General features: G+C 43.4%; 2 protein-coding genes across 2 annotated transcripts; one reads left to right on the forward strand and one right to left on the reverse strand.

Moving 5' to 3' along the window:
- Positions 1–8,067: 8,067 nt before the first annotated feature.
- Positions 8,068–125,446, forward strand: MRPS27 (mitochondrial ribosomal protein S27). The gene is made up of 11 exons (XM_040421471.1): positions 8,068–8,165; positions 24,268–24,345; positions 36,547–36,617; positions 37,360–37,418; positions 72,421–72,535; positions 73,351–73,429; positions 75,484–75,599; positions 79,515–79,617; positions 88,219–88,361; positions 103,583–103,735; positions 124,811–125,446. Exons 1-11 carry the CDS (start codon positions 8,090–8,092, stop codon positions 125,054–125,056), a joined length of 1,239 nt encoding a protein of 412 aa, XP_040277405.1. The 5' UTR covers positions 8,068–8,089; the 3' UTR covers positions 125,057–125,446.
- A 9,529-nt stretch (positions 125,447–134,975) lies between these two features.
- On the reverse strand, positions 134,976–218,413 carry MAP1B (microtubule associated protein 1B). Its single transcript, XM_040421472.1, has 7 exons — positions 218,157–218,413; positions 177,247–177,348; positions 152,800–152,882; positions 149,480–149,620; positions 142,569–148,434; positions 141,476–141,714; positions 134,976–140,360 (listed from the first exon to the last, which is right to left on the reverse strand). The coding sequence occupies exons 1-7, from the start codon at positions 218,335–218,337 to the stop codon at positions 140,205–140,207; spliced, it is 6,768 nt and encodes a 2,255-aa protein (XP_040277406.1). The 5' UTR covers positions 218,338–218,413; the 3' UTR covers positions 134,976–140,204.
- Positions 218,414–288,358: the final 69,945 nt, after the last annotated feature.

Below are 288,358 nucleotides of genomic sequence, written 5' to 3' on the forward strand. Positions count from 1 at the left end.
CTTCTATAGGGTGTCTCATCTGTGGATTAGATGTTGTATGTGGAAGAGGGACTGGCGGGAATGTTGTTTTCTCTTCATCATCTTTATAATTAGATATTAGGTTTTTGGGATTTTTTCTTTCCAGTTCAGAAGCATAATTATAATTAGTTTTTGGAGTTTGTTTTGAGTCTGTTTCTTTCTGTATTCGTGTAGTGGGTAAGGAGGATATATTTATTATGGTTGGAGCCCCAAAAGGGGTGCTGATCTTTGATCTTTCATTTTGCCTTTGTGTATTGAGTGTAGGATTCTTCCTACATATATCAGTACGACTTGCCTGGGTAATCTTATTGACAGTGAGATTAATGGATTGACTCACATGGTTCTGGATGTTTCTGTTGTAAAATGTCCTACCTAGGTGGTGTTTGTTAGTTGTTGGGTGGCATCTAGTGGCTACTCCAGTGGAACCATAAGAGACATGTTCGTCCGATGGATATATATGACATGAATGATTATGGGTTGGTGGGGGATGACCTATTGGTCTATTTTTTTGTTTTCTGTCCCATACTCGTACGGTTTTGTTTTTATAATCTGTTAGGTCTCTTGAGAGTTTGGAACATTTTAAACGCACTTCGTTGTATTAAAAAATCCTAAGGGTTTTACATTGAAAATGAGGAGGAATGGCACTTTTTTCTGTTAGACGTTTTTTAAAAAAAAGGGAAAGGGTCTGGCAGATAGATTTGCGTTTTTGTATAAGTAGTCTAATGAATTCCTTGGAACATTGGTCACTAGTCTCTAACCATTGGGTTATAAACAATTCATCATTATAAAAAGATGGTTTGAGAGATAGTCTCAAGCCACGGGGAAGGATGTCCAAATTTCTATAAATAGAAAGAAAATATACCCCGTTATAACACATGACCGACACCCCAGGGTGTACAAGAGAGATAGGGCAATCATATTCACATCCTACCTAGAATAAAGGGCCTGGTGGAGTCTCCTGAATGAAGGTGGGTAGCAGAGTTTTAACCTGTTAGCCCCTCCTCCAGTGTGCATCACGCATGTCTCTGAGATCACTCAGGAATGGGGTATTATCAGCACAATGGGCGATGGGTACTATCTCTAACCCACTTCAATACAAGGGAATCATAAACTATTACACAAAGTATTAGGCCTCTTTCACACGACCGTTTTTTTTCCCGTCTACGGACCGTTTTTTGCGTTCCGTATACGGTCCATATACGGAACCATTCATTTCAATGGTTCTGCAAAAAAAAAAACGGAATGTACTCCGTATGCATTCCGTTTCCGTATTTCCGTTTTTTCGTTCCGTTGAAAGATAGAACATGTCCAATTATTGCCCGCAAATCACGTTCCGTGGCTCCATTCAAGTCAATAGGTCCGCAAAAAAAACGGAACACATACGGAAATGCATCTGTATGTCTTCCGTATCCGTTCCGTTTTTGCAGAACCTATTGAAAATTTTATGCCCAGCCCAATTTTTTTCATGTAATTACTGTATACTGTATATGCCATACGGAAAAACGGAACGGAAAAACGGAACATAAACGGAAACAAAAAACGGAACAACGGATCCGTGAAAAACGAACTGCAAAACACTGAAAAAGCCATACGGTCGTGTGTTAGACAGAGGCCTTAATCAGAATTAGGGCTCATGCACACGACTGTATGGCTTTTTTAGTGTTTTGCAGTCCGTTTTTTACGGATCCATTGTTAAGTTTTTTGCTTCCGTTGTGTTTCCATTTTCTTTTCGTTTTTCCGTTCCATTTTTCCATATGGCACATACAGTATACAGTAATTAAATAGAAAAAATTGGGCTGGGCATAACATTTTCAATAGATGGTTCCACAAAAACGGAACAGATAAGGAAGACATACGAATGCATTTCCGTATGTTTTCCGTTTTTTTGCAGACCCATTGACTTGAATGGAGCCAAGCACCGTGATTTGCGGACAAGAATAGGACATGTTCTATCTTTTCACGGCACAGAAATACGGAAACGGAATGCATACGGAGTACATTCCGTTTTTTTTTGCGGAACCATTGAATGGTATATGGACCGTATAGAAGCCAGCCAGAGTCTTTCTATCTGCATCCAGACAGAGTACAGGTGCAGGGAAGCCCAGGTAGTGACAGAACGTAGTTGGGCTACCCAATAATATTTGGACAGGTCCGGTACCCCTAATCCACCTTGGTGCTTACTTGATAGAGGGACTGACCTTGGGATTCTATGACGCCTCCCCGCCCATATGAATCTAAGGAGGTGAGATTGGATGGATCTCAGATCCTTGAGGGGAACTACAATCGGTAAGGTCTCAAAAAGATACAGAAGCTTGGGCAAGATCATCATTTTAGTCGCAGCAATATGTCCCATGAGAGACAGTGGGGGAGCGTGCCACTTATCCAGAAGACCCCTGATTTCCGCATATATGCGTGGGAAGTTAGCTTTATAAAGGTCCCCATATCGGGGTGTAAGGTCAACACCCAAATATCGCAGGGAATCCCTCTTCCAGTGGAAAGGGAAGTTTACCCTAAGAAAGCCCAGAGCCACCTGAGAAACATTAAGAGGGAGGGCCTCAGTTTTTTGGGTGTTGACCCTATACCCCGAGAGCCAACCAAATTCCTGCAGAATGAATTGGAGGTTTGGTAGGGAAACGTGAAGTTTTGTAAGGGTAAGAAGGATGTCGTCTGCATATATAGCGATAGCTTAAACTCCCTGTCCCTGACCATAACACCTCTGATGTCTGGACATGCCCTGACTTTGGCCGCCAAGGGTTCGATACACAAATATTACAGGAGATAGGGGGGCACCCTTGTCTCGTCCCGTTAGCAATGCGTATGGGTCGAGATTGGGCATGAGGTAGTTTGATTGTCTCTGTGGGGGAGGAGTATAGGCTAGGAATGGCTCGAACGAAGGGACCAGAAAGGCCATACGCCTGCAAGGTAGCAAAAAGGAAAGGCCAACCTAAACGGTCGAACGCCTTTTCGGCGTCTCAACTAAGAAGTAGCGCCTCCTCTCCCGAGCGAGATATGACATCTATCAAGTCAATGTTTCTTCGTGTGTTGTCGGCCCCCTGACGGCCTGGGACACATCCCACCCGGTCTTTGTGGATCAGGGAGAGGAGAAAAACGTTTAGTCGGGAGGCCAGGACCTTGGTGTAAATCTTAAGGTCTGAGTTAAGCAGGGCAATGGGCCTGTAGTTTTGGCACTCGTGGGGGTCTTTCCCTGGTTTTGGAATCATTGTGAGGTAAGAGTGAGACATTGGGGAAGGTACTGAGTTGCCAGCTTGGAAATTATTAAAAAGGGTTACTAAGTGAGGGATTAGTTCAGTCTTGAAAGTCTTATAGTATTTATACGAGAAGCCATCGGGTCCTGGGGATTTACCCTCAGGTAGTTGGTCCACCACTTCCCCTAACCCTTCCGATGTTATCGGACTATTAAGGGCGGCAAGATCGGAAGTCGGTAGGGTAGGGAGGTGACAGGAGGTCAAATAAGATTGGAGTGTACTATCTCTAAGTCTCTCATCCGAGGGGAGGTCGGAGGGTAGATTGTATAGAGAGGAGTAGTAGGTCGAGAACCTCTCTGCTATCACTCTGGGGTCATAGTGGATCGTTCCGTCAGTCCCCTTAATAGCACTCGGACCCGTTTGGGGATTGCGGTTCCTGAGTTGTTTGGCCAGCAAAGTGTGGGGTTTGTTCCACCATGCATAGTAACGCTGTTGTGTGTAAAGTAGTAACTTGTTGACACGACCTAAAGCTAAACTCTTCAATTGGGCCCTAGTGTCAACGATTCGTCTTAGTGTGCAGCGTGAGGGGTAAGCAGCCATCTTGTCCTCTAGGTTTCGCAAGCGGGACGTAAGGGTCTTGACCAAAGCAATCGAGTCCTTCTTTCATTTTGAGCTTATTGCAATACAATGTCCCCTCATGACCGCCTTATGTGCTTCCCACAAAGGACGAACATCCCCTACCGATCCCTCATTCAGTTCAAAGTACGATTTCAGGTGTTCGCGAAGTTCCTCCCTAGTGATGGGCTGCCTCAGGAGGGAGTCGTTAAGTCTCCAGTGGCATTGACGAACATGGCCCGACCCGCTACTAATGTCGACCAGCACTGGGGCATGATCAGACCAGGTGATTTGGAGTGTGTTGTCCCTTTAAGTGGCTTCACTACCCTGTCTGGCCTTGGAAGGGTTAATTCCCTTTCCAGTGTGTGTTTGTGTGGGTGTGGCCACTTGGGCTATTTAGCCTCTGCTGAGACCTGTAGCTGAGGGGTACTCCAGCCTTGCAGTAAGCTGGAGTCATCCTCCTGGTCTCTTATACCATCTGCCAGTGAGGGCCACCCTTGTGGTTATAAATATTATGTGATGTTACTTTATGTGTGTGTGGTGTCTATTCTTACTGCAGCTGTCTCCCTCTATGTTTGGTGTGGACGTCAGCATTTGAGCACGGGATCCAGTCAGTGTGTCTGTGGCAGGTAGGGGTGGAAGTGGTTTTACTCACCTGCCATATCCATAGGCTGTTTATGTTTCCCCTTCCTTGCAGTTTGGCCAGTTTAGACTCCTGTTCGTTTGTGTCAAGGAGGAACAGGTTGTCTTACCCAGCTCCTAGTTCAGGGATCCCTTGAGGGCTAGTAGGGACCCGAGGTTCCTGAGTATGACTCCTCCTACCTTCAGGGTTGGCTCATACAGCTAGGAGTCAGGGTCAGATTTAGGGATGCGTTAGGAGGTGACCTGCTCCCTAATTCTGTTGTCCTGGTCAAGCAGCCTCTCTATTCCTTAACATCACACGGATGAGGGTTTCCCCCACTCTCATCTGTGACAATATCAAGATGGCAACCCCCGCCCTCCGACGGCTATGAGTAGCCGAATAAGCAATAGAGTACAAGTGAGAGGCAAAACAGAATGAGGAGCTGCCATCAAAGTGTGTTTTCTGTATGAACACAATGTCCGCTTTAAGGGATTTCAGTTCCAAAAGCAAGAGTTTCCTCTTGGCGTTGGAGTTGAGCCCTTTGAAACGAAGGTTATGCACCGCACCATGAGGGTATGTGATGGTATACAATATATGCAGGATATAGCTCACCAAGGGATTCTGTTTGCGTCGGTGGCTTCACACTAGTGGAAGACTGAAGTACACGATCCCCACAGGTAAGGAAGTTCAGACACCTACAACAGGAGAAAAAACACAATAGGGGGGGGGAGAGACAGGACGAGACAACACAAAGTCAGACAAACAAGCAACAGTAAACAACTGTTCCCAGGGATAAAATCCCTGCCACGGGCAAATAAGAAGCCCCTCAAGGGGTGTAAGTGTCGGAGACCAACGAGTTGAGGTTGGCCAAAGAGCAAACCACAGGTAACTGGTAAATCAATTAACAACAGGGTGGCCCCTTCAGATAGCCTGCACCGTAAGGTAGCAACAAGGTATCAACAACTGGCTAAACAGTAATAATAAACGACCAATATGGGGATCCATCAGAGTCCAACGACCCTGTGAGTATGAAGGATTAAGGGCGAGGTTCCGGACGACCAAGTCCTCCAGGCCAGTGGCGGTCAGGCAGGTGGACGTTGCCCCGATGACGGAGGCGACCGCGGAGAAGAGGATGCACTTGGGCTGGGTCTTCTTTTCCTGGTTACCGGAGACCAGATGCCGTGGTGGCAGAAGCGCTGGGGACTCAAACTCCCAATCAGACATGTCGGGTATAGGAATTCCGAGCGATTCGCAAAAGGGGTGGAGATCCGAGAAGGAACGGAGAGTCTCTGTTCTTCCTTGATGACGGACCACTAGGGCAAAGATGAATCCCCAGCGATAGGTAATTTGGCGGTCCCTGAGTAACGTGAGGAGAGGTTGAAGATGTCTCCTTTTCTGGAGTGTGAACCAGGATAGGTCAGGAAACAATTGCACCGGAGCTCCGTCAAAATCAAAGTTGCATAGAGATCTCGCCTTAGCCATGATAGCTTCTTTAAGGGCGAAGTCATGGACACAACAAATTATGTCCCTGGGACGTGCAGCAGAGCCCTTGGGCTTGAGTGCTCTATGAGCTCTGTCCAGCTTGATCTTATGCGAGGGTGGCTGTCCCAAGATCATATTAAATATGGCTTCCAGTGTGGCAAAGAGGTCCTTATCTCCGGTAGCTTCCGGAAGGCCCCGAACCCGGAGATTATTCCGCCTGCCTCGGTTATCCAAGTCCTCTAGATGCTGTCCCATGCCCCTAAGCACAGCGGTTTGAGCAGTAATGGATTCATGAAGAGTGGATATGTACTGCCTGGTGTCATCATGGGCATTTTCCAGGGAGTCCACCGGATCCACCACGTGTTTGATATCAGTGCGAACTGCTGCAATCTTAGCTCTGCAGGCTTCTGTAACTTCAAAGATAAGAGCCCGAAAGTCCTCCTTTGTAGGAAAAAGGCTAAAATAACTCGCCCAAGGTTGTGGGGGTTCAGACATGGCTGGAGGGTCGATAACAGCAAGTGATGGTGGGCTTGGTGATCTGGCCCATATGTCAGAAGGGAGAGGAGAGCTGCTATCCCCTTGATCCAGTAAAGGGGGGGCTGGAGACGGCTTACTATGCCAGGGTTCATGCAAAGGGGCCCTAGGAAGGCTAGGTGCAGGGGCCAAAGGGGTAGCGACTCGTCCCCTAAAAGGAGCCACAGTACCTTTGTGCGTCACCTCCCCGGCACTGAGATCCGGCGTGCGGTCCCGGCACTGAGATCCGGCGTGTCAATAAAGGCGGAAGGGGAGAGCAGGATTGGAGACGCCTAGGCCGCTGCCCCCTTGACTTCAAACCTGACTTGAAGCACGGGGCAGCGGCTGAATAAAACATCGATTTCTCAAGGAGGCTAGATGCGGCTAAATGAAGAAAAAGTGCATTAGGAAACTACTATGCAGCACTATAAGGTACTACATACTAGTACATACTTTGCACAAGTTTATTATTTACAACTTAAAGGGAACCTGTCACCAAAAAAAATCGCTTATTAAGCTGTTAATAGTATTTTTTGGTGACAGGTTCCCTTTAAGTTGTAAATAATAAACTTGTGCAAAGTATGTACTAGTATGTATACTACTATCTAATAATCCTTATCTATCACTTGACACTTCACTAACTTACTGGGGACAGTCAGGACTCCTCTCCACGCCAGACTTTTTCTTTTTACTGTGGCAGACTGCTGGCAGTGCACAAAAGATCAGAATCCATTCACTTCTGTATTGATGACACATCCTGAAGATCAATTAGGCACACTGGGCGAGGGGGGGGCGGGCAGGCAGGCTCCCGCTCTTCACATTCAAAATATGCAGCCGGCGGCAGCGTAACGTGACGTCACTTCACTCCGTCACGCCGCACGTGCATGGCTGGCAGTGCAGGAGGCGGAGCACAGGGGTGTGATTAGGCTGTGCCCAGGCACACCTCGTGAGCACGCCTATGGGTACGCCCCTGTTCCGGCCCCCTCCACCACCTACCTCATCTTCTGCCCCGGGCCCGCCTGCTCCAGTCCTGAGTCCTGACTTGACGCGGCTTCCCCCCAGCCAGGCCTGAGCCGCGGACCGCCCACGCCCCACCCACTACACTGGGCGGGCGGTCGGGCCTGGCTGCCAGTGCCTGTGTGTGTGTTAATAAAAAAAAATATATATTTATGCGATCCGGACGGGCCCCCAGTGGCGTAGGGCCCCATAGCCACTGCTATGGTTGCTATGGCGATCCCTACGCCACTGACTCCTAGGATGCATGTTTGCATGCTGGGAGTTGTAGTTTCACAGCAGCTGGCGACCCGAAGGTTGTACTGATTCCTGCTCTATGAGGCGCAGAATGAAACAGCCCCTTGTGCCGCTAGATGGCGCACTTCGTTGGAGGATGTAAGAGCGTCCTCCGCAGCTAGATGGCGCTATTCACCGCTCGGCGGGACACTGTACAGATAATACGTTTTCTTAGCCTTCAGCAGCAGCTCGGTACACACGGCAGAACATAAACCGCAGGAGAGCCGTGACTGTACGTGTCTACACCCTCCATTAGTTACTCGTCCTCCTTGCAGGACTCGGGGTCACATGGCGCCGCCCACTGCTGTCATCACCCAGAGACACGGAGCGGTGACGTTCCAAGATGGCGGCCTCCATGCTGAGCCGGTGCATGCTGCTCTCCAGGGCCCGGGCGGTCTCTTTAGGCGCCGCAGTGACAGGTACGGGGAGCAGGGGGTGCAGCCAACCCGGTGTATCGGTGCAGGACGCCGGTCTGCTGTGACATTGGGACGTCCTGTGTCCCCTCCTGTCTGCGGACAGGGAAACATGGCTGTCTGATAGTCTTCTTCACCAACATCAAAATCTGTGCTTGCTGTCAGGGAATGGAAATCTTCAGAAGCTGCAATCCTAATATTGAGCTTGTATCAGATCTGTGCCAGTGCTCTGCCTCTGGATGTAGGGACTGAAGTGTCACGTCAGCCCCCGGACTGGACGCGGACAATCGGTCACTTCACAAAAGCGCCAGAAAATCGCAGCACGCAGATGCACTCGCTGAAGGGAATGGGCCGCATGTGGACGCCACCCATGTGTGCTCCCTTTAAAAACTGACCCCCTGCACACAGTGAGTGAACGCACATAAGATCTGCATACACGTCTGTGCGTTTCTGCAGCATATCCGCAACGGAATCTACAATATCCGACAGCGGTTTTTGTTGAGGATTTGATGCGGTTTTGTCGCAGACGTCACCCTTCATTGGAATAGGGTGAAACTAAAACTGCAAACGTAACTGAGCTGCTGCGGATTCAGAAATCCACACGATGGGTCAATCCCCGTACAGAAAACATATTCTCATACGCTTAACATGCTGCGGTTTTTCTGCAACGTGTGCAGGTGGCCTGAAGGGACGGTATACGGTATAAGGGCGCACACACAGGTTTGGTCTGTTTTTTTTTGTTTTTTTTTTACTCACTGAAAAAATGTCATAGTAACAACCCAGTTTTTTTTTTTCCATACGGCATGTGGGTTTTATGGCAGTTTTTTTTAGGGCTGTATGGGTTTTCTAGTGTTTTTCTCCCTTCAGAGCAGGAAATGGGGAAAATGCCAGAAAACTGGCAAATCTTTAACATACTGCGTTTTGAAAAACTGCCAGTTACAAAATAATGCCACTAGACAAGAAACTCGTGCTTGTCCTGCGTTTTGTATCTCCGTAGACTAACGTCTGGAGTTTTCACCACACCGAAAAATACAAAAGTGTTGGAAAACTCCACTTTATATGTGTTTCTAGCCCAAGGGCCCGTTCACACGGCGTCTTCTGACATCAGGATTGACACGTGCCAAAAAAGCAGCAGCGTGCAATCACCTCCCATTGTTTTCAGGCGATTTAAAGAGGACCTTTCACCTGTATAAACTATGGTAACTGAGTATGCTGACATGTAGAGCGGCGCCCGGGGATCTCACTGCACTTACTATTATCCCCGGGCGCCGCTCCGTTCTCCCGTTATAGGCTCCGGTACCTTTGCTTCTTAAGTTATAGTAGGCGGTGTCTTCCCTTGTCCTGTGGGCGTCTCCTTCTCCTAGGCTGCAGCTCTGGCCAATCGCAGCGCACAGCTCACAGCCTGGGAGGTTTTTTTCTCCCAGGCTGTGAGCTGTGCGCTGCGATTGGCCAGCGCTGCAGCCTAGGAGAAGGAGACGCCCACAGGACAAGGGCAGACCCGCCTACTATAACTTAAGAAGCAAAGGTACCGGAGCCTATAACTGGAGAACGGAGCGGCGCCCGGGGATAATAGTAAGTGCAGTGAGATTCCTGGGCGCCGCTCTATATGGCAGCATACTCGGTTCACATAGTTTATACAGGTGAAAGGTCCTCTTTAAAGAACTTCTGTCAGCATGATCAACCCTATTAAACCAGGGATACAGCCTAGTAGGGTTGATCATGCGGATTGAAATGACTCATTGGTTGGAACCGAGATTCCAGGTAATGAATGCTCCGTACTACAGAGGATCCAGTGTCTGCACGTCTAAGTCAATACTAAGAATGAAAATGTTCCAATCATCCAAACATAAAACACAATAAAACATTGAAAACATAAAACCCCACTAAATAGAATGGTCCTGGTCTGGTAAACGGAAAAAAATGTGCAGGAATCGGCAACCTCTGGCACTCCAGCTCTTCTGAAACTACAACTCCCAGAATCCTCCTTTCACTTCTCTGGGAGTTACAAGTACAGCCAAATAAGTGTGCATGCTGGGAGTGGTAGTTCCACAGCAGCTGGAGTGCCGAAGGTTGCTGATCCCTGGTATAGTGTATGACATCCATTTAATGTATGCACTTTAGCATTCACACATCTGTATGTGTTTTGCGGATCCGCAAAACACGGACACCGGCATTTTGCAGAACGCACATCGCCTACACTATAATAGAAAATGCCTAATCTTGTCCGCAATTGAATGTTATATTTTTTTCGTATTCCGGACAGCACATCGTGTGGCCCCATAGAAATGAATGGGTCCGCAATTCCGTTCCGCAAAATGCGGAACAGAATTGTGGACGTGTGAATGGAGCCTAAATGCAAGACAAAATCCTGACATGTGCCCAGCCTAACAGTATTACTCACCAGTGACTTTATGTTGGACACAAGAGCATCAGGTGTGAATTGAGGTTTAGTGTGGACACGAGGACCCCGTGGCGCATCATATTTGTATTAACTGATCGTTTTCCAGACCAGGACCATACTGTTTAGAAGTGGGATTTTGTTATTTCTTTGTTTTATTGTGTTTTATTTTTTTATTTGGATGATCGTTTCAGACGATGATTTGGTCTTTTTAACGAATTTGTATTATAGATTTACGTTGTGGGTTACTTGAGTGACAGTACATTTGTCTTCTCTGTTTAAAACAATACCTTTATTATGTCTATAGGCATAACTGTTGCGGAGAATGAGGTGGTTCGAGCACCAAGGGGCTGGCCAGAGCCCTTGGAGCACGGCTTTTGTAGCACCCCTCTGATCTGGGCACCCCCTCTTCCTCCTTGATTGACAGTGCTAGACAGTTAGGCAAGGAGAGGGATAGTGTCCAGCTCCAAGAGGTGTTACAAAAGCAGTGCTCCAAGGGTTCTGACCAGCCCCTTGGTGCTCGAACCACCTCATTTTCATATTACTAAAAATGCAGATTTCTCGCAAACAGTTCTTCCTTCCTACAAACCTAACAAAGGTATTTCCTGGGTTGATCATGCTGACAGATGCTCTCTAAAGCCATTACCATGCCAAGATAGGACACATCTTTCTTGGCGCTGTATCTGGATGGATGCCCCTGGAAGCCATGGAGGTTCTTTCGTGGTTTAGCTCCATTAAGTTGGGCTGAACTGGGAGCAGGTCCACAGCATTAAAATTGGAAAACATGAAAACCATGTCAGAATCCACCGTGAGTATATCCTTAAAGGAAACCTGCCATGTTGAATTTGATGTCTGAGCTGCAGGCAGCTGTTATAGAGCAGGAGGAGCTGAGCAGACTGATATATAGTTTTATGGGAAAAGATTCAGTTAAACTGTTGTTGTTTTTTGAATTTTTAGCTGTTTTTCATTTTGACAGTACTATACCATTGAAAATTAAATATTGTCCTTCTGTAGCAGTTAAGAACTCCTACATAGACAGATTTAAGCCATTGTCAGTTTGCTGCTGTGAGGGGAGAATGTTATCTGAAGGATAATCCTCATGACAATGGTAGATGTACCATAGGGATTATTTTTTATATATTTTTTAACCCCTCCAGCCCTATTGTACTATGCATTCTGTATTGAGAATGCTATTATTTTCCCTTCTAACCATGTTATAAGGGAAAATAATAATGATCGGGTCCCCATCCTGATTGTCTCCTAGCAACCGTGCGTGAAAATCGCACCGCATCCGCACTTGCTTGCGGATGCTTGCGATTTGCACGCAGCCCCATTCACTTCTATGGGGCCTGCGTTACATGGAAAACGCACGAAGAGGAGCATGCTGCGATTTTCACGCAACGCACAAGCGATGCGTGAAAATCGCCGCTCATCTGCACAGCCCCATAGAAAAGAATGGGTCCAGATTCAGTGCGGGTGCAATGCGTTCACATCGCACCAGCGCGGAAATATCGCCCGTCTGAAAGAGGCCTTAGACTTTTCCCTGCCATTCATCATTGCAGTGAGCGTTGTGAACGGCACAGGCAGCTGTCGGGGATATAAAGCAAATGCTTTACACACTCACCTAAAGAATTATTAGGAACACCGGTTCTATTTCTCATTAATGCAATTATCTAGTCAACCAATCATATGGCAGTGGCTTCAATGCATTTAGGGGGGTGGTCCTGGTCAAGACAATCTCCTGAACTCCAAACTGAATGTCAGAATGGGAAAGAAAGGTGATTTAAGCAATTTTGAGCGTGGCATGGTTGTTGGTGCCAGACGGGCCGGTCTGAGTATTTCACAATCTGCTCAGTTACTGGGATTTTCACGCACAACCATTTCTAGGGTTTACAAAGAATGGTGTGAAAAACATCCAGTATGCGGCAGTCCTGTGGGCAAAAATGCCTTGTGGATGCTAGAGGTCAGAGGAGAATGGGCCGACTGATTCAAGCTGATAGAAGAGCAACGTTGACTGAAATAACCACTCGTTACAACCGAGGTATGCAGCAAAGCATTTGTGAAGCCACAACATGCACAACCTTGAGGCGGATGGGCTACAACAGCAGAAGACCCCACGGGTGCCACTCATCTCCACTACAAATAGGAAAAAGAGGCTACAATTTGCACGAGCTCACCAAAATTGGACTGTTGAAGACTGGAAAATGTTGCCTGGTCTGATGAGTCTCGATTTCTGTTGAGACATTCAAATGGTAGAGTCCGAATTTGGCGTAAACAGAATGAGAACATGTATCCATCCTCTGATGGCTACTTCCAGCAGGATAATGCACCATGTCACAAAGCTCGAATCATTTAAAATTGGTTTCTTGAACATGACAATGAGTTCACTGTACTAAAATGGCCCCCACAGTCACCAGATCTCAACCCAATAGAGCATCTTTGGGATGTGGTGAAACGGGAGCTTCGTGCCCTGGATGTGCATCCCTCAAATCAACTGCAAGATGCTATCCTATCAATATGGGCCAACATTTCTAAAGAATGCTATCAGCACCTTGTTGAATCAATCCCACGTAGAATTAAGGCAGTTCTGAAGGCAAAAGGGGGTCCAACACCGTATTAGTATGGTGTTCCTAATAATTCTTTAGGTGAGTGTATAAAAGAAAGGATCAATTTCAAAGGGAATTGATCCTGGAGGAGGACATATAAAACACCTCAAAAAGAGATCGTCGTTAATTTTATTATATTGCGCAATCAGTAAAACATGGTGCAAGCGTCTATACAAAAATATAAATGATTTATTATACAATAACTCAAGATACAATCAAAGCTTAATGAATAAAAAAAAACTGAATAATATGCAATAATATACAGTTATATGCAGTGCCATAAATTCGCTACTAGATATCTCTAACACAAATACCAGCGTTCCATATCACCTCTCAAACATAAAAATGTAATGCAACCGTCTTGACCACAATTATAAGATATAAAACTCAATAGTGATAAGGACAGATACGAACCCTTGCTCTGCTCAAACTATGACCAATCTTGGATATCGGGTAGTATCGCTACACAAATTATAAATTATCAGGCCTGATATTACTATGGAATGTGATGATTCCAATCGGAGAGTTTCTCCGGTATCAATATTGGATCTTTTATTCAGTAATATGCATCTTTACTAACGTGGGGAGTTACTAAATATCAAGCCAAATAATTCAATCAATACTACACATAATAAAGTTACACGTTACCCGAGAATGCAGATGATATGCAGAGTCTTAGGGAAGTCAGCTCCTAAAGTACGTTCTGGTCATTGGGATTTTTCTCCTGGGCTCTCTCTCCTTTGTTTCTTTCTTTTCTGTGTCTGTTTTTTTTCTTCCCTTCATGTGTGTATGAGGTTTATGATCACAAACTTATCAGTTAGACACACCTTCCTAACTTGGAATTTTTCAATCATTGTCAGTTAGGCGTGTACATATGATAATGACTGTGATGTCACTATATCACCCAGAATGCATTTCTGTTGGTGTAATGTTACTTATTTGTACCTAGGTGGCACTATTGCATAAGCTATTAGCATCATACTAGTAAGGGTTAAATGTTCAGGTCTAATTTCGTCTTACATTCCATACATATAACATAAGGAATCATAAATCAGAGCTAAGGGATTAACTTTGACACATGGACCAATTAAAACACAGGTGTTTGGGTACCATTTGAGACATTTCCCAAGCTACTAAATTTATGGTACCGATAAGAATATAATGGACCTTGTACTTTCACAGACGTGTGTCTCCTCTGTTACTCCAACGGTTCATTGTTTGTTAGTTAAAATAACACCATCTCACTAACAAAGTTTACACTTAAAATTCTTTTCATCATATTTTAGGAATGTATGCCTTCCTAGTGAGAAATATACACTGCTCAAAAAAATAAAGGGAACACAAAAATAACACATCCTAGATCTGAATTAATTAAATATTCTTCTGAAATACTTTGTTCTTTACATAGTTGAATGTGCTGACAACAAAATCACACAAAAATAAAAAAATGGAAATCAAATTTTTCAACCCATGGAGGTCTGGATTTGGAGTCGCACTCAAAATTAAAGTGGAAAAACACACTACAGGCTGATCCAACTTTGATGTAATGTCCTTAAAACAAGTAAAAATGAGGATCAGTAGTGTGTGTGTGGCCTCCACGTGCCTGTATGACGTGCCTGTATGACCTCCCTACAACGCCTGTGCATGCTCCTGATGAGGTGGCAGATGGTCTCCTGAGGGATCTCCTCCCAGACCTGGACTAAAGCATCAGCCAACTCCTGGACAGTCTGTGGTGCAACGTGACGTTGGTGGATAGAGCGAGACATGATATCCCAGATGTGCTCAATTGGATTCAGGTCTGGGGAACGTGCGGGCCAGTCCATAGCATCAATGCCTTCGTCTTGCAGGAACTGCTGACACACTCCAGCCACATGAGGTCTAGCATTGTCTTGCATTAGGAGGAACCCAGGGCCAACCGCACCAGCATATATTCTCACAAGGGGTCTGAGGATCTCATCTCGGTACCTAATGGCAGTCAGGCTACCTCTGGCGAGCACATGGAGGGCTGTGCGGCCCTCCAAAGAAATGCCACCCCACACCATTACTGACCCAATGCCAAACCGGTCATGCTGGAGGATGTTGCAGGCAGCAGAACGTTCTACACGGCGTCTCCAGACTCTATCACGTCTGTCACATGTGCTCAGTGTGAACCTGCTTTCATCTGTGAAGAGCACAGGGCGCCAGTGGCGAATTTGCCAATTTTGGTGTTCTCTGGCAAATGCCAAACGTCCTGCACGGTGTTGGGCTGTAAGCACAACCCCCACCTGTGGACGTCGGGCCCTCATATCACCCTCATGGAGTCTGTTTCTGACCGTTTGAGCAGACACTTGCACATTTGTGGCCTGCTGGAGGTCATTTTGCAGGTCTCTGGCAGTGCTACTCCTGTTCCTCCTTGCACAAAGGCGGAGGTAGCGGTCCTGCTCCTGCTGCTGGGTTGTTGCCCTCCTACGGCCTCCTCCATGTCTTTTGATGTACTGTCCTGTCTCCTGGTAGCGCCTGCATGCTCTGGACACTACGCTGGCAGACACAGCAAACCTTCTTGCCACAGCTCGCATTGATGTGCCATCCTGGATAAGCTGCACTACCTGAGCCACTTGTTTGGGTTGTAGACTCCGTCTCACGCTACCACTAGAGTGAAAGCACCGCCAGCATTTAAAAGTGACCAAAACATCAGCCAGGAAGCATAGGAACTGAGATGTGTCTGTGGTCACCACCTGCAGAACCACTCCTTTATTGGGGGTGTCTTGCTAATTGCCTATAATTTCCACCTGTTGTCTATCCCATTTGCACAACAGCATGTGAAATTGATTGTCACTCAGTGTTGCTTCCTAAGTGGACAGTTAGATTTCACAGAAGTGTGATTGACTTGGAGTTAATTTTGTGTTGTTTAAGTGTTCCCTTTATTTTTTTGAGCAGTGTATAAGATAATAGATGCATTGATGTCCTTCATAATATCCAATAATATAGTACAATACATGTGTCCTATTGATTATCTTATACTAAAACTTAAAGGGGTTCTGCACTTTGTTTTAACTGGATAGATCATCCGCTTCTGATCGGCGGGGGTCCGACACCTGGGACCCCCGCCGATCAGCTGTTTGAGAAGGCAGCGGCGCTCCAGTAGCGCCGCGGCCTTCTGACTGTTTACCGCCGGCCCACTGACGTCACGACTAGTATCAACTAGCGTGGGCGGGGCTAAGCTCTGTTCACTTGAATGGAGCTTAGCCGCGCCCACGCTAGTTGATACTAGTCGTGATGTCAGTGGGCCGGCGGTAAACAGTGAGAAGGCCGCGGCGTTACTGGAGCGCCGCTGCCTTCTCAAACAGCTGATTGGTGGGGGTCCCGGGTGTCGGACCCCCACCGATCAGAAGCTGCTGATCTATCCAGAGGATAGATCATCAGTTAAAATAAAGTGCAGAACCCCTTTAATGTTCACTATACGTGTATACTTATATCACAGTTTTTCTGCTTCATCAATGGACATTAAACCTTAGGGGTAATTAATACCAGATGTGTCTACAGAATATCCTTATCTCAGTCATAAATCTATAAGGAGACAAGAATGACCCTTCTCAGACTGGTACATCTACAGAGAAGAAATTATATGAACTGTGTCCTCTCCATGAACCTCTTTTGGCCTACTTTAACCGCCTCACGTCCGCCCATAGGATATAAACGTCCTATGGGTGGACGTCTATTTCTGACAGCACGTTTTAAAACGTCCTGTCAGAAATAGCAGCTGCACGCTAATCGTGCAGCTGCTGATCGGGTTGCCCGCTGTCAGTGACAGCAGGGCAACCCAGAGATAAGGCAGGGACAGTTCCCAGGTGTCCCTGCCTTCACGATCGCTGCAGACACAGCGCTCACCGAGCGCTGTGTCTGCAAAGCAGGAAGCGCTATGCGCTTCCTGTTCCGGCCCGGCGGTCATGTGACCGCCGTGACCGGAGCGTGCAGGAGCTGTGTGAGGTCTCTCAGAGACCTCGATCAGCCCTGCTGTGAGGCTGTACAGCGCAGGATTGCTGCTGTACAGCCTCTCTAGGGGTGCATTTCCACTGTAACTGGGGCTACTATGTCAGCCCCAGTTACAGGAGAAATCAACAGTGAAAAAAAAAAAAAAAGTGAAGTAAATGTCCCCCAGAGGTCTTGTATGACCTTATGGGGGACGAAAAGTGTAAAATAAAATAAAAAAAAAAATAAAGTGTTGAAAAAATAAAATAAAAAAAAGGTTCACATGTAAAAAAAAAAAAAATCCCAAGTAAGGAATAAAAAAAAAAAAAAAAAAAAAATAGAAAAAATAAAATAAAATAGACATATTAGGTATTGCCGCGTCCGTAAAAACCAGCTCTATAAAAATATCACATGACCTAACCCCTCGGGTGAACACCGTAAAAAAAAAAAAAAAAACTGTGTCAAAACAAGCAATTTTTGTCACCTTGCATCACAAAAGGTGCAACACCAAGTGATCAAAAACGCGTATGTCCCACAAAATAGTACCAATAAAACCGTCACCTCATCCCGCAAAAAATGAGCCCCTACATAAGAAAATCTCTCAAAAAATAAAAAAACTATAGCTCTCAGAACATGGACACATTAAAACATAATTTTTTGGTTTCAAAAATGCTATTATTGTGTAAAACTTTAATAAATGAGAAAAAGTATACATATTAGGTATCGCCACGTCCGTAACAATCTACTCTATAAAAATGTCACTTGACTGAACCCCTCAGGTGAACGCTGTAAAAATAAATAAATAGAAACTGTGCTAAAACAACCAATTTTTTGGTCACCTTGCCCCATAAAGTGTTATAATGAATGATCAAAAAATCATATGTACCCAAAAATAGTACTAATAAAACTGGCACCTTATCCCCTAGTTTCCAAAATGGGGTCACTTCTTGGGAGTTTCTACTGTAAGGGTGCATCAGGGGGCTTCAAATGGGACATGGCATCTAAAAACCATGTGGAGTTCCTTTCCTTCTGCGCCCTGCCGTGTGCCCATACAGCAGTTTACGACCACATGTGGGGTGTTTCTGTAAACCGCAGAATCTGGGTAATAAATATTGAGTTTTGTTTGGCTGTTAACCATCGATGTGTTAAAGAAAAAAATTGATTAAAATGGAAAATCTGCCAAAAAAGTGAAATTTAAAAATTTGATCTCCATTTTCCTTTAATTCTTGTGGAACGCCTAAAGGGTTAACAAAGTTTGTAAAATCGGTTTTGAATACCTTGAGGGGTGTAGTTTCTACAATGGGGTCATTTATGGGGGTATCCACTATGTAGGCCCCACAAAGTGACTTCAGACCTGAACTGGTCCTTATAAAGTGGGTTTTGGCAATTTTCTTACAAATTTGAAGAATTGCTTCTAAACTTCTAAGCCTTCTAACGTCCTAAAAAAATAAAATGACATTTCCAAAATGATGCCAACATAAAGTAGACATATGGGAAATGTTAAATAATAAATATTTTATGAGGTATCACTTTCTGTTTTGAAAGCAGAGAAATTGAAATTTAGAAAATTGCGAATTTTTCAAATTTTTGGGTAAATTTGGGATTTTTTCATAAATAAAGGTGAAATATTTTGACTCAAATTTATGACTATCATGAAGTACAATGTGTCACGAGAAAACAATCTCTGAATGACTTGGATAAATAAAGGCGTTCCAAAGTTATTACCACATAAAGTGAGATATGTCAGTTTTGCAAAATTTGGCCTGGTCAGGAAGGGGGCAAAGGGCCCAGATGGGAAGTGGTTAAAATACATACGAAATGGTGAATATAACACAATATGGCCTGCCCTGTCATATATCAAATCCACTATAATTATGATATTTAGATATAAATGTTGTACACCTATGAAAAAGCACAACACAGCGATGCTGCCTGTCCCTGAAATAAGCAATGACAAAGCTCCTTACAGTGAGGAGCTTAGTGATTGGTCAGTTTAAGCGGGCTGCCGGAGGTTATGGCACACCACTCTGAAGTGAGGAAGGAGGTGCACGATTGTCACTGGCAGGGTAAGTTGCCTTGCTGTGAAATTTTGTGGGGGTCCTGGATCTCAGTTCCTTGTTTTTCTCTATAATGAGTATGCTCGAGCGCTGTCTCTCCTCCCTGCTGAGTGCGGTACTGAAGACGGCTTCAATAGAAGGTCTAGGGGACCGTTTTCACTACGGCGCTCAGCAGTGAGAAAAAGTGCTGAGCGCTAAAGCCTCATGCTTATAGAAGTCAGCGAGGGTATCCGCGCTGGACATGCCAACAGGAGACCAGCAGCAAGCAACACCAACCTCAGACTTGGGTCTGACCGCCAGCTGCAAGACAGCGATGACACGGGAGGGAGACCCTCAGGGCAGGTCATTCTATTGTCCCGTAGCCAGAAAAATAAAGGACGAGCAGTTTATAGATGCAGCAGGCTGTGATGTGCCTGTGTACCCGGTGCGGGGCCCAGCATAAGCCTCCTGGCTGATACACAGTTGTCACAGCATGACTGACTTACAGATACCCCTACTCTCATTGCCAAAGCAATTCCTGGATATAGCAGGGGGAGAAGAGCTGATGCGAGCACCATGAAACAGGAGGCTGCATGAGGGGTAGGGTCTGGTTCACACACAGACAGTAGTGGCCAATGAAAAGCATCACTGTCCCACTATATACCGTACACTATTAAACAATGTGCACTATAGTCCAGGACACTATCACACTATATACCGTATACTGTATCACTATAACAGTATATACAGTCAGGTCCATAAATATTGGAACATCGACCCAATTGTAACATTTTTGGCTCTATACACCACCACAATGGATTTGAAATGAATCGAACAAGATCTGCTTTAACTGCAGACTGTCAGCTTTAATTTGAGGGTATTTACATCCAAATCAGGTGAACGGTGTAGGAATTACAACAGTTTGCATATGTGCCTCCCACTTGTTAAGGAACCAAAAGTAATAGAACAGAATAATAATCACTTTTTAATACTTGGTTGCAAATCCTTTGCAGTCAATTACAGCCTGGAGTCTGGAACGAATAGACATCACCAGACGCTGGGTTTCATCCCTGGTGATGCTCTGCCAGGCCTCTACTGCAACTGTCTTCAGTTCCTGCTTGTTCTTGGGGCATTTTCCCTTCAGTTTTGTCTTCAGCAAGTGAAATGCATGCTCAATCAGATTCAGGTCAGGTGATTGACTTGGCCATTGCATAAGATTCCACTTCTTTCCCTTAAAAAAACTCTTTGGTTGCTTTTGCAGTATGCTTTGGGTCATTGTCCATCTGCACTGTGAAGCGCCGTCCAATGAGTTCTGAAGCATTTGGCTGAATATGAGCAGATAATATTGCCCAAAACACTTCAGAATTCATCCTGCTGCTTTTGTCAGCAGTCGCATCATGAATAAATACAAGAGAACCAGTTCCATTGGCAGCCATACATGCCCACGCCATGACACTACCACCACCATGCTTCACTGATGAGGTGGTATGCTTAGGATCATGAGCAGTTCCTTTCCTTCTCCATACTCTTCTCTTCCCATCACTCTAGTACAAGTTGATCTTGGTCTCATCTGTCCATAGGATGTTGTTCCAGAACTGTGAAGGCTTTTTTAAATGTCGTTTGGCAAACTCTAATATGGCCTTCCTGTTTTTGAGTCTCACCAATGGTTTACATCTTGTGGTGAACCCTCTGTATTCACTCTGGTGAAGTCTTCTCTTGATTGTTGACTTTGACACACATACAGCTACCTCCTGGTGAGTGTTCTTGATCTGGCCAACTGTTGTGAAGGGTGTTTTCTTCACCAGGGAAAGAATTCTTCGGTCATCCACCACAGTTGTTTTCCGTGGTCTTCCGGGTCTTTTGGTGTTGCTGAACTCACCGGTGCGTTCCTTCTTTTTAAGAATGTTCCAAACAGTTGTTTTGGCCACTCCTAATGTTTTTGCTATCTCTCTGATGGGTTTGTTTTGTTTTTTCAGCTTAATGATGGCTTGCTTCACTGATAGTGACAGCTCTTTGGATCTCATCTTGAAGGTTGACAGCAACAGATTCCAAATGCAAATAGCACACTTGAAATGAATTTTGGACCTTTTATCTGCTCATTGTAATTGGGATTATGAGGGAATAACACACACCTGGCCATGGAACAGCTGAGAAGCCAATTGTCCCATTACTTTTGGTCCCTTAACAAGTGGGAGGCACATATGCAAACTGTTTTTAATTCCTACACTGTTCACCTGATTTGGATGTAAATACCCTCAAATTAAAGCGGACAGTCTGCAGTTAAAGCAGATCTTGTTAATTTCATTTCAAATCCATTGTGGTGGCGTATAGAGCCAAAACAAATTAGAATTGTGTCGATGTTCCAATATTTATGGACCTGACTGTACATTACATTATCACACTATAACAGTACACAATCACACTACATCCTACTATGTGCACTACATACAGTACATTATCACACTGTGCTACCCTAAGCCTACCACCCGGACCCTGCAGAGCTCTCTGTGCCACCCTAAGCCTACATAGCCTCATACTGTGCCAACCTGACCCTGCAGAGCTCTATGTGCCACCCTAAGACTACATAGCATTAGCATCCAAACTGAGACCGCTGCAGAAGGGGAAGCTCTCATGTGCGCGGTGCTTTGTACCAAGTTTCCCCTAAACTCCATTTCTGCTGAGTGTAAGTGTCCCCAGCTTTAGGCGTTGGAGGAATGACTAATAAGGAGTCTACTGTTTGCTTCTATAAAGGCAAAAACTGGTGGTACTGTTTAGGTGGCAGTGGTCTTATGTTTAGTATATGATGTCAGCTAAATTTAAAATTGTCTAAATTTGCTATTTATGCATGGAAGACAGTTCTAGGTTTCCCTGCATAAACAGCAACCCCTTAATGTTATGTAGGCCTTCGTATTAATTATTTGAATTACTGTAACTTTCGTACTCCTCCTCGGCTAAAAAATACTCCTCAAAAATGGTAAGAGGAGTATTTTTCCTCTTCCAGAAAAAATGTAGAGCAACCTCTGGGTATGACAGCTTTATTGTTCTCCTGATAGGACTAGATAAAGATGTCCACAGAAGAGCAGTGCACTAAGTCCCCTTCCCTCTCTGGCCGCAGTGATGGTCTGATTGAGCAAGTCAGGTGAGACAGCCTGCCGTGCTGGTCCAAACAGAGAGGAAGATAAAGAGGCAGGGTATGATGCAGAATACATAGTGACTTCATTAATTATATTCAGAAAACCATCCACCTGTTTTTGTAAAAAAAACAAGCAAAAAAACTCGCAAAATATATATATACACACATACACATATTATATAAAATAAAGTGATTGCCCTTTAAGTCCTGTGAGTTGCAAGGTGCAGTCTCCATGAAACAGACTTCTTTTTTTCCAGCACGTCACCATCCTTTATCATGTTCCTCAAACTACGGTATTCCTGAACAATTTTTGCAGTGTGGTAGGACACATTATCCTACTGAAAGAGGTCATTGCCATTACAGAATACTGCTGCCATCAGGGGTCGGCTTAGTAGTCAGTGCGATGTTTAGGTTTCCCAGCAGAACATTGCTCGGAGGATCAGACCAGTCCACCTTCCTACTTTGCTCCATGGTTGAGTTAAGGTGCTCATCTGCCCGTTGTTGGATCTTTCAGCAGGGGGCAATGGTCAGCATGAGCACTCTGACCGATCTGCAGCTACACAGCCCCATACACAGTCTGCTGAGATGCATAGTGTGTTCTGATACCTTTCTATCATACCTGGTATTCACTTTTTCAGCTATTTGTGCTACAGTAGTTCTGCTTCTAAAACATCAACTTTAAAGAGGCTCTCTCACCAGGATCAACCCTATCAAACTAGACATATTGGCTAGTAGGGCTCATTATGCTGTTTAAAATAATACCTTTCTTTTGTCTGTATGCTAAACAGCTGCAGAGAAATCCTGTGTTTTTATTTATATGCAAAAGAGAAATTGGAGCACCAGGAGGCAGGTCTGAATCCTTTGAGCACTGCCTTGTAACACCCCTTTTGCTCTGCACACTCCCCCTCCCCTTGATTGACAGGGCTAGAAATCAGGATGCTGAGGGCAGAGCTGTGTCCTTGCATATACATATCATATACTCTATGTACTATAGCTTTGCCACCCTGAGTTCTGCTCAGGCGGCTAATATACATATTACTGCTTTATTCACAAGCACAGTATATAATTATAACACCAGTGATATCTGTTATCTTATAAGCACTTGGAACCGAACCCGAGTTCGGGAAATGGTTTTTTACAGTGCAAATTAATTTATTAAGTTATTGCTCGAAGTCTCGCGAGACTTCGCAAAGCAAAACTTCGGCTCATCGGAGCCATTACATTCTAATAATGTATAGAGCTCCTGCTCCATACAGTATTAGAACGAAGTTTTATGCGAATCGACTTCGGATGTTCCATCCGAAGTCGATTCGCTCATCCCTAATATAGACTTTTTTTTAGGGGTTGAATGTGGAAGAAAAATATATAATTTTAAAAACCTGGAAGTCTCTCCCAGGATTGAAACCTGGGATCTGTACATGCAAAACCTTGGGCTTACCCCCAAACTATAGCATTACCACATAGAGATGCATGTCAATGCTTATAAGCTAAAACACATTACTGGTGTCTGTATGATCATATATTCTGCCTGTGAATAAAGCAGTAATATGTATATTAGATTTCTGAGCAGATCTCAGTGTGGTGAAGCTATAGTACATAGTGTATATGATATGTAGATGATAGGAAACAGCTCTGCTGTCTAGCCCTGTCAATCAAGAGGAGGGAGTGTGTGCAGAGCACAGGGGGTGTTACAATGCAGTGCTCAAAGGATTCAGCCCTGTCTCCTGGTGCTCGAACTTCTCATTTGTGTATGAATAAAACTCATATTTCTCTGCAGCTATTTATCCTACAGAGGGTTGATCCTGGTGACAGAGCCGCCTTAAGATGTGACTGGTCAGGTACTATCTAATATACCCCAGCCCTAGATAGGCACCATTGTCCAGAGATCATCAATCACTTCACCAGTCAGTGGTTTTAATGTTATGGCTGTTTGATGTATATGCTCTGGAATATGTGTGATTTACTGAATGACTTCTTTATTTTGCAGGAAAAAGGTTCCTACTTTCTGCAGCATATACCAATGCCAAAGCATATGAGAAATGGGAGAAAGAGAGCCACAATTTAGGTGAGTGCTGATAAGTTGTATTCTTGTGTACAAGCAGTCGATAATTTTACGTGTTGTGTGATTAACACGTCAGGGATTCATGGATATGTGCTATACACGGACAGCACACGCGGTTTAGCACGATTCGTGGTTTGAGCACGGAAGCATGCTCTATTTTGTCCACATTAACGGATCTATCACTCTCAATGTAGTCTAAGGGTCCCTGAAAAACACGAACGCAACACGGATGCCATTGGTGTTTCACGGACCATTAGGAGGAAATTCAGTTCAGTGTCAATGAAACATTGATGACACATGGACCAAAAAACGGACACACGTTTCTGCCATGTGACCACAGAGCGTGAGTGAACCGCTTGCTAGTCTCCTGCCGGCCGAAACTGCGCTGCACTGTATCCTGACATACACACATCGTCAGGATGTAGTGCACGGAGCGCGCACTATGACCTGACGCTGTGTGTATGTCAGGATACAGTGCAGAGCGTGAAGAAGATGATGCAACTGCGGAGTGTCAGCAGTGCCCCTACAGGAAAAGTAAGTATTTTATTTCAATGGTGGGAGCAGCTGATGGCACTGGGGGGGAGCAGCTGATGGCACTGGGTGGGGGGGAGCCTGATGGTGCTGTGAGAATTGATGGCATGGGGGAAGGGACTGATGGCGCTGAGGACTGTTTGCTCAGGGGTCTGATGATGGCACGGGGGGTGAGTTTTTATAAAGAAAAACATTCTTTTAATTAGTTTTTTTCTTATTAGAGTACTCAATTTATCATTGGAGTAAGGCCTCATGCACACGACCGTGGTGTGTTTTGCGGTCCGCAAAACACGGATTGAGTCCGTGCGCGTTCCGCAATTTGCGGAACGGCATGGACAGCCTTTAATATAAATGACTATTCTTGTCCGCAAAGCGCGGACAAGAATAGGACATGTTATATTTTTTTTAGCGGGGCCACGGAGTGCTGTCCGCATCTTTTGCAGCCAAAACGGCGGCTCGGATGTGGACCAAAACAACGGCCGTGTGCATGAGGCCTAATCGGTAGAATGCTTGATTACAAAAATAATCGATAACTGCAGCCCTAGACGGAACCAGTTAGGGTGAATTCACATGCTGCAGATTTGTTCGCAGAACTTTCTGCTGCTAAAAGTAAGTTCCATTCATCTAAATGGGATTGTTTTGGTGGCAAACATATAAGTTTCTGTAAGTCCCATTCCGGTGAATGGAACAGTCACATCAATTTATGCATGAGGGTAGGGCTGCAGTAAACGATTATTTTAGTAATCGAGTATTCTATCGATTATTTTTTACGATTAATCGAGTAATCTAATAAGAAAAAATGAATTAATAGACTTTCCTTTATAAAAACTCATTAGACCCCCTGCCATCAGTCCCCAACACCCTTCGTTCCCCCCTGTGCGATCAGCCCAAGTGCATTAGTTCCCCCAGTGCCATCAGCTCCCCCCTCACCCCAGTGCCATCAGCTCCGTTCCCCCAGTGCCTTCAGCTGTCCCCCACCCCAGTGCCTTCAACTGCACTGCCCTAGTGCCATCAGCCCCTCCATGCAATCCTTTGCCATGTTCCCCACTCCCCCAGTGCCATCAGATCAGCCCCTACATGTCAACCAGTGCCATCAGATCAGCCCCTACATGTCAACCAGTGCCATCAGATCAGCCCCTACATGTCAACCAGTGCCATCAGATCAGCCCCTACATGTCAACCAGTGCCATCAGATCAGCCCCTACATGTCAACCAGTGCCATCAGATCAGCCCCTACATGTCAACCAGTGCCATCAGATCAGCCCCTACATGTCAACCAGTGCCATCAGATCAGCCCCTACATGTCAACCAGTGCCATCAGATCAGCCCCTACATGTCAACCAGTGCCATCAGATCAGCCCCTACATGTCAACCAGTGCCATCAGATCAGCCCCTACATGTCAACCAGTGCCATCAGATCAGCCCCTACATGTCAACCAGTGCCATCAGATCAGCCCCTACATGTCAACCAGTGCCATCAGATCAGCCCCTACATGTCAACCAGTGCCATCAGATCAGCCCCTACATGTCAACCAGTGCCATCAGATCAGCCCCTACATGTCAACCAGTGCCATCAGATCAGCCCCTACATGTCAACCAGTGCCATCAGATCAGCCCCTACATGTCAACCAGTGCCATCAGATCAGCCCCTACATGTCAACCAGTGCCATCAGATCAGCCCCCTACATGTCAACCAGTGCCATCAGATCAGCCCCTACATGTCAACCAGTGCCATCAGATCAGCCCCCTACATGTCAACCAGTGCCATCAGATCAGCCCCTACATGTCAACCAGTGCCATCAGATCAGCCCCTACATGTCAACCAGTGCCATCAGATCAGCCCCTACATGTCAACCAGTGCCATCAGATCAGCCCCTACATGTCAACCAGTGCCATCAGATCAGCCCCTACATGTCAACCAGTGCCATCAGATCAGCCCCTACATGTCAACCAGTGCCATCAGATCAGCCCCTACATGTCAACCAGTGCCATCAGATCAGCCCCTACATGTCAACCAGTGCCATCAGATCAGCCCCTACATGTCAACCAGTGCCATCAGATCAGCCCCTACATGTCAACCAGTGCCATCAGATCAGCCCCTACATGTCAACCAGTGCCATCAGATCAGCCCCTACATGTCAACCAGTGCCATCAGATCAGCCCCTACATGTCAACCAGTGCCATCAGATCAGCCCCTACATGTCAACCAGTGCCATCAGATCAGCCCCTACATGTCAACCAGTGCCATCAGATCAGCCCCTACATGTCAACCAGTGCCATCAGATCAGCCCCTACATGTCAACCAGTGCCATCAGATCAGCCCCTACATGTCAACCAGTGCCATCAGATCAGCCCCTACATGTCAACCAGTGCCATCAGATCAGCCCCTACATGTCAACCAGTGCCATCAGATCAGCCCCTACATGTCAACCAGTGCCATCAGATCAGCCCCTACATGTCAACCAGTGCCATCAGATCAGCCCCTACATGTCAACCAGTGCCATCAGATCAGCCCCTACATGTCAACCAGTGCCATCAGATCAGCCCCTACATGTCAACCAGTGCCATCAGATCAGCCCCTACATGTCAACCAGTGCCATCAGATCAGCCCCTACATGTCAACCAGTGCCATCAGATCAGCCCCTACATGTCAACCAGTGCCATCAGATCAGCCCCTACATGTCAACCAGTGCCATCAGATCAGCCCCTCCATGGCCCCTACTCCCCCAGTGCCATCAGATCAGCCCCTCCATGGCCCCTACTCCCCCAGTGCCATCAGATCAGCCCCTCCATGGCCCCTACTCCCCCAGTGCCATCAGATCAGCCCCTCCATGGCCCCCACTCCTCCAGTGCCATCAGATCAGCCCCTCCATGTCCCCCACTCCTCCAGTGCCATCAGATCTGCCCCTCCATGCCATCCATTGCCGGCCCCTTCAGTTACATGTCCCCAGCGCCAGTGAAATAAAATACTTACCTTTCCTGTAGGGGCACCGCTCCAGAGCTCCTTCCTCTTCTCCGCGCACTGCACTGGATCCTGACGTCACACAGCGTCGGGTCATAGTGCGTGTTTACGTGCACTGTGACCAGACGATGTGTCAGAATCCAGTGCAGTGCGGGCCGGCGGGTGACCACAGAGCGGTAAGTAATAGCAAGCGCTTCACTCCTGCTCCGTGGTCACATGACACAAACGAATCCTCAATGCCAAAAATTTGCATCGATGATTTTTTTTTGTGTGTCGAATTACTCCATTCAATCAAGTAATTGTTTCAGCCCTACATGAGGGTATACCCATTCCTGTACACGATGCTGCCCTGCAATGGGATCTGCATGTGGATTACCGCTAATTGCCCAACGGCGCCTGTAATTCTTAGGCTGGGTTCACACATAACTGATTAGCTTGGGATTCTCTGCAGCATTTCTGCTTCTAATCTGCGGCAGAAAAAAAACCGCGTCAAAAGTTGCAGATTAGACGCAGTGTCACTCTTTGCATTGCAAAATATGAAATCCGCAGTATTAATTGACACGCTGCAGATTTCAAATCCGCACCACAGGTCAGTTTCTGCTGCAGATTTTTTCTGCTACGTGTAACTGAGAATTGCTGAAAGCTCATCCGCTTTGCTGGTACTGTACAACGCTGCAGATTTGCCACACGAAGATCCGCAACAGCAAATCTGCAGCTAATCAGTCACATGTGAACCTAGCCTTATTGTCTCCAATGGCAAAAGTACATGTGTAGCCCGGCGTGGGGTGTTTACTATAGTGTGTGCTTTTAAAGGGCCCTGATTTATCAAGACTGACGTGTTCTGCTCCTTTCTTGATATCCTTTGCACCACCTGAAGATACATCTCATTTATGACGCCTCCAGCAGTCCATGTACCTGACTGAAATCTCTGTGGTGTTTAAAAAGTTGCAGTCCCAAGGTTTTTGATGTTTTTATGCCAGAAAACTGGCATAAGGGGAAGATAAATGGCCCCCTATAGGTTTTTTTTTTTTCTACAAAATTCTGTATAAAACATGTTGTCCTGCTCCATCTAAGGGCTCATGCACACGAACGTATTTTCTTTCCACGTCCGTTCCTTTTTTTTTTTTTGCGGACCGTATGCAGAACTATTAATTTCAACGGGTCCCCCAAAAAAACTAAGTTACTCCGTGTGCATTCCATTTCCGTATGTCCATTCCGTAAAAAGATAGAACATGTCCTATTATTGTCCGTATTACGGACAAGGATACTACTGTTCTGTTAGGGGCCAGCTGTTCCGTTCTGCAAAATACAGAATGCACGCGGACGTCATCCGTAAGACTGTATCTAGGGAACCGTGCTCACAGCGCAGCTGTGTGCCGCTTTGCAGACCTCTCCTTACAGCTCTGCAGAGTACATGAGGCCTAGATCCTATTTGTTCCCACGTAGAGTATGAGCCAAGGAGAGGTGTGCTTGGGCTTTCCTGGTGTGCGGGCCTGGGCACTCAATGGAAGCGTTTCTGGGCACCTTACTGGCTCATTTGCATAAGGAATAAAGTGCATTTTTTCAAAATAGAAACCAAGCAGCAAGGAAAGAAAAGCGCATCTGGAAAGGAGGTAGTAAGTGCTGCAAGGCCATAGTTTTAGTTTAATGGTGATGATTCTGGTGACAGATTTCCTTTAAGTTTTTTTATGACATTGAGCTACTGTGCTTTAGCTTTTGTCATGCCAATGCATTTTTCCTTATTAGACACCAGGGGGCGACATTGCCTTAGTTCTGTTTATTTCAGAAAGCTTCCTCTAGTTCTAGTCCAGACAGGGGTGTTCTGTATTTGCATAGGATCAGTTTACTTTAATATCTGTATTAAAGCTTTTGTTACCTAAGTATATGTCCATATGACCTGCTCGCTTCTGTTATGTGAACACGTGGAGTCCGTGTGAACTGTCTGAAGCGCTGACATAGTGAAAAAAGACTTTTTCTCCAGACTTTCTGATGTATGCCTAAAATTTCGGGGTACCGTGTTAGCCAGTCACTCCCTAGGGAAAATGTTAAAGTAGAACAAATAACTTTATGCAAATATTGGTTAAAAATGGGGAAAGTGCTTAAAACCCCAGTACCTGAGAACCCACTGACCAGGGGTATTTGAGTACAATACAGTGGCGTTGTCACGAATATTGTGCTCTGAACATCGCACCTCAGCAACACTGCTACACCTGCACAAATATAGGTATCAGGTGTGGGTTATACCAAGACGTATTTGCCGCTCGGCTATATTCGGAGCTTCCAAAGGAATGAATGGAGGGCGGCCGGGCATTCGTTTTGCGCGCTCTGTTCCTAATGATATGCCCCCAATATCTGAGGTAACCCCTTTAATCTGTAAAGTTTTAAAGAAGCCACTACCACTTTTGTTGAAAATAGTATGGAGGGCTAATTTCCTAATTTACAACCTGCAATTCTCCAGCTGTTGCAGAAACGGCAACTTCCATCGTACCCTGACAACCTATGGCTGTCATGTTATGCTGAGAGTTGTATTTTTGCAACAGCTACAGATTTGGAGACTTCTGCTTTAGACAGTAATAGGGGTTACCCTTTTTCTAAATTTCTGTATCCCTGCATTAACCCCTTAAAGACATTTACTGTCTCTTGTCGTCGATTCATCTTAAAGGCAAAAAACACGGAAGAGTGCGCATCCCAGGCAGGAACGCCTCCCCTTGGCTGAGATGGAAATGGCTCAAACGGATGCCAAATGTGCATAATTGATGCACAGGATCTGTTTTTTCCCTTTATTTGTCTGTTCTTCTGAATGATCAGAAGAATGGAAAAATAACGGTGATGTGAACTCTCCCTAAGCAATATGGACAATCACAATACATTAGTAAGTGGCTTGTATTAACTTTCTCTACATGATAAATGTCATTTTCTGAAGTGACACAACCTCTTTAATACAAATTGCAAAAAAAAATAAAAAATTCAAATCACGCCCAATTTTCCCAAAATTAAAATATTAAAACAAATAAGCAATCAAAAAGCTTAACATCATAGACATTGCCATGTCCGGAATCACCTGTACTATTAAATGTTGTGAATGACGTATCAAAATTATTTTTTTATCACTTCTTTTCCCTAAAAAAAAAATGAATAAAAAGTTATCAAAAAGTCATAAATGGTATCAAATAAAAACTACAGATTGTCCTTCAGAAATCGAACCCTCACACAGCTCTATAGCTGTAACTAAAAGTTATGGGGCTCAGAATATGGCGATGAAAATATATATATATATATATATATATATATATATCTTGACAAAGGCTCCATTGAGAGAGCTGAAATGCTGCATTGCCTTTGGGTGTAATAAACATCATCTGATTTTCACTACAAGACCGGAGTGCTGCCCTTTCTTCATCATTTTTACTTTGCTGTTCCTGGTCCGGGAACTGTTGTGGAATTTGCACCTTGCAAACCTATAGAGTGCTGCTGACTTCTTTGCATATATATATATATATATATATATATATATATATATTTGTATTAAAACACAAGAAAAACTGTATCAATGTGGCAGTGTTGTACTGATCCAGAGAATGAAAGGAACTGGTCAGTTTTACTACATGGTGAACACGGTAAAAACAAAACTGTGATGGAATATTTTTTTTCCAATTCCACCACATTTGGATTTTTTTTTTCCACCTTCCCAATACATCATATGCAATCTTAAATGATGCCATGAGAAATTGCATCTTGTCCCACAAAAAAACAAACCCTCATGCAGCTATGTAAATGGAAAAATAAAAAAGTTATGGCTCTGGGAAGGCGGGGAGTAAAACACGAAAATGTGAAAATGGAAAAAAAACTGAACCCCCCCTCAAAAAAATAGCTGGTCATTAGGGTCACAGAAAAGTTGCGTGCAGTTTTTGTTATGATGGGCAATAGTGTCGCAAAGCGACATGCTGCGAATGTGACAGTCACCAAAAAATCCAACTTGGATGTGTTATCATTACAAAAAAAAAAGTCATGTGACTTGTCTGCGACAAAAAGTCGCACGACACATGTCGCCATGTAGCTGTAGCCTTTTTTGTCAAGTGACTTCCGGTCGCCGTGTAGCCGGACCCTCAATACGGCTAAGCTGTGCATAGGCCATGCAACTGATGTACAGTAACTTTCGATCCAACTGCTCCTGAGGGCAACAGCCTCAAAAGTGTCACTGGGCATGCGCAGAGCCCAGTGACCTCTTATCGCTGTTGCCCTCAGGAGCGGTCGGATCGCACAGGCAGTACTGCACCTGCGCGAGATTTCAGCCGGACTAACTGAAGATTCCAGGTGCCTGGTTTGAATGAATTAACTGACATAGCAGAGGGGGCGGCGCCGTTAAACTAGACTGTGGGACGATACTATGTGGTGAGGAGCTATAAACTAAGGCGGACTAGGCACTGCAGGGGGGCGTTACTGGGCTCAAAGGGTGAAGAATAACGCCCCTCTGGGCACCTCCACGGTTCATTTGCATAATACAAAGATCGCTTTTTTAGCAAAATGAAAGCATGACTATAAGAAAGAAAACCACTGCAGGAGATTAGGTATTTTATTAAACATGGCAATGGTGAGAGCTTATTATGGTCAAACCAGGTGACAGATTCCCTTTAGAGGCTATGTAGACTTTTGTGGACTCTTTTTTTTTTTTTTGAATATTTGCATTTTACACATTGTCAGGAATATAGATTATCGTTCAATGGCAGCCATGATTTTCATTTAATTCACCTTGGTCAGTGTAAATGCAAAATAAGTTCTCACTTCAACCCTTGGCTTGTCAGATAGCAGAGTTAGTGAACTCCACAGGGGTCCTGGCCTAAAGCAAGCCACTTGTTTACAAATTCACGCGTCCTCCAGTCAGCCAGGAAACCAGCTAATGCAACAGGAAAAGCTTCCTTGCAGGGGGTCTAAGCCATTCCCCAATTCAATCAATTCTAGCAGACAGCATGGAACCGGCGATTTACTAGGAATTATGAATTGCCCGGCCATCACAGGTTCAAACCGGGTACATATTTGTGTCCCGGTGGCCACGATGGACATGCCCATGGTCATAGGTTGTAGGTCGGGTGCCAGGGAAGGGAGATATACATATCTCCTTACAGAAACCCAATAACACTACCATGCTTGGTCTCTAATTGTAGCCGGAACCCAGGCAGGTCTGTTGGTCCCAGAACCATCTCCCTGTGACCTCCTGGTCTGGAGCTATGGGCCCTAATGGGTTTTGTGGGTCCTTGGCTGCCAGCCCAGAAGAGAAGGGGACCCTTCCCAGAGGCGAGGAGGGGAGCGGTTGGCTACAGGTCAAAAGCCCATGCAAGCCAGCGGGCGGCGTCTTTCTCTGAAAGGGGGTTACATCGTGCCATGTGTTTGGAAAAAAACTGGAAACTGCTGACATAACTGCCCCCACGTGACCGCAGCCAAGGACTATTCCACAATCATAACTCAAAGGAACATTCATCTACCCGGTAACTGACTTGTATTCTGCTTAACCCTGTTTGTATCATACCACCTGTGTTTGTAACCTCAGACCACTGTTTCGGCCTAGTTATAAGCTACCGCGGGTTGGTTTCTCACCCTATATAATCTCGTTAGTGGACCGGGCTTATATCAAACAAGAAGCTGGTGGCAGATTTCCCGGGCTAAGGAAGCGCTGTTTCACTGGGGCAGTGACCAGGCTCCTCCAGCTTGTTGCCTCTCTGTGCCCGTGTGGACAGGAGGTGTCTGTGTAAAGGGTACCAAGCTGACCTTACATGCTCCTCTGGGAGGGCGTAACGTCAAGTCTTGGTAACCAGTGACCATACCGCGTCTCGTGAGCTCAACGTAGTTGCCGTCAAGCGGGCACAAGGGGTGGTATCCTTCACACTCATCTTGGGCTAAAAGTCCATTTTTTGTTGGTCTTTATAAATAATTTTCAGCAGTTTTTGAGATAAAGACTTACCCGTATTTTTCGCCCTATAAGACGCACCTGCCCACAAGACATACCTAAGTTTTAGAGGAAGGAAATAAGTAAACAAATATTTTTTAGCAGACCTCAGCTCAGACCCCCAATCATCTGAGGCCTATGTAAAGTCCTTATCTTTCATCTCCTGACCTCCATAAACACTTATCTAAGCCATATTCTTATCAGTTTGCTAAGAGTTTAGCTATAATGAGGTCAGGAGATCAGAGATAAGAGCTTAACATGAGCCATCAGATGACTGATTCAGAGTAAACTGAAAGTGACAGTGTACAAATAGACTGAAATGTAACCTCTATATCTCTAAAACAGCTGAAATTCTTTTAATAAAGACCAACTGAAATTTATTTAGTTTTTTTTTTGCCCAAAATGAGTAAAATGCAATCATAAAAAATTGTCCTGAAGGTGTCCTTGTCCTTTAATCCACTTTAACAGATGCTAAAATGTCTGTCTTTTTGCTTTGTTGTGCCAATCCTTTATCATTTCAGCTAGAAGTTATGAATGAATTGCTAGCAGTCTGCAGTAAGGGTACAGAGGGGTGGTAACCAGTTGGGGGGGTGTACCTGCCCCCCAACTGGTTACCACCCCTCTGTACCTTTACTGCAGACTGCTAGCAATTCACTCATAACTTCTAGCAGGAATAATAGAGGAATGGCACAACATAGAGCTATAAGAATAGATGTTCCCGAATTGTTATTACATGGGGAATGCATGAAGCTGTTAAAACAGGCATGTCAGGAGTGGTGACAGGTCATCTTTAACAGAGATGTGAACGAGGCCTTACCGGGTTTCTGAAAATCGAGTTATTTTTTGCATGAGGGAAGGTGGACTGACTATGTACGAGCCCTTAGATTCTGTCCAGGCCCCATAACCATGGAGTGTCTGGAGAAGTAAGAAAAGGACAGGTTTCCATTGACTAGGATAAAGGACGTTTCAGAGCTGGTTACTGATTAGTGTAATCATGGCCGTGAGTGGTCTGAGCCTAATGGAGTCGTCCTTCCTAAGCAAATTATGGCTTCATTACCATTTTAAGGAAAGACCAGATGGATTTTATTGGTGTGTGAGTTATAGATGGGGTTTCTTCTTCCTGCTCCTTCTCCATCTGTTACGTTCCTGTATGTTGTCTGCAGCCAGGCTGAGAGCCGGATCTATTTCATCATTGATTTCGTCTCCCTCTGACTTTGTCCCATCCCTGTTTTTGGTGTGTGTGTGTGTGTGTGTGTGTGTGTGTATGTGTGTATATATATATATATATATAATTATATTATATTATATTAGTTCACACACCGCAGTAAAGAACCCACCTGAATACGGCCTAAAGCATGAAGAGTAGATGGACAGGTGTCAGCTCGTGTGTTCATGAACCAGTTAGGGGGCCTTGTGGGAACCTGTAAGACTCTGTTCACACTAGCACCATGTTACTACTGGAGTAATGGCGAGTATGTTGTTAACTGGATTCTAACACATCGGATTTTGTAAATTCACCTTCAAAATTCAGCACTGAATTTTTTTTATCTTTTTTTTTATGCGGTTTTTTTGAACACTTCTGGGGTTGATTTATCAAACTGGTTTAAAGTAGAACTGGCTTAGTTACCCATAGCAACCAATCAGATTCCACCTTTCATTTTGGACAGCTCCTTTAGAAAATAAAAGGTGGAATCTGATTGGTTGCTATGGGCAACTAAGCCAGTTGTACTTTACACCAGTTTGATAAATGACCCAATTAGTTTTTTTAGCCAATGGGAGATTCTGCCCCAACATAGGACACACTGCTGCTTTTTTCCATGTGGATATTTTGAGGCGGACACGTGCCTAAAAACTGTGTGAACGGACCCTTATGATAGGGGGAAGAGTCTAAGATTCAAACTGGGCCAATTGTCATTTTTTAAAACTGTATTTTAGCCAAAAATGGTAACAAATCCCAAAAAGTTCATATACACGACTGTATTCCTGGTTCTGAATACTATAGTGACGCATTCCTGTCATGTCCTTTAGGTGGCGTCCATATCACAAAATGAAATCCCCTTCTGCTGGATGCCATGTTTTAGGCCATAGTTCCCTTTGAAGCACTGACTTTGTGTGATCTATTGTGTATGGTGAGACCCATACTGCACACGTCTCCATTCTTGGACCTGATTGCACAGAATGCATTTGCTGTCCTACGAGCATCAGATCACTTCTGGCCGAGAGTCGTTTTAATAAATACATTAAGGTTGTCAGGGGTGCACCACCAATGAGGCCGGGTGAGGCGATTGCCTCAGGTAGGGGCAGTGGAAGGGCCATGGGCTGAAGGGAAGGGGTTAGGTTAAGAAATTGGCATTGGAGAGGGAGGGGCGCCATTTCAGTTTTCGCCTCAGGCAGCAGAAAGGCTAGGTCAGTGGTGGCGAACCTATGGCACGGGTGCCAGAGGCGGCACTCGGAGCCCTATCTGTGGGCATCTGTGCCCTGGTGTACCAATATGCCTTAGACTTTTCCTGCCATTTATCAGCGTAGGGCGCACTATGAACCGCACAGGCAGCCCACTGAATAGGCAGGCTATTATAGCTAAATGCTAAAGTATGTGGAAGATATACTATACTGGACTGTAGTATTCAGGTTAAACTGCCGTGTTGGCACTTTGTGATAAATAAGTGGGTTTGGACACTCGGTCTATAAAAGGTTCGCCATCACTGGGCTAGGTGAACCCCTGAAGGTTGTGATATGATTTACTATTCAGTGCTTTTCTTGTCTTTTGCAGCTGACCTGGCGGCCATTATGGATAAGTGCTATGATAGAAAGATACCAGTCAGCTCACTGGTCATTGCACGGGTAAGGACATTTTCTGGGTCTCCGTATATTTGTAGCACTGTGTTACAGACATTCAGACCAACACAGAACATAGCAGAAAGTCAGAATGCTGATCAGCAGCCCACATCATCAGGCTTCGCTTATCATACCTAGAAAATGTTCATGTTGGTAATTTAAATAGCAGTAGTGTCTGTGCAGAGCGCTTCTTCTGTAATAGTGGAGCGTACTGAATGCTTGACAATTAGGGAGGGTCATTGGAATCGGCTTTTTGACATATTTAAAGGGAACCTGTCACATTGTCTGAGCCGCAGGCGCCATGTTATAGAGTAGGAAGAGCTGAGCAGATTGATATATAGTTTTATAGAAACTGATAAGTTTTCTAAACTTGTATTTCATTAATTTATATTCCTCCTCATTTTGGGCTTTGAAGTCCAGGAGACGGTCCTATCGGTGATTAACAGCCTTCCCTCTATGAGAGTGCTGTCAATAACTGATAAGACCACCTCCCTGACTTCAAAGCCCAGAACGAGCAGAAATGTACATGAATAAAATACAGTTTTTACTCAATCTTTTCCCACAAAACTATAAATCAATCTGCTCAGCTCCTCCTGCTCTATAACATGCTGCCTGTAGTTTACATTGCATTTTCATGGTGATGGGTTCCCTTTAAGGGACCCAGCATAGTAATAACCATTTTACTTTGTATACTGCTCTGAGTTATTACTATTTCTCTGCTCATTATCTTATGTCATTTTCTTTTCAGTTTATTGACAACATTAAATCCAGAGAAGAAATTGACCTGGGTGAATACTACCTGTATAAGTAAGTAGTATTGTTATCAGATATTTATCTCAAAAGCTTATACCGACGTTATTGTGAACTGCACCGCTATTCCAAATGTATTCATGGGTGCCCTTAAAGAGGGCCTGTCACCGCTCCTGACATGTCTCTTTTAGTAACTATTTGCATTCCCCATGGAATAAAAATTCTGGAGCAACAATTCTTATAACTCTCTGATGTGCCGTTCCTTTATTATTCCTGATAGAAGTTATGGATAAATTGCTAGCAGTTTGCAATGAAGGTGCAGATGGGTGTTACCAGTTGGAGGTGTGTCCCTGCACAGTCTACTTCCCATGCCAGGTTCCTTTAGCTCAGCTCCATTACGATAGGTCATCTAGAACCTAAATGACCCATTTAGCTGCAGGTAAGATGGCCGTAATTTTCCATAGAAAATAGAAATAAAAAAACTAGGATAAAAATAAATAAACAATTAGAGAAATATTATATTATTAAATAATAATAATATGAAATATTATTCCTGCTAAAAGAATCAATTGCCAGCAGTCTGCAATAAAGGTTCAGCTGGGTGTTACCAGTTGGGTGTGTGTCCCTGCACTGTCCGACACTGGCAGCGCTGTTTGAATACTGCCAGACTGTGCAGGGATACGCCTCCAACTGATAACACCCATCTGAACCTTTACAGCAAACTGCTAGCATTTCATTCATTTCTTCTAGCATGAATACTACGGAATGGCACATAAGAAACTCATTGATGCTCCAGAATTATTATTACATGGGAAATGCAAGTAGTTGCTAAAACAGACATGTCAGGAGAGGAGACAGGTCCCTTTTAGAGGCTATGTACACCTTCAGGGGTAATTTTCATTATGATCGCATTTTACTGATTTTGGGCTAAAAATTATTTTTTCAATTGGTCTTTATTAAAAATATTGAGCTGTTCTGTCACAAAGGGTTTACTGTTTGTCTAGCTGTGTGAATCGTCATTTAATAAACCATCTTGATAGAGCTAAAAATTCTTATCAGTAAGATAAGAATTGAGCTATAATGAGGGTTTATAAGGTCAGAGATAAGGAGCCGTCAGCTGAGCTGCCTGACGGAACAGAGTGAAAACTCAGGTCCTGCTTCTAGAGAAACTCAAAGCTGCACAGAGACAGGGGTTCAACATTTTTAATAAAGACCAATTGAAAAAATTATTTTAGCTCAAAATGAGTACAATACAATAATAAAATTATCTCCCAAAGGTGTGCATAGCCTTTAAGGTATACTACAATAACCAGTATACTAGGAGATTTCTAGCACCAAGGGGCACTGACTGGGAATAAAAAAAATAAAAATTCTTTGATGGGCACTGTTCAAAATAGTTCCACAGCTTTTCCTTCAGAACCATGACACCCATAATAAATCCTTTGTAAGCTGCCCCATTCTTTTGAGAATCCTGAAGCAGGACAAGAAAATGTGAACAGAGCCTAAAAGATGTCTTTATTTTTATTATCCGGTAATGCGTTACAATAGGTCTGTGAGGAGGACTCTTGATGGAGATGTCTCGCAAGCAGGATTGTCACCTTCCGATTGCAATGTCTCTTGAGCACTTAAGTGATCCCAATTATGTTTTCTTTCAAGGTATAATCCTTTAGCATTTCAGTCTTTGTGCAAATGGAATGCAATTGGATATGCATACAGTATTCATGAGACTTAAATAGCGCACAATAATTTCTAGCCCTGCATTTATTCATCATCCAGATTAATGAGCGCTGCGGCTCAGGACTAGGATCGCTGGCATTTCCCATCAGCCTTGACATTCCTGCCAAATAAAAGTGCAGTGTATGGGGCTGATCTGTAAAATGCTTGTGAGCGAGAGGTTCAAAATGATTTCTGAGTATTTGCTGTGTTCATTACTTTGGCTCTAGTTTTTATTAATGTACCTTAGTGCTTGAATCTGCAGCTCCTTGCGTACACTTGCTTTGATGTTCTGTCAGGGGCTCCATTGGGTTTTCCTTTTCTTTTGACAGCAATACTGTATACTACTATTGCCATCAAAATAGATGGACACCTCGATGCAACCTGAATGGACCCCTTTAGGGTTTGACTTTAAAGAGGTGTTCCAGTTGTTACAAGGTATGCCCTATCCACAGGATAGGGGACCTCCACTGATCACAAGAACAGGGACCCTGTACCCCGCAGAGCACCCCTAAATGAACGGAGAGGCAGGTCGGGCATATGAACTGCTGCTCCGTTCATCTATAAGGGAGTTCAGTAAATAGCCGAGCTCTGTACTCTGTCTCCGGAACTCCTGTTGAGACAAATTGATCGTCAGTGCACATGCTCAACCTGCCGCTTCATTCAATTCGGGGGGGGCTACAAGGGGTACAGGATCCCTGTTCTCATGATCAGTGGAGGTCCCAGCAGAATGAACCTCACAGATCTAATAAGTCTATCCCCCATTCTGTGCATAGGGAATAACTTGATGTATCCCATTGGTTTAAAAGACCTCTGTGAGCGACAGCAGCTCTAATAAACGAAGACCAAGTTTACATAGGTCTTATTCACCTGAGTGCAAAGTATTTGTTTCAAAAGTTTAATTTCTCCTTTTTGTAGATTTTTGAGTATTTTAAAATCTGCAAATGAGCTGTCCCATGTACTGAGGGCATTGTTGCTGCCCTTGGTGCACAAAGTTCCCCTCCTTCAGCTTCCCAGCCGCTCCCTTTTGCAGTTTGTTGGACAGGTCCAGGCATTATCATGAGCACATGCACAGCAGAATGGTCCTCGTCCTGGCCGAGACTCTGGGCTCTACAGTGGATGTGTCGATGTCTGATTGCACGACACTCTCTTGTGTGTCCGTTAAACTACAAAGAGAATGGCTGGGAAGCTGAAGGAAGGGAGCATAGGGCACCGAGGGCAGTGGCAACACCCTGGGTTCAGGAAACAGCTTGTTTGCAAAAAGGAGAAATCAACTTCGGAAACAAATACTTCTTTGCACTCAGGTATATGTGAACTTGGGCTCAATATAGTAGGGATGCACATATGCAAAAGACCAATTGGAGCACCAAGAGGTGGAGCTGAAGAGCTTGAGCACTGCTTTGTAACACCCCCTGTGCTTTGCACTTTCCCCCTCCCCTTGATTGACAGGGCAGACCTGTGTCCTTGCATCTATATATAATTTACGCTATGTACTATAGCTTCACCACACTAAGATCTAACAAGGGGCAAAAGGGGCAGCTGCCCCTGGCCCAGTTGCTCCTGGGGGCCCAAGGCAGCTGGCTCTTGAGCCCTGCTAGCCACTGCCCCGGGTGTCAGGCTGTCAGCTACTCAGGGGGTGCTGCCATGCCATGCCTGCCGACACTCCAGGCAGCGTACTTTGAGAGCTGTGATTCTCTAGGACCTTAGATGACATCATCACCACGTGACCAGTAACCTAGCAATATTACTGGTTACATGGCTATGAGGTCATCAAGGTCCTTTCTACTAGGAGTGTTGCTGTAGAAGTTTGCCTTAACTGGTGAGCTTTTTTTGTGAAGATTACATCAGAAAAAGGTGACAGGGGCCGTTATGCTAATATACTGTAAACTACTGTATAGTGGGGTGCGGTTTAGTGTAGGGGCCTGTATACTGTGGGGGGCTGTATACTGTGGGTGCTGTATATTGTGGAGTGCTATACTGCTGTACTGTATAGTGTGGAGGACTGTATACTGTGGGTGCTGTATATTGTGGAGTGCTATACTTCTGGGCTGTATACTGTGGGGGGCTGTATACTGTATACTGTGGGTGCTGTATATTGTGGAGTGCTATACTGCTGGGCTGTATACTGTATACTATGGGTGCTGTATATTGTGGAGTGCTATACTGCTGGGCTGTATACTGTGGGGGGCTGTATACTGTGGGTGCTGTATATTGTGGAGTGCTATACTGCTGTACTGTATACTGTGGGGGGCTGTATACTGTGGGTGCTGTATATTGTAGAGTGCTATTCTGCTGTGCTGTATAGTGTGGGGTGCTCTATCGTGTATAGTTTGGGGTGCTGTATACGGTGAGGTGCTATACTGCTCTACTATATACTGTGGGGTACTGTATAGTGTGGGGTGCTATACTGCATACTGTGTGGTGCTGTATACTGTAGGGTGCTATACTGCATACTGTGGGTTGCTGTATACTATAGGGTGCTATACTGCATACTGTGGGGTGCTGGGGTGCACTGTAACACTAGGGTGAGCCGAGCCCTGGTCTCCTTCCTATATATATAAACTTTTCCAGCAGTGTGGTGAAGCTATAGTACATAGAGTATATGATATGTAGATGCTAGGACACATCTCTGCCCTCAGCATGCTATCTAGCCCTGTCAATGAAGTGGAGTGAAGAGTGTGGATTGGCCATAGACTTTCTCATCTCCCAAGTTCTCATCTCTGCTGCTGAAAAGGCACATAATGAGCTCTCACCAGTAATTAACACTGCGAGAATCGGGTACTCCAGCTAGTGACTGCACATGCCATCCTGAATTCAACTGCTGTGGCCCACGCCTCACTTCCTAAGCCTCCTGCTCCATATCTTAATCAAAGATAACTGGAGGAGGAGAACAGAAAATGGTAAATGTTGATGACCACAGAAGGCCAGCTTTTGGGGCAGTATATTGTGCCACACGGTGTTATTTGGTTCTGCTGGTGTGGTATTCTGCACCATTGTTAACCCTCCCAATGGAGCCACTTTTATTTTTTTTTTAGTTTTTTTTCCAGGGCCACTTTAAGTTCCCAGTCTGCTCCTGGTGCAGAGCACAGGGGGTGTTACATAGCAGTGCTCAAAGGATTCAGCCTCGCCTCCTGGTGCTCCGGTTGTTTATTTGCATATGAATAAATACACAGATTTCTCTGCAGCTGTTTATCATACAGACAAAAGAAAGGTATCGTTTTAATCAGCACGAGGAGCCCTACCAGCCAGTATGTCTGGTTTAATAGGGTTGATCCTGGTGACACAGTCGGTTTAAATGGTAATCAGATTTTTCAGTGCACAGATCAAAAAGAAAGGACACAAATGTGGCGGGATTTGCCCCACCCATGTGCTTTTATGCGGCATGCGTAACTGTTGCAGCATCCTGGCGTAATGATCGCCTGAGTAGTGCCATGTATTCTGATTTTCCTGTGTGCTTATGCTTGCACTACACACTTGGGAAATCTTACTGTTCCTGTTATCCCAGTTCTCTAATATATTGACCTCTAGATTAGATTGGCGATTGGGCTGTTGCCATGCAGCTTTTTGTACTGTGTGCTATTAGGCAGGCCATTACTTATCCCATATTTGTGTCTGAATATTTGCCATAAATCTTGTCGACAAATAAATCCTAAAATATTATTTTTGTAAAGGAGTCGTTACTGGCCCCGCAGGGGAAGCTTGCTGCTCTTTTTAAATCCGTGGTATTGATTACTTTGCACATTTGACTTTGGTGCATGATTTATTTATTCATTGTATAGCTGACTTTAATATCAAATAGCATATTATGCATGCAGCAGCTGTACAGAGATACATGGTGTACTCAGCATGGACGGAGAGCTCTTATGGCTAAAAAGACCCGCTGGACAGATGGCTATTAGCCATTGGAAAAGAACTGGATGTTAGTGTACGGCCAGGTAGCTCGTCGCTGCGGATTTTCCTATACTCCACAGTATCAAAATCTCACAAAATGGTGCAGGTTTTGTTGCAGAAATTCTGCATTGCAAAGGGTGAACTGCAACGTAAATTGACATGCTGAGGACCCAAAATGTGCACTGCATGTCAAGTTATGTGGGGATTTTGTTGCGGAAAATGTCTGCAGCACGTGGGTGAGGTTTGTTATAATCTCATCTACTTTTTGCCATGCTTGGCTGTATCCTAAGGCTCCTTTCAGACGAACGAGTGTCATGCTCCGGACTCGCAGCACAGCTCCCGTCCTGACCTCCCAGCGCTGACAGGTTGCATAACATTATATTGATTTATGATGCTATGTAACCCTTAGAGCTCTGGAATGTACTAGATAACACTGACATAATGTTGTCAGTGTTATACCATACATCCCAGACCACTAAGGGTTACATAGGATCATAAATCAATATAATGCTATGCGACCCTGGCAGTGCTGGGAGGTTAGGACGGGAGCTGCGCTGCGAGTCCGGATGGTGACACCCGTTTCTCTGAAAGGGGCCTAAGGGATAAACTGAATTGAAAACTGCATGTAAGCTCTAGTAGTGAAAATGCACTGGATTGTGTGTAATGCAAACTGACCCGAATTTACTGTTGTGATTGCACTTAAAGGGAACCTGTCACACTGAACTTGGTGTATGAGCTGCAGGCAGCTGTTCTAGAGCAGGAGAAGCTGAGCAGACGGATATATAGTTTTATGGGAAAAGATTCAATATAATGAGCATTTCATTCATTTATATTCCTGTTCATTCTGGGCTTTGTAGTCCAGGAAGCGGTCCTATCAGTGATTGGCAGCCTTCCTTCAATGACTGTGTATACACAGATAGCTGTCAATCACTGATAGGTGATGGGTGAAGTCTCAGTCCTGGGGATAAATAGATGATGGGAGAGATCTCTGTACTGATCCCTGATATACTTATACATAGTTATTAGATCTCCCCTCAGTTGTCTTTTTTCTAAAGTGAATAATTCTAATTTTGATAATCTTTCTGGGTACCACCCATTCAAGTTATTACTTTAGTTGCCCTCCTCTGAACCCTCTCCAGCTCTGCTATATCTGCCTTGTTCACAGGAGCCCAGAACTGTACACAGTACTCCATGTGTGGTCTGACTAGTGATGTGTAAAGTGGTAGGACTATGTTCTCATCACGGGCATCTATGCCCCTTTGATCTTATTGGCCTTGGCAGCAGCTGCCTGACACTGGTTTTTGCAGCTTAGTTTGCTGTTCACTAAAATTCCTAAGTCCTTTTCCATGTCAGTGTTACCGAGTGTTTTACCATTTAGTAAGTACGGGTGTAGGGCTGAAACAATTACTCGATTGAATCGAGTAATTCGACACAAAAAAAATCCTCGATGCAAAATTTGTTTGTGTCATGTGACCACGGAGCGGGAGTAAAGCGCTTGCTATTATTCACCACTCCGTGGTCACCCGCCGGGCAGTACCATGCTGCACCCACCGGCTGTCAGACAGCAGCTTCATCGCCAACCTCCCCAATGACTACATGACCGACCTGCAGTTTAGTTTCATCTGCAAAAAAGTATATTTACTGTGCAAGCCTTCTACAAGATCATTAATAAATATATTGAAGATGACTTGATAAAATACAGGACCCAGTCTTATTTCATGGTCTTGGTAGGAGAGAAGATGTTGCATCAAGGGTAATATTTTTCACTGAAACAAGGAATGTGCTGCAACAGGGAGAGGGCTACTGGAGGTGAGGAGGGAATGGCTTCACTACCACCAGCTTTTATGGCAAATGCTCAATGGGCTGAGCTGACAGTTACTGGTCCTTGGTGCAGCCGCAGTTGCTGTGAACGTGCAGGGGTGACTTGTGATGTTGGTATTACGTGTTCAGAGCAATGTGTCATTTCCTATATCCCATTAATTACTTCTCCTCCTCCTCCTCCTCCTCCTCCTCCTCCACCATCCTTGCAATTCCCTTGTCGATGTCTTTCTCCAATCACCTCCATCACTTTTCAGGGCTGTGCCTAGTTCTGCTTGACAACCCGTTTCTTATCCTGGAAACAGCAGCTGTGAGGTTAGACAGGCATGTATATATAGTATACACACTGCATTATAGTATATGAATACAAGCACCTATTCTTCCCAGCTATTGTCATAGACATAACATAAGAACACAAAAACAGCTACAATAGATGGTAACAGCCGACCGTGGTCATAAGAATCTCATGGTTTTCAACCACCTAACAGTTTGTAAATTAAGATGACTGTTTTGCCCCAGTCCAGCTCGGGCAGTGGGAAAAGTAGCTAACTGGAGGGGGGAGGGCGGCTTTAGATGCTGCTATCCCCTGAATGGGAGCAGCTAGAAACATGCAACTGGTCTTGTTTGAAAGCTGATATTCCAGGCTTTCATAGACCAAAATGACAGCTAAAGTCCAACAGAGGAGAAATCGCAGTTAGAAAAAGAGTCGGGAATAACGGCGGGTAAAACCTGTTTTTACTTTCACTTTCAGCTGCATTCACAGCATCCCGATTTCCATCTTTAGACCACTTGCATGTTTCTAGCTGCTACCATTCAGGAGATGGCACCATCTAAAGCAGCCCTCCCCCCTCTAGTTAGCTAATTTTACCCAGAAGGCATCTGTGTTGGTCCAATGTCCATATACGCCCACATTGCTGAGATAAACAAAGTTTTAATCTATGCAAATGAGCCTCTAGGAGCAACAGGGGCGTTGCCATTGCACCTAGAGGCTCTTCTCTCTCTGCAACTGTTGCACCCTCTACACTTTGATTGACAGGACCAGGCAGTGAAAATGTGATCACACCTGGCCCTGCCAAACAAAGTGGAGAGGACGCTGCAGTTGCAGAGAGAGCAGAGCCTCTTGGTGTAACGGCAACTCCCCCGTGGCTCCTAGAGGCTCATTTGCATATATTACATCATTTTTCTCAGCAATCATTATCAGGGTCATTATCTTGTTGTATCACCAACATCTCTTCAGCATTAGATCATGGGTGGCTGCCCTTACCTTTTCCTGTAAAATGTTTTCAGTGTTCCTTCAAGGATCACAAGGTGTCTTTGCCCTGAGACCCCAAACCTTGAAGTTACCTCCACCATGCTTCACAGGTGAGGTGAGGTTTTGGTGTTGGCGTGCATTGTTCCTTTTTCCTCTAAACACAGCTCAAATTGCGGAAGGCACACGGGGGCGGCATCCACATTTTGCGGATCCGCAATTTGCGGACCGCAAAACGCGGCACATTCGTGTGCATAAGCCCTAATACAGTATCAGCAAAGTGCTTTTTTTCATGTTGGAAAATGGAAATTGACCTACTGTGTGGATTTAGAAATCCACAGCATGTCAATTGTTTGTGCGATTCTTGGTGTGGATTTCACCCTTTTCATTGGAAGGGTGAGATCAGGAGAAAATCCGCATAAAAACAACGTGCATACTTTCTGCACATCAACCTGAACCCATATGCAGGTACCCTTAAGCCTCATGCACACGACGTTATGTATTTTGCCGTCCACAAAATACAGATACCGTTTGAGTGCATCATGCACTTTCCGTGGGCCTCATTGTACAAAATTCCTATTCCTGTCCGCAACATGGACAAAAATGGGACATGTATCTTTTTCGTGGGACTGACATCTGGATGCTGACAGCACATGGATGACATCCCTGAGCTGTCAGCATTATTATTTTTTTTGTCCCAATAGAATTTAATGGGTCCACGTGCGATCCGCAAAAAATGCGGATCGGACTTAGATTAAAAAAATACGGTTGTGTAAATGAGGCCTACGAGCATTGGCCGTTAGTGCACCGCATCACGTATGCGGACCCATTCGCTTGAATGGCAGACCGCAAAACAAGCCCTAACTTGTTTTATAACACCACATTTCGTTAGTAATCAGTGCAGAAATCAAGATAATTCCAAAGGGTGCACTTACGTTTTCTTTCAACTGTAGATAGAAATTGGAATTGTAGTTCTATATTAGGACACATGGAGGTCATATAAAGGAGAACCCTGCTAGGAACCACCTCTGTCAGCCAGAATGGAGAACTACCCACATGGAGTGGATCTGGTGAACTTTAGCCGTTTAGTGGATCTTATATAAAAGGAAGTTTCTATGTGTATACAACCCTTTAATTTATTTTATGTTAAGGCCTTATTCACATGTCAGTGTTTGGTCAGTGATTTCCATCAGCGATTTGAGCCAAAACCAGGTACGGCTCTAAACACAGAACAGGAGCAGATCTTTCCCTTATACCTTATGTCTGTGGAGGCTCCAATCCTGGTTTTGGCTCACAATCACTGACGGAAATCACTGACTGTGAGAAAGCAGGTTTAGTGACTGGAATGGCTTTAGCCTAGCCAGAAAATACTTTGAGTTCTTTTTGTGTTAATCCAGGGAGGTTTATGGATTTTTTTCTTTCTTTTGGTTTGCTTCCTATCGTTAAAGCGGTTGTCCAGGATTACAAATAAATGGCTGCTTTCTTCCAAAAACAGCATTACCCATTCACAGCTCTGTCCCATAGACTCCAATGGAGCCTAGTGTAGCTGGCCAGCTAGGATCTGTCCTAGGTTGCTAGTGTGGCTTATATGTGTATACAGCTAGACCTGCCAATAGCCTTAATACCGTTCTTATGTTTATGTGTTAAAGACAAAAGCAGTTATTTACTGTGACATCATGTTTTGGATGTCATATAACTGTTCTATTTTGTGTTCACAGAAGCAGAAAAAGATAATATGCCTTTAAGATTCATTTTGTAATGTAAGGTAAGCTCAGTGACACAGCAGAAACAGAAAGCATAGTGTTAATCTGTTGTTGCTGGGCAGAAGTCTAGACCAATCACAGCCAGCTTCTCACACAGCAATAGTTTTCACCAATCACAGCCAGCCTCACACACAGGCTGTGTGGGGAATTCCCCTGGCTGGAATCATTACTCACCAGAGAGAGAAGCTGAACAGACACACAGTTCCAGTCAGAGTACAGTTTTATGGGAACAAAAGGCCAAAATAGTGGGTTTTTTTTAACCACCTCAGCCCCTAGGGCTTAAACACCCTGAAAGACCAGGCCACTTTTTACACTTCTGACCTACACTACTTTCACCATTATTGCTCGGTCATGCAACTTACCACCCAAATGAATTTTACCTCCTTTTCTTCTCAGTAATAGAGCTTTCATTTGGTGGTATTTCATTGCTGCTGACATTTTTACTTTTTTTGTTATTAATCGAAATTTAATGATTTTTTTGCAAAAAATGACATTTTTCACTTTCAGTTGTAAAATTTTGCAAAAAAAACGAGATCCATATATAAATTTTGCTCTAAATTTATTGTTCTACATGTCTTTGATAAAAAAAAAATGTTTGGGTAAAAAAAAAAATGGTTTGGGTAAAAGTTATAGCGTTTACAAACTATGGTACAAAAATGTGAATTTCCGCTTTTTGAAGCAGCTCTGACTTTCTGAGCACCTGTCATGTTTCCTGAGGTTCTAACACCCCACAAATGACCCCATTTCGGAAAGTACACACCCTAAGGTATTCGCTGATGGGCATAGTGAGTTCATAGAACTTTTTATTTTTTGTCACAAGTTAGCGGAAAATGATGATTTTTTTTTTTTTTTTTTTTTACAAAGTCTCATATTCCACTAACTTGTGACAAAAAATAAAAAGTTCTATGAACTCACTATGCCCATCACGAAATACCTTGGCGTCTCTTCTTTCCAAAATGGGGTCACTTGTGGGGTAGTTATACTGCCCTGGCATTCTAGGGGCCCAAATGTGTGGTAAGGAGTTTGAAATCAAATTCTGTAAAAAATGACCAGTGAAATCCGAAAGGTGCTCTTTGGAATATGGGCCCCTTTGCCCACCTAGGCTGCAAAAAAGTGTCACACATCTGGTATCTCTGTATTCAGGAGAAGTTGAGGAATGTGTTTTGGGGTGTCTTTTTACATATACCCATGCTGGGTGAGATAAATATCTTGGTCAAATGCCAACTTTGTATAAAAAAATGGGAAAAGTTGTCTTTTGCCAAGATATTTCTCTCACCCAGCATGGGTATATGTTAAATGACACCCCAAAACACATTCCCCAACTTCTCCTGAGTACGGAGATACCAGATGTGTGACACTTTTTTGCAGCCTAGGTGGGCAAAGGGGCCCATATTCCAAAGAGCACCTTTCGGATTTCACTGGTCATTTTTTACAGAATTTGATTTCAAACTCCTTACCACACATTTCGGCCCCTAGAATGCCAGGGCAGTATAACTACCCCACAAGTGACCCCATTTTGGAAAGAAGAGACCCCAAGGTATTCGCTGATGGGCATAGTGAGTTCATGGAAGTTTTTATTTTTTGTCACAAGTTAGTGGAATATGAGACTTTGTATGAAAAAAAAATCAAAAAAAAAAAAATCATCATTTTCCACTAACTTGTGACAAAAAATAAAAAATTCTAGGAACTCGCCATGCCCCTCACGGAATACCTTGGGTTGTCTTCTTTCCAAAATGGGGTCACTTGTGGGGTAGTTATACTGCCCTGGCATTTTCCAGGGGCCCTAATGTGTGGTAAGTAGGTAAATGACCTGTGAAATCCTAAAGGTGCTCTTTGGAATATGGGCCCCTTTGCCCACCTAGGCTGCAAAAAAGTGTCACACATCTGGTATTGCCGTATTCAGGAGAAGTTGGGGAATGTGTTTTGGGGTGTCATTTTACATATACCCATGCTGGGTGAGAGAAATATCTTGGCAAAAGACAACTTTTCCCATTTTTTTATACAAAGTTGGCATTTGACCAAGATATTTCTCTCACCCAGCATGGGTATATGTAAAATGACACCCCAAAACACATTCCCCAACTTCTCCTGAGTACGGCGATACCAGATGTGTGACACTTTTTTGCAGCCTAGATGCGCAATGGTGCCCAAATTCCTTTTAGGAGGGCATTTTTAGACCTTTGGATACCAGACTTCTTCTCACGCTTTGGGCCCCTAGAATGCCAGGGCAGTATAAATACCCCACATGTGACCCCATTTTGGAAAGAAGACACCCCAAGGTATTCAATGAGGGGCATGGCGAGTTCATAGAATTTTTTTTTTTTTGGCACAAGTTAGCGGAAATTGATATTTTTTATTTTTTTCTCACAAAGTCTCCCTTTCCGCTAACTTGGGACAAAAATTTCAATCTTTCATGGACTCAATATGCCCCTCACGGAATACCTGGGGATGCCTTCTTTCCGAAATGGGGTCACATGTGGGGTATTTATACTGCCCTGGCATTCTAGGGGCCCTAAAGCGTGAGAAGTAGTCTGGAATATAAATGTCTAAAAAAATTTACGCATTTGGATTCCGTGAGGGGTATGGTGAGTTCATGTGAGATTTAATTTTTTGACACAAGTTAGTGGAATATGAGACTTTGTAAGAAAAAAAAATAATAATTCCGCTAACTTGGGCCAAAAAAATTTCTGAATGGAGCCTTACAGAGGGGTGATCAATGACAGGGGGGGTGATCAATGACAGGGGGGGTGATCAATGACAGGGGGGGTGATCAGAGAGTCTATATGGGGTGATCACCCCCTGTCATTGATCACCCCTCTGTAAGGCTCGATTCAGATGTCCGTATGTGTTTTGCGGATCCGATCCATGTATCCGTGGATCCGTAAAATCATACGGACATCTGAATGCAGCCTGACAGGGGGGTGATCAATGACAGGGGGGTGATCAGGAGTCTATATGGGTGATCACCCCCCCCTGGAAGGCTCCAGGGAGACGCCCTGTATGTGTTTTGCGGATCCGATCCATCTATCAGTGGATCCGTGTAAAAAATCATGTGGACATCTGAATGGAGCTTTACAGGGGGGGTGATCAATGACAGGGGGGTGAACAGGGAGTCTATATGGGGTGACACCACAGTCATTGATCACGCCCCTGTAAGGCTCCATTTCAGACGTCGTGTGCGTTTTGCGGATCGATCATCTATCAGTGGATCCGTAAAATCATGCGGACATTGAATGGAGCTTTACAGGGGGTTGATCAATGACAGGGGGTAATCAATGACAGGGGGGGTGATCAGGGAGTCCTTATGGGGTGATCACCACCAGTCATTGATCACGCCCCTGTAAGGCTCCACTCAGACGTCCGTGTGCGTTTTGCGGATCCGATCTCCATCTATCAGTGGATCCGTAAAAAATCATGCGGACATCTGAATGGAGCTTTCAGGGTGTGATCAATGACAGGGGGGTAATCAATGACAGGGGGGTGATCAGGGAGTCTATATGGGGTGATCAGGGGTGATCAAGGGTGAATAAGGGGTTAATAAGTGACAGGGGGGTGTAGTGTAGTGTAGTGGTGCTTGGTGCTACATATTGCTGAGCTACCTGTGTCCTCTGGTGGTCGATCCAAACAAAGGGGACCACCAGAGGACCAGGTAGCAGGTATATTAGACGCTGTTATCAAAACAGCGTCTAATATACCTGTTAGGGGTTAAAAAAAAACACATCTCCAGCCTGCCAGCGAACGATCGCCGCTGGCAGGCTGGAGATCAACTCTCTTACCGTCCGTTCCTGTGAGCGCGCGCGCCTGTGTGCGCGCGTTCACAGGAAATCCCGGCCATCGCGAGATGACGCGTATATGCGTGATTGTGCGCAGCGCTGCCACCTCCGGAACGCGAATCTGCGTTAGGCGGTCCGGAGGTGGTTAAACTCATTATATTGAAATATAACAAGCGAAGATTGGCATGTTACATACATTATACTGATATATTACATACTCAGTCACATTATTACATACAGATCCAATCGTAACTCACATATAGATCTCTTCAGATTACACTATCAATTCACAGTAATGTCTATTAACAATAAAGGAAGTACAACAGCAGAGTACAATGCGTCGTTGCTTTGTGTTGACTACAGGGTACATACGTTCAGAAATGGTTCTGCTCTGTAGAATGCATATGTATCGAAGATACTGTCAATGGCAAGGAACACCATGATCCCCAAACCTTCTCAAATTTCTGAGGACATTTTCTATGGGAGAACATAATTTTTTCCCAGGGAATTATTTGATTTACCAAGGCTTTCCATTGAGTGACCGTAGACGGCCTCTCTGCCATCCATCTGAGAGCAACTGCCATCCTAGCCATGAAGAGAGTCTCCCTCAGAAAAATACAGTTATAGTGTGTTAGCGCCTCGTCATCAATTACTCCCAAGAGACATTTTTTTTAGGGCACAGCTCAAGGGCACCCGGAATCATAGAGGCTAGTACTGTCACCACATCCCTCCAATAGTTCTGAACATAGGTACATTCCCATATCAGGTGCAAAAGCCTGCACCTGGTTGTGCACACCTGTGACACCCGCTATGTGTCAATCTGCTCATCTTATATAGTCTGACCGGAGTGAGGTAGCTCCTATGAAGTATAAATAACTGAATAAGTCTATTGTTAAGGGAGGTGATACCCCTGACGGGGCTTCTAATGCCTCATTCCATTCTTCTGTAGTGAGGTTTGGGATGCACGCCCTCCATCTAGTCTCCACCAACAGAGAGTTTGAGCTCATTTTGATATTCAAGAGGTGTGTATATAAGGCCAGTATCATGCCCCTGGGGCCCTGGCTTTTAAGAATGCCGATGAGAGGGTATTTTGAAATGGATTTATTCAGGGATCTCAGTTGTGCCTGAAGTGTGTGGCGCAACTGCAAGTATCTAAAAAAATGAGGGCGCACCACACCCACCTTCGTTTGAAGCTGAGTAAAGGAGAACAGGATCCTATTCTCATATAGGTCTTTCAGCGTAAGTACTCTCCATACTCTTGCCAAATACCCTTCCCCTCACACTGCATCAGCATTGGTAGTGATGGATTATCCCATAGTGCCATCTCATCCGGAAGGTCAGCATACTGTTGGAGCTTTGCAGCCTTCCAGCCCTGATGTGCTAGTTTATGGATAGGCAGGGGATGCCCAGAAATTGCTGTTAGGTCTTCCAATACAGGCCACAGACTAGAGAGCTGCAAACAATATTGTAGGTAGTACTCGGAGTTAGGGAGGCCAAAATAGGTATTTAAAACAGTTACATAATGTTCCTACTGTTAGTATAATGATTAGAACTGTATACTGAATCAGTTATATGTGTGTTTACTTACAGTTCCACCAAATTGCAAGCATACAATTGCAAATTGCAAACTACAAATACCAATTGCAACCATTCAAATTCCATACTGCAACCCAAATTGCATACAACCATACCAGATCATACTCAACCAATCTACAAATAGTTACTGCTAACTAGATCAAGGTTTGGTGGCTCACTCACTGATGATACAATGGAATAGGTGCACTGCCACACAGCACTCCCTGTTGCTGTTAGAAGTACAAATTGGAAAAAGAGGATTTGGCGTCACTCAGTATCCGGCATCAATATAGGCAAAGCAAAAGACAATGTTCAAGAAATGTTATTTATTAAAGGACTCACAACATGTTGTGTAAGATAACGGATAAAATACTTGAAATAAAAACTGTAAAAATTGCACATATAGCTTTGTTAGGACCACTATATTGAGTTCTATATTCAGTCTCTAATGTCCATATTGTTGCAAAATTCGTAATAAATCATATGGTAATTACCAAGTAGAGATAATAACAGTTCGTGTTGGTTTAAAGCACTTTAAATTAATTGTAGGTGTACTTTACCACTCCTGTTAATCGTGCGGATGTTTGGCCGTAAGCTGCAAGGATCACTCCTGTTGGCCGTGCGGCCGCTTGGCTGTGAGCTGCTTGGCTGTGAACTACAAGGATCACTCCTGTTGGCCGTGCGGCTGCTTGGCTGTGAGCTGCAAGGACCTTTTGGAGGCGAACTCGCCTATCGACACTTCCCCGTATTGCTGGATGTTGCAAACTGCTCTGACCTTCCAGGACCTGGCCGTGGCGTCCCACGTGGTTTAGCCGGGTAGGTCAGGTGACTTCCTATTCCAGGCGGGGTTTTCAAATAAGTACAGCGTTCACCATGTGATTATAGGTGTCTTCCTTATATCGTCCCACACTGTCTGCCGACCATACGCGTTTCGGGATGAAGTCCCTTCCTCAGTGAGCGTACAGATACTGAAGAGAGAACTATATCCACTATTTTATGTTGAATGAGAAGATTGAACAGTTGAACCACCATCTTATGCATACCGCCATTTTGTGAGATCTTTTCAACACGTGTTATGTACAATGGACTATCTTCTGCGGAGGCGGCAGTGTTATAAGAAGAAAAGTTGAAGTTAATAAAGAAGTTATTTGAAGCATTTGGTGTGCTCTTTAAACCTACTGTTTCCATAGAACGGCGCTAGAGGAATTAGAGTAATTAGACTAAAAGTCAGAGATATCAAAATTCTTCTAATGCCACAGCGCAAAAGGCACTTCATAGTGCTGCGCCTGCCACACCTAGCTTCAATACCAGACACAGCCCAAGAACAAGTAAAGTGCTGTTTTTCTGTTCTAATCCTGAACAACCCCTTTAAAGTTGTGTAGTTGGGTGTTCCATTATACAGGAGCATGCTATCTCAGTAGCTACAATTCCAATCTGATTAGTCACTTTTAGTTTTTTACTTCAATGCAGTGCGTCGACTCTGAAGGTAAACCAAGCGTTTCATGCGGCACATGTGCCCCACTTACCTTATGCTCTGCTACTCTGAGTGACACACGAAGGCTGCATAATAGGTAGGTTGTATGGAAGCTACACAGAGACAAAGCAGTGTTCTATGGGCACTGAGCAGTCGAGAACGTTACCCGCCTTCAGCTTACAGGGAAGTACAATAACCTAGAAACAAAAGATCGGCGTTCCACCTTAGTAAACGCTGAAGTCTTTTTACCACAGTCAACAAATATTTCTTTTTGACCGAGCTCCTCAGAATATATCTTATTTTCACTTCACAGCCTTTCCAGGATAATAAAAAGACACGTTCTAATTCCCTACAAGCATCACATTGCCCTTTTCACATCTATAGAACTGGCATATGTCGAAAATGTGTCCTTTTGGTGCACGTTTGAAAAAGTGTGGTCGATTAGGCTTTCCAATACATGGGCATCTCACAAAAATATATATTGCACGTGACGTGATTTTCATACCATGGTAGTCAGTGGATCTGGTGTACAGCCCAATGATCGGTGGTATAAGTTTGGAGTGTACGTCAGGAGATGTTCCTAGTGTATGCGCCAAGCTCTCATGAAACAATTGACAGCAACAGCGCCTTTGAAGACAGTGACTTGCATAGAAGAAAGAAAGGCCAATTGGAAATTCCTTAAATTGGTTCTCAGGATTTTAATTTATTTTTTATTTATTTTTTAACTCTGGACCCTAACCTGGAATATCTGCAGAGAACTCCGTACTCACCTGCTCCCTGCTGCTCCATTACGGCTACCTGGTTCCCTTCGGTAGTCTTTTGGTTTCCATCTGTTCGAGGGGTAAACCTGTAAACCCCCAATTCCTGAGACCCTCATACAGAGAATACTTAGCTGGTCACCGATGCCTGTGTCCTTCCGGATCTCTCCACGGCGTGACGTTAGGGGAGCAGGCTTCAGCCGCCCACTCCCCTTGTCCCCTGAAGTTATGATCTGTACGACGGGGAGATGCAGCGACGTCCATGGAGGGATTCGGAAGGACACAGGCGTTGGGTACCAGGTAATTATTCTCTGTATGAGGGGCCCGGGCATTGTGGGGGGTTTACAGGTTTGGATAAGCCCTTTAAATTATGGGGTCACTTATGCCACTGCAACAAATGACTGGCATCAGCGGTGACGTTTATCCAAGCAGCAAGTCACTGCTGGGTCACTTGCCACTTGGGGACACGTCACCGCAGAGGCAAGTCGGTTGCCACGCCAAATGTGACCCTATCCATGCGGAAGTAGAAAAGTGGGGACTGGAAGACCAGTGATGAGAGGCAAGGAGTCGGCACAGAGCTGCAGGTAGTAGGTGAGTATAGGGTTCTCCACAGGTAATCTAGGCTGGGGTGCAAATTAAAATAAAATCCTGTCCAATCCCTTTAAAGGTGGGGATGAAAGGGGGGTCCCAGCAGTGGGACCACCTAGATCAGGCATCCTCAAACTGCGGCCCTCCAGCTGTTGCAAAACTACAACTCCCAGCATGCCTGAACAGCCTACAGGTATCAGCCTACAGCAGGGCATTGTGGGAGTTGTAGTTTTACAACAGCTGGAGGACCGCAGTTTGAGGATGCCTGGCCTAGATCATACAATTGTCGCCCATTTCTATAGGGAATAAGTGTTGTTCATGGATCAACCCCTTTTAATATGTTCGTTTTTGCAACGCAGGACAGAAGGGCCTCAGTGCTTATGCCACTGGTCTTTCCATGACCCTTGGGGCTATTTCCAACCTCTCCGGCTTGGACAGGTTCTTGCCACCTCATGGTGAAAGAGGTGGGCTACCTCTCTCCAAAGCCCCCATAGCAGCCCCATTGTTTATGGTATGCTATGTATGCCTTTGTTTAAAGGGTGCCCTTGTTTAAGAGGCATGTGTGATGATGTTATCACTGCCTGGTCCTGTCAATCAAAGTGCAGAGGATGTGCAGTTGCAGAGAGAGCAGAGCCTCTAGGTGTAATGGCAACGCCACCTAGAGGGTCATTTGCATATATTAAAACTTCCTTTTTCTCAGCAATGCGGGCACATATGAACATGGAATTAACACAGATGCCTTCAGCTGCCAAGCGCACATGTAACAGGTCAGCCAGCTTCATCGGTACAAATCTGCTGACAGATGCCCTTTAAAGGAAACCTGTCACATTGTACATGTAGGCCTTTCTTCAGACAGCATTTGTTCTAGCGCAGAAGGAGCTCAGCCGATTAATAATAGTTTGATAAAAGCCGATTGATAATAAAATTTATTGATTAAAATCCCTGCCCTTTCTATGCTTAGGAGTCCAGTGGGCGGTGCTGTCAGTGAGTGACCGCTATCTCTGCATGTACACTTATACAGGGAAAGCTGCTGATCGCTGTTGGGAACGCCCACTGGACTCCTAAACATAATGGGCATTAATATAAATGAATGATACGTTTTTATAAATCTTTTCCCATAAAACTACGGTATACACAATCTGCTCAGCTCCTCCTGATCTATAATACGATGCCTGCCGATTGCACTGCACTTCGTGGTGACAGGTTTACAACCACTTTCAACCATGTATCTTATTCTGTCTGTGGGTTTCACGACTTTGTGCTTCATTAAACTGCAGCTATTTCAAAGGCTGTCACTTGGCAGAATGTCACCCTTGTGTTTCCAGACCTGCAGAGGCCGAATTGCCGTTCACTTTCCCCTGGAATTGGGGGCAGGGGTTCTATGTGACCGTATAGGACACCAGTAAAATATTCTTTTTAATGAATACTAGTAAGAGTGCGCTCTCTTTCATCCATTATTTCATTTATAATTTATACATGTCAAGCCGGGATCAAACAGCGAACACTCAGGACCCGGGGCTTCCTTAATTTAATGGATTACAAGCCTCAGCATTGCAGCTGACTTTTAACCCTTCATTGCTAACATTTGGCATTTACAGAAAATAATAAGAATTGCCCCACAAGGTCAAGAACGCTGGGTAGGTAAATCCCATGCACATAACTAGTTTTTCTTTCTCCTAGGGGCAGAGGGCGACTGGCGAGGCACAGGGAGTCTTGAGTGGGTTACATAATTACTGCATGTGCAGGTTGTAAATGAGAATTTTTTCGGCCGGCTCCAGGACTCTTGAAATAAGGAGAAAAATCTCTCTCCGGGGTTACTATAGCAACCGCTCACCCCACCAGTCTCTTCATTGTGCGCAGCCTATCACCGTTCCGGCCGTCTGGTTGTCATTGGTACAGTATTTTCGTTCACACACTGCTCCTGTGATGCACCTTGGGAAAAATGAGATCAGATGGCTTTTATTAAAAAAAAAAAAAGTTTACTCCTGCCAACGCCTTGGAATGGGTTAATGCCGGCAAGTTTTTTTTTTTTTTTTCCTGACATTGAGACAGATCTGTGATGTTATTAGATTCCTCGATAGCGTCTTCCCCCGTGTTTTTTTTTCCGGCTGTAATTGCTTTCTTCAGAACACAAGTCTGCACCAAGCGACTACATCTGTCTCTCTCTCTCTCTCTTATTGGGTTATTTTCTGCACAAGTCTTTTTCGGCTTTGTGAAGCCAGTGCACTTATGGAAATAAAATCTAATTACGTCCTCGTTCTTTGTCTGTCATATAATAATTATTCACAGAGGAAAAAAATGTGATGTTTATTCACTTAAAATTGGGAGTCATATAGTATGTCAATTAGGTAACATTTACTGTTGGACCTGGACAAAGTTGTTTTTTCTTCTATTTTTATGGTGGATTTTAGAATTTACTTGACAAGTGGAGAAATCTGTAACATTTACTTACCGTAAATCTGCAGCGGACAAATCCACTATGTGTGAATGGTGTTTAATACCCAGTTTTAGGACCCTTTCAGACGAGCGAGTTCGACGCATTGGACTCGCAGCGTGAGTATGCAGCAGCTCCCGTCCTGACCTCCCAGCACTGACCAGGTCGCATAGCATTATATTGATTTATAATGCTATGTAACCCTTAAAGGGGTTCTGCAGTTCTGTTAAACTGATAATCTATCCTTTAATGCTGTCAGTGTTATCCAATACATTCTAGAACTCTAAGGGTTACATAGCATCATAAATCAATATAATGTTATATGATCCCGGCAGTGCTGGGAGGTCAAGATGGAGGCTGCTGCATACTCACACTGCGAGTCCAGATGTGCAACTCGCTCGTCTGAAAGGGGCCTTATATGTATTGTACTGTACTTTGTTGCAAATCCGTAATGAATCATAGTCAGAGTGTCAGGGATGAGAATTTACAATGTATTTGATAACTCTCTACTAGGTATGAGCAAACTTGTGTTCTCAAGTTCGGTTTACAAGTTTCGGGTTACCTAAGAATTCCGTTATGGATTCTGCTATCACAGACCATAAGTTATGCTCTTGCTGATGGTCTCTAAACCTGGAAACATCTTAAAATGACCCTCCAGTTCTAGAAAAAAAAAATCACATTAACTGGGGAACTAACAGAACACTTCCCTGGTGACCTCCTTTTCATTTATTATATATTTTTTTCTAATTGTATTTTTATTAAAGTATACACAGTTCTTGTATCAAACAGCGGTGTTTATTCACACATCGGTGTATAGCAAAATGCAGATAAGTTGTATCACAAAACGCAGGTGGCTTGGTGTTTGTTCGCACACAAGGAAAGTCCATAAACAATAAAAGTAACCTTTTCTTCTGGGTGTTAATTCACACCCTGTTAGCAGTTCAGCATCATCAAGTCCATAGGCAGCCTGTTCGCCTTTAGAGGGGCCTGAGTCCTCCAGCCCAGCTCAAATCCCAGCACAGCCCTCAGTTCACAGCAAACAGACTCCTGAGCTCCACTGTCAGAGGGAGGGACGTCCACCACACCTGGCAGTGCTGTCTGGTTTTTATGCCTGGCAAAACCCGGCCTGGAACATGGGGAGTAGTCACCCACCCAGCACTTTGACTACTCCCAGTAAGAGCCGTCCCGGATCAGCTGTGACAGCTATGCTAAATCTCAATGTGTCAATTAGCAATAGCTGCTGCTGACACATAAAATACCTGCTCTTACTTCACCGAGGCCAGCAACCTCAGTGACACATACCTTCCATCCACGATGATTCCAGGTACCTTCTTACAGGATGTATTTTAAGGCTTTACCTAGCTAATAAATGTAGATAAACCATTTGAAGTCATCATACCGCTAACAGGAAGCTAGTAAATGGTTATTATAAGATATATAAAAAGAAAGAAAAAGAGTGAAGAGTAAGCATGTAGGTGAAAAGAAGGTGGACTACAACAGGACATGACACAAAGAGGAAGAACAAACAGGGAGGGGGAACAGGGTGACCTCTAGAGGCGTGTACAGTAATAATGATCCCACAATTGACGTTTGGGTTGAGATGCCTCAACAGTTGTGGAGTGTGGTACCAAAACATCAATATCTTATACGAGTTCTCTCTATGGGAGACACAAGTAGAAGTCAAAGCAGCTCTCCTCCAAATCAGTTTCCATTCTTCGGGGGAGATTGCACGTTCCAAAATGGTATCCTATTTGGTCATATAGGAGTGACGTACTGCAGTGGAGGAGTGGAGAGAAATAACGTAGATCTCAGAAATGAGTCCCTCGGTCGAATCCGAAAGTGGGGATTTAAATATACTGTTGAGGAAGTGTAGTATTTGCAGGTACTGATATCTAGTGGAGTCTGGGAGCTGGAAGGTAGATCTAAGAGCATCAAATGGTAATAGCCGCACAGTTCTGTGGTCTGTTATGTCTGTAAAGCGGAATAACTTGCTAGAGAACCATGGTCTAAAAAAAGGAAGGGAGCATACCCTCCGGAAATATGGAGTTGAATAGGAAAGAAGTCATAGTGGACTTATCTGAGACCAAGGAAAATAGTCATCTGCAGATTTGCTAGATGTTACACGTAAAGGACTTCGGGCCCAATAGTTGGGACTGAGTTGCAGGCGGAGTGGGAATTTGGATGTTTGAGCGCTAGCCATAGTTTTTCTATTTCCATCCATCTAGAGTAGGCATAAAGAGAGGACCAGGCTGGGAGTAGTCTCAGGTGCGTGGCCCAATAGTACCTAGTGATATCTGGGACTGACAGTCCTTCCTGCATTTTAAGAGCCGTGAGAACCCTGCAGGCTATTCTATGTCTTTTTCCATTCCATATGAACTGCAAGATAGCACATTGGAGAGCTCGCAACTCCTTCCCAGGTACAGGAACAGGGAGGGTCTCAAATAGGTATAACAGTTTGGGAAGAATGGACATTTTAACTGTTGCTATTCGTCCAAAGAAGGATATCGGCAAAGTCATCCATTTGGTCATAAGGAATTTAAGGTCCTGGAGGAGAGGTGGGGAATTAGGGGCATATAGGGAAGAGTACTTGGGAGTTAATTGTATCCCTAGATAGCGCAAGGATCTGGTAGTACTTAAAGTAAAAGTTAGTTTATAGTAATGCTAACCCAATAAACGAAAAAGATTTGGAAGAGGGACATGCAAGTCAGACAAGGTGAGAAGAATGTCATCTGCAAACAGATAAACTTTAAATTCTACATTATTAACTAAAACTCCATGGATGTCAGGGTGAGACCTGATAGCCGCTGCGAGTGGCTCAATGCAAAGCACAAAAAGGAGAGGCAAAAGAGTGCATCCCTGGCGTGTGCCGTTACTTATAGGGAATGTACCAGAATGGGCATTGGGTATATTGATAGTGGCTGTGGGTCGGGTGTAAAGCGCGCGCAGTGCGGTTAGAAAAGAGCCAGTGATACCAATACCCCGCAGGGTGGAAAACATGAAAGACCAACTTAGGCGGTAGAATGTTTTTTCTGCATCCAAGCTTAATAATAGAGCTTGTCGCTTACGTTTATTGAGAACACCGATCAAGCTTATAGTTCTCCTCGTGTGGTCACCACTCTGCCGGCATAGAACAAAGCCCACTTAGTCCTTCTGTATCAATTGAGGGAGCCAATATGAGAGCCGTTTAGCCAGGTTTTTAGTGAATATTTTTAGGTCACAGTTCAGGAGGGCTATGGGTTGATAATTTTAACAGTCTAATGGGTCTTTGCCTGGTTTTGGAATGAGGGTTATATAGGAGTGGAGAGTCCACTCTGGTATCGGAGCACCCTGTAAGAAGGCATTGAATAAGGTTAACATATATGGTAGGAGGAGAGGTAAAAAGGATTTGTATTAGAGGTAAGGTAGACCATTGGGGCCAGGGGAGTTATTGTTAGGGAGCTGTTTAACTACCCCCTCAAGCTCTTCCGCCATTATCTGGGTATTAAGCGATGCTAGTGCCATGTTCAGCATATTTGTCAGATTACATTTATTCTGAAAAGCAGAGAAAATGTTTTGGCGGTCTGTCTGGTTGGAAGGAAGTTGTTGGAAAAGGTGGAAATAGTATTATGGTCATATATCGTAGTGCCATCAGCCTGCCGCAGCGATGTTGGGGTTCCTGTCACATTGGACTCACGCATCTGACGTGCTAACATAGTGTGAGGCTTATTACCCCATGTGTAGAAGTGTTGCCTTGAGTATAGTAGCAACTTTTCTGTTTTTGCAATGGCCAGTTCCCGCAATCTAGTGCGCAAGAGCACTATACGGTAAAGCAGATGGCACGATCGACGTGTTCCTAGCTGAGATTCTAAATCTTTCAATTGAGCAGTAACTGTGGTCTTTTGCAAAGCAGTGTCTCGTTTCAGTTTTGAGCCCAGGGCAATACAATTTCCCCTGAAGACCGCCTTATGTGCTTCCCATAGTGTAGAAATGGATGACACAGAAGATTTGTTAAAGGAGAAGTATTTAGAGAGGGTGGTGTGCAGTTCCTGTTTAAAGGGATTCTGTCACCAGGTTTCACCCCTTCCAGATAAAAATATGGTTATGTTCAGGGCGTCTTCACGATTCCTAATGTGGTCTTATAAATGTAATCTGTAGGCTCATTTTGCTAAAAAAAAAAAACGCTATTACTAACCTGTCATTTAACAAAATAAGGTGCCCAAGGGGATGTAAATGGACCGAAGCTGCCGCCCGCACCCGCCGCCGTTCGTGCCCAGCTCCGCCTTTCCCGACCTCAGCGCCGTCTCATAATCCTGTGTGACGCCTCCGGCTCTCCTTCCCTCCCCCCTCCTTCTGCTCTAACATCTCGCGCCTGCGCACAGGGCTCTGCCTGATGCGCCTGTGCGGACTTCTCCGTTCGGCTTCATAGAGCGAAGTGCGCATGCGCCGGCACTTTGCTCAACCTCTCGATGACCTGCACACTGGCAGAGCCCTGTGCGCACGCGCGAGATGTTAGAGCAGAAGGGGGGAGGGAGGGAGAGCCGGAGGCGTCACACAGGATTATGAGGCGGCGCTGAGGTCGGGAAAGGCGGAGCTGGGCACGAACGGCGGCGGGTTCGGGCGGCAGCTTCGGTCCATGTACATCCCCTTGGGCACCTTATTTTGTTGAATGACAGGTTAGTAATAGCGTTTTTTTTTTAGCAAAATGACCCTACAGATTACATTTATAAGACCACATTAGGAATCGTGAAAGCTCCCTGAACATAACCATATTTTTATCTGGAGGGGGTAAAACCTGGTGACAGATGGAACAGTTTCAACATGTGTGAGAAACGCTGCTCGAAATGCAAGCTCAGACTCTGAGAGCGAGCTTTTGCTGGGGTGCAGTATTAGATCTGTAGTGTTAGATAGTTCAAGTAGGTGCAGCCCAGGTCCCAGACCCGGACAGTCCATCTTGGGGAGGAGAACGATGCCTTTTCTGTCGCAAAGTTTGCCATATTGAGGCAGGGGCAGGTGGCGGCTCCGGAACTTCACAATCCTCGACAGTAGGAGTAGATATACCCAGAGGGGAACAGAACTCCGGGAGATCAGCGTGGGTTCTCAGGGTAGATGTCTTGCCATTGCTGGAAACAATCAGTGCAAAAGGGAACCCCCAACAGTACGCAACTTTTTTTTTGTCCCAAAGACAGGTCAACAGAGGTTGCAGTGATCGTCTCTTTTGGACAGTCCTCCATGAGAGATCCCGATATAATTGTACAGAGGATCCAGGAAAGTCGATGGGCCGAACAGTGCGAGCTTTGGCCATGATGGCTTCTTTAAGCTGAAAGTAATGCACGCAACAAATCACATCGTGGGGTTTCATAGAGAAATTTTTAGAGCGAAGTGCCCTATGCGCTCGATCTAATTTAATAGCTTGGGGGGGTTTGAGAGCCCAATACTGAATTGAAGAGTTCTTTAAGGAGATCATGTAGGTTTTCATCTTTCTCAGATTAAGGCAAGCCTCTAACTCTGATGTTGTTCCTGTGCCCCTGTTGTCTAAATCCTCTAGATGGCGCGAGTTATCCCTGATAGTACGGGCATGCTGTACAATGGTAGATTTGAGGGTATCATCGTGATCTGTTTCAATAGAATCAATACGAGAGGCCATCAGTTTAAAGCCCTGGCGTAAAGAGGAAATTTCAGATTTACATACATTCCTCACCTCTGTTATTAAAGCCTTGAAGTGCTCTTTAGTGGGCATGTGTTGTAACGTCTGTTGAAGTATCGCTGAGGCCTGCAAGGGAAGCTGCACGACATCTTCCCTGTCTTCTGCAGAGTCAGAGAGCTGGTCCCACTTGGCAGTGTCCCTCTCAGTCCTCCCCAGGCTCTGCGCTAGTTCAAGGGGATCTTCTGGGGGCTCACACCAATCACGGAGCCTCTGGGACGACGTTGCGGCTTGTTTGGCCTGTTTGGTTGCTTATTTAGGCGGCATGGCGATCACCGGTGGGCCCTGCGTGCGGGTTCTCAGCGGTGGGCCTGATGTTCTGCTCAAGGTTAGACCCTGGGGCTCGGGAGTAAATTCACTTTCTTCCGGCGACGGAGGAGAAGGAGCAGATTCTAGGGAGCAGCGCTGTTGTGGGCCACTTGGCAGGAAGGGCGCAGGAGCTGATGCGTCACAAGGCAGTCCAGAAGCAGAAGACGGGGGTAGGCCGCAATCTGGAAGCGGGGGAGCGGGACCACGATACAGGTATGCATCTAGAGTTGTGCTCACCGGAGTAGTTGCTGGGGTGTTCCTGGGCTTCTTGGCAGTTAGTTTCCTCCCCACCACTGGTGCATATGAGTCCCCTTATGAAAGCGGAGCTCAGAGTTTACGCCGCCATCTTCTCAGGTGTACAGGCCACGCCACCTCCTTTTCATCTTTTAAGCCTTATATCTGCCAGTTTCCGGGCTCCTCTTCTGCCATGCAAGATGGCCGTACTGCCTCTCAGACTACTTGGTACACACTGCATCTGTAGTCAGAGACACTTCCTTCTTGTTGAGCCCTTTCTGGCCAATCTGAGGGAAGCAGGAAGTGTCTTTGACTACCCTATGCACAGTATGCATCAGGTAGCCTAAGAAGTAGTGTGGTCATCTTGGATCGCAGGAGAGGAGCCCAAGAAATGTGAGATCTGCAGTTGAAAAGATGGAAAGGAGGTCATCTGGTAAGTGTTCTTTCTTTCCCCAGTGAATGTAAAATATATTTTTCTTAAACCAGAGGTTCGCTTTAATAGTTATCTGATCGTGTATGACCGTGTCTTACCATTGTACAATGAAGCAGTGTGTTATGGATCAGTGGCTGGAAGCTGCTGGACTTTATACCACAGTTTTTTTTTCTTTGAGGATTAGTCATTGCATTAGATTCAACATATAAGGCAAGATTCAGACTGCCGTATTGTGGCCCCTGCATGACAGTTGTGTCCAGTGGTCTTCAGGTCTGTGAGACAAGAGCCAGAATTGTGCATGCCATGAGTTTTTCCTCACGGACCCTTGGTAATGAGTTGCACTATTGAAGTGTTTGGGTCCGTGTGTAGACCATTGCATACATGGATAGACCTGGTCCATACACAGTCTTTTCCATCCATGTGCTATCTCGACTGCACCTGTGGACCGTGGGTCAGCACAGAGAAGTTCACAGTATGCATTATTTTCTACCTTCTATCCGTGACTCATTCATACAATGAAGAAAATAAATCTGGAAAAAACTAGAAATCACAATGGCTGACTAAATCCTCCACTAGTCTAGGTTGATCAAAAGAGATATTTCTATCAGATTGGCTGAAATTTAACAGTGAACGATTGGTTTGGCTAACTAGTGATCGTCTGGAATGAAGTCACCCATGTTTAAAATGTTCATCCAATAGTTGCTTGTCCACACATGATCTCTCCCTGAAAGGACACAAACAAAGACAGTGCGTCCTTTTTCCCTGGCGTCATCGAAAATGTAATAGCCAATATAGACTAAAGTGTATGCCTGTGTTGGCATAAAGCTCACCGCCAGACCAGGGCCATGGAGTTGGTAAGCCAAAGTTCTGACTACAACTCCTTCATAAATGGCCAATAATTTAGTTATAAAAAATTACCTGTAGTAAAATGGGAACATCGGGCCTTTTCTTACGATCGGGTAGTAATATAAACTGGGAAAGCGAAGATGCAGCACACTCTCTTGTTCGGGTGCAAGTCAGGCCGGTGTGGACCAGCACCTGGGTCCAATTCAGTAAGACGAAAAAAAGCCAGCAGCACACCATGGATTTCAAAAAGAACTCGTGCGGTTTATTCACCTAATGTCAGGTAGCAGCGACGCTTCAACCGCTTGTTGCGGTCTTTCTCAAGCTTGAGAAAGACCGCAACAAGCGGTTAAAACGTCGTTGCTACCTGACATTGGGTGAATAAACCGCACGAGTTCTTTTTGAAATCCATCGGGTAGTAATATAGATAGATACATAGATAGAACTTAAAGGGGTTGTCCTCTTATTTTTTTATAATGGTGACCTAACCTCTGGAGATATCAGACTGGCGGGTACTGAGTGCTGGCACCCCTATGATCAGCTGTTTGAAGATAAGGCAACGCTCGTACGAGCTTGATAGGGCTTGAGCTGCCGGGAGGAGCCATGTACACGCCGTTCTGCAGAAAAAAACGGAACACTGATGAATCCCATGACAGTCAATGGGGTCCGGTTTGCTTTTGTTTTGACTCCCAAAAATGGATCAGCCATGCTGACAACGGAGCACTGCTGGGCATGAAAATCTTTTCTATATATTGCAGTGGTGCCTATGGAATATATTTACCACGAGTGTATTGGAGGATTGTACTGGAAGGCTACATTCACAAAACAGTATAAATCGACTGTCTGACTGCTGTTTTTTTTTTATTTATTTTTTTATGGCAGTCACACGACCATATTAAGAACAATGGTACTCTGTGAGGTTATTCACATGGCTGTGTTTTTTGACAGCCCGTGAATAAAGGCCATCAAAAAATAGGACATGTCCCATTTTGTTCGTTTTCATACAGTTGAAGGGGGCCATTTCTCTGAAAGGCGTCAGCTAAAAAAACAAATGGACCATTTTGACGTTTTTAACATTTTCACTAACATGTGAATGTAGCCTAGGGCTGTGTTCACATCACACTCTGCGTATGTGTTGGAAAAGCTCCTGGCGCATACACTGAATATATCCATAGGCTTTTCTTCACCCGACTGAGAAGCGAGACATTAGTCATCCACCGCTAGTAAAAGTATTTTGTGCTGTTTGACGGTTTTTAACATATGTGCCAATAGGCGAAGTATGTCCCTGTATGGTCTTCCACCGGGGGTACACATCGGGGACAGAAGGCGCAGGCAAGATCATAAGCCGTAAATATACTTTTGAAGGCATTTTCTGGGAGTTTGTAAATCTCCTGAGCTTTGACGCTTGTCCCTGTTTTGCCCTCTAGGTGCCGATCTTGACATTTTTTTTTAATGTAGGGACATTTGGCAGATGTATCCGTGTTTCCATATAACTCACATACACGGGATCAAAGGCTGTATTCTAGCATTTACCCTTTAATCCTAGTCATACTGTTGTCCCTCTATTAGGTGTTCATACACCATATTAAGGAATTTTGGGTGCCTAATTTCCCCTGTGGTGGCACTACAGGGAAATGAATGGAGTGCTGCAAATCTAAGAAGTTATCCTCTATCCAGACTGCAGGGTTTCAGAAGAAAACAAGGGAGCCTGTCTGGATTTCATGCCGCCTGCGGTTTGGGTAGCATGAATCTCCCAACAGGATCCTGTTAGTAAGTGATCTACTGTGACAAAAGGGTTAATTGGCTGGTTTAAAGGGTTAATTTCCATTATTGCTTGATTTGCCTCTTTCTATTTTTCTAAGGGCTCATTCAGACGGCCGTATGCTGTCTGCAAAAATGTGGTTCGTTTTTTTGCAGATTAGATGCGGACCCATTTACCTCTATAGGGCCCTTTTATTCCATTCCCCGGCTCCGTAAAACAAATGAGACATGTCCTATACTTGACAGTGAAAATCAGGACGTGGCCCCATTGAGGTCTATGGGTCCACAAAAATAAGGAATGCAATCCGTTTATATTTTTTTTTTTTGCGGACATGCTGAACTGTCCACAAGAAAACGGATCCGCATTTTTGCGGACACCATACGGCCGTCTGAATGAGCCCTAAGGGTATTACATGAATGTAGTTTTCATTGTGCGAGATGCAAGGCAGTTGGGTGACTTTAGTTTCTCAATTCACATATCAGGAAATACTCCAGTTGGATGTGGATTTGAATTTATCTACTGTAAATTCTACCTTTTTCTTTAATCGTATGCATTTTTTGAGCCCTTTGTTTTGGGGCCCCCAGTCAGTCAGTGACGTAAATGCTATTTTAGGGTGAGAGGCGGAGGGTTCGTCTGGATTGTTGCATGCCAGCCTGTGATTATGGCAGCAGAATGGCTGGTCTTGGATTGTGTTTGCATAACCCTGGCTTGCACCTGTTACTTGTGAATGAAATGAGGCCATTTAGATGCATTCATGCATGTCATGGCTCCCTACGGGACCCTTCAGTAATCTTTTTGCTCACTCCGGTCATAGAGGCTGGGCATCCGTTTTAGGATTAACAATAGAGAAGGAAGGAGCTGACAAATTAATGTTTGTTCACTTGAGAAGAACCATTATAGATGACTCCGTAAAAAGGCTATATCCCAAATGCAGGACTGGGCGGGAGGTGTTGACTTGTATGGTAACGCTTGTACCGGAATGACTCTAATGAAAGGGTGGAGAGGCTTCATGGTTGATGTCAGTACAATGAGGTCAAATTCCTGCTACAAACCATTTTAATACTGGAATCGCTGGAGTCCGTACAAAAGAGCCTTTTCTTTAGAACACTCCTCTTTCGTGCAGATTTAAGAAGGGTGAGATCTACGGAAAAGCGTCAAATCTGCAAGTAACACGTGCGGATTTGGTGCCGAAACGCACAGAATTCTGTACAAAAATTTGTGCGGAATTTCTGCACCCCTGTGCAGGTACGTAGCCTGAAGGGGTTGTCCAGCCAATTTTGTTTTTAAGGGGTTCCATTATGTAAAATAATAAATCGGTTATCCCCTTACCGATACCCCGTCACTCCTGCTCCAGCTCTTTATGGTCTCCCACCGCTCTCTGCTTTTCGGTCCCTCTCGACAAACTAGAAATGCCTGTTCAGCCAATCACTTTGCAGCAGCAGGTCACCTGACTGCACTCGCGATGCAGAAACGGCCGAGTGATGTGCTGTCTCTCTCAATCCAATAGACTGGAAATGGAGTGGCAGTGCACGTTCTCCACTGCCGCTTCCTCATTGCAGCCGTGCAGTGGGAGTAACGGGGAGCTTAGGACCCTTGTTCTACAGTAGTGATTGGTGGAGGTCCCAGCAATAAGACTTGTATAGTGCCCTGAAAAAGTATCCATACCCCTTGAACTTTTTCACGTTTTATGCGGAACAGATCTGGACCAGTTCTGTACCCATTCATTTTCAATGGGTCCTGGAAAAAATCGGACAGCACAATGTGTGCTGTCCGTTTCCGTTGTTCCGTTCCGCATGTCCGAAAAAATATAAAACTTGTCCTATTTTTTTCCGCAAAAATTGGATCCTGGTACAATACAAAGTCAATGGATCCGCAAAAAACGGAAGACATTCGTATGTCATCCGTTTTATGCGGATTACGTTCATGGAAATTAAATTTTTATTTTATAAACTTTTATTCACTTTTTTTTTTCAATTTTTTTTCAAAGAAATCCAAACAACTTTATTTGCTTATTGAAATTTATACATGTTTCCGTTTTTTGCGGATCCGCAAAAAACGGATGACATACGGAAACATTTTCAGGAACAACGGATCCGCAAAAAATCAGGATATAGAAAAATACTGACGTGTGAATGTAGCCTTAAATGTATTTTTATTGGGGTTTTATGTAATAGGCCAACTCAAAGTAGCAAGTATGTGTGAAGTTAAAAGAAATGATCTTTTTTTAAGGCTCTGTATTTTGTATCATGTGGACAGGTGATAAATGTCCATTGTAGGAGAGCACCTTTAGACACTTATCCCTTAGGCCTCATGCACATGAACGTTATTTGGGTCCATATCCGAGTCGCATTTTTTGCAGCTTTTGTAGTCCGGATGCGGACCCATTCACTTCAATGGGGCCACAAAAGATGTGGACAGCATGTGTGCTGTACGCATCTGTACCTCCGTTCTGCGGCCCAAAAAAAAAAAAACATGTCCTATTATTGTCCGTATAACTCGCAAGGATGGGACTGGTGTATTGAGGGACAGACCTTCTGCGGAACGCACATTGCTGGTATCCGTGTTTTGCAGATCTGCGATTTGTGGACCACAAAACACGTACGCTGTGTGCATGAGGGTTTATCCTGTGGTAGGAGATAAGTTGTGGTCATTCCCTTGTTGTGATTAGAAAATGGCTTGTTGCTTATATCACATTTTTATGTTAAACATATTTTTTTTGAATTTCTGGTGAGTCATTATCTGTAGTTAATTTTTTTTTTTTTTATATAATCCTGTAATTTTCACACTGGCCACTAGGCCTAAAATATGTTAAGACTTCCTGTTTTTTTGAGAGAAGCTACATAGGCCATAGACACATCGGACAAGAGGGGACCCCATTGAATTCTATAGGAGATTATTTTATGCATGCTGTGTGACCTGTGCAGAGGTCGGGAGGGAGTAGTATCACTTATCGTTAATGTTGGATCCTGTGTTATCTGTCCAGAAGTGTTACTTGTCATTGTATTTCTGCCTGCAATAATAACAAGATAGCGACAGAAAAGTTACCGGTACAGAATAGGAAATCACAACCTATTATTATGCCTAGTGAACAGTGTGAACATTATATCTATATATAGATAATGAAATGGTAAATAAATAAAATAATAAAAATAAAAAATGATACTATTCCCTCTCCACATCTGTGATAGCATTACACTAGGCTGGCGTGAGGGATCTTCTTTCTCATCACAATTTCCAGTGGCCACGGGCAGTGTTTTCCAGCACCGGAGACACGGGGTAAATTGGAGGAGGATGGGTAGCTGTAATAATCCGGTAAATGTTCTGGAAAGCGAGTTCAATCAGATGGAAGAAATATCACTGACAAGAAGCGCCGGGAGGACACGGCTGGAGGCTGCCAGCATCTGGATGTCTCTGTAGCAGCCTTATCGGTTCCTTGCTCTGCTAGGACGCAGCAATTCACTCTTTCAGTTTAAATCTCTGTTACTGTAACACCTCCGGTTTGGCACTGATCTGCCAGGGACTTGGCGTTAGAACAGGCCAGCCGCAAGAACACACCCTTAAGGGACGGGCAGTGTAATTATGCTTCCTAGGTCCTCGCAAGCGCTAGGTAAAATTAGGTTGTGGATACGCAGATTTTTGTAAAATTGGCTTCTGCTCCGCTTTGCATGCAAGAGAGAGCCAAGTGCCCCTGCTGCACATAATGAGAAGCTAAATTGGGATTCCCTTGAACATTGATGCTTACAATAAAGAAGGCAGAGCAGTGACATCTCCTTACAACAGGGATTTCCCCGAAAACTTGACAGCAGCAGAAGAAAATGAGACCGATTTACGTGAAACACAAGAGGTGCCTGCGGGTAGCAATACGTACTGTCAGGCTGATATAAAGCAAGCTAGAGACTGGCCGCTAATGCTGGTGGTAGTAGTCCATTATGGCTGGAATTATTTCACATGCGTATATCCAGTCTATCCAGGCAAAAAAAAAACCGTGGCTGTAAGGCCTCAGGCACACGATTGTATGCATTTTGTGATCCGAAAAATACGGACATTTTGCGGACCCATTAAAGGGATTCTGTCATCAGAAATGAGCCCTATAAGCTAAACATATTGCGATGTCCCTTGTAAAACACTGAATCCTAAAGTGAGTTTATCAAATGCCCCTGTGGCTCTATATTCATAAAAAAGCGGTTTATATCACCTGTCAATCACTTCAAAATATGTCAAAGGGGACGTCTCATGGTGAAAGGTGTCCGGCTGCAGCCATCTCGTTTAGGTGCCCAGCGCCGCCTTCTGAGCTGAAATCGCCGCCCTCCCTTTCATTCGATCCGCCTACCTCAGGTGACTAACCTTCCTTGTGCCCAGCCACGCCCGCCTGTGATAGCCGTAGTCTCGCGATGCGCGAGCTCGCGCATGTGCAGTTCTTTCCCTGAGGCTAATGCCAGCACAGGGAAGGAACACTATACCGCGCACTGCGCATCGCGAGATTACGGGCACACGGACAGCACCTGTATTTTGCAGATCCGCGATTTGCAGACTGCAAAATGGATATGATCGTGTGCATGACGCCTAATTGCTGGATACGGCTGTTTTTTGATATGGTGGATATTTTTTTCGTATTGAGGGATATTTCCAATTGCTTTCCAGTTTATGGAAAACGGTCATTTTAGTATTAGTAGTAGTAGTAGTGGTCATGGTGGGAGTGGTAGTACTCAATGCCCCTCTCAGTGATTTTGCAAGTATTACAATGTCTTGGCCTTTGTTGTAGGTTTCGTCACAGTCCGAACTGTTGGTATTTGAGGAATTGGACAATACACGGGTGGATTCGTAAATGTCTCCAGTACGGGGCATCAGACAAGGCTTTATATACTCTGAAGAATAAGGTAAGACTTTTATTTTTTCTCTAGGGTCCTACTTCTTGCCCAGAAATGACTGGAATTTGCTTCAAGGGGTTGGTCCTCTTTGTGGACCTTTTCTACAGACTCCACAGGATTGCCACTCTCCAGTCATTCCCTGCAGTAACCAGGTGACTTGGCATCAGAAAGGATGTTGACATGGAGAGCCAGTGGCGTGCATCGTGTAAGTATGATCACCATCATGGGTCCAGCCTCACTGTAGGGTCTGTAGAAAATGTCCACAGACAGAGGAGGAGCCTGGGAATCTTCAGATCTACAGCCAAAAAGATGAAAATAAGCGTTCCCTTTAAGTGTAAGTGTTCTCCCAGTTAATGTGAATTGCTTGAATCAGAAGGTCCCTTTTGAGTTGACATTGCCATCTCCATAGCTGTGGGCAATTGGCCATGTATTGAAAGATAGAAGATCTGGTGACTTGTCAATAATGAGTTACCATTGCCTACTCGGTATGGCGAAAGACTATTGTTTTGGGCAAGAGCGTTGACATCCTGTAGTAGTCGCCATCTTGCAGGTTCGCCTGTTACTAGGCAGTGGCTGAACTCCTTCGAGGGCTGCTGAGCATTCTTACTCGGCCATTTTGGGAACTCCATTAGAAATGAATGGAGAGGTCTGCACAGGTATGGCCGCCTCTCCCTTCATGCAGGATAAGTGCGGTTCCCAGAGGTGGGGCTTTCACCTATCATACATTTATGACATATCCTGTGGTTATGCAATAAGTATTGTGATGGGAATAATTTACTTGTAAAAATATCAGAATGCAATAATTTTCGGTGTCACTTTTATAGGTCCAGTACGGAATGTTTCCAGATGACTTCACATTTAACTTATTACTCGATACATTCATAAAGAATGGAGATTTTGAAGGTACCGTATACGCCTTTTTCACAACTTTCGTTTTTGTAAGTACACGTGTAAAATCCTGCATCTTTGTAACATGTATTGTGACTATTTTGGAGGTTTTCACTTATTTTACAGTTTACTTTAAATTAGGCACGGCTCCATCCATTCTCCATGGAACTGCTGGAGGCATGCGATTAAAGCATTTGGCTACCTGTGGCAATCCCATAGTGATAAATGGAGGTGCAGTGTGAATTCTCAGCTGCCAATAGATTCATACAGGAGGACCCAGGACCCCCATGCTCATGATCAGTGGTCGTCCCAGTAATTGGACCTCCACTAATCGCCACTTAACCCCCACCCTATGTGTACAGGATAAGCTTTAAATCTTGGGATATCCCCTTAAAGAAGGCCTGTCACCTCTCCTGACATGACTGTTGTAGTAACTACTTGCATTCCTCAAGTAATGACAATTCTGGAGCACCTTTTCTTTTAACTATATTTTGTACTATTCCTCTATTATTCCTACTTAGAAATTTATCAATAAATCGCCAATATTCTGCAATAAAAGTTGATCTGGGGTAGGGCTGCAGCTATCGATTATTTTAGTAATCAAGTATTCTATTGATTAATCCAACGATTAATAGAGTTCTCTAATAAGAAAAAAACATATTAAAAGAACGTTTTCCTTTATAAAAACTCATCAGACCCCCCCAGTGCCATCGGGCTCCTCCCCCCCGCCCAAGTGCCATCAGGCTCTTTCTCTTCCCCCCCCCCCCCCCTAGTGCCATCAGCTCCCCCCCCTCCAGTGCCATCAGCTCCCCCCCCCCTCCAGTGCCATCAGCTCCCCCCCCTCCAGTGCCATCAGCTCCCCCCCCCCTCCAGTGCCATCAGTCCCCCCCCCCCCTCCAGTGCCATCAGCTCCCCCCCCTCCAGTGCCATCAACTCCCCCCCCCCCCCCCCCAGTACCATCAGCGGCTACACCCACAGTGCCATCAGCTGCCCCCCCAGGGCCAGTGAAATAAAATACTTGCCTCTCCTGTAGGGCCTCAGCTCCTTAGCCTTACCTGCACTATGTCCTGATGATGTGTCAGGATCAAGCACAGCGCAGTGCGGGCCGGCGGGTGACCACGGATCGGTGAGTAATAGCAAGGGCTTCACTCACGCTCCATGGTCACATGACACAAACGAATCCTCAATGCAAAAAATGTGCATCGAGGATTTTTTTGTGTCAAGTTACTCGATTTAATCAAGTAATCGTTTCAGCCCTAATCTGGGGTTTACCAGTGGGGTGTGTCCCTGCACAGTCGGACACTGGCAACACTTATTGAATAGTGTCAGACTGTGCAGGGACACATCCCCAACTGGTAAAACACCCATTTGGACCTTTATTGCAGACTGCTGGAAATGTATTCATAAACTGGTAGAAATACTTCTTTATGTCTGAAATACTTACATATATTTGAAAATTATAAGAAAAGATGCTCCAGAGTTGTCATTACATGGGGAATGCCAGTAGTTACTAAGGCTTATTTCACATTTGCAGTAAGCAGATCTGGCAGGCTGTTCCGGATCCATGAATACCAGGTGCTACCATGAGCTGCCGAGGTTCTGTCCGGATCTATTCACTATAATGGGGACCGGTGGAGATCCGTCAGCAACCTGGCAAATATGCTGAGGAGCAGCCGGACAAAAAACGCTGCACGCCGGGTAGCTGCGGAATCTTCACTGGTCCCCATTATAGTGAATGGAGCCGGGTGGTAACTCGGCAGCGCACGGTATTCACAGATCCGGCAGGCTGCCAGATCTGTTTTAATGTAGATGGGAAACAGGCTTAAAACAGACATGTCAGGAGAAGTCACAGGTCCTCTTTAAAGGCAATGATGTATATGATGTTAACCATGACAAAGAAGATGTAAAAGCCTATTACATCCTCTGGGCCACTAAGATAATGTACTTTCCAGTTATGGGGACTCAAATCAGTTTATTTAGTATAATATGATTTAAAGGATTATATATATATTTTTTAATCACCTGTGGTTTGTTTTATGGTTTGAAGAAGTTGCATCTTGATCTTGCAGATGCCATTTCTGTGGTGACGGAGATAATGCTACAAGAGAGTTTTGAGAACGTCTCCACCCAGCTTCTCTGTCTCTACGCTTTGCACAAATATCTATCTGGAAATCCACAGATGACGGTAATTTTATATTATTTTTTTTGGGTTGAGTTTTTTGTATTTGATGGAAAAATTGTATTTATAGGTGTTATCTCCTAAAGAGAGAACAGTCTGTTTTACCCCAATGTTACTGGATTTAGTGAAGAGCAGCCAGGGAGCGATACGAGGGAGGCTACAGCAGAAATAGATTTATGCGTGACCTTAAAGTGTGGCCCACTTGATGGACATAATCTAAGGCGCCAGATAGTCTGTGTCTACAGACGACAACCGCTGTCCATATGTTCTTTAAAGGGTTATCTAACAAAGCTAGAACCAGCCCTGTACCTCACATGGATCCAGAGATCTCTCCGTTCATTGCTCCAATTGTTCTGCTAGATTTATTTCAAGCTGGCAGCTCAGGGGGCGTGTCTTTTTTCAAGGGGGGGGGGGGTATTTTCTTGGGGGGGGGGGCGTGTCTTTTCTCGGGGGGCGCGTCTTTCTTCTGTAGCTCTAGTCCTTTCACAGCTCAGGAGGCAGTTGAAGGATAAAACTGAGCATGTGCGGCCTTCTCCGGGAGCAGGACAAAGAAGAGAAGAACAAACAGCAGGTGGCGCTATACAGATTGATTTTATTGAATAACTCAGTAGCTATACTAAGTGTTTAATTACATGCAATTACAAAAGTATTCAGATCCAGGTGCTGGTTTAAAAACTGTACAATATTTTTCCTGGGACAACCCCTTTAACCACCTCCCGTCCGCATGTTGACTATAAACGTCCGGGAGGTGGTTCTCTATTTCTGAATGGACGTTCTGGAACGTCCATTCAGAAACTGCAGCTACACGCTAATCGTGCAGCTGCTGATCGGGTTGCCCGCTGTCAGTGACAGCAGGGCAACCCAGAGAGAAGGCAGGGACAGTGTCCAGGTGTCTCTGCCTTCTGGATCGCTGCATACACAGCGCTCATGTATGCAGAGCTATGCGCTTCCTGTTCCGGCCTGGCGGTCATGTGACCGCCGGGACCGGATAGTGCAGGAGCTGTGTAAGGTCTTCCACAGACCTCGATCAGCCCTGCTCTGAGGCTGTACAGCGCTGTATTGCGCTGTACAGCCTCTCTGGGGGGGGGGGGGGGGGTGTATTTCTCCTGTAACTGGGGCTACTATGTCAGCCCCAGTTACAGGAGAAATCAACAGTGAAAAAATAAAAAATAAAGTGAAGTAAATGTCCCCCAGAGGTCTTGTATGATCTTATGGGGGACGAAAAGTGTAAAATAAAAAATAAATAAATAAATAAAATAAAAAGGTTTCACATGTAAAAAAAATATTCCCCAAGTAAGGAATAAAAAAAAAAGTTAAAAATAGGAACAATAAAATAAAATAGACATATTTGGTATTGCCGCGTCCGTGACAGTCGGCTCTATAAATATATCACACAATCGACCCAGTCCGATTAAACACCATAAAAAAAAAATATATATATATATATATATATAACTGCCATTTTTGTCACCTTACATTACAAAAAGTGCAACACCAAGTGATCAAAAAGGCGTATGTCCCACAAAATGGTATCCAATGGTATCCCAATAAAACAGTCATCTCTCAAAAAATAAAAAAACTATAGCTCTCAAAACATGGACACATTAAAACATAATTTTTTTGTTTCAAAAATGCTATTATTGTGTAAAACTTAAATAAATAAAAAAAAGTATACATATTAGGTATCGCCACGTCCGTAACGATCTGCTCTATAAAAATGTTACTTGACCGAACCCCTCAGATGAACGCTGTAAAAATAAATAAATAAATAAAACTGTGCTAAAACAACCAATTTTTTTTGTCACCTTGCCCCATAAAGTGTTATAATGAATGATCAAAAAATCATATGTACCCAAAAATAGTGCCAATAAAACTTGCACCTTATTCCCTAGTTTCCAAAATGGGATCACTTCTTGGGAGTTTCTACTGTAAGGGTGCATCAGGGGGGCTTCAAATGGGACATGGCATCTAAAAACCATGTGGAGTTGCTTTTTTTCTGCGCCCTGCCATACAGCAGTTCATGACCACATGTGGGGTGTTTCTGTAAACAGCAGAATCTGGGTAATAAATATTGAGTTTTGTTTGGCTGTTAACCATCGATGTGTTAAAGAAAAAATTGGATTAAAATGGAAAATCTGCCAAAAAAGTGAAATTTAAAATTTTTATCTCCATTTTCCTTTAATTGTTGTGGAACGCCTAAAGGGTTTACAAAGTTTGTAAAATCGGTTTTAAGTAATGTGAGGGGTGTAGTTTCTACAATGGGGTAATTTATGCGGGTATCCACTATGTAGGCCCCACAAAGTGACTTCAGACCTGAACTGGTCCTTAACCCCTTAAGGACTTAGGACGTACCGATACGCCCTATTTCCCGAGTCCTTAAGGACTCAGGATGTATCGGTACGTCCTAACTTTAAATTGCGGCGCGGCGGGGGTTAATCGCAACAGGATGTCCGATGAAATCATTCAGCAGGCATCCTGTCACAATGCCGGGGGAGGGGGCTCCCGTGCCCCCTTCCCCATGTCAGCGATCGCCGCAAACCGCAGGTCAACTCAGACCTGCGGTTTGCGGCTTTTACCTTATCCGGCGGGCGGCGGTGCCATTGGGTCCCCATGCGGCTGTAGGGGGGACCCGATGGCATGGAAGGCAGCGCGATGTCTAAGGAAGGCATCGCGCTGCCTTCCGGTGACGAGCCTGAGAGATCCAGCCCCCTGGATCTCACAGGCCGGAAGCTGTATGAGTAATACACACAGTATTACTCATACAGGCAATGCATTCCAATACAGAAGTATTGGAATGCATTGTAAAAGGGATTAGACCCCCAAAAGTTGAAGTCCCAAAGTGGGACAAAAAATTAAGTAAAAATAAAGTTTTCCCCCCCACAAATTAAAAGTTTCAAGTAAAAATAAACAAAAACGTCATTTTCCCCAAATAAAGTTAAAAAAAATTGGGAAGAAATAGGGGGGGAAAAAAAGTATACAAAAATGATATTATTGTGTAAAACTTAAATAAATAAATAAAAAGTATACATATTAGGTATTGCCGCGTCCGTATCGACCGGCTCTATAAAAATATCACATGACCTAACCCCTCGGATAAACACCATAAAAAATAAAAACTGTGCTAAATAAACAATTTTTTGTCACCTTACATCACAAAAAGTGTAATGGCAAGCGATCAAAAAGTCACACGCACCCCAAAATAGTGCCAATAAAACCGTCATCTCATCCTGCAAAAATCATGAAAAAATTATGGCTCTCAGACTATGGAAACACTAAAACATGATTTTTTTTGTCTCAAAAAAGAAATCATTAAATAAAAAAAAAGGTATACATATTAGGTATCGCCACATCCGTGACAACCTGGTCTATAAAAATATCACATGATCTAACCTGTCAGATGAATGTTGTAAATAACAAAAAATAAAAACGGTGCCAAAACAGCTATTTCTTGTTACCTTGCCTCACAAAAAGTGTAATATAGAGCAACAAAAAATCATATGTACCCTAAACTAGTACCAACAAAACTGCCACCCTATCCCGTAGTTTCTAAAATGGGGTCACTTTTATGGCGTTTCTACTCTAGGGGTGCATCAGGGGGGCTTCAAATGGGACATGGTGTCAAAAAAAACAATTGTGCTGCCATCTCCACCTGAAATACACCTAATTTAGGCGTATTTCAGATTAGTAAATGACACCCTAAGGTCCTATATTGTCGCCATATCACTGAATTTGCTGCCAAGTGGGCAGCTCCCTGTTGAAGCTACTCATACTGGTTGGAGAGGTCTGACCTATGCCCCATTTATTTTATCCAAAGAAAGCCTTCTTTTTAGTAAAGCAAATTCAACTTTGTGCCTACAGCTAGGAAAGAATGACATACTGTGTGAAATGTGCTTCAAACGAAATGTGTTTTTATCAATTTAGTGGGAAGAAGAAAGAAATCTTGGTGCTTCGCTCCTCCTGGCAGGCTTACGTCAGGAGAACACAGTGGGGCTCAGTTCTCAACTGTATGGATACACACTGTTGGGTAAGGATTACCTTCCAAAACACATACTTGTATATAGCGGTTCATCCTGTGTTATTAAAGAGGTTGTCCGAGTGTTTTATACTGATGACCTACCCACAGGATACTGTACGTCATCAGTATCTGATCGGTGAGGGCCTGACTTCTAGCACCCCTGCTGATCAGCCGGTTGAAGATGCCACGAGCGCTGCAGCCTCTTCCTAGGCCAGTGACGTCACGGTCATCAGTCACATGGCCTAGACTGCAATACTGAGCACAGCCGCTGTTCAAAAAACCCCTTTTAATAGCCAACTTTCAGAGTTCAAGGGATTGTCTGGTGCTGAAAGTATATATTAAAGGGGTTATCCCATGACTAATGTAAAAAATAAAAATCAGACATCATATAGTACATGACAATCTCTACCTAACAAAGCTAGAACCAGCCCTGTACCTCACATGGATCCAGAGATCTCCACATTCATTGCTCTGCTAGATTTATATCAAGCTGACGGCTGAAGGGGAGTGTCCTTTCTGCTGCAGCTAAGGGGGCGTGTCCACCTATCACAGCTCAGGAGGCAGTTGGAAGGAAGAAACTGAGCATGTGCGGCCTTCTCAGTGAGCAGTACAATGAAATAAGGAAAAAAAAAAAAAACAGCAGGTGGCGCTATACAGATACATTTTATTGAATAACTCAGTGGCGCTGCTAATCTTTTAATTACTTGCAATTACAAAAGAATTCAGGTCCAGCTGCTGGTTTAAAAACTGTAGAATATTTTTCTTTGGACAACCCCTTTAAGTACTTTACTACAGAAGTTTCCCTGTTCGAGCTTCTCATCTGTTAGACAGAGAGGAAAGTAAAGCATGCCTTCTTTCTGGAACAACAAACACATCTGTGCATTACATAGACAGGATATTAACCACCTCCGGACCGCTGTACGCAGATTCGCGTTCCGGAGGTGGCAGCCCTGCGCTCAGCGACGCATATACGCGTCATCTCGCGTGAGCCGGGATTTCCTGTGAACGCGCGCACACAGGCGCGCGCGCTCACAGGAACGGAAGGTAAGAGAGTTGATCTCCAGCCTGCCAGCGGCGATCGTTCGCTGGCAGGCTGGAGATGTGTTTTTTTTAACCCCTAACAGGTATATTAGACGCTGTTTTGATAACAGCGTCTAATATACCTGCTACCTGGTCCTCTGGTGGTCCCCTTTGTTTGGATCGACCACCAGAGGACACAGGTAGCTCAGTAAAGTCCCACCAAGCACCACTACACTACACTACACCCCCCCCCCCCCCGTCACTTATTAACCCCTTATTAGCCCCTGATCACCCCATATAGACTCCCTGATCACCCCCCTGTCATTGATTACACCCCTGTCATTGATCACCCCCCTGTAAAGCTCCATTCAGATGTCCGCATGATTTTTACGGATGCACTGATAGATGGATCGGATCCGCAAAACGCATCCGGACGTCTGAATGAAGCCTTACAGGGGCATGATCAATGACTGTGGTTATCACCCCATATAGACTCCCTGATCACCCCCCTGTCATTGATTACCCCCCTGTCATTGATCAACCCCCTGTAAAGCTCCATTCAGATGTCCGCATGATTTTTACGGATCCACTGATAGATGGATCGGATCCGCAAAACGCATCCGGACGTCTGAATGAAGCCTTACAGGGGCATGATCAATGACTGTGGTTATCACCCCATATAGACTCCCTGATCACACCCCTGTCATTGATCAACCCCCTGTAAAGCTCCATTCAGATGTCCGCATGATTTTTACGGATGCACTGATAGATGGATCGGATCCGTAAAACGCATCCGGACGTCTGAATGAAGCCTTACAGGGGCATGATCAATGACTGTGGTTATCACCCCATATAGACTCCCTGATCACCCCCCTGTCATTGATCACCCCCCCTGTCATTGATTACCCCCCTGTAAAGCTCCATTCAGATGTCCGCATGATTTTTACGGATGCACTGATAGATGGATCGGATCCGCAAAACGCATACGGACGTCTGAATGAAGCCTTACACGGGCATGATCAATGACTGTGGTTATCACCCCATATAGACTCCCTGATCACCCCCCTGTCATTGATCACCCCCCCTGTCATTGATTACCCCCCTGTAAAGCTCCATTCAGATGTCCGCATGATTTTTACGGATGCACTGATAGATGGATCGGATCCGCAAAACGCATCCGGACGTCTGAATGAAGCCTTACAGGGGCATGATCAATGACTGTGGTTATCACCCCATATAGACTCCCTGATCACCCCCCTGTCATTGATTACCCCCCTGTAAAGCTCCATTCAGATGTCCGCATGATTTTTACGGATGCACTGATAGATGGATCGGATCCGCAAAACGCATACGGACGTCTGAATGAAGCCTTACACGGGCATGATCAATGACTGTGGTGATCACCCCATATAAACTCCCTGATCACCCCCCTGTCATTGATCACCCCCCCCTGTCATTGATCACACCCCCCTCTCATTGATCACCCCTCTGTAAGGCTCCATTCAGACATTTTTTTGGCCCAAGTTAGCGGAATTCTTTTTTTTTTTTTTCTTACAAAGTCTCATATTCCACTAACTTGTGTCAAAAAATAAAATCTCACATGAACTCACCATACCCCTCACGGAATCCAAATGCGTAAAATTTTTTAGACATTTATATTCCAGACTTCTTCTCGCGCTTTAGGGCCCCTAGAATGCCAGGGCAGTATAAATACCCATGTACACATGTGACCCCATTTCGGAAAGAAGACACCCCCAGGTATTCCGTGAGGGGCATATTGAGTCCATGAAAGATTGAAATTTTTGTCCCAAGTTAGCGGAACGGGAGACTTTGTGAGAAAAAAAATAAAAAATATCAATTTCCGCTAACTTGTGCCCAAAAAAAAAAATTTCTATGAACTCACCATGCCCCTCATTGAATACCTTGGGGTGTCTTCTTTCCAAAATGGGGTCACATGTGGGGTATTTATACTGCCCTGGCATTCTAGGGGCCCCAAAGCGTGAGAAGAAGTCTGGTATCCAAATGTCTAAAAATGCCCTCCTAAAATGAATTTGGGCCCCTTTGCGCATCTAGGCTGCAAAAAAGTGTCACACATGTTGTATCGCCGTACTCAGGAGAAGTTGGGGAATGTGTTTTGGGGTGTCATTTTACATATACCCATGCTGGGTGAGATAAATATCTTGGTCAAATGCCAACTTTGTATAAAAAAATGGGAAAAGTTGTCTTTTGCCAACATATTTCTCTCACCCAGCATGGGTATATGTAAAATGACACCCCAAAACACATTCCCCAACGTCTCCTGAATACGGCGATACCACATGTGTGACACTTTTTTGCAGCCTAGGTGGGCAAAGGGGCCCACATTCCAAAGAGCACCTTTAGGATTTCACAGGTCATTTACCTACTTACCACACATTAGGGCCCCTGGAAAATGCCAGGGCAGTATAACTACCCCACAAGTGACCCCATTTTGGAAAGAAGACACCCCAAGGTATTCCGTGAGGGGCATGGCGAGTTCCTAGAATTTTTTATTTTTTGTCACAAGTTAGTGGAAAATGATGTTTTTTTTTTTTTGTTTTTTTTTCATACAAAGTCTCATATTCCACTAACTTGTGACAAAAAATAAAAACTTCCATGAACTCACTATGCCCATCAGCGAATACCTTGGGGTCTCTTCTTTCCAAAATGGGGTCACTTATGGGGTAGTTATACTGCCCTGGCATTCTAGGGGCCCAAATGTGTGGTAAGGAGTTTGAAATCAAATTCTGTAAAAAATGACGAGTGAAATCCGAAAGGTGCTCTTTGGAATATGGGCCCCTTTGCCCACCTAGGCTGCAAAAAAGTGTCACACATCTGGTATCTCCGTACTCAGGAGAAGTTGGGGAATGTGTTTTGGGGTGTCATTTAACATATACCCATGCTGGGTGAGAGAAATATCTTGGCAAAAGACAACTTTTCCCATTTTTTTATACAAAGTTGGCATTTGACCAAGATATTTATCTCACCCAGCATGGGTATATGTAAAATGACACCTCAAAACACATTCCCCAACTTCTCCCGAGTACGGAGATACCAGATGTGTGACACTTTTTTGCAGCCTAGGTGGGCAAAGGGGCCCATATTCCAAAGAGCACCTTTCGGATTTCACTCGTCATTTTTTACAGAATTTGATTTCAAACTCCTTACCACACATTTGGGCCCCTAGAATGCCAGGGCAGTATAACTACCCCACAAGTGACCCCATTTTGGAAAGAAGAGACCCCAAGGTCAAAATCATCATTTTCCACTAACTTGTGACAAAAAATAAAAAATTCTAGGAACTCGCCATGCCCCTCACGGAATACCTTGGGGTGTCTTCTTTCCAAAATGGGGTCACTTGTGGGGTAGTTATACTGCCCTGGCATTCTAGGGGCCCAAATGTGTGGTAAGGAGTTTGAAATCAAATTCTGTAAAAAATGACCTGTGAAATCCGAAAGGTGCTCTTTGGAATATGGGCCCCTTTGCCCACCTAGGCTGCAAAAAAGTGTCACACATCTGGTATCTCCGTACTCAGGAGAAGGTGGGGAATGTGTTTTGGGGTGTCTTTTTACATATACCCATGCTGGGTGAGATAAATATCTTGGTCAAATGCCAACTTTGTATAAAAAAATGGGAAAAGTTGTCTTTTGCCAAGATATTTCTCTCACCCAGCATGGGTATATGTAAAATGACACCCCAAAACACATTCCCCACCTTCTCCTGAGTACGGAGATACCAGATGTGTGACACTTTTTTGCAGCCTAGGTGGGCAAAGGGGCCCATATTCCAAAGAGCACCTTTCGGATTTCACAGGTCATTTTTTTACAGAATTTGATTTCAAACTCCTTACCACACATTTGGGCCCCTAGAATGCCAGGGCAGTATAACTACCCCACAAGTGACCCCATTTTGGAAAGAAGAGACCCCAAGGTATTCGCTGATGGGCATAGTGAGTTCATAGAACTTTTTATTTTTTGTCACAAGTTAGTGGAATATGAGACTTTGTAAGAAAAAAAAAAAAAAAAAAATCATCATTTTCCGCTAACTTGTGACAAAAAATAAAAAGTTTGATGAACTCACTATGCCCATCAGCGAATACCTTAGGGTGTGTACTTTCCGAAATGGGGTCATTTGTGGGGTGTTTGTACTGTCTGGGCATTGTAGAACCTCAGGAAACATGACAGGTGCTCAGAAAGTCAGAGCTGCTTCAAAAAGCGGAAATTCACATTTTTGTACCATAGTTTGTAAACGCTATAACTTTTACCCAAACCATTTTTTTTTTACCCAAACATTTTTTTTTTATCAAAGACATGTAGAACAATAAATTTAGAGCAAAATTTATATATGGATGTCGTTTTTTTTGCAAAATTTTACAACTGAAAGTGAAAAATGTCATTTTTTTGCAAAAAAATCGTTAAATTTCGATTAATAACAAAAAAAGTAAAAATGTCAGCAGCAATGAAATACCACCAAATGAAAGCTCTATTAGTGAGAAGAAAAGGAGGTAAAATTCATTTGGGTGGTAAGTTGCATGACCGAGCAATAAACGGTGAAAGTAGTGTAGGTCAGAAGTGTAAAAAGTGGCCTGGTCTTTCAGGGTGTTTAAGCACTGGGGGCTGAGGTGGTTAAAGCATGCTGTGCTGTGTTTCAGTCCATGTCATAGACATTGACTGAAGCTGTAGGATACAGGTGAAACTCGAAAAATTTGAATATCATTTATTTCGGTAATGCACCTTAAAAGGTAAACTAACATATGAGATAGACTCATTACATGCAAAGCGAGATATTTCAAGCCTTTATTGGCTATAATTTGGATGATTATGGCTTGCAGCTTATGAAACCCCAAAGTCACAATCTCGGATCCCCTCTGCTCAGGGGGTATGGATTAATTAGCTGACTACAGTGTGACACTTTGAGCCTAGAATATTGAACCTTTTCGCAATATTTTAAGTTGCATTACTAAAATAAATGAACTTTTGCACGATATTCTCATTTTTCGAGTTTCACCTGTATATGCTTGACTGCCACTCCTGTAACCCCTTTTCTGGCTATTGGTGGGGATACCAGCGCTTGCACTCCACTGATCTAGCATTTATTGGATAGGTGATCAATTTTACAGTCTAAGGGCTCATGCACAAGACTATATGTATATGACATCTGCGTCTGTGTTGCATCCTTTATTTTTTTTTTCCACAAATCCATTTTTAATAATGACAGTACTTGTCCGCGAAAAAGACAAGAATGAGTGATGTTTTATTTTTTTTGCGGAACCGACATGCGGCCATACGGACATGTAATGCACACAAGGTCATTTCCATTTTTTTTTCAAGCCTCATTAAAGTGAATGGTTCAGCATACGGGCCTGTTAAAAAACTAAACGGAAACAAACTACGTTCGTGTGTGCATGAGCCCTAAAATAGCCCTTTAATTTCAGTGAGACATGTGCAGTGCTTCATTTGCCCTGGGGCAACGCTGCAGGGAAGCTGAACGCCAACAGCTTACAGCTAACTGGTGCATCATTCAGTGGGGCAACCTAGTATTAGCTCTTTGTAAGGGCTCGTTCACACGAACGAGCTGTTTTATGCAATCTGCAAAACACGGATGGCGCCCGTGTGCCTTCCGCAATTTGCGGAACAGAACAGGAGGCCTATTATAGAAATGCCTATTCTTGTCCGCAAAACGGACAAGAATAGGACAGCACTCAAAATTTTTGCGGGGCCACGGAATGGAGCAACGGATGCGGACAGCACACAGAGTGCTGTCTGCATCTTTTGCGGACTTATTGAAATGAATGGTTCCGCATACGGACCGTATGCGGAATGCTGAAAACGGCCGGTATACGGAACGCATAATACGTTCGTGTGAACACTAAGGAATTGTGCAAAGTAGGCAGTCGTGATGTCATCTTACTGGTGAAGTCAGGCTGTATCTCTTTACATACTGTAAAAATACTGTGTACAGTCATAGGAAACAATATATATCCCCGCACTCGGCATCTCCCCTATCTTTATGCTATGCTGCCCTCATATACAGTTAAAAAAAAAGACTATCAGCAACACCATCCACAATATTGCAAAAAGTGTCCAATAAAATACGGAAATGAAAAGTGCTTTTTAGATTTTCAGGATTTGTTAAGGCCAACGATCCATGATCTCTGTGGGACTTCTGCTGTGTCACTTCCAGTCCATGTGGAGGAGGGGGAGCCCTGCCTCTGATGCGCTCACATCACATTACATTGACAGTCCCTGGACTCTGTAGCCGATACTGTCATGTCATGCTTCCTGCTCTCTCACAAAATCTAATTGAACAGGCTTGTCCAATATAAGCCCGGGGGCCCAGTCTGCCTCTAAATATAGTTCAATGGACGGGCAGCGGCTGCGAACTTTGTCACCGCTCTTTTACCCTCCGAGCCACCGATGCCATTTTGAAATGGAGGGGGGGATGCAGTTAGTTTGTCTCGTTCCAGGAAGGCATGGATTTTATTGCACTGTGCTGCTGACTGCTCAGCAGACGACAGGATTGTGTTGCCAGAGGGAGGAAATATTATTTGTGAGGGACAAATGAAGGTGATAATTGCTCCAGAGACTCCTGTGCAGGCAGTCCTACGATGAACGCTGCGCAGCTGCTTCTTCTGAAGATAAGGATTATCCCCCTCAAGATGGCTGTTTATTCAGTATTAAAGCCAACGCCGAAAGTTCACGCTGCTGCTCCTGCTTGGCGAAATAGAATTACACTGCATTTTGTTTGTATATTTGCAAAACCCCAAAAAAAGACTGAAAAAGGAAAGTTTTAATTAAAAGCAAGAAAATAACGGGGAAACAAATTTCAGCATGTTTTTATGAAAGAGGATTCTGGTAATCCCTGGCAGACAGAAGTATGTTAAATACAGTATTGTATATAAACCACTAGAACCGCAGCTGCTTGGAAAGGTTTATTGCTGAGCCAAAGGCAATTTATCAACTATTGCTCTCTTACTTAGACTCACTGCCAAAACTGTAGAGAAAATTCCAATTTAAAGGGCATCTGTCATCAGTTTTTTACATATGAAACAGGCTGACCTGTTGCATCTGCAGCTGAAGTCATCTGTGTTGATCCCATGTTCATATGTGCCTGCATTGCTGAGAATTTTTTTTGTTGAAATATATGCAAATGAGCCTCTAGGAGCAATGGGGGCGTTACCATTACACCAAGAGACTCTGCCGCTCCCTCTCCACTTTGATTGACAGGACCAGGCAGTGAAAACCTCATCATGCCTGGCTCTGTCAATCAAAGTGGAGAGGGCATGGCAGATGCAGAGAGAGCTGAGCCTCTAGGTGTAATGGCAATGGCCCCGTTGCTCCTAGAGGCTCCTTTGCATTTATTTAAAAAATCATTTTTCTCAGCAATGCGGGCACATATGAAGATGGGACCAACACACATGCCTTCAGCTGCCAAGTGCACATGTAACAGGTCAGCCAGTTTCATAGGTACAAATCTGCTGACAGATGCCCTTTAAAACATAGATACCTCAAATGTACATGGGTCAGTTCATATACTGTATATATATACTTATAGATTTTTCCTTTTGTTCAGGAAAGGTAGAACTTTCCAAAGGTCTAAGAGCGGTCTACACCCAGATGCCCCTAATGTGGAAAAATGGGTATTTTCAGAGAGCTTTGGATGTTATGGAGAAGGTCTCTCAGCTGCCTGGCGAAAGCAAGATATGCAAGGATACTGTGAGTGTGCAGGATTGTTCATAAAGTATCATTCCTAATACCGGCTTCCATCTCAAATTAGCTTTTTATCTTTGGCAAGGGAACTAAGTTGGTAAGGTTTTGGTGGTGGTGCATTATGTCTGTTATACAATACATTCCAGAACTCTAAGGGTTACATAGCATCATAAATCAATATAATGCTATGCGACCCCGCTAGTGCTGGAAGGCCAGGACGGGAGTTGCTGCATACTCGCGCTGCGAGTCCAATGCGTGGAACTCGTTTGTCTGAAAGAGGCCTTATAAGCTTACACCTTGCTTTCATGGATGGGATCGGAGATAAATCGGATCACAGCTGTTTACTCCTTAGATGTGGCAGTCAATGATAACTGCATCTAAATGGTTAGACAGAGAGTCTCTCCTCTACCGGTGTGATGCGATCACGGATTACCAATGGGTTTCTGTGGCAACACAGGGCTTATCAGTGCTCTCCAGGCGTGCCATGCACAGATGTCAGTTTTTCACTGACAGGCATATTACACTGCAATGCAGAAGTATTGCAGTGTATTATATCAGTAATCAGGACTAGAATAAAAAGGTTTTAGAAAAAATAATAATAAAAAAAATATATAACGTAAAATATAAAGATTTTTTTCTGTAAGGGCTCACTCAGACGGCCGTATACTGTCTGCAAAAAATGCGGATACGTTTTTTTTGCGAATTAGATGCGGACCTATTCACTTCTATGGGGGCCCTTTTCTTCCATTCCACGGCTCTGCAAAACAAATGAAACATGTCTTGTACTTTTCAGTGAAAATCAGGATGTGGCCCCATTGAAGTTTATGGGTCCGCAAAAATACGGAATGCTATCCGTTTTTTTTCGGACATGCTGAACTGTCTGCAAAAAAACGGATCCGCATTTTTGCGGACAGCTTATCGCCGTCTGAATGAGCCCTAGATGGTCCTTTTATTTTACGAGGGAAAAAAATAAAACATAGTTGATATCGCCACATTCATAATGACCTGTACAATAAAATAAACATTAAAAAAAAAAAAAAAGGACATACAAAAGTATTTTTTTTAAAACATGCCCAAAATTGCCTTTTTTTGGTTGTCCCACAGAAAATAAGTCCTCATGGGGCTCCATCGAGGAGAAAATAAAAATTATATGGGTTTTTAATTCAACGACATAGAAACAAAGCTAAATTGACAGAAAAAAAACTAAAAACAGATTGCCTTGCAATGTATGGATACGGATATGTGGATATGGATACAGTGTTGTGCTTGGGGAGCACAGAGAAGGCCGTGGCACTCACAGGAGCGCCGCGGCCTTCTTAAACAGCTGATGGTCGGGGGTCCTGGGTGTCGAACCCCCACTGATCAGATACTGATGACCAATCCTGAGGTCCCTGTCCTTACAGCTGTAAGGCCTCTTTCAGACGGGCGTTGCGGGAAAATGTGCGGGTGTGTTACGGGAACACCCATGATTTTTCCGCGCGAGTGCAAAACATTGTAATGCGTTTTGCACTCGCGTGAGAAAAATCGTGCATGTTTGGTACCCAAACCTGAACTTCTTCACAGAAGTTCGGGCTTGGGATCGGTGTTCTGTAGATTGTATTATTTTCCCTTATAACATGGTTATAAGGGAAAATAATAGCATTCTGAATACAGAATGCATAGTAAAACAGCGCTGGAGGGGTTAAAAAAAATTTAACTCACCTTAGTCCACTTGATCGCGCTGCCGGCATCTCGTCTGTCTCCTTCTTTGCTGAACAGGACCTGTGGTGAGCATTCATTCCAGGACCTGTGGTGACGTCACTCCGGTCATCACATGACCCATCACCATGGTAAAAGATCATGTGATGGATCATGTGATGACCGGAGTGACGTCACCACAGGTCCTGGAATGAATGCTCACCACAGGTCCTGTTCAGCAAAGAAGGAGACAGACGAGATGCCGGCAGCGCGATCAAGTGGACTAAGGTGAGTTAAATTATTTTTTATTTTTTTTAACCCCTCCAGCGCTATTTTACTATGCATTCTGTATTCAGAATGCTATTATTTTCCTTTATACCCATGTTATAAGGGAAAATAATAATGATCGGGTCTCCATCCCGATCGTCTCCTAGCAACCGTGCGTGAAAATCGCACCGCATCCGCACTTGCTTGCGGATGCTTGCGATTTTCACGCAACCCCTTTCACTTCTATGGGGCCTGCGTTGCGTGAAAAACGCAGAATATAGAGCATGCTGCGATTTTTACGCAACGCACAAGTGATGCGTGAAAATCACCTCTCATGTGAACAGCCCCATAGAAATGAATGGGTCGGTATTCAGTGCGGGTGCAATGCGTTCAACTCGCGCATCGCATCCGCGCGGAATTCTCGCCCGTGTGAAAGGGGCCTAAGAGTTCATCCTTCCGTCAGCTGATCAGCTTTCACTATTGGGAAAATGACTGCAGTTGGGATGTGTCCATCTTCGCCACCAAAATTTGTTTTATTGTTCCACTGAAATGAAAAATGAAGCAACTTTGCAAATTAGTCTTGATTAAAACTTAGGTCTGCACGGGACCTGTTGATTTAAGTGTCTCCTTGGTAACAGACTAAAAACCGACTCTGCGGTCATACTCCCTTCCACCTTTTTCCTACCTCCCTGTAGCATACGTTCATAAGTAGTAACAGAGGACAGATAGACGGGAGGATCTGACTACACAGGGTTTGTTTGTAGTCAGACACGTAGGGGGAAATTTATCATCTCCCTGCGCCTCTGTTTTTGGCGTAAAAAAGTAGCAGACCTCATGTTTGCAACTTTTTAAATGTCACAACAAATTTTGTTACAAGTGGCGTTTCTGCGTCGCCCTCGCCACTTTCTGAAAAGGGGGCTTGGTGAGGACAGGGCTAGTGGTCCTCCATATTTATCTCTTATTTGTGCCGGTTTTCAGGCGCACATGAAGATAGAAATCTACGCATCTGCTGCAGATTTCATTGACAGCCGGTGTATACGCCTAATTTATGACGTGGCATGCATCTCTTCATAAATTAGCCGCATCCTCCAGCAACGCAGCAGATTTTAAAGAGGAGTTTATAAAGCTCCCCCATGGATCTGTGGAGGCACATAGATCTGCATGAGTGCCGCAGTCAAAAGACATTTTTAATTAAGACTATAATCAAAGTTGGTTGCATATCACCTTTATTGAAGAGCATAGGCCAGAAATGAATCAAGGCCATAAATCGGGGTCCTCACATGTCCCTGTATGGGATTAATATCCAGATCAGCTGAATTTTATCAGGTAGCAATACACTATATCCAAAGTAATCTGTCATTTGACCTTGCATAAGTAGCCATCTCAGAGGCTTGTGTGCGGAGCATGAGAATGACTTTACTAATGTCACTCATCACATCACAAAAGAGATTCTATTCACACCAGTAAAATACAAATTCCTATAGGTCGGGGGTCTTCCATATACATACAGCCCCGCAACCATCAGCTGCTTTTAGCCGCTTTAAAGCCTTGGATCTGATTTCCGGCCTTGCTTTTAATAAGTCCCTCTGGAGATCCAGACAGACTCGCTGCAGTCAGGTTACATGTTCTCAACTGATTAACCATTCGAGAACAGAAGGCTAGATATAAAAATAGCCGCATAGTCAGAACGTCTAAATTCTAATAACTCCAATAACTATAGATCTTGTATCGTGTGCACCCGAAATACAGTCCAGGGATACTTCTATCGCTCAGCGGAATCCACCATTTATAGATGGTGTTAAAAGGGTTGTCTCACTTCAGCTAATGACATCACGTAGACCGAATTAATACAAGGCACTTACTGATGTATTGTGACTGTCCATATTGCCTCCTTTGCTGGCTGGATTCCTATTTCCATCACTTTATACACTGCTCATATCCAAGAGTTATAACCACCTAAGGTAGCCAGGATGGGAGCTGCTGTGCATGTATGCCAACACACGCTCCCATGGTCCCGGCCACAAGAGAGACCAGCACCTTTTCCTATTTTGTGCAAGCACGACCACCGCCACTGTATTGCATGTTGGTAGTAACCCCTAGAAACCAGCAGTGTATAATGTGATGGAAAAATGAATCCAGTCAGCAAAGGAGGCAATATGGACAGTCACAATACATTAGTAAGTGCCTTGTATTAACTTTCTCTACATGATAAATGCCATTTTCTGAGACAATCCCTTTAAGAAAAAAATCTGAGATTTCAAAACATCAGTGAGTATTATGGGTACTAGTACCAGGTGTGAAATGTTACTTCCAGAGACTAGGGCCCTGTTCACATCTGCATTGAAGTTTAGTAAGGCGTTTCCATTCTATATTTTACAAAAAATAGAGCTGCAGCTAGCACAAAACAACAGGATGGACTCCATTTAAATGACTTTAAACAGCAGCGCTCTTGCATCAGTTGCTCTTGTCCTGAGTTGGTGGTGCCCACTGTCACAGGGCACAGTCTCATCCAGTATTTTATAGATAAAATTATGCAAAATCTGTATAGAACAGCAGTCACATCCCCTCTGCTCTTAAAGGGGTTTTCTAGGCTTTCAATATTGATGACCTATCCTCAGGATAGGTCGTCAATATCAGATCGGTGGGAGTTCGACACCCGGCACCCCCACAGATCAGCTGTATGAAGAGAAGGCGTGCGCCGTGACATCTCCGGTCTCCCTTCTTGCTTGCCATAGACGTAGCAGCAGCGAGCAGGAGACGGCACAGAACGTGCCTTCTCTTCATACAGCTGATCAGCGAGGGTGCTGGGTGTCAGACTCCCGCCGATCTGATATTGATGACCTATCCTGAGGATACGTCATCAGTATTAAAAGCCTGGAAAATCCCTTTAATGACAGGAGTAGCTGTCACTCAGAACAGAAGGGATTCAGAGAGCACTTCACAGTGAAGCTCCGCCTCCTGGGCATTTGCAGGACCCGAAACTGGCAGAATAAAAGTTGATATCCACACTACTCCTCTTAATAAAGGCTCCACCAAAGGTCTGTTGTACTGCTCTCCCTTTTCCCTCCCTAGTGCTGTCAGTGGTTTACCATGAAAAACTGTTGACAGACTCCCTTTAAAAGGAATGTTCCACTACTACTTATCACGTATCCAGAGGATAGGTGATAAGTGTCTGATCGTGGGGGGTTTCTACTACTGGAACCCCCAGCAATCCCAGAGTGTCCAGGAATAAAGGAATGGTGGAGAGTGACCTCTTCTACATTGACTCCTATAGGACTGATGGTGATAGCCCTGTGTTGTACTCAGCAGGCCCATAGAAGCGAGTGGAGGGCACACAAGCACCACCGCCTCATTCCCATGGGGCACTCCAGTACTTTTTGTGTATGTTAGACGTTCATCTCCTATACTGTGAAAAAGGGGGACAAGTATTGTTATCGGGAAAAGCCTTTTAAATATGAAGCAGTAATTTTAGGCTCATTTTAATTTTCCATTGTGGTCTGTTCCATCAGGTTTCCATTGCTTTTTGATGGCAGAATAAGCCACTGAGATACGTTGGTATATATTACACAACAGATCTGCCAAGGCTCCAGTAAAATGTATACATTTTACTTGTGTGAACAGAGCCTTCACAGGGCTAACCAATATTTCTATGTCCCAGATTGTGTGACTACTGAATCGGTAGTACTGATCATAAAGTATATTCACAGTTGGGAAGTATGCCAGAGGGGCACTCATTTCCTTATGTGAGATGTCGGTCGTAACTGACACATACTTCAAGCACCATTCTGTCACCTTCAAAGATACTGTACTGTTTTAATGTTCTTACAGAGGCTTTTCATAACCCAGCAAATGGTGATCAGTATAGGAAGGTCTGGAAATACGTATGAAGAGCAGTGAAACCTGATTCTAATCCACCCCTGACATGATTCGGACGTGTCTCTTCACTCTTTAATCCAGTCCCAGCACGGCTTTAATATGTGCATGAAAATTGGATTATACAGTCCTCACATAACATTTTAATTTTCTAGTGCACATTTGCATTTTCCTATTTGACATGGCTGTGGGTGTCAATATTTCATGATTTACATGTTTAACCAAAATGTAATTTTTCTCTTTTTTTTTATTATTTTCAATTTACAGCTAGTAACATACATAGTATTAGTAACATAGTATATAAGGCCGAAAAAAGACATTTGTCCATCCAGTTCGGCCTGTCATCTTGCAAGTTGATCCAGAGGAAGGCAAAAAAAAAACCTGTGAGGTAGAAGCCAATTTTCCCCATTTTAGGGGAATAAAAAATTCCTTCCCGACTCCATTCAGGCAATCAGAATAACTTCCTCTATTATTCCTGCCAAGAAGTTTTTGAATGCATTGCCAGCCGTCTGCAATAAAGGTCTATTGCTAAGATTAAGATCGCATAGCGATCGAAACGCATGGGTATTAGTGCCTTCACCCTGCTGTGGATAATTTTATCGTAACATGGAATAAAGATTTGGAGTTTTACTTGCCTTGAGAGCTGGACGACTTTCTATTCTAGATCTTTACTTGCTTAGCTAAAGACAAAGTCCATGCACTGAGGTTTGTGTCCTGCCAGTAAGCTGGTTGGTTTGCATGGTGCTGTTTTCAAAAGTCCAAATGCCCCTGCACAGTCTGACTCTATCCAGCCTGTGCTGCCAGTGTCAGACTGTGCAGGGCCAATCCCCAACTGGTCACACCCAGCTGGACCTTTATTGCAGACCGCTGGCAATTAATTCATAGACTTCTAGCAAGAATAAAAGAGGAATGACACAATGAGTCACAAGTAGAAATGCTCTGATTTGAAATACGCAGGTTCATTACATTATTTAACTTGCGTAGCAACACGTCTTTCAATTGACTAAAATGAAAGGGCTTGTACCACTACTAAGGTCTATCCCTTATGTGAGTACAATTCCTCAGCTGTCTCCAGCAGTGACATAGAGTTAATGGGAGCGCCAGTGCCCATGTATGACCGTCACTCCATTCAAACGAGGGAACACGCCCTGTTCCTGTTCTGATGCTTACAGGGTCCTTGTTGGTCTCCACTACCTGCTCATCCCATTGCAAATGGCAGAAAATGCAGTAGTGCCCACCTTAGCCAGGGACTGATTGAGATGGCATTTTCTTCCCACTGGGACCAGAAAGTGGAGACCAGTGGGTACCTCTTGGTAAGTGTCGGGATAAATAATGCATTTTTTCCCCAAACCACTCTGCCCCCTTTAAATAAAACAATGTCTCTGAATTTCTTAAAGGGGTTTTCCCATAAATATGTACGTTGGGGATATCTCTAGGATTTTTCATTCTTAAGTGTACGGCTCTAATAATAATAATGGCTCCACTAAAGCATAGAAGACTTTTCAGATTTCTCGAAAATGGGTCAGTGTAGCATGTCTCTGACCATAGCCTAGTCAGTAGTGGGACTGTCTGGAGAAGGTGCCCATGAGAGTACGGGTCCTGTGATCCATGGATCGGTTGGAGGTCCCAGCAGTGAGACCCCCAACAGCAGGTGAGTCATGGTACGTCTTGGCGATAATTTTTGGAACAACCCCTTTAATTCTATTTTTCATCATGCACATGCTCTTAATATCTCAGTGAATATAAGAATAATCTACTGCTACTTTTTCCCTTTCCATTTTTCTGAGCTATTTCGCAGTCTTTTACTCTGCATTATTGGTGCTCTGCCAGCATTCAGAGAGAATTACTATGCAGATGGGCTTATGTCGGAGCTGCTGCAGGTCACAACAAGACGCTGACAAAGCCTCAGGTTTAAGTTGGCAGAGAATTGGGATAAATGAGCGCAGAATACAATGCCATATTTCTGCCATTGTTCATTTACGTCTTGCTGCCTAAAATCACTGTGAATCTGTGCATTCTACATGATGTAGTATATTCCCCGTGTGTTATTGCTTGCTTCAAACAAAATTGATGTGTGATAGAAATCTTGAAGACGCGGAGAATACATTTTTTCTTTTGCTTATTGTACCCATTCTCTGTATTTTTTTCTGTGAATGTCACAGGACTGAAAGCCCCTAAGTATTGATTTTGTGTTCCCTTCCAGACTTGTAAAACTAGTAGCAATGCTTTTAGTAAAAGACAAAGATATCAGTACTGTATATCCAAATATATTACATCTATTAAGTAACTGTAATGGTTCATTCATTAGAGACAAAAGGATATGCTTCATATGCAGTAAGTGCCCTTTATCCAAATTGAACACAGTGGTCCCTCAAGTTACAATATTAATTGGTTCCGGGACGACCATTGTATGCTAAAACCATTGTAACTTGAGTATTCGGTTCCAAAGCCCCAAAATGTCATCCAAGGTAAGAGAAGATGAAGATTTAAGAAAAATAAGCGGATAAGACAGATAAAAGAAGTCCTTACATATAACAGTCAGGAATAGCTGCTAACTAGCAACTAATACATGAAAAAGGAAATTTCACGGCACTTCCCAAAAATAGATACGTGTTTATTTCACCAGATGCAACGTTTCGGTTCTCCCTCTGGAACCTTTCTCAAGCAGTGACAAATTCATGGTGCAAATTGCATATATTTATACCACACATGTGATTATTGGATAATCAAAACAATCAAGTACAAAAATATAAAAAGTGCATGATTAGAATATTAAAAACGCATATAAAACAGTGTATAATATCATACATATAATGTGTATACATTTATATGAAATATTCAAAATGTGCAAATAGAATGTACAAAATCGCAGAATTCATAAGTGATCCATAATTCATTAATTACAAACAAATGTGAATAAACCCTGGTTTGTGATGAAAAACCTAATTGATGCGTGGGGGGAAGGAGTGAGGCATCCTGGTCACACGGCCACTTCCATCCTCAGCCTCACACTATGCTGCTTTGCCTGAAGCACATGATAATAGTCACAGGATAGGACAAGATCACGTGACCATGTATTATGCAAACGTATCATGTCTTATTCAGCTATAATGGCCGTAGTAAGAATAAGTATTAATTGAAAATTAACCCCTCTTTTTCGTTCACTACCGCCCCTCTCCAGTATAGTCCCCTCAGTGCATAAAATGAACAACAATCCACAAACATCAGCAGAATTCATGGATGGCTGGACATTACAGCATCAATAAGAGGAACCAATCCCCAGAGGAAGTTTGGCCCCAAATCAAACACTAAATAATCTAATGACTAATATTCGGGCCTTATGTTTGGGTGTCTTTAATGTGACATTCCAAAAATGGAATATAATAATATATATCATGTGGGTGAACTATCCAATGGGCCACGTGTGGATTAAATAAACTATGGCAGAAACAGTATTGCTCCCACAGCACCGGACTACCATACAATGAGGAAATTTCATGGCAGGCAACCCCGCTAAGGGTGCCATCCAAGAATATCCTCATATAGTGAAAAGGTAAGACATAAAAAAAAAACTTAGCGAGGACCCTCCTGCAACCGTGGTACATAAAAGGTCGCCACCAAGAGAATGTTCAGGTAAGGCTCCTCACTGTGTCTACGGCAAGAGGATCCTTCCCAGGCAAATATCCATCCAGTACATTACTTTTATGACATAGTGGCCCAACAGAAGTCCCTCCTGAAGTATAGAGTAAAAAATGTGTATATTAACTACCCATAATAAACGCATCTCAACGTATAATGGCCTGTAACAAGGAAAGAATAATGATAAACAAAAAAAGTGAATAAAATGAACAAAAAATTTGCAAAAAAAGGGGGGGATTCAATAGTTGTGTGCTGTTTCATGCTGATAAGTAGGCTTCTTCCTTCACACACCATCAATTTACACTAAAAACTAAATAGAAAAATATTAGTATTGTAGTTTCAGTATGCACCACATTCCAGAAGAGACAAAAATCAGATACAACTCTGTCTATGGGGGAATTTTTATAAGAATACCCGGTCTAAAATCCACATTAAGGATCCATTCACACGTCCGTTGTTTCTTTCCTGATCTGTTCCGTTTTTTGCGGAACAGATCTGGACCAGTTCTGTGCCCATTCATTTTCAATGGGTCCTGAAAAAAAAAATCTGACATTGAGCTGTCCGATTTTTTTCAGGACCCATTGAAAATGAATGGGTACAGAACTGGTCCAGATCTGTTCCGCAAAAAACGGAACAGATCAGGAAAGAAACAACGGACGTGTGAATGGACCCTTAGTCCATTGGGTCTCAATGAATTCAGAGTGGCAATCCAATACATCTCACGTTTTTTCAAGGACTAAATTCTGTTCCCTCCCCTAGGTGAAATGAGCGCATGATCAATCAAAATGCATTTGAACTGGCTTTCTTTATGGTCAAACTCCATAAAATGTTCTGATACAGGAAGATCAATTATGTTTAATCACAAACCAGGAGTTATTCACATTTGTTTGTAATTCATGAATTATGGATCACTTATGAATTCAGCGATTTTGTACATTCAATTATTTGCACATTTTGGATATTTCATATATGAATGTATACACATTATATGTATTATATTATACACTGTTTTATATGCATTTTTAATATTCTAATCATGCACTTTTTATATTTTTGGACTTGATTGTTTAATTATCCAATAATCACAGGTGTGGTATAAATATGTGTAATTTGCACCATGAATTTGTCACTGCTTGAGAAAGGTTCCAGAGGGAGAACCAAAGCGTTGCATCTGGTGAAATAAACGCGTATCTATTTTTGGGAAGTGTCGTGGAATTTCCTTTTTTCATTTATGGTTTGACGGGAGGATCACCGCCACAGCCGCTGGCACTCCTTTTTCTACTTTGTTCTACTGTTGGTTGCAGGGCTGCCCAGCTGCTTTGACTTAGCAACTAATACAGATATTTTATTAGAGAAGTGGCCTTGATTGGTTGGATCTGAGTCTGATCCATTGTATGTTGACTCTGGTTTCAACTTACGATGGGTCAGAAAAGACTATTGTATGTTGAAAATATTGTATCCTGAGGCCGTTGTATCTTGATGGACAACTGTATTCGAAGTCAGGAGACGTTTTTCCTGCATGTCTGGAAGACCATTTACATGCAGAGTGTCACATTTATGGAATAGATACTCAGCTTCTATGTCTTCTAGATATACTTCCAGTCTTATTGTAGAACTGTGGATTAGCCGTCTGCCTTTTTGGGAGAACTTACATTGGGTTGCAAGCTGGTTTGTACTCGGAATGCTGTACTTTTTTCATTGCAGCTGAGTATTGCAGCCTTGTCAAATGGATGGGACAGCCTCAGAACTCAGATTTCAGCTTTGAATAGGCTGGAGCACTCTCACGAGCGCCTCTACCCCTCCAGACAGCTGATCAGGAGGGTCACTGAGAGTCAGCCCCCCACCAATCTAATATTGATGGCTTACTCTAAAGGCCCCTTTACATAGGAAAACATAGCACGCAATTAGCGGGATCGATTGTGATAATTGCCTGCTCGTCTGAGGAGGTGAGAGCTTCATTTAGGGATTACTGCTAAGCAATGATTTAGTTAACGGCATCAGCAATACTTTCACCCGGTGAACGAGTATGTGCTCCTCCTTCAGGTATTTACGGGAATCTTTACAGAGGGCAGTTATTGGGAACGAGTGTACCTAGGAATAATCCTTACCGATAATTGCCTCAATCATTGGCCGTGTAAAAGGGACCTTAAAGGGAACCTGTCATCTGTTCTATGCTGCCCTCACTGGGGGAAGCCTAGTGTACTGGCAGACCCACTCATTTCACTGGTCTTTCACTGCTGTCATGGCAATCAGTACTTTTAGAGTACTGACCTCACGAAGTGTACGCCAGCACTGTGAAGGAGATGAGTTTGGTGCTGCTCGCTGTCCTTGCCCTCCCCCTCCTTCTGAGACAAGTTTGCTGCTTTAGTGTTTTTAGATCTTTTTGTCAGATGTGTCTATGGTATACTGAAGTACAATTATAAGCATTTCATAAGTTTGCTTTTTTTTTTTTTTTTTTTACTTTCATTGACTAGTACATCAAGTTTATGCAAAGACTCAACATTTACAGTGTTGACCCTTCTTTTTCAAGACTTCTGTAATTCACCCTGGCCCACTGGTATCAGCTTCTAGCAGGGGCAGACTGGCGACTTAAAGTGGCCCTGGAAAAAAAGCCTAAAAGTGGTCCCAATGTTGTAGGTGGGTCCAAATTTACAAAAGGTAGGGCAGCACAAGTAGACAGGGCCAATACAATTTGCCAGAGTCAGTAATAGCGTAGTGCAGCACAGAATACAGTACCATCCCACAGAATTAAATACCTCCCCAGAAGCTGTCCCTCTGTGGTGGCCATATTCTGTCCTCCTTTTCCAATTGTCTCTAATATGGATATGGAGCAGGGGGATCAGGAGGTGAGATGTGGGCCACAACACCAGGCCCAGCCCTACCTTCAGCATGCTGCCTAGACTTCCACTAATAATGACCTCTATAGTTCCCCCAGTAGTATGTACCCGGCCAGTGGCAGAGAGGGGGGGCTCAGGTGACCCTATGGGCATTGGCCCACCAGGAACATTCCCTGTAGGGTCTATGGCCAGTCCGTCCCTTGCTTCTGGGCCAACCTCTTCTTGCCTCATCAGTGCTTGGCGTTTATCACAAGTTCTTTGTTTTTGTTTGTCCACCTGCTTTTTCAGGATTGAAGACAGGTTCTCAATGGGATTGAGATCCGAGGAGTTTCATGGCCATGGACCCAAAATTTCAATATTTTGTTTACCGAGCCACTTGGTTATCACTTTTGCCTTGAGACATGCTGGAAAAAGTATTGTTCATCATCAGATTGTTTCTGGATGGTTGAGAGAAGTTGCTCTTGGGGGATGTTTTGACCCCGTGTGCTTAGGCAGAATTGTGAATGAGTCCACTGCCCATTATAACAGCATCCTGTTACTGCTGTCAGAGTCAGACCATACCGTACTCTGCAGACAAGGAGAATGGTAACATCCAGCTGTCATTTTATTTACATAATTCCAGGAGGAATAATGGAGAAATCATACAACCCTGGGTTCCAAGAGTTCTGCAAGTGATACTGCCAACTCCTCCTAAAATCATGTGATGATGATGAAGAGGACTGCGGTAAATGTTGTGGTGTTTGGTTTGCAGAGAGCTGTTGCATTGTATGTAATGTTGTGGGTATTATAACATTTTGCTGCTCACCCTCCATATAGAGAAGTGGGGGATGTGGCAAGCATTGTGTGCCCTACTGCCTTTGTGTAATGCATACATTTTGGTAATTATCCACTTCCACATATTTTGATGACCTTGTGGACGCAGAAGGTATAGGATCCCTATGGCTTTGGCAAGGCTTTGATTTTTGTAACTTCCCAATTACCACAAACCTCACAGGGTGATCTTTCTCCAGGAAGTTCATGTTGTTTCTGATCACTGGGAAGGACTGGCATGCTTCTGGGATCATACTGGTTTTTGTTTAATTATATTCATGTCAGATTACTCCAATAATGAGATAGAGAACGAAAGCAAGAGAGGATGCCAAGGTGCAGCAATCCTACCCTGGCACTTTTATGTTCAGAGCCAAATAATGCTTTGCGGTTGCCAGGATTTTCCAATTAAATTCTGTGTCTGTGAAGCCTGCAAGCAGAAAGCAGCCTTTCACTTGGCTGAGCGCCTGTCGGCCTTGGTTTGACCATAATACAGTTGTGCGTGCAGCACTCGCTACCTGTACTCATTGTACGGACTTCAGACTGTTCTAGTACTCGCCTAGTACAGCCTCCCAGATCGCTCTTATTTTCTGTATGATTGCTAAAATTCACAGTTAATAGTTATTTCTGTCTTGAACACGTCTAAACTTTTTACAGTTTTTTGGGGGGTACTGTATCTCCTTATGGAGAGCGCCTTAATCGACTTGAAGAGTCTTCTAGGCCAGGCAATGCTCCCCTGGAATTCTGGGAAGAAGGTATGCAAATGAGCTTTTAACTTTCAGAAGAAGAGCTTGCTAAGAGCTCATTTGCATACTTCCCTAAATTTTCACTCTTACAGTATTAGTAAATTTGCCCCATTGTCCTGTAGATTATTATAGGTGTCTGTATTTCTTTAAAGGGGTTGCACAGGATAAGAAAAACGTGTCTGCTTTCTTTTAAAGGGAACCTGTCACCGGGATTTTGGGTATAGAGCTAAGGACATGGGTTGCTAGATGGCCGCTAGCACATCCGCAATACCCAGTCCCCATAGCTCTGTGTGCTTTTATTGTGTAAAAAAATCGATTTGATCCATATGCAAATTAACCTGAGATGAGTCCTGTCCCTGACTCATCTCACATACAAGACTCATCTCAGGTTAATTTGCATATGTATCAAATCATTTTTTTTTTTTACACATTAAAAGCACACAGAGCTATGGGGACTGGGTATTGTGTATGTGCTAGCGGCCATCTAGCAGCCCATGTCCTCAGCTCTATACCCAAAATCCCAGTGACAGGTTCCCTTTAAGAATAGCACGAAAACAGCCCGCAGGTTTTATGTGGTATTGCAGCAAGGCTTTATGAAAAGGGGTTGTCTGAGATAATTAAAGCGGTTTTCTGATTTATTTATTTTTTTAACTGATGACCTATCCTCTGGATAGGATATTAGTATCAGATCGGTGGGAGTCCGAAACTCGGGACCCCTGATGATCAGCTGTTTGAGAAGGCAGTAGCGCTGCGGCCTTCTTCCAGCTTTTCCTCGGCCAGTGACGTCACGTTCATTGGTCACATGGCCTAAGCGCAGCGCATCCCCATTGCAGTGAATCGGGGCTGAGCTGCAATACCAAGCATAGCTGCCATACAGTGTAAGGCAATGTGCATTTCGAAGGGGGGGAAGGCCGCGGCGCAACTGCCAGTACTGGTGCTGATCGGTGGGGATCTGGGTGTCAGTCCCCCACCGATCAGATACTGATGACCTAGGATAGGTCATCAGTTTAAAAAACCTGGTGAACCCCTTTAAAGCGATTTAGTGCTATGCAGCAATACCACATACAGCCTGTGGACAGCTATGGCACTCTTCCTGGAAGAAAGCAGCCTTTTTTTTTTTTTAATCATATGCAAACATTTTTCAACATGGCATCAAGTAGGCAAAAGAGCTTCCTTGTAGATACTTGGTTAGGTGTGTATGGATGTAAGGTCTCTGGTAGTTTTGCTTTGTATTTCCAGTAATATTGTAATCTGCCTTATGGGAAGGATTGGAAGTGGGCCTAGGGGTTATTCACTTCTCCATATTATAACTTTGACTGCAAAGTTTTATCTTGAACATCCCAGCCAGTAATGACTATCATCTTCATCTGTCTTTTTACAGATTGATGTTCTAAAATCTGCATTAGCGTCTGCCATTTCTAGTCTGTTGGAAAAAACCGAAGAGACGGAAGTTTCAGAAGACAGGTCGGAACCGCCTGAAGCTTCGGAGAAGACAGAGGCAGATTTGCTGCCGGAATACCTTTCTAGATTTCAGGTGGGTTGAAGCTGGTTAGAAAGAATCTTTAATATGTAAATAGTCTTCATTTTTGTCGTGCTGACATTTTCTTCTTCACGCTTCACCGCGTCTGCAAGCGAACAAAACACATCAAAATTACATGTAAATCATCTTCAGTAAAAAAAAAAAAATTGCACAAGAGGGATCCAATGCTGAAGGTCACGTGTAGTGTATTTTATTTTGCCATTGTCTGCCGGGATTCTTCCAACCCCCACTGACTTTCTAAGAAGCAGAAACCTATTAGCTAAAGTAGCATGTCATTGTAGGCCCATTACTCATTCATGGAAGCTGTCTTATGTTAACACAAATCACCATCTGCAAAATACATAAAAATGTTACCTCTTTCCTCCAGTAAATGAGGAGATCAGTAACTGGCAATTGTAGCATTACATGGAGAAAAACTGTGGGGGTTGTCTTCACTTATGAGATGGTAACAACCCATGTTTACTGGCACAAGATTTAGTCAAGGCTTCGTAGATACGAATGTTCTCAGGAGCAATTCTGACTTTGTGTTCTATTGTTAGTGGTAATCACTGACTTGCACCCTTCCCCTTGTCAGTTGTCAACTTTATTATACATTTCCTGGAAAAATATCACAGTTCTTAGTAAGGAGTTGCTGTTGTTTGTAGTATGCCCATACCCATGAGACAGGTGCTGTTCAGCCAAGAGGTATCTCCCCCAACCCCAAAAACACGCACTTGGATCATGTTTATGTGCATGCTTATTTCAACTGGAAAAGGGAAATACACTTATGGGCAGACATGTCTGACAACCCTGTCTGTCGCCGGTGCAAAAGATTGTACATGTAAAATCCAACATGTCTGCTCCTACATTTCTGTTGGGCAGATGTTGAGGGCCTGTTGGATTGACAAATCTTCAACTTTTCTGGGATTCTGTCCTCAAGTTTTTGTTTTTTGTCTATGGCAATTTTTGCTCATTCATCCAGAAGAGCAAGTTAGACACTGTTAGACAAGATTGCCTGGCTCACAATCTCCATTCCAGTTTATTCCAAAGGAGTTTGATGAGGTAGAGATCAGGATTCTGTGCAGGCCACATCAATCCCACCAAACTATGGCTTTATGAACATTGCTTTGTGCACTGGGGCACAGTCATGCTGGAAGAGAAAAGGGCCTTCCACAAGCTGTTCCCACAAAATTGGAAGCATACAATTGTCCAAAATATCTTGTTATGCTAGAGCATTAAGATTTTCCTTCAATAGAACTTAGTGGTCTAGGTCAACTCATAAAAAACGGGTCCATAGCATCATCCCTTCTCTTACAACTTTATAGTTGGCACAGTGCAATGTTTGTAAAGGCAGACTGCATAGATGGGGCCTGGATTTTATACAGGTGGTTGTCAACTTTGGACGCTCCTTTTTTGTTAGAAGACTTCTTCCTAAAGCAAGCATTTGTCAGATCATCCACACGTCACACAACACAAAATATGTGTGACTTGTTTGCAACTTGCCGGTGGGTGACTACTTTAGAACTGTGATTTGGTTGTAAAAACACAACCAAGTCGCAGACGAGTTGCACGCAACTTCAAAGTCTATGGAGGAAAAGTTGCATGCAACATGACTGGACTTTTTGTGACTGTCAAATCAAAGTCGCAGCGTGTCGTAATGCAACACCCTTGACAAGCATTACATGTTGCCGAAACCTTAATCGAGAACCTGTCAGCAGGCATTTAATTCCCTTCAAGTCCCACCATAGGACACATGGAGGATTAGTCACCCTAGGGTGTTCATGTAATACATTGATAGCCCAGGACTTTCGAAGTTCTTTGTATGAGCTCTTCCTTCTTGCCATTATATGAGGGTCCTGAACACAGATTTTGAAAAAAAGTTTTCTAAATAGGACAACTCAGACTTGAAGTGAACATAAAGTGTTTGTGACAGTTTTTGATTACATTTTTTCAGCTAAACACACAAGTGGATCCAAAAGAGAGGAGGCTCGAAAAACTACAGCACAAATGGCACTATAACTCTATGTGCGATTCCAGCCTTAGGCTCCATTCACACGTCCGCAAATGGGTCTGCATCCGTTCCGCAATTTTGCGGAACGGGTGCGGACCCATTCGTTTTCTATGGGGACAGAATGGATGCAGACAGCACACAGCGTGCTGTCAGCATCCGCATTTGCGGAGCGCAGCCCCGATCTTCGGGTCCGCAGCTCCGCAAAAGGTAGAACATGTCCTATTCTTGTCCGCAGCTGCGGACAAGAATAGGCATTTCTATAGGGGTGCCGGGCAGGTGTGTTGCGGATCCGCAATTTGCGGGTCCGCAACTTACCACGGACGTGTGAATGGAGCCTTATAAGAAGCATTTGAAGGAGAAGAAATATGTTTATTGCAAAAGATTTAGCGTTCTTGCTATCGTCCACCTAAAGGGGTTCTGCAGTTAGTTTAAACTGATGATCTATCCTCTGGATAGATCATCAGCATCTGATCGGCGGGGGTCCCGGGTGTCGGACTAACTGCAGAACCCCTTTAAAGAGAGACTGTCACATTGAACATGGTGTCTGATCCACAGGCAGCATCTTATAGAGGAGGAGCTGAGCAAATTAGTATAGAGTTTATTGGGAAAGGATTCAGTATAGATTGAACGTTTTTCATTTAATCCTCTACTCTTTCCGTGATTGAGTCCAGTGAGTGGTCCTTCTTCCCTGTATGAGTAAGACCATAAAAAGAGCATGGAATTAAATGAATAACATACAAGTTATGCCTTATTCACATGTCAGTGTTTGTGAGCCAAAACGAGGTGCTGGATATCACTGACCAATACACAGATGTGTGATTGAGACATTATACTGATTATTTTCCCACAGAACCTTATTTCAATCTGCTCAGCCCTTCCTCTATACTGTGTATGGGGCTGCATGTACAACGTGACAGGTTCCCTTTAAGTCACATACTGTAGACTGAGTGCAGATCAAGCTACAAGCTGTATTAGCCAACAAATGTCTCATTTAGCCAAGTGATTATAAGGACTCCCTAAAATCTGCAGAGTGCAGATTAGCAAATAAAAGCTTCCGATTAGTTCCACAGTCACTGAGAGCTTTTTCATGGTTAGCAGCTCTTGAACAAGAGACCAGTTACATACGGCATCTGAGGGATGTAGATATAAGGCGATGCTTCACAAGTCTTTATCGTATATTAACTCTTCAGCTTTATTGACTTTGGAAGTAGCCCCCTCCTCTTCTCTCAGTGCAGTAATCATTTCATATACTGCACTGGTGTATTCTAAAATAAATCTGAATAGTGTAGAAATGAATAGTTGGATAGTTACTAGGAGGAGAATTTTCTTAAACATATTCTACAGTTGTAAAACCAGCACCTGGATCTTAATACTTTTGTAATTACATGTAATTAAAATTTTTGTGTAACCACTAAGTTATTCAATAACATGTATCTGTATAGCGCCACCTGCTGTTTATTAGTTGTTTTTTTAACTTATTTCTTTCTCCTGCTCACTGAGATGGCCGCACATGCTCAGTTTCATCCTTCAACTGCCTCCTGAGCTTTGATAGTGAGAGCATGGACACGCCCCCTTAGCTGCAGCAGAAAGGACACTCCCCTTGAGCTGCCAGCTTGATTTAAATCTAGCGGATCAATGAATGGGGAGATCTCTGGATCCATGTGAGGAACAGGGTTGGTTCTAGCTTTGTTAGAAAGAGATTGTCATGTCCTACAGTATATGACGTCTGATTTTTTACATTAGTCATGGGATAACCTCTTTAAAGTGGCTCTCAAGTTTCATAGGGAAATTTTTTTATCTTCCTAAAGTAGCCCAAACATTGCATGTTTTTGCGTCATATACCTGTTTTTCAGAACTTTCCTTTCCCTGTTCTCGGCATCACTGCATCCTGTCGGGATGTTTACAATCAGAACTTCCCATTTTCCTGTTTCATCTTTTCTAACCAAACCCAGCATACCTTGTAATGTTTTTCAGGGCTTGCACTACCTGCTACACTGTTCTCTCTGCAGTAGTCACACTGCCTATAGCTCCCCTCTGGTTTTGGTTAGAAAACCCAGCAGGAAGCTGATGAAAATGGGAAGTTCTGCTTGTAAACATCCTGCCCGGATGCAGAGATGCTGAGAACAGGAAAAGTAAAGTGCTGGTGTGAAAAACAGGTAGATAGTGCAAACAATGCAGTGTTTGGAGTACTCTAGGCAGATTAGAAAATTACAAAAACTGGAAAACCCCTTTAAAGTTGAAAAAAATCTAACCTATGTTTTTTTTATTATTTTGTAATCACAATGGTCCAGATTTATCATTCGGATACTCCACATTTGTGGAGTAAAAAAGTTGCAAACTGTGTGTTTGCAACTTTTTCAGTGATTTCATTTGCGGCACCGGGACTGCTGAATGCTGCAACTAATTTATGACATACACCTCATCATAAGTTGGGTGCAGCATCCGGCAGTGCACCTGGGTATCATACCTTACAGGGCCATGATAAACTTCCCAAATGTGTTTTTGGTTGCAGTTTATGACTTTTAAAGGGACACTGACAGGCCCAATAAACATATTTAAATATTCATATGCAGTCATAGGTCTATTAAAGTGTATTCCAATCATATAAGTGTACCCCCTGTCTGCATTTTAAACCATGTAAACTCCACTTTATAATCATCTGTCAATCACCTTCCTTTGTGGCCAAGGGGCGATTTTTCTCCTACCTTTGTGCCCAGCCGCGCCCAACTGTCATTTCCTACCGCCGCCCAGCTCATTATTATTCACTGCACTGGGCGGCTTTTACAGTCCCCGATCCTGCCGAGCAGGCGCAGCAGGAGACACAGAGAGCAGCCGCATAGAAGAATAAGGGACGCAGGCGCACTAAAATTCCGGCTTGTGAGGGTGCCGGATACAGGTATCCGGCGCATTCGCAGAAGGTCCAAATGAGGCCGATGCCCATAAGTTTCTGTCGGGCATGCGCGGGATCTAACAGGATCGGGGACTGTAAAAGCCGCCCAGCGCAGTGAATAATAATGAGCTGGGCGGCGGTAGGAAACGACAGTTGGGGCGCGGCTGGGCACAAAGGTAGGAGAAAAACCGCCCCTTGGGCACATTGACAGATGATTATAAAGTTGATTTTACATGGTTTAAAATGCGGACAGGGGGCACACTTATATGATTGGAATACACTTTAATAGACCTATGACTGCATAGGAATATCTAAATATGTTTATCGGGCCTGTCAGTGTCCCTTTTAAGCTGCCAAAAATAGTCATAAGAGATTTATCATCTTCCTTGCGCCTGAAAATTGGCTTTAAAAAGTTTCAAGCTGTGTGTTTGTGCCTTTTTTTACGCTGCCCTCACCACTTTTCCAGAAGGGGCGTGCCAATGGCAGGAAAGGTGCGTGGCCAACAGTCAAGACAAAGAAATCTTTGTTTAAGCCAGTTTTCTGGTGCAAATGATGCCAGAAATCCACAGCAGCTTCGAGCTGTCGTAGATTTCTGTTTAGGCGCTCTGGCTGCTGGAGAATGTGCCTAATTTATGATGAGGCCTGCATAGGGGATATCAAGACTGGCGCATAAAGCACCAGTCTTGATAAATCTCCCCCACAGTGTCCTGGAAAATGTCTTATTATCCATAGTTCATTTATTGCAGAAATGGCACAGAACTGAATTTATTTCCCAGTGCTTATTGTGCTTCAGTGTATTCGCCGGCTCTGCAGAGATAGTCATCGTTCACTTTAGTCCCTGTAACCAATCTAATCACACACACTCACTAGGATTAGTTTCATAGGAAGCCAGGTGACATATAAGTATATTTTTAGCACCTTGGCTGTCAGATAGCAGAGCCACCATGTATGAGTGTTCATAGCACATGAAAAAAACCTCATTATCCCATTAGCCGTCTACAAACTGGAATATGGGTGGTCTGCTTGTAGGCTAAATATCATCTAACGTCTTCAAGAAGTCTCTGAGTCAGCGGTGATGACCCTAAATTACTAAAACACTTATATATATACCTGTATATTTACATATAATATTGTAACTGATTTCATAACGGCAAAAAAAAAAAAACTGTGTTAGCAACTGGTGCGTGACAATTCTAGTTAACAGGAATAGATTCAGTGGTTCAAATATTGTATGTATCTGACTATTGAGCAATATATCCATTGTTTAGTGCCAAGTCACGTTGCACTGACTGTTGGAAGAAGTCGCTGATTTCACACTCCTGCATGGTCAGCTGGAGGGACGCTTAATTTATGACAAGGCCTGCAGGTCGTCCTAAATTACCGCATCCTCCAATGGCACAGCAGATTTCAAAGACCAGCGTGATCTAAGCTGCTGGCAGATTCCCTTTAAATCCCTGCTCTTTCTACAGTGGATCAGTGATTGACAGATACTTCTGTATACACTGTCATACAGGGAGCATTGTCAGGTAGTAAATAGCAAGGCGCTCTGGACTTCACCAAGTGGCGATAGTCGGCTGAATGGCCATATTTTAGAGATCATTAGGAATTATTGTCCAGGGTAAACATGTGCAGTAATTAATGCTTTTGTCATTGATTATCTTTTATGCTGACATAAATTATTGCTTGCAAAAATCGAGGATCAACAGCACTCCTTAGTATAAGAGTAGTGGGTGCTCATCTCCAAGGGGGTGGTAAAATCCCCCAAAGGTAGTGTGAACAATAAAGATTAAAAAAAATAAAAAAACGGAGACAGCATGTCCAAACTTGTGGAATTTAATCCAGATGCAACGTTTCGGCTTAAGGAAGCCTTTGTCAAGCATGACATGCTTGACAAAGGCTTCCTTAAGCCGAAACGTTGCATCTGGATTAAATTCCACAAGTTTGGACATGCTGTCTCAGTTTTTTTATTTTTTTCCATCTTTATAAATCATTGCTTGTCAGTTGCCCATCCACAAATGCAAACAGGCGTCTGCCTGTCAGTTATAATGCAGTGGGCATGAGAGGAGGATAGCACAAATTGCTTTAAAGGGCTTACCTGAAACTATAAATTGCCCTCCCCCCGCCCCCATATGCCCCTCACACGGAATATACTTATCCGGGTCCCCGTGCCCCTCCTAGTCCATGCGCCACCACTGTTACTCCCTGTGCACGGATGAAAACATCCGGTGTCGTGGGGGGGGGGAGCGGTGCAGCCAATGGCAGATGGGAACAAGCCTACCTAGCATCACCCACAATACTACGTCCCTGCCTGCCATTGGCTGCTCTCCCCCAACACCGGATGTTTTCATCTGTGCACGGGGAGAAGCAGCAGCAGTGGTGCGGGGACCCGGGTAAGTATATCCTGTATGGGGGGCAATTTATAGTTTCGGATAACCCTTTTAACACAGAAATACACATTTATTATAAAATGTAGACTTTCTATATTGTTGCTCTTTATGGCCAATTTATCTGTTCATGTAAGTGGACCCCAATTAGCAGGAATTTAAATGAATAAAATACAAGTTACACTGAATCTTCTCTTACAGAACTATATATCAATCTGCGTAGCTCCTCCTGTTCTGTATCCTGCAGATCAAACACCATGTTCAACACGACAGGGTCCCTTTAAAATATATTTTTTAAAGTTTCAGTGATATATATATATATATCCACGTAACTATATTTAAAAATTGCATATAATCCAGAAATTTTAACATTGGCCACTAGGTCTAACGGGCAGAATTACAATGACAAGTAACACCTCTGTATAGATAACACAGAATCCACTATTCACAGTAGGTGATGTCACAGCTTATCTAGTTCCTCCTGACCTCTGCACAGGTCACAGAGCATGCCTAGAAAACTCTCCCATGTAAATCAATTGGGTCATCTCCTGTCTACTGTGCAGTGATGGCCAGTTCGCCATGTTCGCCCGCGAACACATGCAAGCTGCCATTTTAACTGACAAGTCCGGCGATGCACAGGTAAGCCCTTACCTGTGCCTGTGCACCAGCCGGTCTGAAATGAAATGCGGTCTCCGGGTGCAGACAAGTGTTCTAAGAACAGCCCGATGAAGGCCCCCGGCGGCTGTTCTCGGAACTGCCTGCTCCCGGTGACCGCATTTCATTTGAGACCGACTCGCGCACAGGAGTAACACACTTCCATGGAGTACTAAATTTATATCCCAATTTAGCCACTGACAATCGGATAAAAAAACTGGTTTTAGACTTGAGACACCAAAAAAAATTGTAAAAACTAAAATAATTTTAAAAAAAGTAGACAAATTAGGGCTCTTTCACACCTGCGTTATTGTCTTCCGGCATAGAGTTCCGTCGTCGGGGCTCTATGCCGGAAGAATCCTGATCAGGATTATCCTAATGCATTCTGAATGGAGAGAAATCCGTTCAGGATGCATCAGGATGTCTTCAGTTCCGGTATGGAACGTTTGTTGGCCGGAGAAAATACCGCAGCATGCTGCGCTTTTTGCTCCGGCCAAAAATCCGGAACACTTGCCGCAAGGCCGGATCCGGAATTAATGCCCATTGGAAGGCATTGATCCGGATCCGGCCTTAAGCTAAACGTCGTTTCGGCGCATTGCCGCATCCGACATTTAGCTTTTTCAGAGTGGTTACCATGGCTGCCAAGACGCTAAAGTCCTGGCAGCCATGGTAAAGTGTAGTGGGGAGCGGGGAGCAGTGTACTTACCGTCCGTGCGGCTCCCCGGGCGCTCCAGAGTGACGTCAGGGCGCCCCAAGCTCATGGATCATGTGATCACATGGATCACGTCATCCATGCGCATGGGGCGCTCTGACGTCATTCTGGAGCGCCCGGGGAGCCGCACGGACGGTAAGTATACCGCTCCCCCGCTCCCCACTACTACTATGGCAACCAGGACTTTAATAGCGTCCTGGGTGCCATAGTAACACTGAACGCATTTGGAAGACGGTTCCGTCTTCAAATGCTTTCAGTACACTTGCGTTTTTCCGGATCCGGAGTGTAATTCCGGCAAGTGGAGTACACGCCGGATCCGGACAACGCAAGTGTGAAAGAGGCCTTAGGTATTGCCGCGTCGGTAATAATCTCCTCTATAAAAATACCCCATGACCTAACTCCCCAGATTAACACGGTCCAAAAAAAGAAACCTTACATAACAAAAAGTTTAATAGCAAGCGATCAAAAAGTCATATAGCCCCCAAAATAGTGCCAATAAAACCGTCCTCTCATCCCGCAAAAAATGAGCCCCTACATAAGATAATCGGCTAAAAAACTAAAATAAAAAATGACTCTTAGACTTTAGAGATACAAAAAATATTTTTTTGTATCAAAAAGGATAATATAGTCTAAAACCTAAATAATTGTAAAAAAGTTGACTTATTAGGTATCGCCGCGTCCGTAAGAATCTCCTCTATAAAAATACCCCATGACCTAACCCCCCAGATTAACACGGTCAAAAAAAAAAAAAATGTGCGAAAACAGCTATTTTTGGCACTTTTCCATTTCAATCCGTTTTTTCCGGTAACAGAGCAAGGGTTGACAACCAAACAAAACTTTATATTTATTACCCTGATACTGCAGTTTACAGAAACGCCACATTTGTGGTCGTAAACTGCTGTATATCTAAAAACACAGGACTCTACTCTACTATATTTATCTTAAAATCCACAATATTTGCATAAAAAGCAGAGTTACCTTTTAAAATAGGTAAAGACTTTAAATAGTAGAATAGAAACGCAGTATTGAAATCTACAATAAAAACTCACTTCACCCAGGAGGGGCAGGGTGGGATAAAGCTCAAGACACCCACTCTGCTTCCTCCTGCGCCTGGGTCGCCTGTAGGATCTTCTGGAAATAACGGCAGTCACAACTCCTGATGAAGGGGATCCCAGTGACCCCGAAACGCGTTGAGCCTGCATTTACCCCTACCCTGTGCTAATTAAAAAGGAAAATAACCAGATGTACTAATTGTGACTGCCGTTATTTCCAGAAGATCCTACAGGCGACCCAGGCGCAGGAGGAAGCAGAGTGGGTGTCTTGAGCTTTATCCCACCCTGCCCCTCCTGGGTGAAGTGAGTTTTTATTGTAGATTTCAATACTGCGTTTCTATTCTACTATTTAAAGTCTTTACCTATTTTAAAAGGTAACTCTGCTTTTTATGCAAATATTGTGGATTTTAAGATAAATATAGTAGAGTCATCCCACAATTAGTCACTAATCACAAGTGGGCTATTACTTCTGAGGCATTTGGCGCCATATACTGTACAGGCTTTTTTTCTCCTCCTGTGTCTTTATCTCTGTACTATGTTCACTTACGTTATTCCCTATCTGGACAGTATGCCTGTGGCAGCCTATCACCTCTCCACTAATTAAATATACCTGGAATTTTCCATTGACGGTCCTTCCTTTGGTGCCCTGCCTGGATATCCCAGACTCTTTATACCCAAAGAGTCTGTGACCAGGGCCGGATCAAGAGCATCATGGGCCTGGTGCTGAGGATTTTGCTGGGCCTTTTTATGGAACTGCACTCAGTGTCTTAATTACATATATATTTTATCGATACCATTAAAGTATTTTGTTCCTGCAACTACCCCTTCATTTGGCGTCTATCTTGGCAACATGGAGGGGGACCACGGGAGGGGGACCCTGAGGGTGGGGGCACCCTCAGGGCACTATAGTGTCAGGAAAACCGCTTTGTTTTCCTGACACTATAGTGATCATTTAACATGACTATAAAGATTACTGTTTTCTAGCTGCTGTGGACTGTGGACAACAGCAGCTAGAAACAGTAATTTTCATAGAGCTGTGTTATGATTTATGGACACAGCACTCAGCATGCTTAGCCAGTCAGATAGAAGGCTGGCTAAGCATGCTGAGAGCTGTGTCTAAATAACATAACACATTAAAGAGATTCTGTCACCAGGTTTCACCCCTGTCAGCTAAAAATATGCTGATGTTCAGGGCGTCTTCACGATTCCTAATGTGGGCTTATAAATGTCACCTGTGGGCTTATTTAGCTAAAAAACAGCTTTTACTAACCTGTCAGTCAAACAAAAAAGGTGCCCAAGGGGATGTTAATGGATGCAAGGTGCTGGCCGCACCCACCGCCGTTCGTGCCCAGCGCCGCCTTTCCGGACTTCTGCGCCGCCTCCTAATCCTCTGTGCCGCCTCTCGCTCTCCCTCCCTCCCCCCTCCTCCTGCTGTAAGATCTCACGCATACAGGGGTTGCGCGAAGTGTCGGCGCATGCGCACTTCACTGTAAGAAGACAAATGGAGAAGTCTGCACAGGCGCATCAGGCAGAGCCCTGTGCGCAAGCGCGAGATCTTACAGCAGGAGGAGGGGGTGGGAGGGAGAGCGAGAGGCGGCACAGAGGATTAGGAGGCGGCGCAGAAGTCCGGAAAGGCGGCGCTGGGCACGAACGGCGGCGGGTGCAGCTGCCACCTTGCATCCATTAACATCCCCTTGGGCACATTATTTGTTTGACTGACAGGTTAGTAATAGCTGTTTTTTTTAGCTAAATAAGCCCACAGATGACATTTATAAGCCCACATTAGGAATCGTGAAGACGCCCTGAACATCAGCATATTTTTAGCTGACAGGGGTGAAACCTGGTGACAGAATCCCTTTAACCACCTCCGGACCGCTGTACGCACAGACGCGTCCTGGAGGTGGTTGATTCATTCCTCCTGGACGCGCCGGCGCGTCCTCTCGCGAGACGCGAGATTTCCTGTGAACGCGCGCACACAGGCATGCGCGATCACAGGAACAGACGGTGGTAGAGTTGATCTCCAGCCTGCCAGCGGCGATCGTTCGCTGGCAGGCTGGAGATGTGTTTTTTTTAACCCCTAACAGGTATATTAGACGCTGTTTTGATAACAGCGTCTAATATACCTGCTACCTGGTCCTCTGGTGGTCCCCTTTGTTTGGATCGACCACCAGAGGACACAGGTAGCTCAGTAAAGTACCACCAAGCACCACTACACTACACTACACCCCCCCCCCGTCACTTATTAACCCCTTATTAGCCCCTGATCACCCCATATAGACTGCCTGATTACCCCCCTGTCATTGATTACCCCCCTGTCATTGATCACCCCCCTGTCATTGATCACCCCCCTGTAAAGCTCCATTCAGACGTCCGCATGATTTTTACGGATCCACTGATAGATGGATCGGATCCGCAAAACGCATCCGGACGTCTGAATGAAGCCTTACAGGGGTGTGATCAATGACTGTGGTGATCACCCCATATAGACTCCCTGATCACTCCCCTGTCATTGATTACCCCCCTGTAAAGCTCCATTCAGATGTCTGCATGATTTTTACGGATCCACTGATAGATGGATCGGATCCGCAAAACGCATCCAGGCGTCTGAATGAAGCCTTACAGGGGCGTGATCAATGACTGTGGTTATCACCCCATATAGACTCCCTGATCACCCCCCTGTCATTGATTACACCCCTGTCATTGATCAACCCCCTGTAAAGCTCCATTCAGATGTCCGCATGATTTTTACGGATGCACTGATAGATGGATCGGATCCGCAAAACGCATCCGGACGTCTGAATGAAGCCTTACAGGGGCGTGATCAATGACTGTGGTGATCACCCCATATAGACTCTCTGATCACCCCCCTGTCATTGATTACCCCCCTGTCATTGATTACCCCCCTGTAAAGCTCCATTCAGACGTCCGCATGATTTTTACGGATCCACTGATAGATGGATCGGATCCGCAAAACGCATCCGGACGTCTGAATGAAGCCTTACAGGGGCATGATCAATGACTGTGGTGATCACCCCATATAGACTCCCTGATCACCCCCCTGTCATTGATTACCCCCCTGTAAAGCTCCATTCAGATGTCCGCATGATTTTTACGGATGCACTGATAGATGGATCGGATCCGCAAAACGCATCCGGACGTCTGAATGAAGCCTTACAGGGGCGTGATCAATGACTGTGGTTATCACCCCATATAGACTCCCTGATCACCCCCCTGTCATTGATTACCCCCCTGTAAAGCTCCATTCAGATGTCCGCATGATTTTTACGGATGCACTGATAGATGGATCGGATCCGCAAAACGCATCCGGACGTCTGAATGAAGCCTTACAGGGGCATGATCAATGACTGTGGTTATCACCCCATATAGACTCCCTGATCACCCCCCTGTCATTGATCACCCCCCTGTCATTGATCACCCCCCTGTCATTGATCACCCCCCTGTCATTGATCACCCCCCTGTCATTGATCACCCCCCCTGTCATTGATCACCCCTCTGTAAGGCTCCATTCAGACATTTTTTTGGCCCAAGTTAGCGGAATTATTATTTTTTTTTCTTACAAAGTCTCATATTCCACTAACTTGTGTCAAAAAATTAAATCTCACATGAACTCACCATACCCCTCACGGAATCCAAATGCGTAAAATTTTTTAGACATTTATATTCCAGACTTCTTCTCACGCTTTAGGGCCCCTAGAATGCCAGGGCAGTATAAATACCCCACATGTGACCCCATTTCGGAAAGAAGACACCCCCAGGTATTCCGTGAGGGGCATATTGAGTCCATGAAAGATTGAAATTTTTGTCCCAAGTTAGCGGAACGGGAGACTTTGTGAGAACAAAATTAAAAATATCAATTTCCGCTAACTTGTGCCAAAAAAAAAAAATTTCTATGAACTCGCCATGCCCCTCATTGAATACCTTGGGGTGTCTTCTTTCCAAAATGGGGTCACATGTGGGGTATTTATACTGCCCTGGCATTCTAGGGGCCCCAAATCGTGAGAAGAAGTCTGGTATCCAAATGTCTAAAAATGCCCTCCTAAAAGGAATTTGGGCACCTTTGCGCATCTAGGCTGCAAAAAAGTGTCACACATCTGGTATCGCCGTACTCAGGAGAAGTTGGGGAATGTGTTTTGGGGTGTCTTTTTACATATACCCATGCTGGGTGAGAGAAATATCTTGGTCAAATGCCAACTTTGTATAAAAAAAATGGGAAAAGTTGTCTTTTGTCAAGATATTTCTCTCACCCAGCAAGGGTATATGTAAAATGACACCCCAAAACACATTCCCCAACTTCTCCTGAATACGGCGATACCACATGTGTGACACTTTTTTGCAGCCTAGGTGGGCAAAGGGGCCCATATTCCAAAGAGCACCTTTAGGATTTCACAGGTCATTTACCTACTTGCCACACATTAGGGCCCCTGGAAAATGCCAGGGCAGTATAACTACCCCACAAGTGACCCCATTTTGGAAAGAAGACACCCCAAGGTATTCCGTGAGGGGCATGGCGAGTTCCTAGAATTTTTTATTTTTTGTCACAAGTTAGTGGAAAATGCTGATTTTATTTATTTTTTTTTTTTTTTTCATACAAAGTCTCATATTCCAATAACTTGTGACAAAAAATAAAAACTTCCATGAACTCACTATGCCCATCAGCGAATACCTTGGGGTCTCTTCTTTCCAAAATGGGGTCACTTGTGGGGTAGTTATACTGCCCTGGCATTCTAGGGGCCCAAATGTGTGGTAAGGAGTTTGAAATCAAATTCTGTAAAAAATGACCTGTGAAATCCGAAAGGTGCTCTTTGGAATATGGGCCCCTTTGCCTACCTAGGCTGCAAAAAAGTGTCACACATCTGGTATCTCCGTACTCAGGAGAAGTTGGGGAATGTGTTTTGGGGTGTCATTTTACATATACCCATGCTGGGTGAGAGAAATATCTTGGCAAAAGACAACTTTTACCATATTTATCTCACCCAGCATGGGTATATGTAAAAAGACACCCCAAAACACATTCCTCAACTTCTCCTGAATACAGAGATACCAGATGTGTGACACTTTTTTGCAGCCTAGGTGGGCAAAGGGGCCCATATTCCAAAGAGCACCTTTCGGATTTCACAGGTCATTTTTTACAGAATTTGATTTCAAAATCCTTACCACACATTTGGGCCCCTAGAATGCCAGGGCAGTATAACTACCCCACAAGTGACCCCATTTTGGAAAGAAGAGACCCCAAGGTATTCGCTGATGGGCATAGTGAGTTCATGAAAGTTTTAATTTTTTGTCACAAGTTAGTGGAATATGAGACTTTGTATGAAAAAAAAAAAAAAAAAAAAAAATCATCATTTTCCACTAACTTGTGACAAAAAATAAAAAATTCTAGGAACTTGCTATGCCCCTCACGGAATACCTTGGGGTGTCTTCTTTCCAAAATGGGGTCACTTGTGGGGTAGTTATACTGCCCTGGCATTCTAGGGGCCCAAATGTGTGGTAAGGAGTTTGAAATCAAATTCTGTAAAAAATGACCTGTGAAATCCGAAAGGTGCTCTTTGGAATATGGGCCCCTTTGCCCACCTAGGCTGCAAAAAAGTGTCACACATCTGGTATCTCCGTACTCAGGAGAAGTTGGGGAATGTGTTTTGGGGTGTCATTTTACATATACCTATGCTGGGTGAGAGAAATATCTTGGCAAAAGACAACTTTTACCATTTTTTTATACAAAGTTGGCATTTGACCAAGATATTTATCTCACCCAGCATGGGTATATGTAAAAAGACACCCCAAAACACATTCCTCAACTTCTCCTGAATACAGAGATACCAGATGTGTGACACTTTTTTGCAGCCTAGGTGGGCAAAGGGGCCCATATTCCAAAGAGCACCTTTCGGATTTCACAGGTCATTTTTTACAGAATTTGATTTCAAACTCCTTACCACACATTTGGGCCCCTAGAATGCCAGGGCAGTATAACCACCCCACAAGTGACCCCATTTTGGAAAGAAGAGACCCCAAGGTATTTCGTGATGGGAATAGTGAGTTCATAGAAGTTTTTATTTTTTGTCACAAGTTAGTGGAATATGAGACTTTGTAAGAAAAAAAAAAAAATCATCATTTTCCGCTAACTTGTGACAAAAAATAAAAAGTTCTATGAACTCACTATGCCCATCAGCGAATACCTTAGGGTGTGTACTTTCCGAAATGGGGTCATTTGTGGGGTGTTTGTACTGTCTGGGCATTGTAGAACCTCAGGAAACATGACAGGTGCTCAGAAAGTCAGAGCTGCTTCAAAAAGCGGAAATTCACATTTTTGTACCATAGTTTGTAAACGCTATAACTTTTACCCAAACCATTTTTTTTTTACCCAAACATTTTTTTTTTATCAAAGACATGTAGAACAATAAATTTAGAGCAAAATTTATATATGGATGTCGTTTTTTTTTGCAAAATTTTACAACTGAAAGTGAAAAATGTCATTTTTTTGCAAAAAAATCGTTAAATTTCGATTAATAACAAAAAAAGTAAAAATGCCAGCAGCAATGAAATACCACCAAATGAAAGCTCTATTAGTGAGAAGAAAAGGAGGTAAAATTCATTTGGGTGGTAAGTTGCATGACCGAGCAATAAACGGTGAAAGTAGTGTAGGTCAGAAGTGTAAAAAGTGGCCTGGTCTTTCAGGGTGTTTAAGCACTGGGGGCTGAGGTGGTTAAATAAATTACTGTTTCTAGCTGCTGTGGACTAGCAGCTAGAAACAGTAATTTCTTTAATGTGTTATGTTATAGAGACTGAGCTCTCAGCATGCTTAGCCAGTCAGTAATTTTCATAGTGCTGTTATGATTTATGGACACAGCTCTCAGCATGCTTAGCCAGCCTTCTATCTGGCTGTGCTTCTTGAGAGTCACAGTCCACAGGCTCAGAAACAGCCTGTGGACTGTGACTCTCAAGATGCAAAGCCAGATAGAAGGCTGGCTAAGCATGCTGAGAGCTGTGTCCATAAATCATAACAGCACTATGATTGCCCTCCCTTCCAACTGGATGAGTTTATCTGATACCTGCTCCAGAAGCTCCTGCTGTCTCACGGGCTGGTGTGGCTGAGCGCTGTGGGCCGTGTGCTGGTCGAAACTGCTGAGCAGGTTGTACACAGCGCAGCGTGCAGGAGGGATAACCGCGGGCGCACTGAGGTCATATCCGGCGGGCCGGCATTACAGGAACCGCACCAGCTGCTCTGACGTCCTGCCGCCGGATATCCTGTGACGTATATCCGGCGGCAGGATGTCAGAGCAGCTGGTGCTGTTCCTGTAATGCCGCAGCCCGCCGGATATGACCTCAGTAGTGATGGGAAGTTTGGATCTTTCAGATGAATCGGATCTTAGGTTCACTTGCTGAGTCACTGACTGCTGAGCTGACTCGCAAGTGAACCGAAGACTCTAGGTGCCGATGCGCATGCGCAGATGCTATCCATTCGATTCACTTGCTGCTGCTGACTCAGTCGGATCTTCAGCTCTCTAATGAGTGAGTCAGGATCAGGAAGAGGGATTGATTATAGTGATAGTGAAGGGAAGCTGAGGCTGACGCCGGACAGGAGGACTCAGGACAGGAGTCAGGAGCTGTCACTGTGGTGTGCATTGTTGTCTGTTGTGCATTGTTACCCACAGTGACAACAGTCTGATACTGACAGTAGTTCAACGAACCAAGTGAAGTGAAATGTGAATGCACGCACAGGGAAAACTATGTGCTGAATTGATAACAGTATTACAGTAACAGTCACTGGCTGATAATAAAATAGTCCCCACTTAACGGAATCCATAAAGGAGATGTGAACCCACCCTTAGTTATATAGCTACTGAATGAGATTCCTTTAACATATATACCTCCTGAGAAGCCAATTTGATCCTAAAGGGTTAATTCAACCTGTAATCTAAACTCTGTGTCATCTGTCACTTCTCTTATCTCTCTGCTCCTGTCAAAGGCGTACATAGAAATCACTGGGCCCCATAGCAAGAATCTAACTTGGGCCCCCATTCCCCTTTTATAGCCCCTCCCACTATCCATTCCAGGCCTCTCTCTTTGTTCCATGAACTATGTTCGCTGCTGTTTTATAATTTATGCCATCAGGGCCGGATTGGGATTACAAAACAGGCCTGGCACATAAGAGGTATAATAGATACAGTGTGTACAGATGTATAGTGTATACAGCAGTGTACTGATATGTGAGGAACGTGGTATAATATATGCAGTGTGTTCAGGTATATAGTATATACAGCAGTGTACTGATATATGAGGTATAAATTACAGCTCGTACCTCACATATCAATCCAATACTGTATATACAATATACCTGTACACACCATCTATTATACCTCATACCTAACATATCAGTACACTGCTGTATATACAATATATCTATAGACACTGCATATATTATACCTTGTACCTCACATATCAGTACACTGCAATATATATTATATATCTGTACATATTGCATCTATAATACTGTTTATTATATGCAGTGTGTGTGTGTGTATATATATATATATATATATATATATATATATGAGGCATACAAGGTATAATACTGTAGATGCAGTGTTTATAGAAATATGTGGTCAGTTATGCATTATAGTCACTGTGTGTGTGAAGTACATGAGGTAGTGGTCACTGTAACTGTCTGAAGTATTATACATGAGTGAGCAATGAGTAAAAACAGGGCATGGAGAGGGGGTAAATGATGAAAAGTGGAGGACCTCCTCTTACCACTCCATTCCAGTCTGTATGGATCAATGCAGAGCTGCTTGTGAACTTCTAATACTTGCTGTTAGGGGTTGAAGGACCTGTGATGATGTCATCACAGGTCCTGGCAGATGTACCTTTCAAACCTAGGAACTACACCATTTTTGGTGCAGTTCCTTTGCTAGATTCTGCAGGACCTGTGATGTTGAAGATGATGTCATCACAGGTCCTGGCAGATGCACTGTTCTAACCTGGGAACTACACTTTACACTGTGCAGTTCCCTTACAGGACCTGTGAAGACTCCCTGTACTACTCAGACGACTCAGAGCCGCTAGTGCTTGCCTTGCCTCAGCTCTGATTGGTTGGTGGGCGGGGAGGGGAGGGGCTGGCAGAAGCAGCTTCCACTCTAGGATCATATTACGCTCCTCCCGAGTCCCTCCCTCAGGCTCCCTGCTGCCAGCGTGAGGTGAGCGTCTCTGCATTGTCTGTGCTATGTGACGCTGCTCTGTGTACAACAGAGGACTTTTAACCCTCCGACGGCCTTTTGGCTGGCAGATGGGCCTATTTTATGGTAGGGGCCTGGAGCTGCAGCTCCATCAGCCCCTACGTTAATCCGGCCCTGTCTGTGACTAATCCCCTCTTCTTTTTTATTTCTCTTATCTCTGCCTTGTATAACTAAAAGGCAGGGCGCAAAAGGAAAGGACCGACATGGTTTCTGGAAGGCCGATTTTGATGGCCTTTTTTTATTGACACCATGTCCCTTTTGAAACCACCCTGATGCACCCCTCAAGGTATTCAAAACTGATTTTACAAACTTTATTAACCCTTTAGGTGTTCCTCAACAGTTAATGGCAAATGGAGATGAAATTTCAGAATTTCAATTTTTGGTAACCTTACCTCACAAAAATGTAATTTAGAGCAACCAAAAATCATATGTACCCTAAAAATAGTCCCAACAAAACCGCCACCTTATCCCGTAATTTCCAAAATGGGGTCACTTTTAGGGAGTTTCTACTCCAGGGGTGCATGAGGGGGGTTGAAACAGGACACGGTATAAATAAACTGGTCCATAGAAAATCGTCCCTCCAAGAACCACACGGCTCTCCTTTCCCTCTACGCCCCGCCATGTGGTCGTACAGTAGTGTACGACCACATATGGGGTGTTTCTGTAAACAGCAGAGTCAGGGCAATAAAGATACAGTCTTGTTTGGCTGTTAACCCTTGCTTTGTTAGTGGAAAAAATGGGTTAAAATGGAAAATTTGGCAAAAAAATGAAATTCTCTAATTTCCTCGCCATTTGCCAATAAATCTTGTGCAACACCTAAAGGGTTAACAAAGTTCGTAAAATCAGTTTTGAATACCTTGAGGGGTGTAGTTTCCTAGATGGGGTCACTTTTATGGAGTTTCTACACTAGGGGTGCATCAGGGGGGCTTCAAATGGGACATGGTGTAAATAAACCAGTCCAGCAAAATCTGCCTTCCAAAAACCATATGGCGCACCTTTCCCTCTACTCCCTACTGTGTGCCCGTACAGTAGTTTACAGCCACATATGGGGTGTTTCTGTAAACGGCACAGTCAGGGCAATAAAGATACAGTCTCGTTTGGCTGTTAACCCTTGCTTCGTTACTGGAAAAAAATAGGAAATTTGCCCAAAAATTGAAATTCTGAAATGTTATCTCCATTTGCCATTAACTCTTGTGGAACACCTAAAGGGTTAACGACGTTTGTAAAATCAGTTTTGAATAGCTTGAGGGGTGTAGTTTCTAGAATTGGGTCATTTTTGGGTGGTTTCTATTATATAAGCCTCACAAAGTGACTTCAGACCTGAACTGGTCCCTACAAATTGGGTTTTTGAAAATGTCTGAAAAATTTTAAGATTTGCTTCCAAACTTCTAAGCCTTGTAACATCCCCAAAATATAAAATATCATTCCCAAAATGATCCAAACATGAAGTAGACATATGGGGAATGTAAAGTAATAACTATTTTTGTAGGTATTAGGCTGCATTCACACGTCCGTGGTATGTTGCGGGCCCGCAAATTGCGGGTCCGCAACACACCTGCCCGGCACCCCCATAGAAATGCCTATTCTTGTTTGCAAGCTGCGGACAAGAATAGGACATGCTCTATCTTTTTGCGGAGCTGCGGACCCAAAGATCGGGGCCGCGCACCGCAAATGCGGACAGCACACTGTGCTGTCTGCATCCATTCCATCCCCATAGAGAATGAATGGGTCTGCACCCTTTCCGCAAAATTGCGGAACGGATGCGGACCCATTTTGCAGACCTGTGAATGGAGCCTAACTATGTATTATAGAAGTAGAGAAATTGAAACTTGGAAATTAGCAATTTTTTAAAAAAAAAAGGTAAATTTGGTATTTTTTTATAAATAAAAATTATTATTTTTTACTTCATTTTACCAGTGTCATGAAGTACAATATGTGACGAAAAAACAATCTCAGAATGGCCTGGATAAGTCAAAGCGTTTTAAAGTTATCACCACTTAAAGTGACACTGGTCAGATTTGCAAAAAATGGCCTGGTCCTTAAGGTGAAATAAGGCTGTGTCCTTAAGGAGTTAAGCAAAGTCATTTTCAGGATCTGGGAAGTTGTTTTAAATTGAGCTTTTTGTCTCCCATTCAGGACCTAAGCACAAAACTGGAATCGCTTGGCAAAATTGAACCTGCTAACCTCGTGAGCTTGACTACCAGCTTTGTAGAGAAGAAGTTGCCAGAATCTGAGAAGCCAGACATTGAAAAATATGAGGCTTGTCTCAAGGAATGGGAGCAAGAACAGTCTGCACTGATCGAGAGAGAGAGGGAGTTGAGGGAGAAGGCAAGGCTGCAGTATGAAGCCCTGCTGGCATCCAGGGCCAAATCCACTGCTTAACACCTTCCATGCCTCATGCCCATTGTATATACCTTCCTTGGAAGCTGGCACAGTTTCCCATTTGGTGTGCCACTCATCATGCTTCAGCGTTGTCTCAAATTTGGGCACTGTGGTGGTATAAGTCCAGCAAGAATACTCGTGTTTGAGAATGCTGTAGCCCTCTTCAATACAGAATGCATATGTAGTATAAAAATGACTATTTCTCAAAGGCCTTCACCTAAAACTACTGTTGACTTAACTAAATGTAATGGGGATGTGCAGGTAATGTATTTTCATTTATACAAGGCTAGAAGTACATAATGAATTTCATGCTCAGTTGTTTCTTATGTTTTATATATAACATATTTGAATTATCAGTTTTTGTGTCTAAAAGTTGTACAATAAAAAATACACATTCAGATTTCTTAGAATTTTTTTTTTTTTTTTTTGTGAGGGCGGGGAATCTACCCTAAAAGTTAGGCTTAAATATTATAAACAGCAAATCTGGTATTTTCGTGACTTAATTTAAAGGGATTTTCCCTTGTCTTTTGCATAAACCATAAATGTCCGAAAAATGTGGGTCTTACCTCAGTACCCACATCAGGGGAGTCCTGCCCTACAACTGCTATGAATGGAGAGGAGGCGGCCATGCATTGGCAAATCTCTTCATTCACTTCTATGGCAGTTCTGAATATAGCCAAGAAGGCTTTTTCAGCTGTTTTTGGAACTCCCACACAGATGAATGGAGAGATCAGCGGGACAGAGGACCCACTTTTTTGGCAACATGGTTTTCACAAATGCTATAAATGTGAAAAGTAAAGCCATAATAGGTTCAGCTGTCCAGCTTGTTAATGGTTTCCAGATAGCAATACTTTGTTTTTTAGATATTGTACAGCATAAAAAAATGTTAAAACATATAAAAAGTAATGAAGGCAAAAAATGGTAGGCTTTATATTTGCTGTATAAACATTGCTATTGAAGCTTCACTTTAGGCTATGTTAACATTTACAAAGGAGGGTTCATTAGGACAGCGGTCCCCAACCACCGGGCCCTGGGAGATAGTTTGCCGGGCCGCAGAGGGGAGAGGAGCGGAGACGCCAGGCGCATGAGCAGGCCGACGCTTTCATTTTGCCAACATTAGTGGAGACGGAAGGAGGGAATCCCTCCCTCCCATGACGCGGCCGCTGCAGAGCCCAATACAATGAGCGGGCTCTGAGGTGCCGCACCACTGCCACCAATGAATGTGTCTAATATTAAAGTAGGACGAGGGACGGGGGAGGGTTTACCACTGCGCCGTCTCAGCTTGTGCATGGCGAACGGCAGCAGCGGCAGCCTCCTCCTCCTCCTCCTCCTCCTGATTTTTGTGTTTTCAGACCAGTCCCCAGCCTACACATAATGAGGTTTCTTACTATTAAAGTGAGGCACATGCAGGTCCAATTTGATAAAACAATGTGCCTCATATTAACAGCAAGTACCTGATGCCATTAACCCCATGTTGTCCATTATGTTAAGCGGGGTACTTGACGAGGTTGCTATTAAGATGTGGCACATGGTTTCATCAATTTAGACTTCATGTGCCTCACATTAATAGCCAGTAACCTTATCATACTGTAGTACCCAACACCAGCCTACACATTAACCCCATGCTGCTCAATGTCCATTATGTCAGGACGTACTCGCTGGTGTTACTATTAATATGAGGCACATGGCTTTATCAATTTAGACCTCTATTTGCTTTACATTAATAGTAAGTGACCCCATCAAGTACCTCCTCACATAATGGGCAATTGATACTTTTCAAAAAGTAAAAATAAAAAAATACTCACACGTTAACCCCATGCAACATGTGGTTAACGTGTGAGTATTTTTTTTTTTTCATGGTATCGAATTGGTGTTGCAATACTTTTTTTTGGAGTCACATTTAAATAATAAATGTAATTGTTATATAGTGTTATATATTTGAATATGCACCTTGTGTTTTGTCGTGCGCGTGAATCAGTCAGCGCCGACCAGCACCCCTATAAACCCCGCCCACCCCCTAAGCCCCAGGCCCAGAATTCCCCCCCCCACACACACACACACCCCCCACCCGGTACCTGGAAAAATTGTCTTACATGAAACTGGTCCTTGGTGCAAAAAAGGTTGGGGACAACTGCATTAGGAGACTCTGGAGCCTATTTCATCAAAAGTGCCAGACAAAATAACACAGCATGCTGCACTGTTCTTTCTGGTTAAATGACGGACCCCATTATAGTCAGTGCAGCCCATTGGGTCAATTGGTGTCTGTCATATGATGGATGGGGCACTGCCATTATGTTTGTGTTCTTGTCCTATACCGGAGCAGAACAGTGGAAATGAAAAATGCCAATGTAAACCTAGCCTTATCGATAATAAAGTGAGAAGACTTCAGTGTTACTTGTATATTTCTGTGTCTTTTTATTCTGACTCCTTGGCAAAGTCCTTTCAGAAGTATAAATTGGTCCTGAGGTAGAAAAGTGTAAAGTGCAATGACTGTACTCTCAGAACTGTAATAGAGACGTCCTAAAGATGACAAAACATGGCCTCAGGGATCATGCTTCACATTCAGAAACGGGTGGAGTGGCTCAACCAGTGTGTCACCATGAGGGATGGATTTGTCCTAGTAATGCATTGTTGAAAAGGGAAAAGCTAGAGTAGCAAAGAAGAGGAAGACATTTTATGAGGCGATATAGGAACTATGGGGGTCATTTACTATCCAGAAATATATATTAGGCGTCTTTCTGGCGTAGATTTTTGCGCTGCAATCTGTGACTTTTCCCCACTCACGGCAGTTCTAAAAAAGTTGGCTTGGCGGGAAGGTGATGGGTCAGTAGTCCTGCTTCATTCATAATTTTCTACACAGAAGTTATGTAGAAGCCGGCGCCGCTTCATAACTTTGGTGGAGCCATCGCCCAGGTAAAGGGGTTATTAAGACCGCCGTCTAAAATGCCGGGCTTAATAAATGACCCCCTATATTTTCAAGGAAAATTAGTCAAGATTAAATGTTTGTCTCAACTTCTTAAAAAAAAAAAAAAAGAGGTTCTCCATAGTATAAAATAAGTCAATACTCCCCTTACCGATCCCTGACACTTCTCAGTTCCCCATCTGTCTCTGCTTCTGGATTCTTTTTGACACGCAGGAAATGAGCAAACAACCAATCGGAGAGCTCAGCGGTGACCTACATCAGCCAGTGATTGATAATTTCCTGCATGTGAAGTGGAACCCGGAAGCAAAGACTGGCTGGGGACTGTGAATCCTCAGAACAGGTGGTGGGGTATTGGTAAGGTGAGTGTTGATTTAAGGGAGTTCTTTGAGACTGTGAACCTGTAGAGTTGAGCATGGTGCAAAAGTAAAAGCCCAGAGCCAAGCTGCCAGCTGTGGCGTTTCTGGACCCTGTCCCTGCTGACCTGGAACTGTGACTCAGCGGAAGCTTGGTGCTGGAGCCTGAGCATGGTACTTTTTCACCATGGCCAATTCGCCCTTTAGGTTCCTGGTCTCAAAGAACCCCTTTAATTTATTTTGTACCAAATAACGTAAAATTTAGAGGCTGGACAAGCCCTTTAACCTTTTTCTTTATATTGTTTCCTTTTTTTTATTGGACATTATGGAGGAATTTATCAAGACTAGCATTAAGGATGCCAGTCGTGATAAGAGGTGTGCTGGCATAAGATGAACCAAATGTATTAAGACACGCAAGCCTCTTAAATTTAGAGCAGCTTCTGGCAGTCCATGTGTCAGAAAAAGCTATGAGCTAGCATAAATTTGTCTTGCAATTTTCTCCAGCTTCTAGTGCAAATTATAGTAAATCTTTTGGACCGCAGAGGCCATGCTGTTTCTGCTAAGCCCTGTCCACTTTTTTCAAGATTCTTTGCACAAAACTGTCACTTGTGCAAAAAATTAGCAAAAATGTAAAGTATGTTTCCTAATTACTAGTGATGAGCGAGCACCAAAGTGTTTGGCTGTTCGGTCCGAACACATCGCGATATTCGTGCGCTCAGCCGACCATCCGAGTATAATGGGAGACAACCAGGCACCCCCTGCTCGGATGATGGGAGGGTGCCTGGACCATAGGAAAAGGTCTGAAAGTGATGGAAACACCTCTGAAATCAATCAGGATGCATCTTGGACAGCAATGTCGCTGCTGGGAACCATGTTGTCCAAGTTGTACACCACTTTAACAGACTGAGAAAATAAACGGTCAAAACTCCGCCCCCACAACAAAAAAAAACATTTTTAGAGGAAAAATTGTTAGGAAACATTCTTTCCTGTAAATTCAATTGTATATACAGTGTAAGTGCTGCCAAAAAGGAAGAAGAGATACAGCCTGTATATCACATAAAGGAGGGCCTCATTCACATGATGCTACAATTGTTCAGGTAGTGGGGACTCATAAAGCCTATGCACGAAGTGAAAGGGCTGACAAAAATTACAAGGGACCGGCACTACAATACACCTTTTATTACACATAAAGGAGGGCATCATACACAGCCTTGAAAAATTATCATTGATGGCCTGCTGGTGACCCTCAAAAACATTAGGAGCAAGGGCCTGCTGAGCTGACCACCTAAGAAGTTAATTGACCCGGTCAGCACAGGCTACCAAGAAAGAATGACCAATTTCTAATCGGAATGTTCCTTTGGGTTCCAGAGAACGTCACATAGCAGAGTTAGCGCAGGGAATGGCGGTCAGCATTTGTTGCCTCTTTACATTATGGAACTGTACCACAATTACAAGCTGCTATCTGACTATCTTGGAATTCTATTGTCTACCCCAAAGAAAGATCTAGGGAAAGTGGCACATACAATGAAAAAAAGGAATACAATTGTAATTCCTCCAGGCCCCAAATGCGAAAGGGTCTAATATCTCCTGAAAAGGCATCTGCAAAGGAGAGAGGAGAGAATGGAGTCAAGCCTGACATATATATAAAAAAAAAAAAAACATTTAAATATTTACCCCTGTGCCACTATATAAAAATCTGAATCATGTAAAAAAACACATGCGTGAAAGATTCACCACCGAAGGAAACTGGCTGCTGAAATGCTGTCTGCTAATGATGAAGGCGGACGCCTCACATGTGGAAGAGGTGGATAGGGGGGAAGACATTACACAGGGTGATAGCCAGAACACCATCAGTTTCGGCTTCTCAATGTGAATTAGATGATGAGGAGGAGCAAGAGACAGTTGCCTACGCTACAGAGGGTAGTAGCAATAGCAGGTTTATTCCATCTGTTCTGCATAGATGGGCAGGAGAGGAGGAATAGGATTAGGAGAATGGGAGTCATCCTCCTGATGACGACAGCGAAGTCTTGCCTGTTGGGAATCTGGCACACATGGCTGACTTCATGTTAGGCTGCCTTTCCCGCGACCCGTGCGTTGCACGCATGTTAGACAACACGGATTACTGGTTGTTCACCCTTATCGACTCCCCCTACAAAGGGAACTTCTCATCTCTCATTCCTGTGGTGGAGAGGACGAGCAAAACGATGCAATAACAGAATGTCCTTGTTTAAAAATTGCTTAGAAAATTCCCATTTGACAACAGTGGAGGCAGAAAGTGGAGGTAAACCTATGGCAGGGCCTGTTAATTAACACATAAATAACCAAATAACCATAACATATTTTACAACCATAAACCATAATAACAATTATAATACCAACTATACTACAAACAAAAAACTATAATAATAACAGAACAGAATGTCATTGCAGAAATATTTACAGCTGACAATGCTGGTGGCAGTGTACGTAGTTCCTTGGCCAACCAAGGAGTAGAGATGAGGGGGACACTCTACAAGGCCTGGGACAGTTTCATGACACCCCGCCAGCACCCTCACCCTGATGCGCGGCCTAGTGTCACAAGGAGGGAAACATTGTGGAAGATTGTGAAGGAGTACATAGCCGACCGTGTCAGCATCCTCGGTGATCCCTCTGTGCCTTACAACTACTGGGTCGGTGTCCAAGCTGGACACGTGGCACAAACTTGCACTCTATGCCTCAGAGGTGCTGGAATGCCCTGCCGCCAGCGTTTTGTCAGAGTGGGTATATAGTGTTGCTGGGGGCATAATAACTGATAAGCGCATCTGCCTATTTAATGAAAATGCTGACAGGTCGACTCTTAAAAAAATGAACAAGGCCTGGATTGCCCCTGACTTCTCTACTCCACCAGAGGAAAGCGGCTGAACATAGAGGCACTCTAAATGTGTTGTTTGTAAAGCACTGAATAGACTGTATTCACATGCACCTCTGCTACCACCAAAAAGGTTATATGGTTCAATCTTCCTTTTCTCGTCCTTCTCCTCCTCCTCCATCATATCAACATGCTTTTTAGGCTGCCCTTGCTCATAATGTTTTATAGGGTCAGCGAAACCCTTGCACAGATGCCAGGGGCGACACTCAGAGAGACACTCAGAGCCTTCTCTGTGGGCACCCTTACTCTTGAAAAAGTCTATGGTGCACCAATATGCCCGACAGTTTTCCTGCCATTCATCAGCGTCGGGTACGCCATGAATGGCACTGGCAGCACATTGACTGTAGGCAGGCCACTATAGCAAAATAATAAGGAACATGGAAGATATACTATATTGGACTGTAGTATTCAGGGTAAATGATCGTGTGGGCACTTTGCGATAAATAAGTGTGTTTGTGCTTGCAGTTTGGGCAATCAGTCTCTAAAAGGTTCGCCATCGCCTTCACTGTTTTAGAGGGTTAGCACACCTGGAGGCCCTCATCTACATTATTTTACTCTGTTTCATTGAGCCTAGGGCCAAAGCCTCTGCGTGAACCATCAGCATCACGGCCACTTCCACGTCCCATACTGGCCGCCCTCTTAATTTGAAATGTTATATATGCTTAAAAGTATCTAACACCTACAGTATTGTAGGATATGTACGTGTACGCGCCAATCAATTAAAACAGGTATTTTGGATGCACACACTTTTCACAGGGGATGTAGCTCTGATAATGTCACAGACTACCATACACCGTCTGCGGATGAAGTACAGTATATGTTAGTAATATGTATGAAATGCACACAAAGTAGATGTGGCGCAAATATTTAACTTCTCACAAAAATAGACTGTTTTCACATGTGGTACTGTATTTGAAACAGAGAGCCACGCACTATGGACACTAGATTTTGAACAGATTATTTATTTTGTCGCTAGACACACACATTTTTATTTTGACTTAATATATCCCCCAGTAATGAACAGAATATGGACACTAGATTATGCACAGATTATTTAGGTTGGCGCAACGGACACTCTTTTCAAATGTGATAGAGTATTTGTCACATGAATCCACAGTACATGGACAGTATATTTGGCACAAAACTGTTAAATTTGTCCCAAATAGAAATAATTATCTGCGGAATTACTGTATATATGGTTGCGGACTAAATTCACACACACATGAGACCCAAAATATTGAAATTTGTCCCAAATATAAATAATTCTCTGCTGAACTACTGTATATATGGTTGCGGCCTAAATTCACACACAGATGTGACCAAAACCAGTGAAATTTGTCACAAATAGAAATAAATCTAGGCTGAATTACTGTATATAACGGTTGCGGCCTAAATTCACGCACAGATGTGACCAAAACCAGTGAAATTTGTCACAAATAGAAATAGTTCTCTGGTGACTAACTGTATATATGGTTGCAGTCTAAATTCAGGCACAGAAGTCACCCAAACTAAGGATATTTGTCACAAATAGAAATAATTCTCTGGTGAATAACTGTATATATGGTTGCTGCCTAAATTCACACACAGATGTGACCAAAACTAGTGAAATGTGTCCCAAATAGAAATAAATCTAGGCTGAATTACTGTATATAACGGTTGCGGCCTAAATTCACACACAGATGAAACCCAAACTAGGGATTTTTGTCCCAAATAGAAAGAAGTCTCTGCTGAATTACTGTATATATCAGGGCTGGCCAAACCTGAGGCTCTCCAGCTGTTGCAAAACTACAACTCCCAGCATGCTCAGACAGCCTACAGCTATCAGTCTACAGCATGGCATGGTGGGAATTGTAGTTTTACAACAGCTGGAGAGCCGCAGGTTGGCCAGCTCTGGTATATATGGTTGTGGCCTAAATGCAGACACAGATGTGACCCAAACTAGTGAAATTTGTCCCAAAAAGAAATGATTCTAGGCTGGAATACTGTATATAACATTTGTGGAGTGAGTGCGCACACAGATGTGGCACAAATTAGGTTAATTTCCCCAGAAAAATACATTTCTATGATGGAGCGGTGTATATCTCACTAGCAGGCACACTCTAGTGAATAAGCCCCTTTTTAGAATTTCTGCTAAACACACTGCTTTCTGATGGTGTGCTGTAGATCTCACTGATATGTAATATTTATTTCTTTTGAAAGCTTTTTGGTACTGAACACAACGATTTTCCAGCCCTGCACTATCTGTCCCTTCCTGCAGACGCCAGTCCCTAATACTGCCGAATTTAACCCTTGTTAAAAAAAAAATTTAAAAAAATGCTGCACTGCTGTCAAACACACACTTTAGTCCTGAAGAGGACTGTTTTGTCTTTCAAGAGCTTTTTGGGAGTTCAATCGTTATATGCTATATGTCCCTGCCCACTGTCGGCTCTCCCTGACGCTGAATGATCCGAGCGCAGGACGTCGGCTCCTATATAAACTAGTACCACGTGTTCCGGCCAGCCAACCAGTGTAAGGCTTATAGCTAACATGGCTATGGCATTACACTGGAGGGAATTACTTACCTGAATGCTGATTGGATGCTTCAGGATGCTCAAAACGTGCGGGGCGGAGACTCGAGCAATGCGACGAGCACACGGGGTATTCGGCCGAGTACCGCCACGTGCCGAGCATAGCGATGCTCAAGCCGAACCGGTACTCGGCCAAGCATGCTCGCTCCTCACTACTAATTACCTATTTTAAAAAAATGGAAGGAAAAATGATAGATTATAAAAAGACCCATTTCTGTAGTCATTGTGTAATTCTACATTTTACTTGTAGGGATCTATGATGCTGTTTGGTCCTTAGAACCATTTTTGGACAAGGATTTGTAGCCATAATACTGACGATAAAACGCGGCCAAATTACAGCAGGTTCAATGAAGTCTTATACTTCAGAATGTGACTTATTCACTGGACTCTGTTGTGCTGAAATTTGGTGCAGGTCACAGAACCGCAAGACAAATGGAGGCAGGCGGTCTAAAGATGGTCACAGTGGCTGAAGCTGGATAATAAATTTGATGCACGGTTTAGACACTTTTGTCTAACTTTCTGCCACCTATTGGTTGGCTTACCTTGCAACAGAATTTTGTTCCTAAATTTTGGCTCAAAATGTCACATATTTAGCCACATCCCCTTTCTGAACAGTCACTCCCCTTTTCCATTAAGTTACGCCCTTTGTCAGGCTAGGCTCAGATAATTTCTCCACACCAAAATGGCACATCTTAAAGGGGTTATCCAACCCCTATAATGCCCAGGCCCCTCATACTGGTCATACTTACCCTGCTGGCACCCGCGTCGCTTCTAAAGCCCGGACGGCCGCTGCTGCATCTCCCTGTCATGTGGATCAAACCCCGCCTTCCCCCCGGCGGATGTTTGATCCGCTCGATGGGGAGATGTAGCGGTGGCCATGCAGGCCTCAGAAGCGTCACGGGTGTCGGGGAGTAGGGCAAGTATGACCAGTATAAGGGGCCCGGTTTGGGTAACCCCTTTAAGTGCAGTGGATTATTCTTTTTGGCTCATGTCTGCCACAATTGTGTTGAAAATGAGATGCTGCGAATTGTGCCAAATTTTGCCACAAATTAAGTTGGAATTCAAGGGGCATCCACAACATTAAACATGGGCTGATGTTCTTATAAAAGCCTAATGTGCAATGCAGAAAATGTCACATTCAGGTAAATAACACACAAGGAAATAGTACATTTGATCGTTTTTTATTTATTGAGGAACCAAGTTTGTTTCCTTTACATCAAATATCCTCAGTGAAAGTGGGGTATTGCACACAAATATCATAAAAGCACTACATATTACTTCACTGTAAACTAATGTTCTACATTAGATATGAATCGGTAGAATAGAGGTGATGCGGGATTATAAGACGATACCATACACAGCTGCAGACTGACACAAACACCATTCAGAACGAGAGAGGAGTGAGGACCTTCCCAGCCAGCCACAAGACTGATCCTGTCCAAGAGTTGGAAGATAGACCGCAGCATGCATACGTGTTAGCATTAGCATAGTTCATTGCTGCCAATTATTCCTTGTTATAATAGCCCAGTCTTGAGGGAATGTTACACCGGCTCCTTGGCATCCGAAGCCTGAAGCTATAGTAGTGCGGAGAAGCTTGTGTGAATCCTTTATATTCACTTCTTCTAGAATCACCCTTGTTAAACGTCTTATCCAAAACTATGAACAAAGCCTGTCAGCCATCGTATATTTCACTGAGGAGTTAGAAGTGTATATCTAGGTTTGTTCTTAGTATTTTGTTCAATTGCTATTGGAATAAAATGGTATGATGTAATAAGTCTTTAATGGGTATGCAAATAATCATATTCATCCCAGTCTATAGCATAGCTTCGTTGGATGGTCCTTAATGGTAAGGGTAGTGTCACTGGCCTGGAACTACCTAAATGTTATGTCTGTTATAAAGTAAAATGACAAATGCTATATCCAAGAATTCCAGTTGTTTCCTGGCACTGAACTTGTCAAGCACACAGTGAAACGCACCCTGGACATCAAGCTGTATGCACTGATGTGGGTAGCTCAAGATTAGTGTGAAGCTAGACCTACACACAGAAGACTGGTAGGCATTAATGCTGATGATACGCAGTTAGTCCCCTAAGGCCAGGTTCACATCTGAAGCATGCTGATCTGGCCCAAATGCCAGCTGACCAAAAACTGTTGCATGCAATGGTTATTGTCCTGCCTAAACCCAGCATTTATGCTGGAAAAGCATCTGGATCACAGTCTATGGGGATCCAGCAGAACATGGTCATATCTGGCAATGCCAGATAGCGGAGCACCAGTAGCCTGATCCTCAGCTGGACCAGACTACCGGATTCCAAACGCTACTGTGAACGTAGCCTAAAACAACACATTTTAGCATCCATAACACAGCTGCTACACCCAGAATCCCTGCGGTTCAGCTGAACCAAAATGAGTTCACCATAGAACCAAGTGGTGATCTAAGTATGGTTCTGTTGAACCATGAGATGTTCTTGTGGTGCGGCTGTAACATGGCTGTACTAGTACATACATCCGTTCTGCCTATATCACCAAACAAGAAAGCCATGTTCCTGTTTTCTGGTTGACTGAATGTTCTGTACAACCCTTCAGTCATCTCAGTGGTGTCATGATCACATACAACTAATCCCGTCCTCCAGGGGAGAACATGTGGTGGCTCCCACCATGTGCCAATGACAGGCCTAAAATAAGTTGCAGTATTAATCTATTTTCCTATGAGTAAAATCTGGACCATTTACATGAAACATCAGCTTTCATTCACTATCTTGTACCCCTTCATAATACAGTTACAAAGAATAAAACTCTACTTTTATCATCTGGAATGTGATCTATACATAGGAGACGTTATTGTCCTGCAATCACTCTGTATTCCTACAAAACATACAATACATTTGGTGGCATCAGAAAAAAAAAGTCTATTAATGTTCATAATTCTAATAGCCGTCTGTTGCTAATACCGAGAATATTTACACTGACACCTGTTTTAAGGATGCAAAGGATATTTTATGTGGCACAATTAGTTAAAGGCTAAGTAACATGAATTGACCAGTAAAGGCAAAAAGAGGAATCCTCTCTGGTGATTTCTTTTATAAAGTGAATACGTTGCCTTTTAATTCAGCATGCTCAGGAAATAAGTATGCACTGTACATTGAATGCAGGCGTGGTCACTTGTCACGAGTTTCCATCACTTACATGGCGTGTAATTACATAGTGCTCGAATAGCTTCCCTGAAAAGTTTTATTATGCTTCTGCTCCTACATGTTTGATTCAACAGGCTTTGAATTGTAGATTCTGCCCGTGAACAAGTCTTTTGACAGGTTTCCAGTTACCAATCCTTCTTGGCCAAGACTTGTCAAAGCACTTTGGGACCTCATGGTTTTGACTATTGTAAGCAACTCTCCATACTTGAAATGCTAGATCTCAACATACGGTATCATGTATTTAGTACATAAGTGAACCAATGCTACATTTTAAAAGGTTTATATTGAATTGAAAAAAAGCTTTCATCCAAATACAGCGCCATTCTTGTCTGGTACTACAACTCATCCACGTTGATGTGAATGTGGCTGATCTTCTATACCACACACAACCTACAGACCATAGTGGTGCTGTCTTTGGAATAAAGTAGTCATCTTTTTCTAATTTTTTACAATACTTTTAAGAACTGTAGATCCATTTCGATAAATATGTGCGTGCCAATAAGTAGCAGTTTGAATGTCTACCTGGTGGAACAAATCATGAACTTTTTGCATTTTAGGATGACCACAAACAGCTCTGTATGCCTCAGTTTTCACGCTCAGTTTTTTTTAATGCAGTTTTTGAAGCAAAAGCCAGGAGTAGATCATAAATGGACATGTTTAAAGGAAAGGCTGAATCTTCTCTTCTTCCTGAATACTTCCCTGGCTTTGGCTTCAGAGATTTCATCATAAAAACCTGAATGTGAAAATCCAGCTTAATCTGTATTTTGCTAGCAGAACCTCACATGCAAGTTGAAGGTACTTGCTTGACTAAGTGTTACAAGCAAGTTAATGAGATCTAATGGTAGGCCATATTTGATGAGCGAGGAGATATTGGGTGCGGCAACTCCGTTTTTACCATGACTTTTGTGTTTCCCCATGTAACATATAAATGGGCAGTGCAAGTGAACCCACCTGTAGGGCAGAATTAACTGTGTATGTTACATTCCAGTGCATTCCATTTACTTTATCCTTACCATCCAGTATTTAAAAAAAAGTTGATTCCTATGACCAGAATCTGTTCCAAAACAGCAAACTATTATATGATCTTACATACATAGCAAAGCAATAAATATCATTGCTTATTACAAAAAAAATGTCCTAATTCACAGCATTAACTGGACTAAACAAGTCCAAAACAGTACCAGACATAACAGTGCAAATAATATAGTATAAAATAAATATATGACAAATTATAACACAAAAACACATCAATTCAGTGGCATCACAAATCGTGAATAGGACAGTGCATTTAAATAACTTAAAGCATTGATTTATCCAATAAAATCTTTACGTTTCGATACCTTCGCTGATAAAGCTGCAGTCATGGTCTTGTCATGTGTATAAGCAAAAGCCATAAGATGCACTCCCAACCCATGCACTGTAGGAAGCAACCACCTACCACTTCATGTGACAATGTTTATGAGAAAGTAGCCCATCAAAAGCAATGGCCACAATCTGAAGCCCTCCAGATGTTGCAGACCTACTCCCAGCATGACCTGACAGTTTATGGCTGGGAATTGTAGTTTTGCAAAGAGCTACAGTTCAGTGACCAGTGCTCATAAGAATGAGGCAAATTCATATAACCTCCTCAACTGACTGCGATTAAAGGGGATGTCTAGATTTTTTTTTTTAAAAGGCTCTGTTTTCAAAGAAACAGTTCCACCCTTGTCCATGGGACGTGCTTGGCATTGCAGCTCTGCCACAGTGAAAAGAACAGCCATAAGATGCAATACCAGACCAAGCCCATGGACAAACGTAGCAATAAAATAAATGGATCCTTGTTTTCTGATCTTGGACAAATCCTTTTGTTCTGTAGATAAAACGAATTCAGCGTCAATGATACCTGGAAGAATTATATGCAATGTCTTTGCCATCCACTAATATTCAATACTGGGAGTAAAGGTTTGTACCAGGTATAAGAAGAATAAGAAGAAAAAACTACCAGTAACCACTCTTAAAATCTGAAATTTTCCTTTCCTTACTCCTCTAAAAGGAATGTCATACAGCCAAGGCAAGCAAATAAATCTGCTTGTGAAATCAAAAACCTAAATGAAGTTTGTAGTTTATAAATATTAAAAAGGGGTCTGTACATCGTCCAGGAAATCTACGTAAAAACAAAGGTAACATGGGAAGGTCGGGCCAACAAGGATCAAAAGAAAAGGACCACTGAATCTTCAACTTGCCTGGCAAAGCAATCATCAGACACTCATATTGTGTATTAACGCAGTAGAATAATGGTCGCCCTGGTGTGTTCCGTCAGCGAAGCAATTGCCACCCTGCAAAGCATGCACACACTTCTGAATTGACGACCTTGCATACTTTTGTACACTTGCTGACTGAAGTTAAAAAATAAGTGCATTAAGTATATTTGTACATTCAAGTCACTTCCTAAGGCAAATTAGCTACCAAATGTACTCCCGAGTGCTTTGGTTTTTTGCTTCTGTGTACCGACTGTGATTCACAATGTGCGAAATGTTGAGATTTGGTAAGATGAATTTAGCGGGAGTATGCCTCAGACACAATGCTTTTTTTTCTTCCACCCTGTACAGGTATGTTTATCATGGCATGACTATAGCAGGTATACTACTAACACATATAACCAATATTAGAAGTGGTTGGGCCGTTGAATTTTTTTTTGTTTTGTTTCATTTTTTTTGCCAATTTTAGCACCTGTTTTGAAGGAAGGAGGGAACAAAACTCAGGCCCTGTTACAATAAGACACCAAACACTGATAGTAACCAACTGTCCTCCTGCCTCCAATTTGCAGATCCCTAGTTGTGTACCTGCAAATGACAATGTATAACAAAAATGTATGTAGAAATTAGCCCATCAGTACTGACGGAGAGATGCCACAGTCATGAGCCATCGCACAGGTCCTTCTTCTCCAGGTCTCTCTTACTGTCTTGAAGAAAAAGTTCCCATCCTGGACTAAGCTGAATGAATGTGTAAAAGAGCATGTCCTACAAACCTGTATATTAAACCTGGACAGCAGAGCTTGCAGTGACGTGAGCTTTATAGTTTGCCATGGAGATAATATATTACTGACATCTGTGTCGCTGTGACACAGGCTAGCAGTGGGCAAGATATAGTTCTGAAGGTAGTTCTAATCTGTGGGTGACATTTCTGGTAATCACTGTGTTAGGGTAAAGGAGTGGGCAGTGATCTCACAGTTCAATTTTGCATGCTGGGAAGGATTCATCTTGCATAACGACCGTGCTGCTACTCGCTAGTACCATAATATTAAGGTCCTGTTGTTTTTCATGTGTCTCCTGGTACCATTCTCGCATCACTTCTGAATCGTGAGTTGGGATAAGTGTGACCTGCAATCATAGGAAATCAGTAGATAGTCATACTGTAATCAAACTTTCAGATTGGTTCTACATTACCTGAGAGATTTTCCACCCTTCCCCTTCCTGCATAAAACATATATCCATAGAGGAGGTTTGTGGAACTGCTTGGTCCCATCCGTTTTGTTATAGGGTGATAACATTTGTGCAGATTCGCTTCTATCAGAGGGACTGTCAAATTGGCCAAAGAGAAAGAAACACCAGGCCTGGGTGGTAAAAGCAGCACCATAATGGGGGCCCATTTTGATGTTCACTATGTGTAACCCTCTCTTATGTAAGCCACTGAACACCACAACCCCATTAAAAAAGTACCATGCATGTAAGGCTGATGCTGAACTACTTCTGCTTACTGACAAAAATCCATGGCATTTTCCTGCAGGTGCCACTAGGTGGAGCTCAGTGCAAGGATAATCAGCTTCTGTTTAGTTCACTGGCAGCTGTATAAATTCCTATGCACTCAGCTCCCCCTAGTGGTGGGTGCAAAAAGCCTGTTTTATAATACCACACAAACATACGATGTATGAGGGATGTTTATAATGCACCTGCTCCAGTTTTTCCAATATAAAAGTCAGAGAAGGTGGATGAGAGCTTGGCTTTCTTAATTAAAACATTTCTCAACAAATAAAGAAAATAGCAAATTTGTCAGAAATTTCAATGAGAGACCCATAAAAAGTTATGCTATGGAGCTCTGGGTACATCTCTGCACCAAGGTACCTTCATTCTCGGTGGGGCCTCAGAGGTCAGAAAAATTTATTTTTTTCCTTTCTGATATATGGAGATAATAGAATAATCTACATCAACCAAAGAACTTAAAATCTATACATGGCTGTTATTACAGACTTGAGCTGGAACAGATTACGGTGTTCAATCAATATACAATAATTATCAGACAGCAACAAAAAACTTGTTGCTGTCAGAACAATGTTAAATTTACAGCCATCAGCAACACAAAGCTAAATATTCTGATCTTGCCATTTCTACTTTTATACCAGTCAGCTACTGTTAGCTGTAAAGTTATAGTATTGAATGTGAAGCAAGTTAACAATGCGTTTCAGAGCATCACCAGCTATTATAAAACCATACTATACCTGCATATTGCTTCCCCACTGAGATTTTCCTTCCAGAAGAGCATCTAGGACAGCCCGGCTTGGTTCTCCAGCTGCAGGATCATTTCCACTCACTACATAATATGAGGATCGCACTCGTTTGAAAAACTCCACATCAACATTTTTGTTGCTGCTGTGATTCGGTATATATACCAGGTCGAGGTACACTGGAGGTCCTGGGGGCACTGCGGCTGATTTTGTTGTCTTGGTAGCTCCACTTCCTGGAAATATAATACAGATAAAACAAAGTGTGAGACAGTAGTTTTTAAACAATATAAAAATTTCTTCATCTGACATCTTAGTAAAACAAAGCCAGTGTGTGATTCAATCAGATTTTCAAAAAGGTCGTATATTCTTATGTAAAAAAAAATATAAAATGAAACCATAGTTACGTTTTTGGAACTCGCAGGCTGTATTCAAATGTGGATTTGAAAAATTAAAATGAAAGATTTTCTGTATGGAAGTATACATAAAAAAAACAGTTTTTTTTATTTTTTCAAGATTTCCACTTTGTCGCAGTCAATGAAAGAAATCATTAATTAAAAGGTTTTTCAGGTTTAAAAAACATGGCTGTTTTTCCCCAAAAACAGTGTCAAATTGTCTCCAGTACTGCATTTCAGCTTCTTTGGAATTAATCGGCTGAGCAGTAATACCATATACAACCTATGGACAGCTGTTGCACTGTTTTTGAAAGGTAGTTATGTTTTTCTAATTCAGGACGAGCCCTTTAACATTGTGGCTGAAAAACTGAAACACAACCTTACACATCATCCAGTTATGCTGCTTTTTGCATCACTACTGTTCAGTTTACATTCCTGACTTTGCTATGGGTTTCTATATATTTCTAATTTTATCCCTGGTAGTAAGGTTAAGCAACTCTATTTTAATGCATTCATTTTTTATTGCGGACCAATATGGCAATGATTTTGAAATACAAAATACATGGGTTTCTAATCCTGGAAGAATGAAAGCTGCTGAGTGATTGCATAACAATAAAAAAAATTGTTAAATGAGCACATTTTGTTATTATGAAAATGCCCAATATGCCCAACTACAAGAAAAACACGTCATTTACCTGTAGATCCAGTTTTAGTTGATTTTGTTGCATTTGTATTAGTTGCATTCTTGGTTTCTTTATCTTTCTCTTCTACCTTTGCTGATTTGGGGTCGGTAATTGAACCACTTTTTGGACCCTTCTCTACTGAATCTTTCTTTTTTGGAGCAACAGTCTTGGAACTTTTCTCCAAACTTTCTTTGATTGGCCCAGGTTTTGGTGAAGTAGCTAAAATCTTAGATTTGCTATCAGTTTTTCTGGCTGGAGAAGATGATTTGGTTTTTCCTCCTACTTTCTTGGTTTTTCCTTTTTCTTTGATATCTTTTTTCAAGGGCTTACCTAAATTCTGGTCAACAGGCATAGTTTCTGGATCCATCATTGAGACATCTGGGTGCCTAGGAGAAGGGCTTGGGTCCTGCATGGGAATTGGAGGCGGGTCCATATGTTTATAAGTTACAGTTTTATCAGTAGGGATAGTCTCAGATTCATCTTCAGAATCTATGTTTGCATCTGCTGTTATGGAAGGACATTCTTCAGTTTCTGGTGGGACATCTGAATCTGTCTGAGATGGGGCTGATTCACTAACTGAGGTTGGAGGAGTCTCATCACATTGACGCCCTTTCTGTTTTCCTCCTGAAGGTGGCTGGCCTCCTCCAAGTTGAGTTACTGGCTTGTCTTGCTCCTGAGTTTGCTCTTCACTTGCAAACCATTCTAATGGATTTGGGTTAATGAAAGACGGTGACAGCTCTGTTTTGGGGTGTTTATACTCACATGCAGAAACAAGACATAAATCAACTTCTTGTCGGTTCTCAGCAAAAGGTGACTTGTCAGATATGGAAAATCTATCATTCATTTCACTAGAATAGCTATAAACCTCACATTTGTTACTTCTGTCATCTAAATCTGCTGAATAAGCAAATGGATTTGTATTATGTAAAAATGGGGGTTCTTTTACTGCCCTGGCCTGATAACTAAATGACTCTTCAGAAGAAATTGGTAGAGATGAGGCTATTGAGCCATAATCCATTGAAAGATCATTTTTGGTAGATGACGGCTCATCTACACCAGGGGACTGTCTCAATGATGATGGAGTTGGTGTTAAGGGAGAAACATCTGTTTCAGGAGAGAGCTTTCCTTGCATAAAATATTCCTGCTCAAGTATTGGTGGTGAGTAAAGTGGCAAATCTGAATTTTGAATTACATCTTTTAATGAGTCTTCTTCTTTCAAAGGAGAACCTGTTTGTGAAGGTGTGTGTCCAGAGGAAGTGGATGGTGATGCCTCCACCTGGGATTCAGCTGCTGCTTTTTCTTGCTTTTTGTCTGCAGTATAATATCCGTTGTCTGTTGAAATTTTATTACCAAAGTAAGAGTCATGTTGGTCAGATGGACTATAATCTACTTCAGTTGGTCCATTTTCTGATATATGGAGCACACTAGAAGCTAATGCAGGGTGTTCTGGTGATTGTCTACTAAAGTCCATGGCAAAAGATTGCTCTGGTGATTCTTGACTGAACTCCATGGTTGATTGCTCTGGTGATCTTTGTTCTTGGAGTAAGGATGTGGATTTTCCTGTTCTAGGTGAGAAATCAGGTGGAGATATAGACATTGGACGGGGACATTCCTCCCTAGATGGTGATATTTCTGTTTCTTGAAATGTGGTGGGTGTCTGAACAACAGAGACCGATAAGGAGTCATCTACTTCTGTGGAGTGTGGGGACCCAACTTCAGCATGAAGAGAAGGGGAAACATCATCTGTAGTTGGTTCTGGGAATGAATTGGTAGCAACAGAAGCTGTGGAAACTGACGCAACACCTTCTATGTGAGAGTAAGTGTCTTCTGCAACATTTTCATCTACTGGAGTGGCAGATTTATCAGAGGCAGTGCCTTCAGAAATAGACATCTTTGTGTCCTCCTTAAACAAAATGAATGGGTTAGTGCTTATCTGGGTGGGAGACAATTCTCCTACAATTTTCCCACCATTAGATGTCATACTTCTAGTTTCAAAACTACCAGTTTCTATACCAAATGCTTTACTTGACAAAAGATCATGCTTCTCTTGTAGAGCATCAGGACTAATCTGAGAGGAAGAATGTCCATTGTCACCAACAATAGCTTGTCCAGGAGATGACTTAACATTACAGGTCAAGAATATGTCATAGGGTGTTTCTGATCCAATTAATGGAGGGCTGCGTAATGGGGATAGAACTTTTTCAATTGGAGATTCAGAATCAGGCACTGGCTCATCCATGGGACTTATTCTAGGGCTTTCACTCTTTTCTTTATCAGCACAGAATTCAAACACAACATGGACAGATGACTTCTCTATATTCTCTGTCGAAAGGTTTGCACTTTTTTCCTCTGTTGGTGACTGGTAGTAAGGTGTGTGACCAGCACTTCCAGCAGCAGATGGAGAAGGAGACGCTACCTCCAAGGTTTTATCATCTGGACTCGGACATTGTTCTGTTACTTCTTGCACTTCATCATGCAAAGGCGGTAAGATGCCTAATTCAGAAGTTTTAATTTCATTAGGGGTAAGGTCAAAATTAACACTTCGTTCACTTAATGGTGTTTTAGAAATTGGTGATGGAGGTGCCGGACTCTTACTTGGACTTAGATTTTCTCCCAGCTCATAATCATCTTGTATTTCTAGATTTGCAGGACTTTTTGCATCAGTGTTTCCATACATATAAGCTTCACGTAGTGCTGATTTGGAGAATTTATCTTCTTCGAGAGATGAAGGTGGTGAGATTGTTGAAGCTGAAGCATTGTATTCCTTGCCATCAGTAGCATCAGTTTTCGAAACATCAGACAAACTATTCAATGCATTGAGTATTGGGGATACCCTTGTTTTGTCATATTCCTGGGAACACAAAATTGCTTCATATTTAGTGATGTTGACATATTCTTGAGATGGTGATTCACTTTCCTCATTGTTTGTCTCATCGCTCATTATATCTCTTGGTGTTGACATATCATCCATTGGAGTTGGTTCACTAGATATTTCAATGGTTGAATGAGTAAACCCTGAAGTGGCAGTAAATTCCTCTGGTTGATCTCTGTTTTCTTCGTCAGATACAGTTGCTTCACTCTCAGAACCTCCAGGTAATGTCTCATCATGAATAGAAGCTCCTGGTTCTACAGCAGGTGACTGGGGTTCAGATGTCTTGGATGGTGTAGAAGACAAGATATATTTATCATCAGTGTCACTAACAACTTCAAATTTGTCTTTTGTTGCAGTAATATAGTGGCATTCCTGATCACCATATTTTGCGTCATCTGTTCTGTCTTCATCTGCTTCTTCTTCTTCAGTTTCCTCTATATCTTCCTCTGCTTGTTCATCTGCTGCCTCGGAATCAGCAAAGTCCTCATGACTATCATGCTTGCCTTTCAAATGTTGGAATGCATCTGTATCAGCCTCTTCCTCAGTTTCATCAGTTTCAGCTAACTCAAAGCCTGGGTGTTCACCAAGTGAAGCTCTCTCTTCAATATCTTCCACTTGTTCCTCAACCTCTTCTGTCTCTGCTTTTTCTTCATAGTCACCAGCTTCTGATGATTCCTCAAGCCCAGTCCCCTCATCCTCATATTTGTCATTTTCATCTCCTCTGTGTTTATCAATGATTTCTAATTCATCTGGAGTCTGTTCACATTCACCTTCTGTAGTAGTTATTCCTTCATCTGGTGAATCTGCAGGTTTTTCAGTGCTAGCATCATCTTTTTTGATAGTATAAGAGTCAGTCTGTACGATAACTGCTTCATCTGTAGGAGACAGTGCCTGTAAGAGAGTTCTCCCTTCATTGAATTTGCCTTCTTCATCTTTAAGGTCCTCAAAGTCTTTTGTTAAATCTTCAGGGGAAGACATAAGGGATCTTTGTGAAACTAGATCTACTATATTTTCAGCAGCTTTAGCGGAGGCTTGAACAGATGCTGCTGCTGCTGCTGCTCCTGCTGCAGCTACTGCTGCTGTAGCTGCAACAGCTCCTGCAGCTGCCAGTGTCTTCTTCTCAGTCACTTTCTTTATTACTTTTGTCTTTTCTTTCATCTTGGTTGTAGAGGCTGCTTCTTTTTTAGTAGGTTCCTCTTTCTTTAGTATTTTTCCTTTAGCAGCAGGCTTTTTAGCATCAGGAGTTGCTGACACTTTCTTTGTTTCTTTAGAAGGTTTCTTGGTTTCTATTTTTGCATCCTTCTCATCCTTCTTCTCTTTATCATCTTTCTTTACTACTTTTTTCAAGTCTTTCTGAGGAGTTTCCCTTTTTACATCTTTTTTAACCTCCTTTTTCTCCTCCTTCTTTACTTCTTTCTTAACCTCTTTTTTAACTTTATCGTCCTTAACTTCCCTTTTCAGCTTGTCTACCTTAATATCTTTTTTAGGTTTTTCTTCCTTAACTTTAACCTCTTTCTTAGGTGTGTCTTCTTTAATTTCCTTCTTCAGTTTATCTTCCCTTTTAGCTGGCGTTTTATCTTCTTTCTTTGATGCTTCTTTCTTTACATCATCAGATTTTGCTTTTATTTCTTTTTTGACAGCTTTTTCCTTTATGACTTTAGGCTTCACGTCAGCTTTTACTTTGTCCACATTTTCAGATTTTATTATTGATTCTTCTTGGTTTGTTGAGGATTTAGTCTCATTTCTTACAAGCTTTTTAGCAGACATTTTCTCCTTGTCCTCCTTTTCAGCTTGTTCGGGGTGGCTGACTTTTACTGCTTCAGAATACTCTTCTTTTGATTCTTTTTTCACTGGTTTGCTGGGGGTAGTTTTTGTGGATTTTAGACTTTCTTTGCTTTCTGCTCTCTGCTTCATCTTTGCCTGCTTTACTGCAGGGCTTGAAACATTGTCACTTAGGTCCTTCTGTGTAATGACAGGTTGCTTTAAAAAGTCCAGATGTTTGAGCTTTTCAAGGCCTTCAAGTATTTGGTATTGTGTTGTATTTCCTGGAAACAAAACTCTCACTATTTTCTCTGAAGGATTTGATGGATGCCATACAATAAGAGAGGAAATTGAAGTTAAATAATTTATAGGGACATCAACTTCTTGACCATTAGGTAAGACAAGGCCAGCTTTTTCTTTATTACTACCTGACCATTGCTGCATAAAATATTGAGTCTCTTTGCTTGCCTTTAATGGATTCAATACATACATCTCAAGCTTTCCTACACCCATTTTTTGAAACAAGATAATGGGTTCAATAGAGTTTCCTACATTTCTGAACAGAGGTTCTGGTTTCATAGACAATTTACTTAAGTACTGAAGTGTAAAATTAGCCTCTTCTATGCTTCTTCTTATTTTAAAGTTGGGTTCTGGATTTTTTACATTGTCTGGGACGTTTAGAAACACAACTCCAAGGTCTGGAGAGATAAGGTTTTTCATCCAATCACTGTTGGCTGTTGACCCTTGAGACTGTTCCTCTTCAAGCTCGGATATTTTTCTTTGAAGCATACTATTGATACCAGGCAGATTGTCATCTCCAATGTGGGTGAGCAATATTGAATCCACCCTATCTAGATGTCTAATGAGTTTCCAAAAGCAAGATTTTCTCTCAGATCCACCATTTATAAGCATGTTAAATCCATTTACTGCAAACAAAGCTGAGTCTCCTTTTCCTCCAGGGAAAATATAGCAACATGGCTTTGAAAGTTTCAGAAAGCCGCCAGATGTGGGTGGTTCTAAAATGTCAAAAGGTGACGGTATTTCTACAGATTCTGATAGATATTCAGTAAATTCAGAAAGTCCTTCCATTTCAGGCAAAACTGAAGATGAGTTGAGTTTGATATTGATGAAGTCTTGAAGATTGTGTCTCTCTAGATTAGAATTTTTCCAATGTCCTTCTTCAGGACAAAAAAGTGTAAGGCTTGCTTTATTTGCTGGATGTGTATTGCTCAAAAGTTCACCAATCTAGATGCAGAAAACAGAAATATATATAGTAAGAAGTGATGGAGTAAAACAGATGATGATCCTAAAAATAATTCAGGTAAAATGTGGAGGAAACTTTCTTGTTGCACTGAAAAATGATAGATTCTATGCTATGGGCAACTAATTCATGTTTTTTTCTGCACTGCTTTCCTTGAGGCCTTATGTATTTATAGTTCTGAAAACCTTGCATACAGTATGTCAAATGGACATTGATCCATGATCTACTATAAATGACTAAAGGAGACACCCAACCTGAACAAAATATTATAACTGACCCTAAATGTAGTTAAAAGGGTTTCCTTAAGAAAGGCGATAAATGTATGATATTTGGGAGCCCCACTGCTGGTATCTCCACAATCACAATAAGGATCCCAATATATATATATATATATATATATATATAATTTGGACACATGAATGTTGTGTTCCCGTGGCCGTATTGCGGCCCGCATACCGTGGGTTCGCAATACACGGGCACCGGCCCGTGTGCACTTCGCATCACTTGAATGGGTCCTCAATCACGGAGATGTGGAACAGAAGCAAGGATCGGAACCCCATGGAAGCACTATGGAGTGCTTCCGTGGTGTTTCTGTCCGTGCCTCTGCAACGCGAAAGAAAATCGAACTTGTTCTATTTTTTTGTGGCGCGGCGGATCACGCAGCCATTCAAGTTGAATGGGTCTCGATCTGTCCCGGCCGCCGCACGGACATTGCCCGTGCATTGGGGACCGCGAATTGCAGTCCCCAATGCACATAATGGATGCACAACGTTTGTGTGCAAGAGGCCTAATTTGTTTTATTAAATAGTAATAACAAAGTTGTACTTTTAACTGTTTATTCCTTGATTATAACCTGTAATTATATATAGTTCATTCTCTTTGATGGAGAGATTATTCTTGCTAATCTTATTACTCATATTTGAAGGTAATGGATAATGAATGCAATTTCTCATTTAATAAAGATTTATGGATTAGCAATCCAGCAAAGAACAGGATATTGCTTATTACATCTCATGATGACTCTCATACCTCCTGATCTGTGAAGATCTCTATGAAGCTTTGGAATGAGAAAGATCCAGACTGAAGAATAAGTTCTCCTGTATTTTCAAAGCACTGTCCAGTCAGAACTAAAAGTTTGTGTCTTGCGGCATCTGTGATCATCAAGCGTACCTAAAGATAAAAGACAAACACGCTTAATCATACTAATCATACTGATACTAATTCTGCTGCACAGAATGCTGTCTGACTGCAACCACCACTAGAGGGACAATCATACTGATACTAATTCTGCTGCACAGAATGCTGTCTGACTGCAGCCACCACTAGAGGGAGCTAACTTCATAATGTTATACATTGAACTCAACGTAAGCTTCCATGCTCCCTCTAGTGGTTGCTAGGGGCAGTCAGCATATTATCTTTTGAATCTACAGATATGTCTATGCTGGGAATTTCCAGCTCTGTACCAAAGAATTGGAGCTACAAACACCATACAGATATATTGACGAATCAATCAGCACAAAATTTCAAACCTAAACATCGCAAAAGACAGACATTCATCCTGGAATTCTGAGAACTTTTATATGGACATATACCTTTTTTACTGTTTCAAATATTTTAAGCATTTTAATTAGGGAGTTTTTAGAGCACCTAAGGACTGTTATTTTGCTTAGCTTTTATGTGCAGTTTGTGGGTGCTCCTGTTTAAACTCTACCACTCTAATTCACTTGAATGTGGGCAGCACTGCATTAACCAGCTCCGTCCACTACACAGTAAATAGGGCTGTGTAATTCTGACACCCATTTCCAGTACCGGAACTACTGCAGAACAGCTGATCGGTGGGGGTGCCAGACACTTAACAATCTGATATTGATGGCCTTTCCTAAGGAGAAATATACAATAATCTTTGAGAATCCATTAAAATATACTTGGCTGTGAGATGGAAATTGTCTAATACTATTGTCTAAAATTTATTGAGCCGTATTCAATAGTGTAAGCCCATGTTGTACTCACATTCTATACAATTCTGCAAAAAAGTATTTGCCCCTTCCTTTCTTCAATTTTTGTATATTTGTTACATCAGAATTTTTAAGAAAATGAAACGACTTGATTTAATTTATTGAAGGAAAAATTATTTTCAGCTGTACGTTGTTCTATGTGAAAAGGAAATTGACCTCTTATAGCTGCTAAATCAACCACTGACTCAAATTCCATTGCCAATTGGGTTCAATTTCACTAGCCACATCCAGGCATGATTTCTGCCAGACCGGTTGAAACTTTAAGATCACTTAAACAAAATTGATGTGAAGATTCCTAATTGGTCTCAAAAAGCAGCACACAATGCCATGTTCAAAAGAGACTTAAAAACACATGTGAGACAAAATCATTGAAATCTACCAGTCTGGAGAGGATTACAAATAGAGATTAGTGAATCGATTCCGCACAAATCGGATTCGTTACATCAAAAACTTTCTTGATTCATCCTGCACAAATCACTTAAAATGGTGGCCACAATTTCACAGATCAGCAGACAGAGAAGAAGGATTGCATGAACCCAGATAGCAAGTTGACAGGCTTCCCCATAACGTCTTGCAGTCAGCCCAACCTTTTATGAAGGACTATGGGTGTACCGTAAGTCACTAAATAAAACAGCCCATCCTGGAAATGGTGGTGCCTTGCGGGGGATACACATAAGAGAAAGAGGACATCGGAGAATGAGAGAGATAGTAGAACACAGCATACAAAGAGCGCATTAGTGTCAGTGAGGGTGTTTCATAATGAGGAGAAGATGATAGACTTACAATAATTGATAGAGAGACAGATTTTAGAGTCAGATTTAGGCAATGTCAATGTGTTAGATAGTCAGGCAACGCAGCCATTGCTGTAAGTGATGCTGAAGCTATACAGTTCAATTTCTCACATTCATTTGTGAATCAATGTCCAGTCCTAGGAGACCTCAGTGAGTGTCTTTCAAAATTTTTAGGCCAATTGGGCCTTAATCTGAGGACTGAAACAAATTTTAGGAAATTCTCTCATCTCTAGTTACAAAGCCATTGCTAAGGCTCCGCAACTCCAGCAAAAAATGGAGAGCCATTATCCACAAATTGAGAAAACTTGGAACAGTGGTGAACTTTCTTTGGAGTGGCTAGCCAACCAAAATTTTCCAATTGACAAGTCTTAGAACTCAGACAAATATCTAAAAACTGCAGGCCTCAGCTAAAGCCAATATACATGATTCCATGCTAAGAAATACGCTAGACAAAAACTGCATCCATGAGAGAATTGCAAGACACAAACCACTGATGACTAAATAAAACATAAATGATTATCTCTCATTTAGCAAAAAAAAGATAACCCTCAAGATTATGCTGATAATATTCTGTGGACTAATGAGTCAAAGGTGGAAGACATTACATCTGGTGTAAATCTAACAACACATTCCACCAAAAGAACATCATGCCAATAGTGACATGGTGTGATGGTATGGGGCTGCTTTGGTTCTGCAGGACCTGGACAACTTGTCACAACTGACAGAACCATGAATTCTGAATCCAGAAGGAAAATGCCTTTCAGTTCATAACCTGAAGTCCAAGTACAGTTGGGTTATACAGCAGGACAATGATCCAAAACACATAAACAAGTCTACCTCCATTGACTGATGCTGGGTGATAAATATAGTGCATTTGTACCTTTAAAATGTCTAGTCTAGATAGTCTCGTTTTTAGTGCTTTTTTAGGTGGGTTACCACCCTTTCCCTTTCCTTTCCCTGCAGACTGCTGGAGGATGGATTATGGCCTCATGCACACGACCGTTGTTTTGGTCCGCATCCGAGCCGCCGTTTAGGCGGCTTGGATGCGGACCCATTCACTTCAATGGGGCCGCAAAAGGTGTCCTGTCCGCATCTGTTGCTCCGTTCCGTGGCCCTGCTAAAAAAATATAACATGTCCTATTCTTGTCCGCACTTTGCGGACAAGAATAGGCATTTATATTAAAGGCTGTCCGTGCCGTTCCGCAAATTGCGGAACGCGCACGGGACGCCATCCGTGTTTTGCGGATCCGCGATTTGCGGACCGCAAACACACCATGGTCGTGTGCATGATGCCTAAGACCGAGGTTTCTGACTCCAGTCCTCATAGCAAACCCTGCTGGTGTACGATGCGTCAGAAAAGCTAGGGAGCTGGCGTAGGTTTCTGGTCTAATGTGTGTCGGTTTCTGGTACACAGTAAATAAGCCTACAATCCACATCCTCCCGCCCATCCTCCATCCAATTTTGTAAACGTGCAATAAAAAGTGAAAAAGAAAATTGGAGCACAAAGTTACTAAACTGTGGATTTGGTAAAAGCTGCACTTACTTCTTGGCTGACAGCTTCATCTGTGGGGTTGATTAAGACAACTGTTTCTAAAACATCACTTCGATGGTGAAGGATTTTTTGACCTAAAGAAAATAATTGAAGAAAAAGATAGATAAATAAGCAAATACATTAATAGTCAGTATATATATATATATATATATATATATATATATATATGAATGCAGAGTTGGGAAGTCAATACTTGCTCTGTATTACAGCATGTGATGGAGCAAAATCAGTGAGAAAAGAAACCTGTGTGTAAAACTGGAGGCACACCGATATACAGGCATTTACGAGAGCCGTATTATAGAGCCATACATACAAGTAATGCAACTGTGAGGCCTGAAGGAGGCAATAGATGTCACATATTTACTGGAAAATCCAGGAAACCTTGGAGGGATTTACAGTGAGTGGATTCACATATTGAAGATTAGGGCTTTATACCGATGGCTCGCTGGGTTCAACTTCAACCAGAAATGACATTTGTTTGTAGGACCTCACTGTGTTTGCATGGGTTTCCCCCCACACTCCAAATTTTTTGTTGAAAGGGACCGAACAATTTCTGAATGCATTATGTAAAGCACACATTTTCAAAGAGGATTTGTCAGCACTGGCAATTTTAGTGAACACAGTTCTCCATGAAATAACAATTCTTCTTATAAGACTTTGCCGTGTCATTCCTCTGTTACTCCTCCTAGATATTTATGAACACATTTGCAACTTGTAGTGTTATCCAATCAATGCTGACGGTATTATAATTTGTAGTGGCAGATCCCTTTAATAATGGGAATAGTAACACCCAGCTGACAATTTATTGATACATTTCTAGTAGGAATCACCAAGGAACAGCACACTTATGAGTAAAGATGCTCCAGAATTGCTATTACATGAAGAAAGTGAGTAGTTATTAAAATAGATATTGGGAGAGGTGACGGGTCCTCTTTAAGGGAGATGCTGGGGATAAAAAAGACCTGCTTTTATTTTTTTTACAAACACAGCACTGCACCATCCATGGGCTGTGTCTAGTATTATCATCAGTCGCTTGGATGAGACACAGTCTATGGGCAAGAGTGGTGCTATTTCTCTAAGAAGGAGGAACAATATGACTTGACATTGAGGTTTTTAAAGAAAATGTAAAGTAAGTGCCTCGCCTCACGCTGCTGTGGAACTACTGTACATTTGGACCGATCCTGGTGACTCATTTGTCACCATGGTCAATTTACTGTGCACAGCTCAGGCGTTTGAAATCAAAAAAATCTTACAAGAACAGCAAAAGTGAAATTAAATATTGAGTTGGGATGACACTAAGAGCGGAAAAAATCAGTGTATTCTTTCTAGTTCTATGATGCCCGGGGCCTGGATCTTATTTTAGCCGTTCCTTCTGATAACAGAAAGACTATTGTTATTAACTGTTGCCAGTATTAAGGTCAGACTCGCACTACGGGCAAATTTAGCTTTTCGTCTTCTCCCATTCAGCTCTTTTTTTACAGGGTCATAGCTTTTATGTTTTTATGTGAAATTAAAACTAGGGACAAAAGGGCAACATTCAGATCCCAGCGTCAGTGACACTGGTTCCTGGCATTGTGCCCACAGCTTTTCTGCAGGCGGATCCCGAGGGTTGTCCAATTTCCTTCCTTTAAGAACTGAATCCATGAAGCTAGTGTGAACATGGTCTAATTGCTGGACCTACTATGTATGAGACTACTTAATATCAAACACTGTTCAGACAAGTGGGATTTTTTTAACCCATCAACTCCACTCTAAGTCTATGTTCACACAGCAAAAAACACTGTGCAATCTGTGGTGTGAAATGGTGGCTTTACGCAGCAGAATACAAAGTATTTTTGGCAGTGTGAACATAGCTTTAGACTGGAAAATTGTGTACTGAAAATAACACATACAGTCAGGTCCATAAATATTGGGACATCGACACAATTCTAACATTTTTGGCTCTATACACCACCACAATGGATTTGAAATAAAACGAACAAGATGTGCTTTAACTGCAGACTGTCAACTTTAATTTGAGAGTATTTACATCCAAATCTGGTGAACGGTGTAGGAATTACAACACTTTGCATCTGTGCCTCCCACTTGTTAAGGGACCAAAATGAATGAGACAGAATAATAATCATATCAAACTTTCACTTTTTAATACTTGGTTGCAAATCCTTTGCAGTCAATTGAAGCCTGAAGTCTGGGACGCATAGACATCACCAGACGCTGAGTTTCATCCCTGGTGATTCTCTGCCAGGCCTCTACTGCAACTGTCTTCAGTTCCTGCTTGTTCTTGGGGCATTTTCCCTTCAGTTTTGTCTTCAGCAAGTGAAATGCATGCTCAATCGGATTCAGGTCAGGTGATTGACTCGGCCATTGCATAACATTGCACTTCTTTCCCTTAAAAAACTCTTTGGTTGCTTTTGCAGTATGCTTTGGGTCATTGTCCATCTGCACTGTGAAGCGCTGTCCTATGAGTTCTGAAGCATTTGGCTGAATATGAGCAGATAATATTGCCCGTAAAACTTCAGAATTCATCCTGCTGCTTTTATCAGCAGTCACATCATCAATAAATACAAGAGAACCAGTTCCATTGGCAGCCATACATGCCCACGCCATGACACTACCACCACCATGCTTCACTGATGAGGTGGTATGCTTAGGATCATGAGCAGTTCCTTTCCTTCTCCATACTCTTCTCTTCCCATTACTCTGGTACAAGTTGATCTTGGTCTCATCTGTCCATAGGATGTTGTTCCAGAACTGTGAAGGCTTTTTTAGATGTCGTTTGGCAAACTCTAATGTGGCCTTCCTGTTTTTGAGACCCAACCATGGTTTGCATCTTGTGGTGAACCCTCTGTATTCACTCTGGTGAATTCTTCTCTTAAATGTTGACTTTGACACACATACACCTACCTCCTGGAGAGTGTTCTTGATCTGGCCAACTGTTGTGAAGGGTGTTTTCTTCACCAGGAAAATAATTCTTCGGTCATCCACCACAGTTGTTTTCCGTGGTCTTTCAGGTCTTCAGGTGTTGCTGAACTAACCGGTGCGTTCCTTCTTTTTAAGAATGTTCCAAACAGTTGTTTTGGCCACGCCTAATGTTTTTGCTATCTCTCTGATGGGTTTGTTTTGTTTTTTCAGCCTAATGATGGCTTGCTTCACTGATAGTGACAGCTCTTTGGATCTCATCTTGAGAGTTGACAGCAACAGATTCCAAATGCAAATAGCAGACTTGAAATGAACTCTGGGCCTTTTATTTGCTCATTGTAATTGGGATTATGAGGGAATAACACACACCTGGCCATGGAACAGCTGAGAAGCTAATTGTCCCATTACTTTTGGTCCCTTAACAAGTGGGAGGCACATATGCAAACTGTTTTTAATTCCTGCACCGTTCACCTGATTTGGATGTAAATACCCTCAAATTAAAGCGGACAGTCTGCAGTTAAAGCACATCTTGTTCATTTCATTTCAAATCCATTGTGGTGGCGTATAGAGCCAAAAATATTAGAATTGTGTCGATGTCCCAATATTTATGGACCTGACTGTATATATATATATATATATATATACGCTATATCAAATATGATGAAGCTATAGCTCGCTGCAGTTCTTAGGCTGCCGAGTGTTGTCCCTGTAGCCTCCATCCATGTATTACATGAGGCTTGACATTGTGATTGACATTACTCACCATCACTTACACTACTGATACAGCTACCTTGGGTAATGACATTATATGTCAGTATGATCAATGTTCTTTAGGATTATTATAACTTTTCTTGTTATACATTACAAGACGAAAAACTAAATGTTCATGAAGAACTAGATGTTCAGATGTTCGCATTATTGTCCTCATCCACATCTATGACATGCACAATGACTGGCTGAAGGTACAGCATGTAAAGTGCACCATGTCATTACATCTCCTCCAAGAACTCTATACACTGAATACCTGAATACCACTAGACATTTTTCTTTCTCCCTTGAGACCTGAGTCTATTCAACTCCAGCTGCCTTCCTCTTTACAATGGGTCTCAGGCAGTAATATATTGATTTTCTGTGTACCGTGCATTAAGGAAAACTAATATCATGCTGCATGTAAATCACTGCACGACACACAGTTTTAACTTTACTGTTTTGTGGTTATATTTTAGTTCTCATACAACACATTTTGTGAAGTTGTTTTTGCTTATTTTTTTACTTTATTATGACCCTTAGGGCGCATTCACACGATTGTATTTCAATGGGGTTGCAAAAGATGTGGACAGCACACCGTGTGCTGTCTGCATCCGTAGTTCCGCTCTGCGGCCACTCAAAAAAAGATAGAACTTGTCCTATTCTTTTCTGCAATTGCAGACAAGAATAGGAATTTCTATCACAGTGCCGGCCATGTGCAGTCCGCAAATTGCGGAACACACGTGGGCCGGTATCCATGTTTTGCGGATCCAGAATTTGCGGACTGCCAAACACTACGGTCAAGTGAATGCAACCTTAAGTCTGAGAAAAATGCTTCCATTGTATTTCAGTATTTTCATGCTAGGTCTTTAAAGGGGTTGTCTGTCCTAGAAGCCAACCAACCCAATCTTTTCAACCTCTGCCTAATTTAAACAAAAACACTTTTCGGTACTCCCAACGTTCCGATGCTGTGGCACCGCTCCTGGCTGCTTCAAGTCCCCACTGGAAATGCAACACATCCCCATTCACCAGAAGCCCCTTTGGCTATTTTCCTACACATCTGCTCCAGTTGATCATCAGGATCACTGATGTCTTACCGCCACCTCTTCATGAAGAGATGCCATACTCCAGTGATATACCATGATTTCTCATGCTTAGAAAACCTCATTGTGTCATTTGAGACATTGGTGGCATATCACTTTAATATTCTACCAATGTATAGAAGGGCCCCAAAATGAAGGATGGCTCACCACGCCCTCTCCATTGACTTTTATGGGAGTTCCGAAAATAGCAAGCGAGTGTGCTAGAATTCCCATAGAACTAAATGGAAGTTTTTAAAATGGGCTGATAAAGAAAGGGTTGGAAACCCATAGTGTATGTTTCTAATATGTTCTCCAATCCTTACTTTTAATTTTCTTAAATTCCTGCCCACGTATTGAAGGTGACAGGGACATTCTAGGTCGGACGTATATTACTCCTACATGTTCACATGTTATTTTTTCCCTTTATTTTATAATCCTTCCCTTCAATATTGCTCCTGATTGTTTCAGTCTTGTAGCCTTTCTTTTCTACCTTGGACCTATTCTTGCATGCTGTACGAAAACCGCACCACGTGAACGCTCCATAAGGTACATCAAGGTCTTTACGTAAACAACTATGCACGGTTTTATCTTTAATAGTCGGCGCTTTTTTGAAGATGAAAATTGGGTTAGCGAGTAGTGTCTTACTCAAAATTGGGGCGCAATTATTTCTGGTTTAAAGATACTTTTTATTTACAGAAGGTCGGGACAGCGAGTTTCGCCAATTTCTTTTTGGCGTACTGGGACCACTATTATATTGGTCCCTTATTAAACCAGAAAGAGATGGAGAGGAACTTATGGGTGTTGCGAAGATATATTGATGACTACCTGTTCATCTGGAAGGGAGAAGAAGAGACATTGGGAAATTTCATCTAAAATATAAATAATAATGACTGGAACCTTAAATTCACAGCAGGAGTAATATACGTGTGTACTAGAATGTCCCTGTCACCTTCAATACGTGGGCAGGACTTTAAGAAAATTAAAAATAAGGATTGGAGAACATATTAAAAACATAAAGAAAGGGTTGGAAACCCATAGTGTATCAGCCCATTTTAAAAACTGTCATTAGCGCAATCCAACAGGACTTAAGTTTATGAGCGTGGAATTAGTACATAACAGAAGGCGGGGCGGGGGCCCAGTTGAATATATTAACAAAAAAGAAGCGGAGTGGATATATAAAATGAAAACTACAACCTGCGGGCATGAATATAGATTGGGATATGAAGGCAGTATCGATGTATTAACTGTTGACTGCTATACAGTGGATATAAAAAATCTACACACCCTGTTAAAATGTCAGGTTTCTGTGCTGTAAAAAAATGAGACAAAGATAAATCATTTCAGAACTTTTTCCACCTTTAATGTGACCTATAAACTGTACAACTCAATTGGAAAACAAACTGAAATATTTCAGGTGGAGGGAAGAAAACAAAAAAAACTCAAATAATGTGGTTGCATAAGTGTGCACACCCTCTTATAACTGGGGATGTAGCTGTGTTCAGAATTAAGCAATCACATTCAAAATCATGTTAAATAGGAGTCAGCATACACCTGCCATCATTTAAAGTGCCTGTGATTAACCCCAAATAAAGTTCAGCTGCTCTAGTTGGTCTTTCCTGAAATTTTCTTCGTCGCATCCCACAGCAAAAACCATGGTCCACAGAGAGCTTCCAAAGTATCAGAGGGATCTCATTGTTAAAAGGTATCAGTAAGGAGAAGGTTACAAAAGAATTTCCAAGGCATTAGCTATACCATGGAACACAGTGAAGACAGTCATCATCAAGTGGAGAAAATATGGCACAACAGTGACATTACCAAGAACTGGACGTCCCTCCAAAATTGATGAAAAGATGAGAAGAAACCTGGTCTGGGAGGCTACCAAGAGGCCTACAGCAACATTAAAGGAGCTGCAGGAATATCTGACAAGTACTGGCTGTGTGGTACATGTGACAACAATCTCCTGTATTTTTCATATGTCTGGGCTATGGGGTAGAGTGGCAAGATGAAAGCCTTTTCTTACAAAGAAAAACATCCAAGCCCGGCTACATTTTGCAAAAACACATCTGAAGACTCCCAAAAGCTGGTGGGAAAAGGTGTTATGGTCTGATGAAACCAAGGTTGAACTTTTTGGGCATAATTCCAAAAGATATGTTTGGCCCAAAAACAACACTGCACATCACCAATTTGTTTTTCTTCAGCTGGAACTGGGGCCTTAGTTAAGCTAGAGGGAATTATGAATAGTTCCAAATACCAGTCAATATTGGCACAAAACCTTCAGGCTTCTGCTAGAAAGCTGAACATGAAGAGGAACTTCATCTTTCAGCATGACAACGACCCAAAGCATACATCCAAATCAACAAAGGAATGGCTTCACCAGAAGAAGTTTAAAGTTTTGGAATGGCCCAGCCAGAGCCCAGACCTGAATCCGATTGAAAATCTGTGGGGTGATCTGAAGAGGGCTGTGCACAGGAGATGCCCTCGCAATCTGACAGATTTTGCATAGAAGAGTGGGCAAATCTTGCCAAGTCAAAATGTGCCATGCTGATAGACTCATACCCAAAAAGACTGAGTGCTGTAATAAAATCAAAAGGTGCTTCAACAAAGTATTAGTTTAAGGGTGTGCACACTTATGCAACCATATTATTTAACTTTTATATTTTTTCTTCCCTCTACCTAAAAGATTTCAGTTTGTTTTTCAATTGAGTGGTACAGTTTATAGGTCACATTAAAGGTGGAAAAAGTTCTAAAATGATTTATCTTTGTCTCCTTTTTTTACATCACAGAAACCTGACATTTTAACAGGGGTGTGTAGACTTTTTATATCCACTGTATATGATAGAGAGCTTTTATTAGTAGCATATACGGTAGATATTAGTGGGTATACAAGATAGGGAATACGGCACAAGAATAAGGAACATCTAGGCTTCACTTGTAGGCAATTATATAAAAAAGCCACTAGTGCTTTATACCTGTGATAGGATATACTATTATATTATTGTAATGTTTTTATACATTTATAAAATGTTTGTCTAATTTTATTATTGAGAGATATGGAAATGTATTTATATTGAAAAATAATTATTAGGAACACCATACTAATACGGTGTTGGACCCCCTTTTGCCTTCAGAACTGCCTTAATTCTACGTGGCATTGATTCAACAAGGTGCTGATAGCATTCTTTAGAAATGTTGGCCCATATTGATAGGATAGCATCTTGCAGTTGATGGAGATTTGAGGGATGCACATCCAGGGCACGAAGCTCCCGTTCCACCACATCCCAAAGATGCTCTATTGGGTTGAGATCTGGTGACTGTGGGGGCCATTTTAGTACAGTGAACTCATTGTCATGTTCAAGAAACCAATTTGAAATGATTCGACATGGTGCATTATCCTGCTGGAAGTAGCCATCAGAGGATGGATACATGTTCTCATTCTGTTTACGCCAAATTCGGACTCTACCATTTGAATGTCTCAACAGAAATCGAGACTCATCAGACCAGGCAACATTTTTCCAGTCTTCAACAGTCCAATTTTGGTGAGCTCATGCAAATTGTAGCCTCTTTTTCCTATTTGTAGTGGAGATGAGTGGTACCCGGTGGGGTCTTCTGCTGTTGTAGCCCATCCGCCTCAAGGTTGTGCGTGTTGTGGCTTCACAAATGCTTTGCTGCATACCTCGGTTGTAACGAGTGGTTATTTCAGTCAACGTTGCTCTTCTATCAGCTTGAATCAGTCGGCCCATTCTCCTCTGACCTCTAGCATCCACAAGGAATTTTTGCCCACAGGACTGCCGCATACTGGATGTTTTTCCCTTTTCACACCATTCTTTGTAAACCCTAGAAATGGTTGTGCGTGAAAATCCCAGTAACTGAGCAGATTGTGAAATACTCAGACCGGCCCGTCTGGCACCAACAACCATGCCACGCTCAAAATTGCTTAAATCATCTTTCTTTCCCATTCTGACATTCAGTTTGGAGTTCAGGAGATTGTCTTGACCAGGACCACACCCCTAAATGCATTGGAGCAACTGCCATGTGATTGGTTGACTAGATAATTGCATTAATGAGAAATAGAACAGGTGTTCCTAATAATTCTTTAGGTGAGTGTATATATATATATATATATATATACATACATATATATATACTTTCCTACAGTGAACATTCAAACAGAACCTATTTTATTAAATTTTATATATTAATATATATTATATATATAAAAATTATATGTGTGTGTATATATATATATATTCCATTAATTTTAAAATCCAGCAGTATACATTCCATTCACAACTAACATTCCTTGTCCCTTGCCCAGTTGTTGTCTCTATTGACAGATACTGAATTCAGTGATACAACGCTTTGTGCTCATGTTTGGTGCTACATTAGTCTGGTCCATCAATCAGGAAGACTGGTATAACTACATACAATAATTTTATTAGGTGTAGGAAGGGTGAAGGACACAATAACCTCCGTCTACAACCCATCTGATGAAGCTGGAGTAGGACCAGATCGATGAATGGCTATTCTACCAACTGTGTCTGATGAATGGAGCACAGGTCAATATACTATAAAGAGATATAACAATTGCAGATAGTAAAGCTGTCCATATACTGTCATATCTTTTTAAAAAAATGCTGCATTTCACCTAATTTCAGGAGAAAAAATAAATCTCACTTCCTACATTGCTTTTGACTTTTTGTATACGGGAAGTGTAGTACTGGAAAGCAACCTTTATAGTCATCAGCTGTCAGATCTATAAACTCAAGCCTCAATCTCAATACCTAAAGATCAAAAACAGTTTGCAATATGTATAGTAAATCAATGTGGAATACCTGGGGGTGGAAACGTATGCAATACTCAGGGTAGTACATGTGGTACTGCTGTCATGACCCTAGTAAAAGTAGTCTAAAAAGGAGCCCACATTCTCCAACAAAAGCTCGCCGTATGACACTGTTATTCACAGCTCTGTAATGTTAGTAAGATTCCACTAAATATGCTGAGATTCTAATATCTCACCTATTCCAACCCCCCTCCCCCATTCCAGAGGCCCAGGAAATCTACACAGTGGTGCATGTGGAAAGTCCAGGGGGGCCCTGAATATTTGATTGTTGACAATCCACATATTCCAATTGACAACCGGTCAATACGAATTGCTTTTTTATGGACACTTTTGAGTTGAATAGTCTTTCTTTAAAAAAATTAGCTACCATCATCATAGTACATTATGTGCTACTCCTTCCCGAGCTGCTGATGCTTCTAAATCTGACAGAAAACTCACAGCTCTACTCCTGTTTATGCTGCTCTCTACTCCCCCCTCCCTTTCTTACTGTTACAGATAGCAGCAGGGAAGGGGAGGTGGTTGTACACTGCAGATCAGAGTATGGAGGGGGGTTGGGTAATCCATGGAAGGCAGTTTACATCCGCTGTAGATAGGAAGGAAGGCACACACAAGGCAATTTGCAGGGGAAAATTCACCAACTTAAAGGGGTTGTCCGGGTTCAGAGCTAAACCGGGACATACCCATATTTTCACCCAGGCAGCCCCTCTGATGCTAGCATCGGGGCATCTCATGCTCCAATGCGCTCCCTTGCCCTGTGCTAGATCGCGCTGGGCACAGGCTCTTTTGTTTACAACAACACACTGCCGGGCGGAAGCTTCCACCCGGCAGTGTGTTCAGGGACGTCACCGGGTCTGATGGGCGTGCTTTAGCGCTGCCCTGGCCATTTTACTGGCTAGGGCAGCGTTAAAGCCCGCCCATAAGTGTCGGTGACGTCACCAGGCTTCCTGGCAGTCCCATGGAGAGCCCGGTTCATCACCGGAACTCCTGAAAATGCGATGCTCAAGTCAGGGGGGCTGCCTGGGTGAAAATGGAGGTACCCCTTTAAAGGGAGTCTGTCACCACATTTCAGCATATTAGACCGATCAAATAGGGTTATATGATCCACCCAGAACTTAAAAACGGTACCTTTGTTGTAGAAAACTGACTTTTCTTTTAGCCGAAAATGAACTTATAGGGTTATGTTAATGAGCCCTCTCAAGTGCCCAGGGCGGTCTCTCGATCCTCGGAGCCCCAGGCAGCACCTCCTAAACGGCTCATAACCCCGCCCTCCGTGCGCCTCTGCCCGCCCGTTTACTCCCCTCCCCTGTCCTTTTCCACTGCGGCTGTGCGGTCCAAATCGTAGCGGGCGCATGCGCAGTAGGTATCGCGATGCCCTGCCAGGAGCGGGCATCGCATTGCGCATGCGCCCGCTACGATTTGGACCGCACAGCCGCAGTGGAAAAGGACAGGGGAGGGGAGTAAACGGGCGGGCAGAGGCGCACGGAGGGCGGGGTTATGAGCCGTTTAGGAGGTGCTGCCTGGGGCTCCGAGGATTGAGAGACCGCCCTGGGCACTTGAGAGGGCTCATTAACATAACCATATAAGTTCATTTTCGGCTAAAAGAAAAGTCTGTTTTCTACAACAAAGGTACCGTTTTTAAGTTCTGGGTGGATCATATAACCCTATTTGATCGGTCTAATATGCTGAAATGTGGTGACAGACTCCCTTTAAGGAACGTCTGAAACTAGTAGCAGGTTGCAGGGACTGGAAATGAATGAATGAAGATTGCAAAATTAAACTTAGTTCAACCTTTTTTTTTTTTTTTTTTTACTTAGGTTAGTTTCACACCAGCGGCAAGGAACTCTGGCAGGCTGTTCCGGTCGGATCCGTGCTGCCGCTAGTGCACGCGTACCCCCGGACTACTGCTCCGACCCCATTGACTATAATGGGGACGGGCCGGAGTTCCGGCGGCAGCACGGCAAACATGCCGAGAGGCAGCCGAAATAAAACTACGACATGTCCGACATGGATCCGACAGGCTGTTCACCTGCCGGAGTTCCTTGCCGCTAGTGTGAAAGTACCCTTACATATGTTAACCACTAACATATGTAAAATCCTTTTTTTTCATGTCAGAGGTGTTCCAAAACTAGCAAAAATGATGTGCTGTCCACATTTTTGCAGCCCCATTGCAATGAATCTGTCTGCATCTGATCTGCAAAAAAATGCCAATTGGATGCAGACCAAAATCTATGTAGAGAATGTGGATGACTATTAATATCTAGGCTTATCTTATCATTTCTAAAAGAAAATGAAAAAGAGCTCATTAGTATTTTAATTCCTTCTGACATTGTATCATTGTGTGATAAGAAGATACAAAGCATAACGCACACATAAGCAGTTCTTGCACTGTCTGTATCTAACATTCAGTCACATAACATTACATAACAGCATTCTGCCCCAAGCAGGTATTGATCATGGCAATATGTTGGCAGCAATTGTCACAAGGTAATTGACTAAGCAGCACTGAAATAACTAAGGAGAACTGGCTCAAACGGCATAGGAAATCTTAAAATGCACAATGCCAGGATGTCACCGGCTGAGTGCTCTGAAATAGTGAAAGAAAACTGGCCCATGGGGCATATGAAATCTTCAAATGCATAATGCCTGGATGTCACAGGCTGAGTGCTAATAGCTTTTATCAGATTGTAATTCAAAAGGATAAAATGTAAATCGTCCTCCATAATTTGGATTTAGTGGGATCTAATTAAGCCATGCCCTGGAGTTGCACTGTCTTCAGGAATGTGTGTGGAAAAGAATAGACACATTAATGCTGGTGGCGGAGCACCATCTATGTACTATATGTCAGCTATAGAAAGGCAGATAATGTTACAGACATTCATAAAATATGTGTTATTGTAAGCTCCATACCACACAGGTTCTGAAATGTATGATATAAATAGTATATAAACGAGAGAAAGGGACACACAGGTAATACTATGTTGGAAATGACACCAAATCTTCCAAAACAAGAGTACTGGTATCCCAGTATTATACTTCTCTGAACAAGACAAGCAAGCCATTTCTCCTTCCAAAACAACAAGAGTACTGAGTGTCTCAAGAGGAAATTACCCTGGTTAGCTGAATGGTCTTGGGGGTATTCTTGGGGTGTTTTTTCTCATTAGTGAGACCTAAAAGTATGCATGAAGAGTACTGTAGTCCAGCCAATGATGCTCTGGCATTTTGAAAAATATATATATGCAAATTTTAGTATCTTATATCTGCTGGCATAGTGTTCTTTTCTTTTTGGAAGGAAAGCTAATTTGCGGACCTTTGGGTTTCTGGAAATACACACCGAGGAAACATTTCAAGGACACTCAGCTAACCTGATCAATTTTCTCTTGAGACAGTCATTACTCATGTCCTTTTGGAAGGAGGACTGGTTTGTATGTCTTATTCCGATAATTGTAATACTGAGTCACCTAGTACTCTTCTCGTCTTGGAAGGAGAGCTGACTTGCATATGTCATTTCCAGTGTAGTATTATGTGTAGGTCTCTGTCTCTCACCTTATAGGACTCATATTTATTCTCTGACTCTTTTCAGTAACCATGAGTCCTAGGAGAACAGAAGTTTGTTTATCTCAGCTAGATTTTAGATGGGTAACATAATTTCCCTTTATATTTAAGTTTTTTATGCAGAAACAGACCAGTGTGTGCATACACAGTGCTAGTCTGGAGACAGGTGCATAACTGCCATAGTGGCAGACCATGCGATTGCTATGGGGTCCAGGGCAAGAGGGGGCCCAGTCTTAGTTGGGATCACCCCCTCTTCTACTGGGGGTGAAAACTTGGTCAGGACTCTACCCTCTAAAGGAACAACTTTTAGCAAATGAGGCAGTGGAAAAATGGCCCAAGGGTCATTGAAAGGGGTTTAGGCGAAAACCCTTCTGTCCTGTGTGGGGGGCCTGGTTTGATGCTTGTTATGGGGCCCTTACTTCTCTATGTACGCCACTGTCTGGAGATAAAGGGGAGAACGTATTAAACTAGTACGCCAGAACTGTATGTACAAATTTTGGGCATTTTGTGATAAAATATGTGACTTTTTACAAACACCACACCGGAAATCTACAAGAACTCCATTGCTGGTGTAGGTTTCTTTTCTTGTACATGGAACACCTAAAGATGCACCATAATGATTACTTCTTAATTAATTAATTAATTAATTAAATACTTAACCATGGTTATTAAAGCTTCTATAAAATGTTATGACTAAGTTATATCTAATTTATATCTATGTCATTTTCTAAGACTGTACAAAAAATTTTTTTTCCATTAAGTTTTAATTCCCATCTTTGAGGGCAAGAAAAGCGTAGCCTGCAGTGCTATTTTTGCCAGCTAGAACCCTGACAACTCATGAAGCTCATTATAAGGCAATGGGATACATCTACAGTGCTGCCCATAATTATTCATACCCCTGGCAAATTTTGACCTAAAGTTACTTTTATTCAACCAGCAAGTAATTTTTGGACGGGAAATTATATAGGTGTCTCCCAAAAGATAATAAGACGATGTACAAGAGGCATTATTGTGGAATAAAAACATTTCTCAGCTTTTATTTACATTTGAGCAAAAAATACAAGATGTTCCACACTGTGGAAAATCTCAGAGGACGTGGTCGGAAACCAAAAGTGACACCTGTGCTGGCCAGGAGGATAGTTAGACCAGTGAAAAAGAACCCAAGGATCACCACCAAGGCCATCCTGGTGAATATGGGCTCTGCTGGTGGCAATGTCTCAAGGCAGACAATCCAACTGACACTGCGCACTGCAAATCCAGGAGGACGCCACTTCTCCAGATAAGGCACACAAAAGCTCGCTTGGCCTTTGCAAAAGCTCATCTGGACAAAGAAGAAGACTTCTGGTCTTTTGTGTTATGGTCAGATGAAACAAAAATTGAATTGTTTGGTCACAATGATGTTTCCTTCATTTGGCGTAAAAATGGAGAAGCCTTCAACCCAAAGAACACCATCCCCACTGTCAAACATGGTGGTGGGAACCTAATGCTTTGGGGGTGTTTTTCAGCCAATTGACCAGGGAACCTAATCACAGTAAACCATGAAAAAAGAGCAATACATCAGGCAGTCTGCAGAGAAACTTGGCCTTGGGCACCAGTGGACATTTCAGCATGACAACACACAGCAAAAGTGGTGAAGAAATGGTTAGCAGACAACAACATTAACGTTTTGGAGTGGCCCAGCCAGAGTCCAGACTTGAATCCAATTGAGAATCTGTGGAGGGAGCTAAAGATCAGGGTGATGGCAAGAAGACCCTCCAACCTGAAAGATTTGGAGCTCATTGCTAAAGATGAATGGGCAAAAATACCTGTGAAGACATGCAAAAAGCTGGTCTGCAATTATAGGAAGCGTTTGATTGCTGTAATAGCCAATAAAGGCTTTTCTATTGATTATTGAGAAGGGTATGAATAATTTTGGATTGGACACTTTTTGCTAAAATGTAAATAAAAGCTGCGAATTTTTTTTTTCCCACAATAATGCCTCTTGTACATCGTCTTATTATCTTTTGGGAGACACCTATGTCATTTCCCGTCAAAAAATTACTTGCTGGTTGAATAAAAATTAACTTTAAGTCAAAATTTGCCAGCGGTATGAATAATTATGGGCAGCACTGTAGATGCACCGAGATCTAAAAAAGGCTTTATCATGTCAGTCATGGCTCCTTTAAAGATCAGAAGCCATGACAAGGTGTGCCATTTTATCTACTCCACTCTACAAATGTCTATTTTCTATTGTGACTGTAAAGTTGGAAGATGTTATCTCCAACCTTCTTCTCAAAGCAAATTTGAGTAACATTAAAAACCTGTGCAAGAAACGCTAAGACTTTATACTAAGGATAAAAGAAATATGTACTTTGATCGTTGACGTTCATCACTGAAGGAGACACTTAGCCCCAGCACTTAGTGTACAGCTAAGAAACATACATAATTGAGGAGAATTTACATTTTAAAAGGCTATACATAATTAACGAGTCTCCATAATTCACAGCATAGTCTGTGTTGTGAGAACGCACATAAAGGAATGTATTCCCAGATGTTAAGGGGCACAGTATGCAATTACTCTAGGAAATTATGGCCTAATGGGTTTGCTGCACGGTGCAATGATGTCATTATTAGCACTAGAAACAAACCTGTGCTGTGTAATGTCCGTTAGGCTTTCTTTACTGTTAAATTCCATTTTCACAATAACCATAGATTTTTGCAGGCACACCAAAAACTTTAGTAATGAGGTGCAGAATTGACTGTACTTGTCTACTGCTTTGGCACCAGTTTCCAGGACCACCGGATCTGCATAGTATCATTGGAAACTGGAGAGGTGTGAATTTCGTGAAATTAGTTTCAGGTCCGATTCTAGCTAATCTGTCGGACCCAACTCAAAACTGCTCCGATTGGTGGTGTATGATGCTCTTGTCTTTCTTTCTTACTTTAATGTTTTTATAAAACCTTTTTGCAACAGGGTTTTGGAAAGAAAGGTGCAACTGGACAACCACTGCTAAAAAAAATATACACTGCTGTTGATGCAAATTCATTAGCTGTAGAAATTTTGAAACAGTTTTTTTGGAAAAAAGGGCGCAATTTCGTAATTTCTGCGGCAAACTATACAGCGACGGTGACACAGAAAAACACACTTTTTGCATACTCATTAAAGGGGTATTCCAATCACACACAATGGGGGCATATCGCTAGGATATGCCCCATTGTCTGATGGTGTGCGTCCCACCTCTGGGAGCTGCACCTACAACGAGAACAAAGCAGGGAGAGCTGTGGCTGGAGGACCCTGGATTTCCCGGGGTCTTCCACCACCAAGCGCTGCTTCCCGCTGCTCCCATAAAAATGAATGGGAGCACACCGCGCACGCGTGGCCCCTGCTCCTAATCATTTCTATAGGGCAGATGGAAATAGCCGAGCCCCATAGAAATTAATTGAGGGCGGCTGGGCTTGCGCAGTGCGCCCTTCGTTCATTTCCCCGCTCTGTTCTCCGCTCCCAGAGGGACCCGCACCTATCAAACAACGGGGGCATATCCTAGCGATATGCCCCCATTGTCTGTCATGGGAATACTCCTTTAACTGTAAAAGTTTTGCTTGCAACAGTTTTTTGGGGAAAAAAGTCTGGCTCCTGCACATAAAAATGTGTAATATCTCTTTACAATGTCATTTCTCTTGCAATACAACACAGTCTGTATATGAACAGCTCCAGCCCTGGTTGTAGCAGACACCCAATACACTTACTCACCCTATCCTGTCCCTAATGTTAAAACCTGACTTTCTATCCAGTAATTGAACCTACTGAGTATATCTTCCCAATCTCTTATAGTGTCTCTGTAAGACCCTAAAATGGCTGGCTTGTGTGTCCAATTGCTGTGTCTATGATAGACGTATACTATCACATCAGTGACTGAGCTCAGAATGGAGTCTCTGCTTGGGAGCTAACACACTGCCTGATAGACAGCCAATATCCTCCCTCCCGACTGACTGTCAGGCTGACTGCTAGGCATCGCGGGCAAGCCTGCCGACCAAGGCCCTTCCCACGGTCATGTGATTGTCCATCTTCATCCTTTGTGCCCTATTTCCCTCACTAGTGTACGTCGCCACTGCAGCCAGGAAAATAAATAGTAGAAGTGCAAGTGGATCTAGGTGTTGAGACCTTAAAGGGACTCTGTCACCACTTTCTAACCCCCCCTTTTAAAAGTATTGTTCTCTCCATGGCGCCCTTGTGATTACAAAGGTGTTGTTATAACATAAATTCGCCGTCTCGTTTTGATAAAAATACCTTTTATCTAACCTGTCAATCTTGTGGATAAGGTGCCCAGGGCGTTTCTGAAGGTCTGAAGCTGCCGCCCGCCGCCGCCGTTGGTGCCCAGCTCCTCCCCTGATCCTTTCAGCGCCGCCTGAATGTAAAGAAATCCGCCTCCGGCTCTCGCTCAGTGCCCCCTCCTCCTTTTCAAAGATCCCGCTCGTGCGCACAGGCCTGCGGACATTTAGAATCAGCCTCATTGAGCGAAGTGCGCATGCGCGCACTTCGCTCAACCTCCTCATAAGACGAGCACTGCAGCCAGCCACTCAGAGCCTGCCAAGCGCTGTATGGAGCCGCAGGCTCTGAGTGGCTGGCTGCAGTGCTCGTCTGATGAGGAGGTTGAGCGAAGTGCGCGCATGCGCACTTCGCTCAATGAGGCTGATTCTAAATGTCCGCACGGGCGCATCAGGCACAGGCCTGTGCGCACGCGCGGGATCTTTGAAAAGGAGGAGGGGGCACTGAGCGAGAGCCGGAGGCGGATTTCTTTACATTCAGGCGGCGCTGAAAGGATCAGGGGAGGAGCTGGGCACCAACGGCGGCGGCGGCGGGCGGCAGCTTCAGACCTTCAGAAACGCCCTGGGCACCTTATCCACAAGATTGACAGGTTAGATAAAAGGTATTTTTATCAAAACGAGACGGCGAATTTATGTTATAACAACACCTTTGTAATCACAAGGGCGCCATGGAGAGAACAATACTTTTAAAAGGGGGGGTTAGAAAGTGGTGACAGAGTCCCTTTAAAGGGAACCTGTCACAATCAAATGCAGTGCAATTGATATAGAGTTTTGTGAGAAAAGATTCAGTAAAATGTGTGATTTATACATTTATATTTCTGCTCATTCTAGGTTTAAGAGTCCAATGGGCGGTCCAACCCATTGTTTGCCAGCTATGTCTGTGCGTACACTTATATAGAAATAGGTATCAATCACCACCCACCGGACTCCTAAGCCTAGAATGAACAGATGCAACTTGATAAAATGACAAGTTTTACTGAATCAATTCCCATACACTGTATAATGATGTGCTCAGCTTCTCCTGCTCTGTAACATGCTGCCTGCAGATTGCATGGTGAAAGTTTCTTTTTAATACCTGTGCTAATATCTGGTTATATGAAACTATCCTATGGGTCAATTGTGTGGCCTCAGATATGGAGAGAGATTGAAGACAACATTTTGTATGGAAAGTAATTTACAGTAATTCAAATACCACTAATGAGTTTAATTATGCTTAACGGTTTCCAAGGAGAGTAATTTAATTGGATTTCTTAATGTTGCTATCTGTCAACAATCCCTGAACGGGTTTCCATAGATAAATGAAATACAGAAGGTATATTAATAAGTGAAACACACTGTAAACTTTTATAGTTTTTAGTACACGTGCTCAAAGTCTTCTCTTATAACACTGCAGAAACAATGAAACTTAAAGGCTATGAATACCCTTAGGGGCAATTTTCTTTTTATCATCCCATTGTATTCATTGTGGGCTAAAAATCTTTTTTTTTCAGTCAGTCTTTGGCCTCATGCACACGGCCATTGGGTAGCTGTGGCCGTATTGCGGCCCGCAAACGGCAGGCCGGCAATCCGCGGCCACCGGCCGTGTGCACCCTGCATCAAGGATGCGGACCCATTCACTTGAATGGGTCCGCAATTCCGGAGATGCGGAACGGAGTCACGGAACGGAACACCGGAAGCACTACGGAGTGCTTCTGTTGTGTTTCTTTCAGTTGTTCTGCAACGCAAATAAATATGACATGTCATATTTTTTTGAGGTGCGGACAGACCTTGAATGGGTCCGGCCCGCTGCACGGATGTTGCCCGTGCATTTGGGACTGCTATTGCGGTCCCCAATGCACGGAACGGGCGCACAACGGCTGTGTGCATGAGGCCTTTATCAAACATTTTCAGCAGCTTTTGTCCTACAGACAAGTTTTAGTCTATCTAGGTACACTAATTAAAACCAGATGCTGTTACATATAAAAAAATTTGGAATATGTTTTTATTTCCTTTAGATTATTATTCTATTTTCTATGCAAGGCAATGAGGGCAGCCATGTTGCCATGTGGCATTAACAACAGCAACTTTTAGTTTGGATATGTTCTCTGACTTTCATGGGAGAGTGTTCTTGACATTCTCTATGACCTGTGCAGAGGTCATTGTGCAGGGAGGAGGAGGAGGTGAGCTGTGACCATCATTTATTATGAATGGTGGATCCTGTGTTATCTATACAACTGTGACTGTAATGATAATGTGATAACTGCTAAGAAGTGATCTCTACAGAAGAGAAAATGTCAGCCTAGAGTAACTTCACATGACCATGGTGCCGCTGTGCCTGTGTTGCAATATGCGGGTCCACAATACACAGGCACTGGATATGTGAACTGCACATTGTGGTGCAAACCAATTCACTTCAATGGGTCCACGATCTGCAAAATGCATCATGTCCTATCTTTAGCGACATGTAGGTACGGACTCGGAAGCCCACGGAAGGGCTTCTGTGTGTTTCCGTTAGCTTTCAGGTCCGTACCCCTGTATCATAAAAGCTAGGAAATGTTCTATCTTTCGCTGCATCGTGCGGATCGTCGATCAATCGAAGTCAATAGGTCTGCACCACGATGTGGAATGCACACCGCCTGTGCCCGTGTTTTGCGGACATGCAGTTTGCAACACAGGCACAGCGGCAGCATGGTCGTGTGAATGTAGCCTAATATGAATTTCAGTGGCCAATGGCCAGAATGAAAACTGTAAAATTTTAGGATTTTTTGGGCAAAAACTTACACTCCCTTGTTGCTCAGCTTTATTAGCAATGGAAAAATTAAAGACGCTATCTTACAAAGAAGTGTAGGGCACATAGATGAGAGTTTTCATCATGTGACAGCCCCTTTAAAGCATTACAGGGAACTCATATAATCATATAATCAACAAGAAGCCACTGCTTTCATGGGATGTCTGCTGTCCACTACATTCAGGCTCTTGATTTTAAAGGGGTTTTCCGGGATTTTAATATTGATGACCTGCCTCAGGATAGGTCATCGATATCAGATCGGCGGGGGTCCGACACCCGGCACCCCCGCCGATCTTGTCTACAGATGTTACTTCAGTTTTTTTTACCTGCTGGAATAAGGGCTGTTGCACATGAGCGAGTCCATTGCAGGAATCGCGCTCCGTGTGTGAGTGTGATCCTCCGTTCTGGACTTGCAGGAGCGCACGGCATTATCATGATTTATAATGCTGTGTGCCTCTGTCTGACCATCCTTCTACAGAATCATAGGACATAAAGCTGTCAGTATGATCCTGTAGAAGTAAGGTCAAGCAGAGGCACATAGCATTATAAATCATGATAATACCCTGCGCTCCTGCAAGTTCAGAACGGAGGATCACGCTCACACACGGAGCGTGATTCCCGCAATAGACTCGCTTGTGTGAAACAGCCCTAAGATTGCAGCCTTTTTCCACCTTTTTTTGTACTTGATAAATCTGGTGTGCACCTAATTAACCATGCCCACCTTCCACCCACTTGCTGGCCTGATACATTTTTCCATCATCATATACTGCTTGTTTCCAGGGGTTACAACCATCGCTGCTGCTCAGATGCAAGGTGGTAAAGACAGGAGTTGCTGCGCATGTGTGCCTATGCGTGCTCCCAGACAGGCCAGCGCCTTTCCCTACAGTGTGCAAGCATGACCACCACTGCTGGATGGTAGGCTGATCATAACCATGGATACAAGCAGTGTATAATGTGATGGGAAAATTAATTAAGCCAGCAAAGGAGGCAATATGAATAATAACAATACATTAGTAAGTGCCTTGTATGAACTTTCTCTACATGATAAATGCTGTTTGCTGAAGTGAGGCACCTTTAGGCAATTTTTTTTTATAATTGCCTATTACTCATTTTAGGCTAAAATCATTTTTTCATTTGATCTTCATTAAAAATGTTCATCAGTTTTTGTGATACATTTGGTTAAAAATCAGTCTATTTGCAGACAATCCTTCCTGAGTTCCATCAGCTGACGGCTTATGTGAAGCCTGATCTCCTAACCTCATAAACACTCATTTAAGCCATATTCTTATCAGTTTGATAAAAGTTTAGATATAATAAATGTTTATGAGGTCAGGAGATCAGAAATAAGGCTTCACATAAGCCGTCAGCCCCAAAAGTGTCCATACCGTTTAAGAAATGCTTTCAAATCCGATTTTAGCTGAAGGATTTGGCTGAAATTCTAAATAAAAAAAAACAAAAAAACAGTTGTTTCCAAATTTTCTAATTCTATTTTCTCCTCTTCCTATTTCAGTTACACTGAAGCAAAAGCACAAAGTGAATACATTTAAAAAAAATGAGATTTATAATTTCATGCACTGGCGCAGGGATGGCCAACCTGTGGCTCTCCAGCTGTTGCAAAACTACAACTCCCAGCATGCCCAGACAGCCTACAGCTATCAGCCTACAGCAGGGCATGGTGGAATTTACAACAGCTGGAGAGCCGCAGGTTGGCCAGCCCTGCACTGGCGCATTATCCTGAATGGGAGTAACGAGAATCAAGACTTCATCATACCCTGACACAACACTTACCTAGAATCAGATGAGCATAAAACTGACAAAGATCAGCAGACACTGACAAGGTGAACAACACACTAAATACTATAAATCTAGAGAGCGGCGGCTGCGGGTGCAGTCACATATTAGCTCTTATTTGTGCAGTGCGGAATGGAGGAACGGAATGCAATGGAAGCACTACGAAGTGCTTCCGTGGGGTTTCTCTCCGTGCCTCTGCACAGAAAAAAGATAGAACTTGTTCTATTTTTTGCAATGCGGATGGATCACGGACCCATTCAAGTTGGGTCTGCATCCATCTGCGCTAGCCACATGGACGGTGCCTGTGGATTGGGGTCCGCAATTTGCAGTCCCTAATGTACTGAAGAGGCGACACATGTTCGTGTGCATCCCTTCTGGCAAAGAAAAGTCCCACATTTTGGAGTAAGTCTCTGTTTGTAACAAAATTTGCAACTCTCTAGCTTTTTCCTAAACCTTTGCCCCTTTTCCAAAAGTGGGCTGGAGGAAGCAGGCCAACTTATTTAGCATCATGTACACCAGACAGCTGGAGCACATTACACCTGAGATCTACTTCAGCTCCTGGCTAATGTAGATTTTGGTTCTGGTGCACAGGTGGCTCGACATGCACCACAACTATTTAGAGCCATGCACCTCTTGATAATTGTGGCCCTTCTCACGCCAGTGCGGGACACATTAAGACTGGAGTTCACAACGCTGGTCTTTATGTTATATTATGAAGATCTGTCTTGTTTTAGTAAATATTTGTATTCCCCATTGAATAACAATTATGGAGCGTCTCTTCGTAGAATTCAGTGTTGTGCTCTTCCTCCTAGAACAAGGATTAGCAGCCTTTGCCACTCCAGCTGTTGTGAAACTACAACTCCCAGCATGCACACCTACTCAGCTGTTCTTGTCACGTCCATAGAAGTGAAAGGAGAATTCTAGGAGTTGTAGTTTCAGAACAGCTGGAGTGCTAGAGCTTTCTGATCCCTGTCCTATGCAAACTGACAGCTAGGTGTTGTGTTAGCAGTCTGGGGTCTGTCACTACACACACTGACAGTACCCAATCAATGCTAACAGTGTGAGACTGTATCAGGACAGTAACACCCAGATGTCAGTTTATACTTACATTTGTAAGAGGAATAACAGAGGAACAGTACAACAAAGTAGTCAAAAAAATATATGCCGTGGCTATTTATGTTTTACTGTCGAATTCTTCCCTGAGAGCTGCCATCAGGGGCGGATTGGTCATAGACTCTACAGGGAAATCTCTCAGTGGGCCGATGCCCAGGGACCCGCCTGAGCCCTCCTTACAGCCAGTAATGATCTGTCTCTCCCACTGGGGGTGTCACGTAGTTCTGTACCTGGTCGGCGACCACAGAGGCCCTCCTGATTCCTGATTCTTGAATTCATCCTGAGGACACTGGAGTAGGAGGACAGAATGTGGCAGCTGGTGCTGGTCACCACAGGGGGAAGCTTCTGAGGAGGTATTTTGTGCTCCTGGGGCATTAGTTTGTGCTGCACTGTGGTTTTCGATGCTGCTGGGACAGTTTATTGTATTTGGCTCTGCTAGGGCGGTATTTTGTGCAGCATATTGGCATTGCTGGCCCCACCTACTTGTGTTGCCCTGCCTTCTGTCAATTTATGAGCTGCCTACAACATGGGTCCACTTTTATGTTTTTATTTTTTTCATGGCCACTTCAAGTTCCCAGTCTGCCTCCTGGTTGCCATATTAGAGATACATACCTACTTCCTTAGTAATCCTTAGTGACCCTAGAGTCATCTCTAGGTCATTAGTATGTGGTTGGTGGGAGTCCTACAACCCACGCCCCCACCGTTCAGCTGTACCAGGCAACCACCGGCACCAGAAGTGGCCCTGCCAGAGTACTGCAACTCAGCCTTCATTCAAGTGAATGGAAGCTGAGCAGAACTATGCCAGCGCCGGAAACTACAGAGTGAATGGCGCCTTCTGCTTTCAGCTCTGGAGGCTGACTGAAGGTGACTGGGGGGAGGAAGGGGGTGCGAGATGTCGGACCCCTGCAATTCTGATATTGATAACCTATCCTGAGGATACGTCCTCAGTATCTTAGTCCTTGAAAGCCCCTTTAAAATTCTGCTGCATTGAAAGGGGTGATATCTGAGGTCAAAACTCACAATAGAAATTAACATGCTTCAGATTAAAAAATCTGCCTTGAAGGTCATTGCATAATAAAAGTAGGCAGGATGTGGTTGAGATTTAATAAAATCCACATGCCTAGTACTGTAATTGGCTTTAGATTTTACTTTCAGGTTTGCAGCTTTGGGATGTGTCCTAAGGGCTTATTCACATACTGCAGCCTTGTTGTGTTTTTGGACCAAGATTCAGCAAATGTGGAGCAAGAACACTGCATGAATAAGTCATTATACTGCACCAAGTCAGATACTGAATTATTCTCCTGTCTAGATCAAACGCTCACCTCTGCTTTCTGCGGAAAACCGCGCTGAGTGACGGGATACAAAGAGCTTTAGTTCTTGATCTAAGTTGCATTCAGTGAGGTCTGTGTCCCATGATCGGATACCTGTAAAAGAAATGACAGGAACACACTTTTAATATTTTCAATAAATTACTGTTATTCATAGAAATATTTTCGGTTACGTCATGTTTTCAGTGCAAGTGCAGAATTGTAGGCCCTCCGGCCTTCTCCCTCCTATACCATTATAGCGGAGCTGAGTTTGTTAATGCAACCACTTTAATTGAAAAAAAAAAATATTGTTTTAAACTTAGACGGGGTAAATTGCCCATTGGACAAGAGTTTTTTAAAGCAGTATAGCTGATCATTTCACACTGTGGGAGGTATTTTTGAGGGCTTTTCACCAGTATTTTGGGGTGGGGTTAAAGGGAATGTGTCACCTATAATTTTTTTCTGCCAGTTAAAACCAGATAGCGACACATATCCCTTTTTCTAGTCTGTTTCTATTTTCTGACTGTTCAATTTTCATTCTGTTATCTGAACATGATTATGGGGACGCGCCATCTTGCCTGAGCTATACCGGTCTATGGGTTATGTCTGGTAGCAGCTCAGCTCCTGTGGACAGGTGTGGTGCTAGTTGTGGAAAAAAGCAGCCATGTTTTTCTAAGGCTGGACAACCCCTTTAACAGTACTTAGAGATATGCTTTACAGCAGCCACCATGGGACATGGATACAGTAGTCTGGAGGGGACTCATTGACGTCTATGGGAGCGTTTTCTAGGCATGCTCTGAGACCTGTGCAGAGGTCAGGAGGGAGGAGATAAGCTTTAATATCATCTATTGTGAATGACGGATCATGTGTTATCTATATATAGGTGATATCTGTCATTATAATCGTGCCTGTGATAATGAGATTCCTGCTAAAAAGTGATCTGTACAAACTAAGAAGGCTTAGTGGCCAGTGCAAAAACTGCAGGAGTTTAGGATTTTTTTTAAATATAGATATTGGAATGGAAAATTAAAAATAACATTACCAAAAATTCTTAAAAAATATGTTTAAAATAAAATCATCATTTAAAGAATAGGCCATTTTCTGATGACACATTCCCTTTAACGGGGAGGTCAGCAAGTATCTAACAGATTCCAAATTAGGCAGATGAAAAGGTCAAATCAACACCCGCTATGAGCAGATTTACTGCTTTAAGAACAGTCCAAAATCTGCCAAGTTTATTAATAAATGTGAGCCTCCTAATAAATTTGGCACATTTCACCCCTATGTGTTTCAGTATAAGATAGGCATATGAAACGCTAGTCTTAATAAATCTCCTACTATGTGGGACCTGGTTCTAGTGAAGCTAGAGTGGGCCGAAGGTCCTCCTGCCACCTGTATAGTAGAATCCATGGACTACTTTTTGATATCTCATACATTGATTTTACAGTGAAATACAGTCCATATATATATTTGGACAGAGACAACATTTTTCTAATTTTTGTTTTGTACATTACCACAATGGATTTTGAACAAAACTATTCAGATGCCTTTAAAGTTCAGACTTTCAGCTTTAATTCAGTGGGTTGAACAAAACGATTGCATAAAAATGTGAGGAACTAAAACATTTTTTAAACTCAATCCCTTCATTTCAGGGGCTCAAAAGTAATTGGAGAAATTAAATAATTGTAAATGTTAATTTCTAATACTTGGTTGAAAACCCTTGGTTGGCAGTGACTGCCTGATGTCTTGGACTCATCACCAGACGTTGTGCTTCCTCCTTTTTAATGCTCTGCCAGGCCTTTATTGCAGCGGTTTTTAGTTGCAGTTTGTTTGTAGGCCTTCTGTCTGAAGTTTAGTCCGGTGACTGACTTGGCCATTCAAGAATATTCCACTTCTTTGCTTTAATAAACTCCTGGGTTGCTTTGGTTTTATGTTTTGGGTCATTGTCTATCTGTATTATGAAATGCCGACCATTCAGTTTGGCTAGATTTGAGAACACAGTATGTCTCTGAAAACCCCAGAATTCATCCGGCTGCTTCTGTCCTGTGTCACATCATCAATAAACACTAGGGACCCAGTGCCACTGGCAGCCATGCATGCCCAAGCCATCACACTACCTCCGCTGTGTTTTACAGATGATGTGGTATGCTTTGGATCATGGGCTGGACCATGCCTTCACCATACTTTTTATTTCCCATCATTCTGGTAGAGGTTGATCTTGGTTTCATCTGTCCAAAGAATGTTCTTACAGAAGTGTGCTGGTTTTTTAAGATGTTTTTTTTAAAGCAAAGTCCAATTTAGCCTTCTTATTCTTAAAGGCTTATGAGTGGCTTGCACTGTGCAATGAACCCTCGGTATTTACTTTCATGCAGTCTTCTCTTTATGGTAGATTTGGATATTGATTCACCTATATCCTGGAGAGTGTTGTTTACTTGGTTGGCTGTTGTGAAGTGGTTTCTCTTCACCATGGTAATTATTCTGCAATCATCCACCACTGTCTTCCGTGGGCGTCCTGGTCTTTTTGCATTGTTGAGGTCACCGATTCTCTTTTTTTCTTTTTCAGGATGTACTAAACTGTAGATTTTGCCACTCCTAATAGTGTAGCAATTTTTCAGATGTTTTTTTTCTGTTTTCGCAGATGATGGATGGCTTGTTTCACCTGCATGGAGAGCTCCTTTGACCGCATGTTTACTTCTCAGCAAAATCTTCAAAATGCAAGCACCACACCTCAGATCAACTCCAGGCCTTTTATGTGCTTAATTGAGAATGAAATAATGAAGAAATTTCCCACACCCGCCCATGAAACAGCATTTGAGTCAATTGTCCAATTACTTTTGGTCCCTTTAAAATCAGGGTGCCACATGTAAATGAGCTGAAACTCCTAACCCCGTCATCCAATTTTAATGTGGATACCCTCAAATGAAAGCTAAAGATCTGGACTTTATGTCCATGTCCATTATATAACTATAACTTGAATATGTTTTAGTAAACCGGTAATAAAAACTAAATTTGTGTCAGTGTCCAAATATATATGGACCTAGCTGTATATTTCATTATTTTCCCCGCACACAGGAGAAAATACACTTATTTTAGAGACACATTTGATTTCCTGTAGCCCTTGTTACTATCATCTACATCCCGTCTCTACAGACAATACTTTTGTTTAGTCAGTAGCTGAAATACACAAGGGACTGCCTTCAATACAGGACTTTGTTACTAAGAAACCTGCTGATTTCCCATGTTCTGAACTCTGCTTACAACAATGTGTTCTGACAGTATTCACGAGCCGCTCTAGTAGGAATCCTAAATATTCCTATATGGTAGAAATTTAACTGACAAAAAATGGCTCCACAAACATGGAAAATACGTCAGGAGTATATACCAGTGATGCACACCATCTCAGCTCTATAGAAACCCTGGAAGCTTATACTGAGGACCTTCAACACTACCATAAACCCCTATCACACTGGGCATGGGGTCTCATCACATGGACCACACACACAGTCCCTCCTGTACTGTCGTATCGCATAATATGGGGCGAAATTTACTATAATATGCATGATGTGTGGCAGTCAGGACGGAGAAATGGTTCAGAAATGATTAATGTTGTGTCCACTCCATACAAGCATCTTTGAATGGATATGGCTACTTTCACATCTGCATTTTGCTGTACGGTTTGAGATCCGTCACAGGATCTCAAAACCACAGCAAAACGCTTCAGTTTTCTCCCTATTCATTTTCAATAGGGACAAAACTGAACAAAATGGAACTTTTTGTGTGCGTCATGGGATACTGTGCAAGACGGATTGTGGCATGAAACTGTCACGGCTGTGTCACGGTCTGGTGGTAGTGGACCGTGACACTTTAGCCGCGCATGCTTGTTGCCGGTGGCAACATGTAGTTTTTAGCATGTTTACACACTTCCCATTTAATGTTGTTGTCCCTTCCCATTCTGGTGGGTATGGGGTTAAAGTGTGAGCAAGGTGGATCTGGGTGTGGGCTTTTATAGTACTTCGGCTCCTGATGTTAGTGGGACTTCAGCTTCTTGTGGAGCTGGAGTTATGCTGCCATCCTGTACCTGACCATCTGTCCAGTTTCATGGTCACCTTCTTGGACATAGATTGTCATCCCTTATGTATCCTCAATTTTCCCTACCTTACCTGTGTTGATGTTTGGTGTGGGTTTATGTTCAGGGTGTGGTGTACGTCTTGTTGTTGTTTCATATCTGGTCTTTTGGTGTTGTTCGTTCAGTATGTATGCAAGGCGTTTCCCTGTGTGTTGTGCCTCTGGTGAGGGGGCTCCTGGGTTCCTCGGAGGGGGAACTGCGTTGACACCTGCCTGCGGAAGTGGGTTCCAGGGTTTCCCAGAGGGGGAACCACTAGTCAGTAGCAGTTGTTGTTTCATCCAGTTGTTGTGGCAGGTAAGTGCTGTTGTTCCAGTGTGTGTTGTTTACGCTGGGTGCTTACCTGCCAATCTGGTTTATGCTACTGTCTGTTACTTTCCTTGGTAATCAGCCTACTGGAGACTCCGGTTCATCTGTGTCGTGGATGAACAGGTCGTCTCCTAGCCCTGACATTATTACCAGGGATCTCTAGGGTTAGTAGGGTCCAAGGTTCTGGGTATTAGCCCTTCCCACCATTAGGGTTCGCTCATACAGTTAGTAGGTCAGGGCTAGGATTTAGGGATGTGTTACAAGGTGACCTGCTCCCTTTATTCCTGTTTCCAGGCCTAGTGGTATATCCAGCCAACCTACATTGTATGGTGTGGAGTTCCCCCCTCTCCCCACCGTGACAGAAACACAATGTAAGTCAATGGTGTCAAACCAGTTTTTTTTAGATCCGTCTTGGATCCATCTTGTTAATTTTGGAGGTAATACAATTGGATCCATTCTGAACGGATGCAGACGATTGTATTATTGACCGGATGCGTTTTTGCTGATCCCCTGATGGATCCAGAAAAAACGCAGATGCGAAAGTAGCCTGTATCCCATGTTGAAATTGAAGGCAAACCATAATAAAAACATGTTTATTGCTATCGGTATGCATAATCATTTTCCTGGCTTCAAGTCAAATGATCGTAGTGCAGTGGGCGTGATATTTGCATAGTGCTGAGCCTCTAGGCGTAATGGCAATGCCCCCGTTGCTCCTAGAGGTTCATTTGTATATAGTAAAACTTCATTTTCCTCAGCAATGCGGGCACATATGAACATGGGACCAACACAGATGCCTTCAGCTGCCAAGTGCACATGTAACAGGTCAGACTGTTTCATAGGTACAAATCTGCTGACAGATGCCCTTTATAGGACACTACAGTTAAAATACATACTGTACATACATACAGTCAGGTCCATAAATATTAGGACATCAACATAATTCTAACATTTTTGGCTCTATACACCACCACAATGGATTTGAAAAGAAACAAACAAGATGTGCTTTAACTGCAGACTGTCAGCTTTAATTTGAGGGTATTTACATCCAAATCAGGGGAACGGTGTAGGAATTACAACAGTTTTCATATGTGCCTCCCACTTGTTAAGGGACCAAAAGTAATGGGACAGAATAATCATAAATCAAACTTTCACTTTTTAATACTTGGTTGCAAATCCTTTGCTGTCAATTGCAGCTTGAAGTCTGGAACGCATAGACATCACCAGACACTGGGTTTCATCCCTGGTGATGCTCTGCCAGGCCTCTACTGCAACTGTCTTCAGTTTCTGCTTGTTCTTGGGGCATTTTCCCTTCAGTTTTGTCTTCAGCAAGTGAAATGCATGCTCAATCGGATTCAGGTCAGGTGATTGACTTGGCCATTGCATAACATTCCACTTCTTTCCCTTAAAAAACTCTTTGGCAAAACTTCGGAATCCTTATATTCTCTTAATTACCCTCCAATATTCACCAAATCATGGGTAAATTTACCGTTGTCATTTTTAGGCTGCTGCCATCTTCTGAAAATGATGAGTTTCAGCAAATTACTATATCCTATGCAAACACTGCCAATCCTAATTAGACACGCAGATATTCAAAAACTCTCTAGAGAGTTCCGTTCTTTCACATGGAAATCAGGAAAACCTAGAATATCGCTCAACTCACTATCCCGATCAAAATTTAGGGGTGGAGTCAGATTCCTAGACATCAGACGATACAATCTAGCAAGTCTGATGAGACACTGTTTAGACTGGTTAAAAGACACCTCATGCTATTCTGTCCTCCCCATTAAAGCGGAATTAGCTAGCCCCTGGAGCCTAAATGCTAGTTTACACAGAAAATACTCCTTGTTACCCCGGGTGCTGAAACTCAGTGTTCTGATTCGTGCAGGGCCGGCGCCACCAGTAAGGCGACTTAGGCAGTCGCCTAGGGCGCCATGCAGCAGGGGGCGCCCGGCGCCCGTTGCGGTAAAAAAAAAAAAAATAGTAATAATTGCTTATATAAGTTGGGGGCGGCGAGCGGCTGAGGCTGAGCCCTTGCCGCTCTAAAGAATCCTGCTCTGTGTTGTCGTTAATGTAGCGTGGCCGAGCTCTGTTCGGTCCACGGTACAGGAGCTTTTGTTTCCTGTACCCGGCCGGACTGACAGGAAGTGCTCACTTAGTGTGCACTTCCTGTCAGTCCGGTCGGGTACAGGAAACAAATGCTCCTGTACCGCGGATCGAACAGAGCTCGGCCACGCTACACTAGAGGTGGGGGGGGGGGAAGAGAGTGACAAGGGGGGGGGGGAGAATAATGAGTGACAAGGGGGGGAGAATAATGAGTGACAAGGGGGGGGAGAATAATGAGTGACAAGGGGGGGGGAGAATAATGAGTGACAAGGGGGGGGAGAATAATGAGTGACAAGGGGGGGGGAGAATAATGAGTGACAAGTGGGGGGAATAATGAGTGACAAGGGGGGGAGAATAATGAGTGACAAGGGGGGGGGAGAATAATGAGTGACAAGGGGGGGGAGAATAATGAGTGACAAGGGGGGGGGGAATAATGAGTGACAAGGGGGGGAGAATAATGAGTGACAGGGGGGGAGAATAATGAGTGACAAGGGGGGGGAGAATAATGAGTGACAAGGGGGGGAGAATAATGAGTGACAAGGGGGGGGAGAATAATGAGTGACAAGGGGGGGAGAATAATGAGTGACATGGGGGGGAGAATAATGAGTGACATGGGGGGGAGAATAATGAGTGACAAGGGGGGGGAAATGAGTGACAAGGGGGGGAAATAATGAGTGACAGGGGGGGGAATAATGAGTGACAAGGGGGTGGAAATAATGAGTGGGGAGGGTGGAAATAATGAGTGACAAGGGAGAGGGGGGGAAATAATGAGTGACAAGGGGGGGGCATAATATGTGACAAGGGGGGGGAATAATGAGTGACAAGGGGGGGAATAATGAGTGACAAGGGGGGGAATAATGAGTGACATGGGGGGGAATAATGAGTGACATGGGGGGGGAATAATGAGTGACAAGGGGGGGAATAATGAGTGACAAGGGGGTGGAAATAATGAGTGGGGAGGGGAGGGTGGAAATAATGAGTGACAAGGGAGAGGGGGGGGGGAAATAATGAGAGTGACAAGGGGGGGGGGAAATAATGAGTGACAAGGGAGGGAGGGGGGAATAATGAGAGTGACAAGGGAGTCCCCAGAGCCAGAGAGCAGATCATCTTATTGTCCTGATGGTAAGTAGACGATGCAATATGTTTATTATGTCATTGTTTAGTTATTAATACTACATTGGAAACTAATTTACCTCACATTTAGGGTCCAGTCACACATCCGTGTGTGTTTTGCGGATCCACAAAACACGGACAGCGGCAATGTGCGTTCCGCACTTTGCGGACCGCACATTGCCGGCACTATTGCCGACAAGAATAGGACATGTTCTATTTTTTTCAGGATCGGAATTGCGGATCCGGGTCCGCAGTTCCGGATTGGGGCCGCACGTTGTATGGGCCCGCAATTCCGTTCCGCAAAAAGAGACAGCTACAAGAAGCTGGATTAATCCTAAGGGAAACATAGCAGTTCTTTTAATTAAAAAACTGAGAAAGGGGTGGAACATGATATGGGCAGATCATCTGATAAGGGGGGGGGGGGGCGTCAATTTTTATCTTGCCTAGGGCGGCAAAAATCCTTGCACCGGCCCTGGATTCGTGACACAATAGCCACTTGGAAAGTGGTCAGGAAACTCTATAACCTCCCGTCGCAGTTGTCTAAACACATGAATATATGGAAACATCCTGAATTTCGGGCATAATCGATAAATAAACAATTTTCCCTCTGGGCAGGATTGGGAATTAGGGAGGTTAGACACATGATAAATCTGAAGGAAAAAAGATATCTAAATTTTAGAGAAGTTCAGGATGTGTATGGCATCCCGGACTCTCATTTCCTTGCTTATCAACATCTCCTTGTTTTTTTAAAACCTAGAGTACAAGACTTATCCAATGAATGTAGAACAAATTAGTTTGACTCTCTGGTCACTTCAGCAGGAACGACAAACTCTTTGGCCTACATTTATAGTTGTATGAATGACGTAATGTCATAAAAAAGGTTGGCGCAAGGAGTTCCCGAAACTGTCCATACCAGATGATATATTGGAGGGATGGGAGCGAGTCCGCAAACATATAGGAAATGAAATATGGAGGGAAACGCAATTCAAAGTTATACACAGGGCGATATATGGTTTCCATGTTCCTAGAAATCCATCGAAAATTGATGAAAATAAAATAACACATTGCCCGAAATGCCAAATGCCAAACACAGATATGAAACATGGTCTATGGGCTTGCCCTAAGGTAAAAGATTTTTGGAACTCTCTTATAGTTTTGATTGAAACTAAAACTCATATAACACTTCCCTTAGAACCGATTTTATTTTTATTTCATACGCAGACAGAAACATGTAAAGTCAAGTTTCCACCAGTGTTCCACGTGATTTTGCTAGCGGCCAAAAGGAGTTTGTTAAAGCACTGGTTAAACTCAAGTGCAACACAAATTTCTGAGTCATTTCAAAAGACCACAAGATGTTTAATATTGGAGAAATCAGAAGCTGAATACTGCAAATCTAAATCAACCAAATCTTTCTTTGGAAGATGGAGACCATATATTTAAAATTTCCAGGAAATTGTACGACCTTTTAAGCACACGGAGTGGTTTCTAAAATTGGAACCATCAGATCCTTGGTACACACTTTTTTCTAAATAACATGTATATTTGGAAAATAAAAGTAACAGAACTTAAGATATTACATTAAGAACAAAAGGCGATCTTGGATGCTAGGCGGGCAAGGAGTAAGATAGACAGGAAAAGGGGGTGGGGGGAGGGAGTTTCCAGTATGTTTTGTTTAGTTATTAATCATAACTTATGATCTATAATCGGATATAAAAGGAAAATGAGACTTTGATAGATGTTTCTAACAATATCTCATATCTACTACTAGAAGATCATCATTACCTGATATGTATCAGATATGTCTTTGCATAATTCTATTGTATATGAACACACATTGTATGTGATTACTATCATAAATCATAATAAAATAAAAATTATGGTTTAAAAAAAAAAAACTCTTTAGGGCTCTTTCACACTTGCGTTATTGTCTTCCGGCATAGAGTTCCGTCGTCGGGACTCTATGCCGGAAGAATACTGATCAGGATTATCCTAATGCATTCTGAATGGAGAGTAATCCGTTCAGGATGCATCAGGATGTCTTCAGTTCCGGTACGGAACGTTTTTTGGCCGGAGAAAATACCGCAGCATGCTGCGCTTTTTGCTCCGGCCAAAAATCCTGAAGACTTGCCGCAAGGCCGGATCCGGGATCAATGCCCATTGAAAGGCATTGATCCGGATCCGGCCTTAAGCTAAACGTCGTTTCGGCGCATTGCCGGACCCGACGTTTAGCTTTTTCTGAATAGTTACCATGGCTGCCGGGACGCTAAAGTCCTGACAGCCATGGTAAGTGTAGCGGGGAGCAGGGGAGCAGCATACTTACTGTCCGTGCGGCTCCCCGGGCGCTCCAGAGTGACGTCAGGGCGCCCCAAGCGCATGGATCACGTGATCACATGGATCACGTCATCCATGCGCATGGGGCGCTCTGACGTCATTCTGGAGCGCCCGGGGAGCCGCACGGACTGTAAGTATACCGCTCCCCCGCTCCCTGCTCCTACTATGGCAACCAGGACTTTAATAGCGTCCTGGGTGCCATAGTAACACTGAAAGCATTTGGAAGACGGTTCCGTCTTCAAATGCTTTCAGTACACTTGCGTTGTTACGGATCCGGCAGGCACCTCCGGCAACGGAAGTGCATGCCGGATCCCAACAACGCAAGTGTGAAAGAGGCCTTAGTTGCTTTTGCAGTATGCTTTGGGTCATTGTTCATCTGCACTGTGAAGCGCCGTCCAATGAGTTCTGAAGCATTTGGCTGAATATGAGCAGATAATATTGCCCGAAAAACTTCAGAATTCATCCTGCTGCTTTTGTCAGCAGTCACATCATCAATAAATACAAGAGAACCAGTTCCATTTGCAGCCATACATGCCCACGCCATGACACTACCACCACCATGCTTCACCGATGAGGTGGTATGCTTAGGATCATGAGCAGGTTCTTTCCTTCCTTACTCTTCTCTTCCCATCACTCTGGTACAAGTTGATCTTGGTCTCATCTGTCCATAGAATGTTGTTCCAGAACTGTGAAGGCTTTTTTAGATGTCGTTTGGCAAACTCTAATCTGACCTGTTTTTGAGGTTCACCAATGGTTTACATCTTGTGGTGAACCCTCTGTATTCACTCTGGTGAAGTCTTCTCTTGATTGTTGACTTTGCCACACATACACCTACCTCCTGGAGAGTGTTCTTGATCTGGCCAACTGATGTGAAGGGTGTTTTCTTCACGAGGGAAAGAATTTTTCGGTCATCCACCACAGTTGTTTTCCGTGGTCTTCCGGGTCTTTTGGTGTTGCTGAGCTCACCGGTGCGTTCCTTCTTTTTAAGAATGTTCCAAACAGTTGTTTTGGCCACGCCTAATGTTTTTGCTATCTCTCTGATGGGTTTGTTTTGTTTTTTTAGCCTAATGATGGCTTGCTTCACTGATAGTGATAGCTCTTTGGATCTCATCTTGAGAGTTGACAGCAACAGATTCCAAATGCAAATAGCACACTTGAAATTAACTCTGGACCTTTTATCTGCTAATTGTAATTGGGATAATGAGGGAATAACACACACCTGGCCATGGAACAGCTGAGAAGCCAATTGTCCCATTACTTTTGGTCCCTTAACAAGTGGTAGGCACATATGCAAACTGTTGTAATTCCTACACCGGTCACCTGATTTGGATGTAAATTCCCTCAAATTAAAGCTGACAGTCTGCAGGTAAAGTACATCTTGTTTGTTTCATTTCAAATCCATTGTGGTGGTGTATAGAGCCAAAAATTTTAGAATTGTGTCGATGTCCCAATATTTATGGACCTGACTGTGTATATATATATATATATTTATATATAAAGAAAACATATAAGATACAAGCAACATTAATAGCTTCCAAATTTGTGTCCTGCATCTTGGCACATCTTAATTAGTTCAGGATACGAAGCCTGTTGGAGAAGAGTGTTCACCCATAGCTTATTTTGTAGTACAACACCACTAAACTAATCTCTGCCTCTCAGTCTAAATGGTGAAAATTTTCTTGGAACGTCATTACTATATTCTGCTTTCAATGTCAAAGTCCATTACAATGCATACACAGCAAATAACTATACAGTATGTCCTGATCCAACCAAGATGACCAGGTGAAGTGCAATAAAGCAACTGTAAGGGGCTCTTCACACAGAGTTCTTTTCTGCTAAATTTTTGAGAAGACAGCCACGCCGAAATTTCGCCAAGATCATTCCGGCAAAATGTCAGCGAGTGCATCAATGTCAAAATTATACAGCAAACGATGCCGTGTGAACATAGCCTAAATGAACATTTCCTCTTCAGAGAAAAAGACTTTTCCCCTGAATATAAGTCCCCTAATTCTCTATGTCTTTTAGGGCTCAGGCACACGAACGTATTTTCTTTCCGTGTCTGTTTCGTTTTTTTTGCGGACCATATGCAGAACCATTCATTTCAGTGGGTCCGCAAAAAAAACGGAAGTTACTCCGTGTGCATTCCGTTTCTGTATGTCCTATTATTGTCTTCATTACAGACAAGGATAGCACTGTTCTATTAGGAGCCAGCTGTTCCGTTCTGCGGACCGCAAAATACATATGGTCGTGTGCATGAGCCCTTAAGATGCTAGACATCATATCCAGTTGATTGTAAGGCTGCGTTCACAGATGCGTCGAATTCCGGTATTCTGTTCACTGGAATCATCCGATCCGGCATATGTTCACTTTAACGGTTCTGTCAGGTTTTCGGCATGTATAGTAAGCACTCTGCTTGACAAAATATTTGTGGTCTTTTTTTTCAATGGAGGCTCCTGCCTGAACCTCTGCTGCAGATGCAAACCTAGCCTTAGATTGGTGACAAGTGACAAGCAGCAATGCCACCATTGCAGTTCGACAGGGTGATCACCCAGCATTCACGGACTCCTGAACAGAAAATCTTCATACAAATACAATATGAAATTAACTGGTACCTGCCAAACTCTCCACTGAGCAACATCTAAAGCATCTCATCCAGCTAACCAGAACCTGCTCTTTAATGATGAAACATAAGAACCCCCATAACAGCTGTCTACAGGCGGATGGATTTGGTTTGGCTGATTTGCGGTAATTTGCAAACTTGTTTTCTCCCTAGACTGCTGTCTGAAAAAAGGTCTCTTCAATGAGAAACAGTAGCCCCCAGACAGGGGTGCACCACCAATGAGGCCAGTTGAGACGATTGCAGAGGCAATTGCAGATCCAGAAAACACGGATACTGACCGCGTACAGTCCGCATTTTGCGGAACATAACGTCTGGGCCATAATAGAGCTGTGATGTTCTATATTTTTGCCTGACCACAGAATGGTGAAATAATTTTTTTCTCCACTGTATTCTCCTAGGAAAATAAACTGTCAGATGAAATGCAGAATGTAAAAGTAAATTCCCCATTAAAAGTGTCCTGTCTGACCCATGAAGAAGTACAACAGCGACTTAAAAAGATTAAAATAGACAAATCGCCAGGACCAGATGGCACACACCCCCGTATCCTAAGAGAATTAAGTAATGTCATAGCCAGACCCTTATTTCTGATATTTACAGACTCTATACTGACAGGGAATGTTCCACAGGATTGGCTCATGGCAAATGTGGTGGCAATATTCAAAAATGGTCCAAAAACAGAGCCTGGAAACTATAGGCCGGTAAGTTTAACATCTGTTGTGGGTAAACTGTTTGAAGGTTTTCTAAGAGATGCTATCTTAGAGCATCTCAACGGAAATAAGAAAATAACGCCATATCAGCATGTCTTAATGAGGGATCGGTCATGCCAAACTATTTTATTTAGTTTCTATGAGGAGGTAAGTTCTAGACTTGACAGCGGCGAATCAATGGATGTCGTATATCTGGACTTCTCCAAAGCATTTGACACTGTACAACATAAAAGATTAGTATATAAAATGAGAATGCTCGGACTGGGAGAAAACGTCTGTATGTGGGTAAGTAACTGGCTCAATGATAGAAAACAGAGGGTGGTTATTAATGGTACACACTCAGATTGGGTCACTGTCACTAGCGGAGTACCTCAGGGGTCAGTATTGGGCCCTATTCTCTTCAATATATTTATTAATGATCTTGTAGAAGGCTTGCACAGTAATTCAATTTTTGCAGATGTGAAGTAATTAATACTGAAGAGGACAGTATACTACTACAGAGGGATCTGGATAGATTGGAGGCTTGGGCAGATACGTGGCAGATGAGGTTTAACACTGACAAATGTAAGGTTATGCACATGGGAAGGAATAATACAAATCACCCGTACATACTAAATGGTAAAACACTGGGTAACACTGACATGGAAAAGGACCTAAGAATTTTAATAAACAGCAAACTAAGCTGTAGAAACCAGTGTCAGGCAGCTGCTGCCAAGGCCAATAAGATAATGGGTTGCATCAGAAGGGGCATAGATGCCGTGATAAGAACATAGTCCTGTCACTTTACAAATCACTAGTCAGACCACACATGGAGTACTGTGTACAGTTCTGGGCTCCAGTGAACAAGGCAGACATAGCAGAGCTGGAGAGGGTCCAGAGGAGGCCAACTAAAGTAATAACTGGAATGGGTGGACTACAGTACCCTGAAAGATTATCAACATTAGTGTTATTCACTTTAGAAAAAAGACGACTAAGGGGAGATCTAATTAATATGTATAAATATATCAGGGGTCAGTACAGAGATCTATCATCTATTTATCCCCAGGACTGTGACTGTGAGGAGGGGACATCCTCTGCGTCTGGAGGAAAGAAGGTTTGTACACAAACATAGAAGAGGATTCTTTACGGTAAGAGCAGTGAGACTATGGAACTCTCTGCCTGAGGAGGTGGTGATGGTGAGTACAATAAAGGAATTCAAGAGGGGCCTGGATGTATTTCTGGAGCGTAATAATATTACAGGCTATAGCTACTAGAGAGGGGTCGTTGATCCAGGGAGTTATTCTGATTGTCTGATTGGAGTCGGGAAGGAATTTTTTATTCCCCTAAAGTGGGGAAAATTGGCTTCTACCTCACAATTGGCTTCTACCTTCCTCTGGATCAACTTGCAGGATGACAGGCCGAACTAGATGGACAAATGTCTTTTTTCGGCCTTATATACTATGTTACTTTTGCGGCACCATTGAAGTGAATGCAAAAAATGCAGATCTGATGTAGACCAAAAATATGTTCATGTGCATGAGCCCCAATACTGCAATAGAGTGTTGATAAAAGCAACGGTCACCCATAATTCTATACAAGGATGCTGTATCCATGAGGATGATTTATGATTGAAACATAGGGCAGAAGAATGAATTTGAAAGAAGACACACGTTCCTTGACTGGCCCTGTGTGAACACATCTTCGAAGAGTGCACTCATTGTCTGCTTCAGTTTTTTTTTCATATTCAGATATACAGTCAGGTCCATAAATATTGGGACATTGACACAATTGTAACTTTTTGTCTCTTTACACCACCACAATGGATTTGAAATGAAATGAACAAGATGTGCTTTAACTGCAGACTGTCAGCTTTAATTTGAGGGTATTTACATCCAAATCAGGTGAACAGTGTAGAAATTACAACAGTTTGCATATGTGTCTCCCACTTGTTATGGAACCAAAAGTAATGGGACAACTGGCTTCTCAGCTGTTCCATGGCCAGGTGTGTGTTATTCCCTCATTATCCCAATTACAATGAGCACATAAAAGGTCCAGAGTTAATTTCAAGTGTGCTATTTGCATTTGGAATCTGTTGCTGTCAACTCTCAAGATGAGATCCAAAGAGCTCTCACTATCAGTGAATCAAGCCATCATTAGGCTGAAAAAAACAAAACAAACCAATCAGAGAGATAGCAAAAACATTAGGCGTGGCCAAAACACCTGTTTAGAACATTCTTAAAAATAAGGAACGCACTGGTGAGCTCAGCAACACCAAAAGACATGGAAGACCACGGAAAACAACTGTGGTGGATGACAGAAGAATTCTTTCCCTGGTGAAGAAAACACCCTTCACAACAGTTGGCCAGATCAAGAACACTCACCAGGAGGTAGGTGTATGTGTGTCAAAGTCAACAATCAAGAGAAGACTTCACCAGAGTGAATACAGAGGGTTCACCACAAGATGTAAACCATTGGTGAGCCTTAAAAACAGGAAGACCAGATTAGAGTTTGCCAAACAACATCTAAAAAAGCCTTCACAGTTCTGGAACAACATCCTATGGACAGATGAGACCAAGCAGAGAAGAGAAGAGTATGGAGAAGGAAAGGAACTGCTCATGATCCTAAGCATACCACCTCATAAGTGAAGCATGGTGGTGGTAGTGTCATGGTGTGGGCATGTATGGCTGCCAATGGAACCGATTCTCTTGTATTTATTGATGATGTGACTGCTGACAAAAGCAGTAGGATGAATTCTGAAGAGTTTCGGGCAATATTATCTACTCATAGTCAGCCAAATGCTTCAGAACTCATTGGACGGCGCTTCACAGTGCAGATGGACAATGACCCAAAGCATACTGCAAAAGCAACCAAAGAGTTTTTTAAGGGAAAGAAGTGGAATGTTATGCAATGGCCAAGTCAATCACCTGACCTGAATCCGATTGAGCATGCATTTCACTTGCTGAAGACAAAACTGAAGGGAAAATGCCCCAAGAACAAGCAGGAACTGAAGACAGTTGCAGTAGAGGCCTGGCAGAGCATCACCAGGGATGAAACCCAGCGTCTGGTGATGTCTATGCGTTCCAGACTTCAGGCTGTAATTGACTGCAAAGGATTTGCAACCAAATATTAAAAAGTGAAAGTTTGATTATTCTGTCCCATTACTTTTGGTTCCTTAACAAGTGGGAGGCACATATGCAAACTGTTGTAATTCCTACACCGTTCACCTTAGTTGGATGTAAATACCCTCAAATTAAAGCTGACAGTCTGCAGTTAAAGCACGTCTTGTTAGTTTCATTTCAAATCCATTGTGGTGGTGTATAGAGCCAAAAATGTTAGAATTGTGTCGATGTCCCAATATTTATGGACCTGACTGTAAAATAGATAAAGATCAATGAAAATCTAAACAGGATTTGATATTCTACTAACAATTCTGTCTTGTAGCCTCAGAGAACCTCAAGAATTCCTCTCCAAATGCATACAGAGACAATCTTCCGCAGACATATGGTTATCAGTGACTGTTACGTCTACAGTAGGATGTTCTAAGGCATAGCTTTCATATACACATGATGACAATCGGAGGTGACAGCCTTTACAGTCTGGCAGATTCCTCTTTTGGAAGAATTCTTCCATACCTGGATGAACTACTGTACATAATCAGGCTTCATTGTTTAAAAGGAAGTTATAACAACTTGTAAATTAAAGGGGTTCTGTCATGAAGACAACTAGAGCACTATACTGCACGGGAGCCCCCCGAGCAGAGAGATGCTAAGTATTAGCTGCTTTCCCTCTGGCGGACCAAGCTTGTCCATGTATTACAGGGATGGCATTCAGAGGAGATGTAACTTACCCAGGAAGTAACAGCGGGTTAGAGAATAGCTGAGATCATCTGATCTCAGGGCTGGCTACATTACAATAAATACAGTTGCAGTCTTGAAAAAGTCCCTTTAAAGAGAACCCGTCATCTCTTCTGACTTACGCGTTTTAGAAACGACTTACATTCCCCATGTAAAAACAATTCTATTGACTTTATGTTGACTCTATGCTGTGTCATTCCTTTATTATTCCTGCTAAAAGTTATATGAATGAATTAGTAGCAGTTTGCAGTCAAGGTCCAGATGGGTGTTACTAGTTGGGGGGAGGGGTTTCCTGCTCAATCTGACACTATCTGATTGGTACCGCCAGTGTGAGATTTTGCAGGGACACCCCCTAACTGGTAACACCCATTTGGACCCTCATTGCATACGGCAAGTAATTCATTTATAACTTCTAGCAGGAATAATAAATGAATGGCTCTCAACATAGAGTCAAAAGAATAGATGACAGAACAGTTCTTACATTGCGTACACTGCTAGGACTCCAAATGATCCCCTGTAATCTATGAAGGAGCATGACTGCAAGTGTTTAACTCTCTTGCAATGCCAGAGCAGCAAAGCATTGCGCAGTTATCATTAAAGTTGATGGGCTGTCCGATTTGGGTCCTCCAGAGAGGCACTTTTTGCAATCCCTCTCTACTCTGACCCCTAAATGGGCACCCCTGTTTATTAACTTACAATCCCCAATAGAGTATTTAAAAATGGGTATTTTTAAGCCAGACAATATCATACCCCTGTCGCTTCGCAGTCATGGCATGTCATGTCACTACTCCACTGACGATCATTATGTTGTTGCAATCTGGAATCGCAATCTTCAAATCATGTGACACATATGATTTGCAGCCCCAGCCTTAGGCCGCTTTCACACTGTAAAGCCTGATTCACACATCAGTGTGCCGTACGTGTTCTCCACAGACAGCACACTTACCCATATATTTTAATGTGTGTATTCGCACATCAGTTTTTTTACCATGGTCCGTGGGTCCGTGTTTTTAGCACCGAAGCATGCTCTATTTTGTCTGCGTTCACGGATCCATCACGCCCATTATAGTCTATGGGTCCGTGAAAACCATCTGTGTTTCATCCGTGTTTCACGGATCATTAGGAAGAGATGCATTGAAAATTATTTTTCAGCTGTTCAGTGTCAGTGAAACACGGATGATACACGGAAAAAACGGACGCAACATGGATTCATCACAGACATCTTCACAGAGGCATCGATGACCACCTTTTCATGGATTTAAACACGGACGTGTGAATGAGGTTTAGGGCTCAGGCACACGACTGTATGTATTTTGCGGTCCGCAAAAAAAAGGATCCGCAAGAAATACGGATCACGTCCGTGTGCATTCCGCATTTTGCGGAACAGAACAGCTGGCCCCTAACAGAACAGTACTATCCTTGTCTGTAATGCGGACAATAATAGGACATCTATTTTTTTGCGTAATGGACACACGGAAATAGAATGCACACGGAGTAACTTCTGTTTTTTTTGCGGACCCATTGAAATGAATGGTTCCACATAGGGTCCACAAAAAAAACTGACACGGAAAAAAAAATACGTTCGTGTGCATGAGCCCTTAACCGCCTCAGCTCCCCTAGCTTAAACCCCCTTAATAACCAGACCACTTTTTACAATTCTGCACTACACTACTTTCACGGTTTATTGCTCGGTCCTACAACTTACCACCCAAATGAATTTTACCTCCTTTTCTTCTCACTAATAGAGCTTTCATTTGGTGGTATTTCATTGCTACTGACATTTTAACTTTTTTTGTTATCAATCAAAATTTAGCGAAATTTTTGCAAAAAAATTTTATTTTTCACTTTCAGTTGTAAAATTTTTCAAATAAAACTACATTTCTATATAAATTTTTCTCTAAATTTATTGTTCTACATGTCTTTGATAAAAAAAAAATAAGTGTATATTTATTGGTTTGGGTAAAAGTTATAGCGTTTACAAACTATGGTACAAAAATGTGAATTTCCTCTTTTTGAAGCAGCTCTGACTTTCTGAGCACCTGTCATGTTTCCTGAGGTTCTACAATGCCCAGACAGTAAAAACACCCCACAAATGACCCCATTTCGGAAAGTAGACATCCTAAGGTATTCGCTGATGGGCATAGTGAGTTAATAGAACTTTTTATTTTTTGTCACAAGTTAGCCGAAAATGAAGATTTTTATTTTTATTTTTTTCCTTACGAAGTCTCATATTCCACTAACCGGTGACAAAAAATAAAAAATTCTAGGAACTTGCCATGTCCCTCACGGAATACCTTGGGGTGTCTTCTTTCCAAAATGGGGTCACTTGTGGGGTATTTATACTGTCCTGGCATTTTAGGGGACCTAGTGCGTGAGAAGTAGTTTGAAATCAAAATGTGTAAAAAATGCCCTGTGAAATCCTAAAGGTGCTCTTTGGAATGTGGGCCCCTTTGCCTACCTAGGCTGCAAAAAAGTGTCACACATGTGGTATCGCCGTACTCAGGAGAAGTTGGGCAATGTGTTTTGGGGTGTCTTTTTACATATACCCATGCTGGGTGAGAGAAATATCTCTCTAAAAGACAACTTTTCCCATTTATTTATACAAAGTTGGCATTTGACCGAGATATTTATCTCACCCAGCATGGGTATATGTAAAATGACACCCCAAAACACATTGCCCAACTTCTCCTGAGTACGGCGATACCACATGTGTGACACTTTTTTGCAGCCTAGATGCGCAAAGGGGCCCAAATTCCTTTTAGGAGGGCATTTTTAGACATTTGGATCCCAGACTTCTTCTCATTCTTTAGGGCCCCTAAAATGCCAGGGCAGTATAAATACCCCACATGTGACCCCATTTTGGTATTCCGTGAGGGGCATGTGACCCCAAGGTATTCCGTGAGGGGCATGGCGAGTTCATAGAAGTTTTTTTTTTTGGCACAAGTTAGCGGAAATAGATTTTTTTTTGTTTTTTCTCACAAAGTCTCCCTTTCCGCTAACTTGGGACAAAAAGTTCAATTTTTCATGGACTCAATATTCCCCTCAGCGAATACCTTGGGGTGTCTTCTTTCCGAAATGGGGTCACATGTGGGGTATTTTTACTGCCCTGGCATTTTAGGGGCCCTAAAGCGTGAGAAGAAGTCTGGAATATAAATGTCTAAAAAATTTTACGCATTTGGATTCCGTGAGGGGTATGGTGAGTTCATGTGAGATTTTATTTTTTGTCACAAGTTAGTGGAATATGAGACTTTGTAAGAAAAAACCAAAAAACAAAAAATCTATTTTCCGCTAACTTGTGCCAAAAAAATGTCTGAATGGAGCCTTACAGGGGGGTGATCAATGACAGGGGGGTGATCAGGGAGTCTATATGGGGTGATCACCACCCTGTCATTGATCACCCCCCTGTAAGGCTCCATTCAGACGTCCGTATGTGTTTTGCGGATCCGCGGTGTCCGTGTTTTGCGGATCCACGGATCCGCGGATCCGCAAAACACATACGGACGTCTGAATGGAGCCTTACAGGGGGGTGATCAATGACAGGGGGGTGATCACCCCATATAGACTCCCTGATCACCCCCCTGTCATTGATCACCCCCCTGTAAGGCTCCATTCAGAGGTCCGTATGTGTTTTGCGGATCCACGGATCCATGGATCGGATCCGCAAAACACATACAGACGTCTGAATGGAGCTTTACAGGGGGGTGATCAATCACAGGGGGGGGATCAGGGAGTCTATATGGGGTGATCACCCCCCCTGTAAGGCTCCATTCAGACGTCTGTATGTGTTTTGCGGATCCGATCCGTGGATCCGCAAAACACATACGGACCTCTGAATGGAGCCTTACAGGGGGGTGATCAATGACAGGGGGGTGATCAGGGAGTCTATATGGGGTGATTACCCCCCTGTCATTGATCACCCCCTTGTAAGGCTCCATTCAGACATCCGTATGTGTTTTGCGGATCCGATCCATGGATCCGTGGATCCGTAAAACACATATGGACGTTTGAATGGAGCCTTACAGGGGGGTGATCAATGACAGGGGGGTGATCAATGACAGGGGGGTGATCAGGGAATCTATATGGGGTGATCAGGGGTTAATAAGGGGTTAATAACTGACAGGGGGGGTGTAGTGTAGTGTAGTGTGGTCCTTGGTGCTACTTATTACAGAGCTGCCTGTGTCCTCTGGTGGTCGATCCAAGCAAAAGGGACCACCAGAGGACCAGGTAGCAGGTATATTAGACGCTGTTATCAAAACAGCGTCTAATATACCTGTTAGGGGTTAAAAAAATCGCATCTACAGCCTGCCAGCAAACGATCGCCGCTGGCAGGCTGTAGATCCACTCACTTACCTGCAGTTCCTGTGAACGCGCGCCTGTGTGCGCGCGTTCACAGGAAATCTCGCGTCTCGCGAGATGACGCGTAGATGCGTGACTCTGCCTGAGTGAGCCACCTCCGGAACGCGATCCTGCGTTAGGCGGTCCGGAGGCGGTTAAAGGGGTTATCCCACTTCGCATTTTTATACTTACCTGCTGCCAGCACGCCGTTCACTTCCTAGATTGTGGCTGGGGGGGCTTCATCTTGATTGAAGTCTTCTCCCGGCCGGGCTGCGCGCTGGACTGAATGTGCACGCCGCCGCGCATGCGCCATGGTGACTTACTCCTGGCCAGTATAGTACAGAGCCGGCGTGCGCGTTCGCTGATCTATACTATTCTGGGCAGAAAGAAGTCACCATCGCACATGCGCGGCAGCGTGCGCGTTCAGGACAGAGAGAGGCCCGGCCAGGAGAAAAGAAGGAGTCTTCTGCGCAAGCGCAGCCACCGGTGTTTTGGAGAAGAGCGGTGGCGGTAAACAGGGGAGACCAAATGACAACAATGAGGTAAGTGGGGATGAATTTTCTCCTAAACAGTGGGAATTGGTTAATCAAATATATTTACAAAAATTATCACTGTCAAATCATTAACAGATTTAACAGGGATAACCCCTTTAAGTGTTTGATCAGTGATTTCTATCAGTGATTCTGGGCCAAAACCAGGTGCAGGTCAAAAACACAGAACAGGTGGTCACAGAGTCGGACTGCCCTACCAGAGTACTGGAGGATGCCACAGTGGACCCCACAGGTCCAGGAGGAAAACCCATTTGGAGCTACCCTTGGAGTCAACCACTTGGCACTAGGGTCTATTTCTTTGAAGCAAAACCTATTAGACTTTATTGATGATATGGAGGTTGGGCCCCGAGAATAATTTTCTCTGGTCCAACGCTGCAGGTGGAAATCTTCCCACTTTACCATATCTCCTTGTCAATCAAAGTGCAGAGGGTGCAGCAGTTGCAGAGAGAGCAGAGCCTCTAGGTGTAATAGCAACGCCCCCGTTGCTCCTAGAGACTCATTTGCATATATTAAAACTTTGTTTTTCTCAGCAATGCGAGTACATATGAACATAGGACCAACACAGATTCCTTCAGCTGCCAAGAGCACATGTAATGGGTCAGCTAGTGTCATAGGTACAAATCTGCTGACAGATGCCCTTTAAAAGATATAAATGTTCTTCATATTTCACATCGTTATAAAATTTTACAAAAGCTGATTTTTAAATACAGAAACATAAGATTTATCTGAGATACAAAATGATAACCTATTTAAATACAAGACATTCCAAGTAATTTTTCACTGCTCCACTTAATGAAGCGTAGTCTTATTTCTTGCTATCCTTTCATCACTAGGCTCTTATCGGCCACTAACAAGCCTGCGGTCTCTCGTTTGGGACATCTCTGAATGGCTACTTAGAATTCAAAGAAATTAAAATAGGAATCACACATGACTGCGGAGTGCTGGAAAATCAAGGAACATAATGAGCTATTAGCGGCATGTAGTGATGTTAGGCTACACTTAGAAGTGGAAGGCACAGAGAAGAAGACCCAAGACATTGACCTGTTCCATGCGTGGAAAGCATGGGACCGATATGTCCACCATATTCATTAGTGTATAACACATTGTTGCAACTTGTTAATTAATTGTAAGACTAGACATAAGCTAGCTATTCAGTGGCTTGCAAAAGTTTGGGCACCCCTGGTCAAAATGACTGTTACTGTGAACAGTCAATCAAGTTGAAGATTAATTGATTTCCAAAAGGCATAAAGTTAAAGATGACATTGCCTTTGTATTTTAAGCAACAACATTTATTTTATTTTCATCTTTTACATTTTCAAAATAACAAAAAAGAAAAAGGGGCTGAAGCGAAACTTTGGGAACCCTGCATGGTTAGTACCCCCTTTAGCAAATATCACAGATTGTAAATGCTTTTTGTAGCTAGCCAAGAGTCTTTCAATTCTTGTTTGAGGCATTTTCATCCATTCTTCCTTGCAAAAGTCTTCCAGTTCGGTGAGATTCCTGGGTCGTCTTGCACGCACTGCTATTTTGAGGTCTATCCCCATATCTTCAGTGATGTTTAGATCAGGGGACTGGGAGGGCCATGGTAAAACCTTCAGCTTGCGCCTTTTGAGGTAGTTTCAGGTTGCCATTTCCTCATCATGCCATTAAAACACAAGAATAGTGAAAGCCAAGAGAAGGTCTGGAAGACCTTAACTGCTCATAGTAACAGCAATTTTGACCAGGGGTGTCCAAACTTTTGCATGCCACTGCATATGCTTCAGATAAAAGTCAGTCATTACTGACTTTGGCAGGATCTACATCTACTGATCTAATGTGTATGGGTGAACCCTACTCTTCCGTGAACTATGAAATAAGGATCGGGCATGTTCTGGGCTTTTAGTAGCTAGATATTTTTATGAAAAATAAATAAATAAAAAAAAAAAAAAAATATATATATATATATATACATATATCAGTAATTATTGTTATACTATTCATTTTTAATGAAAGAAAAAAAGTAGCTGTAACTTCATTGTTCGTAATTCATGTAGGTTAGCAAACTGCTGGACTACAGGGAGTTTCAGGAGGTTTCAGTCAGGAGTTAAGGGAGATGTGGCTCAACACTTTCCTATAGGCAGTCATTGCTGGGTGTTATCTGAAGTAAAGTAGCAATCTGCTTAGTTACACCACGATACAACCTTTGGATCCATATCATGTTATATAAGCATTTTTGTTGCTTAGGATTCTTGGAAAGCTGATCTGAATTATTTTTGTATTTGCATACAATTAAAAGTTTAGCATAGCCACTGAGTTATTCAATAAAATGTATCTGTATAGTGCCACCTGCTGTTTGTTCCTCTTTTTATTTCTTTGTCCTGCTCACTGAGATGGCCGCACATGCTCAGTTTCATCCTTAAACTGTCTCCTGAGCTGTGATAGGGAGAGCATTGACACGCCTCCTGAGCTGTGATAGGGAGAGCTGAGACACGCCTCCTGAGCTGTGATAGGTAGAGCATTGACACGCCCCCTGAGCTGCAGCAGAAAAGACACTCCCCTTGGGATGTCAGCTTCATATAAATCTAGCAGAGCAATGAATGAAGAAATATCTGGATCTGATCAGTGGGGGCCTGACACCTGGGACCCCCGCCGATCAGCTGTTTGAGAAGGCACAAATGCTCACAGTAGTGCCGAAGCCTTCTCTCAGCTAATTAAGCAAAGCTTAGGCCACGTGACCGATGATGTCACATGGCCTAAGAAAAGCTGGAGAAAGCCAAGGCACTACTGCGAGCTCCTCTGCCTTCTCGAGCAGCTGAGCAGCAAGGGTCCCAGGTGTTGGACCCCCACCAATCAGATATTGATGACATATCCTGAGGATACTGTAGGTCATCAGTAAAAAACTCTTGGAAACCCCTTCCTAGAAAATAGTGCCTCACATATAGCCCCATCTGGTCTAAATCCATGTGGTATGTGGTATGTTGCAGTAAAGCAACAACCGGACGGAGTCCTTGTAAGAAATGGTTTTGGTGGTGGTACCCAGGTGTAGGAATGGCCGAGTGGTATAGGGTGGTCTGCAATGTCCCTTACTGTTTGGTATGTGTCACGGTGCTCCTACCTGGATACGCTGGATCCCAGGCGTTGTCTTCCGAAGCAACAAATAAAGGGGGTAGTTAACTTGGGGATGAAGAGTAAATTGAGTCCAGACCCTGTGATGAAGTTCAGTAACAGCTTTACTTGGCATAAACGTTTCTCCAAGCGGGTTACAGACTTTGTCTTGGTTCTAGCAGGATTTAGCATTAAAACTCTGGCAGGCAAACTCGTCTCTGCTACATCTGTTGCTCTCTGGCTCTACTGTATTAACAGGGTAGCTGTATAACTTAACTTCCTCTGGATGCTGCAACTTCTCTTTGTATGGTCTGTTTCTCAATTATGCCAGGGAACTCTCCTCCTGGCTCCTGAGGCTCTAAGTTGTGGCCTCCATATCCAGAAGAGCTGATGGTGCTCTAGCTGTCTTGGCCTGGGAACGTCGAACAGCAACGGGCCGAGCACTTGCTTCCTTCCCCTAGCAGGGGGTAAGCTAGACTGCTCTAGAAACTGGTCCCCACCCTTCCTGAAGGAAGTGAGACTCGCCCACTCCTCCACAGAGGGGGGTTAGAATAGAATGGAAAGCTCCATTCTATGTAACTATAGCTCTGCTGTGTTTGCTGCCACCTGCAGGTAAACCAGGCACATCACACGTGAACATAAACAGTTACAAAATAGGAAATGAACAGTGTCTGGACCTGAAATAAATACACATATTGACATGAGGTTAACCAGTAAAGGCAGTAGCAGGGTGCAAAGTTGGTAATGCCATTCTGGGGCATTACATATGTAATACGCACACAATTTTTTTCTCCACTGTCTATAGAGAGATGTCGTTATACTGTATACTCTATTTCTATGAATTTAGAAGCAGGGATGAATGAATGAAGGGTGCCTGGGATGCTTCTCTATGACATTACTATGCCAGCACTGAAGGGAGAGAAAGCTACTGAGAATATTAGTCCACCTCTGAATGCAGGAGAAGGTGGACCAAAAGGATAAACAGTAGGGGGGGCTACCAGGGAGGAAAATGCACATAAAAAAGTGAACAATAGTTTTACTGCACATATATTGCAATACTTCTATTCAGTGCACAGTAATACTTTTATTGGTATAACCCCTCGAACATAACTTTAAAAGTCTAAATTCTAATAAATAAAAATATGAGGGTGGTTTAACATGCAGCATTTTTTGATGCAGCTTCTTGAGCCATTCCCAATGAATGGAAAATATGAAGGAAGGACTTATACTTTACATTTCTTTTGGATCTACACCTAGCATTAGCGGGGGGGGAACTGCTTAAAAAACTGCAGTATTTTAAAAAAAATGTTGGTTGCGAAAGCACCCTTAAAATAACATTTATGGAGGGCAACCGGATTATCACATTAGTTCCAGTGCTGTCGATATAACTCAATAAGCTTTTATATTTATTGCATACAGCAGAGCACCTGCTACCCACAATGTATAAGACCCTCAAATAATCAACTTAAGAAGATTGTAACCCTGAGCCCATCTCATGACTGATATTATATGTACATTCTGGGTAATTTGGTGAAGATGCAGTATGGTACACATTTACATACATATACGTACAACATGAATATAATACTATGAAAACAAATGTAAGTAATCTAGTCTAATAAAAATGAGTCTACAAGAAAGGAGGGGAGGCCAGAGAACACAAGTCATGCCCTTCACAGGCCTGCAGTTAAATATAGCAGCTGCCTGACCGTGTCCCTAGAGTTGCAAAGCTGTGCACTTCTGAAGAATACCGCATCCTTGTAACGGTGCATAGATCCATAACTAGGTCACCTCCCACTCTCACCGGCCGGATATGGCTTTAAGGAAATCAAATATGCATGGGCAACTATAAACCTTCCAAAATGGGTGGCTAACAACATATAGAGGAGAATGGAAACCTTCTGGGATTCCTAGAAAGGAATCACAATGTGCTTTTTATTTTTATAGTGCAATGCATTATTTTTTTTTTAAAGGGAAACTGTCACCTCTAAAATGAGTACTAAAGTAAGCATACTGTCATATAGGGTACGAGCTCCTGAACATAACTAGGGATGAGCGAACCCAACGTTTTCAGGTCCGGGTTCGGCGTTCGGGCCTTTAAGAGGCATTCCGTTTTGATTTCCAACATAATATCAGTCTATGGGCAGCATAACGGATCTGTCTGGTTTCCATTATGCAGGACAGGACTTTGTTTTCCGTCCTGCATAATGGAAACCAGACAGATCCGTTATGCTGCCCATAGCCTTCTATTAAGCCTGAATGCCTCTTAAAGGTTTCCATTTTGCATTCTATCATAGAATTCCACTATATTCTGTGTTAATGGAATCCATAACAGAATTCCTCCACCGCCCAAATGCCGAACCCAAACCTGAAACCGTCTGGTTCGCCCATACCTAAACATAACCATGCCTTTCTTTTGAAAATCCATTTTTTCTCATCCTGTGTTCGGTGCACTATAGCCGGGGCTACTCTGTTTGGTGCACCTGGCTTTTCCTGTGTCATCACTAACGGCTCTGAAAATACTTGGGAGGGGATAGATAGTTTATTTAGGCAGGCGATACAGAGCGTGTCACGCTATTACCCCAACTCCCCTGACGAAGCCGCATCGCGGCGAAACATGTCGGCTGGGGTAGTAACAATCTCCAATTTTTAGACAGGTTGCAGTATAGGGCAAGATCCACAACTAGGAGGGTCGCAATTTTTGTCCAGCTCGATACATATTGTGTAAATGTTCGGAGGCTAACTGCCTGATCTCCCAGCGTGTGAGATGTGTGAATGAATGATGGATGTCTGTCACATAGGGATATAGGAATACATTGTATCTATTTATTATAGAAACTCCTATACTTAGGACCTATAGGGACACCAAACAATTCACCATTGAAAACACACCTGCTAACCTGTGGAGATATATGGCCACAGAGTATCCATGAGGTTGGCCACCTCTTGAGTAGAGTGCAGAGCGAGCGACGGCGCCCCAGGAAAGACGTAAAGTAACTGACTTAGCCTAAAACTGCAACCTGATATTTTTAAATTACCTTGTAGTATTGGTTTCTCTAAGTATTTTCGTTTTAAAAGTAAATAATAAAGGTTAAAGTTTTAACATATAGATAGGACCCCTAAAAGGAGTTTTTGGTCAGAGCTCTTTGTTACATACAGGTGAAACTCGAAAAATTTGAATATCGTGCAAAAGTTCATTTATTTCAATAATGCAACTTAAAAGGTAAACTAACATATGAGATCGACTCATTACATGCAAAGCGAGATATGTCAAGCCTTTATTTGTTATAATTTGGATGATTATGGCTTACAGCTTATGAAACCCCAAAGTCACAATTTGCTCAGGGGATATGGATTAATTAGCTGACTAGAGTGTGACACCTTGAGCCTAGAATATTGAACCCTTTCACAATATTAACTCCTTTTAAGTTGCATTACTAAAATAAATGAACTTTTGCACGATATTCAAATTTTTCGAGTTTCACCTGTAGCCTGATGTTTTCTAGTCCCCTGGCTCTTAGCCCCACCTAAAGGTCAGTTGGCATACTTACTTCATACTTCAGGAATGTGGCCAGGTATCAGGCGTCACTAACCAACTACATTACAAGGAATTAAAGGGGAAGAACCACTAAAATACGCCATTGCTTTCTGTGATGGAAGCACTTCTTTACTTGTGTCCTACTTTCCCCTGTTCTCACTCTAGCACTGGGCTGTTCCATACACATTATATTGCTGATGGATCCTGACAAAATTGGTGTTATACAGCAGCAAATATCTAATGTGTATGGCTAAAAGTATTTGAATGCGATTAACTGGATCCAGGCCTATATTTAGATTTTGAGTGCCTGCAGCCTTTCCACTTTTAACTAAAAGTATCCACTAGGAGATTTTGTTGATAATGTTAAAAATTTGACATCATTTTCATAAAATAAGATAAAATAAGATTTTATTATTGATGGCCTATCCTTAAGATAGTCCATCTACCGTATATGTGATCGGCGGGGGTCAAACACCCTGCACCTCTGCCAATTAGCTGTTTCAGAGGAACTCCATCACCGGTACTACGCATATCTGCCCATGGTGTAGGGGACATAGCTGGTAACTGCCGTGCTACTCCTATTATAATTATGTGGATCACGGCAGTGATGAAATCTGGAAAACTCCTTTAAGGAGAGACACAAATAAAGATATTCATAAAGATATTTAATTCATTTTGTTTTATTGGACACACCACCACCATGCAATGAAACAGAATCATCAAGATGTGACTGAAGTGTAGACTTTCAAAGGGTTTTACAAAAATTTGACATTAACCATTTAAGAATTACAGGCATTTTTAAACAGCCCTTTCACCTTTGCAGGTTCAAAAGCAGTTGGACAAGCTAAAATAATTATAAAGAGGTATTCCGGTTTTAATGATTACATTTCTTTGTTGAGAGAATCAGCTGTTATACAATTTTCTAATATACATCAAGTTAAAAGTTTGCTGGCAGACATTTATTATATCTGTTCAGTAGTCTCTCTAAAAAAAAAATGGTACATCCTGTTTTAGCCCTGAGATCTGAATAGAACTAAACTAAGCATGGCGTCAATCATGTGACCCTCACATGTGTCATGTGACCTCTGGCATTCAGTTAATTGGCTGGGTATCTAACACAGAAGCACATCTCTGGGTGTGTTTGTTGTGATTGTTTTTACACTTAACTTTATTGTAATAACCACAATAATAATCATTATTCTACCATTAGTCCTATTTAGTTATCACAAGGATGTGTCCTGTATTCCTGCCCAGCACATACAGTGGGGGAAATAATTATTTGACCCCTCACTGATTTTGTAAGTTTGTCCAATGACAAAGAAATGAAAAGTCTCAGAACAGTATCATTTCAATGGTAGGTTTATTGTAACAGTGGCAGATAGCACATCAAAAGGAAAATCGAAAAAATAACTTTAAATAAAAGATAGCAACTGATTTGCATTTCATTGAGTGAAATAAGTATTTGAACCCCTACCAACCATTAAGAGTTCTGGCTCCCACAGAGTGGTTAGACACTTCTACTCAATTAGTCACCCTCATTAAGGACACCTGTCTTAACTAGTCACCTGTATAAAAGACACCTGTCCACAGAATCAATCAATCAAGCAGACTCCAAACTCTCCAACATGGGAAAGACCAAAGAGCTGTCCAAGGATGTCAGAGATAAAATTGTAGACCTGCACAAGGCTGGAATGGGCTACAAAACCATTAGCAAGAAGCTGGGAGAGAAGGTGACAACTGTTGGTGCGATTGTTCGAAAATGGAAGGAGCACAAAATGACCATCAATCGACCTCGCTCTGGGGCTCCACGCAAGATCTCACCTCGTGGGGTGTCAATGGTTCTGAGAAAGGTGAAAAAGCATCCTAGAACTACACGGGAGGAGTTAGTTAATGACCTCAAATTAGCAGGGACCACAGTCACCAAGAAAACCATTGGAAACACATTACACCGCAATGGATTAAAATCCTGCAGGGCTCGCAAGGTCCCCCTGCTCAGGAAGGCACATGTGCAGGCCCGTCTGAAGTTTGCCAATGAACACCTGAATGATTCAGAGAGTGACTGGGAGAAGGTGCTGTGGTCTGATGAGACCAAAATAGAGCTCTTTGGCATTAACTCAACTCGCTGTGTTTGGAGGAAGAAAAATGCTGCCTATGACCCCCAAAACACCGTCCCCACCGTCAAGCATGGGGGTGGAAACATTTTGCTTTGGGGGTGTTTTTCTGCTAAGGGCACAGGACAACTTATTCGCATAAACGGGAAAATGGACGGAGCCATGTATCGTGAAATCCTGAGCGACAACCTCCTTCCCTCTGCCAGGAAACTGAAAATGGGTCGTGGATGGGTGTTCCAGCACGACAATGACCCAAAACATACAGCAAAGGCAACAAAGGAGTGGCTCAAGAAGAAGCACATTAAGGTCATGGAGTGGCCTAGTCAGTCTCCGGACCTTAATCCAATCGAAAACCTATGGAGGGAGCTCAAGCTCAGAGTTGCACAGAGACAGCCTCGAAACTATAGGGATTTAGAGATGATCTGCAAAGAGGAGTGGACCAACATTCCTCCTAAAATGTGCGCAAACTTGGTCATCAATTACAAGAAACGTTTGACCTCTGTGCTTGCAAACAAGGGTTTTTCCACCAAGTATTAAGTCTTTTTTTGTTAGAGGGTTCAAATACTTATTTCACTCAATGAAATGCAAATCAGTTGCTATCTTTTATTTAAAGTTATTTTTTCGATTTTCCTTTTGATGTGCTATCTGCCACTGTTACAATAAACCTACCATTGAAATGATACTGTTCTGAGACTTTTCATTTCTTTGTCATTGGACAAACTTACAAAATCAGTGAGGGGTCAAATAATTATTTCCCCCACTGTATACCGTATGTCATGTAACTCAGTTGTTTACTAATTGCCTGGAGTCACGTGATGTGAAGAGTGTCACATGACTGATGCCATGTTTCAGTTAGGCCATGGATATATTACACAGGTTGATCCATGGGCTATACCATTCTACTGTGCTTATAGGGGCCAACTGCCTGATATAAGAAACATATGTAAGCAGAATTTTATAGATGTGTATATTCGAAAATGGCATGATTTCTTATTATGTAAACAAATACATTAAAAAATAAAAACTGAAATACCCCTATAAGAATTATTTTAAAAAATTTGGATGCAATTCCTTTGTAGTCAATGACGTCCTGAAGTTTGAATTGCATGGACATCACCAAATGCTGTTTCCTCCCTTTAGATGCTTATTCAGGTCTATACTGTAACTGTTGTCAGTCCATCCTTGTTCGTGGGATTGTCTGCTTCCATTTTGTCTTCAGCAATTAAAAAGCCGCCTCATCGAGGTTGAGGTCAGATGAATGACTCAGTCATCAAAAAAATATCCTAGTACTTTGCCTTAAGAGGCTCTTAATGGCTTTTGCGGTACGTTTTGATCACTGCTTGGAAAATTTTATAGATATTTTCTACCAAAGTCTTATCTGGCCTTTCTGTTCTTGAGTATTACTGGTGGTGAGCGGCATGAGATAAACAATCTGGACTTACATTTATGTAGGCATCTCTTTAGTGAAGACTTACGCCTATGTTGTCGAGACTGTTTCTGAATTGGCTACAAGGGTTTTTCTTTACCTAGGAAACAATTCTGCAATCATCCGCTTTTGTTGTACTCCGTGCTCCTCCAGGCCTCGTGGTGGTGCCGAGCTTGTCAATGCTTTCCTTCTATTTAAGAAGGTACCAAATTATTAATTTTGCCTCATGTTTCTACCATTTCTCTCTGATTATTCTGGAATTTTTGAGCCTTGTGATGGCCTCCCTCACTTGTATTGATATCTTTTTTGGACTACATGTTGAGTTCCCATGAACAGCGACTCAGATTCAACATTTGAAGTCAACTCCAAACCTCATATCTCCTTACACTGTCATGAAACACTGACATAATAGGCCACCATGGACCATGAAACGGCTGAAATAAACCCCCCTTAAATTTAAGCTGATACTCTACATTCAATCACATCTTGAGGGCTTTTGTTTCAAATCCATTGTGGTGATATGTAGAGCCAAATTATGAAACGTGTGTCACTATCCAAAAAATTCTGGACCCAGTTGTATATATATTGCATTTACTTACTAAAAAGGTTTCTAAAACAGTCTATACCTATTCATAGGTTGTATCTAGAATTGTTGTTTAAACAGGTTGTCTGGGCTTTTTCTATTGATGACCTATCCTCAGGATAGGTCATAAATATCAGATTCGTGGGGGTGCGACACACAGCACCCCCGCTGATCATCTGTTTGAGGAGACGGCACGCGCAGTGCGCATGTGCCATATCCCTTCTCTCTTCCTGTCCACTACTGCTGTCCCACAGACATACAGCAGTGCACAGGAAGAGAGATGGGAGATGGCATGTGTCGGACCCCCACCGATCTGATATTGATGACCTATCCTAAGGATAAGTCATCAATAGAAAAAGCCCAGACAATCCCTTTAAGTGAATGGATGGCTGCAATACCACATAAACCTGTGGACAGGTATAAGGTGATATTAGGAATAACAGATACACATACTAAACTACTGGTTACTCAGGGTTTATTTCTATGATGGTGATAAAAGGTTATTCTTACTCTTAGGATAGTCCATTAATTTCAGATCAGGGATTTTTATAACTTTTGATCAGCACTCCTTCCTTGATTACCGGATACAGCCCAGTATCAGATGTGTCTAGTATTACAACTCCGTCCCATTCACTTAAAGGGGTTGTCCCTTCTGTATGTGTATGGCAAGTCCACAGGAGATGATATAAATACCTGGTAGGTACAAGATGCACATCTGGGACCAGCTCCTACCTCATGAACAGGGCCTTGTGGAGGAATGGAGAGGACACTGTACATGTGCGGCTCTCTCCATTCACTGCTATGGGACTTATGAATATTACTGAGTATGCTTACTTGAAGAGTTTCTGAGCCATTAATGTGCAGCATTTGCTCTATTGCTGACGGGGCCCCATTCTTGCAATAGGAGCGAGTCCCAGAGGTGGAACCCTCACAGATCAGATATTCATAGCACTTCCTATAGATATTTCATAAATGTCCCTATGGGATGACCCCTTTAAATGGGACCAACTGTAAAATCAGGTACAGCCATTACCAACATTACAGAGCTGTGCCTAGTAAAAAATGAAGGGCTGATCAGCAGGGGTGCAGGCAGATCACCGAAGATCTGACATTGATGGCCCATCAATTTTGTAGTCCCTTTTTATATTTTTCTTGAATTCTGGCATAGGCATCACACAGTTTAGGAAAAACCACCATGACTTGCACTATATTTGTTACAACTGTCTAACACAAAGGGATAAGGTTCACGAGGGGCGGACTGGCCATAGATCCTACAGGAAAATGTCCTGGTGGGCTGATGCCCATAGGGCCAATAGAGCCCTCCTCACTGCCACTGGCTGGGTACATACTTCTGGGGTAACACTAGGGGTCATTGTTAGGCAGCATGCTGAAGGTAGGGCTGGTCTGGTTTTATGGCTCACATCTCACCTCCTGAGCCCCTTGCTTCATATCCATATTAGAGACAATTGGAGGAGGAGGAAGAGAACAGAACATGACAGCTATTGATGGCCAGCACAATGAGACAGCTTCTGGGGAGGTATTTTGTGCTGCATTGAGGTAGTTGGTTCTGTGGGATGGTATTCTGTGCTGCACTATGGTATTACTGACCCTGCCAACTTGTCTTGGCATCATCTACTTCTGTTGCCCAACCTTGTGTCAATTTTGACCCACCTACAACACTGGAGCCGCTTTTACGGTAGTTGTTTTTTCAGGGCCACTTGTAGTTCCCAGTCCACCCCTGAGTATCACTTGGTAGGGTGATATTGACTTTATTCAATCCTGAATGACTTATTGTATCCCAGAAGCAAGTACTAATGGGACTAGACCACAATGTGACTCAGCAATGTCAAATAGCCTATTGACTTGGTCTTGCGGATATGTAAGTCACATTGCTGCATTAAGTCATCACTTAGCCCAAGGAACATGACACAGAAAATAAAGTCCTATATAATTCTAGTAGCTGATCATCACATTTTTATCTCAGCCCTGATCCTATAAGCAGCCTTCCCTATATGCATGTAGCATACAAATCAGCCACTTATCTGAATACCTTTTCTGTCTTCTCTTCTTCATTCATATTCCTACTGCAATAGATACTAATTCTTCAAACTACATTTAAAGAGGACCTGTCATCTGTTTTCTCTTATGTAAATTGCCTACCTAACATTATATCCGCTGCTTTCCTGATTACAGCGATGTCTTTCTTTAATCTCTAGGTCCCCCCTCCCGTTCTTCAAATATGGCCCCGCGAACCTGCCGAGAATGGCGGGTTCGGCCAACACACTAACGTGTATGGAGAGCTCCAGATACTTCCTCCACAGATGATGTCAGGGAAAACAAGGATCGGGTGAAATAAATATTTTCGCCTGATCCTTTTATTCTCCCAGGAGATATGCCATCACCAGCAGTGTCTGGCAGCGGCTTTCTCCACTCTCCCCATAGAATACATGTACACATTCAACCGAGCTGAACATGTATGTGTATGGGGAAGCCGGGAGGGAGTTGGGGGAGATAGTCGATAGCTACTGAATGTGTATGGGCAGCTTAAGCCGTTCCTTAATGTATCTTCATGCAAGGTAAGTACTGCATTGAGCTTTCTGTTATACTTCCCACGCAAATAATTTCCTCAGTCTAGTATATTCTTATGTGTAGAATTTACCATAGGCTTCACAACAGAAATTCCCGGCTGATACTTGCCTACTCTGCCGGTTTTTCTGTGTGGAATCAAGAATTAGAATGAGTAGTATGCTCTGTTTTTTTTTATTGATGTGCATAAGGTTACAAAAAACCCAGTCACATGTGCAATGCATGACAATTGTCATTGGATTTGATCCAGATTTAGGACCTAAACATGTGAACGGACTCCTAAGGTATACATGGTAGCAGCTGCATGTCTGTGCGCAGTTTTCCAACTGAATGTTAATGGGTGTGGGATTTTGCAAGTAAAGTAAGGTTAGTTTCACCCTAGCGCTATGTATGCAGCTGACTGCTCCCTGCCGGATCTCTCTGCGCAGCGGTTTTCTTCCAGCCGATTTTCTGCATATTTGCCGGGTTGCAGCAGGATCTCCACCGGTCCCCATTATAGTTTATGAGGCCATACTACAACATTTAAGCTTTTGAGAATGCAGAGAGATCCGGCAGCCTACTGGATACTTAGTGCTAATGTGAACCTTTTCTTAGTAAACAGCAGTCTTACTGTCACGGCTGAGTCATGGTCTGGTGGTAGTGGACCGTGACACTTTAGCCGTGCATGCTTGTTGCCAGTGGCAACATGTAGTTTTTAGCATGTTTCCACATTTCCCCTTTAAGGTTGGGGTCCCTTCCCATTCTGGTGGGTTTGGGGTTAAAGTGTGAGCAAGGTGGAGCTGGGTGTGGGCTGTTATAGTACTTGGGCTTGGAGCCTGAGATTAGTGGGACTTCAGCTTCTTGTAGAGCTGGAGTTATGCTGCCATCCTGGACCTTACTATCTGTCCAGTTTGAGGGCCACCTTGTTGGACATACTGTCACAGTGGGGAGAGGGGGGAAACTCCACACCGTACAATGTAGGTTGGCGGGATATGCCACTAGGCCTGGAAACAGGAATAAAGGGAGCAGGTCACCTTCTAACACATCCCTAAATCCTAGCCCTGACTTCCTAACTGTATGAGCGAACCCTAATGGAGGGAGGGCTCATACCCGGAACCTTGGACCCTACTAACCCTAGAAATAATGTCAGGGCTAGGAGACGACCTATTCATCCACGACATGGATGAACCGGAGTCTCCAGCAGGCCTAGCAACAAGGAAAGGGACAGACAGTAGCATAAACCAGATTGGCAGGTAAGCACCCAGCGCAAACAACACACACTGGAACAACAGCACTAGTGCCAACCTGATAAGGGGATCTGAACTCCCCGAAACGCGTTGCTTTTACTTGTGCACATTTTTTATGGAATAAAGAAACCTTTCTACATCCAATATTGTCTGAATTAGGATTGAAGCGCCGGAGCAGGATTTCCTTTTTACCCACTCCCCACCGTGACAGTATGTCCAACAAGGTGGCCCTCAAACTGGACAGATGGTTAGGTCCAGGATGGCAGCATAACTCCAGCTCCACAAGAAGCTGAAGTCCCACTAACCTCAGGCTCCAAGCCCAAGTACTATAAGAGCCCACACCCAGCTCCAGTTTACTCACACTTTAAAGGGAGTCTGTCACCAGATTGTGACCTTATAGACCGCTTACATAGCGCTCTAGCATAGCAGTCTATGATTCTAATGGTACCTTTGATGTTTTCTTGTGAAGTTCCCCCAAGGCAAAAACGGACTTTTATTCATATGTAAATTAGGGCTCGCAAGTGCCCAGGGCGGCGTTCACCTCGTTGGTGCCCAGGCTGTTCTGCCTCTTTTCGTCATATCCCCGCCCCAGCCTCTTCCTCTGCCCGCCCCGCTCTTCCTTTGCGTCCTCCTTCTCTGCAGCGAGATCCCGCGCCTGCACTATCCACGGCCAACGGCGAGAAACAGCGGCGAGGAGGAGCACCAGAGACACCCACAATGGGCATCGCAGTGCGCATGCCCCGGCCAAGCAATGGATAGTGCAGGCGCGGGATCTCGCTGCAGAGAAGGAAGACGCAAAGGAAGAGCGGGGTGGGCAGAGGAAGAGGGTGGGGCGGGGATATGACGAAAAGAGGCAGAACAGCCTGGGCACCAACGAGGTGAACGCCGCCCTGGGCACTTGCGAGCCCTAATTTACATATGAATAAAAGTCCGTTTTTGCCTTGGGGGAACTTCACAAGAAAACATCAAAGGTACCATTAGAATCATAGACTGCTATGCTAGAGCGCTATGTAAGCGGTCTATAAGGTCACAATCTGGTGACAGACTCCCTTTAACCCCATACCCACCAGAATGGGAAGGGACAACAACCTTAAAGTGGAAGTGTGAAAACATGCTAAAAACTACATGTTGCCACTGGCAACAAGCATGCACGGCTAAAGTGTCACGGTTCACTACCACCAGACCATGACACAGCTGTGACACTTACCTGCAAAGGCAAGCAAGCCATTTACAATCATGTGAGGCCATACCCTCATAATAGTTCTATGCATAGAATTATATAGGCTAATTATAGTTAGTATTGAGGGAATCAACCTTCGGACCCAAGATTTGTCTCCGTACTGCATTCAAATATATGGGCTCCGACGAGGGAAATTAGTAATCTCCGAAGTCTGGGGGTACTAGAGCTGACTTCGGATTCCTGTTTTAAAATGCTTTTAAAGTTTACCAATTGAATGTTGAATTTATTCACAGAAGTCTCGCGAGACTTTGGTGATAACTCATTTCAACTCGCCTGAGCCCATACAGGCTCTGTACAGAATTAAAACGAAGTTTTGAGCGAATCGACTTTGGATCTTGTATCCGAAGGTCGTTTCACTCATCCCTAATTATAGTGCTTGATCCGAGTAGGAATACACAAAGGGGAGACAGAGGCAAAATGCAAACGCAACCCAGCTCCTTGGCACTTCCTGAGCCTTGAAGGGACTGTGTCATCAGAAAATAACCTGATTATAGCCTAATTGAGGCATAGTAGAAATGAATTAACTGTGGATTGCAGTTAAAAAAATTGAAAGCAACTGTACAGCCAGTCAGGAACTAAAAAATGATATGTCTTTACCTTCAAGGGTTATTACCTGCTATTTATTTCTTCAGTGTCTGCTGCTTGACCCCCTTTTTTTTGCAGCTCAGCTAAAGGCACGTGATCCATGATGACAGTTAATCTGCAGAGCCTACAGGGAGTGTGAGGTAGTCTGAGACACACCCCCTGTCTTATCATTGGTTTAGACTGCAGCGCTCCTCCTACAGCTCTTCCTCCTCAGATTGGCTGCTGTGTTATGATAGACTAGTGGTCCAGACTTCTAAACCACTAGAGAGATAAGAAGATTGTCAGCTAATTATCAAACATCTACTGAGATAAAGGAGCCTCAGTGAGGGGGAGCCTGGAGAGGTACTTTAGATACAGCTCACCCATTATTATCAATGCTCCCAATACTTCAATGATTCTATTAGAAGCAATGCCACGAGGAGGAACCATGATGTCATCTAAATTACTGCAGATGACAGTTTAGGTGATACATATGCCCTGCCATACTGCCCTTCTTCCTGTAGGCTAATCATTCATGATAACATCCAGGTACTCCGCCATATGTTTAGAAAGCCCCAACAGTTTTAAAAGGGCAAAGCTATTTTCTAAACCGGTCATTAAGACCCATCGCTATACATTTTGGTTTGCATTTACTATGTGCCATGTGACATATTCCTAAGATGGCGATGTCCCTGCTGGCATCAATCTGAATATTAACGTAACGAATGTGGCATGCAGTGCAACGTGTAAAACACTAGAAAATAAATTCCAAAGGGTGTGATGCGGTATATACTGTACGTATATGACAGCATCCCTCCCTGCTAGTATGTTACATACAGTACTACATCAACTAGTGCAAATGCCGTCCATAGCAGCCAATCAGGTCTCTGCTTTCATTTCATAGCTTATACCAGAAAAATGACAGAATCTGGAGCAGAGAACTGTGGGGAATGCAATTTGCTCCAGTTTTCATAGATCTCTGTCTCTTCCATTGTGCCTTTACATGAGAGCCTTGCTGGCCACTTGTCCTCCTGAGAACACTACCTAGGTGTGGCCTGACGACTCGCTGGCACACAGATATATACTTACACACCGAGATATCATTAGATACTACATCACCAGCCTAATTATCCAACCACTGCTTATAAAGGGGTCATACATTTTATGTCATCCGCTTGGTGACATTATTCGCCTTCTCTTTTGCCTGCCATTATATACGTGGGTGTGTTCATTAAAGAATTGCATTATTCTCTAGGTTCTATATTATTTTACATAGGGTTTATTTAGTATCTGCTTTGTGAAGGTTAGGATGATGGCGTGACAAGTGAATGAGGCAGCAGTCTTCGTCCTGTAAAGCCCTGACACAGCAGCCTTCAGCAGCAGGGAGCACACAGCAGATGCTCTCCCCTATGCTGCCTGCACAACCCCTCTTTGTCCACTGTGTGCTGCCGTATGCTGCCGTAGGGACCGCAGTGCGGACTGCACCACGCCCACCAGCCGGCATCTCTCTGCGTTCTGCAAGTGTCATTACTCCAGCCATAGAGCTCTGCTGCAAGGGCAACCGACTGCTGTGCTATTGATCCATGCGAAAAATCTATCACAAATCAATTAAGAAAATGACAGGCCCTTCCGGTGTCATTGGTACCTGGTTTTGTTAAAATCAAATGATGGAGACATCTTAAGGCAGAAAAAAATATAGGAAGCCTATACCAACAATGATCACACCTTACAGTCATGTATATAATATATGGCATCTATGTCACAATGAAAGGTGTATGAATGAGCTAAATCATCAAGAATATTCTATCCATAATTCTGTCTGAATATTACTGCAGCAAAGGATCATGACCTCTAGCGTCACGTTCCACTAAGCCATTAGCATGCACAGATAGCGGTACTCCTGCTTGCCATGGGTGGGGTACAACATGTGTCCTTGCTGTCTTAGAATTCCCCATGTGGCTTCAAGACACAGTAGAAGCGGTGCTGAGACCACAGGGATCTGGAGACGTACACCCACCAGTATGTCTTAAAGTGTCTCCCCAGTAGTCAGTGCGTAGTCAGGCAGAAAGTTTCCCTTTCTAGAAATAATTGTCACATCATCCACCGGTCTCCTCATATGTCAATGACTGCAGGAATGAGTCACAGTATAAGAATAGAACACAAAGCTATGGCATAAATCCTACTTCTACTCCTAGACACTGGTATACATAGAGGCTACTTATGATAGAGATTCCTTCCAGGCTCCTGTGCCTGCTCTCAATGAGACAGCAGAGGGAGGGGCTGCTTTCTTGCCAACTGTTAGATCTGCAGCCCACCACATTTTCCTTCTAGAAGAAAAGGGAGTGGCTGCATCACATTGTCTTTGTTCCCTTTAAAGATCAATATTTCTATTTTCTTGCTACAATGTTTCATATCAGATACACAAAGAACAACAACAACAACAGCAGCATTGTCTGCAGCAGCCACCCAGGAGGTCAGCTTGTAGGGTGCCACCTGTGGTGTGGGTGGCATTGCCCAGGGAGTGCCAGCTGCCAGTGCTTACCTCTCTCTATATTGGTGATAGCACACCTCAAATGGTCCTCTGTCACTATTTCTCCAATCACCACCAGCAGGTAAAATTTATTGTCTAGGAATCTGTGAGACAGGCTGGGGGAGGTAGATGTAGGGTTGAGGATGCTGTATGATGGGTCAATGTCCGCTCCTGGCTCCACCAGTGTTGCCATCCTTGCACAGTACCCCCCAGTTGTGCCTGCCTCTCCCTGGGTGTGATCTTCCTCCCCCTCTCTGTTAGGTACAGCAGCTGAGAGCAGACAGGGAGTGAGCCTGGGAGGAGAGACTGGCTGCCTTTTATATGGAGAGTCTGGGCTGGGACCCTGGGAGGAGAATCACATTAGCTGGCAGTCAGTCTATTTTCCAGCATCCACTCTGATGTCATCTGCAGCAAATCATAGCCTCCGGAAGCAGAATGGGAAGAGGTGCTGAGACAATGCAGGGCAGAGGGATGTGGATGAACTTACCTTCTCATGCACGTCTATGGAGCCTGGATAGATGGAAACAGGTTCTCACACAATAGGGAAAGTCATTAGCATACTGAGCATACTGTATAACAATTGTAATTGCTAACTTTCATTTATCTATCATCTATCTATCTATCTATCTATCTATCTATCTATCTATCTATCTATCTATCTATCTATCTATCTATGTATCCATCTATCTATCTATCTATCCATCCATCCATCCATCCATCCATCCATCTATCTATCTATCTATCCATCTATCTGTCTATCTATCTATCTATCTATCTATCTATCTTTGGCTTTCAGGTGAAATTTATAGAAAACGTATTTAAGTAGAAGCATGTAATGGTGATTTCCTCATCTCAAACTATTTATTGAAACAAATACCAACACCAGTGGTGGGCATAGCCCCACAAAAATGTCAATGTCTCAATAAGTCTACTTTCACACTGGCGTTTTGGCTTTCCGTTTATGAGATCCGTTCAGGGCTCTCACAAGCGGTCCAAAACGGATCAGTTTTGCCCTAATGCATTCTGAATGGATCAGGATCCGCTCAGAATGCATCAGTTCAGTCTCCATTCCGCTTTGGAGGCGGACACCACTTGCAGCGTTTTGATGTCCGTCTGACGAAACTGAGCCAAACGGGGACGGATCCGTTTTCACTGACACAATCTGGCACAATAGAAAACTGATCCGTCCTCCATTGACTTTCAATGATGTTCAAGACGGATCCGTCTTGGCTATGTTAAAGATAATACAAACAGATCCGTTCTGAACGGATGCAGACGGTTGTATTATCTGAACAGATCTGTCTATGCAGATCCATGACGGATCCGCACCAAACGCGAGTGTGAAAGTAGCCTAAGGCCTCATGCACATGACCGTGCCGTTTTTTGCGGTCCGCAAACCGCGGATCCGCAAAAAACGGAAGCCACCCGTGTTGCCTTCCGCAATTTGCAGAACGGAACGGGCGCCGGCAATATAACTGCCTATTCTTGTCCGCAAAGTGCGGACAAGAATAGGACATGTTATATTTTTTTGCGAGGCCATGAAACGGAGCCACGGATGCGGACAGCACACTGAGTGCTGTCCGCATCTTTTTCGGCCCCATTGAAGTGAATGGGTCCGCATCCGGATGCGGACCCAAACAATGGTCGTGTGCATGAGGCCTAACTTGTTATGTGGCTTTGAGCATCAATTACAGGTTGATAACGACGTCTCCTGCTGTTCACAAGTTGCCTTATTAACTGCTGAGACATGGCATCCCACTCTTCTTGAAGGGCATTGAGGTTCTGGGGTACAGAGTTACAAGCCTCTGCACGGTGAATCAGTTGATCCCATTTGTGTTCAATGGGATTCAGGTCTGGAGAAAGTGGAGGCCACTCCATATGAGGTACCCCAGTGTCCAGCAGCCATTCCCTAATGATGCGACCTTCATGAGCTGGCGCATTGTCACCCATGAAGATGAAATCAGGCCTGTGTGGTATGCAGAGGCACAATGACTGGATTAATGATGTTATTCCAGTAGCATGGGCTCGTCACTGTACCAGTCCCAAAGTGTAGGGCAGTTCTGTATTGACTAGACACCTGCCCACACTGTGACACAACCACCATCAAAGGCAAACAGTGGCTGAATATGCATAGCGCCAGTGGCGTAACGGCCCCAGTGCAAACTTTGGATTGGACCCCCCCCCCCCATACAAAGAGGCGGCAATTTATTTTTTACACTAAGCCCAATGCATGGCTACACTCACCCAGTCCTAGCTAATAAAATCTGGTAGTACCTCATCCAGAGTGTCGCTGGCGTTGGCGTAATGTCCACTGGATCCGAAATTAGGTCCCTGTAGTGATAAAGAAAAAAAATATAATCACATAAGGAAGGGATGGTGACTGCCCCTGTGAAATCACCAGCAGGGGGCGCTGTGCTGGTCCTGTAAGACTGAGCCATGCCAACGTATAGCAGGGTAATCTAGGACATTTCCCCTAAGTGCTACCACACAGTACTAATGCCCACATTTTGGCCCCTCACAGTAATTAAGCCCACCTTGTGGTCTCTTCACAAAAGTTATGTCCTCCTTGTGGCCCCTCATAGCAGCTATACCCACCTTTGTTCCTGTCACAGTAGTTATGCCCACTTTTGAGTCCCCTCACAGTAGTTATACAAAATATGTTCCCCCCTCACAGTAGCTATGCCCAGATATGTTCCCCCTCACAGTAGTTATACAAAATATGTTCCCCCCTCACAGTAGCTATGCCCAGATATGTGCCCTCTCACAGTAATAATGCCCAGATATGTGCCCTCTTACAGTAATAATGCCCAGATATGTGCCCCCTCACAGTAGTTATGGCCAGATATGTGCCCCCTCACAGTAGATATGCCCAGATATGTGCCCTCTCACAGTAGTTATGCCAGATATGTGCCCCCTCACAGTAGTTATCACAGGATATGTGCCCCCTCACAGTAGTTATCACCAGATATGTGCCCCCTCACAGTAGTTATCACCAGATATGTGCACCCTCATAGTAGTTATCACCAGATATGTGCCCCCTCACAGTAGTTATCACCAGATATGTACCCACTCACAGTAGTTATGGCCAGATATGTTCCCCCTCACAGTAGTTATGGCCAGATATGTGCCCCCTCACAGTAGATACGCCCAAATATGTGCCCCCTCACAGTAGTAATGCCCAGATATGTGCCCCCTCACAGTAGTAATGCCCAGATATGTGCCCCCTCACAGTAGTTATGGCCAGATATGTTCCCCCTCACAGTAGTTATGGCCAGATATGTGCCCCCTCACAGTAGATACGCCCAAATATGTGCCCCCTCACAGTAGTAATGCCCAGATATGTGCCCCCTCACAGTAGCAATGCCCAGATATGTGCCCTCTCATAGTAGTTATGGCCAGATATGTGCCACCTCACAGTAGTTATGGCCAGATATGTGTCCCCTCACAGTAGATATGCCCAGATATGTTCCCCCTCACAGTAGTTATGCCAGATATGTGCCCCCTCACAGTAGTTATCACCAGATATGTGCCCCCTCACAGTAGTTATCACCAGATATGTACCCCCCTCACAGTAGTAATGCCCAGATATGTGCCTCCTCACAGTAGTAATGCCCAGATATGTGCCCCCTCACAGTAGTTATGGCTAGATATGTTCCCCCTCACAGTAGTTATGGCCAGATATGTGCCCCCTCACAGTAGATATGCCCAGATATGTGCCCCCTCACAGTAGTAATGCCCAGATATGTGCCCTCTCACAGTAGTTTTGGCCAGATATGTGCCCCCTCACAGTAGTTATGGCCAGATATGTGCCTCCGCACAGTAGATATGCCCAGATATGTTCCCCCTCACAGTAGTTATGCCAGATATGTGCCCCCTCACATTAGTTATCACCAGATATGTGCCCCTCACAGTAGTTATCACAAGATAGTTGCCCCCTCACAGTAGTTATCACCAGATATGGGCCACTCACAGCAGTTATGCCAGATATGTGCCCCTCAAAGTAGTTATGCCCAGATATGTGCCCTCTCACAGTAGCTATGCCAGATATATGCCCCCTCACAGTAGTTATCACCAGATATGTGCCCCCTCACAGTAGTTATCACTAGATATGTGCCCCTCACAGTAGTTATGCCAGATATGTGCCCCTCAAAGTAGTTATGCCCAGATATGTGCCCCCTCACAGTAGTTTTGCCAGATATGTTCCCCCTCACAGTGGTTATGGCCAGATATGTGCCCCCCTCACAGTAGTTATGCCAGATTATGTGCCCCCTCACAGTAGTTATGCCCAGTTATGTGCCCCCTCACAGTAGTTATGCCTTCATATGTGCCCCCTCATAGTAGTTATGCTTTCATATGTGCCCCCTCATAGTAGTTATGCCAACATGTGTGGTAGTTATGACAGATTAGGTGCCCCCTTAAAGTAGTTATGGCAGATTAGGTGCCCCCCTCACAGTAGTTATTCCAGATTAGGTGCTCTTCAGTAAAAATGCCCATTTTTGAGCGCCCTCACTCTAGTTGTGCCCCCTCTTTTGCCTCCAGTCTGCAGCTTTATGGGGGGAAAAAACAAAACAAATATATACTTACCTCACATCGCGTTGCTGGCTGTGCTGGAGGCCAATTCCCGGGCTTTCAGCGCTCCTCCCACAGCCAGCAGTGCCATGTGCGGCCTGCAGGGGGAGCGCTGGAGCTCAGAAGAAAAGTGAAGCGGAGAGGGCTCCCTGCTTCACTCTGGAGACAACAGCCCAGCAGTGACAAGAACTGCCGGGTGAGTGCGCGTGTTCCCCCTTGCCTCTGCGCCCCCCCTTGCCTCTGCTCCCGGGGCGCATATTATACATGTTTGAAGAGCGTTCTGACGGGGCCCGGCATTGTCATTGTACTTCATGCCGGGCCCCGTCAGAGCGCTTCCATTACATGCAAGTGCAGCTGGCCTCTGCCGGGCCCGGTTGCACCCTCTGCGACCGCTATCGTTATGCCCCTGCAAAGCGCTCTCCTTGACGTCTCCAACATTGTTGTCGGCCATAATTTCTGCTCAGTGTTGATCGACTTTCATCAGTGAATAGCACTTTTAGGTTCATCCTGAAATTTCACCCACAAGGAACAGTTAAGCAACTTGAAGATGAAATGATCCCTAAAACGGCATGAAGTTAAAGATGACACGTTCCCTTTGTATTTTAAAAGGGTTCTCTATACCTTTCTCTTACTGATCATTAGTGATGAGTGGCAGGGGCAATCTTCGAGTTTGCGATTTTCCGTGAATATTTGGGCGAATACTTGTCATATATTCGCAAATTCGCGATTATTTTCTTGATTGCGAAAATCGGCAATATAATATTTGCGTAATGCGTGCGAAATACAGGCGTGGGTCACTGTTGCTACATTTTTTAAGCTGCTAGAAGTTTCCTGAGACTGGAGAAAATGGTTGGCATGGAAGAACATCACAATAGCTTTATATGCAGATAGAGTGCTCCAATATATTCGCCATTGCGCAAATCGGCAATTAATGATGTGCATATTTTGGCACAATACATGCAACTTCAAATTTTAGCAGGTCTGACTACATATTACTGATTGGTGCACTAAGTATTGTTGTGAACTTGTGACATCACAGCACTATGTATGTAGCATGTCTGTATGGACAGCAGAACCTATCAGCTACACTATATCAGGATATAACGTACACTGACTATCTCCCACTAACTACCTGTATTATATATACATATGCTAACTAACTAACTAACTAACTATCTAATGTAATGACATAGCAAAGCACAGAGCACAACAATGACACTGCTGTCTCTCTCAGAACTGCAAAAAACGACAGAAAATGGCTGCTGGGGAGGTTCTTATATAGTAAGGGGTAGGCAACTTTCCTATTGGTTGCTAGGAATGTTGCTAAGCTCAGACAAAGACATTGCAGCCTTCTCATTGCCCCACAAGCAAGTACAGTGGTTACTGATGAAAAAAATATCTAGAATATTTGAGAATACGAATATTCGCGCCCAACACTACTGATCATCTATCCTCTGGATAGGTCATCAGCATCTGATCGGCGGGGGTCCGACACCCGTGACCCCCCCCCTCCCCCGATCTTCTGCTTGCAAAGGTAGCAGCACTCTCAGTAGCGCCACGGCCTTCTTGCTGCTTCCTGCAGGCCGGTGACGCCACGACTATTTCACTGGCCTGGGCGCAGCTCAGCCCCATTCACTTCACAGGCCACATGACATAGACAAAGGACTTGTTTCCAAAATGCATCAGGCTTGTTTAGATGTTCTTTTGCAAACTTCTGATGCTGAATTTTGTGGTGAGGAAGCAGGAGAGGTTTTCTCCTGATGACTTTCATGAAGGCCATATTTGTGCAGGTGTCGCTAAATAGTAGAACAATGTACCGCAACTCCTGCTGAGTCTGCTAAATCTTCCTGAAGGTCTTTTGCAGTCAAGAGGGGGTACTGATATGCCTTTCTAGCAGAAATTTTTCTTGGTCTTCCAGACCTTCTCTTGACCACCACTGTTCCTGTAAACTGCTACTGTATTTCTTAATTACGTTTTGAAATGAGGAAATGGCAACCTGAAAACGCTATGATATATATATATATATATATATATATATATATATATATATATGAACAGCCTGCTGGATCCATGCTAATGCTAGCCCATGTGTGCCGCCAGAAGTCTGCTCCGGCTCTATTCACTATAATGGGGACGGGCCGCAGCGCCGCAAACATGCCGAGAGGCGATTGGACAAAAACTGCAGCATGCAGAGGAGTCTGGGAATTTATAAAGCTTTGAAATGTGTAACACATGGCCTTTCATAATGATGATTGTGAACAAGCCATAAAGTGGTTGTCTCGCTTCAGCAAATAGAATTTATAATGTAGAGAAAGTTAATATAAGCTACATAGTAATGTATTGTAATTGTCCATATTGTTTCCTTTGCTGGCTGGATTCATTTTTCCATCACATTATACACTGCTCATTTCCACCATGGTTACTAGCCTATGTGCACTCCCACGGTCCCGGCCACCAGAAAGGACAATGCTTTTTCCTATAGTGTGCAAGCATAATGGATTGCAAGGTGATCATAACCATGGAAACGAGCATTGCATAATGTGGGAAGCAATATGGACAATCACAATACAAGTGCCTTGTATAAGGGCTCTTTCACACCTGCGTTATTGTCTTCCGGCATAGAGTTCCGTCGTCGGGGCTCTATGCCGGAAGAATCCTGATCAGGATTATCCTAATGCATTCTGAATGGAGAGAAATCCGTTCAGGATGCATCAGGATGTCTTCAGTTCCGGAACGGAACGTTTTTTGGCCGGAGAAAATACCGCAGCATGCTGCGCTTTTTGCTCCGGCCAAAAATCCGGAACACTTGCCGCAAGGCCGGATCCGGAATTAATGCCCATTGGAAGGCATTGATCCGGATCCGGCCTTAAGCTAAACGTCGTTTCGGCGCATTGCCGGAGCCGACATTTAGCTTTTTCTGAATGGTTACCATGGCTGCCGGGACGCTAAAGTCCTGGCAGCCATGGTAAGTGTAGTGGGGAGCGGGGGAGCAGTGTACTTACCGTCCGTGCGGCTCCCCGGGCACTCCAGAGTGACGTCAGGGCGCCCCAAGCGCATGGATCACGTGATCGCATGGATCACGTCATCCATGCGCATGGGGCGCTCTGACGTCATTCTGGAGCGCCCGGGGAGCCGCACGGACTGTAAGTATACCGCTCCCCCTATGGCAACCAGGACTTTAATAGCGTCCTGGGTGCCATAGTAACACTGAAAGCATTTGGAAGACGGTTCCGTCTTCAAATGCTTTCAGTACACTTGCGTTTTTCCGGATCCGGCGGGCACCTCCGGCAACGGAAGTGCATGCCGGATCCCAACAACGCAAGTGTGAAAGAGGCCTTAATTTTCTCTGCATGATAAAATGATCGCGAATTTTTATCATGAATATTGGCAATTCGAGAATTCGCGAATATCTCAAATATAGTGCTATATCTTCGTAATCGCAAATATTCTAGATTTTTTTTCATCAGTACCCATGATCCCTCAACTGCTTCTTGCTTGTGGGCCAATGAGAAGGCTGCAATATCTTTGACTTTGGGAGTAGTGTTGATCGCAAATTTTTATCGCGAATGTTCCGATTGCCGATTTTCGCAATCAAGAGAATAATGACTGGAGATCACAAATTCGCGAATTCGCAAATATATTACAAATATTCGCCCAAATAATCACAAAATATCACGAATATTGCCCCTGCCACTCATCACTGCATGATAAATGCTACTTGCTGAACTGAGACAATCCCTTTAACCCCAACAGGCTATTTAAGGTCTAATACCTCTGTCAAAGTTATCATTTACTTTTTTCATCCTAAAATTGTACAAAACCAAAATAGTGCGCAGATATTTCTTAAAATGTGTTTCATCTTTAACTTTATGCCTTTTGAAGATCATTTCATCTTCAACGTGCTTAACTATTCACAATAACAGTAATTTTGACCAGATGTGGCTACATTTTTGCATGCCACTAAATATACCGTATTTTTCGCTTTATAAGATGCACTTCCCCCCCCAAAAGTGCGCTTTCACTGATACATCGCCGGCCGCTATGCTGCACAGCGCGGCCAGCGATGTGTCAGCAGGGAAGGAGGAGGGGCTGGAGACCAGCAATTGCACCCACGGCGGGGCCTGGTACAGTTACTGTTCTCTGTTACACTGGGCCTCGCGCACAGCAATCTTCATATCTAAACTGTAGTCATGTAGTCCTTAACCTCTTGGTTAGCTTTGGAACCTATGTTGATCTTAAGAGGTTTGCCATCTCAGGTGATCATAGAATTTAGTATTGTTGGAAAACATGCCCCCACAGTTTGGACAAGACACAACTTTTTCTTAGTAGCGCAATCCTCAGTAGTAGTACTCACTCTATCAAACTACCATAGCAGGCCGGCCGGCAGAGTAATGTCACTCACTCCGTCAAGCGCCTGCTCCGCTTGCTTTATTAATAAAGTGGGAGTAGCAGGCGCGCGACGGAGTGAGTGAGGTTACGCTGTCGGCCGGCCTGCTATGGTAGTTTGATAGAGTGAGTACTACTACTGAGGATTGCGCTACTTTAACAAAGCTAAAACTAACAAAGGCAGCGGTAGAGGGGGTAAAGCGACACTGCGTTACTGATGGCTGACAGTTGGATGACAGGCAGAGGGGTGAAGCGCAGTGTAAACGTCCTGCTGCAGTGTGAATGGGGCTCCTGCAGCTATGTGGCTTCTAAGATGGAAGAATTCTGCGCTCATTTGTTTGATCACCTGGAAGCCCAACAGCTGAGGACTGGCGAGGAGAACATGGACTGTGAAGACGAGTTTTATTGCCTGTGGCAAAACTGTGGCTTTTTCTTCCTGGACATTCAGGTAGAACTGTTCTGCCATGTTTATTTTCTCTGCTACCACACGAAGCTGAAACAGCTGGAACTCCAGGAGTTACAGAGTCAGTCGGACCTCATCCCATGGCAGCTAGACACGCAGAACCCAAACATGATCCCCGAACTCCAGGAAAACTTCACATGTATGTGGGACCAGTGTGAGAGCACATTTGGCAACGCTAAATGGTACTACAGGCATGTTGACTCTCACGGTCTGAGCACGGAATATGAAGTCGCTGGTAAAGAGAACCGCGTTTTGATGTGTGGGTGGAAAGACTGTGACTGTTACTGTAAAAGTCAATGCAAGCTAAGAGAGCACCTGTGAAGCCACACGCAAGAAAAAGTTGTGTCTTGTCCAAACTGTGGGGGCATGTTTTCCAACAATACTAAATTCTATGATCACCTGAGATGGCAAACCTCTTAAGATCAACATAGGTTCCAAAGCTAACCAAGAGGTTAAGGATTACATGACTACAGTTTAGATATGAAGACTGCTGTGAGCGGGGCCAGGTGTATTGGGGGTCACTATTTACACAGGGACACTGTTATGGGGGGGATCTGTGGATGACACATATATAGCATAAGATGCTATATATGTGTCAACCACAGATCCCCCATAACTGTACATCATCCACAGATCCCCATAACAGTGTCATCCATAGATGCCCTCCATAACTGTGCATCAGCCACAGATGCCCTCCATAACTGTGCGTCATCCACAGATTCCCATAACAGTGCGTCATCCACAGATCCCCCATAACAGTGCGTTATCCACAGATCCCCATAACAGTGCATCATCCACAGATCCCCCATAACAGTGCATCATCCACAGAACCCCATAACAGTGCGTCATCCACAGATCCCCCATAACAGTGCGTCATCCACAGATCCCCCATAACAGTGCATCATCCACAGATCCCCCATAACAGTGCGTCATCCACAGATCCCCCATAACAGTGTGCATCATCCACAGATCCCCATAACAGTGTCATCCACAGATGCCCTCCAAAACTGTGCATCATCCACAGATCCCCTATAGCAGTGCGTCATCCACAGATCCCCCATACCAGTGCATCATTCACAGATGCCCCCATAACAGTGTGTCATCCACAGATGCCCCCATAACAGTGCGTCATCCACAGATGCCCCCATAACAGTGCGTCATCCACAGATGCCCCCATAACAGTGCGTCATCCACAGACCACCATTAGTTCAAAAGCACACCTTTTGGTTCAAAATATTTTTTTCTTATTTTCCTCCTTAAAAACCTAGGAGCGTCTTATCGTCAGGTGCGTCTTATAAAGCAAAAAATGCGGTATATACAGTATATATACAGTACAGACCAAAAGTTTGGACACACCTTCTCATTCAAAGAGTTTTCTTTATTTTCATGACTATAAAGGCATCAAAACTATGAATTAACACATGTGGAATTATATACAGTACAGACCAAAAGTTTGGACACACCTTCTCATTCAAAGAGTTTTCTTTATTTTCATGACTATGAAAATTGTAGATTCACACTGAAGGCATCAAAACTATGAATTAACACATGTGGAATTATATACATAACAAACAAGTGTGAAACAACTGAAAATATGTAATATTCTAGGTTCTTCAAAGTAGCCACCTTTTGCTTTGATTACTGCTTTGCACACTATTGGCATTCTCTTGATGAGCTTCAAGAGGTAGTCCCCTGAAATGGTTTTCACTTCACAGGTGTGCCCTGTCAGGTTTAATAAGTGGGATTTTCTTGCCTTATAAATGGGGTTGGGACCATCAGTGGCGTTGAGGAGAAGTCAGGTGGATACACAGCTGATAGTCCTACTGAATAGACTGTTAGAATTTGTATTATGGCAAGAAAAAAGCAGCTAAGTAAAGAAAAACGAGTGGCCATCATTACTTTAAGAAATTAAGGTCAGTCAGTCAGCCAAAAAATTGGTAAAACTTTGAAAGTAAGGGCTATTTGACCATGAAGGAGAGTGATGGGGTGCTGCGCCAGATGACCTGGCCTCCACAGTCACCGGACCTGAACCCAATCGAGATGGTTTGGAGTGAGCTGGACCGCAGAGTGAAGGCAAAAGGGCCAACAAGTGCTAAGCATCTCTGGGAACTCCTTCAAGACTGTTGGAAGACCATTTCAGGGGACTACCTCTTGAAGCTCATCAAAAGAATGCCAAGAGTGTGCAAAGCAGTAATCAAAGCAAAAGGTGGCTACTTTAAAGAACCTAGAATATGACATATTTTCAGTTGTTTCACACTTGTTTGCTATGTATATAATTCCACATGTGTTAATTCATAGTTTTGATGCCTTCATAGTCATGAAAATAAAGAAAACTCTTTGAATGAGAAGGTGTGTCCAAACTTTTGGTCTGTACTGTACATAACAAACAAGTGTGAAACAACTGAAAATATGTCATATTCTAGGTTCTTCAAAGTAGCCACCTTTTGCTTTGATTACTGCTTTGCACACTCTTGGCATTCTCTTGATGAGCTTCAAAAGGTAGTCCCCTAAAATGGTCTTCCAACAGTCTTGAAGGAGTTCCCAGAGATGCTTAGCACTTGTTGGCCCTTTTGCCTTCACTCTGCAGTCCAACTCACCCCAAACCATCTTGATTGGGTTCAGGTCCGGTGACTGTGGAGGCCAGGTCATCTGGCACAGCTCCCCATCACTCTCCTTCATGGTCAAATAGCCCTTACTTTCAAGGTTTTCCCAATTTTTCGGCTGACTGACTGACCTTCATATCTTAAAGTAATGATGGCCACTCGTTTTTCTTTACTTAGCAGCTTTTTTCTTGCCATAATACAAATTCTAACAGTCTATTCAGTAGGACTATTAGCTGTGTATCCACCTGACTTCTCCTCAACGCAACGGATGGTCCCAACCCCATTTATAAGGCAAGAAATCCCACTTATTAAACCTGACAGGGCACACCTGTGAAGTGAAAACCATTTCAGGGGACTACCTCTTGAAACTCATCAAGAGAATGCAAAGAGTGTGCAAAGCAGTAATCAAAGCAAAAGGTGGCTACTTTGAAGAACCTAGAATATGACATATTTTCAGTTGTTTCACACTTGTTTGTTATGTATATAATTCCACATGTGTTAATTCATAGTTTTGATGCCTTCAGTGTGAATCTACAATTTTCATAGTCATGAAAATAAAGAAAACTCTTTGAATGAGAAGGTGTGTCCAAACTTTTGGTCTGTACTATATATATATATATATATATATATATATATATATACACAGTGCAGAAATTCCACTGTAGCAGCTGCTATGGGCCCTCCATTGGCAGAGGGGTCAGGCCTACCCTGCCAGTACAAACACACAGTAATAATGATTACTGTGTGTTTCCAGGTAAGGCTCAGACCGTAATGAAATTCTGTAAGGTAAGGCCTCCTTTCCCAGCTCTTCTCTCCCCAGCAGGTGCAATGGACTGATAGCATTGTGCTGGCTGGGCTGAGGAGAAGAGCGCACGGGCCGAATATCATAACCTGTCCTGGGCACTCTCCTGATCAGTAGCTACAATGACATAACTGCATTTTGCCTGCTAGGGAGAGCGAGAAGTGCTCCTGTTCATCAGGGGAATATCTTCAATATTGAAATTGCAACACCAAGAAGTACAAGCTGTAAGGTTATGCAAATCAAGTAGCCGGTGTTGCTAATATCTGTAAATGATCACATTTTCAAGCACCTAGCTCCAATCTCTTGCATGTGTGAGGGGCATAAAAGCCAGATTGAAAGCACGGTTGTTAGCCACATGAAACCTCAAAAATCGCATCGAGTTATGTGGGGTAATTGTGCGATGCCTCCTGTTCATTCATGTACTAGTTATCGCCACTTTTAGCAACCTGAGAGGGACAGAATCTGTGAACTGAGAGACAATTGCTTTGTCACTTCGGCAGATCATTACATGCCTAGGCCAAGATAGTCAGCACTGTTCAATGTTATGTGTCCCAGTGGTAACACCATGAAGAGGTCTTCACAAGGGAACGTCACAGCGGACCTATTTCTGGGATTATGTTGTGGGCTGGCATAATATATGTCAGTCGGACTCAGACCCCTCTACTCTTTATTGTAAGTATGTAACATTTCAGAGTTCCATTGATTTGGTCCTGGAACCAGTGGTACAGCCATTTCTCCAGAGTATCTCAGGAGATGTTTTTCATCAGGACAATGCCAGGCTGCATATTGTTCATGCTACTGTAAGGGTTCTTTCACATTTGCGTCATATGTCTCTGCCAGGGTGTTCCAGCAGAGAACAGCCTGTTGCCGGAGCTCTCTGAATCCGGCATAGCCAGATGTTACTGCAGCGTCCGCCAGCCCCCATTGACTATAATAGGATTAAGAGGATATTCAGCCACTGCCCAGCAAATATGCTGGGGTTCGGCCGGACTAAAAACGTTGCATGCAGCTGTCTTTGTCCAAACGAGTCCTGGCGTATTTGTTAGGTAGCGGCTGGATCTCCAATGGATCCAATTATAGTCAATGGGACTGGCTGGCATGGCGTTAAACATCCGGCTATGCTTATGGATAGCATTCCAAGGTGTGTAAGGTCATGTATTTCTGCGCATGGCACTTATAATTGATTACTTGATACTGAATAAATCAAGATGTCTTGAATATTTTGTTTCCGTTTTTTATTATTTGCATACCAATAACATGTCTATTGATCCTGTGATTTCCATAATTCCATGACTTTTCCTTCTTGGTGTTGCAATAAAATTCAGGAGAGTAGATAGATACAGTATCTCACAATTTTGTAAATATTTTATTATATCTATTCATGGGACAACGCTAAAGATCTGACACTTTGATACAATGTAAAGTATTCAGTGTACAGCTTGTATATATACAGTGTAAATTTAATGTGCCCTCAAAATAACTCAACACGCAGTCATTAATGTCTAAACCGCTGGCAACAAAAGTGAGTACACCCCTAAGTTAAAATGGCCAAATTGTGCCCGTGATGTCATTATGGAGGAGTGGAAGAAGATTCCAGTAGCAGCCTATGAAGCTTTAATGAACTTCATGCCCAAGAGAGTGAAGGCAGTGCTGGCAAATAATGGTGGCCACACAAAATATTGACACTTTGGGCACAAATTGGCTATTTTCACTTATACGCAAGAGCAAAATCAGAAGAACCCTTGACTTTTTGGGACCGGCGGACGATGGGCATCACTAGGTTAAAACATTTTGGGCCAGGGCCCCAGATGTTTTGTCCCGGGCCCCGAATGTACTGCCTGCTAATAAAAAAAAAAGCGTGACTACTAACCAGGGATGCACTGCAGGAGCTGAAGGACCCGTGATGACATCACAGTCAGGTGATCTGTGCTAGAGGCAGAGCTCAGTGGTGAAGGACCTTCGATGATGTCACCGTCATGTGATAAGTGTGGGAGGGGACGGAGCTAACCTGTGAAGAGGAGAACTAGTGGAGAAGACCCTGACTGTGATGGCTTCTGAGACTGAGGAGAGGTAAGTGAAGGGATGGATACAGTGTGAGAGCCAGAGATATGCTGGGAGCTGTAGTTCTGCTCTCTCACACCACCTCCCTGCTTGATTGAGAGAGTGATGTTATTTACAAGGGACTGTATGTTAGGGCTGAAGGGAGGGGTGTTATTTACATGTGGACTGTATATTGAAGGGGCTGAAGGGAGGGGGTGGTGTTACTTACATGGGACTGTATGTTGGAGGGGTTGAAGGGCGGGGAGTGATGTTATTTACATGGGACTGTATCTTGGAGGAGAGTGATGTTATTTAGGTCATGTGATAGCAGTTTAAGTAGCGTCCATATATAACCAATTATAACCAATTGCAGTCTATGTGGCAGTTCACATGGCTGTTTTTTTTTAAGGTCTAGTAAATAGCGGCCAACAAAAAATAGTACATGTCCTATATTTGGCCGTAAAATCAATGGGGCCATTTTTAACAGCCGTCTAGACAGGAGCGTGCCCGTTTAACAGCTGATAAAAACAGGTACAGTGGGGATAAATTATATTTCAGGAGTTAAAATCATTTTAAAAGTACCTCATCCAAAGCACAGGGACACAGACTCCTCATTGGTTGCAGAAGGACCTGCGCTCCCAGCGTAATGACATCACACGATCACATCAGGTCCTGCTGCATCCAGTGAGAAGCGAGTGTCCCTTTAGACCCTTCTTTGAGTATAGGGTATTGAAGGCTGCTAGATGGTGAAGAGGGCCCTTGGTTACTTTATCCTTTTGCTCTCTTTTAGCATGAAAGAGCAAAGATTTTTAAATCAAAAACCAACAAAACACATTTCTGCTGCTTGTACTTTTTGTAATAGTATTTTAGATTTAGACTCTGTACAATGCGCCAGTGAAGAACATGGTATAATTCAATAAGAAGCAGTGAAAAAATGTCAAGTGACATTGTATAGTAAAAATCTAATAGTATAAGTTTGAGCGCCAGCACCTGCCAAAATACTACAGATATCACAGCAAGAAAACAGCAATAATACACATCACATACAGGGTAGACATACAGCTCAATCAACAATGGCGTTTTGTATATAACATTTATTCTATATCTTAGGCTATGTTAGCATTGCATTTGAGTCTTCCATTGGAGGTACACATTGGGATATACACTTTTGACAGAAGACTGCAGTGTATGACATTTATAGGCATACCATGGCATACATTGCCCAAAGGAACACATTTTAAAGAAAAGTATGTCATGTGCTACATATTTCTGTACTGTCTCCCTTTGCATGGAATAGAACAGTCTACTCTATTCTTCTTCCATGCTTGGGAAAAAAAATTATTTTCAATTACTGTTATTGCTAATACGGTATATTTGGATTCATTATGGTTGAAGTGTTTTAAATCTACCCAGGTGCAAAATTATGATGTGCTATTTTTGTCCATCTTTTTTAATAGATGCTCCAACTGAGATGTGAACTGAGTCTACAGCACATTACCAACTATAAAGATAACATCAGATACCAATCCATTTTGATGTTTCAGTCCTCCCAGAACGTATTCATTGGTATGCCTCACATTGGACATATGAGTTATGTCTGCTACCGTGCATATTTTGTGCATATTTTGGATTAAAAAGCTGTTGATTCTATCAGTTTCCAGAAAGGTAAGTCACTGTAGAAGAGCCACTAGAAGGGCCTCTAGAAAAACAAAGTGGCTCAAAGTAGAGATAAAGGGCCATCATTCTGGCAAGGAGGAAAGGAAGCAACTGAGATCCTGGCCATGAATCCTGAGCTTCCTCCTGTACAGTCTCTAAAACCGCTATTGTAGCTGGCCAGCTAGGACCTGTCCTAGGTTGCTAGTATAGCTTATATGTGTATACAGCTAGACCTGCCAATAGTCTTAATACCGTTCCTATGTTTATGTGTTAAAGACAAAAGCAGGGTTCTTTAATGTGACATCATGTTTTGGATATCATATAACTGTTATATTTTGTGTTCACAGAAGCAGAAAAAGATAATATGCCTTTAAGATTCATTTTGTAATGTAAGGTAAGCTCAGTGACACAGCAGAAACAACAGAATGCATAGTGTTAATCTGTTGTTGCTGAGCAGAAGTCTAGACCAATCACAGCCAGCTTCTCACACAGCAAGAGTTGTCACCAATCACAGCCATCCTCACACACAGCCTGTCTGGGAATTCCCCTAGCAGGAGCTGCTAGAATCATTATTCACCAGAGACAGGAGCTGATGAACAGACACACACTCCACTAAGAGCTGTGTTTTATGGAAGCAAGAGGCCAAAATAGTTCCACCATACAAACGAACTACTGAGCCATACAATCATACAATCCAAACAAATTTCATACAAATGCGAACTGCTCATACCAGATCTTAAGCAATTGTATAGAGCAAACTGCAAACCAAGTAGAGAAAGTGAACTATTGGTTAACCTCAGATATACCTCTCAGAGAGATCATAAAGTGCTTAAATTAAAGTCAGAGTACAGATACTGAAAAGAGAAATATATCCACCATTTTATGTTGAATCACAAGATTGAACAGTTGAACCACCATCTTATGCATACCGCCATTTTGTGATATCTTTTCAACACGTGTTTTGTACATGGACTATCTGCTGCGGAGGCGGCAGTGTTATATATGAAGAAAAGTTGAAGTTAATAAAGAAGTTATTTCTTTCTTTCAAATTTCTTTTTATTAAGCATAATAAATCGAAATATACACTCATAAACATAAAGGACAACATGTCCAAGGATCTTAAAGCAGAGCATTTACATAGAAAAACTCGACAATATAGCGCGCATATGAAGTACAAATACTTACAATACCTCAAGTGAAAACCACGACAAATGATGTAGGCACTTAGAAGGGAACAAGGGTGACCATGTTAATCTAAGAGGGATAGAGATTTTAAAACAAGTACTCCTAGGATTTACCCAACCACTTAGCCCAAATTGTCAGATACTTGTCGTGTGACAATGTCTCCCAACTAGACAGCTCCTCAAATCTACAGATCTCGTGTACCTTCTCCCTCCACATCTGCACCGTAGGAGGTTGAACCGAGAGCCACTTTAATGGGATTAAAAGTTTCGCAGCTGAGATAAGGTGTGATAATAGGGAGTGTTTGCTAAGGGGGCAATTGAGATCAGAAAGGTTTAGAAGAACAGCTGTGGGTGTTAGGGTTGTACTGGCCGGACATATTTTCCTTATTTCGCTAGCCACATCATCCCAAAAAGGGCGGATATCCGGGCAGGACCACCAAACATGCAAAGCTGTACCTTTACCCGTCAAACACCTCCAACAGTTCTCAGATACCTCAGGGAACATTCTACTTAATACATCCGGTGTGCGGTACCACCTTGTAACTATCTTGAACGCGTTCTCTTGTATGGATATGCAACGGGAGAAACCATGAGAGTGGCTCAAGATCCTCTTCACATCTCCATCTGAGAATTGCATATTAAGTTCAGATTCCCACTGGGTAATGTAATGAGGTCTTCCCGAATCCCCCAGGTCCAGAGTCTTGTTATATATGTTTGAAAGTAGTTTACTTCTAGGGCTAGGGGATTGGAGAATGACATCATACCAAGATGGAATGTACTCCTCCTTAGGGGCGATGTTCAAGTAGGCTACGCAAATTTTCCTGAAATGTAAGTAATGCAAGTGAGACCAATTGCACGCCCCGAAAGACTTTTTCAAGGACTCTAAGTCTGGGACCTTATCGCCCTTCAACACATCTCCTACAGCAATGTTACCAAGGCCAGACCATATGTTAAAAACATCCACATAACCTGGATTCAGATGATATGGAATTAGGCGGATTGGTGTGAAAGGGGTAAGTCCCTTTGGAAGCGACAGTAGAGACGCAAATTTCTTCCATTCCTTACAGATCCCAAAAAATGAGGGACTAGTTAGGTTGTCACCCCCAACCATAGAGGGCGAGGACTCCCAGAGTTTAATCAGTTCCCCAGGTTCCCACGAAATATTAGCTATCTGGCAGCCTAGCTTGGGAGAATGAGGGTTGAGAATTTCTGAATGGAGTCTCATCAGATTGGCCAAATAATAACTTCTGATGTCTGGGAGGCCAAACCCTCCCCTGGTAATAGGCTGGGACAAACGGCTGTAAGAAAGTCTCGGTTTCAATCTCCTCCACACAAAGGAAGAAAAAAGTTTCTGGATCCGAGAAAGGTAGGAAGCTGGAAGGGAAATCGGAAGGGTCTGGAAGAGATACAATAGCTTAGGGAGGACGTACGTTTTTAAAAGGTTTTTCCTACCTATCCAGGACAGAAAGGGAATTTTGAGGTTCTCTAATTGTGCTTTAATGTCCGACAATAGGGGCAAATAGTTTGAATGGAACAGCTGACTAGGGGAGGGCGCTAAATTGACGCCTAGATATTTAATATGAGTTGTAGACCAGTGAAAGGGGTAAGAGGATGAAAGGCTAGATAAGGTCTTCCTAGGGAGATTAATGCCCATGGCTGAACATTTAGCTAAATTGACTTTGAAATTAGAGAGATGTCCAAATTCATCTAACAATCTCAAAACCTCTGGAAAAGCAGTGACAGGGTCCGACATTATAAGCAGCATATCATCTGCAAAGGCCGCCACAGAATGACTAGTGGAGCCGACTTTTAACCCCTTAATAACGCTACTTTGCTTAATTTTCTGAACAAGGGTTTCTAGGCAGAGGATGAAGAGGGATGGGGACAATGGGCACCCCTGCCGAGTTCCGTTAGAGATGTCAAAATAGGGGGACAAAACACCATTAACCCTTACACGGGCATGGGGAGCCGAGTACAGGGACAGCACAGCTCCCACGAATTTAGGATGGAAACCAAATCTGATGAGAGCAGCCTCCATAAAACCCCAATCCACCCTATCGAAGGCCTTTTCGGCATCGGTACTTAATAGAGCCAGACTACTTTTAGTTCGCAGAGCATGTTGGATTAGCATCTGAACCCTAAATGTGCTGTCCCTGCACTCACGCCCACCCACGAAGCCGGACTGGTCAGAAGAGATTAGAGACTTCAAGAAGGGGGCTATTCTGTAAGCCAACAATTTGGCCCATAATTTTATGTCGGCATTTAAAAGGGATATAGGTCTATAACTAGAAGGGATTACTGGATCTTTATTAGGTTTTGGAAGGACCACAATATGAGCCTCCAGAGCCTGTCTAGCAGGAGGAGCGCCATCTAGCATAGAATTAAAATAAGACACCAGGTGAGGGCCCAGTATTCGAAAAAATTTCTTATAGTACGAAATTGGAAGGCCGTCGGGGCCAGGGCTTTTACCCGAGGGGGTGGAGGAGAGGATTTTCTGAACCTCTGAAAGGGATGTGGGGGAGGTCAAGGATTCACTGTCTGCCAATGACAGTCTTGGTAAATTGAGCGAGGAAAGGAAAGAGTTGGTAAGGGTGTTTCTGTCCTGGATAGTATTAGGAGATTCCTTCCCCCGGAGGTTATATAGGGCAGAGTAGTAGGAGGTAAAAATCCCAGCTATACCTGGGGTGTCTGCAACTGTCTCATTTCTATCATTGCACATTTTGGCAATATAGGATTGATCACTTCTCTGTTTGATTTGGGCTGACAGTAATCTATTACCTCTATTTCCATGAGCATATTGCCGGTGTCAGATTTTTAGATAAGCCTTTGCAGCCTTAACATTCAAAAGGTCTTTCAGCTCCCTCCTTAAAGCTGTCAGAGCCTTCAAATCAGTATCTGATATAGATCGTTTGTGTGCCTGTTCAAGAGAAGAGATCTCTAAAAGTAGAGAATTTAGGCGACTGTCACGCTTCTTCTTCAAAAATGAACCTAATACTATAAATTCTCCACGCACAACAGCCTTATGGGCCTCCCATACTGAAGCTGAAGCTACACCAGCTTGGGCATTAATAGAGAAATATTCTGTCAGCTTTTCGTCAAACAAGATAGTGTCCGCCTGAGAATTCAGAAGTGTAGGATTCAGGGACCAAACCCACTCCTTCCCTGATACCCCAGGGGCTATAAATGAAAAAGAAACCGGAGCATGATCCGAGATAGTGATATTATGAATTATAGCATTCCTGATCTGAGGCAGTAACCTGTCAGAGACAAAAAAGTAATCCAGGCGTTGGAAGGATTTATGGGGATGAGAATAGTAGGAATAATCTTTTTTATCGGCGTTCAAAGTTCTCCACACATCGCACAGACCCATATTCCTGAGCTTGCTAAGAATCCCCTTCAGTACACCGACAGAAATCGCAGATTTGTTAGCAGAGGTGTCTAAAAGGGGGTTCAACGCTAAGTTCATATCGCCTCCCACTATCAATAGACCTGAGGCAAAAATGGAAATCTTGTGAAGAATCTTGGATAGCCATTTGGGGGTATGGTTATTGGGGGCATATAGGTTGCATAGGGTAACTTCAACGCCTCCTAAGGTACCTTTTAGAAGAAGAAATCTGCCTTCAGGGTCTGCTAATTCCGCTGTTACACATAGGGGGACACTTTTAAGAATTCCGATGCTAACCCCTCTAGTAGCCGCAGAGGAATTACACGCGTGATACCAATGCTGAAAGGAGGAGCGTGCCAGGCTGGGAACCTGACCACTCCTGAAATGAGTCTCCTGCAGCATAGCTATCTGCGTCCTATTCGCCCTCAGCAATTGGAAGATGCGGCTCCTCTTAACAGGATTATTACCTCCGTTAACATTAAAGGTGGTCACATTAAGTTTTAGGTCAGTCATCTGTGATTTTAAAACTAGATCGCGGGCTGTCTGAAGTTTGCTCTATGATCCAACATAAAATACAAACAAAAATCAACAGGAGCCTATTGGAACTTAGGCCCCATTTAAGCGCATACCAGGTATACACACAGTCATGTGGGTTGGGGAGAACAACCATATGTAATAGCCTGATCTGCCCAAGCCTCGTGACCCAAGCCTGTGACAGAAAGAAGGCAAATGAACCAACAACATCATTGGAATAGTGAACAAAGAAAATACCAGAACATTTAGTTTGTAGGTCCTGGTGGACTACAAAAGGAAGACCGGAGCTGCAGGGTGCCAAGGGATATGCGGAAAATAAGGAAAAGGAAGAAAGGCAGGAGAGGGGGGGGGGGGGGGGGGGGGGGGGGAAGGTGGGAACACAGCTAGAATCAGACTAACTTAAAACAAGAGCAGCCGGTCACATTAGGTATGTGAAAAAAACGGGCACATCTAGGTGCCGCATTCAGTAAAGTGAAAAAACATAAAATGGCTTATAGCTAAATCAATCATTAGCGTCCATCCTTGAGGGGCCTCCGTTTCTTCTGGTCTTCTGCTTCTTAACTGTAGACCATTTCGACGGGATCTGCAACGGTGGCAAATCTTCCTCTAGTGGGATCGGCAACCATGAGGACAGGACCATAGGCTCCAGATTAAGTGGCACCCAAATCTGTCGGAGATCTACTGGCGTGCGAATCGTAAAACGCTTATTCCCATGAGTGATGAGGAGGCCAAAGGGAAATAGCCAGCGATAAGCAATTTTAGAGGAGCGCAGCGTGTCCGTGAGAGGTTTTAACTGCCGCCTCTTTTGCAGAGTAGAAGAGGCAATGTCCTGATATATCTGGACCTTTGAGCCCAACAGCTGAATTTCTCCCATCGATCTGGCTTTCTGTAATACAGCTTCAGTATCTCTGAAGCTAAGTAGCCCGCAAATAACGTCTCTGGGGTTTTCAGAGGGTGAGGGTTTTGCGCGCAGGGCTCTGTGGACTCTCTCCACTACCACACTATTAGCCCTATCAGAGCCGAGCAGAAGCTCAAAAAGGGACCCCATGACTTTAAATAAATCTTCAGTATCTGCAGATTCTGAAAAGTTCCTGATTCTCAGGTTTTCCTTCGGCTCCTGTTCTCCTGGTCTTCCAGGAGCAGGAGGGAGTTATTTATTGCCGTGCGATGAGTGTCCAGAGTGACCCTAACTGCAGTATTAAATGTTAGCAGTGCGTCTTGGTTTTGCTCCAGGGTCTCCACTCTGTCTCCAATATGGCGGACCTCCGCCTTGATGACCGTCAGGTCGGCAGCTATAGGGGCCAGAGCCCTGGACAAAGCCTCGTCCAGATAGCTCCTAGTAAGGGTTGCCGGATCGCTCACCTCAGGGTGTAAGGGTTCCCTTGCATCAGTGGCGCCTGAGACCGGAGATTCAGGGCGAAGAAGCGGCGCTTCTTTCAGCTGAGGCGCCATCTTGGCAGCGCGCCCGGTCTGCTGCTGGGACTGACGGCTCACAAACTTCTCCATGCTCTGATGTGAGCTCTCCGAGGAAGGTGCCGTGTAGTCCAGAGAGTTCTTCGGCTGTATTTTCACCATACCGATGCGTTGGTGTGCAGGTAAATAGGCTTAGAAGAGGCTTGGTGGTGGGAGCTCAACTCTCAAGCTTCCACCATCTAACGCGGTCAGGCTCCGCCCCCATAAAGAAGTTATTTCAAGCATTTGGTGTGCTCTTTAAACCTACTGCTTCCATAGAACGACGCTAGAGGAATTGCAGAGTAATAGACAGTCTGGTTAGACTAAAAAGTCAGAGATATCAAAATTCTTCTAATGCCACAGCGCAAAAGGCACTTCATAGTGCTGCGCCTGCCACAGCTATACCACTGATGCCTTCAGCTCAGGAAAGGACAATGTTCACACCTGATAAGGTTAGAAGCATCTCCCTCCATTTTAATTGTTCCTTACCGCGCAAGATCATTATATGGACAAACGTATTAGGATAAATGTCTTAATCACTGAATTCAGCGGTTTCCTTCAGTCCCATTGCCACAAGTGTACAAAATCCAATCTACCTTCACAGACATTTGTGAAAGAATGGCTCATTCTAAAGAGCTGACTGAACTGACTTAATTCCTGCATGGTCCTGTAATAGGATGTCACGACTGCAACAACTGTTGGGACAGTGGTGTAACTAGAAATGACTGGGCCCCACACAAATTTTTGAGCAGGGCCCTCACCAGCAGCTTCTTTGTAACCTCCTTCTCCTGTGCAACCCCCACTCCTGTGACCAGTCAAGATAGCTCTCAGACCAGGCCAGGCAGCTTCTCCATCCATTTCCTAGACGTATATACTGTATGTCATGTCACTGTATATGCTATCACTGTACGTATACAATATCATTGCATAATACTGTTTTTGGAGCCCTGGAAATAAAATCTTTTAGTCCTCATCCTGAGTTAGGGCCCTGTAGCAGACACTTTCTCTGTTTCAACTATAGCTACACCCCTGGTTTGGGAACATAGCAGATCAGCCACAAAGTGGAGCCCATGTAAACTTACAGAGCTGTCTCGCAGAATGCTGAGGCACATAGTAGATGAAAGTCACCAATGCTGTACTGACTCTATAACTGTAGAGTTACAAACCCCTTCTAGCATTAAGATCAGAACAAAAACTGGGCACCAAGAGCTTCTCGGCATGGGTTTCCATGGTAAAGCAGCTGCATGCAAATCTTACATCATGAAATACAATGCTAAGTGTTGGATAGAGTGGTGCAAAGCATGCCACCACTGGCACCACATTGTGCCAAGTGTAAAGTTTGGTGGAGCTTTTTCAGGTGGTGGCCCAGGTCCCTTAATTCCAGTGAAGAGAAATCTTAATGCTTTAGCATACCAAGATATTTTGAACAATAGTGTCACGAACCAGCGGGTGTGAGCCCACTGTGTCACGCGTTCTACCTCCTCAAAGGGCTTTGTCTAAGTGAACCCTTCATTCTTCACAGTACCCCTGATGGTGGGGATAGGCTTTCCCAAGAGGAACACCAGGTCGCTACCTCCTGAGGAGGATTGGCACACAAGGCAGCTGGTCCAGGTGGACCAGGAGGTACCTGAGCAAGGTACCACAGGTACAGGAGCAACAGTGCAGGACCAAAGGATGAGGCAGAGGTGAAGTCAAACAAGCAATAGGTCAGTGCAAGCGGCACAGTTACAGGTCAGGCAGTGTGGATCGGCAACACGAGAGTCAAGGCAAGCAGGCAGGGATCAAACAGATAGCGGAGTCCAGAAACACAAGCACGGGTCAGGTACACAGAAACACAAGCAGAGAAATCAGCAACCTTTGCAGGACACAAGGACCTTGACACTCAGGCATCTGGGAAGGAGGCTGAGCCACTTATATACATGCAGGAGGGCTAGGATTGGTCAGCGAGGTCACATGACTAACCCATAAAGCACAGGAAGTGACTTGTGCCGCCTTTAAGTAAGTGCTGCAGGGAAGAACTAGCATGCATACTGTGGCCAGGGCTGAGGGGAAACTGTGGAGCAGATCCCAGAACAAACAGTACCTGCAAGGACAGAGCCCAGGACTGCAGCGGTGAATGGGGAAGCACAGGCAGCAGATCACCACTGAACATGGCGCCCAAGACCGCGGCGGTATGCAGGAGAACAGCGGCGCACAGCATCTGATGTTACAAATAGTACACTTCCAACTTTGGAAAAGGCCATTTTCTGGTCCAGCATGACTGTGCCTCCAGTGCACAAATAGAGGTCCAAAAAGCCATGATTAGGTAAGTCTGGGGTGGAAGAACTTGACTGGTATGGACAGAACCTTGACCTCAACCCCATCGAACACCTTTGAGATGAACTAGAATGGAGATTGTAAGCCAGACTTTCTCATCCAACATCGGTCTCTAACCTTATAAATGCTGTTATGAATAAATGGTCAAAAATTTCCACAGACACACTCCAAAATCTTGCAGAAGAGTGGAGGCTGTTTTAGCTACAAAAGGGGGACCAAGTCCATATTAATACCTATGGATTTAGAATGGGGTGTCATAAAAGCTCCTGTAGGTGTAATGTGTATGTGTCCAAATACTTTGGTCTATATACACATCGCCATACACAAAATACAACAGTCATGTTTATACACACATTGCCATTAAGTGTTTTGTATTGTTATACCAGTATTTCCATGAGTTATAGGAATTCATATCCAGTATAAGATATCATGATTTTTCTTTTCCTTTTTAATTAATTCTGATTGACTTCATTTCTTTCTGCAGAGTTCATTCTATAGAATATAACTAGAGATAAGCGAATTTCAAAAAAATTTGATTTGGTCGGTTCGCGAATCGTGTTAAAAAACAGCTATTTCCTGGCTGCAGAGAGCCTGTATAGTGGTGTAGAACACTGTGCCTTGCAGTAACACACATAGGGAGTCTGCTGTGCCAATACTGTGAGTCAGTATGAATTAAAATAATACCCCCCAAAAAAGGCTGCAGTGCAATTTAACTTCACTGCAGAACCGCAATTAAGACATACAGTTGCAAGAAAAAGTATGTGAAGCCTTTGGAATGATATGGATTTCTGCACAAATTGGTCATAAAATGTGATCTGATCTTCATCTAAGTCGCAACAATAGACAATCACAGTCTGCTTAAACTAATAACACACAAAGAATTAAACATTCACAGTGCAGGTGGAAAAAGTATGTGAACCCTTGGATTTAATAAATGGTTGAACCTCCTTTGGCAGCAATAATTTCAACCAAACGTTTCCTGTAGTTGCAGATCAGACGTGCACAACGGTCAGGAGTAATTCTTGACCATTCCTCTTTACAGAACTGTTTCAGTTCAGCAATATTCTTGGGATGTCTGGTGTGAATCACTTTCTTGAGGTCATGCCACAGCATCTCAATCGGGTTGAGGTCAGGACTCTGACTGGGCCACTCCAGAAGGCGTATTTTCTTCTGTTTAAGCCATTCTGTTGTTGATTTACTTCTATGCTTTGGGTCGTTGTCCTGTTGCAACACCCATCTTCTGTTGAGCTTCAGCTGGTGGATAGATGGCCTTAAGTTCTCCTGCAAAATGTCTTGATAAACTTGGGAATTCATTTTTCCTTCGATGATAGCAATCCATCCAGGCCCTGATGCAGCAAAGCAGCCCCAAACCATGATGCCCCCACCACCATACTTCACAGTTGGGATGAGGTTTTGATGTTGGTGTGCTGTGCCTCCTTTTCTCCACACATAGTGTTGTGTGTTTCTTCAAAAAAACTCAACTTTGGTTTCATCTGTCCACAGAATATTTTGCAAGTACTGCTGTGGAACATCCAGGGGCTCTTGTGCAAACTGTAAACATGCAGCAATGTTTTTTTTGGACAGCAGTGGCTTCCTCTGTGGTATCCTCCTATGAAATCCATTCTTGTTGAGTGTTTTGCGTATCATAGATTCGCTAACAGGGATGTTAGCATATGCCAGAGACTTTTGTAAGTCTTTAGCTGACACTCTAGGATTCTTCTTCACCTCATTGAGCAGTCTGCGCTGTGCTCTTGCAGTCATCTTTACAGGACGGCCACTCCTAGGGAGAGTAGCAGCAGTGCTGAACTTTCTCCATTTATAGACAATTTGTCTTACCGTGGACTGATGAAAAGCAAGGCTTTTGGAGATACTTTTATAACCCTTTCCAGCTTTATGCAAGTCAACAATTCTTAATCGTAGGTCTTCTGAGAGCTCTTTTGTGCGAGGCATCATTCACATCAGGCAATGCTTCTTGTGAAAAGCAAACCCAGAACTGGTGTGTGTTTTTTATAGGGCAGGGCAGCTGTAACCAACACCTTCAATCTCATCTCATTGATTGGACTCCAGGTGGCTGACACCTCACTCCAATTAGCTCTTGGAGATGTCATTAGTCTAGGGGTTCACATACTTTTTCCACCTGCACTGTGAATGTTTACATGGTGTGTTCAATAAAAACATGGTAACATTTAATTATTTGTGTGTTATTAGTTTAAGCAGACTGTGATTGTCTATTGTTGTGACTTAGATAAAGATCAGATCTCATTTTATGACCAATTTGTGCAGAAATCCATATCATTCCAAAGGGTTCACATACTTTTTCTTGCAACTGTATATTTTTTCCGATTAATAACCCACCCCAAAAAAATAATCACAATTCACTGCAGAACAGATAATAGGAAGTAGGTTTATTCCCCTTCAATACACCCCGTAAATGGCTGTAGGACAATGTAACTTTGCGGCTGAACGGCATATATTTTTTCCTTTTTTTTCCTATTAATACACCCTCCCCAAAAAAATAATAATATGCTAAACAATATAAAATTAACGCAGAACGGCTAATAGGACGTGCATGTCTTTCCTATTAATACACCCTGTAAATGGCTGTAGTACAATGTAACTTCGCCGCTGAACGGCAATTATGACATATATTTTTTCCTTTTTTTTCCCCTATTAATACACCCCCCAAAAAAAAGTTTGACAATGTAAAATCAACGCAGAACGGCTAATGGGACGTATGTATTGTTCCTATTAATACACCCTGTAAATGGCTGTATCACACAGAACTTACATCCCAATCACAAGCAAGGTTTGCTAGAATTTGTGATGTATCATATAGAGCAAACAACCTAAAAGCGGCAGTATAACACCAATTTGGATCCCCAATTAGTACAGCAAGGTGTAATAGAATCGCTCCTATTACCCAGGCTGTATACTCTCCTATTGCACCCTGTTCTCCTTTTATAGTGTGGATGATTCCTCCCTATCCTTTCCCTACACCTTCAATAATCTTTCCCTGAACTTCTAAATCGATTTTCAGCACAATGAAGTCTTTCCTAGCACTCTCCCTAGCAGGGCCGGTGCAAGGATTTTTGCTGCCCTAGGCAAGATAAAAATTGCTGCCGCCCCCCCCCCCCCCCCCCCTTATTAGATGATCTGCCCATACCATGACATCACATAATATGTTCCACCCCTTTCTCAGCATTTAAATTAAAAGAACTGCTATGTTTCCCTTAGGGTTAATCAAGCTTCTTGTAGCTGTCTCCCTGACAGCCGCTAGAGGTGCTTCCGCGATTCTCACTGTGAAAATTACAGTGGGAAGACGCGGAACATAGTTTTGAATGCGTGCGTATGCGCATTCGCAGCTGAGAGGAGAATCGGGGAGAAGAGTTCCCGGTGCCGGCACTGGAGAAAGGTAAGTGGCTGAAGGGGTTTTAACCCCTTCAGCCCAGTGGGAGGGGGACACGAGGGTGCCCCACTCCTAACAACTATATAGTGCCAGGAAAATGAGTTTGTTTTCCTGGCACTATAGTGCTCCTTTACACCAGTACTGCACAGTGTCTTTTCTCTGCAGGAACAGGCTTTAGACACCAGTACCAGTACATTAAACTGTACTGGTTCTGGGGCTATAGTGTCCTTTTAATGTGAGGTAAATTAGTTTCCAATGTAGTATTAATACCTAAACAATTAAATAATAAACATATTGCATTGTCTACTTACCACCAGGACAATAAGATGATCTGGTCTCTGGCTGCAGTCTGGCTCTTGGTCTGGCTCTGGGGACTCCCTTGTCACTCTCTTCCCCCCCCTCCCTTGTCACTCTCTTCTCCCCCCTCCCTCCCTTGTCATTCACTCCCCCCCTCCCTTGTCACTTTCTTCTCCCCCCTCCCTCCCTTGTCACTCTCTCCCCTCCTCCCTTTTCACTCTCTTCTCCCCCTCCCTCCCTTGTCACTCACTCCCCCCCTCCCTTGTCACTCTCTTCTCCCCCCTCCCTCCCTTGTCACTCTCTCCCCTCCTCCCTTGTCACTCTCTTCTCCCCCCCTCCCTTGTCACTCTCTTCTCCCCCCCTCCCTTGTCACTCTCTTCTCCCCCCCTCCCTTGTCACTCTCTTCTTCCCCCTCCCTCCCTTGTCACTCTCTTCTCCCCTCCCTCCCTTGTCACTCTCTGTCCCCTCCCTCCCTTGTCACTCTCTTCTCCCCCCTCCCTCCCTTGTCACTCTCTTCTCCCCCCTCCCTCCCTTGTCACTCTCATTCCCCCCCTCCCTTGTCACTCTCATTTCCCCCCACTCCATTGTCACTCTCATTCCCCCCCACCTCTAGTGTAGCGTGGCCGAGCTCTGTTCGGTCTGCGGTACAGGAGCATTTGTTTCCTGTACCCGGCCGGACTGAAAGGAAGTGCACACTAAGTGAGCACTTCCTGTCAGTCCGGTCGGGTACAGGAAACAAAAGCTCCTGTACCGCGGACCGAACAGAGCTCGGCCATGCTACATTAGAGGTGCTTCCCTCCTGTCAGTCCCTCTCTTCAGGCTGCGCCCGGTGCGGCAGTGCGGCAGCCGCCCGGTGCGAGGGAGGGCCCGCCGCCGTACTTTAAAAAAAAAACACGGCAAGACCGGCCCGGCCGCCACTTAACCAACGCTTTTTTTTTAAACCGCACGGCTGCCTAGGTCGCCTTACAGGTGGCGCCGGCCCTGCTCCCTAGCGCCTGCTGACATCTCTCCCTGCACTAAGCACACTGGTAAATGGCAGAATCCAAGATGGCTGAGCCTATTGCAGCACCCCAGACCTGCAGGGTATTGCGATAGTGAGGTCACGGTTATGGGCAATCGAGGGTTACTCACGGTATTGGAGAACCCTGGGCAGGCATGCGGCAGTGAAGGAGAGGTAGACACAGTTCCTCTGGGGCACACTCTGGATGTAGGGACCAGGCCTGATGGTGGATGAGGTGCCCTGGATGTTACAGGTATTTTGAGTGCCTGGGGCAAGGTCCCTTTAAGGATCGTGACTCCAGTGCCTGCAACGGTGGCACACCGATCTATAGGAGTAGTAATTGAGGTACACAGATGGTATGATGAACCAAACGTTGCTTTACTTAAAACAGTCCAAACTTTGTACATACAGTTGGTAATGATGCAGTCCCTTTTAGCATATGTTCCACAAGCAGGCTTACTTTCAATAATGGCAGGTATAATCTTGCAAGATACTTGGAGGGTATACAATTAATGCTTCACAGTCCAGGCTGCACTATCTCCACAGCTATTCTGTCTGGCTGTATCCCAAGGCCCGGATGCCTAAATGCTGGCTTTAATCCTTGGTAAAATAATCTTCCTCCCGTATTGACCCTTGCTTCTATTTTATAGTACCTCTGCCCATCAGCTTACTTATCTGAGCTGGTTGTATTGTTCCTGTTGTGAGGGAAGCTGCAGGTTTCTCCCAGGAGGTTCATTCCTACTACTGGGGTAATCTTCTGAGCTAACTGTGGCTGACTTTATCAACAGGCAGGCTAGAGTTCTTCACTAGCCTCCTGGTAGCAACTAGCAGCCAGGACTATCTAGCTGCATGTCAGGAGGAGGCCCTCAGCATATCTCTGGCTAAGATGCCCTCTCACCTCTGTGTCCACAGACTCCTGACTACAGACTCTCCCTCTCTGTCTGGGCCTAAACATTTATACTAGGGGCTCTCTATCTCCCTCTAGTGTCTAGGATGCCTAACTACGCCCTAATAGGCCTGCTATGCATGACACAGGGGAAACATTGCATACAAAAGCACACAGAAAATACAGTAAAATGCATGGTTAAATATAACATCACTGTTCCTTAGGAGTAGGAGTAACACGTGACCCTTGTGTAGTGACCACCCCTACCTAGTGGGACACTACACTATTTATAGGGATGTGACATCACAGGGGCTGGCTGCTGATTGGCTGCAGGCATGGCATTGTGGGTGTCCCTCGTTCCCAGAGTTTTTTGCTCCATGTCCTTACACGTGCAGCAGCCGTTTTAGGAAAAAAATGTGATTCGTTACCACAAAGCGTGAGGAAATTCGGCGCAAACTTTGATTCGCTCATCTCTAGATATAACTCTGAGGCCGCTAGTTTATTGTTATTAGGCCAGTATATAGCCCTTTATAATGTATGTGCAGTTATATGTAGAATTAATATTATGTAGGACTCACTGAGTGATGTTTTTTTTATTTCAGTAGGTGTGATAGAACTTGCCACATCGCAAATCTCCTACACAGATCATAGCTGGTCATAGGGGTGTCAGCAGCTGTTATAAAATTTTGGCTGCCTTCAGCTACCATTAGGGGGGACTTAGAAACTTACTGTGCACTGACTTATCTTTATGTCCAAATGAGCCAATATAAATCCACATACAGCGAGCTCCCTCTAGTGGTAGTTGAAGGCAGCCAGAATTGTATAATCTACCTCCTTACCACTATAACTATGAAGGGGACATGGAGCTGTGCATCAGAAAATGTAAAAAAAAACTAAAAAAACAAAAACAACTATATTATGAAATTAATATGGAAAAGAATTCTGGTACTATAACAAAGGAGGAGATTTATCATTTCCCTGTGCCTCTTTTTCGGCATATTAGAAAGTCACACCACTTTTTAGAAGCCCTTTCTTCTCTTTCTGAAAAAGTAGTATATTGAGGGTGGTAAGTGGGCAGGGCCAGCAGGTCCACCATATTTATCTTCATTTGCGCCTGTTTTCAGGGCTCTTAGCTGCCATAGATTGCACTTTGGCACATGAGCAGCCAGATGCAGGCCTGCAGCTCATCATAAATTAGTCACATCCTCCAGCAGTGCAAGAGATTTCAAAGACTGGCATTATATCATTACTACAGGGAGTGCAGAATTATTAGGCAAGTTGTATTTTTGAGGATTAATTTTATTATTGAACAACAACCATGTTCTCAATGAACCCAAAAAACTCATTAATATCAAAGCTGAATATTTTTGGAAGTAGTTTTTAGTTTGTTTTTAGTTTTAGCTATTTTAGGGGGATATCTGTGTGTGCAGGTGACTATTACTGTGCATAATTATTAGGCAACTTAATAAAAAACAAATATATACCCATTTCAATTATTTATTTTTACCAGTGAAACCAATATAACATCTCAACATTCACAAATATACATTTCTGACATTCAAAAACAAAACAAAAACAAATCAGTGACCAATATAGCCACCTTTCTTTGCAAGGACACTCAAAAGCCTGCCATCCATGGATTCTGTCAGTGTTTTGATCTGTTCACCATCAACATTGCGTGCAGCAGCAACCACAGCCTCCCAGACACTGTTCAGAGAGGTGTACTGTTTTCCCTCCTTGTAAATCTCACATTTGATGATGGACCACAGGTTCTCAATGGGGTTCAGATCAGGTGAACAAGGAGGCCATGTCATTAGATTTTCTTCTTTTATACCCTTTCTTGCCAGCCACGCTGTGGAGTACTTGGACGCGTGTGATGGAGCATTGTCCTGCATGAAAATCATGTTTTTCTTGAAGGATGCAGACTTCTTCCTGTACCACTGCTTGAAGAAGGTGTCTTCCAGAAACTGGCAGTAGGACTGGGAGTTGAGCTTGACTCCATCCTCAACCCGAAAAGGCCCCACAAGCTCATCTTTGATGATACCAGCCCAAACCAGTACTCCACCTCCACCTTGCTGGCGTCTGAGTCGGACTGGAGCTCTCTGCCCTTTACCAATCCAGCCACGGGCCCATCCATCTGGCCCATCAAGACTCACTCTCATTTCATCAGTCCATAAAACCTTAGAAAAATCAGTCTTAAGATATTTCTTGGCCCAGTCTTGACGTTTCAGCTTGTGTGTCTTGTTCAGTGGTGGTCGTCTTTCAGCCTTTCTTACCTTGGCCATGTCTCTGAGTATTGCACACCTTGTGCTTTTGGGCACTCCAGTGATGTTGCAGCTCTGAAATATGGCCAAACTGGTGGCAAGTGGCATCTTGGCAGCTGCACGCTTGACTTTTCTCAGTTCATGGGCAGTTATTTTGCGCCTTGGTTTTTCCACACGCTTCTTGCGACCCTGTTGACTATTTTGAATGAAACGCTTGATTGTTCGATGATCACGCTTCAGAAGCTTTGCAATTTTAAGAGTGCTGCATCCCTCTGCAAGATATCTCAATATTTTTGACTTTTCTGAGCCTGTCAAGTCCTTCTTTTGACCCATTTTGCCAAAGGAAAGGAAGTTGCCTAATAATTATGCACACCTAATATAGGGTATTGATGTCATTAGACCACACCCCTTCTCATTACAGAGATGCACATCACCAAATATGCTTAATTGGTAGTAGGCTTTCGAGCCTATACAGCTTGGAGTAAGACAACATGCATAAAGAGGATGATGTGGTCAAAATACTCATTTGCCTAATAATTCTGCACGCAGTGTATACTATTGTTATCATTACTATTAGTATTCATTATATGAAATCCCTATTCCTAAAGCTGTTGATCCAGAAGAAAGCGAAAACCTCAAGACACATTTATATATACACAAACAACAAAAAAATAAATAAATATATATATATATTATAATGTGCATAGAAACATGAATAGGCTACTTTCACACTTGCTTTTTTGCTGGATCCGGCAGGGTTCAGCAAAAACACTTCAGTTACTGATAATACAACCGTCTGTATCCATTATGAACGGATCTGGTTGTATTATCTTGAACATAGCCAAGACGGATCCACCATGAACTCTATTGAAAGTCAATGGGGGACAGATCCGTTTTCGATTGTGTCAGAGAAAACTGATCCGTCCCCATTGACATGCATTGTGAGTCATGACGGATCCCTCTTGCTCCGCATCCCAGGACGGAAGGCAAACAGCAGCATGCTGCGGTTTGCTCTCCGGTATGAGAACGGAACGGAATGCATTTTGGAGCACTCCGTTCTGTTCAATTACATTTTGTCCCCATTGACAATGAATGGGGACAAAACTGAAGCGTTTTTTTCTGGTATTGAGACCCTATGACGGATCTCAATACCGGAATATATTAACGCTATTGTGAAAGTAGCCATATACAGCAACACATACTGATGCACGTGTGCACATATATAGACAAAAAATACAAATGTACACACATGTACAAAGATACACACATTAGATATTTATGCATAGCAATATAGATACACAAAGCCATGCATGTTCTGTACATTAGCACAGGTAAAGAGGAATATGCACACATCAAAACCCTCCTTCCTGCTCCCCTAGTATACAAGACTTAAAGGGATTCTGTCACCTCTTTTTACCCTATAGAGATGCAGACATGCACAGCTAGATCGCCGCTAGCATGTCCACAATATACCTGTCCCATAGCTCTGTGTGGTTTTATTGAGTGTAAAAAATTATTTTATATATATATATGTAAATCAGCCTGGTAAGGAGCCCAAGGGGCTGTACTAACCGTTCTGGAGCCTAGCCACGCCCCCCTGTGAAGGAGCCAAGCTCCGCCTGCATCCAGGAATCTCCTACTTGCTCAGAAAGTCAGATCGCCGTAATCTCACGATGCGCGAGCTCGCGCATGTGCAGTGTCGGTATAGTGTTCCTTCCCTGTGCTGGCATCAGCCTAAGGGAAGGAACTGCGCATGCGCGAGCTCGCGCAATCGCGAGATTACGACTCGCGATAGATAGATAAGGTGTCCATATTGCCATTTTTTATTTTCATATTGCCTCCCCATTCACCTGCTGTCAGTGCTCAAAGCTGCTTTAAAATACAAAGTCAGGATTGCTGTGCTGTGCTAACATAGTGGAGAGGACTCCTATGCACAGCAGTCCTGACAATGTATTTTAGTGCAGCTTTAAATGCTGACAGTGGGGGGAAGGGGGGAAGGGGGCAGTAGTAAAATAAAAAATTGTGATATTCTTATCTGTATTAATTACAGCAGATAATAGTCCAATTTCGTGGTGACAGATTGTCTTTAATAACGTACCCCAACACCAACAGCATTATACAATACAGTGTATCATACGTCCTGCCACAATGACTCTGTAATGTATAGTACATTTTCAGTGCTGGACTGGGGTGCCTTGGGCCCACCAATTCAATTTATTCTGGGGGCTCACACAGTGGCAGCAGCAGCAAAATACCACAATATGATTGGTTATGGGGTCCCTGCAGCGAGTTTGAAAAAGCATGTCCCTGATAAAAGATGATGTTGACTGGCCATCCTCTGTACCTACAAGTCACCTCAGCCCCAAGGGTCTATAATAATACATTCATTTGTTTGTTGGTTGAGATGGTGTACGCTGTCTGTCTGTAGTGCAGTCTACTGTGCCTATTGTGCAGGTGTTGGGGGACTAGGGGCCCACCTTGATCAGGGGCCCACCAGGGAATTCTCCTGTTCTCCTGTGGACCAGTCCGAGCCTGTACATTTTACTCAGACAGGTGAGGTTTCAAAGAGGCAGCAGGTAATGGCCTCCACAGGCCCACTTAGTGCTGTGCTTGACTCCTTGTCACGCCTTGCCCTGTGAATGTGCGGAGGTCTGTCAGACTGGCTGCACATGTCTGACTTCTCTGTTTGTTTTGGTTTGGGTTTGAGCTCGATCCACCTTCCCTCAGGTGTACTGCGTTTGATTGTTAGTGAGGCTATTTATCCCTCCTTCCCCCAGTGGCCTGTGCAGGTTATAGTTATTTCCTATGAGCTCTGGATGTGTGGTGGATCGTCTCCTCCAGCTCTGCTCAAGATAAGTCCTCTCCGTTATTTCCCATTGTGTCTTTTATCTAGGCCTCAAGGGAGACGCTTGCTTCCTCCGGGTTTGAAGAAGCAGGTTGCCTCTTCCCTTTTCCTTACAGCTTACGGTTTGCCCAGGGTGTATAGGTTTAGGCACGAGGGCATGTGCATATCCACCATTAGGGTATGCACATGGGCACAGCAGTTTAGGGAAAACTTTTAGGGATCGCTAGAAGGTGACCCTTTTCTCCCTAGCTTTTGGGCCTAGTCATTTGTATTGTTTGTTTTCCTGTGTTTGGTTATTTCCCCCGCATCGAACCCACCGAAAAACTGTAATTTCCCATCTGTTTGCGAAATGGAGGCTATGGATGCTTTGGTTGATCGCATACAGGGATTATCGCTGAGGGTTGCTGACCTCCGCAGTTCTGTTGCACGGTGTCAGAATGCTCTGGCACCGTTGGAGGAAATCAGGTCTGCTTAGAGCCTAAAGTTGTTCTCCCTGATAGGTTCTCAGGGGGTGGTGATGACTTTATTCGGTTCAGGGAGTCCTGCAGGTTGTATTGTCTGCGGGCCGATTTTATCTAGTGACGAGAATCAAACAGTGGGGATTATTATATCTTTGCTCAAAGGGGACGCGCAGTCCTGGGCTTTTTCTCTGCGGTCGGTGGATTAATTTTTCAGAGCCTTGGGCTTGATTTATGATGACCCAGACTGGGTCTCTATGGCTGAATCTAAGTTGCGCAGTTTGTTACAGGGAGAACGTACTGCGGAGTCGTATTGTGCAGAATTTAGAAGATGGGCAACTGACTCGGGGTGGAATGATCCTGCACTCTGGAGTCAGTTTTGTCAGGGGCTATCTGAGAGGTTGAAAGATGCTCTTGCTTTTCATGAGTATCCCGATTCATTGGAGATGGCCATGTCTTTGGCAGTGCGACTTGATAGACGTCTTTGAGAGAGTTATAAGATTCCTCTCGAGCGGGGGGTCCCATCTGAAAGTGGATCCGTCCCACCTAATCCCCGGGGTAATATGACATTTGAATCTGGGGCAGGAGAGGAGCCTATGAAGTTGGGCCAGGTTTCCTTTGCGCTCAGGTGATAGGGATTTTAGGAAGCTGAATAAGCTATGTTACTTCTGTGAAAAGAAGGTCATTTTGTTTGTGCGTGTCCTTTTGTTAAACCTCAAAGCGGTAATCAAAAACTACGGAGGTATTCACATAAAGAGAAAAAAAAACTTCTCTAACTCTTGGTTGTGTGAATGGGGAGTCTGAGCAAGCAAATATGCATTCTCCCTGCAATACCCATTTCCTCCTGCCTGCCATGGTGGTGCTAGACTCAGGAAATTTAGATTTTGAGGTATTTGTTGACAGAGGTGCAGGGGTAAACCTTATTGATTTTTAGTTCCTCCAAAATCTTGGTTTTAGAACTAGCACATTAGATAAAGAGATACCAGTGTTTGCTATTGATTCCTCCCCTCTCTCACAAAAGAGTCTTACTCATATCGTTCATGACATTCAGTTAAGGGTGGGTGATTCACATGTTGAGTCCATTTCTTGTTTTGTTATGAAGGGCTTGCCTGCTCCGATGGTTCTAGGTTTACCGTGGTTGATAAAGCATAACCCTACTATTGACTGGCAAACAAGACAAATCAGTAGCTGGAGCGAATTTTGTACGGACAACTGTCTTTGTGCTTCTATCTCAGGGGTGTCAACTACGGTCCTACCTCAGTTTCTCTCTGATTTTGCGGACGTATTCTCGGAGGGTGGAGCTCAGGATTTGCCCCCCCCCCCCCATCGAGAATATGATTGTCCGGTCAATCTCATCCCTGGAGCTAAACTGCCAAAATCTCGGCTATACAACCTTTCCCAACCAGAAAGAGAAGCTATGCGGAAGCATATTGCCGAGAGTTTGGCAAAGGGACATATTAGGTCATCTAAGTCCCCTGTGGCCGCCGGCTTCTTTTTTGTAAAAAAGAAAGACGGATCACTTAGACCGTGTTTAGATTTCCGGGAATTGAATCTCATTACGGTCCGTGATCCGTATTCCCTTCCTTTTATTTCTGATCTATTTGATCAAATTGTCAGAGCCAAGGTGTTCTCCAAGTCGGATTTAAGAGGAGCTTATAATCTGATCAGAATTAAGGAAGGAGATGAGTGAAAAACGGCCTTCAATACACCTGAAGTTCATTTCGAGAATCTTGTCATGCCCTTTGGTTTAACTAATGTGCCTGCGGTCTTTCAGCGATTTATCAATAATATTTTCCATCATTTAGTGGGAAGGTTCATTGTTATTTAACTTGATAATATAACTACAAATACTGATTAGGGAGGTCAAACCGTAGTAAAAGGTCTGCGCTCCAGATTACCAGAGGTAAGGCATGATTCAGGAGGTGGGTAATCTAAAATTTAACATTTATTGATAATGCAGATAAAATAATTCCAAAATAAAGAGTGCAATAACAGACCTTGGGATAGAACAGATGAAAATACACTGGCGGACAGCCTAAGTGTCCATCCCAATTGAAAAATACATGTAAACACTAAAAATAGTGCACGGCGGCACCAGAAACCAGTTGTCCTACCGGTACCGTGAGACAGGAAACGGGACGTTCACCCTTGACAATGCTAATTAGCAGCTTCTCCATAGAAGATGAAAAAAAAATGAAAAAGACAATGTCAGGCAGTGATACACAAGAGTGCAGGGTCCCTGTATACACCCTATAGCTGACTAGCGAACATGACCCTAATTCTAAGATTGGGTAGCAGCCTCACCACAGGGCACTCGTCCTTACAAGGACGACCCCGTCCGGAACCTGTCCCTGAAGATAAGACTAGAAGTCCCTAAAAGGATCTAGAAAAAAGGCTCCCTACACGCATGTTTCACTGCCTGCAGACAGATGTGTATATAACGCAGGTAGTTCATCAGGGGAGATAAAGAAAAGAACACCAGGGATAAGTATAAGATAAACACTAAATCCCTAGAGACCAGCCTGAACAGATTCGTCAGCCAGTGATGTAGATTTGCCCAGATGGTGGACAAATCCTGGGGCGGTCTCTATAGATGGAGAGACTGTGAATATGCAGCTAAATAATATGTAGTAAGCTACAACTGGGACGCCAACTATACTGGCGTGCCAGACACTTTTAAATAGTTTACCTGCTTGCCGCCTTCGCCGCCCACACTATGGTCAGGCCAATGGGCGCATCCGTGCGGTTGCACGTCATCGCCGCGCATGCGCCCATCGCGGAGACGGAAGCGAGGCTTGAGGCGCACGGAAGTGCTATGGATGCCAGCTACTTCCTGCGCATGCGCGGCATCGCCAAATATCGCGATGCCGCGGCTGCCAGCTGAGTTAGCCGCAGCAATACAGATAGGTAAGAATAATGGTCCTACCTGTTATCACTATTGGGTAACAGGGCGATCGGAACTCACCCCGCTCCCAAAGTGCAATGGTCCCCAATCGGACCATCAGAAAATACACAGTATTTGCTACTGCTCCGTATTTGGTGGAATTGAGGGATATTTTGTCTATGGGAAAAAGTAACAATCTTATATCCCAGGAGGAATTTGATTTCATGTACCCTCGACATCCAGTAGCGGCCACGTTCTATAGCCTCCCTAAGGTCCACAAAGGGCTAAAACCACTCAAGGGGAGACCGATCGTGGCCGGTATTGGTAGTATAGGACAAAATATAGGGGTATATATTGATAAAATTCTAATGCCCTTCGTCACGGCCCTCCCGTCCTTTACCCGCGACACTATGGATCTATTGAAGCGGGTAGATGGAGTATGCATCGACGACCACTCATACCTGGCCAGTGTCGATGTTGAGGCCCTTTATTCCTCGATACCCCACGAAGCGGGCATGAGAGCAGTTGAATATTATTTGAGCATGCGAGGCCAACAGTTTGCGGCTCATAATGAGCTTGTTCTACAACTGCTTAAATTTTTACTTACACACAACTTCTTCATGTTTGACGGTCGTCTCTACCACCAGCTCAGGGGCACGGCGATGGGTTGTTCCTGTGCGCCGTCCTACGCAAATCTGCTCCTGGGCTGGTGGGAGGCCGTAACCGTCTTTGGAGAAGGGGAGTCGATGACCGGGCCCGTTTCCCTATGGGCCCGGTACATCGACGATATCCTTATCATTTGGAATTCCAGCCATGCAGCCTTTAAATTATTCGTGGACTCGCTCAACATAAACTCTATCGGTCTCCGTTTCACGTTTGAGATTAACAAAGATAAACTTCCGTTTCTGGATGTCTGTATATTCAAAAACCCTGGGGGGGAACTCTCTACTAGCATTTATCGAAAGACCACGGCAACCAACTCAGTCCTCCATTGGCAGAGTAGCCATCCGTTGCCCCTGAAGCGAGGTATCCCCTATGGGCAGTATCTGCGCCTACGGAGGAACTGCTCAGGGGAGCATGAATTCAAAGTCCAGGCGGCAGACCTCCGACTAAGGTTTTTGGCCAGAGGCTATCCCGACTGCATTTTGAAAAAAGCATTTCAGAGAGCTGCCCACATCCATAGAGACACACTTCTAGTCCCTAAGCAAAAACAAGAGACAGAGAAGAAGGTACGGTTTATAACCACCTTTGATGGCTTAGCCAACAAATCAAGGGAGATACTTAATCGTCACTGGTCCATTCTTATGATGGACCCTGACATCAGTGATGTTTTACATGACTACCCACAAGTGACCTACAGACGAGGTAAGAGCCTCAAGGACTTGCTTGTGCATAGCCATCTCTCGCCACCCGCTGCCCCTGAGACCTGGCTGAGCCGGCGGCCGGTTGGCAGTTTCAGGTGCAGCGGCTGTATAGCCTGTGACAGGATTGCCACAGGCAAAACTTTCTTTAGTAACAATCTCAAACGGACCTTTGATATCAGAGATTTCATCTCTTGCAGAACCGCAGGCGTGATATATAAGATCACGTGTATTTGTAATAAAGAATACATTGGTAAGACCAAGCGCGAGCTGCGAAGGCGAATTGGAGAACATCTCCTTGATATAGAAAAAGGACGGGACACGGCTGTGGCCCGTCATGTGTGTGATTTCCACCAAGGCGACCCGCGGGTTATCAAAGTTTGTGGTATTGAGGCAGTCTCCCCCCCAAAACGTGGAGGGGACTGGGATAAAATCATATTACAGCGAGAAGCCCGCTGGATTTTCCTCTTGCGCACAGTTGTACCGATGGGCCTGAATGAACAGTTGAATTTCAGCTGCTTCCTATGATGGGACTAGCTGGGTCTAGCTCTATACAGACGTTTTCGGCGTTCATTCAGGCCAATCTATGTTTATATACTGATTTGGCATGGAGGCTGCATGTATGTATATACTACGTCTTGGGTGTCCCTAACACATTTTATTATTCCTCCTATGTATTGAATACAATGCTTTATTATTTGTCCGATTTTCTGGCCACCACATCAATATGTCGGTGCCTGTCATTGTCCAGATGTCTTATTCTGGTTCATATGACCGGTTGCCCAAATACTGTGTATTTTCTGATGGTCCGATTGGGGACCATTGCACTTTGGGAGCGGGGTGAGTTCCGATCGCCCTGTTACCCAATAGTGATTACAGGTAGGACCATTATTCTTACCTATCTGTATTGCTGCGGCTAACTCAGCTGGCAGCCGCGGCATCGCGATATTTGGCGATGCCGCGCATGCGCAGGAAGTAGCTGGCATCCATAGCACTTCCGTGCGCCTCAAGCCTCGCTTCCGTCTCCGCGATGGGCGCATGCGCGGCGATGACGTGCAACCGCACGGATGCGCCCATTGGCCTGACCATAGTGTGGGCGGCGAAGGCGGCAAGCAGGTAAACTATTTAAAAGTGTCTGGCACGCCAGTATAGTTGGCGTCCCAGTTGTAGCTTACTACATATTATTTAGCTGCATATTCACAGTCTCTCCATCTATAGAGACCGCCCCAGGATTTGTCCACCATCTGGGCAAATCTACATCACTGGCTGACGAATCTGTTCAGGCTGGTCTCTAGGGATTTAGTGTTTATCTTATACTTATCCCTGGTGTTCTTTTCTTTATCTCCCCTGATGAACTACCTGCGTTATATACACATCTGTCTGCAGGCAGTGAAACATGCGTGTAGGGAGCCTTTTTTCTAGATCCTTTTAGGGACTTCTAGTCTTATCTTCAGGGACAGGTTCCGGACGGGGTCGTCCTTGTAAGGACGAGTGCCCTGTGGTGAGGCTGCTACCCAATCTTAGAATTAGGGTCATGTTCGCTAGTCAGCTATAGGGTGTATACAGGGACCCTGCACTCTTGTGTATCACTGCCTGACATTGTCTTTTTCATTTTTTTTTCATCTTCTATGGAGAAGCTGCTAATTAGCATTGTCAAGGGTGAACGTCCCGTTTCCTGTCTCACGGTACCGGTAGGACAACTGGTTTCTGGTGCCGCCGTGCACTATTTTTAGTGTTTACATGTATTTTTCAATTGGGATGGACACTTAGGCTGTCCGCCAGTGTATTTTCATCTGTTCTATCCCAAGGTCTGTTATTGCACTCTTTATTTTGGAATTATTTTATCTGCATTATCAATAAATGTTAAATTTTAGATTACCCACCTCCTGAATCATTATTTAACTTGATGACATATTAATTTACTTACCCGATTTGAAGACCCATCAGGATCACGTGAGACAGGTGTTGTCCTTCGGGAGAATAAATTGTATGCAAAATTGCAAAAAATGTGTATTTGCTATCCAGGAGCAGTGATGATCAGTTTGCAGTGTTCGCCAGCGAACACATGCGGGCTGTCATCTTTAGTAAGGTAGACTTACCCGTCCGGCGATGCACAGGTAAGCCCTTACCTGTGCCTGTGCCGGGAGCCGGTCTGAAATCAAATGCAGTCACCGGGAGCAGGCAGTTCCGAGAACAGCCGCCGGGGGCCTTCATCAGGCTGTTCTCGGAACTGCCTGCTCCCAGTGACTGCATTTGATTTCAGACCAGCTCCCGGCACAGGTAAGGGCTTACCTGTGCATCGCTGGACGGGTGAGTCTACCTTACTAAAGATGGCAGCCCGCATGTGTTCGCTGGCAAACACTGCGAACTGACCATCACTATCCAGGAGCTACCGTTTTTGCCATACCTGCTTTCTGACTCTGGTTTTCGTATGGACCCCGAAAAGGTCCGGGCGGTACTGGAATGGGACCGGCCTGAGAATCAGAAAGCTCTGATGCGGTTTTTGGGTTTTACCAATTACTACAGAAAATGAATCTTGAATTATTGCACCATTGTAAAACCTTTGACAGATATGACTAATAAAGGCGCCAACTTCTCTGTCTGGTAAGATGAGGCATTAGAGGCCTTTTCTGCTATTAAGAAATGTTTTGCGTCTGCTCCCATTCTGATGCAACCTGATGTGTCTCAACCATTCGTCGTGGAGGTTGATGCATCAGAAGTGGGGGTCGGAGCAGTTCTGTCGCAGGGTCCATCCCCTAGCAAATGGCGTCCATGTGCTTTTTTCTCCAAGAAACTCTCGGCCGCTGAAAGAAATTATGATGTAGGAGATAGAGAATTACTGGCCATTAAATTGGCCTTTGAGGAATGGCGTCATTGGTTGGAAGGGGCTACTCATCCAATTACGGTATATACTGACCACAAGATTTTGGCTTACCTGCAGTCTGCTAAGCGCCTGAATCCTAGACAGGCTAGATGGTCACTGTTTTTTCCTAGGTTCAATTTTGTGGTCACCTTTCGCCCTGGGGTTAAAAAAGTCAAGGTAGATGCTTTGTCACGTAGTTTTCCTGGGGGGAGTGATTCGGAGGATCCCGCTCCGATTTTGGCTGATAGGTTGGTGGTTTCCGCTCTGTACCCTGAGTTGGAGATGGAGGTGTTGGGGGCCCAGGATGAGGCTCCTGATTCTTGTCCTCCAGACAAGTTGTTTGTTCCTGCAGAACTGCGATACAAGGTGTTCAAGGAACATCATGATACGGTCCTTGCGGGACATCCTGGAAGCAAATCCACCATAGATCTTATTTCCCGGAGATTCTGGTGGCCAGGGTTGCGCAAGGGTGTGGAGGGTTATGTGGCAGCTTGTGAGACCTGTGCATGTGCGAAGGTGGCTCACACTTGGCCTTCAGGATCCCTTCTTCCTTTGTCCATCCCGTCTCGTCCTTGGACACATTTGTCTGTGGACTTTATTACCGATTTACTGAGTTCCTCTGGGAAAACTGATTTTGGTGGTAGTGGACCGCTTCAGTAAGATGGCCCACTTTGTACCCTTACCTAGCTTGCCCAATGTCAAAACTCTCGCTCAAGTTTTTATCGATAACCTTGTGAAACTACATGGCATTCCCTCTGATGTGGTGTCTGATAGGGGGACACAATTTGTTTCCAGGTTTTGGAGGGCGTTCTGCTCTCGTCTGGGAATTCAACTGTCTTTCTCTTCGGCTTTTTATCCCCAGTCGAATGGTCAGACAGCAGTAGGAGAAAATTCTGATCAGGAGCAAAATCACTGGTTCCAATGAGTCTCTGTTGGTGAATCTTCTTTATTTACATAATAAGTAATTATGCATAGAACAACGCGTTTCGGGGCTCAAACTGTCCCCTTCATCAGGTTAGCATATGGTCACCTGATGAAGGGGACAGTTTGAGCCCCGAAACGCGTTGTTCTATGCATAATTACTTATTATGTAAATAAAGAAGATTCACCAACAGAGACTCATTGGAACCAGTGATTTTGCGCCTGATCAGAATTTTCTCCTACTGCAAGCATCCTTTGGGGGATTGGGCATCCGATCCCAAAGACATTCCTTCTGCAGCTGCACTCACGGATCCTAAAGGTCTATAAACTACCTACATATCTACAATAGAGTTGTGTCTATACTTGCACAACCCCTAAAGGTGAGCACCTCTATTTGTCAAACAATTCAGTTTGTGTTGAACGTACTACCCTATTGTGCGCCCCCCACCCCTCTCTTTTTTTGTCTCTATATTCCCCTCGTGACCGAGGGGGATTTAGATTCGCCCGTGGTACCAAGACGAATGGTCAGACAGAGCACACTAACCAAAACCTAGAACCATAGAACCAGGGTGACTGGTCCTCGTTCTTGTCTCTAGCCGAATTTGCCTTGAATAACCGTAGACAGGAGTCAACTGATAAGTCACCATTTTTTGGCGCATTTGGCTTTCACCCACAGTTTGGTACTTTTTCTGGGACTGGATATTCTGGGATGCCAGAAGAGGAGAGATTCTCTTCCGCCTTGTCATCTATCTGGCGGAAGATCCAAGTTTATTTGGAAAAGATGGGTGAAAGATATAAACGGATGGCTTAGAGAGGAGACGTATGACTGGTCCGGACCTGTGTGTGGGTGATTCGGTGTGGTTGTCCACTAAAAACATTAAGCTGAAGGTACCATCTTGGAAATTGGGCCCAAGATTTATTGGCCCTTACAAAATCTCTGCTATTGTCAACCCAGTGGCGTTTCGTCTGGATCTTCCGCAGACCTGGAAGATCCATAATGTGTTTCACAGGTCTTTATTGAAGAAATATGTGGAACCTGTGGAACCATCTCCATTACCACCTCCCCCTGTCCTGGTGGATGGCAATTTGGAGTTTGAGATCTCTAGGATTCTTGACTCACATGTTCTTCGGGGTTCCCTTCAGTACCTGGTGCACTGGAAGGGATACGGTCCCGAGGAAAGAATGTGGGTTCCGGCTACTGATGTTAGTGCTAGCCGCCTGGTGAGGGCCTTTCACAGGGCACACCTGGATAAAGTTGGTCCGGGGTGTCCGGAGGTTACCCGTAGAAGGAAGGGGGTACTGTCACGCCTTGCCCTGTGAATGCGCGGAGGTCTGTCAGACTGGCTGCACATGTCTGACTTCTCTGTTTGTTTTGGTTTGGGTTTGAGCTCGATCCACCTTCCCTCAGGTGTACTGCGTTTGATTGTTAGTGAGGCTATATATCCCTCCTTCCCCCAGTGGCCTGTGCGGGTTATAGTTCTTTCCTGTGAGCTCTGGATGTGTGGTGGATTGTCTGCTCCAGCTCTGCTTAAGATAAGTCCTCTCCATTATTTCCCATTGTGTCTTTTATCTAGGCCTCAAGGGAGACGCTTGCTTCCTCCGGGTTTGAAGAAGCAGGTTGCCTCTTCCCTTTTCCCTACAGCTTAGGGTTTGCCCAGGGTGTATAGGTTTAGGCACGAGGGCATGTGCATATCCACCATTAGGGTATGCACATGGGCACAGCAGTTTAGGGAAAACTTTTAGGGATCGCTAGGAGGTGACCCTATTCTCCCTAGCTTTTGGGCCTAGTCATTTGTTCTGTTTGTTTTCCTGTGTTTGGTTATTTCCCCGCTTACCTACCTATCGTGACACTCCTTCCCTTCCCTCTGCATAGGCTGGGTCTTTAGTTCTGCAAAGCGTACAGCTACAGACCAGCACTTCTCTGTCCTGTAGGAAATCTGCTGATTGGTTGGGCAGCTTTCACTCACGGAGCTGCCCAGTACAGCGAATGACAGGCTGCTCCACCAATCAGCACCCTCCCTTCACAAACCAGGAAGTGTGGGGAATCAGTCAAAGAGATGTTACAATGGATGTAGAGCAGCGTTCCCCTCTTGCCCACAGGTCCCATGGCAGTAGCGTGCGTGGTGTGCCTCTATAAGATGTACGTCATCGGCTCTGGGCCACACCACAGTCACAGCGCCACAACAGCCGCCATGTAGAACCACAACATGTGAATAAATCACAAATAAAACATGGCGCACACATATTATTATCATCATGAAGATGAGGTTGTTAGTATATGTTTTGATCAAAATGTACTGTATAAGTCCACTTGCCACGTCAATGTGACCTCTTTCAAGTGGTTCCATATACTACCATTATAATAGCTATACTATAATTGTTTATAATAATTCTATACTATTATTATAATTATTACTATTATTATCATAATTATACTATTGCTATTATTAATAATATATTATTATAGGAGTACATTATTATTATTATAATATTATCAGTATTAATCTTATTTTACTATTATAAACTATTCCAAAACCTACTAATTATCCTAGTTATTAAACTAAATGCTGTATTTATTATTTGTGTTATTATTTGATTATTACTGTTTTACTGCTATTACTATTGTTACTAATTGCTATTATTAAGTACCAATATTCAAATTTTTTATATTATTTTATTATTTTGGTCTTTATATTATCATTATTATAATTGTTTTTTATTTCACTGTTAATATAAACTAGATCCCTAGTTTTAAAACTTTTGATCCACATTCGTGCCACAGAGGAGAAATCCCTTTTTGACCCCCTGATTCCTATTAACAACCTACTAATTATCATAGTTATTAACTTACATGCTAATATTACAGTTATTAATATTTTTGTTATTATTTGATTTTTGTATTACTGATTTTACTGTTAGTATTGCCGATATTATGTACTAATATTTTATTGTTATAATAACTATCTTTATATTATTACTAATTTATATTTACCATTATTACTAATATTTCTACAGTTATTTGAATATAACTATAAACTAGATCCCTATTTCTAAATCTTTTTATTCAGAAGGTGAAATCCTCTCTTACATATTTGTGCCAATGATAAAAAAAATCTTTCTTGACCCCAGGAATTATTGTAATTTAGAATTACCGTATTTTTCACTTTATAAGATGCACTTTCCCCCCCAATAGTGGGGGGGAAATGAACGTGCGCCTTATAAAGCGAATACTAGTGAGCGCTTCCATTATGGAAGCGCTTACTAGTATGAATTAGCTGCCGGGAGTTGGGAGCGAAGTGCCGCAAGCGCTTGTAGTACTCACCCTCCCTGGTCTTCCTTGCTGGGGCCGGGGCTTCACTGTCCTGACCACGTACAGTGTCAGGACGTAGTGCACGCACTATGACTTGACTCTGCACACAGTGAGGTGGCAGAGCAGGCTGGGAAAACAGGAGGTGAAGAGGAGCCGCAGCGCAGGATAGTTAAGAGGAGGTTTTTATTTTAATCTGATCTGAGGTCTCATGGGGTCTAACATTGAGGGCTGATCTGAGGTCTGATGGGGGTCTGACAAAGTAGGCTGATCTGAGGTCTGATGGGGTCTAACATTGAAGGCTGATCTGAAGTCTGATGGGGGTCTGACAATGTGGGATGATATAAGGTCTGATGGGGGTCTGAAAATGTGGGCTGATCTGAGGTCTGATGGGGTTCTGACATGGAGGGATGATGATATTCTGATAAGAGGGTCAGATATGATGTCCTGATATGGGGGCCTGATCTGATGTCCTGATATTTATGGGTCCCTGATCTGATGGGGTTCTGACATGGAGGGCTGATATGATATTCTGATCTGAGGATCTGATATGAGGTCTGGTGGAAAATATTTTTTTCTTCATTTCCTCCTCTTAAACCTGGTGCGTCTTATCATCGGGTGCTACTTATAAATCGAAAAATACGTTATATATAAGTAAATAAAATACAGCTATTTGTATTACTTTTTTAATCATTAGGTTTTTGGTATTATAATTAATTGTATTATTGTGCTGGATTTTTTATTATATGGTTACTAGTATTACATAATATGCTATACTATATTACTATTACACTAATGCTATAAAGATCTCTATCCTAAAGCTGTTGATCCAGAAGAAGACAAAAATCATGACACATTGGGCCAATTCATGTCACATGGGGAAATTTCCTCCTGATACAATTATTGTAGTTTCTGTGAGGGATTAACTACAGGGTGGGCCATTTATATGGATACACCTTAATAAAATGGGAATGGTTGGTGATATTAACTTCCTGTTTGTGGCACATTAGTATATGTGAGGGGGGAAACTTTTCAAGATGGGTGGTGACCATGGCGGCCATTTTGAAGTCGACCATTTTGAATCCAACTTTTGTTTTTTCAATAGGAAGAGGGTCTTGTGACACATTAAACTAATTGGGAATTTCACAAGAAAAACAATGGTGTGCTTGGTTTTAATGTAACTTTATTCTTCCATGAGTTATTTACAAGTTTCTGACCACTTATAAAATGTGTTCAATGTGCTGCCCATTGTGTTGGATTGTCAATGCAACCCTCTTCTCCCACTCTTCACACACTGATAGCAACACCGCAGGAGAAATGATAGCACAGGCTTCCAGTATCCGTAGTTTCAGGTGCTGCACATCTCGTATCTTCACAGCATAGACAATTGCCTTCAGATGACCCCAAAGATAAAAGTCTAAGGGGGTCACTGGATATGCGAAATTGCTACATGATGATGTGTTTCCCTCTTTATGCACTGAAGCTGGCACGTTCCCTGAGTTTTTCCAGCAAGATGATGCACCCACCACCACATTATGGGTGTCAGGTCCGAGCATTCCTAGATGAACAGTTTCCTGGAAAGTGGATTGGTCATCGTGGGCCAGTTAAATGGCCCCCAAGGTCTCCCGATCTGACCCCCTTAGACTTTTATCTTTGGGGTCATCTGAAGGTAATTGTCTATGCTGTGATTTTCGATAGGATAAACATAGCTTATTACCAAGATACTCCCAGGATAAGCGCCAACTGATGCACAGAAATAAACATGAACATTATCACATACATTATTGTAAACTACCCCCCTCCCCCCCCCCCACCCCCATTAGGAAAATCTCCTAGAACCAACCTGTCATTGTGACACATATTACCTACTTAACAACCTCCTTCCTTATTCCTGACTTCCCTTTTTCTGGGCTGCAGTACTCAACCACCCGTCCCCCATACTTTATACTACCCTGACCGCAGTGCTTTCTAAATCATATAACCATGCAATCACATAGGCTAGACTATAGATTTCCCTTCTGTGTGCACTCCCGCTCCCACTGCGCAGATTAATCCATGTCCACATTTTGTTGCTGGTAGAAAAAGGAAAAATAAAAAAAAATGGGCTATCAATGACTCGTAACAAAACTTAACATAGCTACCAGTAGCGTCCACTTTATCTTGACCAAGAGTCCCTTCATCTTGTAGGACGAGGTCCTCTCTTATCAGCTGGGACCACCTCCCAATCTCTTCCCCGTCTATCTGTGGGGGGTGAGCGTCTCCACTCCGGGCTCCTTGCCATCTCCCTGCTCCGTTGTCGCTGTCTTGGCGACCTCCCTCTGCGTCGTGGCTCACCTTCCAAGTTGTTATCCCGCAAGAATTCCTCCGCAGCCACCGGATCTTGGAACGTTTTGACCTCGCCATCCGTACTTGAGATTTTCAATATTGCCGGATACAATAATTGGAACCGTATCTGTTGCTTATACAGCTCCGAACAGACAGTGCTGAATTCGCGCCTCTTTTTTGCCACCATTGCAGAATAGTCAGCAAACATTAGTAAGGTATGTCCTCTGACCTTTAGTGGACCTTTGCGGGCCCTAAAAGCTCTTAGAATGGCTTCCTTGTCATTATAATCTAGAAACCGCATAATGACTTGTCGCGGTCTAGACTGAAGATTTTGTGAAATATTGCGGTTTTGTGCTTGAAAGTCCATGGCAGGGCCTACTCTGTGGACCCTCTCCACTATATGTCTGCCGTTCAGGTTCAAGGCTTGAGGCAACTCTACCTCGCAGATTTCTTTCAAGGCAGGCTGTTTAATGCTTTCTGGTAGGCCCACTATTCTTAAATTATTCCGCCTGGACCTATTTTCCAGGTCCTCCAGGCGGTCTTTCAGCACGATGTTCTGTTTAAAAAGATCTTGAGCTTCATGGGTATATCTGGTCACATCATCCTCCATCGCTGAAACCCTTTGCTCCAGCTCCTCTATGCTTGCCTCATGTCTTGCCACCGTGTTATGCAGCTCATGCAGGGACTGTGTGAGGGTCTTGGCTAGAGTCTCTCTGATATCTGGGGCCAGATATTTAGCTACTTCGATAGCTAGAGTCTTGTAGTCTATGCTACTCAGATCCCCAGTAAGCTTGCTGCCACTTTCCACCACCTCTGTGACCCCTTGGGTCGCGATCGGGGAGTGAGGGCGGGTATCCGCCATCTTGTCCAGCACGGCACTCGCGGTCTTTTTCGTCCCGCTCACCACTTGTCGTCTGCCGCTCCTCAGTAAATATCGGTCCATGGACCGTCGGCCGCCGCTCAGTGGGATCCCCCAGATGACTTTCGGGGTCCCTTATTGTTCACTAGTTCGGAGCGCAGGTGAATTTATAGGGACAGGCGCCGGAGCTCACTCACTCCGCGTCCTGCATCCCAGCGCCGGAACCGGAAGACCATTCCCATTTTATTAAGGTGTATCCATATAAATGGCCCACCCTGTATATCAAAAGATTCTATTAGGTAGAGTACTACTACTTGCCAGACTTTTGATTAGTCGAAATTGGTTTGCACACCATCCCCCGAAGCTAAATAACTGGATAAACCTGGTCATCAAGATTAAAAATTACGAACGGATCTTGTATAAGCAGAGAGGTGACTAGAGAAATGGAATAAGATATGGGGGGCTTGGAGGCTTCCCTTTTTTTTTCTTTTTTTTTTTTCTTTTTAATTTTTTTATTTATTTTGTTCTCTTCCTCTCTCTCTCCTTCTCTATTTTCCTCTTTTCCCCTATTCCTCTCTCCCCCCATGTCCCTATGGGGGTGGGGGGGGGAGGGAGGACACTGGACGCATCGCAATGGGGGGGTGGGAGGGGAAAATATGGGACTGGCGGATAACAGGGAGTTAGCGTAAATTATACCAAATGTTAATGATCATTTCTTGGTTTCTTTTCTCTCTGTTATTTCCTTGCATAATAATAAAGTTGTTCAATTTAAAAAAAACTCTATCTCCGGGGTCTCAGTCACAATATTCTCGCTGACAACCATGTTGAATTTATTTTGATACCAGCACCAACAAACACGATACAAAATGAAAACCTTCCCGTCTGGGCTCTACCTAAACATATAACATGATCCCTGACTCATCTCCAATCCTATCTGCCAATCCAACTAAAATCCGTCCCAAACTACACCAACAAGACCCTTGTCTCAGCAACCTACATGCTGCTGAGACTATTACCTCCCGTTAGCTATCCCACCAAGCTGAGGTATCTGAGTGGGATATACACCTCTTCCCTCACTGTCCACCTTATCACACTTATGACACTTCATATTGTTATTATTCTTATTATTAAATGCTAAGATTTTCTAAACTAATTATTAGCAGACTCTAATTATTATTCCTTTTGATATTATTATAGATGTTATTGCTGTTGACAGTCTAACATCTTACTGTAGATCACTGGAAAAGTGGTCTGAGGAGGATGGTCTAGATCAGTGTTGGTGAACCTATGGCACTGGGGCCAGAGGCAGCATTCAAAGCCTTCTCTGTGGGCACCTACTCCCTGGAAAAAAGTCTAGGGTGTACCAATATGCCTTAGACTTTTCCTGCCATTCATCAGCACAGGGCGCACTATGAACAGCACAGACAGTGCACTGAATGGACTCAGGCTATTATAGCTACATGATAAAGTACATGGAAGATATACTATATTGGTATTCAGGATAAATATGCCGTGTTGGCACTTTGTGATAAATAGATGGTTCGCCACCCCGGGTCTAGATGATGTTCCTTTTCCATTGAGGTTGTTGATGTAATCGAGAATGCTGGTGTATCTTCTGTCTGATATTAACCACTTCCAGACCAGGCCATTTGCCCCCTTCCTGAGCGGGCCTAATTTTGCAAATCTGACGTGTCACTTTCATGGACGTTCCCGTGGCAGGTACCAGGAGATCAGAGAGACTGGCAACTTGTGGGTTAAATTGACAAGTTCACTGTGGATCTTATTGTGTCTGTGTTTTGGTGAATGCCACACCCATTGCTTCAGGTGTTGCTTTTTGGTAAACTACCTTTCTCATAAGTAGCAGCTTCTCACTCTTGGAGGTGCGGTTTATAGATTTTCTTCCTGCCTTCTAACTAGGTGGTCGGTTGTACTCTTTGGTGCTTCTGGAGTTGCCAGTTTTTTACTTTCAGATAAGTCTTGTCTGTTCTTATTGTTTTGTGTTTGTTATATTCCCTGTTGTTTGTATCTGGGCCTGAGACAGAGACTTCCATTGGTCCATCTGGGGAGGAATGGGTTGTCTTTGGTCCTAACCTTATTCCAGGGCCTTATAGGTTCAGTGGGACAAAAAAGTATTTAGTCAGCCGCCAATTGTGCAAGTTCTCCCACTTAAAAAGATGAGAGAGGCCTCTAATTTTCATCATAGGTACACTTCAACTATGAGAGACAGAATGGGGGGAAAGAATACAGGAAATCACATTGTAGGATTTCTAATGAATTAATTGGCAATAAGTATTTGGTCACCTACAAACAAGCAAGATTTCTGGTTCTCACAGACCTGTAACTTCTTCTTTAAGAGGCTCCTCTGTCCTCCACTCATTACCTGTATTAATGGCACCCGTTTGAACATGTTATCAGTATAAAAGACACCTGTCCACAACCTCAAACAGTCACACTCCAAACTCCACTATGGCCAAGACCAAAGAGCTGTGAAAGGACACAAGAAACAAAATTGTAGACCTGCACCAGGCTGGGAAAAGACTGAATCTGCAATAGGCAAGCAGCTTGGTGTGAAGAAATCAACTGTTGGAGCAATTATTAGAAAATGTAAGACATACAAGACCACTGATAATCTCCCTCGATCTGGGGCTCCACGCAAGATCTCACCCCGTGGGGTCAAAATGATCACAAGAACGGTGAGCAAAAATCCCAGAACCACACGGGGGGACCTATTGAATGACCTGCAGAGAGCTGGGACCAAAGTAACAAAGGCTACCATCAGTAACACACTACGCCGCCAGGGACTCAAATCCTGCAGTGCCAGACGTGTCCCCCTGCTTAAGCCAGTACATGTCCGGGCCCGTCTGAATTTTGCTAGAAAGCATTTGGATGATCCAGAAGAGGATTGGGAGAATGTCATATGGTCAGATGAAACCAAAGTAGAACTATTTGGTAAAAACTCAACTCGTCGTGTTTGGAGGAGAAAGAATACTGAGTTGAATCCAAAGAACACCATACCTACTGTGAAGCATGAGGGGGGAAACATCATGCTTTGGGGCTGTTTTTCTGCAAAGGGACCAGGACGACTAATCCGTGTAAAGGAAAGAATGAATGGGGCCATGTATCGTGAGATTTTGAGTGAAAACCTCCTTCCACCTGCAAGGGCATTGAAGATGAAACGTGGCTGGGTCTTTCAGCATGACAATGATCCCAAACACACCGCCCGGGCAACGAAGGAGTGGCTTCATAAGAAGCATTTCAAGGTGCTGGAGTGGCCTAGCCAGTCTCCAGATTTCAACCCCATAGAAAACCTTTGGAGGGAGTTAAAAGTCCATGTTGCCCAACGACAGCCCCATAACATCTGCATTGAGGAATGGTCCAAAATAACAGCAACATTGTGTGAAAACCTTGTGAAGACTTACAGAAAATGTCTGACCTCTGTCATTGCCAACAAGGGGGATATAACAAAGTATTGAGATGAACTTTTGTTATTGACCAAATACTTATTTTCCACCATAATTTGCAAATAAATTCTTAAAAAATCTGACAATGTGATTGTCTGGATTTTTTTTTCTCATTATGTCTCTCATAGTTGAGGTATACCTATGATGAAAATTACAGGTCTCTCTCATCTTTTTAAGTGGGAGAACTTTCACAATTGGTGGCTGACTAAATACTTTTTTGCCCCACTGTCTATTTATATTGATAGGTAGTTAGGGCCCGGATTAGGGTTGTTTAGGAGGTGACCTGTTTCTTCCCTAGTTTCCAGGCCCAGTTACTGTTCCCATTCCCTCCTGTGTTTAGTGTGGAGTTTTTCCCCCACACTAATCGTGACAGTCACTTTATGTGGTAATAACTTTGGAACACTTTTACTTATCTAAGTTATTCCAACTTTCTCGTAACACATTGTACACCATGTTAATAGTAAATTTGAGTCAATATGTTTTACATTTATTTATTAAAAAAATACAAAAGTTAATAAAAATATGAAAAGATTCCGTTTTCTAAAATTTAATCCCTCTGCTTTTAAGACAGATAGTGATACCTCATAAAATATTTTCACAGGAATTAAAGCAAAATAGATGTGAAATTTCACAATTTCATTTTTTTTTTCAGATTTTCCAATTTAATAAATTTTTCCTGTAACACATCAAGGGTTAACAACAAAACAAACCTCAATCTTTATTACCCTGATTCTGCAGTTTACAGAAACACCCCATATCTGGTTGTATAACGCTGTATGGGCACACGGCCGGGCGCAGAAGGAGCGCCATATGGTTTTTGGTGGGCAGATTTTGTGGTCGTAAACTGTTATTTGGGGATATGCCAGGGCTCAGAAGGGAAGGAGTGGCATCTGGATTTTCTAACATGGAATTTTCTGTCATGGTTTTTAAGAGCAATTTTAATTTTTTTTGTTGACTGAGATGCATGAGGGCTTAATTTGTGCGGGACAAGCTGAAGTTTTTATTAGCACCATTTTGGGGTACATTTGGCTTTCTGGTCACTTTTTATCTCATTTTGTGGTAGGTGAAGTAGTTTGGTGTCATTTTTCAATATTTGTTTTTACACCATTCACTTCATGGGGTAGATCATGTGATATTTTTATAGATTCGGTTGTTAGGAATGCAACAATACCAAATATGTCTATTTTTTTTTTTTTTACGTTTTACACAATAAGAATTTTTAAAAAAAAATAATCATGTTTTTGTGTTGCCATTTTCTTAGAGCCAATTTTTTTTTTTTTTATGGCTATAGTCTTTTGTGAGAGCTTGTTTTTTGTGAGATGTGACTTTTTATTGCTACCATTTTGGGGTACAGTTGTGTTGAAAAAAAGACATGTGCTAAAGAGGTCACAATTTGCCAAAGAGCACATTGACTGGCCTAAAGAAAAATGGCGTAACATTTTGTGGACTGATGAAAGTAAGATTGTTCTTTTTGGGTCTAGTGGCTGGAGACAGTTTGTCAGACGACCCCCAAACACTGAATTCAAGCCACAGTACACTGTGAAGATAGTGAAGCATGGTGGCACAAGCATCATGATATGGGGATGTTTCTCATACTATGGTGTTGGGCCTATTTATCGCATACCAGGGATCATGGATCAGTTTGAATACATCAGAATACTTGAAGAGGTCATGCTGCCTTATGCTGAAGAGTAAATGCCCTTGAAATGGGTGTTCAGCAAGACAACGACCCCAAACACACCAGTAAACGTGCAACATCTTAGTTCCAGACCAACAAGATTGACGTTATGGAGTGGCCAGCCCAATCCCCGGATCTTAATCCAATAGAAAACTTGTGGGGTGACATCAAAAATACAGTTTCTGAGGCAAAACCAAGAAATAGAGAAGAACTGTGGAATGTAGTCCAATCATCCTGGGCTGGAATACCTGCTCACAGGGGCCAGAAGTTGGTTGACTCCATGCAACACAGATGTACGGCAGTTCTCAGAAACAGTGGTTATACAGGGTGGGCCATTTATATGGATACATCTTAATAAAATGGGAATGGTTGGTGATATTAACTTCCTGTTTGTGGCACATTAGTATATGTGAGGGGGGAAACTTTTCAAGATGGGTGGTGACCATGGCGGCCATTTTGAAGTCGGCCATTTTGAATCCAACTTTTGTTTTTTCAATAGGAAGAGGGTCATTTGACACATCAAACTTATTGGGAATTTCACAAGAAAAACAATGGTGTGCTTGGTTTTAACGTAACTTTATTATTTCATGAGTTATTTACAAGTTTCTGACCACTTACAAAATGTGTTCAATGTGCTGCCCATTGTGTTGGATTGTCAATGCAACCCTCTTCTCCCACTCTTCACACACTGATAGCAACACCGCAGGAGAAATGCTAGCACAGGCTTCCAGTATCCATAGTTTCAGGTGCTGCACATCTCGTATCATCTGAAGGCAATCGTCAATGCTGTGAAGATACGAGATGTGCAGCACCTGAAACTACGGATACTGGAAGCCTGTGCTAGCATTTCTCCTGCGGTGTTGCTATCAGTGTGTGAAGAGTGGGAGAAGAGGGTTGCATTGACAATCCAACACAATGGGCAGCACATTGAACACATTTTGTAAGTGGTCAGAAACTTGTAAATAACTCATGAAATAATAAAGTTACGTTAAAACCAAGCACACCATTGTTTTTCTTGTGAAATTCCCAATAAGTTTGATGTGTCAAATGACCCTCTTCCTATTGAAAAAACAAAAGTTGGATTCAAAATGGCCGACTTCAAAATGGCCGCCATGGTCACCACCCATCTTGAAAAGTTTCCCCCCTCACATATACTAATGTGCCACAAACAGGAAGTTAATATCACCAACCATTCCCATTTTATTAAGGTGTATCCATATAAATGGCCCACCCTGTACAACTAAATATTAGTCAAGTGATTCAAAGGAAAGCTAAATCTTCCATTTTTTTTTAGTTTATATAGTGAATGTTTGAGTTTGTAAAGAAGAATACCAAAACTTCTATTTTTTTATACACTTTTCTTCAATTTTTTTAGAGGAACAACACAAATTTGATATATTTTTCTTCATGTTTTGATTTAGAATAGAATGTGTAGTGTTCCCAATGCATTTGTGTGTATGGAAATGAAAGCTATTAGAAGGATTTTGAGCTTTATTCACTTTTTTAAACACACTGCTATTATTTTGAACACAACTGTACATACAACTTTTGATTAATATTATGTTTTTTGGGAGGTGAGGCGTTCACCTCATGGTGTAGATCATGTGATATTTTTATAGAGCTGGTCATTGCAGATGTGGCAATACCAAAAATGTCTATTTTATTAATCTTTTTCTATTTTTAACATTTTATAAATGGCTTAATTGGAGAATTTTTCTTTTACGTGAAACTTTTTTTTTTTTTTTTTGTGTCCCCAATAAGGTCATACAAGACCTCTGGATGACATTCAACTTCTTCTTTTTTTTTCACTATTGATTTCTCCTGTAACTGGGGCTGACATAGTAGCCCCCAGAAAGGCTGTACAGCATAATACAGCGCTGTACAGCCTCAGTACAGGGCTGATCGTGGTCTATGGAAGACCCAACAGCTCCTGCACTTCCCTGGCCCGGCGATCACATGACCATCGGGCTGGGACAGGAAGCAGCACATTGCTTCCTGGCTGTATACACGGCGCTCATTCAGTGCTGTGTATACAGTTATCTAGAAGGCAGGAACACCCAGGAACGGTCCCTACCTCCACTCTGGGGTGCCCTGCTGCCACTGACAGCGGGCCCCCGACACAGCAGCTGCTATCTCTGAATCTCACGATTAGCGTGCAGCTGCTATCTCTGAAAGACATTTAGAAACGTCCAATCACAGATAAACCCGACCGCCCAGGACGTTTATAGTCAATGGGCGGCCAGGAAGTGGTTAAGGAAGTCTTATTGCGGTCTTACTGTTTTCATCAACAGTTTCTTCAACCTCTTCTAAGTTTTTCTCCTCTTACTCATCATTCTCTTCATCCTCCTCGGTCTTCATCCGTCTCAGAGTATTCATGCTTCTCAGTGTCTTTAGCCACACTCTTTTCTTCCTATTGCAGACTTCTCATTAATAGTCTCCTTGTCTAGTTCATCATCTTCCTGGTGTTTTGTCTCCCAGTTCTTCTCTGCCTCCTTTTGTTCATTCTTAACCTCTTCCACCTTAAGGTCTTCATTTCTTGCCATCATAGGTGTAAGTTTGGGTTCTTCTTCATCCATTGCCAAGGCAGGTATTTCCACTGAGCCTCACGGTTGGTCGGCATGAGGAGCTAAGAAAAGATTGAGTCAATTGTCTATAAAGACGCTGCTATAAACCCTTTACAACTATAGGTACAGCATGGATGAAGCTGTTATAAAGACATCATGATAGGCAGTATGATCACTAACTTCCATCTTGAAGAGTGGTGATGGGAGGAATATCATGCAGTAGATCACTGATTCTCAACCTACGGTACACATACCCCAAGGGGTACATGCTGAAGGGTGAGGGCGTAAACAGGACTTCTAAGGCCTCTCAACATTCATCAATATTGCCATCCTAAGGAAGCTTGCCTTGACATCATTCACTCTTTTATGATACAGGCAACTGGGTTTGAAGCCTATCAGAGGATAACGCAGGCGGCACAATGACATCAACACGACCCCTTGAGACAGACTGCAAGCAGCTCAGAAAAGGCTGTGTCCTGCATGCATTTCAGTTTGTTATTTTCCTTTGGCACCCTATTACTGGGGGCACTATGGGGACATAGCTACTATTGGCAGCACTATAAGGGGGCATTTTCTTTCTACTGGACACATAATGGGAGCTTTATTACTACTGGAGGCACTATAGGGGGCATTAGTACTACTGGGGGGACTATAGGCAGGTAGTAATACTTTTGGGGAATTCTATGGGGGCTTTATTACTACTATGGGGGGCACTTTAGAATTTGGTCTGCAGATCTTAGTGAAACCTGCTACTTTCTCTGCTTGCATAACCTTATAGCTTGTCCTTCTTGGTGTTGCAATTTCAATGTTGAGGAACGTCTATCTATCTATCTATCTATCTATCTATCTATCTATCAATCAATCTTTATATCTTTTACTGTGCATTGTGTTAACATTATCTGGATACTGCATACTTTGAGTGCTTTCTCACTTCAGTCTGTGGCCAGTTTTTTTTTTTACTTTCTGGTCAGGAATAGCTACAAAGAGAAGGAACAATATAAAGGAAAGGCTGATGTGTCTTCAGCTCTTAAACATCCATTCCCTCTGTTTGGCTCAGAAAAATTGCCACAAATGTTGCATATATGATTCCAGTCTAAGGACCCCTTCACACAGAGGGTACAGAGAGTTTTAAATTGCATGAAAAAACATAATGTGATTTTTTTTATTTTTTTTTATTTTGCACATGAGGTATTTCTGGTGTTTTTAAGTTCTATAGAACAGCAGAAATATTCACCATTATTAGTGAACATATTGAAGTACATTTACCAAGACTGCCATATTCCTGTATGCCAGTCTTGATGCCAGACAGGCTGGATAAAATAGAGATCAGGGCTCTGTGGAGGCCATATCATCACTTCAGGACTCCTCGTTCTTTATCACGCTGAAGATAGTTCTTAATGACATTGGCTGTGTGTTTGTGGTCGTTGTCCTGCTGTAGAATAAATTTGGAACCAATCAGATGCCTCCCTGATGGTATTGCATAATGGATATATACAGTACTGTATAATATATGTATATATTACACACACAAAGATTCTACTTCTCTCTTTTTTTTTTTATCCAGTCCTAGTCTCTTGGTTTGATAAAAGTGTTTCAAAATGGTACACGTGAAAGCACCCTAAAAAGAAACTAAACATCTGAGCAGTGCTATTAACAACAAGAAAAGATGATTTTTTTTCAACACAGCATTGCTGAAACCAGCCGATTTTTCATACATACCTTATCAGCGAAGTTAAACATTGTCTGACAGATATCAAGGTGAAATTGGTCAATACAGACAATCATAGCCATATTATCTCATGATTTCTCAGAAGCCTCACACTATGGCCTAGGTATTGAATCCACCCTAAAAAAGCCTGAACACGTCTTAAGATGCACCAAATTTATCATCCAGCTTGAGCCACTGTGATAAATTTGGGGGATCTTTAGACTGCCTAAGTTTACACTGTCCAAATATTAGACAGGATTAATAAATCCCCTCAATGCTTTGGCCAGGGTCCTTCACAGATCCCGAATTCATACCTGTATTAGTCCTTTACATGACTTTCAAAAAAGTTGAGAGGGCAATAGGATGAGGCTACAACTCACTTCAGGCAACCAAAGATCGCTGTGTCGCCCCGTCTTAGGCCTCGTCCACATTTCCGTTTTTCACCAACGTGTGCTATCCGCATTTTCCACGGACAGCACACGTACCCATTAATTTAAATGTGTCTGACATTTCAGTATTTTTTTACTGACCGTAGGTCATGCAATGCTTTGATACGTAATGCGGACCAAGCACACCCATAGAAGTCTATGGGTCCGTCAAAATCATGGACACACCATCCGTTTTTCACAGAAGACTGATAGGAGATTATTTGGAAATTAATTTTCACCTGAGAAACGTCAGTATATAACGGATGACACACGGATGGTTAAAACGGACACACGGACCAACCACGGATCCTTTACGGATATCTTCACGGATGAAACACGTACGCTTTTTTTCATGGACGTGTCACTGACATGAAAATGTGGATAAGTCATTTGGTACAATTATGTAGTGTAAGGAACGTGATCCAGGCAGTGCCCGCAACCTATTTAGTCAGGCGAGCGCAGCACTGGCCCGGTAGGAATATCTTCAGCGGTGACCATTAAAAATTAAAATTGAGGATAACCCCTTTAATCAGGAGATTTAGCTCTGCTGCTACTGCTTCATGTGTTCAGCAACTCGAGCAGTTATCTTCGATGCTATAAAGCTATAATTAAATGCTTTATTAAATGGAAAATGGTGAATTTTATAACAGAATTTCGGAGTCAGACAGGGAATGAATACTCGGGACAGAGAAGCGTTACCTGTGCTTCTATTTTAAGTCACTATTGTGATCATAGAAGGGGCGGGGGAGCTGTGAGCTGGCATGGATGCCACCTGTCGTTGGTTAACCATGAGAACACAGCAGACTTTGAAACTTGGCATATCAGGATGATTAGGGTCCAGATGGCAGTCCTGTGAACGGCACAATTCTGTCAAACCCAATGCAAATGAGGGCTCACCGAAAAACCTCACACAGTGTTTATCATATGCCTCTCAATGATTAGTGAACTCACTTTCCAGAAAGGCTAAATCGGACCAGTTCTTCAGTACTGTCCATGGATATGAGCTCAGATAATACAAACATAATAAAAATAATCAATTATTTATCAAGCACAAGTCACGACGGTGCAATAAGACATGCATCATAGAATTACAGGGGAAAGGGTTAATTAAAATGCGTCCTGCTTGTTTATTAGGCACATAACCTTTCTGCAATTTAAAATCGACGTTGCTCAGTGATCTAATTAGCTCCGGCAGTCTACAATGAAATTCCACCCAAATAAAGACAAAGCCAGCTGAACAGAGCAAGCCAGAACCATTGTACTGGACGCGGGTAATCACTAGAAGATAAGGATGCCAGCTGCCAGCCGGTGGCGGATGCTGATAAAACACATTTGCTTGAAGTAGATTATTTACATGAGTTTCTGCTGGTAGATAGGCACAGAGCAATAACCCATAGAACAGGCAGTGATTGATGTACAGTAGGATTACTGTCAATGAACGGCTTTCCATTTACTAGAAACCTCTGCTTTGTTGGCACCAATCAATGGCGTAACTATTGCCATACACTGACGAGCAGAAGGGTAACAATGTTTTGAACTTTTGACTTTCAGGCTCCATATCTCACCATCCACTACAGCTTTGAACGTGAGACTACTATCATTTTATAGACAATCATCTTGGCTCTCATACATTTGGACTTGCAACTATTTAGCAGCATATGATTAGTTATGTAGATTCTTGTCATGTACCTGCATTGTTACTGTTTACTCCTGGTGGTGGAACAATCTTTCTCTTCTTCTATACTACTACTAAATTACAACCTTTTCTCACATTCCCTAATAGCTCAGTGTGTTATTAGGTTGATTCCCAAGTGAAAGGGCCCTGGTTTGAATCTAGGAGCAGCCATGAAGAAGATTTCTCAAGAAACGAGAAACAGCATCATCCAGCTCATAGATAGCAGTATCTCTGCCAGGAAAATTGCCAAACTGCATTATGTGAGTGCCATGACAGTTGGTAGAATACAAAATGTGGTCCATCCATTCCAAAGCCCAGAGGTGAACATCCAGGCAAAGTATCAGAGCCAACAAGTCAGATCATCACAAGGTCCATCAGTTCTAGCGCGACAAACACGGAAGTGGAGGTGGCTAGTATACTTTGTAATAGTGAGATCACAGACATCCATGCACCATTCGACACGCATTACTGGAATGGTGGCCTGAAAAAAGGTGAAAAAGTCTCAACTTCAATATCGTCATAAGAAGCATCGGCTCGAGTTTGCAAAAAAGTATGAACAGTGGAAAGTAGAAGATTGGAACGGGTGATTTGGAGTGATGAGATGAAAGTCAATAGTCTGGGCTCTGATGGGTGCAAATGGGTCTGGAAAAAACACGGGAAAAGGGGGCTAATGGGTCGAGAAATTAAAGGAACTGTCAAGATTGGGAGAAGCCTGATGATATGGGATTGTTTCACAGCCAAAGTTGTTGGATAATTGACCAGGATCGAGGGGGAGCTTAATGCTGAGCTACATGTGAGTATCCTACAAGACAAGTTACTTTGTACACTTGAGTACTATGGGTATGAAAAAGGATGACATAGTGTTCCAGCAGGACAACGACCAGAAGCATATGTTGAGATTGGTGAAGAAATGATTCAATGACAATGAAGTAGAGATACTGGCCCCACAGTCCCCAGACCTTAACCCAATTAAACACTTGTGGGTAGAGTTGAAAAAAAAGCTGTATTCGTACCCAAGTGAGTCGACCAGGATGCACCAACATTGGGAACGTGTAGATGAGACCTGGGAACAGATTTCAGTCGAGACATGCTTGAATCTGATCGAGAGCATCCCCAGAAGATTTAGGTGTTGAAAACCAAAGGTGGATTTACAAAATACTAACAAAATAAAAATAGAAATTTAAGAGCAAAACAGTAACAATGCAGTTACATGGCAAGAATCTGCATAACTAATCATATGCTAAATAGTTGCAAGTCCAAATGTATGAGAGCCAAGATGATTGTCTATAAAATGATGGTAGTCTCAGGTTCTAAGCTGTAGTGGATGGTGAGATATGGAGCCTGAAAGTCAAAAGTTCTAAACATTGTTACCCTTTTGCTCATCAGTGTAGGTGTAATATACACAGTATTTCTTCAGCGAGAGTATACATTATCACTTAACTCCTTACATTGAGAAGAAGGATATGTCTCTGTATTGTAAGGGGTAAGTTAGGCTACTTTCAGATCTGCGTTTTCAATTTTGCTATTGAGATCTCAATAGCGGAAGAAAACGCTTCAGTTTTGTCCCCATTCATTGTCAATGGGGACAAAATTAAACTGAATGAAACGGAATGCATCAAAATGCATTCCGTTCCGTTTGGTCTGCAAGTTGGGTTTTTCGGTCCGCGATGTGGTGCGGAGCAAGACGGATCCATCCTGACACACAATGTAAGTCAATGGGGACGATCCGTTTTCTCTGACACCATAGAAAACGGATCTGTCCCCCATTGAATTTCAATGATGTTCGTCATGGCTATAGAAGGCATAATACAACCGTATCCGTTCATGACAGATGCATGCAGTTGTATTATTGTAATGGAAGGGTTTTTGCAGATCCATGACAGATCCGCAAAAAACGCTAATGTGAAAGTAGCCTTATTTTTCTGGCATCTCTTCAGTTCTTCAATCAAAGGATTCGATATAATAAAGAAAAGACAAGTCAATCCACCGAGAACACAGTGAAAAGTACCGTACCCGATGATAAGACGCATCCCAGGTTTGAGAGGAGGAAAATAAGAAGAAAATATTTTTCATCAGACCTCATATCAGATCCTCAGATCAGACCCCCATAAATATCAGGACATCAGATCAGACCCTCATAAATATCAGGACATCAGATCAGGCCCCCATACCAGGACATTCTTGACCCCCTTACCAGGACATCACATCAGCCCACATTGTCAGACCCCCATCAGACCTCAGATCAGCTCACACTGTCAGACCCCCATCAGGCCTTATATCAGCCCACATTGTCAGACCCCATCAGACCTCAGATCAGCCCACATTGTCAGACCCCCATCAGACCTTATGTCAGCCCACATTTCAGAACCCCATAAGACCTCAGATCAGCCCTCAATGTTAGATCCAATGTCAGACCTTTAGATCAGATTAAAATAAAAACCTCCTCTTACCTGTCCTGCGCCGTGGCTCCTCTCCACCTCCGGCAGAAGTTGCGCTCCCCTGTCTTGCCAGCCTGCGCTGCTCTGTCACCTGACTGCGTGCAGCGTCAGGTCATAGTGCTCGCATTATGTCCTAACGCTGTACGCAGTCAGGACAGTGAAGCGCTGCCCCCAGGAAGAAAGACTGGAGAGGGTGAGTACCACAAGCGCTTGCGGCACTTCACTTCCCGCTCCCGGCACCTAATGCATACTAGTGAGCACTTCTCCCCCATTTTTGGGGGAAAAAAGTGCGTCTTATAAAGAAAAAATACGGCAATCTCCCACAGATCATGAACCATCACCAAAATCATGAACTTGTAAAAAAAAAAGACTTAAAGGGATTGTCCAGGCTACAGATATTGATGACCTATCCTCAGGACTGGTGACCAATAATTCACTTAAAGTGACAATATTGCCTTGGATACGTTATTATTTTAGATGTTTACCAGTAATGGTTCCTAGGAAGGAGTTAGATTAGTTGCAATGGGATTTTTTTAAAGTTTATTTGGAATAGTAAAAGACCAAGAGTTTCAAGAAAAGTAATGGTGTTTAATAGTAGTAGGGGAGGATTTTCTGTACCAAATGTGTTAAATAATGTTAAAGCTGCACAGATAGCACAGTTAATGATGACAAGTGTAGTAGGACTGGGGCCTTTGTGGGGTTGAGTTGGAGGAGGATTTGATTTATTCTTTGAAGTGGGATACAGTGACCTGGGGGAAACCAAGAATTGAAAGTTTGAAACATGTGCCAGTGGTCCAGTTTTCTTTGAAGTTATAGGGTGAGGTTAATAATAAAATAAAAAGATATTAAGGAGTTTTATAGGTTATTGAAGATCTATCATTTTGTTAATGGAGTTTATAGGAGATATAGGAGAGAAGAAAGAAACTTGGCTTGAAAAACTGTATCTATCAGATCCAATACTAAACTGGAGAATATATTAAAGTGTGTAACTATACTAAACTGAGTGAGCCTTAATGGAAAATAATACGTAACTTTTATTTTTCTTTTGTTAAAATAAGTGAGACAAATAATAAAAAACTTCTATACGCATTGCTGTACGCATTTCTTTTGTCAGGGGAGGGGGGCTCCTTGACAAATGACCCTATTTATCTGGTAGTTAGGTTGCGGGGGGTGGGGTTGCTTTGTAGGGTATAACTTGCTTGGCATGCTCTCTGATCTCAGCTTCAATTCGTCAGGTTTTTCTGTCCCTCACCATCTGGCCTAGAGTGGGGATAAACTGACAGGCTGTAGTCAGAGTACTCGCCCTTAAAAGAGCGACCCCCCAGCCGCTGGAACCTCGGGCCTAGTCTAGTATTCCCTCTCCTCCCTACTACCTACAAGCACCATCCGACGCGTTTCACCATGATTAGATGGCTCATCAGGGATCGATTTGTGCTATGCAAAGCATTTGTGCAGTGGCAGCGCTGCTGTGTATGGGGTAAGAAAGTGGCAATAAATAGGGTCATTTGTCAAGGAGCCCCCCTACCCAGACAAAAGAAATGCGTACAACAGTGCGTATAGAAGTTTTTTATTATTTGTCTCACTTATTTTAACAAAATAAAAATAAAAGTTACGTATTATTTTTCATTAAGGCTCACTCAGTTTAGTATAGTTACAAATTGTTGAGACCACTGAGTAATTAGAGAAGAGGCCAGATACAACCACCTATCTCACATTGTCTTCTATAATACACTGCTCAAAAAAATAAAGGGAACACAAAAATAACACATCCTAGATCTGAATTAATTAAATATTCTTCTGAAATACTTTGTTCTTTACATAGTTGAATGTGCTGACAACAAAATCACACAAAAAAAAAAATGGAAATCAAACTTTTTAACCCATGGAGGTCTGGATTTGGAGTCACACTCAAAATTAAAGTGGAAAAACACACTACAGGCTGATCCAACTTTGAAGTAATGTCCTTAAAACAAGTCAAAATGAGGCTCAGTAGTGTGTGTGGCCTCCACGTGCCTGTATGACCTCCCTACAACGCCTGTGCATGCTCCAGATGAGGTGGCGGACGGTTTCCTGAGGGATCTCCTCCCAGACCTGGACTAAAGCATCTGCCAACTCCTGGACAGTCTGTGGTGCAACGTGATGTTGGTGGATAGAGCGAGACATGATGTCCCAGATGTGCTCAATTGGATTCAGGTCTGGGGAATGGGCGGGCCAGTCCATAGCATCAATGCCTTCGTCTTGCAGGAACTGCTGACACACTCCAGCCACATGAGGTCTAGCATTGTCTTGCATTAGGAGGAACCCAGGGCCAACCGCACCAGCATATGGTCTCACAAGGGGTCTGAGGATCTCATCTCGGTACCTAATGGCAGTCAGGCTACCTCTGGCGAGCACATGGAGGGCTGTGCGGCCCTCCAAAGAAATGCCACCCCACACCATTACTGACCCAATGCCAAACCAGTCATGCTGGAGGATGTTGCAGGCAGCAGAACGTTCTCCACGGCGTCTCCAGACTCTATCACGTCTGTCACATGTGCTCAGTGTGAACCTGCTTTCATCTGTAAAGAGCACAGGGAGCCAGTGGCGAATTTGCCAATCTTGGTGTTCTCTGGCAAATGCCAAACGTCCTGCACAGTGTTGGGCTGTAAGCACAACCCCCACCTGTGGACGTCAGGCCCTCATATCACCCTCATGGAGTCTGTTTCTGACCGTTTGAGCAGACACATGCACATTTGTTGCCTGCTGGAGGCTATTTTGCAGGGCTCTGGCAGTGCTCCTCCTGTTCCTCCTTGCACAAAGGCGGAGGTAGCGGTCCTGCTGCTGGGTTGTTGCCCTCATACGGCCTCCTCCACGTCTCCTGATGTACTGACCTGTCTCCTGGTAGCGCCTCCATGCTCTGGACACTACGCTGACAGACACAGCAAACCTTCTTGCCACAGCTCACATTGATGTGCCATCCTGGATAAGCTGCACTACCTGAGCCACTTGTGTGGGTTGTAGACTCCGTCTCATGCTACCACTAGAGTAAAAGCACCGCCAGCATTCAAAAGTGACCAAAACAACAGCCAGGAAGCATAGGAACTGCGAAGTGATCTGTGGTCACTACCTGCAGAACCACTCCTTTATTGGGGGTGTCTTGCTAATTGCCTATAATTTCCACCTGTTGTCTATCCCTTTTGCAGAACAGCATGTGAAATTGATTGTCACTCAGTGTTGCTTCCTAAGTGGACAGTTTGATTTCACAGAAGTGTGATTGACTTGGAGTTACATTGTGTTGTTTAAGTGTTCCCTTTATTTTTTTGAGCAGTGTATATTAAAGTGGGAACAAGATCTGGGGCTTGACTGGACAAGGAACAAATGGAATAAAAAATTACAGAGAATTTACTGAGAATTTAAGTTTTAAGAAGTTACTTCGTAGATCTTATTTCACTCCAGATTATGTAAGATTCTCAGTATTACAGAAGATGTTTTAGGGGGTGTGGTGAGAAGGGAACCCTGAAGAACATGTGGTGGGATTGGGTATTGGTAAAATGTTTCTGGGAGAATATTGGTAAATTATTATATGCAATTATGGGATTTCGAGTTTAATAGGATACCAATTAGAAGGGATTTCGGAGAGAAAAAATAAACGGATTCACCACATTCTTTCAGCTAGTAGGGTTTATTTGGCTAGGAATTGGAGAAGTTCTGTTATTGAGTTAGAGGGTGTTATGGCATCAGAAAAAAAAATATATATATCACAGAGGTCAACCACCTAAAATCTAACTTTTAATAGAAAATACTAAAAAGTAACAATGAACCCCTCACACGGGGACTAATATACAAACAGACAGACAGACAATGGGGGGCTTAAACCAGGACCGAAGGATGTATATAGGTGACGGAGTGGGGGCAGGGCCAAAGGGGTCCCTAGTGTATCCCTAGGGTATCCCTTAACTATTCTCTGCCCAGAGATGCACCCAGATGGTGGGAGCACTCTGTCCCCGTGCCTAATCTATCTGTCCTTAAAGCACCCCTACAACACAAATAGACCCTTATGGATGCCCGGGTCGTTCAATATAATCACTACACAATGATTGTCAAAGTAACAATGAACCCCTCACACGGGGACTAATATACAAACAGACAGACAATGGGGGGCTTAAACCAGGACCGAAGGATGTATATAGGTGACGGAGCTGCATTATCTTTGTGCAACTTTGTGTATATCTGACGGCTGGATACCGTCCTGCTGGTGCTCCAGCATTTTGTTTTATTTTTGTTTTCTATTTTTGATCGCCAATATATATTCGCTGTGGAGGGGCAGCGTCTTACTTGGTTGTTTTCTAGTTGTCTCCTGACGAACCTTATCCATAAAGGGAAACGCGTCGAGACTAGAACCATCTATGTTGACAATCATTGTGTAGTGATTATATTGAACGACCCGGGCATCCATAAGGGTCTATTTGTGTTGTAGGGGTGCTTTAAGGACAGATAGATTAGGCACGGGGACAGAGTGCTCCCACCATCTGGGTGCATCTCTGGGCAGAGAATAGTTAAGGGATACCCTAGGGATACACTAGGGACCCCTTTGGCCCTGCCCCACTCCGTCACCTATATACATCCTTCGGTCCTGGTTTAAGCCCCCCATTGTCTGTCTGTCTGTTTGTATATTAGTCCCCGTGTGAGGGGTTCATTGTTACTTTTTTGTATTTTCTATTAAAAGTTAGATTTTAGGTGGTTGACCTCTGTGATATTTAAGTTTGTACACAACTACCAATTACGTATTTTTCACCGCTGTGAAAAGTGTTATGGCATCAGAGCTTAGACCCACAGAAGGATCCTCTGGATATGAGATAGATAGATAGATAGATAGATAATAGATAGATAATAGATAGATAGATAGATAGATAGCAAATTAGGAATCCCCTGACTTAGAAGACATTGGAATATTTTGTGTTCACAGTAACGTTTCAGGACTCATCCCAGTGCAAATAATGTGTGTAATGTGTATTCAATTTAAGCAGTATCATACTGTATCACCATTTGCTTGTTTTGTGGTCCTAAAGCATCTAGAAGAATGTGCATCATTGATTGCTTATAAATCCAGGGGAACTGCTGAGTTCTTGTTGAAGCTAGCAAGATAGAGATAAAGATAAGACAAGAGAAATATGGCAATTACCATAAGGTACCAGAGTTTCATGTTAGAGTGGGTGA

The sequence above is a fragment of the Bufo bufo genome, chromosome 2 (genome assembly GCF_905171765.1).
Source record: "Bufo bufo chromosome 2, aBufBuf1.1, whole genome shotgun sequence".
In the NCBI taxonomy this organism is placed as follows: domain Eukaryota; kingdom Metazoa; phylum Chordata; class Amphibia; order Anura; family Bufonidae; genus Bufo; species Bufo bufo.

Coding starts and splice junctions, on each gene's coding strand:
- MRPS27 (XM_040421471.1), top strand. CDS start 8,090: ATGGCGGCCTCCATGCTGAGCCGGTGCATGCTGCTCTCCAGGGCCCGG. Junction 8,166..24,267: donor TTTAGGCGCCGCAGTGACAG/GTACGGGGAGCA, acceptor TTTATTTTGCAG/GAAAAAGGTTCCTACTTTCT. Junction 75,600..79,514: donor CTGGAAATCCACAGATGACG/GTAATTTTATAT, acceptor TTATCAATTTAG/TGGGAAGAAGAAAGAAATCT.
- MAP1B (XM_040421472.1), bottom strand. CDS start 218,337: ATGGCAACACTGGTGGAGCCAGGAGCGGACATTGACCCATCATACAGC. Junction 152,883..177,246: donor GTTTTCCGCAGAAAGCAGAG/GTGAGCGTTTGA, acceptor TATTTTCTTTAG/GTCAAAAAATCCTTCACCAT. Junction 148,435..149,479: donor AGATCTTCACAGATCAGGAG/GTATGAGAGTCA, acceptor TTCTGCATCTAG/ATTGGTGAACTTTTGAGCAA.